The 288,358-nt window shown below is 36.4% G+C and overlaps 13 protein-coding genes, 1 long non-coding RNA gene and 1 other non-coding gene across 18 annotated transcripts in view; 5 read left to right on the top strand and 10 right to left on the bottom strand.

The window, feature by feature from the left end:
- The window catches only part of LOC119190470, a 20,709-nt gene extending 10,369 nt beyond the window's left edge, over window positions 1-10,340 (bottom strand). The window contains exon 1 of the mRNA XM_037442436.1: window positions 9,509-10,340. Coding sequence (XP_037298333.1) covers window positions 9,509-10,022 — 514 coding nt within the window. The 5' untranslated portion in view covers window positions 10,023-10,340. The remainder of the gene's footprint in view (window positions 1-9,508) is intronic.
- A 54,989-nt stretch (window positions 10,341-65,329) lies between these two features.
- On the top strand, window positions 65,330-71,903 carry LOC115444714 (STE20-related kinase adapter protein alpha). The gene is made up of 7 exons (XM_030170596.2): window positions 65,330-65,697; window positions 66,525-66,757; window positions 66,997-67,174; window positions 67,501-67,696; window positions 67,974-68,097; window positions 68,474-68,595; window positions 69,153-71,903. The coding sequence occupies exons 1-7, from the start codon at window positions 65,533-65,535 to the stop codon at window positions 69,227-69,229; spliced, it is 1,095 nt and encodes a 364-aa protein (XP_030026456.1). The 5' UTR covers window positions 65,330-65,532; the 3' UTR covers window positions 69,230-71,903.
- A 602-nt stretch (window positions 71,904-72,505) lies between these two features.
- LOC115444701 (triokinase/FMN cyclase) lies at window positions 72,506-86,394 on the bottom strand. Its single transcript, XM_030170581.2, has 15 exons — window positions 86,150-86,394; window positions 77,484-77,630; window positions 76,847-76,910; window positions 76,491-76,601; window positions 76,144-76,232; window positions 75,955-76,044; window positions 75,567-75,684; window positions 75,290-75,417; window positions 74,988-75,105; window positions 74,539-74,771; window positions 73,950-74,112; window positions 73,581-73,728; window positions 73,293-73,392; window positions 72,867-72,994; window positions 72,506-72,634 (listed from the first exon to the last, which is right to left on the bottom strand). Exons 2-15 carry the CDS (start codon window positions 77,622-77,624, stop codon window positions 72,514-72,516), a joined length of 1,752 nt encoding a protein of 583 aa, XP_030026441.1. The 5' UTR covers window positions 77,625-77,630; window positions 86,150-86,394; the 3' UTR covers window positions 72,506-72,513.
- On the bottom strand, window positions 80,682-85,391 carry LOC115444702 (cytochrome P450 6B5). Its single transcript, XM_030170582.2, has 2 exons — window positions 82,138-85,391; window positions 80,682-81,054 (listed from the first exon to the last, which is right to left on the bottom strand). The coding sequence occupies exons 1-2, from the start codon at window positions 83,498-83,500 to the stop codon at window positions 80,852-80,854; spliced, it is 1,566 nt and encodes a 521-aa protein (XP_030026442.1). The 5' UTR covers window positions 83,501-85,391; the 3' UTR covers window positions 80,682-80,851.
- A 3,210-nt stretch (window positions 86,395-89,604) lies between the features above and the next one.
- Window positions 89,605-109,130, bottom strand: LOC115444693 (neutral ceramidase). 3 transcript variants are annotated; one of them, XM_030170565.2, is made up of 15 exons: window positions 108,999-109,130; window positions 106,447-106,670; window positions 105,286-105,429; window positions 103,731-103,907; window positions 103,303-103,430; window positions 102,579-102,777; window positions 102,007-102,213; window positions 98,241-98,360; window positions 97,707-97,796; window positions 95,707-95,820; window positions 95,225-95,452; window positions 91,892-91,987; window positions 91,158-91,325; window positions 90,511-90,623; window positions 89,605-89,800 (listed from the first exon to the last, which is right to left on the bottom strand). In XM_030170565.2, exons 2-15 carry the CDS (start codon window positions 106,657-106,659, stop codon window positions 89,611-89,613), a joined length of 2,187 nt encoding a protein of 728 aa, XP_030026425.1. In that variant the 5' UTR covers window positions 106,660-106,670; window positions 108,999-109,130; the 3' UTR covers window positions 89,605-89,610. The 3 variants fall into 3 exon arrangements, with proteins under 3 accessions (XP_030026425.1, XP_030026426.1, XP_030026429.1); XM_030170566.2 differs by having other exon boundaries at window positions 108,905-109,043; XM_030170569.2 differs by having other exon boundaries at window positions 106,447-106,664; window positions 108,999-109,017.
- A 3,890-nt stretch (window positions 109,131-113,020) lies between these two features.
- On the bottom strand, window positions 113,021-167,932 carry LOC115444692 (neutral ceramidase). The gene is made up of 14 exons (XM_037442516.1): window positions 167,631-167,932; window positions 153,664-153,768; window positions 137,310-137,465; window positions 128,102-128,278; window positions 127,492-127,619; window positions 126,829-127,030; window positions 125,092-125,301; window positions 123,706-123,825; window positions 120,197-120,400; window positions 119,630-119,848; window positions 118,927-119,022; window positions 118,025-118,192; window positions 116,505-116,626; window positions 113,021-115,022 (listed from the first exon to the last, which is right to left on the bottom strand). Exons 2-14 carry the CDS (start codon window positions 153,766-153,768, stop codon window positions 114,845-114,847), a joined length of 2,085 nt encoding a protein of 694 aa, XP_037298413.1. The 5' UTR covers window positions 167,631-167,932; the 3' UTR covers window positions 113,021-114,844.
- On the top strand, window positions 129,275-129,348 carry Trnan-guu. The gene has a single exon. It is a non-coding gene; the product is annotated as a tRNA-Asn (tRNA).
- A 4,941-nt stretch (window positions 167,933-172,873) lies between the features above and the next one.
- On the bottom strand, window positions 172,874-174,833 carry LOC119190502. The gene is made up of 2 exons (XR_005112945.1): window positions 174,382-174,833; window positions 172,874-172,909 (listed from the first exon to the last, which is right to left on the bottom strand). It is a non-coding gene; the product is annotated as an uncharacterized LOC119190502 (long non-coding RNA).
- A 5,064-nt stretch (window positions 174,834-179,897) lies between these two features.
- LOC115450007 (DDB1- and CUL4-associated factor 8) lies at window positions 179,898-194,713 on the bottom strand. Of its 2 annotated transcripts, none has more exons than XR_005112899.1 (12): window positions 194,480-194,713; window positions 194,257-194,398; window positions 193,781-194,171; window positions 187,355-187,530; window positions 186,786-186,959; window positions 185,636-185,811; window positions 185,093-185,268; window positions 184,377-184,554; window positions 183,195-183,333; window positions 182,255-182,453; window positions 181,544-181,663; window positions 179,898-181,112 (listed from the first exon to the last, which is right to left on the bottom strand). XR_005112899.1 is itself a non-coding variant. In XM_037442203.1 (12 exons), exons 2-12 carry the CDS (start codon window positions 194,372-194,374, stop codon window positions 180,948-180,950), a joined length of 2,013 nt encoding a protein of 670 aa, XP_037298100.1. In that variant the 5' UTR covers window positions 194,375-194,398; window positions 194,480-194,710; the 3' UTR covers window positions 179,898-180,947. The 2 variants fall into 2 exon arrangements, 1 of the variants encoding a protein (XP_037298100.1); XM_037442203.1 differs by having other exon boundaries at window positions 182,255-182,451; window positions 187,355-187,533; window positions 194,480-194,710.
- Window positions 194,714-195,655: 942 nt separating this feature from the next.
- LOC115450014 (probable methyltransferase TARBP1) lies at window positions 195,656-203,493 on the top strand. Its single transcript, XM_030177919.2, has 7 exons — window positions 195,656-198,489; window positions 198,965-199,027; window positions 200,423-200,756; window positions 201,096-201,758; window positions 201,933-202,087; window positions 202,357-202,530; window positions 203,121-203,493. Exons 1-7 carry the CDS (start codon window positions 195,824-195,826, stop codon window positions 203,266-203,268), a joined length of 4,203 nt encoding a protein of 1,400 aa, XP_030033779.1. The 5' UTR covers window positions 195,656-195,823; the 3' UTR covers window positions 203,269-203,493.
- Window positions 203,494-204,074: 581 nt separating this feature from the next.
- Window positions 204,075-206,585, bottom strand: LOC115450018 (acylglycerol kinase, mitochondrial). The gene is made up of 3 exons (XM_030177924.2): window positions 206,336-206,585; window positions 205,321-205,619; window positions 204,075-204,942 (listed from the first exon to the last, which is right to left on the bottom strand). The coding sequence occupies exons 1-3, from the start codon at window positions 206,443-206,445 to the stop codon at window positions 204,104-204,106; spliced, it is 1,248 nt and encodes a 415-aa protein (XP_030033784.1). The 5' UTR covers window positions 206,446-206,585; the 3' UTR covers window positions 204,075-204,103.
- Window positions 206,586-207,316: 731 nt separating this feature from the next.
- Window positions 207,317-222,955, top strand: LOC115450016 (transcriptional protein SWT1). The gene is made up of 12 exons (XM_030177922.2): window positions 207,317-207,562; window positions 207,716-207,881; window positions 208,719-209,545; window positions 210,724-210,862; window positions 211,736-211,894; window positions 212,194-212,297; window positions 212,528-212,713; window positions 213,195-213,381; window positions 213,625-213,829; window positions 214,376-214,513; window positions 215,777-215,923; window positions 216,751-222,955. The coding sequence occupies exons 1-12, from the start codon at window positions 207,434-207,436 to the stop codon at window positions 216,833-216,835; spliced, it is 2,472 nt and encodes an 823-aa protein (XP_030033782.1). The 5' UTR covers window positions 207,317-207,433; the 3' UTR covers window positions 216,836-222,955.
- Window positions 221,053-234,712, bottom strand: LOC115450017 (oxygen-dependent choline dehydrogenase). The gene is made up of 4 exons (XM_030177923.2): window positions 234,536-234,712; window positions 231,111-231,247; window positions 226,235-226,368; window positions 221,053-224,667 (listed from the first exon to the last, which is right to left on the bottom strand). Exons 2-4 carry the CDS (start codon window positions 231,244-231,246, stop codon window positions 223,138-223,140), a joined length of 1,800 nt encoding a protein of 599 aa, XP_030033783.1. The 5' UTR covers window position 231,247; window positions 234,536-234,712; the 3' UTR covers window positions 221,053-223,137.
- A 4,414-nt stretch (window positions 234,713-239,126) lies between these two features.
- LOC115450015 (probable ATP-dependent RNA helicase DDX28) lies at window positions 239,127-242,306 on the top strand. The gene is given in 6 exon segments (XM_030177920.2): window positions 239,127-239,749; window positions 240,241-240,380; window positions 240,382-240,513; window positions 240,767-240,939; window positions 241,419-241,695; window positions 241,882-242,306. Coding segments are annotated over 6 exon segments (1,497 nt in total). The 5' UTR covers window positions 239,127-239,238; the 3' UTR covers window positions 242,146-242,306.
- Window positions 242,307-244,810: 2,504 nt separating this feature from the next.
- The window catches only part of LOC115450010 (gamma-aminobutyric acid type B receptor subunit 2), a 129,233-nt gene continuing 85,685 nt past the window's right edge, over window positions 244,811-288,358 (bottom strand). The window contains exons 3-17 of the mRNA XM_030177915.2: window positions 267,238-267,422; window positions 266,234-266,377; window positions 263,690-263,802; window positions 259,409-259,571; window positions 253,575-253,640; window positions 253,187-253,363; window positions 251,512-251,763; window positions 250,858-250,918; window positions 250,118-250,346; window positions 249,674-249,809; window positions 249,080-249,168; window positions 247,617-247,806; window positions 246,764-247,082; window positions 246,155-246,384; window positions 244,811-245,944 (exon numbers count right to left, since the gene is read on the bottom strand). Of these exons, the coding sequence (XP_030033775.1) occupies window positions 245,033-245,944; window positions 246,155-246,384; window positions 246,764-247,082; window positions 247,617-247,806; window positions 249,080-249,168; window positions 249,674-249,809; window positions 250,118-250,346; window positions 250,858-250,918; window positions 251,512-251,763; window positions 253,187-253,363; window positions 253,575-253,640; window positions 259,409-259,571; window positions 263,690-263,802; window positions 266,234-266,377; window positions 267,238-267,422 (3,266 nt within the window). The 3' untranslated portion in view covers window positions 244,811-245,032. The remainder of the gene's footprint in view (window positions 245,945-246,154; window positions 246,385-246,763; window positions 247,083-247,616; window positions 247,807-249,079; window positions 249,169-249,673; window positions 249,810-250,117; window positions 250,347-250,857; window positions 250,919-251,511; window positions 251,764-253,186; window positions 253,364-253,574; window positions 253,641-259,408; window positions 259,572-263,689; window positions 263,803-266,233; window positions 266,378-267,237; window positions 267,423-288,358) is intronic.

The following is a 288,358-nucleotide window of genomic DNA, read 5'->3' as shown; positions in this document are numbered from 1 at the left end:
TACTGGAAACGCTACGCCGACCCAATAGACTCAGTACTCCAATTTTCAGATCTTTTTTCTTTCGTTGATCCATCACAATATTACAAAGAGTCAATTGTTCTATACAATAAGACACTGATAATAAATTTCAGAGCTATTTGCAATAGTCACCGCAATAGTTTTGTTTAATGTTATGGTTTCATATAACGCACGGGAAGCTTACGCTTCGTAACACGCATTTTGATGTATTACCAGCTAATAAAACATTAGTCAAAACTTGAAACCTAAACAAAACTGCAATCGAAGTTACAACTATTGTTGATCTTGGAACAAAATAACCAAGTCTTAATATTTTTAATACTCCTAAACATTATTTAATCATTAACATTGTATGAAAACGTTTTCTTTTTTGGGTATATGGAACGTTGCGATTGAATGGTGTGGTATTGAACGAATGTTGTTTGTATTTATCTGTGGTTTATATATAGGCCATGGTTCAAATGGCGGTACTAAGAAGTCTACGGTTTTTATGAGTTTTGTAATACGGACAAATTTAAACCATGGTTTCCCAGATAAACCTGGTTTTGTTAGTACAGGTTTAAGCTAAGGTTTATTTCGCTTTTTGTAATAAGACGGAACATGTTTCTCCCTAGCCCTTAAATAAACCAATAAGTCTACATAACAAACTTTTTTCCCTAGCCTCACAGGTGTCGATAATATTTTACTTCTAATCTAATAAATATACCTATGCAAATATTTGGATATTAGAAATAAAATCAATAACCACCAAACTGAACGGATTTGGATGAAATTTGACACAGACTATGTTCTGGATTCAAATATTATAGGGTAATATTTATCCTGTAGTATATAGTGGGATGCTTTGTCCTGGCCTAGGAAAGCTTTTTCATACGAGCGAAGATAAGAAAAACTCTTAGTATGCTGTGTTTTTGCCTCTGTGGTATAACTCCCGCGGTAACACTAACGCGCGGTGTTGCGGTCGCCGGACACGCGATACGGCCCATAGATGCCAGATCCAGGCCATTAGACCGCTTTATACTCCAACAGCTCTAAATTGTGCGGTTTGAGTTTTCAAAATCATCCGTTTTATACGATGTTTGACGGGTTTGGAAGATGTGAAAATCAGGCTTTCGGTGTTTTTGGGAGTGGTCCGATTGTGTCATTCGTTGTAAAAATAACGTAATTTTTTAAGTGATTATTAACTAGGGTTTCACAAGGATAGCACTAATTATCTGTGGCCGACAATGACACTAAATTGCTAAAAAGCAAAAAAATATGTTTGATCCGAACACTACCAAGATCATTCCATCACCCGCTGCACTAATTTGAACATTACCTAAAAATATAATTAAAATCGTTTTCTTTTTTTCACTTCATAAGGAACATTCATTGCATTAATGTTACGAGGTTTCATGATTCCCTCCTTCAAGAACCGAAACCAACAATTCACTCTCAACACAGATTTGAGGCTTTTGAACCTACCTCAACCCAATGCTCATATTTTCGAACTGAGCCATGACTGAGACATCACCAAAGCAATTTAAAAATAATCACAACACAATACACTTATGTCAGATTATCTTTACTGCCTGCAAACGATGCTATCACTATGATAGCTTCGCTTTATATCTCTCGTTTTACTCGTATACTGCGGTTAGACAATATAGAGCTATTACTGTATGGTAAACTGAACGGGTAAAGTAACTGGTTTAGAAAGAGGTTTATTCCGTTCCAGGAAAAAAGAGACATGGACTCTTTTTTAACATTAAACGCATATACGCAGAGCAACAAACACTCTTGATGACAAAATAAGTACTATATTTCAATGTACTACGGTTATCATACAACGACAGTATGTACTTTTTTGCTAGTTGCAGAATATATTTTATATCCGTCCGAAAGCGACCACCGTATACAAGATATTAAAACCCGCCATAGTAGCCCACGTAAGTGTGTCGCGTTCCGGGATCAACCCTTGTATATCTAGTTCCAATTGTGTCGACTACCAGGGATTAATCATCTTTTGTCAGTCGACATACTATTGGACCCCACTCCATGTACCATCAGGTGCAACGGGTTCACTGTATTGTGCCCGTATACAAAAATGTACAAACTTATTCATATAGGGAAGCAACACATTGCATCATTCTAAATGTACCGAGAGTAATATCAGATACTGAATAAACGTAAGTAATTGTCGACAAACGTAATGGTTTATCACTCCTGCAATATAGGGTTGCCAACGCACCTGTGACAGAGCGTTAAACGCCAATGCCAATTGCGCCTTTAATTACGCATGACGTCTATCAAGTGTCAAGGCCGTGGTTAGGGCTGCTACTAGTTTTGAATAATTAAAAATAAACAGTTTCTATTTTAGCTATTATAATAACTATCAATAGTACAAATTAAAGTATTTTTTATCATATCCCACAGGAACTTTTGACAATATATGTATTATGCGCGGTATCATGTACCCAATATTCTGGTCCATCGCCATGAGTTAGTTACTCTACTCTCTACAAGACAATGCAAGCTGATTCTGCGTAGATCGGACCGTGATTAGCTAATTAATAAAATATATAATTGTAAAACGTAGGTAGATATTGTAACGTTTACTTTTCGACGGATATTAGTCCGCCCCGTGACCATGAACACTGCAAGGACTTCGAAACGTACGTAAAACGATAATATAAAACTGCGATAAAATCCAAAAACTAGTTTTTTCGATACTTTAACCGTTACTGTCTTCAACCCATCAAAAAGTTGGAGGTCACTATACATAATACTATATTGACATGGGTACAAAATTATTTAACAGAGTGCAATCTTGCCAAAAGATAAGGTTATCAGTAAAGAGCTCACGTGACAGTTGAACTGGGGTAATCTCACTCCTCAGTCTTAGAACTTAGATTAATGAAATTTATGATAGTAATCTTAATTAATTGAATGATTTGCTACTGCACCTAGCCCGCCAAATCTTATCACCTTTATATTATATTGTTTAAAATAATCTGAAGTCAGTAGTCTAAAATTCAAATTGAGCCACAGACTTGCAGCAAACGTTGAGCTCTGCCATCGCTACAAACGGAAAACAGTCGATTTCTGATAACATTCTATCTATTCCGTCATTAGCCTATAGAATATAAAAATTGTTTGTACTCAAATTTCTAGCCTACAGACATGCCAATAGAACGGAAATAGTTTCTAAACGGTAGCAGCCACAATATAAAAGAAGAAGAAATAGTTTCTGTAACTCATGCTCATTTATCTAATCTCTTGATTCCTGTTAAAGAAGATTAAATAACAACTCTGCTTCACGATCATCAAAACGAACGTGTTTATATTTGGCACATTTAATTCATCTGACCGAATTAAAAACGAACATGAGTATAATAATATATAATAATATCAGCCCTGTATTATATGCTTGCCTACTGCTGAGTACGGGCCTCCTCTACTACTGAGAAGGATTAGACCTTAGTCCACCACGCTGGCCTAGTGCGGATTGGTAGACTTCACACACCTTAGAAATTCGTATAGAGAACTTCTCAGATGTGCAGGTTTCCTCGCGATGTTTTCCTTCACCGTTAAAGCGAACGATAAATTCACAAAGAATACACACATGATTTTAGAAAAGTCAGAGGTGTGTGCCCTTGGGATTTGAACCTGCGGACATTCGTCCGTTCCACACCCAACTAGGCTATCGCCGCTTACGAATAACATGAGTACCTGTTTGTTATTCAAACGCGTCCTCACGCGATGACATCATGTCGAACGTGCTAACTGACGCCATTTTTGAATCCACAACCACTTAACATTATAGCCGTATTCTTTGAAATATTCGCATTTTGCGTTTGTATTGTGCATTCCACTTGTGGTTGCAATGTTGTTACTAATTTACTATTATTTGTTTTTTTACTTTAAGGATAATAACGTTAGTGTGTAAAAAAGTATTATCAATGTCAGATTAGCTTTTATAACAATGCTGGAGATATATCTAATCTCTCCAGTCATGTCGAATTGCTGTCTCACTGGACTATGAGAGTAAAGGAATAAAGATGTGTATTGTGCTTACACTTGTGCATTATATGTCTTGCGTAACTGGCTGATCTCCGTTGAGATTGGCAGTCGCAGCCGAAATTGATTAGGAGAGATTCATTCATATTTTGTATCCGCCCGATAGCGACTACCTTCCACAATCCGTTAAAATCAGCCATAGTGACCCACGCGAGTGCGTCGCATTCTGGGATCAGCCTGTGTAAATATGCCGGCATAACTATATTGATGGGCAATGGATAACTATTTCTCATCAGTCGTCTTTATTTAGACCCCATGCCACTAATCATCAGATGCGAAAGGGTCATTTTGGTGTACGCGTATAAAAAATATCAATTTACAAATCGGTGGGTCTTTCGTATACGGAAGCTAGTCTGGCTAAGTATCTTCCACTTTGTCGTTAACTTACTCTTAAAGCCATTCCTAACTTTACATTACTTCAATTATAATCCTCTTTAAATAAATAAATTTCTTATATTAATTTTGCATTCCGATTATAGATAAAGGCCGCATGCAATATTACTATTGTTTACTTTTTCACGGATAACAGAGAATATATATCAATGAACGCAAGCGCAACTGTCTGCCTGCCATGTGGTTCACAACAGTCAAGTCAAGGTCCCCAATTACAGACAGACGGACGTAACAATAACAAATGCTACGTATATTAGTTTCATTGGACAAATTAGATTATGAATGTAGTGCTCATTGCATTTTCCATAATATATAATGTTGACAATTGTCTTTAGCAAAATTTGCAATGTGTCAACGTGAAGTCAGTCAGTTATTAATAAACTTATGACTAACTTCAGATATGTATTACTTTTCATTTGTAAAGGGTAAATCTTATAGGAGGGACTACTGAAGTGCTCACTCTCGCATATAACCACCCACATCCATATTAATTATGGGTGCAGTTCCACCCGTGAATAATCAATGGTTAAAGAGTGAATTAATCAAAACTTCCGCATATTGCTAAAGAAATAAATCAACTTTGAGAACGTATAATTTGATCCCAATGTGAACGGAGATATCTGTCTTTAATTTTCCATAACAAATTTCAATTGTTTATAAACTACTGGGAATGTGGAGCATTTCACGAAGATACGCCTTCATTGAATTCGGTATATATCCGAATATTTACTATGGTAACTAAAACTAATGTAATATCATTTTAAACCGTCTTCGAAATGATAACCATTTGTTTTATATCGTTTAAAAGTGAAACTTTTAAGTAAAACCTGCACATAGGCATAGTAATGGCGGCATTTTGTGAAATGCATTTTTATAAGAGCCAGGTAAAATGAAAAAATTAAAAATATTTTTATTTAACACAAAAGATCTATATACGTAACGAATATAAGTACAAATTATGAATTTTACAGTATAGTACGAAATTAATCAATGTATTGACAACGGTCCGCACACTAGGCTAGCCTGTATCGTGGTGTCCCATGAGATCACCCAGAAGTGCTTTTTATCACAATACTTCGTTTCTGAAAAATGAACCCACCTGATGAAGTGGAGAAGGGTCCAGATAGTGTCGATTGAAGAGATCATCCCTCGCCAGTCGGCACAGTCAGCCGAATTTAGCAAACATTAGGTTTTTATATAAATATTTGCTTCGATTAGCAATTTATTTTATCAAACCTAATTTGGCATAAAACAAAGACATTAAACTACATAGTTAAAGACCGGACATCAGAACCATACGTTTGCTTCAAAAGTTATTACCAATTGGTAATAAGTTGCTGTCTCATTTGAAATGTCCGTATAACAAGATGTTACAGCATCCTTAGATATTAATAAAAAATAATCATTTAAAGAAAATATGCTAATATTTGCATTAAAACGGGCAATTCACAACATGAAAAAATTATGAAGAATTTTACATTGGTGTTTTGCTATTTCACGGTAAATGGAATAACCAACACATAAGCGAAAAACTTTTGTATGACAATCTTCATAATGTCCGCTCTGTATAATCTTAGAATTCTTTGGCATAAAATGATATCTCGTACCTTAGCCATGTAATAATTAACGTTCATAAACAGCATCATAATTATATGACTGACAAATGACAGACGCCGGCTTTCTTGCAACCAGTAACGATTGTTGCTTGGTTACAAAGTTACAAACAAACTGTTTAATTTAGGTTCTTTATACTTTCCAACCGACTAGAAATATAAAAGAAAGCCGTTTTTACATGTAAAAAGTTATAAAAAATACGTGTTATTGGTTTCAATACAGTTATTATCAATACTGGTTTTATTTTTTCAATGCATGCTGTGTCATCTTGCAATGCAATATTATTGGAGTTAGTAACAAGTAACAACTGCCGAATGTCCCAATCTATATATATAAAAATGAATCTCTATTTCCCTTGGTCATTGCATCATGCGTGAACGGGAAGAACAATTTCGCTAATTCTTTTTTGTTGTATTAATTATTGTCAGGAGAAGGTTCTTATGAAAGAAAAAATTAGGAAGGTTGAGTGGAACATTGGCAAATTTAAGAAAACTCAACGAAAATATTAATTTTATATAACTGTCAATTGTTTGAAATAACTGTCAGCGATCGACAGAATGCGCGCTGCAAATTCATAGTTAAGACGGGACAACTTCTGTCGGGTCAGCTAGTTAGAAATAAAAATATAAGAAATACATTGTCCACTAGGGCGATAGATGTAAGCTAATATAAATAATCTCCAAATTAACTGGGATTTTCGTACATCATCGACATCGACACGAGACAAAAACAATAGATCTTTTTTAAGGTTAGGTGGCTACACCGATTATTAGAAAAAAGCATTGTAGTCCGTGTGATACTCCTCCTACGTATAAGTTCCGAAGGGCCCAATATTATACTAAAAATGAACGCAAATTCTGGAAAACTTTGACCACGTCTAAAAGATCTGCCATATTTAAAAAAATAGCATTTCACAATAGGCATGTTGTGAAATGCTACAAACAAACCTGCTACATACCTAAATGAGTTGACGTGATAAGCAAATATCATGTACAAATCATTACCAAATAACAGATAGGTAGGTCATCGGGTCTTGCCAACAAGATGAATGCAATTCTTTATCTTGTAAGTTAAAATATTCTAGAATGATTGAGAAAAGTAATGTATTTTTATAGAAGATACAAACCAATGATGTGATCTTGGTTATATTTTTAACAGCCAAAATGTTACGGATATTCCTTTGAGACGTTGAAGTAAAGGAATGGGTATCGCGACGAAAGGACACATTTTTGGAAATTTAAAATTCTTTATGTCGCTACATATATTTTGTATTTTGAATAATAACCATTTTGGTCATCAAGAACCGGTAATAGCGGCTTATTCCGGACAGTGGAATTCCAGATTTTACCGGTGTAATCCAACCGTCAGATTTTTGTGCCATAGCAAGTTGACAAGTATATTTTTCAAATTCAAAATTAAAGACGCATAACACCATCTCCGAGTAATGGGCATTCAAGATTTTCCTTTAGAGTCACACCTGTCTCACCGAGATGATGTCATGAATAGACATTTCCTGAGGATGCGGTTACCTCATTTAATGTAGGTAGTTCTTGATTACCAAGGGTAGGTAACGTAGCTATAAAGGTAAAGCCCCTTTTATAATCGTTAATTTTGCAGTTTGTTTTAGTAAGTGAGTTTGATGCTGGTGGTATGATATTTGTATCCGCCCGTATAGCGACTGAATAATTTTAAAAGATAGAAAAAACCCAATCACAATTATTTTGACCCGACCCGGGATTCGAATCCAGGATCTCAGCGCCATAGTCGTACTCGTATCTCGTACGCATTACTACTACGCCGAGGCAGTCCGGCCAATAATTAGTCTATACATAACTATATGCATCCGAAACTGGCTTTGGAAATTCGCATGTTTATATTCGGCTGGAGTGCCAAGGTCACGACGACTCTGACATTTACCTCTCAAGAGCGGACATAATTGGTTCCATTTTGTTATCGGGTTTTATACGCTATGTTGAATAAACATACTGCAACGGATATTTTATTCGAAGGCATAGAGTAAAATGAAGAAATTTTCGATTTTATTTTTAGATATTTTATATTTTGGGTTCTTGTAGATCTTGAAAAACAGCGATAGCCTAATTGGGCGTGGAACGGACTGTCCAGACGAATGTCCGCAGGTTCAAAACGAAAGGGCACACACTTCTGACTTTTCTAAAAAATGTGTGTTTATTTGTGAATTATCGATTGCTTTAACGGCGAAGGAAAACATCGTGAGGAACCTGCATACCTGAGATGTTCTGTATAAGAATTTTGAGAGTATGTGAAGTCTACCAATCCGCATTAAGCCAGCGTGGTGGACTAAGGCCTAATCCCTCTCAGTAGTAGAAGAGGCCCGTGTCCAGCTGTGCCCCGCAGATTTTGCCCGCAGCTCCGTAACGTTTAAATCCGAACCAACAAAGAATTATAAGATTATAATACCGCTTAATGCTTTAAGAGCGATACATCAATGAAAAATGTCACAAAAATGGGAAAATTTGATATATAGATAGTTTGAGACCCTGGGAAGGACCTAAGCTATGTTCTATCCTGTGTTCTGCTATCTATAAAAGAGATAGCAGGACTTTTAACCCAGAAAATTCTTTAACGAGCAGGCGCGGCGTGATATGTGAGACTTGAAGCGACGAGTGTCGGACTTATCACTACATTACTCTTAGCTCTAACTTGAACAAATCCTTAACTTTTAATACCGAATTAAATACTAGTTTCACCTTGGACATCATGTCAAACGTAAATATTTCTTAAATTATTTTATTCATTTATAGCTAACGAAAAACTAGTTGGTGAAGAAGAGCCGGTTTTCGTGAGTTAAAACTGCAATAAAATACACCAGAGGTACAGCTTTCCGTACTATGTGAACACAAACACAATACCTACCTATAACTACATTATTATATGAAATCGCGTTAAATTCGAGGTCAAAAAACAATTCGATTTAAAGCAAGGTGTGTAGAGTTTTGTGTTCCCTATACGCTATGTTACAATGCTAGTTCAGATTTAAAATATCGTATATATTTAAAATTTAGCTTGAATAACACAGCGTGGATTCTTGAATTGTAATATTATTTATCTATTAATAGATAAATACATAGCTTGTTAAATTTCTCCTGAATCCTGATATTTGCTAGGCACAAATTTAATCAACCTGAACCGCAATCAGAAAGAGCAAAATGCACTGACCGTTCACTGGAATCAAAAGCGCTGCTCAATACAACAATGCTAAATTAAAATTTTATACGCTATTCAATTAATATAATTGAACAAACAAATCGGCGAATGATGTTACGTAGGTGCGTTTTAACTACCTACGAATGTAATAAACGCCTATGTAACTCTTCAATTACGTACACATAATTGTTTTCCTGCTAATTCCTAACAAAATCTGTACTACTATCGGTAAACTTACCGCGAATCTCGGCGATGTGAGAGTCATATTCCGATTTGCTCCTCAGATAGTCCTTCCTCGGTGCCGTGTGAAGAGTTTGCTGCTTGTATTCGGAGTACCACTCGTGCTGCGGCGAGTCGGGCCGCTCCTCGCTCCTGGTCTCCGTCACCGTCCGCTTCACAGTCACCCGTTCGAACTTGACGAAGCGCACCCCAGCAGCCAGATCGCCCTCTTCGATCTGCCGCTCGAGGCGCTCCACCTCCTCCACGGGCTCGACATGCCTCAGCTTCAGGTTCGGGAAAGTACTCTCATAACTCTTCGTCGGCGACTCGCCATCTCTCGTGTGCTTCAACTTTACTTCGATCTTTGGAGATTCCGGGCGCCGCTTGCGCTGCTCTATCCTACGCTCTATTTCATCTACATCGGTAGTTGCATCGACTGTATCATTGCTCGATTGTCCGGCCCATACTTTTTCAAAGAAATTGACGCGGTCCCGTAGACCGCTTTGCGACGGGGAGTCGCGGCCGTCCGACATTGCGACATGACCTCTCTGCGCGGAGGCTCGCTCGATACTGCCGGGCGGCTAAGTTGGAGGCTGGTTGTTGCGCATGCGCCCGCATCCACGTGAGCCGGCGGCGGGCAGACGGCGCCTAGACGGTACAAGGCTTCAGGGGTACTTTTTTAATTACGCATCTATTTTGGGGGTTTATTAATAGCCCACCTTCACTCGAATTACATCGCTACGATAAACACAATTAACGTTTATCAAGTTGTAGGAAAACGCGTAAATAAGTGCACCGTAATGTAAAAGGACAAAATGGTAGCGCGTGTATTTTTGTACTGCACTAAGTACGTGAGATATCCACTGTTATCAGTCGCGATATCAGTGTCAACGCACCGATTACTGATTACAATTAATTACGAGCTAAAGGTGCGTAATTTATCAAGCGTGGACGACTGTAGGACAGAATTAGTCATTACGTGTTTATCAAAATAGTAAATATAAAGTAATTTCAAATATTTATATGTAACTAAGCTGTTGTATCACCCTATTTACAAAACAAATGTTAAAGGTCAAATGCGTAAACATAATTTAAACTGATAAACGTCTAATTATAATTATGATATAACGAAGAGCCTCATTTGACTAATAGCAACGTAAAACGCTGTGAATCGCGTTCTGAACCACGGATTCGACGTAGGGAAACAAATTTTTTATTCGAAAAATTCACTTGAATTTACCGAGATTCAAGTCCCTAATATCATTAGACTTGATCCGGCATATAATCTCACTCCCACTATAATGTCAGAATAAAGGGCGTAACTAACAAGGTTCCGAATTAAAATGAGCAAGAAAACAATCATGACAAGCTGATTTCTAAAATAGAAGCTTTGGGACTTACGGAACTAATGAATTTTTTCCCTTAATGTTCCTTCGGAAGTTCTTTTACCACATATTGCAGCAAGAACTTGCTAGTCTAAACTTATAAGGCATGTTTTAAATAGTACCACAGTTGTACCTGTCTGTATTATAATGCGAAGGTATATCGGAGAAACTAGCGCTAACATACTGCGACTGTTTTGTTCAAGACACGATGCCGTGACGGGGCCGTGACGGAACCTGCTTTGTCATAAGTCCGGTCCGTATTAAGCTATTAATGAACAGAACAATAGAGCCGCTTGTGTTGAAATTCTCATGTTGGCAACCTCTTAACTGATTGAAACTGTCGATATGCTTGTGTTTAACTTAGCTGTATCTACTGAATGAAGAATAACATACTCCAAGGAAATCTTAAAATATAATAAAATTATTATAAGCCGATGTCGATGAATTAAACATATTGAAGAAAAACCAATATGGCGGGTTTTTATTACAACAGAAGCCAAAAAATAGTTTGTAGAATATTTGTCTGTCTGTATATTTGTACATGCATAACACAAAAACTACTGCATGGTATTCAATGCACTTTTCACCAACGTATTACTAGAGGTCTAACTTAAAATATATACTTCATTTTATCCATTATAAAGCAGAACTTTTAGCCCAGAAAACGTTTTCGCTCGTCTCGAGCAATAGCTAGTACATATGAATACTAGATTGACCATACAAGTTATGTATGAGCGCATAAAGGGACGAATATTGGATACCCAATCTTAGCCTGAGTTAAATATGTCTGTCCAGTTCAACAGTGGCCATTACTGGATTCAGCTAGGAAGACGTCATTTTCACTATTATATATCTATGTTCTCTGTTGTAGTGCTAAAGAATTAATAAACTGAAGTAACCAGTTTCACTATCTTTACCTCCCATAGTGGCCTGAGAAAGAATTTTCGAAGAACGTAATTCAGTGAAATGATTTGATTCAATATAATCCGATGAGTCGACATATTCTCAGTGTAATTACCTTTCATTTTTTAGAACTTTATTATTCCTGTAACTAGTGACTACTGCTTACTTTAAAATTCCTTCTTATATGGACCATTTAGCAGAAGTCTGGCTGCTTTTATCCTAGTATTTTAGTTGTAAGAACAGAGTGGCAACAGAAGCTGGTCATATAATGAACAATAAATATTTGTCTTTGGACAGATACAGAGTCCCACCTTTATCCCCGAAGAGGTAGGCAAAGGCGTAACTGATGCACAGACTTTCCGCATCCCATGGTGTGATAACCCTTTGGTCAGCCTATCACTACATGGGGTAGAAATTCCAGACTCCGGGCTGATACTGAGTAGAAAAACGCAATATCACTTTACGCAACTCGGGTAACAAACCCGAGGACTTCATTACAACCGTACCGTAATGTAACTAAACTGAGGCATCTTAGAATAAACAAGATAAATATCTTTGAATAAAGTCATAGCACTAAGTTCTACACCAATAATCGAACTGGTGATCTTTGGTGAGGCCCTGCCGTGACACCGATCCTGCATCAACCGGTTCCCGCACAATCGCTCCGTGAATGTGTTCAATGCGGTACCTTTGGTTACTGTGTGTAGGTACTTACATGTATGTACATTTTGTTATAAGCTAAGGATGGTGAACTAATGGCACAAGTGCCAGTGGAGGCACGTGACAAAATAATTCGAGAACGCGAGTTATATGTCAAAAATGATATATGTATCTTTCTTTGGACTTCACATTGTATAGTTCTGACCAGATGCCATCACTTTATTATGATATCCTGTAAACCTGAACACCAATCTTGGACACGGTTTGGTGACAGAAATACTGCGTTGGTACATAACCAAACTCTCTCGAATTCTATAGATTGATTTAATATCTAAAATCATTATAAATATTATTTCCTTTCGTTTTTAAAGCCTACATTTAAAGTACGTAAGCTACGTAAAATTAATTTCTTCAAATTACTTTATTCAAAAATTGCTTCGCAGAAGTAATGTAAAGTAGCCGAAACCGGAAATGAGATTGTATCTAAGTGGCCATTAAAAAGTGTTTATTATACGAATGTAAAGTGCAATTAGTGTGTTGTCTTGTTCGTTCGATCGCATGTTCCCAAAAATACACACATAGCTCCAGAACCCTACACAAGCTAAGATAATTACTATAATAGTGTGTTACGTACCATTAATACAGAGATTTTTCATAAACAGGAGCAAAAAGAGCACCTTTAATCATGTATTAAAAAAATGTTGATGCACACAAATGTTTATTCTATGGAAGTAAACAAAAAGTCAAATATTCTATCGCTGAGAATAATGGAAGTAAGTCGCATTACATTCACCAATGACACACTTATCGACATTAAGTGCATTAAACACGCATGATTTCACTCAACATACACATGTGAACGTTTTATACTTTAAAATCATCATAATTTTGTTTATAAAAGTGAGTTCCCAGCCCTCACACTCTACAATACGACTCATATAAGCCAGGATCAGCAGTGGCACATGTTTCAGAAGGAGCGATGAAGCTCGGCAAATCTCAGAAAACACTAATCTGCCTTTATCCCGAAACGAAATTAATTAAATAGAAAGATATGAAGGAGTTGGAATTGTTAATTGTACACTTCTCTCAGTAGTAATGACTAATGAGGGAGTCAAACAAAAAAAAATCAGAAGGTATTTTAGCCTCTAGTATATGGATGTTTACAACTAGGAAAGCCAGTTATGAGATACCACAAATAAACAAATAAATAAAAGGGTTCTATTATATAATTATACAAAGATACCAAAAACCCGAATAGAAATAACCGTAAACATGCTAAATAACCCGTCATAATGGCGTCTTCGGAAAGGCTACGTTTCCAAAGTCAACCGGTGTGCATCCAATATTATAGACTGATATAATTCTGGCGATCGTCAAGGGATATATATATATCTTTAGTTGACATTATTTTCGGACCAATTTAAACATACCACACTATTTTTAAATCTAAAACATTTACATAGGTCGATTTCTGTTTTAAATCGCATAAACTTTCCTCAATGCTTCAAATGGAAAAAAATAGAATAATTAAACGTTTAACTACGTTCCGTAACGAAGCACCATGAAGTACGCAATTTTTAACTTTCTCTCAAAACATTGGATCGTTCGGAACCACCTGTTCGTCAGCTGGGTCCTCCACCTGAGTGAGGGCTTTATCCTCACGCCCTTGAGAGGGGCGCCAGACTGTGACCCACTTACTGATTGTTTAATTCTAAAATTAAACAGGATGGGAAATTGTTGAATGAAGTCGATAACTTTTAAGTAAAGTTATTTTGTGGAATTATTTCATTGAAATAAAATTCTCCGGAATATTCTGTTTCGTGTGTTTGGTTTTTTTGTGAATAATGAAAAATATAATATTAAATGTTGTTACAGAATTGCCTAGATACTCCTAGGTTGCTTCAAATTTATTTTCTTTCACGATTGCATACCTTCTACACACTGTGTTATTTTGAATCGATACATTCACTAATCAGTTTAGGCCAATCAACTGAAACCAGATACTCTCGGCACTTACCCCAAGAATGGAGTATAAAATCAACAAAAGACCATGAGACTATTTTCTACCACCGAAGGTAGATAAGCTAACGACGAACCTGATGGTAAATAGTCACCATCACCCATAGACGTCAACAATGCCAGAGCCATACAGAGGCCGCTCCATACTGTAACAGCTTTTCTTCAATCCTCGTTTGACGAATAAGTTGTGCTTCCATAATATTTCGACTTATGCAACACAAACATTTGTAACTCTAAGTATAAACGTAGTAATTAGTGACCATAAAGAAAAGGCATCTAGTGCATGTACATAGATAGAGAGCCCTCCGCCTTGACCGATATCGGACTGCTACGGCCAATTGATATGATGCACTGTCAATAAAAACTGAAGCTAACTAACGAGCCACTCGTCTAAATCGGATTGTAATCAATTGCAAGTAATTAGGTTAAGTAATACATTTTTTTTTTCTGGAATGAATGTTTCATTTACAGGGTCATTTCGACATTGCATTATTTAGTTATTTATTAAAAAGGTATACCAACAGCTTACATATAAAACGTTACATATTTAGCATTGCTTGAACTAAAATTGATTGATAATTATTGTGATTTAAATTCCACCTTTTTTATTTTACATCTACGATTTAAGCAACTTATTGTGGCGTTTTTTCAAGACGATAAGTATATGGTTTCATTAGTAACACGATGTTAAAATTACCTTGCACTTTTTATGAAAAGTCTAATAAATATACTAGCGGAAGAAGGCCATATCTATATGTTAACTTACGCTATATAAAGTTAATTAAGAGAAAGTTACAGTTTGAAGAAAATTTAAATATTACATAACTCATTCGTAACGCAAAATAAGTTCATTGTTATAGTTTTTATTTACTTGACAACAGTTCCTTATTTTATTTGAAAGCTTCGAACGTGTTTAAAATAAAGGCAACACGTACAATAAACGTTTGTGCGAACGGGCGGAGCTTTTGAACTTTCTCCGAGCTTTCGTTCAGTTTCTCGTCGTGCCGCTTGTATTTATTACAAAGCTCTAAGTCGAAACAAAGGTTGCTGAAGACAGAAAAATCCGAATACATTTATTGTGAAAATCTAAGTGCCTAGATCAAGAGTCGTTTTGAAGAGTTTCAAGATTTTTTTAAATTCAAAATGTATCGAGCACCGAATCTACTTCTTAAACTTTTGGTTTATAAATGTTATTGAAATTCAGACAACTTCTTCTGAAAATGGAATTCCTCTACGATTGAAAAATTATGATTTTTCTACCACCCTATTATACTGAAGGTAATCTTCAAATTTTTGTAAAGAACCCTCAGGCACGCAGGTTTGCTCATCATATTTTTCTCCATCCTTTCTCTACCAAGTTTGAGTATTAGAGAGTTCCAATAAGGGCCATGTAAACGTAAGATGTCCAATGTTTTCTTGCAAAAACACTATGCAAATACATACACAAGTATTATTAAATTATACGCCGTTGTAAACTTAACCGACAACTGCGGGTCGTGTAGGCTGAATGCAAGCTTACTTTTATCATAAATCAAGGTGTACCTTTCATGCATCTACTATGATTATCTCTGCACCACCCTAACTGGCTGGTAGAGAATGCCTATGGCATTAACTCCGCCTGTATACTTTTCTATATGAAGTGGTAAATAAATAAATAAAAACCCGCCTTAGTTGGCCCATGTAAGTGCGTCGCGTTTCGGTATCAGCCTCTGTATATCCGCTTCGACATAACACAAATCGGAATATTCACGTTACAAACACAGTATTTAAACTTTAATGAAATTAAGGTTGTAGCTTAAGGCCTTTAAAATTTAATACGACGAAATTTTAAAGGCCGAAATATCCATGCATATTAATTATTTTTACGTTTTTCTTTCAACTGCGAGAACTAATCACTAACTAGACGTGAATTTAAATTCTTTACTTGCCAATACTTGTTTAGTTACCCAGATTAAAGGTGAAACAAAATGTATGAAAAATGGACCTTAAGCTATAACCTTAAATAATTTATTTGAACCTGTAAATTGTTATATATTATTTAGATTCTGTCAATATTAACTCTACAGTTCGAAAAATAGTTATCAGCAGCGAAGAACGGGAAAGAGAATCTAGTGTTGCTCTTTTCAAAATTAGTTTAAGGTATAAACTACAATACATGATACAGAAAAATAATATATTAAGAACTTTCAGCCTAATGTCCTAAAAATCGCGAAGTACAGCATTGCATTCGCCGTAGTAAGACCGCAATGCTGCATGGCGTTGAGTTCGTTGAACCCTCTTTATGCCAACTTTTCAATACGAAATCCAAAGCATTTCCGACTCTATTCTTAGAACGATAACTGTAGTTTTTGTGTAGCATTAGGTTTCTGTAGGTGGGCGGCATTAGCGCTTATGGTAATGCTACGTCTAACGTGGGTCAAATTGTCCGACATTCAAAATGCCTATTATGTGTTCAAGTATGTTAATATTGGTAAGCAAATTTAATAATTTGTGCGATAAATATTTGCAGTTTATGACGAATTAACAATTTTTGTAAGCAAATTTCGTAAAACGTGCTGATCATGGATTCGAATTTTGAACTCCAGGAGACAAAAACGAAACGAAATTGTCTCCTAAGGAAATTTCTGCACCATAAGGCTATGGATAGCTTCTCACTAGGCGCTAAGCTGGCAGATAATTACAAATTTCAAAAAATTTGGATGACAAAGTCATTTTATAATAAGACTGTATTCAAAAGCGGCGATAGCCTAATTGGTTGTGGAATTGACTGCCGCGACGAATTTTCACAGGTTCAAAACACAAAGGCACACACATCTAACTTTTCTAGAATCATGTGTGTATCCTTTGTGAATTATCTCTTGCTTTAACGGTGAAAGAAAACATTTTGAGGATACCTGCATACTTTAGAAGTTCTCTATAGGAGTTTTGAGGGTATGTGAAGTCTAACAATTTACTAGGCCAGCGTGATGTACTAAAGCCTAATCCCCCTCAGTATTAGAGCAGACCCGTGATACAGAGCTGATATTATTACATATACACTGCCTTTAAAAATACAACATGCACAATGCAATATGGTAATTTCAGTTTATCTTCAGACAAATTACCTTCAATATGACGTTTTGTGGCGTCTTCATTATCAATGATAATTAACCGGTTACTCAAAACTGCACCAATTGTATGTCAAACGTTTTTATTTACACATAATATGTGTTACATACGTATACAAGGTATTATTGAATACTTATGACCCGTAGATTAAATGTCGCCGCATGAAGGAGAGGTTAATAGAATCTATACTATCGAAAATATTATATTTATCTAGGAAATACTTTAAACGCGGGCGGAGCCGCAGGCAAAAGCTTCATTAATTAATAAATGAAACAATTTACAGAAAGAAAACACCTTATAATCCCCTAACTATCGTGTCGTGTCTCAATAATACAGAAAGAATAAATTTATCTTGTACCGCGCCCACGTACAGCGTATGATTTTAAATGTCAAATTCAAATTGTATTGAAAAGTTGCATTAGTCTCATTGTAATCTGTAAGATCTGTAATATCTCTTCATTTGAATAACGATCTCCGGAGTCAGATATTGCAGCTGATTAAAGCGAACCCGAAGTGACAAACTAAATGTTTCGTTCTAATCAATATTTCATCAGGCATTAACTACGTTATATAGGCCTTAGTAACCTAAGCCAAGATACGGGCCTCTCAGTTTGGGAACCCCTGGTAATTCCTGTATGTATTTAATAATGATTCTTGTGAAAATTTAATTTTGAAATGTATATAATAATAAAGGAAATATAAAATATAGAAGAATAGAAGCTACATATAATTGATGCATGAAAACGCATATAGAGCGCGTGTATGCGTAGGTCAAAATATCCAAAATTTTTTTGCATTCTCATATAATAGAGTTGTAGTATCGTGGCAGTCCGCAGTACCGAGTTTTGGGAGTCAGACCTCCCGGGCCCTCACATTGATTTAATTCTTCCTAAGCGAATTTCGATCACGGCAGCCAATTTCAACGGAGATCAGTCAAGTACGCAGGAGATATTATAGTGCACAAATGTGTGCGTAATACACAGGTGCACTACATGTTCCTTCATTCTTATAGTCCAGTGAGACGCAATCCGACATGACCGGAGAGAGATCGGACGCAGGACCAACGGTTTTCTGATCCACGGGAGTATCACACCGCCAACTTCCTGACTCCGAGGTGCGACTAACTAATTTTTAAGATGAAAAAATCCAGTCACAATTATTTGGACTTAACCCGAGATTCGAACCCAAGACCTCAGCGTGGTAGTCGTATTCGTACCGTGCACAGTTAAAACTAAGCCACCGAGGCAGTCAATGTGGCAGCTAAGGCCCCCACATTCTAAGGAGAGCCCCACTTTCCTAATGTGGCTCGAGTTGAATGCAGTAATTGTATCTCATAGATTGCAAATATAGTATTGTACCGTCATTAGAAAAAGAGGCGCCAAAAACTTAATTCGCCGGATCGGCAAGGTACTTTCGCCGGCCCTGGTTGTGAGCTGTGATCCTGCCTAGCAGGTTTCAACCCGACACGTCCCTACATTGTGTCCATTGTGTGGAGCGGCATTGTTCGCGACATGCACTATGCAACGCGTACTACGCATCGATACCGTTGGCTCAAAGCGAGTTAGCCAGATATGCTTGGAATATACGTCAATGCGGTTCGGTCTCGCGCTCAAATGGTTCCGTAATCTTTTGACAAGCTTCAAGTTGCAATGTTTGTATGTTTAGGTTATATCTTGCAAATGAATTTTATAGCAGTTATTCTGAACAGATAAGGATGAAATTTTGCACACGTTTAGTTTGAATGACAAGGCATCGTTAGCTTAGTGATGTTATTCTAAATCCAATATGGCGGACGGCCCAAGATGTTGGACTCGTTTTTTGTTCTATACAATTTACTATTTGTTATAGCCACTATAAAACAATTTTGTGAAAATTTTAGCCTTTCATAGTAAGGATATAAGTTAGAGCTCCATATTTTTTTCAGAAAGATACGAAGCTGATTGTACAACTAATGAAAATTTAGTTACAATAAAAAAAAATCTAGGTGTTCTATTTTTAAAAAAGAACACATTTAATCGTTCAAATCAAAAATTCAGAAAAATATTCATAACTCGATAACTATGAAAAATCGCGATGATGATCGTGATTCGTTTACTTCAAGGGGTGCTCTATCTGTGGACCTCCGCTTGACACTATTTTCTGGGACACCCTGTATAACACATTGTTGCGATTATCTAAACCATTTCTACAATCGATTTAATACATTCTTCCAAAAAAAAAACTCATAAATGATAGACCGTACTTATTATTGTAGGAACGTCGCATTTAATAAACATATTCTTCAATTAAAGTTCTTAGAACTTTCCCGAGACGGCGGAGGATCCTCTCAAGTACTACTGACAAATTACCAGTTGTCATCAACTATCTCATAGCACACCAATATCTGATCTCTCAAGTCTCACGGCGACGATTTATGAGTCTAAGGCGATGCAATTTGTTCTTGCTAATTCAGTCTTAAGTCCTATACACGTATAGACAGACTAAGCTGACTGCGAACGACATGCATTCAGTTGTACCTATCCTGTGTCTTTATAACAACGAAGGTTCTTCGAAGTTTTAAAGCATATACAATGTACATACATAAAAATATCTATGACTACTGCGTAGATTCCTGCGAGCAAGGAATGTCTTTTTTTATTGCTTTGAATGACGAGACGGTAAGGTACCTGATGGTAAGCGATCCGACCACCCGTAAACAGTAGAAAGACCATCCAACACCTTGCATTACAAAGTATTGCTTAGTATTCCACTGCGCTCGCAATCCTGAGACATGAGATGTTAAGTCTTATTATGACCAGTAGTTGCACTGGAAAAAATGTTAAATAGATAATGTTTAATAAAAAATTAAACTGTTTAATACGCATTCCGATAACTATGTCCAAAATCAATATGAATAAATAACTTCACGGTGCCAACCCCACGGGATTAAAGAGACAGGTTGTTGTCAGCTACATACAAGAAAATTATATTCTATTGTAATGTATAATTATAATCTGTCTTTGAATACTGGTGGTGAAATATATTTGATATCCCCCCGGATAGCGACCGTACACAAGGTGTCAAAACCCGTCATAGTGGTATAAGTGTGTCGCGTTCCGGGATCAGCCTGTGTATATCAGATTCTACCAAGCCGGCATAATTGTGTCGGCTGTTAAAGAGTAACCATTTCTCTTCCGTCGAAATCGTCGTCTATTAGACTCAACTTCACTGACCATCAGGTACAGTGGGTTTACTTTGGCGTGCCCTCCAACAGACCCCAGAATATATCGTAGTTATAATAGCACTTTCCTCGCTAAAACCACATATGTTTTGGAAACCATACATTCCACAGAAATGATATTACATGGAAATTGAACCGAACAAAGCTATCACAAGATATAATTCAATTTATAAGTTGCGAATTCCGGCGCATCCACCGCCCACGAGAATAAGATCATGAGACACCGGCCGGGACCGGTCGGACTGGTCCGGTTAGAAACTTGACACCATTGTACCGCGGGTAGGGCTATACGTATAGACCAAATGTAGGTATTGCGATGGATTTTTGTCATAACTCCCTTAGAAATGAATGATAATTTAAAATATAATTTAGACTGCCTTGGTGACGCAGTTATTTTGCGTGTAAGTATGGACTCCGTTCGAAACTCGTGTCGGGTAAAGTGATATCGTTTTTCTCCTATGTGTGTGTGATAAATTTAATTAATGTAAAAAAGTCACACACTCAACATGCCCTTTTCCCAAAAAAGTAGGTGGAGTTGCAACCAGGATACCCTTTTCACCATCTGTGTTCCGTCCCATGATGTGATAGAGGCCTATTGCTGTAACGGACACAAATTCCGGACTCAATGCAGATACTTAGCAGAAAATCCCAATATCAAATCTCTATATCACTTTGCCCGATCCGGAATTCGCACTGAGGTCGTACTGTGCATGTAATAGAACTACGTATCGAGTACAACCACCGCGCTGAGGTCCTGGATTCAAATCCCGGTCAAGTCAAAATAATTGTGACTGCGTTTTTCCATCTTACAAATTACTCAGTCACAGTTCGGAGTCAGGAAGATGACGGTGTGATACTCCCGTGCCTCGAGAAGCCGTTGGTCCTGCGCCAGATCTCTCTCCGGTCTTGTCGGATTGCCGTCTCATTGGACTATGAGAGTGAAGGAACAGAGAGTGCACCTGTGTATTGTGCACTATAACATCTCCTGCGTACTTGGCTGATCTCCGTTGAGATTAGCCGCCACGGTCGAAATTCGGTTAGTAAGCAATCAATCATGAAACTACGCAATCTAGGTAGTTCATAACTTAAACGGCTTTCATAAAAAAACACAGCTGAATAATACGTTTCAAAACTATATTCGTTTTAAAGCTGTGATGCCACATACACACAAGGTTGGGTTCGATTCTCGCACAAAACATATTCTATCGTTTTACTAATGTTCGTTTTAGTTGTTTGTTGGATTGAGTTCTTTAAACCCTCGAAACAATTTTATCACATAGTCTGAGAATTGTTTTTTTATGTTGGGTCAGAACTGTGTTATTAAAATGTTGAGTGCATTTAATTTAAAAGCTGTTATGTTGTATCGAGGTAGGATTAGAATAAATATTCCCCTTGTCGCCTGTGAAGGAAAAGCTATACTCATAGGAAGATTGCAGGGGATCAAGATTAAATGCGTATCAATGTTAACCCAGATTCTTCGCCGTCAGTGTTCTACTTTTCAGAATGTTCTAGATCTGTTACAGATACAAAAAATAGGGACTCGGTCCGTATCGAATGGATAGACAACGATTTATGGATATTAAATGTTGTGTAATTTTTTTTTATTTTATAACGTATAATAAGAATTTAACTAGCTTTAGCTTTATTTATTTTTTATTGCTTCGAATGAAAAGACAAGCATGCCGTTCGCCTGATGGTAAGCGATACGACTGCCCAAAAAGAGAAGAAACACTATCCAGCACCTTGCATTATAAAGTATTGATTGTTATTCCACTGCGCTCGCCATCCTGAGACATGAGATGATAAGTCTTATTATGTCCAGTAGTTACACTGGCTACAATGTCCTTCAAACCGGAACACAACAGTGATTACACACTGTTGCTTGGCGGCAGAAAAGGGCATTGCGGTGGTATTTTTAATGTATATTCGACACACCTACAGGACTGCCTCAGTAGCGTAGTTGTAACGGTAAGACACACAGTACTGATGTCTCGGGTTCGATCCCCGGGTGTGGCAAAGTGATATTAGGTTTTCTATTCAGCATCAGCTCGGAATCTGGAATTTGCGCCCGATATGACGAAAAGCTCGCACTCTAGCACATGATGAGACAGAATATGCACGGCATAAACTGGGTGCACTAGTTTTGCCTTTGCCTACCCCTTCGGTGATAAAGAGTGTTTGTGTGTGTACATGAAAACAGACCTGTGACAGAAGTTGTAAGCAATTCATTTTTTTTCTTTCTAGTTGCGTGCGAAACATTGAACCCCCTCTTACCTCTGGAAGATGCCTTGGGCATATCATATAAAAAAAGCCTACAAATAATTCTCTGAACTGGAATACGAACCAAGGTCCTCTCATCTCAATGCCCAATATGCAGCCCCTAAGCAAGGCGTTAACCAACGCTTTAAATAATAATTATGTTCTGATTGTAATTCTACAAATGAAACATTAAGATAATAAATAATTAGGAGGAAAATAATATCTGGTAAAACAATATTAATTATGTTTTGTAATACCGATCCAATTAACATGGTCTTGCACTGGGCCTGTAGGTGTCCTTTTTCCTTCTTATTACGTCATCAATCTACTGTTAACTAAACACAACATCCATACTCATAAATGCGAAATTAACTCTGTCTATTACATTTTCAAGACTGAATCACTAAATCAATTGTTCGATGAAATTTGGTATGACGATAGTTTGGGCCCCTGTGAAGGACATGGGCTACTTTTCTTCAAAATACTTTTTCATGTGAGCGGACTCGCAAGCTAAAGATAAAATAAATAAACCACAATATAATAATGTATCCTTTTTTTTATATTGCGCGCTAGACATCATCCTCTACTAAGAAGTTGTAATTTGGAATTCCTTTAAGTAAAATTCAAGCTAAAACTAGACTCATTTTTCACATTTTGAGTAAGAATGCCTCTAAATCACTTTTGAGTGGGATTTATTTATCCTAATTCAGGTCGACATACCAGCTCCAACAAATCGTAATATCATAAATAGATCTACGATTAAGTCTTACTCGACACTCGCTTTCTGACTACTTGGAAGTATGGCTATCCAGTTATGGTCTGGGCGGAATAATTATTCAGAATAGATAAGATAGTCAGGAACATCGTTAATATTGTTCTTAGAGAAAAAAGTCGAAAGAAGTAGAGATAAATAATTTCAGACCACGTAGGCAAAAAAGCCATGAAAAGTGGAAGTAGTCTTGGTTGATATCGATGGTGAAGCTACCAGATGGGCACGCCACTATAGCGGCGGTAAGTCCCCTCTTCGAGGTGTGGCTGACGAGACGTCACGGCGTCCTCTCATTCCGGACGACGCAGGTACTGACCGGTCACGGCTGCTTCGGCAGGTACCTGTATCGGATCCGGGTGGAGGATACGCCCGCGTGTTTTTACTGTGCGGATCGGCCGGAGGACACGGTGGAGCATACGGTGGAGGTGTGCCCAGCTTGGGCTGAGCCCCGCCGTGTTCTCACAACGGCCATCGGTGGCGGAGACCTCTCGCGTCGGGGCCTGGTAGAAGCCATGCTCCGGGGCGAGAGAGTGGGGACGCAGTCACCTCCTTCTGCGAGGACGTGATGCTCGCAAAGGAGGTGGCGGAGCGGATACGGCGCCAAAGCGCCCAACGTCCCATCCGCCACGGCAGACGCACAAGACGCGGGCGTCGAACGTCTGCTGAGGATCGTCGGCCTCCGTAGGCGCGGACCGTCGGGTGACGAGCATTGGGTAGCCCGTCGCCCGAAACACCCCAACGGCCCGTGTGTTCGGCGCGTAGTGTTCCACGCGCGCCTCGAAGAGCAGTGTCAGAGTAATTTGCGGGGCCCCTTAGGGCCGGTGCCTGCCTAGGTCTCAATGCCACCGGATCTTGGACCTAGGCACATAGGCAAAGGATGGGAACACCGTAGGTTCTTAGTCGGTAAAAGTCTGACACGCCCTCCCGCCCATCCCAAGGCGGGAGATAGTCAACTGACGATTTACCTACGTAAAAAAAAAAAAAAAAAAAAAAGCTACCAGATACCTCTGTTAAACCAAACAACGGCCACTGTCGAAATGAGCCGGTCCGCAGTGCGCTGTGTGTTAAAGTATTTCCTTTCGCGCGGCTTGTTCGTGATCACCGAGCGCTGAGCAGTCACGTTTCTATGAGAAACCAGCTCGCGCAGGAACGGCTAACTGTGTTCTAGGGCTGGGTTGGGGAAAGTTCCCTGAATTTACATTAAAGATAGTAAATATATGTATATTTTTTTTTCTTTAAATAATTAATTATATCCTTCGTACACCTTATGCTGTTTATTATTCCTTTTCTCTTATATCTATCCAATGGTTATCTGTAAGACAATGCCATGTGCGATAAGACCGCCATTTGTATTTTTTTTCTCTTTTCTTGTTCTATTATTTTTATCCCTGGTGTACAATATGCGTAATAAATAAATAAATAAAGATTAAACTTGAAAAACTACAATAGTCTCGGCGGAATAATCCTCGGCTGAGAAATGCAATAAAAATACGAGTTGTACTTTCAAAGTGTTATTTTGTAGACGTGGGGATATTAAAAAACACAAACTAAATATCAGTTCTGTATTTATGCTCTCCAATTACAGGGCATAAGCTTTATCAGCAATATTCTAGAGGGTTTAGGCATATATATAAATATAGTCATATTCACAGGAGAATATAAAAGAAATAAATAACCATTGTGATCCTATTTAAAATTAAGTCACAACATGTTTGGAACTGTTAAGCTTGAAAGGTTGCATGTTTAATAGAAAACCTAATAAGTACTGTAACATGCGAGGAAAAATATCTTTCCTGCCTAAAACACTATACTTTCCCCACAAAGGCAACACAAACACTGCCAACCCTAACGTATTTCGAACACTATTTTTAGCCCAACAGCGAAGCAAGGAGGGTAATATATTATAGTGTTTTGTTAAGGCTAGACGTTTAGTCTAGTCTATATAGAGATGTTGATCGACACGCATCCGCGCCGAAAATATTTACTAAAATACTTTAAAATTAACACTACGATGGAACCGTAAATTATGGTTATTAAACGGTATTTATTGTGGGCGGTTATCAATTATTCATTAAATATTTTAGAACTAAATTTAGTGTTAGTAGGTATAGTAAGGCTGTTCAAATGGTGGTCCTATGTTTGATTTCCGCGCCAGGCAAATATGTAAATAAGTATTTCAATTTGAAAAATATGTTACTCGAGACTGTAATTTCTGACAGACATCATGACCCCGTAGTGGTACAGAAATATGTTTTGTACAACTCGATCACGGGACGCGTTCGTCACTCGATTAACAATAAACCGACTGCCCATAAACCTATCATTAACATTGAATTACAAATCCCTCGTTCACTATTACAAGGTCCCATGTTAAATTTTTACTTTGTTACAAAATGCCATTAACAATTTTCATAATGATAAAAATTAAAAAAGACAATAATTCATGGTTCCCCCTTTATTTATCTTTCGGGATTATTGGAAATTTTCACTATAAAAGCCTTAGGCTGGCTTGCACAACGACTTCCTAAACATGTTTAGTACAAAACAAATTTAAAACTTCGTCCTTTCACTATCAATTATTAGGAGTTGAGGAAGACAGCACTATGACTAAAATATATTTAGAGTTAATTATATTTAATGAGAGGTCGTGCAAGCCACCCTTAAAATCATATATATATAATTCAATTTGCATATCAAATATAACTTAGAACCTTGTAACAGCGAGCCACCGAAATCACATTATGCTCGCACTGGTAATGTCTAAATAACATTGGCTTTAACTCAGTAACAATGTCCTGTAGGAAGTCAAAAGCATTAAATTGAATATCAAAACTTTCTCTATATCCCGCTGTGAGTTAGGCCAGCAAGCTCCTGGTGGTCTAACATTGCTAGACAGCAGTCATACAAAATTACGAACTAGTCACATAAACAAGCTCCAAGACAATGTAATGTTAACTACTGCTTCTACGTTCCTCGAGACGCACCAACTGGTCTTGTGGGTGGGCAAAGATTATTTACCAACAAGTGACCCACTATAACGTATAAGCGGTAATAGCATAGTTGGGTGTGAAACGGACTGCCGAGACGAATGTCCGCAGGTTCAAAACCCAAGGACACATCTCTGACTTTTCTAAAATTATGTGTGTATTGTTTGTAAATTATCGCTTGCTTTAACGCTTAAGGAAAACATCGTGAGTAATCCTGCACACCTGAGAAAATCTGTATAGGAGTTTTGAGGGTGTGTGAATTCTACCAACCCGGACTAGGCCAGAGTGGTGGACTAGGGCCCAATTCTAATAGAGGAGGCCGATGCCCAGCAGTGGGACAGTATATAATACAGGGTTGATATTATTATTATAATTAATCCACTTATTTACCAACTCTGACATAAGTATACGTGAAGTTTCTGATCGGCGGTAAGAACTGACAGGCGTCGGTCTATAGGACTTGGTTTTTCAAAGTTTTAACAGTGATGCTGTTATTTTCTGATACGCAAAGACGCATGCCTTCGTGTCTATATAATCAAGTTAGAACCACGCAAATCGATGCCCTACTTTGAAAACGAACTACAGAACTGCTTGTCAATATCTGGGATTGTTAAAAAATACTTATTCGTATAATAAAAATATTATGTTGTGTAACAAATATGTTTGTATCGCATAAGAAGTTATATGTCTCTCTGTTTTAATTAAATGCTGGCACGTTTTAGCCACGAGGCCCTTTGTTTACAAATTTTATGGTTGTAATAAAAAATTTATGTATTCTACTTAAGAAAAGTGTTTAATGTGAATTAAATGGTCTATAGAATGAACGGTGAAGGAAGACAATGTTAGTGAGCGGGCATTTTTGCTAGCTCTTTATAGAATTTCAAAGGTACATGGAAGTAGTAATCTTTTATTGACAGAAATCCAGAAGTAGGGCAGAATATAAAACAGTTAATGAATATTTTCTTCTTCGTGTGTTGATACAAAAACATATGAAATCTAATAACAAATCGATTTAAAATTTATAATATTATATTATTGCCTGTCATCGATGTAATTTTTGGATTACATCATATTTACATCAAATATTTACAATTACCCACATTATTTAACTAGAAGAAGAAGTGTTTCAATCTATTTACTATTTAATTTCGGAAAGCCCTAACAAACAAGGCGATGAAGAAACATATCTACGCCTGTACAGTTAAAATAGCAATGTATCAAAAATGCAAGTCATCGTGATCCGACTTTAGTAGGCGTTTCATGGTGAGTAACATATTAAAAAAATAACCGAACATTTCATGATATTCTCGACATGTGTGTATTTGTGTACCGTTTAAAATGACAACCTGTGACAGACGCCCAAGACATTTTGACACGACGGTCGACTTATTCTATAGAAATGTCAAGCGACAAATGTTGAGTTTCTGCTGTCAACACCTATTGAATCAACAAAGATAAACATAAGGCAAAAATAAAAGGGATTGATAATTCTATTTGGCAACATAATTACTTAACAGCGCTATCGAATAAAATAGTAACGAATATTCTTGTGAATTATCAGAAAAGATCTTATGTGTACTACAAGACAAGGGGACTGGTAGGTATATTTAATAAGCAGTAGAAACTTAATACATTGATGCAAATATTGACGTATATTCTACCTATATATCGATGGACGCAAATGATAAAAGTTATTGTTTATTGAGAAGTTTAAACTTTAATGTGTAGGTATTTAGCAAACTACCTACACCAACAGTTATAATTCAAATTCCAAATGTTAGCAAACTTTTAACTTGACTAACGGTTTGGAAATTGAATCAATCAGGCCTTTGTCTATTTCCAAAATTAATTTCATCTGTTCCCACCTTTCATAAATTGTCATTTTAGAAATAGAGACAGACGCGCGTATTTTCACTGGTGCGGTCAATGTCCGCGTGGTGCCAAAATAACACGGTTCCGAAACAGCTTGACCGTCGCGGTCGTGGTGACGAGTGAGATTGACCACTCATCACGCATCTTTGACCGTAAATGGACGCTTTGTCTATGGCCAAAAGTATTTAGTATAGACAAAGATTAATTACCCATTACTCATAGACTTTAAAACACTGGGGCCCAGATTCTCTATGCCACTTGTTATTTCGACAGTTCATATAAGGCTTGTAACGCACCTAATTGTATTTAAAAATGGAAATTTGGCTTGATTTGAAATGGACCTCCAACACCTAAAAAAATTAAAAAGTTGTATAATTGTAAAATGTAGGTAGATATTGTAAATTTGACTTTACGGATGAACAACACCTCAGTCCGCCCCGTGACCACGAAGGCTGTCTTCGAAACGTCAAGAGACAATTATAATATAAAAAACCGCGATAAAATCCGTAAAAATAGTTTTAAAAATGGAAATTAGCGTACAGAATACTTAGCAAGTTGAAGGGGCAGTGGGCGGGGCACGTAGCTCGCGGAACTGACAACAGATGAGTTAGAATAATCTGGTCTGGAGACCATGTACTGGTAAACGCAGCGTTGGACGTCCTCCTACAAATACAGACGACCTAAAAAGTCACAAGAACCCACTTGATGCAAACCGCTTCTAACAGGTTAGTCTGGAAATCTTTTGAGGCCTATGTTAACAGTGGACTACCAAAGACTGAAGACGAAGGTACAGCATACTATTCCACGATAATTTCACAAAGATAACGGACATAGACGTATTATATGTACGCTGTCGTAGAGAATAAGGACCTTTGAGATTAACGGGTTGCTGGTGGGGTTATTACCCGCCCTTATTCCGATTCAATGTGAACCTAATGATGCACGGTAAAAACCCGGTCATAATTATGAAGCTATATTCTGTAGTCATCCGACACATATATAGGTTCATTGGAAAAGGTAAGCATTCTCAATGGTGGTAGTTGTGCTTTTCGTCACGTAGACTGTAGTAACATTATGAAACGCAGGCGGCCTCGTCATTGTTTGTGCTCGATTCAGCGATAGACGCTCCCGTCATAAGAATCTCAGCGTGTCATGGGTTTATTTACTACTCTGCCTATCTCTCCGGCAATATAAAAATGAGTTTCTATGTTTTAAATAATTAACAAATTATTGACACGCCCATGAGAATCCCTTCACGAGAACCAGATTATAAAAATACATTTGGCACGTCAAAACTAAAGTATTAGCTATAGATTAGGCGGGAAACATGTGATGCTCTATTTCTGTGACTATCTCTAAGGCTGGGGATATAGCTAAAATAAACTAAACATTTCACACCGATTTTTAAACTCATAATATTTCTATGAAACCGCGTCTGACTTAAGTTTGATGACAGAATATATACTTTCTTTCTTATTTTATCTTATCAGTTATCTAACTTATATCATAAATGCAAAAGCTATGTAGTGAAAATGTTTGTCTATTTATTAAAAGTAAACGCAAAAACAACTGTATAATTTTGTATGAAATTTTGTGTACGGGTAGATTATGTCCTACATTATCACATAAGATTTCTATAGGAAATAATAAACTTTTAACAGATAGCGTTACCGCGTTTTAGGGACTTTTGTGACGGGAAAGAATTTCATGCAGGCGACACCCAGTAAATAATAATTAATAAGTACACAAATATCTGCCTCTCCTAATGGAACCCGCGGCCTTCTTATAGCCTCAGTGATGAGGCTGTCAACATAAATCCAAAAATATTGTATATTTTTAACTTTTCACTCGTTCTAATGACGTCACTGGAACTGCAAATGCCACTGTTACACGTTGTTTATAGCACGTGATGTAATAAAATGATGTCGCCCACGCGGTATCGGAGAATGTTCGCTATGTTACGCAGTTTGTTATACTAACCGAGTGATGTATATGTAGGAAGTAAGCAGAATACAATATATATAAGCGGCGATAGCCTAGTTGGGTGTGGAACGGACTGCCGAGACGAATGTCCGCAGGTTCAAATCCTAAGGGCACACACCTCTGACTTTTCTAAAAAATCATGTGTGTATTCTTTGTGAATTTATCGTTCGCTTTAACGGTGAAGGAAAACACCGTGAGGAAACCTGCACATCCGAGAAGTTCTCTATAGGAATGTCGAAGGTGTGTGAAGTCTACCAATCCGCACTAGGCCAGCATGGTGGACTAAGGCCTAATCCCTCTTAGTAGTAGAGGAAGCCCGTGCTCATGCATTAAGCAGAATATTCGTTATTTAATAATAATAATAATTTAATTATTAGCGTTATTTAACAGCATGTTGTATTTATAAGGCACGACGCAGACGCTGTCTACTTGGTACAAAAACACCACGCTACGTGATAGTCCGAATATTTACACCGAACCGTTATTAATGAGATTTTCCTTGGAGTAGACTGTAATTTCAGAGAGCGAATATTTTGTAAAGATCTTTTAGACATGAGAAGAACGAGCAAAAAATATAAAAAATCATAAATAAAACGCTACTCAAACTGTCATTAAAATAAAACCATTTTGCGGATTTAACGCGGTAGTTATATTATCATTTTTTCGACGTTTCGAAGACTTTGCAGCCTTCGTGGTCACGGGGTGGAGCGGGCATGACCTACACCGACTAACCCGGAATACACTCACGGGATATATAATAAATCTGATGATACTCTATCATGGACAATTTTACTGATACAATAATTTACTAGACAGGTTTTGTTCGCGGCTCAGCCTGTGTGCAAGACCGTTCTCAAATAAAGTCCTAATAACTATTTTACCGGGATTAAAATTAGCTTTAATGTTATTACAGGTTATCGTCTATATTTGTCCAAAATTGATGCAAATCCGTTCAGCGGTTTCTATGTTTTACTATTTTTAACATCCAAATTCACACACAATGCAAACATCTACAATAATATTAGTAAGAAGTAAAGTGAGGCAATCTTTTATAGTTTTGTTATAACCAAATTCGCGGAACAGTCGATGCCTTAATTTCCGATAGGCATATTTCTAGGCAATAACAAAAATACCGCAGCCCACGCCTGAGCCTACGCGCTACATATTTATAAATTAACATATTTATAGCATTTCTTCGTATATTTGAATGTTTTCGCAATGTCCGTGTGCAAGATTGTAATGATAGTTTACGTTTACAAAAATATTATTTGGGGACCATCCCACCGTCATATTAATTGCGTCTCTCTCTGCGTTGTAAGTAAAAATCGATAATAGCACCAAGCGACAGTTACCTATATAAGATTGGACTTGGAGGCTGCCCAACTTAATAAATATCAAGATATTTCAAGACATACAGTATCATTTTGACATTACGCTAATAAAGGAAACCATTCACTTATCTTCTTGTAAATAATACATTACAATAAGTTATTCGACCCGTAAATGTAAAATTGGTAAGTTTTGATTAAAATATGTATCAATTAAAAGAAATTTTAATTTTACGCCCCCTAATGCCACTACTACTTCTCTAAGAAAATTCGTAGCAGCCGCGATATCACACTTTCATTCACACGCCATATTTGCACTAAACAACAAAATTATTAAAAGACTAAAAAATTAAGACAACAATTTCTGGTGATATTATTCATTATTCATGATTTTAAGCACAATATTAACAAAGGTAAAGTCGAATATTTGGTTTCATTTATTACAGTAATGCCTAAATTACCGGTTAAAAAAATCTGTTAAACATATGTATCAAACTACTATAACCTTAAATTACTCTACGGAAATTAACGAATCATGAAGGAACTTTGTATGAGTATAATTTTTTTTTGAAGTGAATACATGACCTCATTAAAGTCGCAGAATGTCGCTGGAAGCGGGCCGCTTACAATAGGTCGATCTGGAAATCTTTGGGGGAGCCCCATGTTCAGCAGTGGCCATGTTGCGGCTGATGATGATTTCATACTAGATATAATTTTAAAATTAAATAAAGAATCAAACAAATCGATAAATAGATTAACACTAGTCATTTAATTTGATTACACTAATTACATGTTATGCCATCATCGAAGTTCTTGGAAATCGCCCGTCGCTCATTCAGAGACCGTTGGCAAATAGGTCACCTACGTTATAAATAGAACGAACTTAGACGATGTAACTAATATACAAAAATATACGGACAAGGTTCCCTCTAAATTTGACAGGAGCACGATTACATACTGTGGTAACGTCTATGTATAGTGTACACCACAACTGCCCTTTCTTTTTCCTTTTTAAATGTCCATGCCATATGGTTGTCTGTAAGATATTGCCTCGAGTGATAAGACCGCCAATTGTACTCTATTTATTATAAATGCATATACTAACCCCCTTATTCATAGACGTTATTTATCTAAAGACGAAGCATTGCTGTGACAACAAGTCTGTTTCTCAGCTTTGTTTATCTGACAGCCAACTAGATTCAAGTTGTATCTCGATATTGACCAATCACAACGGCCCTATGTCTACGTACTGCGAAGGCTGCCATGCCGTCAGCACTGAGAAACAGACATGTTATCACAGCAATGCTCCTCCTTAGATAAATAACGTCTATGAATAAGGGGGTATGTCTTTTACTGTTGTATATGTGTACAATAAAGAATTAAATAAATAATGCAAAATCTGCTCAATCTGTCTAAGAAAGTCAAATAATCTGGCAATTTTATTTATGCCAGACTGTTGACCTAATGCCGCATAGTGGCAGCGTACTGTGAACCTTAAGTGTTTGGGTTCGATTCTCAGATTGAGCAAAATACATTTGTTAGATTAGCAATTTGTCAAACTAATTTGTTGGCGAGCTGAGTGAAGTTTATCACTAATACTAAGAAGCAAGCTGGTTACAGGGAATATTATTACAGGGAATCATACTCCCTATTCTTAGCTAGAGATAATACGTCATATCTTTAAACTATTCCTGGCTAGAGAATACGTTTCATGTATTAGCATAATCAGAATCTACGTCTCTATATTTAAATGCTAAAATGATTCCCTGGTCCTGGAATCGCGCCCAAACTTTCCCTTTCACGTTACCAATAAAGTTATGGAACTAACCAGCCGCAACGCATAATGTCTTGAGATCATCAGCTATTTATACTTCGAATACGAAGGAAACATTACATAGTTTATGTTATTCCGGACTTGGAACATTCTGGTGGACCCAATATTTGTATAGTTATAGTTATAACTAAGTACTTTATTTTAATCTTTATTTACGGAGCTTTGGCATAATTACGCAAACATGTCGCTCCCTACGTCCGATTTTACTGATGTTCTCTCTTTTCCCAATTTCGAAATATTTTTTAATAAAATCCTAGCCCCTTCTGACGCTGGAATCGAAAAAAAACATTTATAATGCCGACATTAAAACCCAAAGTATGAGGTGCACTCCGCACACACTCCGACAAAACATAATGTACGTTTTCTAACTAAGTAATTAGATTAATAATAGCGTTTGTATATAAGCTTTTGGCAACAATATGTTGGGTTTCATCCCCACGTCGGGTATCACTTGTATGTGTTTTACTAATATGATCGTAGAAGTGAATTCCTCATAAGAATTGACGCCAGGCAAGCTGCCGGTAATCCCTCTCAGTAGTAGAGGAGGCCCGTGCCCAACTTTGGGACAGTATGTAATAAGTGGCTGAAATATTATTATTATAAGCTGCGGGTAAAAAATTTACCAAATTTATTTGAATAATGTTGCAAACTCCAAATAATAGTGGAACAATTGCAGGCGCCAGAAAGTATGACCACAATGGGTGATGTAAATCCCACAATAAGTCATTACACGAACTTATATCGTTGCTTGTCATATTTTTATAGCCTAAGTAGGCAAACGAGCAAGCGGCCCGTCTGAGGTAAAGCAGCCTCTGCCACCCAAGGGTTTAAATAATGCCAGAGGCACAACCAAGCGCCTACCACACAATTATACAATACAGGGCAGAATCACTACTATAGTAGGATAAAATTATCTTTACAACACCTTAGTTCGCCCCCCGAGGCAATTCTTGTTCGCTCGGTCTCCACATCGAATGCACGCCCATGCATGGGGGAACATTTGCCGCGACCCTAGACACACAGTCCTGTGTGTATTCTTCATGGTTGTAACTTCATATTGAAGCCTATGAGAGCTCGCCAACATTTCCTGGCTTTCTCCTCTCTGCCCATATTAAGAAGGTTTCTTGTCCTTTCCCCACACTTGCCTTCCCAAGATATCCCTTCCAACTATCCTCCAGAGCCCTGCAATCGCATAGCCGTGACATTCCAATATCTCATTCGAAGGTTTTCCCCGGTGTTGACTGCGGGTTCCGATACACAAAAAAACACCTTAGTTTGTACTATATAAACTATGAATTTTATCGTTACTATCGCAGCGCGAACGTCAGCATTATTTTCGCCGGTCGACGATATCTTATTTATATCTCTATGAAAGATTGAACTTGTCAGTCTGTTGCATGGACGACCGTTTATCACACGCGATCAGAAGGAATGAAGAAAATGATCGTGAGTTAAAAATGGTACGAAATACTAATTGAGCTCTAAGGCCGAGTTGGGATGGTAGCAGTCTCTAGTATGCAAGGTGGTAAGCGGTTTGTACAGAAAAAATAGAGTAATTTTGTTTGATCATAATACACATGATTTCGTTTTACAACGTCTGTGTACATTAACTGGCTTAAATGATTTTATCCCACATATTTTAATACCAACACTAAAAAAAGTTAGATACGGAGGTACAAACATCTTTATACGTACGATTGCTGCAAAGTTTAACAATTGGTCTCTACATACAAACACAACTATCAAAAACAAAAAAATCTAATTATCAATCATACAGCTATCAAAGCAAACAATTAAACGAATTCAAAATCTAAAAACAAAATTAGTATAATCGAAATAATCAAACGAACGCGTGCAATAACCTCGAATGTTCCAACATCGTGTTATAAACTGCGATATGGCGTCAGAGAAACCATCGTGGGCGGATGACGCTGAGACGTACAGAATCAGCTGTGAACCGTACCGCCGGTTTATTTGAGAACGCAAATTAATTGGGATAAACACCAATCGGAAGCTTTAATAGATGCAACGAACGATTTAGATGCGAAATTGCAAGAAATAGCAAAAAATGAACGAGGTGCGTGGTGATTTTGTGATTAGATCGTAATTTTTCACATTTTAATTGGAGTACTTAACAACTTTAAAAGTCTAATGGTATTTTTAAGTACAGACAATGTGGTATTTTAGTATGCATCTTGGTCGATATGTCCTGAATCGATCGCGAAAATGGACCAATGTGAAGTTAGCGACATTAACATTTTAGATAATTTGATTGGTTAAGCCCGAGATCGATCTTCAAAGACCAGATAGATCTATTGAGATTCAGGTTTACTTAATATTTCGATTGATGAAGTCAAAGATGAGAGTCCAGTGATGTCGAAATAAAATATGTTATTATATTTTGAAAAATATATAAGAAGCATACGCCGTTTGCCTAAACACCATAACCCAGAAGTACCAACACAACAAAATTGTATTAACATCAAAATTTGAAACCAACACCAGACGAATACTTCATAATCCACATCTTTTTTTTATCTCGTCTGAAGGAGGAAGACGAACGGGAACCTTGAACTGTGAAGTTAGATTCGCGCGATTGTTCAGCCGCTCAATGGACGTATCAAGGAAACGTCTGGCTGGCGCGTTGCCAACCCTGAGGAGGGTAGGGCAGGGGCGCCGGCGCTACGCATGTGCCAACAGAGGGACACAGGCATGAGGCAAGCTAGAGAACTTTCGACTTAGATGTATGGAACGGTGAAAACTGAGAAAGGCCGTAAATGAAGTACCTTCCTACAATCGTTAACGCTAATAAAAAATATACGGAAATAATATATATCGATAGAATTATCGATAGGCTGGCGCGTTCCTCTTTTGATGTAAACAAATTGCGGTGGAATTGCCCCCTTAATGTGCAAACTTGTCCACTGCAGAACGTAGGCCAAGTGAGGGCCAACCATGCTGGTCATGAGCAACCCGCATCCATCGGCTACCCGCCGCGCCGCCTTTTTAAAGTTGTCGGTACATCGTGCAGCAAGGCGTTCCACACTACGTCTACCTAATCGCGATCTCCATTCCAGCTGGCTACTCCATCGACTGTCCGTCAGCCTGCAGACATGACCAGCCCACTTCCACTTCAACGCGCTGTGCGGTCATTAGCACGCCATCAATATCAAATCAATCTGTCGTCTGCTAATCTCCGAGACAGTCTCAGTCAGCCAAGCTTTCTATTATCATACAATAATGTTATTTGCACACAATATCGAGTACCTGTCATACATTACGCTTACAATATGACATTACTAGAAATAGTGTTATCTATTTTGGTCACAATGAATTGTGGATCAAATAAGAACAATGATTGAATCTTAAATATCATAGTTCTAGACAATGTAAGATGTATTATTTGTACTAACATATACCTACAAATATAAAAATAAATGGAAAAGAAACAAAAGGCAACATATTACTTTTTTATTATTATTTGTTGTTTATGTACATTATATTCATGTTGCGCCTTGCGACAATGACTGATAAATCGTTTTTCCATCTTTTTATATAACATTGGAAAAATGACCTTAAAAATTACTGGTCCAGAATAGATGAAGATAGTGGGAAATAGAAAATCTTTAGAGGAATGTCGAAGAACAGTCGAAGAATAGCTGAACGATGACGATCACGTCAATGATGAAAAAACAATGTAATTGTAAACATTTAAAACAGCAATAAAGGCTAATAAGCTGAAGAGTTAGTTTGTTTTTAGTTTCAACGCACTAATATCAGGCAGTACTGATTCGAATTTAAAAATTATTTTATTGTGAAAGTTCATTATTCGTGGAAAAGCTGTACCATCACGCTGTAACCAATGGAGCGAAGCATCAATGCAAAATGTTGCAAAAACGGGGAAAATTATTCTTTTTGAGAGCTTCTATTGTGTGCGCTGCGCAAACGGTCAAAGTTACGCAACAATTGTGTATGACGGAATTGTTTCTCTTAAAAAGTTCTAAAAAATATTTTATAAAACAAAGTCCCCGCTCCATTTGTCCACCTATCTGAGCGCCCAAAACGCAAAAAAGTACCCAACTGATTACGGATTTCAATGAAATTTCGTGTGGAGATAGTTTGAGACCCTAGGAAGGTCATAGGCTACTTACTCTCCAGGGAAAACTCTTTCAAGCAGACAAAGCCACGAGCAAAAGCTAGTTTATGTATATAACTAAAATGACTAGTTCGTTTGCTCGAACCGGCTAATCTCTAATACTGTCCTGCATCAACTATTACATAGCATACATAAATTAAGAAAGCTAGGCCACTAAATTGAGGAAGTAACCGAGGGTTTTTATTTAGTGTACGTCCCACAACAAAAGCACGTGTATCAGTGGACAGCTGGGAGTTATAAATCTAAGTAATTAGTAACACTTGTGAAATAAAATCTACTTTTTGTAGACAGCGCGGTTACAAGACGGGTAGACGTGGAATTTGCGAGGTGTGTGGAGATAAATCTTTAGTTACAGATTGCGTACATTATTTCCCTTTGCTTAACTAATTCATAAAGGTGTTTTTACTGGTGGTAGAATATATTTTATATCCGCTCGAATAGCGACCACCGTAAACATGTTAAAATCCATCATAGCGGCACACGTAAGTGTGTCACGTTCCGGGATCAGTCTGTTTATATCCGGTTCCAACAGGCCGGCATAGTTGTATCGACTGCTGAGGGATTATCTTTCGTCAGTCAACATTTCCACTTACCATCAGGTTTAGTGGGATCATATTGCCGTGGAAGTATTAAAAAGAACTCTCAGTCCAGCTTTTTAGCTACTCGTCTCGTCATATTCATACCACTATAATGTTTCATACGTTGTAAACAATAAACTGTTAATTTATCTACCCTAGACGCACCCACGCGGAGACAGTTGGCAACAAAGATAATATAAAGTACTACAAACTTATTGTTCTCAACTATTTTGTTAATAAATTTGGGCTAAAAATTGAATCGAAATTAAATTATGTAGGCATTTATGTTTATATAAAAATATACTGCACAAAAATAGTTTTCATAAAACAAAAACTTTTGAGTAGGTATTGTTTTCTACGGTTAAATTGACATGAATATATACATTGTTTTATTTTAAATTATAACATGTTGCATAGTGATAGATGTATGTATGCTGTACCAACAATAAACCTTAGAGCACTTAACAGATTTTGTTTTAATATAACGAAATCAGCAATGGAAGTTCGACCAACAGCCGTGATTCGAAATTTAAAGATCCAAACTAAAATAGCAGATGACGGCAGCGATAATAGTCCCGACGTAGTCCGCGATTCAGTATGTTCTATATTTAGTGCATTTCAAACGTCAATACAAGTCTCTAGGCGAACTATATGCCTTTGGCATTTTACTGCTTGACGAAATCGTTAATTACACGGACTGACGCTTTCTTCTGGATGTTTAGTTATTTATTTTACAATCCTTAGGGAAGACGTCAATTCAATTATGAAACTAATCGTTTTCTTAGAGTTATTTATTACGTTGGATTCATTTCTTTTCGATATTGGTGATAAAATTTATTGATGAGGGTTGGGGACGTTTAACTAATTTATTGATATTAGTGAAGCCACGGTAAACTAAATGATAAATTATTAGATAAGCCCTAGGAAGTTATGAAAACAAAGCGGCCGACGGAATACTTTATATGACAATACCTGCATATATACTTATTCGTATGTCAATTACATAGTTGAACTCATTGGGTAGTTTATGGATAAAATACATAATTACCAAATGTAATATGGAGGCGGACGGTTAAATTACAAAAAAGAAGAATACCAGTAAGCATAGAGAACCACAGATAATGCAACACTCTAAGTTCTGAGCTCTAAGTACGTTCACAATATGACATTTTTACGAAGATTGCATTTATATTCCTTCATTTGTGACCATTTCTGAGTCTTCATGAGATCTTTTATGATTAAACTAGATTTTTCTCCTGGTTTTACCCGCGTGAAGGAGTTTTCCGGGATAGCAAGTAGTCTATAACCTTCCGAACGTCTTAAACTACCTCCATACCAAATTTCATAAAAAATCGTTCAGTAGATTTTGAGAAAATCGATAACATACACACAGACAGAAAAGGGAACTTTGTTTTATAATATGTGTAGATTTTGACATATTTAAAATATAAACTTGATAAAACTCACCGACCTCATAAATGAAGTAACCAACACACATGAGAATAGATTCAAACAATACCCATACACTTTCACTATTAGGACAGCTTTGAAACAAGATCTCATAAATCAAATTACATGCAATCAATTCGGAAGTTAAAATAAAATACATATTGATGTATGTTGAATCATCGCTGTTTCGCAATTGAGAACGAGAATAGATCCTAAACAAAACTTAGTTTCACGTAACAATTATAAATACTCACTCATAGTGCTTTTAGGGGATTTATATTACTACTAACTTTCGCTCGCGCCTTCGCCCGCGTGGAAGGGTTTTCCGGGATAAGAGTCCCGCTGTATAGATACAACATAGGCCATCTAGCCTATGTTGTTTCCAGGGTCTCAAACTGTCTCCATACCAAATTTCATCGAAATCCGTTTGGTAGTTTTTAAGTTTATCGCGTTCAGACAGGAAGACGCGCTGGGGTACTGTTTTAAAATATATTTTAGATTTTTTCAAGACGCACGTGATTCAATCATACATGATTGTTGCGTAACTTTAACCGTTTATGAAGCGCGCGCAACGGAAGCTCACAAAACGAATATATTTTGCCAAACGCCGATAAAAAAGAAAGAGCGGTAAGGCGCTGCAAGTACTATGTTTTATTTTATAAATACCATCACATTCTAACCTTCGAACACAATGAGTTGTTTGAATTTTTTTATCGTATTTCCTCTTACAAAAATAACTAATGAATGAATAAGCTATTGATGCACGCATGTTATCGTCATCCAATCGAGTGTGTTCTAAGGTTTAGAGTGTAGAGTCCAGCAACTACAGTTCTGCGCAGGTCTATCAACTTTTGCAATAGACGCCTCCAAATTCCGATAACAAGCTTTAAATATTTTGGTTTCAATAATAATTACTTTAAATCCACTGAACATTTAACTACGGGTGAAATCTCGTGTAAAATGATTTCAATTTTCTAGTTTTAAAATCCATAAGCAATCTTTGAAGATTGCTTAAAACAACCACTGAGCAACAATTTAAGTTAAATCTTTACATGGAATTATATCGAAACTACATAACTTAGTTCGTGAGGCAAAGTCATCCATTAGCTATATTTGGAATTTGATCTTCCTATAATAGAATCGAGCGCCGAAATCAAAAATAAAAGAGAAAGTAAACGAAATACGAGAAACCCTTTCGAATGCAACATGGTTTTAAATTTAGAATCGTGAGATAATTCAAATGATCGTTACACAATAATATAATGTCTTGATTTACACAAAATGTTGAATGATATATTTTGCGTCTGTACGATTTGTAAATTCAATACTTGGCGCAAATACAAAACATTCCATGAAAACATATTTCTGTCATTGATATTCAACGTTAAAAGCTTCGAAACTTAAGGCAGCGTGCGGCCAAAATACTGATTCACTAAGGATTACTTCTTCTAACACGTAGAGACTGCCTCAACGAAGCTTAGCATCGCCTCTGAACATAAAGACATTACCCCAATGCGACACATGTAACTTATAATAATATTGTCCATTAAACTGAAAACATAGACTGTAAACAGTGACTTCCCGAGCCAGATGTTCATAATGACCAAAAATATGTATTTATTGATTAAACAAAAGAAAGACTTGCATCCTATCATAGGTCTGAAATCAGCTAGGCTAACTGTCTGCTAAATGCTAGTTTTTCCGTCTATTAATTCAGGGGACTGCTCGGTGGCGTAGTTGTACTGCATGCGCGGTACGGCAGCACTCTGAGGTCCTGGATTCGAATGTCGGGTCGGGCAAAGTGATATTTGGGTTTTTCTGCTGAATATCATCAGCCTGGAGTCCGGAATTTGTGCCTGATATGGCGATAGGCTAGCCCCCTATCACATCCTGAGACGAAACACACTCGGCGAAAAGTGGGTGCCTTAGTTGCACCTCTGCATACCCCTTCGGGGATAACTGCGTGATGGTGTGTGTGTGTGTGTAATTCAGGGGTATTTTAGGGCAGGTGTCATACCTACCTTCAGTTAAAGAACCTAAGTCTCCCGAGGCAGGCACAGAATAGACATGTCGTAACGCAGGAAACTGTTACGCGGGAACAAATCTGGCACAAGGTGCGTGATCTCACGGCCGGTTCAGTGCTACAATACGTAATGCACTACACACTGTTTATTTTGGATAGCAAACATTGTGATGCTATCGGATTTTTCGATGATATCTTTATGCTGTTGCGAGACTTCAGTTTCGACTTCATTGTCTTTGAATTGAGATTTTAGATGTCACGTAATATTTCGTAGATGTCACAGTTTGTATTTTTTGCGTTTCTTTCATCTTTAAAGCCAATTTTAGCTCCAGCGTTTAATTTTTTGTTTTGAAATCCAGTTTGATAGTTTTATTTTGGGTTATTCTCTTCATTGTTCATTAATATATCTTGCTTTTTACTTCTGAAACGGCGATGAACCTAATGCTAAACTTAATATTTACTACAGCCAGTCAAGTGGTTGCTCTCGTCAGTTATCCCGGCCTGTGTCACTGGCTGTACTCCGACTAACCGGGATGCTGATTATTCATATTGTTTTTGGACCGTCTTATAGGGCATTTAGCAGGTTTAATATGTTAATATTGCCTTTGGCATCATCCTAACACATCGCGACTACGCCATCGTCGCAAGTTCATACGAATTTTAGTTCTACGAATCCGCGATCAAAAACACTGATGTCGTGTAGAAGTCCTAATTGCCATTTGCGCGACTTAAATGATTAATAATCTATTCGCGAGAACTTAGTTCATACCAACGCGCGATCAAACATTGATGTCGAATAGGTGTCCTAATTGAATTCGTGTGATAATTGTCGTCGAGAAGCGGGATTGGGGATACAGTAGGAACCGATCCGCGCGATCCCGCACGTCTTGCCGGCCGGCCGTCATTTTAGGAATGTAATTCAATGGCGACAGGTGAAATTTTCCGAAATGGAACCTGGCACAACATATCGGTACTAATATGTATGAATGCGATCTTTAAATCGTTCTAACGATAATTAGATTCTAGATAAAGTGAAGCCGATAGGAATTAGGTTAAATGGACTCTTTGCCACTGATGTGATTAATTGAAGACGGCCAATAACAGGCTATTTTTGTTGCTGGAAGCAAAATAAACTACTATTGTGTAAGATGATCGCGTAGTCGTGTTGTATTATGATAACCACTTAAAAGTTCATGTTTTGACACTAGTATTTTCCCTGAGTCTTTCTTCTTCAAAATCCATGAGTCATACAAAACGCGTAACCCCCGAATGAAAGACACTTTCAGCTCTTCACGACCGAAAAGGTCAACGAAAACGCAGTTACTAATAGTTACTAGAATGCGGATCTGCAAGAGACATCTGTTTTGTGATTGACGGTTGTCCGCTGCACCCGAGCCGCCCCAGAAATTATGTTCTTGGCGTAGCACCAACCGCGATAAAATCGAATTTCGACTAATGTCGCTGTCCGAAGACGAACAAATTTGGATGAATTTGCCAAGTATTGAGTAGTTTGTGACGCCAGTCCGCTTGTCCGTAGTGGCAATTAGATCAAGTCTTGTCTTGTAATTTGGTTTGCATCAGATATTTTGTTCTTTTAGTATCGTTACAGAGTTTTAACTCTGTAGGATTATTTTGCATTCCTACCCTAGATTATTAATTAAAAAATAACCGCACAAATTTTGTCTAATCAAAAAGCATGTATACATTTTAATTGCTAGATTTGAGAATTCCTTCTAAGCATAAGCACTGTCCTATTAAATATTGAACCTTATATTATATCTAGAAGTAACTTGACAACAGCCCTGATAACCTTAAAAGAATATTTTGAGACAACACTCGAAATACATTACCAATGTTTACGATAAAAACAGGTTACCACGCAGCCCACATACAAATGCAAAATTCCAAGAAAATAATTTCAGAACTATTTGTGATTTCGTGCGGCACATTGCACTCTCTATCATGAGAAATAGCGCATTGTGTGCCAATGTTTGTGTTACACGAACATTGACACCGACCACTTTAGAACACATTGTCCTTGAGACTTTCATCAGGTGGAGATAGAAACATTGCTACGGGAATTCGTAGTGACATTCTGAACGTCAACATTAGAATGCAAGTCAGAAGCGATGCTTTTGATATCTGTTTTAACATTTCATAAAACGATTTGAAGAAGTCTACATCCACGTGGTAGACGGCTTGTCTGTAGCATCGATAGATTGACTTTACGTCGTTTATCTTTATTTTCCAGCAAACCGGGAAAATTGGCATCTTCGGTTTTTACAAATAGACGTAAAACTGCCAATTAAATAAATCCACTCCCACTTCTGAATGGCTTTTCTCTAGTTGATCGCCAGCACTCCCTAATCCGCTGATGTATGGCTAGATGGATGTAATCACCGAGCATCGCAACCACTTGCTTTTGGGATCACAAACACACTAATGGAAAATAAAAACAGGATACTTACACTTGTAAAAAAAGACAGTGAGACAAATACCCCAATTATGGCAGTTTGGGAACTTTATAGTATTTGTAAAATTTCACATATAGTGTGAAAGTTGAACCAGGAACATACTTAAAGTTGAAAATCCTGTGTTTATTCGATATATCTATTTTGTTTCCTGTAAGGAACTGCCATTAGTTTTAATTTAATTTACAAATAAATACTTCATGAATTTATCTAATTTCTACAACGATACCACAGATCACTAAAGCCGCATTAAAAATATAACTGTATTTCCTTGGATTGTTTTTATAAACAAACTTCACCTGAATATGGAAAAAATAAATGGCCACGAACAATAGATTATATTGAAACGAAGTTAAGTAAACTGCGGAAGGTTGGCTTATGAAATTCGTTTCTCTATAGCCCAGAGTCACGCGACGCCATCCGATACGATAGAATTACCTACGTACAGTTTGATCAATGAAATTTGTTTCTGTCATTTCTTTATTGACATTGTTTTCTGGGTTTCATAACTGGTAGTAAACATGCAATATTTGGGGCAGAAGGTAAATGCGAAGGGTACCTACTAGCTCCTATTTCATATCGTATTATGAATTGTGATACTATGCCACCCTTTTTAACGAAACTATTTGAAACCCTACCGCCATTTTCAATAAACGATATCAATCGCTGTTTTCTATCTATCTCAAAAATGGACCAATCAGAACGAAGATTTTTTTGACATGCTTACAAATAAGTTATTTTGATTGGTTAATTCTCGGAATCGGATTTAAGATTGTGGTTGGGACCGGAATTATTGTAAATGGCTGTTAGACAATACAGTTTACAGCGTACTACATGTGTACCCCACAGATCTTTCATAATCATAAACCTTGGGACCAAAATATTGCATGCATTTACTTGCGGCTTCATCCACCTTTACTTATGTTCTGGTAATAAAACTACTTCACTCATTGATATAACGTAACCACCTTTTTTTCGCAGGGACAAAACGCGTTTGCGTATGTAGCCATCTGTTAGTAAATTACTTATAGAAATTAAAAAAAAACTACGCTTTACAACCTGCATCAAAACTCTCTTTACCTCAATACAACAGTTATTGATGAATGAACTCGCCTAATAAAGTGATCGACGTGTTATTAAAGCAAAATTTGAACCGAATATAAATGCACATTATCATAATTTAAAGCACGCACGTCCGTTTAATTTTCTGCCCCATCGCCACCAACTGACAATGTCAATTTTGTTCTAAATATGAAGCTAGGTCTCCACGCGATCTATGTCGCGTCCTATTTTTTAGCATAACATGTTGTCGCTCTTTGGATGAGTGTTTTAGTATTAATGTATTAGGTTTCGTTGCTAGATGTTTCGAAGACCGATGATATAGTTTTCCATTGCTTTATCCAGAGGAATGCACTTTCATTGTCGGAATGGGAATGTTACAAATGTACTACGTTTACAATGCAAACCTATTTTAGCCCCTAACCAAAAAAGTTTAAGGTTATTATGAATTTAAGGTGTGTGTCTGTATGTCTGCCTGTGGCATCATAGCTCCCAAAGAAATTAATCGATTTTGAAAGGTCAAATATATTTTATTTTGTACTTTTAGAAGTTTTTTTGTGTCGAGGATTATATTTTTTATCGTTGCCAGAACTAAGCGCCATCTAATTGCTCACAACACTATTTTCGAAGATGACAATAGCTCGTTCAAAGACGGTCATCTCAAAACAAACACGATAGATGTGTTCGTGATTCATTTGCTGAGTAACTTCACTCGTATAAATAGTATACGGCACTTGCATTGCACGCATCTGCTAGTTTGGCAAACGTCGAGAAAAATTCGAACCATGATGCAACTTCCGAATCGGACGCCTTTGAGCATCGCAAATACGATCACTAATCACTTTAAGCTACAGCGTGGAAAAAATAAACACTAACCATACTGTACACTGTATCTAGTACAAAACTTGTTTACGAAAGTTATCTTTCTTCTTACTGCATCGACGATGAGAAACTATGTTATCCCACCTTAAATGTGAGATGGGTAGAATACCAAAGACAAGCCTACACCCAGAACTTGGGAGATCCATCACCAAGCAAGATAATGTAAGTGCTATAAACTGGTTTTCAAACGATTATTATATGTAGCTAGTGATATCACAAGATATTATGAAATTAATCATTTAATGTCTTAAGACTACGATCGCAGCGTATACCCTATGCCCTGACGCTTACCAACAGGCGAACGACCTACTAATATCGTAATTTTGCTCGTGGTAGAATACATTTTATATCCGCCCGGATAGCGACCACCGTACACAAGGTGTTAAAACACGCCATAGTGGCCCACGTAAGTGAGTCGCGTTCCCGAATCAGCCTGTGTATATCCGGTTGCGTCGACTGTCGAAGGATAATCATCTCTCGTCACTCGATATTCTATTGGACCCTTCTTCACTTATTATCAGGTGCAGTGGAATAATTATGCCGTGCCCAGAAAAAAAACGTTCATTGCATAAATGAAGGTAGATATTATGTCATGTTGTACATCATTTATAAAGTAATTCCTAGGATCTACAAATTATCTGTAACCAGGTTAACGGTAATGTTGCTCGTAAACACGTCTAAAACACATTTCTCCAAAATAAAACATAGTCTTTATGATTTCTCGCTTCTCAGTACATCATACCAATTTATATTTCCAACTCTTTCACTTTCTATTTGATTTGTCGTTACGGTTTAAAATTCAGTGTTCATTAGCTTTCTAAGATATGGCGGTTAACTATCAATACCTCTGTAGCAGAAAATAATTTCTCCGATGTTTGACGTAGACAAATAGTATCATAACTCGCGACGCTAGCAACCTGCATGCAGTAACTGGGTAACCTTCATAAAACTGATGTTTACAGCATCTCGAAGGTCGACGAAATTTTGAGTGCGTTCAAGATTTACAATAATATTTTTACTTTGTGCAGTAAAGAAAAATAAAGGTGATATGCTAATTTCAAAAACAGAACTTGCTTTTAAAATTTAGTTTTTGCCTGTGGGGAGTGACATCCGAAACTATTTATAAACTGGAACTAATAATAAATAGGAAGGTATAGTAATGCAAAGTACTAACGACTACTTTCTCAATTTTAAAGCTGGCGAATTCATGAGTCAAATTTAGTACAATAATTGTAGTGACCCAAATAACGATCCCTCCAAATCTAATAATTCTAAACGCCCTCATACTGCAAAGCTCTCAAGGGATCTATCGTTTTACTAAAACGTTGTAACAAAACTATAAATATTTTTAAGAGGAATCGGCAGATGTTTAGCGTCAATAAATTGATTTTTCGACATAAAGCGCGATAAATATTACGATCGACAGTTTATGGGGGAATTTGGCTGAGATTGCTATAATCTTTAATAATAACTTTATAACTAATATTCTTAATGGTATTAGTGTTTGAAGAGTATTTAAGGATTAATTTTACGAATAGTTCAGCACACGTAAAAGTAACCGCGCGGATGATGCCAATTTAATTCTTTGTCAAACAATTACCACGTAACTAACAGTTGTTAAGCAAGAGTTTATCATAAGTAGTGCTAAACTACTGTATAATCATAAGAAAGCAATACTTTATACAATGAAAAGTAAAGTATAACAGTTTTATAATATAATATTTTAAAATGCCTAATAAAAAGTTTTTTCGCGATTTGTATGGAATAACTACAGGTCTGTCTAGTGTAATCTGAAAGCCGTTTCACTCCATACGAAATCTGAGAAAAACCTTTGCACTAGATTTCAGTTTACAGAAATGATTTCACCTTTTATTAAAATGTTACGTATTACGTGCCAACATAGTTGCATGGTACGCAACATACTTCGACTATGTGTTCACTAACTTACAAACTAACTCACCTTGCAATAACTGGATGGTTGCTTGATACTCTGCTAATTTCTCGTCAACGTAGCCTTCCTGCGACTGCTGGGCGATGATCTCCGCCGTGGAGGGTCCTCGATCCTCCTCATCTTCCTCGTATATCATCGGCCGTGGCGGCGGCGGCGGTTCAGGCACTCCCGGATAATCATACTCGCGGATCGGTTCGTACGGTGACGAATAGAAGTACTCCGGGCTCTGGCCCAGAATCGGGGACATGGGATACGGGGATATCGAAAAATGGGAGCTCGGAGAAGGCGAATGCTGTCTCACATTGTGAGGGGAGTGTAGAGGTCTGAACGGTTTCGGGGACGGATGGACCGGCGGCGGAGTAACTATGGCTGTGGGGTGCCTGGGCCCTGATATGAGCGGCGGCGGACTGGGGGCCCATGGCGAGGGGGGGCGGAAGTTGTGTGGCGAGGAGGGGCCTTGGGGACGCGCGCGCCCACGGCCCGGCGGCGGCTGCGACATCTCGCGGATTGAGTCGTGTCAACCCGGTGTCACGCCACCATGAGCATCGCTGCAACAATAGAGAACAGACTTCAGTATTTCTACACGATTTCTTTAAGATGGGAGGAAAGTTCTTTTTTGGTAAGACTACTAAGTTCCGAAATGGCCTCATTATCAGCACCAGGACCTACACTGGTAAACATATCCAAGAAAATCTGTCACTCTAAGATTTCCATACCTGCCTGTTGGAAGCGGATTGAATGCAACCATTATCAGGGCCATTAGCTGGAGATATAAAATATAATTCTCGATGATTTTTGAAATAAGCCAATGTTGTGGTAGTCATTTTGCCGTGTGGGATACAAAAAAAAATGTAATGTTTATGAGGGCGTTGGCAGACTTGTTAATTTTGAATATAACACAGCAAAGACGTGCGTTATAGACATGATTTATAGCGTCATTACAAAAAATAGATTTTAATATTAGTGACCTAAAAACTTTTTTAGATTGAAATGAAACTGCTTAATACTAATACTCCTTGTATCGTCAAGTAACCCAAATCCAAAGAGCAGTAACGCATTAATCTCACAAAATGAGAATTAAAAATGTATATCTCACTAATTTATATAAATAGAGTTGTATAACGTATATAATTAGGTATGACGTAGGTTGCAAAACGGTTGCACTATGATATTCCGAAAGACATAACTGTTGGATAAATTATATTGGACAGGCGCCAATGGTACGGTTGGACATGAAAAAACTCTTCGAACCATGATCATGCGATGCGCGAGGCGAACAGCTGTTAAGAAACAAGTAGAGAAACTGTTAACTTTAGTTATTGACTTTGGTGGAATTTAAGAAATCAAAGTAAGTTTTTTACATGATTCCACTGTAGAGGATGGTAAGTATAGGGTTGAAACAGTGTCGACTGACGAGAGATAATTATCACTCGACAAAATTATGCTGGCACATTTGAAACCAGATATACACAGGTTAATATCAATATTGTAAATTTGCTAGTAACTGTTAGTACGCTTTGGCAGTTAAATGAAACGCGAAGTAATTTGGATTTTTTTTACTCTACCAAAGGCAGATTTATTATATTGTAAGAAACACCATGTAAAACTATAAACATAAACAAGTCCAGAGATAAACAGGCATGATGCATTGTTCACTATGCGCAAGGTTCGCGTTTAAACTTGGCTTTCGCACACCAAAATTCCTATTCCGGAACGCCACATACTTATGTGGCCAACTATAGCGGGTTTTAAACATTGTGCACGGTAGTCGCTATGTGAGCGAATACAAACCTACCACCAGCAATATTTTAGTAATTAGCTACATTTTTCTGAATTTGATCCTCTAGATATTCTTCTTGCGAAAAACTATCATGATCGTAAAAATAGCTCTTTGTGGTAGGCGAATTTGGTTACAGCATAAATGGAACGGCTCAAATAGGTAGGAGCACTGTCATGTCATGCAGCAGGGATAGCCTACTTGGATGTGGAACGAGCTGCTGAAACGAATGGTTGCAGGTTCGAGTCCCTAGGGCACACACCTCTGACTTTTCTAAAACTTATGTGTATTCTTTGTCAATTATTGCTTGCTTTAACGGTAAAGGAAAACATTATGAAGAAACCTGCATACCTGAGAAATTCTCTATAGGAATTTTCAGAGAGTGTGAATTCTACCAATCTACACCACGCCAGCGAGGTGGACTAAGGCCTAATTCCTCTGAGTAGTAGAGGAGGCCCGTGCCCAGGAGTGGGACAGTATATAATACAGGGCTAATAATGTATATTTTTTATATATTGTCATGTAAAAAACCGTAGTAAAGTGACAGCTTACTGTTACGTTGCACATGGTAAATGAGAGTTCCGAAAATCCAAATTTCTCATAACTACCCTTATTCCTATTCCTATCAAAGCCGGCAGCGCCTCGACTATTCGTCTGGTATGTTGGATGTTTAGGTGCGATGTAGCCTTGTAGATGACTTAGAAGCATCCGTTTGTTTGGGAACTTATGCAATAAAAGCGGACGAATCTTCGAAATCAAAAATAATATGTCTCAATACACCAATACCCAGTCAACAAAATGATAAGAGAAAATATGGCCGCCCGCCAGTCGCGAAAGACTGGCAAAAAACTGTTTTGGCATATACAGAGAGACTGGCGATTCTCCAACCGTGCCAGCGTAAAGACCGGTTATGCAATGTCATAGATAACGTGCTAAGTTGGAAATACACTACACCAGAGATTATCATAGGTTATCTCTCTTTGAATGTACTATCGCTTCTAATTCAGTCTGTTGTCTTCCTATTCTGTCAGGCTTGTATCAAAGACGTGTTTTTATGCCTCGATCTGAGAAACGAGCACGTTGATCACTTGATGTCAAGAAAACTTCATTGTCTGTCTACAATTTCGGAGGGATCATGGTTGAGCTACTGGGCTCAAAATAAATAAAATAATATGCTTCATACATCACGTAGGCGAACATGGTTGCACTTATGATAAGTCAAGGTACTTGAGAATATTTAATTATTACTTAAATAAAGTCGCAAAGAGATGTAATAGAGTGTTGGAGAGGGAGAAGGTTCTTTAGTCCTCAAAAAATTTCACCCATCATACCAATAACAACAGCCCGATGTTTACGTCAGTTTGTGTGAGATAGTAATACTACTACGATCGGGCATGCTACGGCAGACAAAATACTACAAAGCGACTACGACTTTGACAATATAGACAATACGCAACAAAATACAATCAACTGGTTGAGCTTCTTCGAGAAGGAACCTAACAAACCAATCACATTATCGAACACGGATTGCAATCTCGAGCAAGTCACGCGAATTATCCCAATTGAATCAATTACAAACATACATCTATACCATATATTTATGGCATGGAATATAATGAGACACGAGATAATATATTTTTTGGGGGAAGTATATCTCCCCCCATTAAAAAGATTACATACTATGTAGCGATCACCACTATAGCGATGTGTAGGTTGGCGCTGCTGTAGAGGAAACAATGGTTGCGTTTCTCAATGAAAAAGGAAGATCTCAGGTCAAGCAGATATTGCACCTAACCGGCCGCGGCCCCATCACGTTGCAGTCACCAAACAGACATGGGATATCATGAGACACAAGATGATTTTGGTCCGATTTATACTATGTACTAATGATGCTTATATACGTATATTAATACGTGGCCTGATTTGTCTAAATAGTAGTGAAATTATGTGCAAGGTTGTCGCTACAGATCTATGTCCAAAACCAAAAATCACTTCCGAATACTCAGCCATTTATAAAAAAAACACTTGATAACAATGTTTAGCGAATGTTAAATATCAAAATATTTGGAGGCCGAGCGCGGACGATCAAAGCGAACAAAATAGAAGCGATACAAGTGGCTCTCCAAACGAACAAATGTAACACGGATGTGAACGAACACAGTCAATTACAGAAATAAGAGTTGTACCAATAAGAAAAAGATTTTTTTCGCGCAATAGTTTCTCTGTGAATGATTTGTTTAGGTTACTAAAGTGTTTAATTAATTAATATAATTTACTAGCTTTTGCGTGCGTCTCTGCTAGCATGAAAAAGTTCTTCCGGGATAAAAAAATAATCTATAGCACTCAGGAATAATGTAGCTTCCTAATAGTGATAAGTTTTCAAATCGGTTTTGTAGTTTCTCAAATAAGCACGAAGAAACAAGCAAACTTATATATTAGTGTAGATTTGTAAGAACGTTAACACCAATTAATAAACAGTCATAAACAGCTCTAACCCACGAATATACAAGTGTAGATTGCCATCAATACTTTTTACAAATGTCTTTACAATTCTGGCACCGCACTGCCCCTGCCCGGTACATGGGCACGTAATCAACCAATACATTCAACTGATATTAATGAATGTTATTGATCAATATTTTAACTAGTCACTTTGTTAGATTACTGATATCCAGTTTAGGAATTAAAGAAATAAAACACTATGTTAATCACCCATATGAAAGATTGGCTTTGGTTCCACCAAGTATCCGTTTCATTGTTGCTAAATAACCAGTTACCAAAAATATTACGCATAAAGAAATCACATCATGATTTTATTCAGTATAAAAATACTGCAACGATTGCAAATTCTATATAAAACTGAAGAGATCAAAATAATTTATCAAGCACGACATAAATCTGTGTAGATATATCCGTTGATTGTATCAGACGTCTAATATTAGACGTGTACTCCAGTTACTGACTGGACTAGAAAAATCCAGAGTACAGTTTTTTAAATGCGAGCACGGCAAAGTGACTTCACTGCACTTGATGGTAAGTGAAGTGGGGTCCAAATGGAGTATCGATAAAGAAAGGTGATTATCCCTCGTCAGTTACAACAATGATGCCGTCCTGTTTGATGATGATTAAATTTCTCTCTCAGAGTGGTCTCTCTTCATCAAAAGAGTAAACTTCAATATAATTAAAATTACATGAACAGTATGGACAGTAAATTTCTGCTTCCAGCTTCGTAACAAGATTTCCGCCCGCAGCTTCGCCCGCGTGGATTTCGGACTTCAAAACTGGAGCCGGTCGGGAACGTTGGAGAATGTTCGTTTTACGAAGCTACTCGCTAGGGGATTCGCTAGCCTCTAGGTGCCAAGCAAGCCGCCTGCCTGTGCGTTCGCGACCTTATATATATACAAAAATAATCCTTATAGCATGATTCAGTATTCACGCATGATGGCTTATTATTAGCGTATTTCATGTATAACTTTGGTGTTTCTATACCGATTTCTATGATTCTTTTTTATGGAATATATAATAATGTTAACTTTTTTAATTAGGGATGACTGAGAGTGTTATAAACGTAAGAGTAGACAAATATAATGAGAAAGCTTCGAACTACTAAGCTATCGGGAGTTACACGTGTTATTATGAGTCAACCATAAAAGATAGACATACGCTGTCGTGGGATATTTTTTACATAATTTTAAGGAAAACATTTCTGTCATACATGATTTCTGTGTAGCTTTAACCATTAAGGTTGCACACGCGACGGAAGCTTAAAAAATGAAGTAACTTCCCCCGTTTTCCCAACATTTTCCCTTCACTGCTCTGCTCCTATTAATTGTAGCGTGATGAAAAGTATACTATAACCAGCACAGGAGTATGACAAATAATTGTACCAAGTTTCGTTAAAATCCGTCGAGTAGTTTTTGTTTCTATAACGGTTATACAGACAGACAGACAGACAGACAGACAAAAATTTTACTAATTGCATTTTTGGCATCAGTATCGATCCCTAATCACCCCCTGATAGTTATTTTGGAAATATATTTCATGTACAGAATAGACCTCTCTACAGATTTATTATAAGTATAGATAGATTGCATTTTTGGCATCAGTATCGATCCCTAATCACCCCCTGATAGTTATTTTGGAAATATATTTCATGTACAGAATTGACCTCTCTACAGATTTATTATAAGTATAGATAGATAGATTAAAATCATAAGGCGATGCGGACAGTCGTCTCCATTCGTAATATTAAGAATACAATTAAAAAAATATCCCTCACCTGCCTTATAAAACCTCAGAATAATGAATAACAATCCCTCTTACTGTTCATAAATCAATTACTAAGACTACTTTTCTTATGTACTAGTTAAAATAATACACATTTCATCTTCCAACACAAATTACAAATAGTTGTCATTCCACCATTACCAAGCAAACGTCTCATAGTCCAGGCAGAATTATCAAACTTTCTAAATAATAATTCTAAATTGTCCTAAACATTATATTTTGGAATGGCGCCAAAATCATGTAAACCGACAACGCCAACTCAAAAGTCAACCTTTAACATTCAAAATAATTAAGGGCAATTAGATGAGATACATATACCGGTTGACAACGTGTAAGAAAAGGACATATAATGATGTGTTTTGTACGTTACAAATATGTTATATTCCAATGTCTTTGACTCAGAGTCTTTGACCTGTCTGACTTAGACTATTTAGGTAAAAAATTTAGGTTCACGAAACAGAGAACAAAATAGTTTATTTTTCATTCTTTCAAAACCTTTATAATAGCAATGTCGAATTAAAGTCGCTGTGAAATTCTAGGATAGTTTAATTCAGCTATTGTCAAAGTCGACAAAAATATTACTGACGTGACATTTAGTCAATGACAATGGAACGAAAGGCATTGTACCAAGTATTTCAGATACCCTATGTGCATCATACAATTGAAATTCCGTCTTGAGGTTGCTATTCTACTAATTAAAATTTTCTCAAAAGCATCGACTAGAAATGCAGGTGGAATACCCGATACTGTGTTATATTCTTCTTAACGACCATCATATACAATATTAAATGTGTCACTAAGTAACTAGTACTGATGAATCATATTTTGCAGGGTCCAAGTACATAGGTAATACGGGCATAATTCTGACCTTCGAGGAAACAATGTCTCTTCTTGACCAGCTTATAACTAGACCTACACTGGACCTACCAACAGGCCCACTGTCATCATTGCTCGCAGTAGTTTTCTCCATGTCAGTTAACAAACAAAAAGTCAGATCTATAATTCAACTGACAGTTAGATCAACAGTTAACTTCAGTATAGTCACATCGTAAGCAAATATCGACATCACCAACTTCCAAGTTGTATTGTTTGAATATTACAAACCCGATCTCTAATGCCAAGAAAATTAATTCAACATGCATTATTTCAATACTTCTTTTATTGGCACCACGGTCCGATGAGTCCGTACATCACATCAGACGCTAAAATAGATGGCGACAATGTGGGCGGGCTTAAACGGTCGATGTTTACAAACAACTACATAATCAACTAGAAATAGCGGTGCATAACTACAATGATACCCATGCTTGATAGATTTGTGATATCAAACTTCTTGTGAAACAAAGAGAAGTTGATTTGGCAATCGTTAAGCGATTCAATTCTAACATTTGACGGCCGATTTGGTAGTTGGAAATGACAAAATACTGGCGCCTTCTGGTGGAACGGTGCGGCTAGGGATCCTTGGGCGTCCCTCCAACCTAGTGCATAATGACGGTAATAATTACTCAGTAGCACCCGCCGAAGCATCCCAAAACGTTTTAGTAGCCACAAACTTATAACTTTGATAGAATATAATTAGTTAAATGTCTATTTAATACTTGTGTTCGATTAATTTCTATGTTGATCCTTATCTAACCAAATAATGTAACTTATATTTCATGTTTCCCATAAACAAGGTGATGGCACAGGCGACTTTTGCATCAAATAATTGAAACTGAACGAAACTGACAATATTTTCCAAGCAATCCTTACGATTTAGAACACATCAAATCTACCTGTCCAAGAACAAGTTCATAATAAATTTCACGAATCTCTTGTAACAAGCGATCAAGCGATCCGGAAATAACTTTAAGCCAAACACGTGTAATTCAAACAAGGGTTTAAAAAGAGTTCAAAAGATTAATTGATGTTCATTATAATGCTTTAATGTTTACAAACACATGAAGATGGGCAAAGCGTGAAATGATTCATTACTAAACTGATGTAAGACTTGACAGATTTTTTTGTATAAGCACCGATCAGCACAGCCAAGTATTCCCTCTGTTCCTGATGGTAAGTGCTGTGGGGTACAGTTGAAGTGTTAACTTAGAGGAATAGTTATGCTACGCCAGTCGACAAAATTATGCTGGCCTGTTGAATGCAGCTTGGTGAGCTGCAGACAAAACAATCTTACTTCGCAAGGGAATAAAGGAAATAGTAAAAATAAAAAATAGTTAAATGTTCTACGCTTTTGTAAAAATACTGACACATTTTCGTTAAAACTGTCTGGGAATGTATTTGTCTCTTGCGTTTTGAGATTTTTTGAGACTTTAGTTCACTTAACATCAGATGCAGTGAAGTGCAATTAATTAAAGCCACTTTGCCGTGCTTACAATTAAAAAAAATAAGTGAGAATGGCGGTAAACTGATATATAGGTCAGTAATGCTAAACGGTCATGGCATGATATGAGTACCTAATCAAATTATTAAGAGAATAGGTTGGCAAAGATTAAAGAAATTTACATTATGGTAACGAGATATTGAACATCAACAAATAAAAATATCACAAAATTCTATTTAACGCACATCCCAATAATATTTTCCTCTTCTATTCAATTCAAACAAAAATTCTTTTTTTACCTTTTCAATTGCCACAAAAATACACAGCCACGCGAATGACCACAGAAGTATCTCGAATAATCGAAACACTTCACAGTATAAACAGAATATAACTGAAGCTGGTTTGATAGAAAACACCTATCAATTCGCAGACTTGTTAAACAATCAGACTAATGAAGATTTGTTATCGCTGCCTCGCGAAGGATGCGTTAGATCATTGTATGATGAATCGAGATTTTTATAGAAAATTATCGAATTGATGCATGTTTCTACATTTGGGAAATGGGAAGACATGTTTTGCAAATTGTACCTTCGTAATTAGTGTAGTTGACAAGCGGGGGTTTCTTCATTATTTTTTGTCACACGACATACATTTTAATAGAATTTGGTTAATTTTGTAAGGTAATAAATAGATCTATAGAGAGTACAGACTACAATACAGAGTACTGACTTCCTTGGAAAATAATTTCCAATGCCTAAGTTCTACTTTAATCAAGTAAGATCCTCGTATAAGAGGGCCATCTAAAACCATACCATGAGATTTTGCTTTCTTCAATCAATGGGCAAACACCGTGGTTTTAGTTGGAGAGACATTGTAAACAACGAAATCACTAACTATAATGAGACTTGAAATACAATATGTGAGGTTTGGGTAAAGGCTAACGAATTCAGTGGAATATCTTTTATTTTCGTTTATTTGGTAATAATAAAAATAAATCTTGTAGTATTTAATTTCATTTTTATTAAGTCCGGTACCATTTTCAGTGTCATAACATTCAGACTTCAAACATTTGGGGAACTTACAGTTATCTAAAAAGGTAATCGAACTTCCAACCCTTTTAGCTTTTTTAAACCGGCACCGTTCACTGCGCTACAGAAGCTATGTACGCGTGCCTTAAATCAATAAACCTATATTGAATGAGCCATTATTATAGGCTCTGGCTTTTGAGTTCTGTCATTTCACTGATGGAAATTGTACTACAATAGTACATTTCAGTAATTAATTAAGTTTTTATTCAATACAATATGAATAAGGATAATAAGCTAGTAAGTAGAGGTGCCAGATATATCTATGGACATTTCATAGCGACCACAACTCAACGTTCAGGTCTTGTAAGCTAGTGTATCAGCGACGCAAACCTTTTCTACTATTACTACGTATTATTTTTATCAATTAATAGCGATAACTCTTGTTGGTAATAAGTAGTTTACTTCACAGGTCACAAGGTCTGGATTTCAATGCACGGACAGAACAATCGGCATTTGTATACCTGTATTTTTTTGAAATTACCCAATTATTTATGGTTTGTAGAAGATTTAAATTATGCATCTTCTTATTGAAAACTTAGCGACTAAATTTGTTATTATTGTGAAGTGATTTTTTTTTACCTCTATTATTTACAGATTCACACACTTCTTCGATAAGTTTAGGTATGCTTTAGCTAGAACCAATCCATAACCAAGCAATGCGTGATATTCATTTGTTATGCATACATTACTGTTTGTTGGCAAACGTAGGGAATATGAAGCTAATAAAAGGGCGGCATGTTTACACAAATCAATAGTTTCATAACAACTATTTATTCAGACAATTTGGAAAACTTATATAAGGTTGTTTTTTATTTCGACGTATTGTCAAAAAAGAAGGGACACTTAGCCTTTTTTATAGATGTGGATGTAGTTATCCTGACAAAAATACAGCAGTGAAATGTTACTATAAAGAATTTATGTAATGTTTCTGCATCGAAGCCCACGCCGATGAAAACGAGTGCACAGGCGAGTTTAAACATTGTTGTAAATCAAAACCTGTCGGCCAGTTGTCAAACAATTTATCAATACTGCCCTCGAAAAGTTTTTACAAAATGTATCCAGAGAACGTTTGTGGAGCAATAATTTATAGCTGGTTATGTCTTGGGCAATATTCATTTAACCCAATTTGCGTGGATTATACAGAAAAACTAAAACAAAATCCAAAATAAACTTTTCATAACATAACAATAAACAAATTGCGAAATCCGGTCGTAAGTACTGAGTTTTTTCTAAACTTTCCGATGTTGTTTCATCTGAATGTTATTGGCACAGATATTTTGTGCATCTGTACTGAAAAATGTAAGTTTAGTGATGTAATAAGAGGAAAACTGCAGTTGAAAGGATAGACAAAATCAATAGCCGGGAATAGCGTGGAGTCTAGACGCGAAACGTCACACCGATGATCCTGCAGGACGCAATGCGGACCAACGGCATCCAATGCACTCACTTTTAATAAACACATTTAAAATAGATTAGCAGAGTGCGAAGCAAGCGTGAGAGATTGAGGTTAGGAAAACTACCGGCACACAGTCCGTACAGTGCAGAGCAAAAAAACTACAGTACCGAGGAATGACGATGAAAATAATTTTGGAACGGCAGGCGGACATATTGAAACTCTATACTCCCGCCTCCAGAGCAATAGCGCTGCCCCCCATGCGAGCGTTACTCAAGCGCTGAATATTGCAGATAAGCATAAAAATGTGCGGATAAGGTACATTACCGGTAACAGAGTAAACGTTCGGTAGCACTACACTAAGTCACTTCCTGGGTTATCCACCGGCCACACCAATTCCACTGGTCGGTTCGCGGCGCGTGTGAACTCGTATACCGGACTGGTGGTACGTGCAAGACGTGGAATGCCGTTTACGGTGTGACCTTACCAAGAGAACGTTTGGTTAGCGGTTACGCGCGTTCGTTCCGCCGGGTTGGGAATGTGCGGCAGTTAGCGCTGGACTGAGGCGGGCGGGCGGATTCGGCGCCATTCGGCTCCGTTCGGCCACTATTATATTTAGAATTTGGCCCTCTCCCCGGTTTTATATAGCAGTGAGTACATCGTATAAAGAGAAGTCGAGATGTGGTCGCTCCTATATGTGTATATATAGAAATTACGACTTTTTATTGAGTGGATTGTAAATTTTTGCATACCGTCCGAGGGTACGGGATGGCCGATATTTCTGTGCGGTCGCGACGATTTGGCATCGTGTGCTAAAAGATCACCCACGCCGCATAGTTCTGCTCTGGCTGACGGAGTTTTGGAAAATATTTTAGCCGTTTGAGGATTGCTAGAGAGTTTATTTGCCTAAATGTCTTGTGTTTGCGTTTTATTAATTACCCCGGACGACGTCACGGGGCAGCGCGCAGCTGACCTTGCGTCTGGCATCCTTTACCAAATACTTGAAATCTGTGCACATCAAATCTAATATATTGCTTTCTTTGAACGTGTCTATTGTTTGATTTGGGGTGTGTGTGCGAACTAGAGACTGTAAACTCTTATTGCAATAAAAGTTCTTCCTGTGTTTCGGTAGAGGAAAATGGACGACTTAAATTATACTTATAGTCCATTGAAATGTGAATTTGTTCATTGCACAACTTTATACTTTAATTTTCTATAAAGCAATGTAGAACTCAATAAGATAATAGTTGATGCAACTATAGGTACAAATTACAATAATCAAATCCTCAACTAGAACTTATACTTACTTATATCGTTTAAAACATGCATAGATATAATCTATACTAATATACATATAATGCTGAAAAGTTAAAGTTCCTGAGATCAACACAAAAAAGCAGAAAAGTTGTATCCATGATAAGTTTTAATCATTGCCACTCACACTACTCTTCGATTAGACAAAACCTGTATTCAAAGGGCAAGTTTTTTTTGTATCGGACTGCGCAATACTAACAGGGGAAATCTGAATGAGATACTGGAATCCTGGCTTAGCTACTGCAAGGTCCTGGGAGAAAATTGGGAAAGGATTTCTGGGGGAAAAAGGGTGAGGGAAGGAGAAGGGAGCCCCTGAGGATGGGAGGAGGGAAGAAGGCCAGGAAATGTTCACAAGCCCCCAATGTGAATTGGCAACCATTTTAAATACTGAACTTTGTGCATAGAACATTCAGTATACATTAGGTATGGACTATGGAGACTGAGCGAACAAAAATTGCCTCGAATGGGAAAGGGTAAGATTATCAGTGTGTTGATATGCCACTCCTACATTTCCAGTCATCCATCAAATCAGTTAATAAATGGCGACTTGATGACTCATGTGGCTTGTCTAGGATTGCCGGCCACCATCCCTTTGAGTTTTCCCTAGGTTTTTTTGTCCTAGGTTCTAAATAAACCCGACACGTCATACCGCTAGAGGTTACGAAAATAAACATTTATAAGTAAATAACAGCTAATAATCACATATCTCTACTAATACATAAAGCTGTATAATTTATTTGTTTGTCTGAACACGCTTATCTCAGGAAATATTGAAACGATTTTGAATTTTTTTCACTAACAGGAAGCCACATTACGCCCGAGTGTGGTAAATGTTTTCATGAGTGCGCATCCGCAGGCAATTTAGGCAGGCGAATTACGTATGGACTTCTTAACCCATAAGAATATTATTTTGTGCAGACAAAAAGGACAAATTTTATTATTGTATGCTGGAATCAAAATACTTATTCACTGCTCACACCTGTCTCCAGTCACAGTAAGATAATCAAACCTACGACCGCACGAGTAGCAGTCTCTTCGCTTACTACGCTATTCCTTGTGAAAATGTTGAAATCTGAAGATATTTTTCCGTATTTTTTTGAAGATTTGTCCGTCATTAGAGAAAACAATGGTCGTTATAGTTATGCGACAATTCCAACTCACTCTCGTACTGATAAGGGAGGGCTATAAATTTAATATTGAGGCCATGTATCCCCGATATCCTCAATACAAAACCGATTTAAATAGGGGACAAACAAATGTTAAAAATAGTACAATAAATTAAAATATGACGCCTTAAATGCTGGAATTTTTCAAGTAATGCGTGTGTTATACGAGGTTATTTTGACTTTGCGTTAATGAATGAAACCTTGTACTTATATTCTTGAAAAAAATAATTTAGCATAAGTAGACTGTGAAATACAAAAGTCTTCCACTTTCCGAACAAAATAAATATTATACTACATCAAGAGAAATTGTCGGAGCGGCAACATCATACTCTCAGTTACAAATACACTTACAGACACCATATTCTCACTACATAACATTTTTTTTTTTTTTTAATACTAATCCCGAAATTTTTGGCGGAAATATTTGTTATTTTTTTATGATTTTTGTACAATGTTAGCAGATGTAAAGACGCATAATATTTTTATGTTTCATTCAGTAACCCAATGTAAAAATGACCCTGTATTTGGAGATGGAGCTTTTTAATCTTGCACACCACTGTCGACAGCAGTAGGACAGTATTATAAAATAAACTGATCTGTTGAACATATTGAACATTAATGCCCTTAGAAAGTGCAAAACAATTATATTAAAAAAGAACACTTATTTTTCCCCAAGACTCGACGGGGTAAGCAGAGGTGCAACCAGAACAACCACTTTTCGCCATGGGTATGCCGCTCACATGATATAGAAGGCGAGACTTTCGCAATATCGGGAAGTAATTTGAGACTCCAGGCTCATTGAGAAGTAAGACCCAATGTCACATAGGCCGACTCGGGATGCGAACGCGAGACTTCGAAGCGATGTCGAACACTTACGCAATATCGTAACATTACAGCAGCAACAGTAGGAATTATAACAACATCCGTATTTAATAAAGGAGTATTAAATATTAAGAAGACGAAAGTTATTATTAGAAGTACCTACCGTCAAAAAGAGTACACTTTTCTGACGGTAGCAACTTCATCACCTCAGGTTTTAAATCAAGCGCTTAAGTGTCGCCAATCAAATTCAACTTACATCTAAAATAGACAACAGGAGGTACCTGCTGCTTTCTTCATACACTTTCGAAACAATCGCACCTGCTTTATGAAATATGAAATATGACTGTGGACAATATGAACTCATACTAGCACAAAATTGGTTGTTGTATTTAATACAAAGACGTGTAAAAAGAATTGTAATTATTTATTAAACTAGACACGTGGAATTTGCTATTTAACCTTCCCAAAAAATCAACTTTTACACTTACTCAAGGTACACTACTTATTTGAAAGAAGTCGTTTGAATCTTGAGATATAGCTGATAGGCACATCATCGGACATAAAGATATTTTGATAAAATTAGTACTACATTTAAAAATCTTTGAAATTTTAAACTAGGTAGTTACATATTTAGTTAGATATATTTAATAGATCACGCGGAGGTGTCACACAGTGTCAGTTGTTGGCAGATGACTGCAGACGACATGAGATACCCCACCGTTTTGACTCTGCCACTAAAAGCCGCCAATTCAACCTGTCCACTAATAGGTTTTCGTTATGTTTATTCATATGCGGAAGTTAGAAATAGGAGTATATGATTTTCATATCGGAAATACATTTTTTTACTGTCAGAAGACGATAGAATTTTCTCAGTGACATAATATATTAAGAAACTTTTAAAGATTGTGAAAATGTCGCCGAAAAGAAAATTAACCATTATGTTTTACCAATAAGAGTTACCTATTAATCTACACGCACTCACGTCTTTTAACCACAAGGCGCATCCACTTTACGCAGTGTATTCCATCCAATAATACGATGTAGGCGAGCCTATCGCATATCGAGCACAAATTCCAGACTCCGGGCTGATAATGTGTAGGAAAACCCAATATCACTGCCCGACCCGGGGATCGAACCCGAGACCTCAGCACTTCAGTCGTATTGTAGTACAGCACGCCACTGAGGCAGTCCTAAAAATTGTAATACTTAATAACTATTCTGTCAGATCTTTCCTCAAATACTTACCTGACCAATTCAAATTTACTAAGTACTTGAAAATGTATCAATACTAATTCATCTTTCCCACTATTTTATCGAGTCGTCCAATTCCAAATTTTCTTCACACAGTTATTCTCAGCTGTTGACTGCAACTTCTCCCCTATTGTTTTTAGTTGAATGTTATGAAACAGTGAATCACTGCTAAAAAACGCCGTGACGCACAATTTCGTAACTCGGCGCATCGAGATTGCACTTATGATACTGTATCACGTGAATTCTAATTTCTAGTGCCCTCTTTCACAATCTAAGTAGGTATATTGCGGTCGGTATAAAAAAAAATTAATTCAGGGGGCCCAGTTTCATCTACAGGGGAAAATCTGTCTTTTTGAAATTTTATTTTTAAAGATAGCGCCTAAAGTTGGTGTAGGTTGTAGGATATTAAATTAAACAAAAAAAGATTCCAGTTTCTTTTAGTTTACGTTTAATACACTGCAGTTTCGTACATGTTACATTAGTTAATGTCAGGAGTCACCAGAAATGTGAAATTTTGCAACTCAGCACAATTTATTCCATTAACAATTATTAAATTCATGACATACTTAGCCTTTGGCTACGCTAGTCCCATTATGGGTCTTTTTTTTAGTTACAGGCTCCGCATTCATCACCGAGGAAAACTTGCGAACGATATACTGATATACCCCCGACTTAGCAAGTCTTGGGGCCCTGGAGGAAAGTTGGGAAGGAAGGGCGAAGGAAGGAGAAGGAACCATCTTAGGATGGGCGGAGTGGAGAGGGCCAGGGAATGTTCGCGAACCCTTTTAGGCTTCAATATGAATTCGGCCCCCATGAGGTATACACATTTCACTATGTGCCAAGGGCCGCAGCATAATATGCCCATCATGCATGGGCGTTCATTCGGTATGGAGACCGAGTGCGCAAGAATTGTCTTGGGGGAGTGCTATTATGGGTCGGAACGGTACCACGCAGCTATCTTAGTGCAACAACAAATCCCAGGACCGTCCCGTATACGCCGAGGAACTCCACTATTGCTGGTTTGGGTTGGTATGCCAGTGCAAGTTATACATAGGGTTAGGGACTCTGTCCAACGCTCTATACTCCCGAGTGTCAACATTGGGGCATAAGACCGGAAAAACCAATTTAACCTCTACACTCACCCTGCAAGTGACAGTTACGATAACGTGTTTATTTTCCGCGAAAAAAACCTTGTCTCTAATCTCTACCCTCTGTAGCAATTATAAATGTAAAACTTACAAGTATAATTATTTAAAAAGTACAAAAAAATAACATTGTGACATTCCAAACCTTGATATCGATGTATAGTCAATAATATTAAATAGTATTTTTTTTTATTTTATTGCCGCCAAATAGCAATCCAAAGATTATTGTGATAAGTTTATACATTTTACATTGAAATTTATAAATCTGTAATTAATAATATCGTTCGTTTAATATTTAACAAATAAAATGAAATTGTTGATAACATACAGCTGCTTTCTTGAATGAACCTAATTCCGAACGCGCCTTTAACTGTCAAAGTTATTATTGTCAAAATAACTAATTAAAAACAACCTAGGTTTAGCATTTAGCAAGATCCTTTATATTTATCAAATAACAAAATAATAGTACAATTATATTTATATAACAAATAATGTATTAGATATAGTGTTGTTTAACGTTACTGTTTTAGCATTTGTATTTTTTGTTATTCGGGCTTGTGCTTTAGAATTTTCGTACCCTTGAAATGTTTAGCCCAGACATACATGATTACCAGCTCACATCGATTATAACGGAGTGTTGTGGGGGCGAGGCGGTTGTGTACTCCGCCTTGTACAAGCCGACAAACATCAATGTGGCGATCAAGAGATATTTTGTTGACAAAGATAAGGAAAATGCTAGTTTGATTCAGGTGAGATTTCTTTAACATAACATGAGATATGGGACATTTAATCAATTCGTGTAAGGTTCTAGTATTTAGGCTTAGTTCTTCTGTAGTATTGTGGTAGTTGGGCAATAGACTTCTAATGTTGCCTAATTGATTTATCAATAATGCATTATGTGTAATGAGGGTCTCCAACTAGTTAATATTAAGTACAATAATCGTCAAAATACTTAATTGATTGTAAATAAATGATAATTAAATGACCCCCTCTGACAATTACACAAGAGGGCTGTCAGTGACTGGATGCATAATGCAGCAAATCAGGCTCCATGGTGTACCTTGCAAGAGGCCAATGTTCAGCAGAGGACTGCAACGGGCTGATGATGATGTATAAATTATGATTGACGAAAAAATGCTAAAGTAATATAAATTATGTGTTTGGGTTTATTTCCAATAATCAACATGTTCACAGTCACAGAATATTATGGAACATCTTACAATATTTCTAATATTTTCTATTGACATAGCCTACACATCGACACATTGCCTACAGCAGCACACACAAACTTCACATCTATATATATATATATAAAAATGAATCTCTATTCCCTTGGTCACACCATCAGGCGTGAACGGCTGGACCGAGTTACAATTTTTTTTGTTGTGTTTGTTATTGTCAGAAGAAGGATCTTATGAAAGAAAAAATTAAGGAAGTTGAGCGGAATGTTAGAAAACTTAAGAAAAGTTAATATCAGCAATTGACAGAATGCGCACTGCAAATTCATAGTTGACAGGATATCATCTGTTGGGTCGACTATTAAAACAATAGTAAATTATTGACATTATTGTTTCAGCAAGACATCTTGACCAGAAAAGAGTTGTTGCACCCCAACATCCTGCCGTACCTGGCGTCTTTTGTACACGGAAGAGAACTGTATGTTGTGTCACCCCTCATGACATTTGGTTCATGCCGTGATATCTTGGACCAATACTTTCCAGAAGGTCTTCCAGAGTTAGCGTGTGCATTAATTTTGAGAGATGTTTTACAAGCATTACAATATTTGCACAAACAGTTGTTTATACACAGGTTAGTATTATTTAATTATTGTTAAGAAAGATATCAGGAGACATGGTTGTGAAGCAATGCTAAAGGATCCATGTAACCCAATTCCTGCCGACTTTTCTTTTTGTAATTTATGTTACAGGCATTTTTAATAAATTACTTGTTCTTAGAAAATTATAATTAAAAGACTGACAATCAGTAGCTATAATTTTAATTTCTATTTTCAATCGTAATTTCAAAATAGACCCTCTTCTAAACCTCAGGAGCGTTAGAGCAAGCCATATCTTGGTGGGTCCAAACGGTGTCTGTCGCCTGTCAGGGCTTCGCAGTGCCGCGTGCCTGGTGGTGCGCGGGCAGAGAGCGCGTCGACTGCACCACCTTCCTCCCCCAGACTATGACAACTCCAACCTCATGTGGTTGAGCCCTGAGGTGCTGGAGCAGGTATGTTTAACATAAAGAGTTTTAAGCTGCATATTGTGGATAATTTTATCTATGGTTAAAACGAACATGAATGTGCTGGTTCTGTTGTTAAGATATGACAAAGCAGCTTTGTTGTGTATCAGTTGATGTCATTTTAAAAAGCCTAATAACTCCTTTGTCAATATTTGCAATAGCATATATTTTATTTAAAGTTCTAGAATGCTCACTATTTTTTCAATGGTACAAGCCTTTGTTTCCAAGTCTCATTTTATGAATAAGATCCTTGGTATATAAATTGTTATAATTTGTAATGCAGTGTATACTGTGTAACTTATTATTGTGTTTAGAACCTGAAGGGCTACGACTCCCGCTCGGACATCTACTCGGTGGGCGTGGTGTGTTGCGAGCTGGGTAACGGCTGTGCGCCGTTCGGCGGGGTGGAGCGCACGCTGATGTTCACGGAGAAGGTCCGCGGCCGCCGCCCGCAGCTGCTCGACTGCACCACCTTCCCCGAGCCCTGTCTGCAAGACGACGACACCAAGAGTCAGTGCACCTGTTACAACTAATATAAAACACAGTCAATAGGATTGATCCCTATCATATTAAGAACCACAGTGAAAAGTGTGTGTTTTTGATGATCCCTGACCACCCCTGTGGAGATAAAAGGCGTAGTGTGTGTGTGTGTGTGTGTGTGTGTGTGTATCCAGCATAGACACTGCAACTTAAAATGAATGATAAAATGTAGAAACTAATATGTACAAACATTTTTATCATCTTAACTAAATGCTAACATGAACTAATACAAACCTTGATGTTGCAGGTCTGTACAACACGGATAGTGGTGTGGGTGACAGCGCGGACGCGGTATCGCGCCTGCGCCAGGTGTACGCAAACCGGAAGCTCTCGGATAACTTCCATCATCTCAGCGAGATGGCGCTGCAGAGGTGACAACATTTAGAGTTCTATACCCATATACTGCTAGCCATTACCTAAGTCATGCTATCTAAACTTGAAGGGCATTTATCTTTCCCAGATTAGATTAACCTGTTTACCCAAAAATAATAGAAAAAGAATAAGAATCAATATGTAACGGGCTTTCACATTACGTTCAAAAATACGGGCGCGTGCGTTAACAGTATTTTCTTGTATCTACTACCTTCTTAATCACGTGTTGGACTAAACACTTACTACGCTTGTTTGCCGATCATGATCACACGAACAATGTGTTTGTCTCATTCTATTGCATAAAATAATAGCTCAGCAAGTTCCATCCCAATAGTGTGGACATATAACATAATATTTTTTTGATATTAATTTCAGAGACCCAGAGAAGCGGCCGTCAGCGACACAGCTTCTGAACCATGCATTCTTCAAGCAGATCAGGAAGACGGACTACCTGCCCGGACTGATTGGACGAGTGAAGCCCATCAAACCTGATCTAGGTAAATAGTCATTTTTTTTTTGTTTTTTCATCATGTGCGCGGACATAGTTGCATTTGCAATAAGTACGTAAGAATATTGAATTATTACTTAGATAAAGCCGCTTATATAAACTAAAGACAATTTAATTAAATTTAAATTACCTACAATGTTTCATTTATAACAATCAAAACTAAAAAACTTAACATAATAGTTCCCTGCCCTAATGGCTTCCTCCTTTATAATAGCCATTGAAAAAAAATTATAAAATATTGGTAGTTAGTCTTTCATATATGACAGTCCATCTGGGTAATATCACAATGTCTTTGCCTCAATCAAAATAAATCACTACTGTTATTTGGTTTAAAAGACATAATAATTAGCGTAAACACTGGGATATGAGATATATAATTTGTTCGGGTGACGACCGCAGTGCAACGCCACTAAGTGTTGTGTAATTATAAGTTTTGCTAGTGTTAATGGGCTGTATTGCTTACAATTAGGAGAGCAGTTTTCTCGTTTCGTCATATAAAAAAGATATTTACAAAGCTTGATTGTAATACAATTTATTTCATTCCAGATGACATGTCAGCTCTCTTACTGCAAGAACAAATGTCGGAGATGGACATAGAGAAGACCACCGAGTGGGACTTCTAGTATAAAGGATTTAGGTTCGATTCTAGATCACCAGGATACTATAGATTTCCTCATATAGATATTTTGAACACTGTATTGACAACAAGGAACTCATGGTTGTTGACTACTACAAGAAAAGCAAGGTATAAAGAAACTATAGGAGATGCACTGGTTGCGTCTCTGTGTACCTTAGTGGACACAGGCATGAGCTTATATAAGGTGTTTAGTATGTTCCTCCGTAAATATATAATAACTCTAAATAAACTTAACTGACATCAATTCATCTATTTGGAAGCTACGACACTACACACACGGATACACACGTTCAATTTATAACACCTCAAATTTTCTATTTTATTCCAAAAGTATTTTTTTTAAAATAAATTTAAAAAAAATACTTTTGGAATAAAATAGCAACAAAAACTCGATTAAAAAGTGAAAAAAACAACATTGCTATATCAATTTCAATAGGCGTATATTCTTTATAACTAATAAGTACTAGATAATAATACCAATACTATGCAAATTTGGATAAGAAATAGACACATATTTTTGTAAAAGAACACATTACTGCCCCACTGTTGGGCCTCTACTTTTGAAAGTAAAATGACTAGCTTGTTTGCTATTTATAGAGCACGTTAGAGAACATTATGTTTTTAATCGTTTGTTGTATCATAAATATGATGCTTAAGCCGCGTTTTTATTGTGCAAGTACTTTCATATGACGTCACAATTTTAAAAGTTAAAAACAACGTACATTAAATTGCAGCTTGCACACATATTTATGTTTCCATTTCTCAACGCCTGGAAGTTACATAATGGAAAAGATTTTACTTTCCCCCTCAATAAATAAATTAGTAAAAGTGATAAATACTGAACTAGAAATAGAGTCTATATCAAACTCTGATGATACTATTTACAACTAGCTAATTATTGGTAATGGAAAATAAACTTTAATGTGTTCTAAAATGACAGATTATTGTTTAAATTCGACCCAATGTTAAGACCCATAGACAATGTATTTTTTTTATTTCGTCTGTGCTTTTATTTTTTAAACATGACTATTGTCTTTCTACGTTCCGAGTTCCGTTGTCATATTTCAATTTTAGGCAAAACTATCCTATTTTCGATATCTTGTAAACATGGTTTTAATTTGCATTACATGTAAAGACGATTTTACCATCAACGTCTAAAGTTTTCAAATGTATGTACTTTGAAATATTGTTGAATTAATATTTGATTTTTCTTTGTAAAGGCACATTTTCGATGGTTATTAACTGTCGACCCCCTACAATAAAGTTAATGGTTTCCGTATACTGTCCCTGTGGGATAAGTAAACAGAAAACCTCCTGCACCCCGAATACGGGCTCTAATGCCAATCAAAATGAGCCTTGTGCGACCAAATTTAGAGTCAAAGTAAAAATCAGATAAATACGAATAAGCGGAAATGTCTAGGATGGCATTAACGATCAATAAATGAGTCAGGCGCAAAAACTGCAGCATTATCTTGAGAAAATTGTGTGTTTGGTCACACTTCGAAGCCGTAAGTACCATAGGGCATTGCTTCAAATGATGCACTATAGCTTGACCAGAAAAATAAAATACCTCCTGTAAGAGCCACTATTCCTTTTTGAGTTTTAATGTCAGTATAAGAATTTATTTCCATACTTTAACACAACGTGGCGCGGTTTTTTTTATTTTCTCGTCGAGCTCTAATCCTTTTGGTCTAAAAATGGACACAAATAAAGTTGCAAATATAATTCCCAGAGAATGAAGAGAGAAAGGACCAAAGAAGTGAAATAATTTAATGTACCTTTCTTAAGGTATTTTTCTAGCTACGTTTACAACCAACGATACACCTTTATTATAGGGGCAGGTCCCCATATCTGTAGGGGCCCTGAAATGGTAAAACCCTGGCCCTTTAAATTTCGCAAAATATAAAAATCCAAAGTGAGATTCTTTTGACTTGTATAAAAATCTATTAACTGTATGTCCCTTTTTTGATTAATAAAAGCTTGCTGCATATTTCGTGTCAAAAAGCCCCGCTACACTAATATCTAGACTATATGTTTAATATCAATGAATAAACTTCAAAATACCAAAAAAAATACTATATGGGTATACGATATACCGGAGACGAGTATTTCGCAAACAATTAGAATAACACATTACCTTAGGGACCCGACAACGGCATTTTACGGCGCAGTCATATTTTTATAACTTACATCATATTGTGGGCTTTGTATTTGTTATAAATAAAAATGTATGAACTTGGGTTTATATTTTTAACAAATTAGGACTAGTATAGTTTATTGTTTGTCATATAGTTGTCAATAGTAAATATAAAAAAAAAATATCGCAAGAAATTAAAAATCCCAGACAATCCACATGCCGAATCTGATTTTATAAGTCCCCTTTTGTTTTGTATTTGCTATTACTCGACATTGGCAAAATCACAGATAAGTAAGCGGTGGCAGCCATAATATAAAAGAAGAAAAAAGAACTCATCACAAGAATGTTTTGTCTTTTAGATGGAAATTGAAAATGCAAGCCCCTAAAATGCATTGTACGTTCCTGATCTTTGTGTAGAAGCGAAACAGTTGTAAAATGCAAAGTAATGAAAATGCCGTTATGACGCGATGTCAATAGTTTTAGAGCATCTCCACTGTGATCAATAGAGAACAATTTTATTGTTTGTTGTGTTTTATTTATAATATCTGATGTTTAAATCCCCAAACACTATTTTATTTTAGTTGGATATTATTTTAATAATAAGGAAGAAATTAAGTAAAGCCATAATAACATAAGAATCATGGCTAGTCTTATCATAAATAACCAATTAAGAATATAATATGCTGTCGTTTATTTTAAATAATCAACAATGGAAATTAAAATTCCATCGTCCCCGGACAATGAATTTCATCTTACTCCACTGGAAGACAGTGCAACAAATTGGTATCTTGAGAAAAACGAGTTGGTTTCCCTGCCAGTAAAGGATATAAATACCAAGACTGTTACTGTCGCCTAATGTATAATATCCAGGGTTACAAGGCAGGGTAATAAAGTTAAAGTTTTGTTCATAGAAAAAGATCTGACACCTGACAGATTCATTTATCAGCCACTTTTATTGGCAAATTCAGATAATGCAACGTGTATCATTGTCCACCAGTGGGGGTCAACAGGAATAGACGGTCTAGAAGATAGATGGCTATTCCATCTGCCTTCCACGGTTCATAGGGTTGTCACCAAATTATAACCGTTTCATTTCCAATAAGTGTTACGAAATAAAACAACAACTTTATATATTAAACGGCTATATTATCGATCAGAAAGTGGCACACAGCCCGGAGTGCCAGCGCGGCGGCTCTCGCTCCAGCGTCCTCTTCCACCATGTGCTCGCTGCTCACGTACGAGGCACGGCCAGCCCTGCAGATACAGTTCGAAGGATCAAAAAACCATGGTAGTTAGATTCACTTTTAAAACGTACAAATTCTTACAATTTTGTTGGTTGTTTTTCGGGGCTGAATCCTATTTGTTTAAGTCAAAAATAATTTCACCGCGCTAATAAAATTCTTTCAAGTACATTTTTTTTTAAATCCAGCTGAAGATTTAACCCAAGCCTTATATGTTAAGAGTGCATTGAACATTTCTCACTCACCTTGCAATCATGTCAACCGTGGCTTTAGCGCCTTCTTCCGCTGCCTCCGCCGTCTTCTTAAGAAGAAGTTTTAAGTCTTCTTTCAAATTATGTTCGAACGCTACAGCCGCGGCATGTAAAGTGTCTAACTGAAAAATAATATTTTAATTAACTTGAAAGTAAGACTGCCTTTTTAGAAACATGTTTAGAACATTAAAAAGACGTAAAGCCTTTGATTTATTAAAAAGTAGATACTAGTTAAAGCCGTTTATTCAAAAAATGTTTCTATTATAACAAAATTTCCACACTGAGTAGGCATATCAGTAATCAGTTAGTTATTAATAAAATGTATCTCGTATAACTAAATGTCCACCCTAATAGGCATTTCACTAATCAGACAGGACAATATCCCTAAGTCCGAAGAACAGATACTGCTAGTATGCTTACCATGGTCCTATCCCCAGGCTCGGCGCCTCCATATTTAGTGATAGCTTGCATACCATGCTTCCATGCGCTTAGCCATGCCTCAACATTATTGAGTTTAGCACTAAAATACATAAAACACGTGACATAAATATCTTACATATTAAAAATTTTAGACATATATAAAACTGACCTACTACTGACTAAATACGAAGAAACAATGTTTTGGGAATGATTTTACGAAAATAGAAGTCTAAATAGAGGACAAGCTATTGATTTTAACAGAAGACAGTTTATTTCCATATTTCATACCTTGCTATCGCCTGTGACGCAGCGGAGAGACCCAAGCTGTAAATCCCTCCAGAAGTCCCCCCCATGTCAGTCTCGGCAATCTCCGAGAGGTCCCAGAGAACATTTGATAGGTACTCCAGCGAACAGTCTTTTAAGTAAGAGAGAATTGCTGAAACCAAGTGTATAGAAAATCAAGAAAAGAAAGTAAATTTATAAGTTAATAACCTCTATGAATATTATGTTGGCTTTAAAAATGATTTTATTTATCAATTTTATATTCATTATTTTGACCGCTATCGAGTATGGTATAAATATTATTTGCTCTCCAACAAACTTTAAACTTGAATTGACCTTCATTCAAAATAATGTCGAGATCATTTTTCACAGTACCTTGTCCAAACCTTTTAAGAGTGATGCCGCAGTCGCCATCTCCGCAGCCCGAGTCGAGTCTGTTGAGCAGGGCTTCGTTCTTTATGAACGCCTCGGCAATTGCTATCAAGCTGCCCCGAAGGAGATGTTGCTCTTTGGTTGATAAAGACGGTCCTAACGCTGACTAAAATTGGACACATTTATTATATGCAATACTTTAAATAACTGAAGATGAATTCGCTAGTTTTAAAGTATTTGCGCGATCTCATCATTGATACAGTCAAGCCATTCTTCCGAACACCTTCGTTAGAATTTCAGATTTAAAAAAATATAAATACATAAGAAGTTATATTATCTATTGTATAAATAACGAATTAAATTGCTTTAACACTAGTACTTATCTAGTTCCTGCGTTATGTTCACTTATAGAAGAGAATAACTTGGTTATTTGCTAGGGCATTAAACCGAAACTGTCCATTCATTCCGACTTATATTAGCCTACCTGTCACACCAGAATCCATTCAGAATTTGAAAATGAAGATCAGAAAAATAGCTATATAAATAAAACACCCACAATTCACCCTTCAATGATAAATCCAGCATCACTTACCTTTTGAACATGACTTTGCAGCAAGCTGTCATCATCGACATGCTCTCCCTCTGACCTGACGGACGCCTCCCCACCAGTCCAGCCCGCTGCAGCTGTGGGAGCATCCAGGAGCTCTAGCCACAAGTCCCCGTTGGCCTTGTTCAGATGTAACAGGCAGATTTGGAAGCCGTGCATCTCCAGAGACGTTTTAAGGTGTCCAGAGTATAGTCGTTCTACAATGATTTGTTTGGCTTCTGCAATTGAAAAAAACGTTGTGGTTTACGTACCATTCTACTATTGGGTATTTTGAATTAAACTTGCATTATTATTTTGATTTTTCCCTTAAATCTAAATTTAGTTGTGTGTTGAGAAAATATATTATTATTAATTTTTTTCAATAACTATAGCAAGTTCTCTTTTACTATACTTAAAATACAAATGCATTTAAAAGTAAAATAATATACTCTTACCTAAATAGTCTTTTGTTTCGGCGCTGATGATGTTCATCTCAAGGAAAGAGGTTCCTCCTAAATTGTCAATGGTGACAACCACCCTGTCGCCGGAGACCAGCTTCAAATGGCCTACTACCTAAAGGATCACCAGAAAATGTACAATAATTAGGTATATAAGTCTTGCGGAATATAGACTTCAGTTCAATGCCTATTGGTGCAACAGACCCATTGTTACATTTAAATGACCTTTTAATTAATAATAATTAGTTTTTCAATTTCAGCTTAGGTATAGCATTCCTTTTGAAAATGAAAATGCTTACTTGATCAAGTATCATCTTGACGACTTCCTTAGCAGTTCCTATCTTGACCTTCGCAATGCCAGCTTCCCCATGGACCCCAGCGCCCAACTCTATCTCGTCAGCAGCTATCTCGAACAGTGGTGGCTGTCCTGAAACAACACTAACTTCAGTGACATTGAAATACTTGCAATTTGTAAAGAGAGCATAAAAGCACTTTACAGAGGTCACTTTTGTCATACTTCCTCTTTCGATTCATTGCCACGTAAGCGTATTGACTTAGAAATTATTTTGATGGTACCTGGCAATGAGCAAGCGCTTAAACAAACTCCTAAAGTAGCCATGTGCTTCTCCGCTTCGGCTGCCATCGAGCGGATAGCGGGCAAGTCGTAGCCTTTGGCAGACATTGCACCACATAGCTGCGAAGAAAAACATATATCAAGGAAAATAAAAAAAATAATAATGATAAGTAGCTACATTCAAAATTAACTTTCCGATTTACACGAATATTTGTCTCAGCGTGAGAATCGAACGAATCCAACGTCAGTTTTGTAATTCCGTGACACACAGACCGACTTTACAAATAAAAAACAGTATTAGTGCATCGACTGCTCAGTTTTTTTTATTATTATCTATTTTTTTAACACCAAATATACTAATTATTTACCATAATGAAGTCACAAACATACCTTATAAAACAGTACTTCTCCAACCATACTGCGTCCTCCAGTTTTATTCTTGCTTGAAGCTACGTCTTCTCCCACGATCAGGCCTTCCACCTGCATAAAACTTATTTTAGATGCGAATTTATCAATAAGTTATACAAAAAGTAGTCGAAGGAACAACTCATAAACCATAAAATGTTAAAACAACTTTACCTTCATCCCAGCTATCTTTGCCTTTTCTATAGCTTTGCCGAAATTAAGTCTGTCGCCGGTGTAGTTACCAATAATGACAAGGACTCCACCTTTAACATAAACAAGCTATAATAACATAATTGCCTTAAGTACGCTAGACTGACAACCCTAATTCTTCAATACGAGTATAATCTCTGTCATTTTTAATATGGTAGAAATACGCCAACGGCTAGTTGAAGGAAAATATTTTTATAAATTAATTTTAGATTACATTAACACTAACAAAAATCGTAAGATTTCTCTACTGGTGCAGTCTCGGTACCTTGTTTAGGTACCGATTCCGAATTCATAATTTGAAAATGTCTTACCTGAATTGTATTTAAATAACTGTGCTATAGCATAAAGGACGTGGCCTGTTGGAGGCGATGCAAACACCCCACCCGCCACAGCACCGTCCAGCATTCCAGAACCCACGAAACCTGCAACCACCAGAAACTAAATAAAACAACAGTTACAAACTAATTATACATTATGTCCCAAAGCCGGCACGCTAGCTCTGGTTTCCCAGTTTCTGGTTCAAGGAGAGAAGGAAATAAGGAATATGATATAGATAGTCTCAATAATTCGACATACATACAACTACGCGTACACATAAAAACATCTGGGTTTGCAGCTGGACCAACCCCTCCCCAGACCGAATACCAACTAAAACTAATTGGATTACCTGACGCAAAAGGCTCATGACCAGATCCACCTCCACCGAGCACTGCAACTCTTCCACTGTCCTCCTGCAATCATCACAAAGGTCATCAACGATCTCCTTCCACAAATTAATAAACTTATAACATCATACATGCAGTCATTTTTTACATCACTTCAAAGTTATTTCGGTATCCAATTATTCCCAACACGATATTTTTTATCATAAATGTAATTTGCAGACCATTATATGGCAATCACCAAAAGTAACAATGCATGAATAGATCTGTACCTGGGACTAGTATACTAAAATATCAGTATTTTTAACGTCTTTAAATTAAGGTTTTACCATAATTTCTCATGATGTAATTGATGGGACGAAATTATCCCTATATCGGACATAAATTCTATTACTTATGGTCAGATGTATTTTTTGGAATCGGAAAACTCGCGCAAAATATTTTCCTCCTTGTGACGATTCCAATTGAACTTGAAGTCCACAATTACCAGCTCAATTACTATATAGATAAATAGATAGATAGATACCACAAGGTCATTCAAGCGATTACTCTAACAATGAGGATAATTCTATAGGCAACAACAATTTGTTAGTCAAGTAACCTTGCTCGTTTATTATAAACTGTTGGGTATACACAACTTACCAGTCTCCGTACGGTGATAACCCTGTGCTTCGGATGCAGCTGCAATTGGGGGTATGTCGCAACGACCCCTCGGAGATTATCGTCAACACACGTCTCCGGGGAGTTGATTATCTTTTTCGTCACTGGCTTGATTGACGCCATTCTTAACTACAACATAAGGTCTTTTTTAACACGGGGAAATCCGTTTAAGGATTTCTGCCAGACTGGCCGGTACAAATCTACTTATCGTAGTGACTACCCCGACATTCGACTCTCTGTCCCGAATGTCAAAAGTCGCAGGGTGCGCAAGTGCATGCTACCGAACAAAATAAGGTCTATAACACGTGATTGATTCCTTCCTAGCCGAATTTAGGCCACGGCAGCCAATCTGGACGGCGATCAGCCAGGTACGCAGGAGATATTATAGTGCACAAGTGTGTGCGCAATACGCATGTGCACTCTGTTCCTTCACTTATAACACCGCACACAATATTGTAATAGTTTAGGTAATAAAACGAAATTTCGCTATTATGTCAAAAGTATTTATTGTTAAATCATAAACAGTACAATATACTTGGAATATTGTATAAAATAATCGTATATTACAGAACCATAGTAAAAGGACAATGCCCAAAACCAGGCTATCTTTGCGTCAGTCATGCGTCTTAACCAAATAACCATGTAAAATCATAATTTTAATTGTTACTTCATTTGTATTTATTTCAGTCATAAGCGAATGGGGGTTTAAAAGATATGAAAAAAAAAGTTGTTTAATTGTTTCAAATGAAACACCGGATAATTTACTGCCAATATAGCGAATGGATACCAATTTATAACAAATTCCCCTTTTAAATGGAATAAAAAAGTTAATATGCACAATAAATGTGATTGTACTTGAATCTATAATATAAGAATTAAATATATTATTCATTAAACAAAAATATTGTTATAAAAAAATATATTTTACTTAATAATTATGACCAAACTCCAAATAGCTGGTAAAAAAGATAAAATATTAATCCTTCTAAAAACAAACATACGGCGACTTGTACTTGCATTGACAGAAATACTAAAGTCAGCTAAAACATGTTTGGACTTTATTTTTAATTAAATTAATATATGGGTACTGATTTTTATTACACTGGCAACTGAAATTAATGACATTTTGACACTTTAGATTTGTCTGAATGAAAATATTTCATTATTAAAATATTTTACTCAAGATCGGAGTGTTATTGTTATGTATTTTAATATTGAGTCGAGAAATTCACAGTTAAGAAACAAGGTGTATAGTGCGTGTTCCGAACTTTGAGACGGAAGGCTTTTAGTTAGCAACACAATGTCGTCTAGAGCCTAGACCCAGGACTGTTAATTGAGACGGCATATCCCGGCGGTGTATTAACTGCACCATTGCGGTGCTACAGCAACGATAAGTATATTTCTTAGACAAGCTATCTAGTTTGTAAGTTATGTAGATTATTATTAACCTACCCACAATGTGGGAAAAATCTTGCAAAAACTAAAGACAACAGTTTAACAATAATAATAATCTGAACATGTTTACTCAACTTCTACATTATATTTTAGGTTTCAAGGCTGGAATGAGTTTGTGCTGCCTGCTGGAGATCAGTTAATAGAGAGGTTCACAGACAACAACGACATGACATGACCCGACCAGCACTGCAAGAAGTCATGCACTTACTTCAGCAGTATTATAAGCGTGTGGCGGCTACATCAAGTTCTTGTTCGTTTTCTGGGAAGCCATATCTATCAAAAATACACATCTATATAAAAATATACATCGGATTTCGTATTTCTTGTTTTGTTTTTCTTTTCCTATGATAAGTAACTATTAGCCTAATCAGGCTGTGAAGTTAGTTCCTGGGTTCCTGTTCGATTTCCAGGCCAAGCAAGATTTTATCTCGGTGTTTCTAACATGACTTGCCTGGGATCGGAATCCTCCAAAGAGGGTTGGCGTCAGGCATGCGCCCGGTCATAAAAACTAAGCTGAATCTATTCTACGTGTTGACGCCATATTGAAATGAGATACTGGTAGGTGAAAATAAAGATTAAGTTAATCCATGTAATAGAATAAGTCATAAGTCAGAAAAATATGTACTTACACAAAGGGTCGGGTAGTATATGCTCAGTGGAAAAACTAATAATCCGCCATACTATCTTAGAAGTTTTATTGGAGATTCGTCTCATCAGATATGTTAATACTTATCAGTTTCTTATAAGGCCGATTAAAGCGAAGTGAAAAGAATCTCCAATAATTGTTTATAGCAATATCAAGAAGGTACTGCAATATTGAACTTAATTAGGCACGTAGGTACTTTCTACCGTACATTATTGCAGTCCATACTTAACCTCAAAATAACCGAGTTATAAAAATTCTGATTACTCCGAACTCCCGTCGAATATCCAATTGTTTTCAATTTATATAAGATTTACGATACATTATTTATACTATTCCCTGTAGTTTAGTGAAGGTTTTATACAGACGCAAGCGTAGCCCAACTTTCATACAAAAATGGGCATTCTCCTTTTAATAATGATAATATAATTGTCTATTACGTAGATAATTCTGCATCTTGTAAGTCTTTAATAAATATTGTGTTTTAAAAATTATAAGTTTAATATATAATAATCTCCTTGAATCACATTCTAATTACGTAATATGATATATTTATGGACATAGAGTATAATTTCGAAAAATCACAGTGCCTATTAAAATCAAATTGACGTCAATTGACATGATAACATGTACTTAATATAAACTTTATTCTTTAATTTCTATCCTAAAAACTAGCTCATGGCGATATCGCCCGCGTGAAAGAGTATTCCGTGATAAAATTCCATACCAAATTTCATCGAAATTCGGTGGGTATTTTGTTGAGTTTATCGCGTTCAGACAAACAGCTGCGACGGGGGACTTTGTTTCAAAATATATTTTTATATCTTTCTAAGAGGAACAATTCCGTCATACATTATTGTTATGCAACTTAAACTGTTTACGCAGTGCACGCAAAAGAAACTCGAAAGGAATAAATTTTCCCCATCTGCAACATTTTTCGTCGATATCCCACTCCTATTGGTCATAGCGTGATGTTATATAACCTATAAGCCTTCCGCGATAAATAGGCGATCGAACACTAAAAGTATTTTTCAATTAACTACAAAGTAGTTCCTGAGATTAGCGCTTTCAAACAAACAGACTTCAGCTTTATATAATATAATAAAAAAAGTAACAAAATCACTTTAACCGACATTTAAATCTATAAGGAACGATGACACACTTTCATCTTGTAAAAGTTAAAAGTGAACTATACTTATATCCGAAGAATTTCAAAATTATGAGCTCCCATACTTTTTAACATTTTTTTTTTCTAAACAATTTGTTCAACATACATTCTCTCTTCCCAACCTTCACGTTTTATAAACTTAAGGTTGATGCCGTCCATTGATGTGGTCACGAACGCTTCTGGCCTGTAGGTTAGTTCTTTCGCCATGCCGTCAGCTAATTCCACTGTGTATGACTTCAAAACAGTCACCAATCCCGCCATTATTTGCATTTTGGCAAATCTCATTCCTGTAAAAGAGAGGATCATTACTCGTATGAGGTATTTCTCACATAAGTCAAGCAATATTTCGTGTAATAAACGGCAATTTACTCAAATTCATAAACTTATATTCATTCACTGTTTATCTGTACTCATAATTTGGGTCGTTTATTGCACTAACTGTCGACTTGTAGAAAACGATTTGTATCACATAGACTAGCCATGCTCAACCTGGGGCCCGCGGGAACTTTGTGATTGGCCCATCTTGAGTTACAGGCAAAGTTTTTAAATTTCGCACCCATCACAAAATCATGTATTGTATAGCTGGCTTTATTGTGCTTTTCTTTTTTCAATTATAATTAATAGTACATCTCCAATTTTGAATTATGTTTTTTATTAACAACTAAACATTTTTTGCGGCCCTCGCATCAAGACCGAAACGTTTTTGTGGCCCCTTTAAAAAAAGGTTGTGTATGGCTTACATAGACTGTCTGACAGTATTAACAAGATATATTTTAACCCAAATTGTACTAAGTAAGATGAAGAAATAATGACGAGTCGTCACAGACTAATGTAAATAATTGACAAACCCCCGTCCGCTCCCTTCGTACATTCGTCTAATTCAAGTTGGCGGGGTATACATCGTATATTTGTGAAAATTACATGCAGTTAGCGTTTTGTTTGAGTCAAAATATCGTAATTTTTATGACTAAAACATTGCAATTTTATTAGCTTATAAAGGATAATGACATAATAATTTAGGCATCGAAAACGGGAAGTGGACTTAGCGCAATGTTATTACACCTGTCGAAATGATAGGAAAAAAACATTTTTGCTTCGTAGTTTGAACAACTTCAATAGTTTGCCTTTAAAGCTAAACATTGATTTATTCTGCACTAGCACAACTATGAAAGGATTGTTAACACAGCAATTCTTTGCATAATGCATAGAGGCACATTTGTTGAATTTATAATTATAATATAATTCCATGTTTATACTTGATAAAAAGACTCATAAAAAAAAAACATCTGTATAATGTTGTATAATCGTAAAACTTGTCTATAAGCCTTCCTAAACTGAAATTAAATATATAGTTGAAGGTAAACACTTACCTATGCAAATCCTGGGGCCTTCTCCAAATGGCATGTAAGTGTAAGGTATGATGTTTCGCTTCTCTTCCCCATAAAACCTCTCAGGCCTGTACTCCTGTGGTTCAGGGAAAAAGTCCGGATTGTGTTGCAAGTACAAAATAGGAATGTGAACTCGAAGATCTTTCTCTACTTTTAGACCTGATTGGAAAGTGTAATTGTCCATCACTTCACGTGTAGTAGCTCCCAAAACTGGATACTTTCGTAACGTCTCCTCAATGCAAGCTTCTAAGTAGTGCAGCTCTGACAGACAATCGTAGTTTATTTTATTCTCATGCCGTTTTATATACGCGTCGACTTCCTCGCACACTTTCTTCGTAACTCTCTCATTTTTTGCTAATTCGTACAAAGTGAAACTTAACGTGGCCGCTGATGTTTCGAAGCCCGCGCTGAAGAATATCATGCACTGCGAGATCAATAAATCGTCAGTAACGTTGATAGATGTTTTACCGCCTTCAACACTCCTCGCGCTCCGTAACTTATCGCCTTCGATGTAACTGTTTTCCTTCCATGTAAGAATTAAGTCCACAAAGTCATGTCTCGATGACGGTCTATAATCTCGTTGTTTGAAGACAGCTATTACGATGCTTTTGAATACGTCTAACTCGTTTGTAAGAAGCGAAAATCCGAGTCTGTAAAATAATGATGGCCACATAATTCGCACTGAATTTTTAAACGCCAACCACTTGGATGTTTTCGACAGGTCATCGCCAGCTTGTTTGAAAGGGTTGTCCGAGTCGTGGCTAATTGTATCTGTTTCTACCCCGAACACGCACGCTCCAATGCACTGGATAGTGAATCGCTCCATCAAATTCTTGGTTTCCACCGACACTAGCTTGGACTCCTCCTCCAGAAGCTGTTCGAAGGAGCGCGAGCAACGCGCGATCATATTGAACATCAGCTTCATCTTAGCCGAAGAGAACAGAGGCGTCAAATTCTGTCGTAACACTTTCCAATTATCACCGGATGTCGAAAATAGATTGTACATAAGTTCTTCTTTATCAGCGTGGTCGGAAATTTCTCTTCCATTGAAATAGTAGAAATCCTTCGCAAGAATAGCTTTGATGATCTCTGGGTCCTTAGGGATGAGCACGGGTTCTGTCCCCATGAAAGCGCCGACCACCGGCGCGTCGGGAAACTGATCACATATCTCCTTAACGACTTCGCCAAATGTCTTCTTCACCAGAATCATGTCAGCATAGTTGCCGAAAAATGGAACTGGCTTCGGATAAGGTATATTTTTTCGTTTCCAATAGCCGAATTTTCGCGTGAATAAATAATAAATTAAGAGTAACAATCCCGACACGATTATCAGTATGTCGAACATGGCGGTATTGCGTCTTGAATGCCGGCCGCGTCAACGCATAGCGCGTTTTATTACCGAGCCAATGCGCTCGCGCAGTTAGATACAACTTAAGGACCTACGACACGTTCGTAATGCAATTTTAATGTTTTATAGCTAACGCGAGTTCTTTGTCGATCTTTAAGATAAATGGCCGCGATCTCGAAAATAATTTGATCACGGCAAGAAATAAATTACTTTTAGGATTGCATCGTAAGATGAATCGCACTTGAGAGACATTTCTTATGAGAGGGTATTGTTTTCTATATGCATTGACGTAGACACGGATTTTCTCTAGGGAGGGGAGAGGTAGCTGGTGGAAGTAAAAAAGCTTGCCGAATTCAAAGGCCAGCACCAAGCAAGGCCCTTGTAATCCCAAGCCTTTTTATGGTGGGTAAAGGCGCTGTTACTATATGATATGCAAAACTGTATAGTATAACAATAAGAAGTTTGTAATACCTTAAAATAATTCATTTTCGACAAATTGTTGCAGCACACATAACGAGCAGGAGTATGCAAAGAAAGAATTAATTTAAACATAATTAACTACCGAAATAAAATTAGTTTTGGGATTTTATCGTGATTTATAATTATTATTTTCTCCCAACATTTAGAAATCTTTGCAGCTTTCTTAGCCTCGTGGCAGACTTTTTAATTACAAACTTTAAACCACCAAAATGTTCCATACTAAATTGTCTATCTAAGAACGTACTTTAGGAACAGATGCACAGATTCAATAATATTAGTGGCATTATTAAAGCAAACCTAGCAAAACAAGTTAGCTTATTGCATCTTGCAGCTCAGTAAATAAACAGATCTAGTGCATCCTTAACAGAGGTCAATACTCGGCAAACCGCCCGCTCACCATGACTTAACAACTCTGCTGCACGAAGTCATCATGATTTGCATTCAAGTCAACAATCAGTTTTGCGACCTTGTTTATAATTAATATGACATGAGCTGTATCTACTATACCTGCATTACTGACCGCCCGCTAATATGTCATTATCTACAAAAACAATTTTAGATGTCGAGCAAAAACTGCGCAGAAATTAAGAATAGTGCTTCTTAACAATGTACATCCCGGTTCAAAGTCCAAAAACGTAAAAAACACTTGTTTTTAATTTAAATCATGTATACATAAATATCAACACATTCCAGCCAGGCGCGGATCCACATAAGGGCTTTTTGGGCAGCCCCCCAGTCTCCATTAAAGATATTAAAAAATATAAAAAAAAAGACTTTATACTTTATTTATTTTAAACTATAAAAGTGTAGTATTTAAAGCAGTTGACACATAACCAAGGCTGTTGATTTCTTTTGCAATAATTTCTTAAATTTGTTTGTGTCTGTCATAATAGATTTTACTATACACTTGTTTGTCTTATACCATATACCTACAACTTTAATGAAAATCGTTTTTTTATAGATGTCAATGATTTGATTAACTAGGCAGAACACTAAACTAGACTTTGCTCAGTGCCCCCCAACTCTCGGCCCGCCCCTGCTTCCAAACCTATGACCTAACAATACTTGGCAAGACTTAAGTGCCTTCACCTTGAAGTATCAGATGTTATTATCTTGTAAGCTGCATAATCTAGTTACAGTGTCCATCAAACCGGAACGAAATGCTTGCACATTGACTGGTAGCAAAATTACACAAAACTATATTCTTGAACGGGCTTTGGCAGGTGAAAGGTAGAGCTAAGTAAAAAGGTTTTGAAGACAGTAATGGCCAAAGGGATCCTATGGTAGTTTTTTGTGAATGTTTGCTCGCAGTATAACTGCCAACTTAACAAGGGCTCGTTTAAAGATCGACAGGAAAATAAACCAACGCAGAGAAATTATGTATGGACTTTTCCATTACTTTATGTACCAGATTGTTTGTTAATTTTGTGCAATAAATAAATTGTTCGAAATAAATGAACCCGACAAATGTAACTGTTCCGGCAACAGATTTAAATAATAATTCGCTAAAGGCATTAACCGCATATTTTAATAAACTATGTTATTTATTGATTAAGTTTATTTTGGAGAAACCAACTGAACCGTAAAAATACAACTTTCTTTTTTCAAAAGCCGTTTAATAATTGAAAGTAGCTGGCTTTTATGTGTGCTTATCAAAATATTTTGGCCGTTCTAACTACTGCACTAGTTGCGCAAATGCCATGATAATGTAACGCATATGCACGTAAATTATATACTCTTATATAATAAATAATAAACTTATAAACATACCTACCGTTTGCTTTAAACAACATGATAAGTAGTAAATCCATCAATAAAATATATTATATGTTTATTTGATTGTTATAACTTATATGTATTCGATTATAATCGATTAGCGAAACAATCGTTACAAATCCATCACTGCAGCAATGACAGTGACTACAGCTGACCTTGGAAATTATCATAACAAAACAAAGCTGTAGTCTCGCATGAATTATAAGGAATGTTGTATCTTGTAATGCAGGAATATGAAAAGAATTATATATAGAAATAGCTTGGCTCCAGCTTATAACTAATCTATATTATTTTAAAGAGATTTTCACTCCATCCATTTTGATGACGTTTCTATTAGTGAAATTAAATGCCAAATAACGTACAAAGTAATAAAAATACAATGAAACTTACCTAATATCCACAAATTTATTACTAATCTATTAACACAAGCGGCTATCACAACAGCACACCACTAAATAAACACCTAAATTATGTAAGTGATACACTATCTCCGAGTTTACGACCTGCTTATCTAGAAAACAAAAATATTTAAAACTTTAATATGACAAATGAACATCAGTCCCCGGTGCAAACGCCAGACGGAGATTCTAAACATGTGCCTTGTACTAAAGACGTCATAAGACGTGTAAGGACTACTCGTTAGAGAAAAGACTAGACTGACTACTTTTTAGGTTATATAGTATTTATGACAAATGAACATCAGTCAACTGTGCCAACGCCAGACGGTGATTTGGAAAATTTTCCTTATACTAAAGACGTCATTAGAGGTATAAAGACTACTCTTTAGAGAAAAGACTAGATGTTTCTTGGACCAGTTTTAAGCATTACTTGACTAATATATATTTTATAACAATATTTTATGTTTGCTTTATTGTATCGTAATGTATTTTACTTAAACCTGTTGTTGTACCAATTTAATAAAATAAAATAAAAAATTACACATCTGAATATAGGTGTTTAATATTAAATACATAAAATATTTTTTTTTTTTGTTTTCGTATATGACTTCGTACGTAGGCATAATTTATGGTAGTACATGCACTATGCATGACTGCCTCGGTGGCGTAGTTGTATTGCATGTCCGGTACAATAGCGCTCTGAAGTCCTGGGTTCGAATCCCGGGTCGGGCAAAGTGATATTTGGGTTTTTCTGCTCAGTATCAGCCCGGAGTCTGGAATTTGTGCCCGATATGGCGATAGGCTCGCCCCCTATCACATCATGGGACGGAACATACTTGGCGAAAAGTGGGTGCCCTAGTTGCGCCTCTGCATACCCCTTCGGGGATAAAATGCGTGATGTTATGTATGTTATGTATGTATGTACATGCACTACATCTCAACAAGTAAAAGTTATATTTCGGTCTCACCCTATTTTTTATTCAAAGGAGTGTCTTCTGTTCTTCTCTATTTAGTATCATTATTAAATAGTCGCAAAAAAGATAGAAAACAATAAATAATTACAACTGTCTAGAACAATGCAGTTGTCAGTTAAATAATGACATCAAATATCCTCAAATTCCACAGTTATAATAAGTAAACTGCACTAACAAAATAAAATTTAATGAAGGTGTCGAATTCCAAGAAACGTGGAAATAATATTCTGAGTTTGTTCTATCGAATACATTTATTTACAAACTGACATTTCTATAAAACAAAGCATTATCTCAAGAAAAACGTACCAGCCAGTACACTACAGAAGGTTATTAATTTAATTTTGTTTTGAAGGCAATCTGATGGTAAATGAGTACCTCCGCCGATAAAAACACACAAAGACTAATAAATTATCGATACGTTGCACTTTAAGGAATGTGGATGAGAAGGAGGGGTGAAATCCTGCGTCGAAGGTCGTACTGTCTCGAATAATTAAAGTCTCAGGCATTGCAAGAAAAACTTGTCCGCAGCGCAGCTTTGTCAATTACAAAACATGAACTTGTCTAGATTTAAGATGACTAAGAGTGATTAAAATCGAAGGTTTGTTTATAAAACCTAGTTTTATAGTTAACTTATGATAAATTCAAGGTTAGATACATTAAATAGTTAACACTAAATATCTGCTGATAAGGTATTTGTATCTGCCTGGATAGCGTTCTATCCAAATTGTTAAACCCGGGTACGTGTATCGCGTTCAGGATCAGCCTATGTACAATCCGATTTTATGCCGGCATAATTGTGGCGACTGGTGAGGAATAACCTTTCGTCAGTCGACACTTTATCTTAACCATACTCCACTTAAGATCTAGTGGAATGAGATCAACGTGCTATGTTCTTATTTGTAAAATATTTTTAGAAAATTTTAAAAACCTAAGTCAACTGTTAAAGAAAGTTTTAAAACCACATGTCCATTGGAAAGCAAAGAAAATGAACTAACAATGACACTAAATTTAACTCCTCAATACTACAAGGTCTTTAACTAAACCCCTGAATAAGTTAAAACAGACCCTGTGGAGTTAATCATAACGATTAAAATAGCTTGAACTATTTTTGAACTCTGAACATTATGTCCACAGATTGAAGTCGTCCGCTGTACCAGAGATAACGAAATGTTACGCGACAATTTGCACAAGTTGTTGAGAAAAATGTTACTGCACTATAATTGATAACTTCTTGATTTGGTCGGATAATGTAACTAATGCTGATAGAGTAACTGTTGAGTTAATTTGTTTATTATGAGGCCACAAGCTAACTGAAGGGTATATATTAGGTACAATCTGCGGCTTTATTGCACATGTTTGAAGCCCCCTCCAGCGAAACGGCGCGGTAACCGTAATTTTAGAAGCTTTCTCGAAATTTATAAAACACTAGCTTTTGCTCGCTGTTTCGCCCGTGTAAAGGAGTTTTGCGGAATAAAAATCCCGCTCTATATTTTCACGGGATAGAATGTAGCTTATAGCCTTCCCAGGGTCCAAAACTATCTGCATACCAAATAGCTTAAAAATACATTCAGTAGATTTTCAAAAATTCAATAACATACAGATTACAGACAGACAGAAAAGAGGACGTTGTATTAAAATTTGGATATATGCAGAAAAAAATGATCATCATATATATTTATACATTCTGTTATCTTAATTTTGGTTTCAAATTGTTTATAATGTGGATACTGTATCATTAATTTCACAATAAAATTACCACTAAAATTCTGCGTATCTCCTCCGAAAGTACACATAATTTTAATTTGAAACCATCACTATTAAATAGACAATTAATAAGAAATGTTTTGATAGTTTAAAATTTCTAAAACACCTAAACTTATTTAATTAAAGAAATATATTTGTAACTCTGCATATTCCCGCCATAATTCGTGTGCAAAAAATCTATGGAACCAATCAGGGATGTTTGCTCGGGGGACAATCTTTATGTCCGTAAGTATCACCCACAACTGTAAATGACCACTCCCTGCCTATTTCTTTCTGCATTCCCTATCCTGACACGTCAAATGGTACTTATCCAAGACAATAAAATAAAAAAAGTTATAATAATATAATAATAATATCAGCCCTGTATTATATACTGCCCCACTGCTGGGCACGGGCCTCTTCTACTACTGAGTGGAATTAGGCCTTAGTCCACCACGCTGGCCTAGTACGGGTTGGTAGACTTCACACACCCTCGAAAATTCCTAATAGAAAATTTCTCGGGTATGCAGGTTTCCTTACGATTTTTTCCTTCGCCGTTAAAGCAAGCATTAACTCACAAAGAATACACACATAATTTTAGAAAAATCAGGTATGCTCTTGGATTTTGAACCTGCGGGCATTCGTCTCGGCAGGCCGTTGCACACCAACTAGGCTATCGCCACTTATAAAAAAGTTATTTAGTAATAAAAACCCAAAATAAAACACAAAGTATTAGCTAAACATTTATATCGACAACAGTAAATGCATTGCTGATCCCGCTGAATTCCCGCAAGTTCCCGAACAAGGTGCGCGCGACGCCGTGGTACACGATCCTGTACGTCGCCATGGTGGTGTCCAGGGGAACGGTCCACTCGAACGTCACTGAGCTGGTGCCCAAGAGCGTCGAGTCTCGGGTCCAGGTGAACCTGGGGATGGAAGGGGAATCTAATAATAATAACTTAACTATATTGCAACAAAAAGAACACAGAAATAATAACATTAAGAAATACATAAACAATAATTGGCATATCTAAGTTTAAGCATTACAATTATTGTCAGGGATCCTCAAACTAGGCTATGACTGAATCTTGTGATACCTATAATGAGAGTCAAAAACTTATGAGTAGCCGATAATGCAAAGAGACAAATAAAACAGTTATTCTAAAAAAATAAAAAACAAACTAAAATCTACAATTTTTTTTTTTATATAACAAAGAAGATATGATCCATGTTGCGAATATCAACTGAATATGTTATAGTTTTTTGTTACTTCCATGTATATTATAAATCATTAAAACTATTGAGGTTATTAAATGTATTCAAGCGCCCCCCAACGCTGATTTAACAAATCCGAACGAGGGGCAATTACCAGCCCTTACAAAAAAGAACAGGAAGTTGATCTCCGTTTATTTCTTGCTTCATCATTATCACCAGCTGTAGGATGTCCACTGCTGAACATGAGCCTCCCCTAAAGATTTCCAGATCGACCTTTTGTAAGCGGCCCGCTTCCAGCGATCTCCTACGACTTTTGTGAGGTCATCTGCTACTATTTCATGCCTACCCACAAATAATGGTTCGTTCACCGTCTCCCTATTTATATCACCAAGAATCATTGGTATGAGCCTGTGAATCATACCTAGTATTCCAATCGGCATCGTTTGCGAACACGGCCCATCGTCCCGCTTCTAGCCTCTCTACGACAGCGTGGTTTGATTCCTGTTTCAGGTCGTTACGAGGATTTGCTGCCACCTACATCAAACATAGATAATAATACACCAAAATGGACTATAATATACAGGGTCATTTTGACATCGCGTTACTAAATGAAACCACACACTTATATACTTGGAAATAACACTTTAAAATAAGTTATTTGAGCCTTAGATGTAAAATAAAAAAGTGTAAGTTTCGAACAAAATAAATATTAATAAAAAGTAATTTTAATTTTACGCGCCCTAATGCCACTACTACTACTCTCAGAGAATTCATTGTAGCGACAACATCATAGTTTCAGTCAGAAATACTCTCAGGCACACGCCATATTTGCATTAAACTACAAAATGACCAAAAAATCAGAAAACTAAAACCAGGATTTTTGGTGAGATGTGGTTTCATTTAATAACGCAATGTCAAAATTACCCTGTACATTTTTTGTAATTTAACGATCATTTTTATTTACCAATAATTATAAAAAAAAAGTTCACAGTGATTAAAATTTACCACTTATAATGAAAAATGTTTGATGCATTAAAAACAGCAGAATAATAACAATCGAAAACTCACAAATCTAGCTCGAACGGTCTGCCCCCTGGCCACGGTGACAGAGGGCTGTTCCAAGACGTCTCCAAACGACCTGCCCAGGGGACTGTTGTCCACCACCACGGGCAGGATCAATGACAACGTCCTGTTTCTGTTGTCCGCCGGCTCCGGGCCTGGCGGGACCTCGCCGCCCTGTGTTTAGAAGCATTTCACTAAAAGTTGTATTTGATCCTATAAATAAAATGTATCCAGAATTATTAAATAGCTGTAAGTCAGTGTTAGGTACCTACGCATCAAATAAAACAAAATACACCCCATCTATTTAGTAATGTTTATCTCTTGTTTTTTCGATTAAAGTTAACTTAAGATGTCACTTGTTACCGAAAGTTGAGAAACACTATTATCATGAAATTTATAGATGCTGAATTTTTTTTTTTTTTTTGTTTCTGCAACAAAGTTAACAATATCTGAGCATCACCTACAGATTTCAACAGGCCCCCTAGGTGTGTCTATAATTATACAATTGAACATTGTTGCCAGTGTAACTACTGGTTATAACAAGACTTAATATCCCATGTCTCAGGATGGCGAGTACAGTGGAATACCAAACAATACTTTGTAATTCAAGGTGTTAGTGTTTCTACTGTTTATGGGCGGTTGTATCGCTTACCACCACGCGAACGCTCGTCTCGTCATACAAAGCAACAAAGAAAAGTGTTAAGGAGGATTTGCAATGTCCATGTTTGGTGTCAACTCACATCTATAGCGACGTTTATAAACTCGTCGAACTTGTTGAGCAAGATGTCCAGCGTGTGCGGACCGAAGATCGTTGACGCCGCCTCATACCTTTGTATCTGAGAAGTGCGCGTTGATTGAACAAATGACCACTTCATATACCTGACTAACTTTTGTGGCTCCTCCCGCGGGAAAAAGATTTTTCGGGATAAAAAGCCTTTAGCACTCAGGGGTAATGTAACTCCTTATTATTTATGCTGGTGGTGGGATATATTTTATATCCGCCCGGATAGCGAGCACCGAACACAAGGCATCAAACCCCGCTATATTGGCCCACGTAAGTGATCAGACTGTGTATATCCGGTTCCAACAGACCGGCATAAGTATGGCGACTGTCTAGGGGTAGTCAGTCGACATTCTATAGGACCCCACTCACCTTACTATCAGGTGTAACTACACCATAACAATACAACCCAACTGGGTTACTTAGCCGAAAACGTATTAAAAATATATATGGGAGATTTTTTTTTCACAATATATTTAGTAGTTCCTGAGATTGCAGCGTACAAACAAATAATTCAGCTTCATATATTAGTATAGATAGCGCCAATTTTCTTTATTCAAATAGTCTTTCACAAGCTCTTGTATCTTTATGAATACCACCAAATAATACCACCGCTTTGGAACGTGTTATCGCTGTGAAAAAGCGACTCAAGAAATTTCCTCAGCAACCACCTCTTTGGAAATTGTTATCGTTGTTAAGGGGCGCAAGAAACTTCTTCAGCAAAATATAGGGTCTCCAGCAGTGTCGAATGGTCCATATAACCCGACTCCTGCCGGCTTCCCTTTCATAATTTATGTAAAATCCAATTATCATTAGAACGGTTTGTAGACCGCATTCAAACATATTTGTAACTATATGTTGTATCGGGTTTCCTTTTGGAAAATTTCACCTTTTGCCACTAGTTGCCAGAAGTACTAGTTTACGATGAATTTCTAGCTGTGGTTGATCTCTTTTTATGGAGATTGTGTTTTAGCAATGTTTTGGATTTTATATTTTATTTCGAAAGCAAAAATAAGGACAATATTCATTAATTATTGTAATGTACCAAGTATTGGTTACAAGAAATGACGTTTCGTTTTATAACGGAACATATCATTGCAATATGGTGCCCTAAATTTATAACCTTACGTATAATCAATCCAATATGCTATACTGAACTAGCTATTTTGAAGGGATAACATCCATTGCAATGGATTATGTTAAACTGATTATGTTTGGAACTAAAATAATTTTAAAATACAAGTAATTTCATTTCCAATCAACTAAGTAAACAAGCACGGCACTAAATTGGCAAAATATATTTTATTATCTTACTTTTCGAATTGCAATTTCTACAAGTAAGTAATTAATCTAAAGCATTTAACAAAGCCGTGGTTTAATAATTAAAAAGTTTATTTAAGTCCGTTCTTTATCACAAAACATAATTAGAATAATTTAAAAGACGCATTTCAAACACATTGCAGTTGCGACTTCTATATTTTACACTGGCTTGGCTGGCACGCGTCAATAAGTTTTTTCCAGGATAATAAGTAGCCTAAAGCCCTCGGGAGTAATGTAGCTATTTGTGAAAAATAACGATTTAGTAATTCTTGAGATTAGCGCGTTCAAACTCTTCTGCTATATATTAGTATAGACAATATCAAAGAACGCGTTGAGAGTGCGTTGGGTATCTAACGCGATTTCAGCTTTATGAAAAAGTTGTGTGAATGATGCCTAATATGTATTTGATAGTACAAACGAATTTTATAATTTAATAATTTGTATTAGTTAAGTATTTATAACAAAATAATTTCATACATATTTAAAAAATATAGGTGATGCTGTATTTCAGAAAAATTATTTTTTGGTAAGAATTAATTAAAAAAAATACGTACCAAAAAGCAGACTCAACACGAACCGCGTTATAAAAGTAATTAACAGTAAAATTCACAATATGATACATTTTCTAATTAAAAACAAAGCGCGCCAACTGTAGTACTACACACGGCTTTGAATAGCCTTTGTGCAGTTTATTGAAACAGGATGACAATGAATCCCCATAAATACAGAGATAATTGGCACACCCATCTCAGTCAGGATTTCTTTTTTAATTTAAAGTTAAATGTCTCGCCGATGTCCATTTTATAAGTGAAAACCAGTGATCCCTTCTCTCAATGTTATTCGATGACGTAGCCTCAATTACAAAGAAGATTCTTTAAACTGCATGAAATGGTGGATAGATGTCGTTGGTAAAAAAATGTTTTCGCGGCTACGTACAAGAAATGCCTTTTCCGATATAGAAGACCCACTGTGTACTCGTAGAAAATAGTTTGCATTATGCATTACTACCGCGTTGAGGTCTCGGGTTCGTCTCCTGGTCGAGTAGTGATGTGTTTTTCTAACCAGTATCAGTGCCCCCTAATATAATATGTATGGGATGTAATAATAAATAAATAATAATATCAGCCCTGTATATACTGTCCCACTGCTGCACGTGCCTCCTCTACTACTGAGAGGGAATAGGCCTTAGTCCACCACACTGTACTATGGCGAATTGATAGACTTCACACACCCTTAAAACTATAAAAAAACTTCTCAGGTATACAGGTTTCCTCACGTTTTTTTTCTTCACCGTTAGAGCAAGCGATTATTCACACAGAGTATACATATAAAATCCCAAGGGTACAGACCCATGACTTTTCTAAAAAAGTCATGGGTCTGTACCCTTGGGATTTTAACCTGTGGATATTCGTCTCGGCAGTCCGTTTACACCCAACTAGGCTATCGCCACTAAGAATAACATACTTTATTTTATTCCTATATAATCTTATAAGTTTTCCGGTATAGGTTATCTAGAATTCCTTCAACGTTTAGTCCGCCTTGATATATTTTTGTATAAAATTGTAGATAAAATAGCTGTTAATATACGGGTGTATTTATTACACTTTTATCTATCGGGCAAACAGAAGGTATAATGCTATATGTACATTCATTATAACTAGTGGTCCACTGGACTAAATTCGACCGTTGAAATTAATATATGCACTCCTGTCTAGTTTTCTAGGAATTTTGAGGGTATGTGAGGTCTATCAATCTATACTAGGCCAACGTGATGGACTAAGGTCTAATCCCTTGCAGTAGTACAGGCGGCCTGTGCCCAGCAGTAGGACAGTATAATACAAGGCTAATATTATTATTAACCTACTGTTATATATGAAATTTAATCATGACAAATGTCAAACTCCTCCGAACGCGCCATAAGCTTAAAACTTGGTACAACGTTTCTGTTTACGTATTAATATAAATTAAATACCTGATACTCTTCAAAAGTGGCGACATAATGCATGTACTCGTTGGTGAGCCCTGACACCAGTACCCTGGGCGGCAGACCGCAGCGCTCCATGGCGCTCGCCACCACGCGCTGCATGCGACGTCCCGCCATCGTGGTGGGCTCCCCTGCCACACCCAATATCGCCACACCGCCCAACAACGCCACGGACACGGAGATGATGCGAGGGTGCCAGGGGATGGGGAAGTTTGCCTGGGGAATATCAATTTAATAGCAGAAACACTGGTTTAAAATGAATTAAGATACGTAACAATCTGTCTAGTTAAAATATATGAGTTAGCTTCACAAATTAATTACAAATCACGATTTACCAAACTTAGAAATTTCATTCTTTGTATAATAAGTTAGTAGTGGCTTTCTTGTTCTTAAATTCGTATGTCACCTTCTAGCTCGCAAATAAACATTATGGATATAATGCCTATACTTAAGTTTTTGTATGTAATTACCCTGCCAGTAGCGAGTAGTATGGGTTTGGGCGCGTGACACTCGATATCCTCGTCAGTAGGGGGCGCCACCACTCCGCCCACCAGGTCGAACAGCGGATTACCTTCTAATGTACCCTGGACAACAATACATAATCACTATTTTCTTTTTTATACTGTAATTTGTTTGAATTTGTTTTGTTTTTACTTGTAATTGTGTCTTTGTGAACTTTGTGCTTCACACCAAATGAGTGTCCGTACGTCACCTTGGTCCCTCATTGAAAATTAGCGCTACAGTATCAGTCACGCTGGTACTGCAGCAAGAAGATGAATGGGGGTTCCCATTGTTGGCACAATGTGTATAATTGTGTATTTTTCTTTAATTAAGTATATGTTTTGTTTGTCTCTGCTTATATTGTAGATGTTATACTGTTATTGTCCCAATAATAAATCTTGTTTTCTTTCTTTCTAAATAAGCCAAGTGTTCTGTAGGCTTGAGTGTCTCAGAAATCAAGAAAGTTCGTAAGAGGTGAATTTTTAAAATTCCCCTGTGCACTTCTACGTTGCATAAGGTGTTTACAGTATTTGCTTACGTGCAATGTTACAAATAAAAAACATCTTACGTGTTTATTGATATCGCCCTGGAAAATAAATCACAAAACACTACTTCAATAACATAAAAACTCGTGTCTAGATTGTATTATAATAAAAAGACGTCCAAATTGTACTATAATTTTTAGGTATAAAAACCACATAGTGCTAGAGTGTAATAATTTGATAGATTGTAATGAAAATGAAACCAAAATGCGCTAAACAATATTTGTTAATATTTAATTCGATTTTATTTATATTGGAACTGAATGTTCTTAGGAAAATTTTAGACTTAACTTTTTTATGGGTCACCTACTTTTACATTCAAATATGTCCCCATGAAAATCTTTTCGCTTAATAAAATTTTATCTCATTCCAAGGAGATTGCTTGGACTAATGCTAGATTGATCTTGCAATACTGAGCCTCTATGATGATGTCTTTTACATGAATGTTAGACCTTGAAACAAAACTATTTACGGATTTTATGGTCTCTTATTCACTACATCACTACATAGTATAAAACAAAGTCGCTTTCTCTGTCCCTATGTCCCTTTGTATGCTTAAATCTTTAAAACTACGCAACGGATTTTGATGCGGTTTTTTAATAGATAGAGTGATTCAAGTAAGGTTTATATGTATAATAACATCCATTAAATAGTGGAGAAATACTGTAATTTTGTTATGTTATACCCGTGCGAAGCCGGGGCGGGTCGCTAGTATATTATAATTTTCTCTCGACATTTCGAAGACTGCAGCCTTCGTGGTCACGGGGGGGACTGAGGCGTTGGTCATCCGCAAAGTCAAAGTTACAATATCTACCTACATCTCACAATCATACATTGTTTTTAAATATTTTTTGTTGACGATCCGATCTACGAAGGCTGCAAAGTCTTTGAAACGTTGGGATAAAATCTATCTATAATGATTTCTTATGTTTACGCGAATGTTAGACATTGAAATAAAAACTATTTAAACGGATTTTATCGCGGTTTTTTATATTATTATTTTCTCCCGACGTTTCGAAGACTTTGCAGCCTTCATGGTCACGGGGGGGACTGAGGTGTTGTTCATCCGCAAAGTCAAAGTTACAATATCTACCTACATTTTTCAAATATACAACTTTTTAAATTTTTTATCTGTTGACGGTCCGATCTACGCAGAATGAGCTCACAGTGTCTTGAGGTCTGGCAGCCGGTCTTTTGGGATCCGATTTACTTAAATGTAGAACAGGATCCCAGGCTTGTGCAAGCTTCCAACCATCTTCCCTATTGAAATTTGGGTGTTTTTTTAATTTCAATAGCCTCGCGAATCATCCTAGGCAGGAATCGGTGTTCTTTGTCTGTCAGGTCAACTAGTGATCATATAAAAAAACCATAAAATAGTTTTATTTCAATGATCCTCTATGAGTTATTTATGCTGATGTATTAGATACCTGTGTAATATTCAACGTGTTTGCACCATCGATAGTGCCGGACGCGAAGCTGTATCCCATCGCAGCGAAACAACCGTTCACTGGCTTTTCCTGGAACACGTTAACAAATATTATTGTCTGTTAATAACTGATCTTCTGTCTCACTCACACTCCCCTTTTATCCCCAAAGTGGTAGGCAGAGGCGTTATTGGCAGCCACTTCGCTGTGTGTTCCGTCCCATGATGTGATAGGGGACTAACCTATCACCATAACGGGAAGATATTCCAGACTCCGGGCTGATAGTGATAAAAAGCCAATATCACTTTGCTCTACCCGAAATCGAACCGAGACCTCAATATTGCAGTCTTACCTTAATACAACTACTTCACCGAAGCAGTGGCTTCTTCTAGATATAACAGACAAATTTACTTTAGACCACTCTAATTATTAGTTTCAAGGTATCACCCAAAACTACCCAGTACCATGACACCGATCATAAATGTAAATAATTTGTATAGCTCATCGAGACTAGATCCTCCAATATAATCTACTTACAGCATCAAATGTGTTTGCTACAGGATCGTATTTATAAGCGGTCGCTGCAGGCATGTCCACAAACTGATGGACCACTGCCAACTCCCCACGCAGCTCCTCGCCATGGTAGTGCAAAGCATCCTGGAATAAATATTAGCGTCAGTACTACGAAACTACTAATGCGGCTTTTAGATTGCATCCGCCTGCATCTAAGATGTTTTTATTACATAGATACGTTGTCCGAGCTCAATACTGGCAAGACGAAAGCAAGGTAATTGCCTGACATTCACTTAGTCAACCTCCAACCACTGTCGCGGCTAGTCGGCTTACTAACTTTTTGTATTTTTATAAATAAAATACCTTCCTGTGTTTTAGACGATGTACAAATTATACTCCAACTTTGAATGAAAAAAACCTTTCATTTCATACGTTAGTAATAAGTATACACTATTTAACTTATTTTTAGCTAATAAATGCATTTTATTCGACTGTCATGGCGACGGGGCGGTCGACGCCCGGGCCCAGTCGGGCCGTATCAATGCGAGCTGCTAGGGATGTGACTATAGTAAATAGTGCGCTGTTTTTATGTGCAATTTTGTTAGACTATGACGCGTCTATTTGTAAAGCGTCATTGGCCTGTATAGCGAATACCGTACACAAATATAAAAACTGCCATTATGACCCACAAGATGTAAAACCCGCCATAGTGCTCCATAGTGGCCCTCGGTGCGTATCGCGTTGCGGGATCAGACTGAATATACGTTTCTAACAGGCCGGCATAAATGTACTGTTAGGCGACGGGTACGTCAACACTCTATCTGAATCCCACTCCACTCATCTATTTTTTCTTTTGGTGGAGAAATTGAATTCTCCTAAAATTATCCCTCTATAGTTAGGAAAAAGAGTTATGAAATTCTTATAATAGAATGGTGAATTGTAATTAAAAAATACTAGCTGAGCCTGCGGGTTTGTCTGTAGGGTTATGGGTTAGCTTATGCCAACTCACTTATGAACATTATGTTACCTCTCTAAATATTCCATATTTCTCAGACATACGATTTATATTCCAACGATTGATTTTTACGTGATACAGTTACTAATGAACTAAGAAACAACGAAACCACAAACGCGAATTACACAGGCGCGAGAAATATAATGATAAAGTGCCCGAAGTATATAAGTCCTTGAGAGTATACTATAAGGTGCAAAAAGTTTATAAGACGCTTGAATAATCCTACTAATATTTTAAATGCGAAAGTTTGTGACGCTGGATGTATGTTTGTTCCTCTTTCACGAAAAAACTACTGAACGGATTTGGATGAAACTTTACAGTAATATTGATTATACATCAGAATAACGCATAGGCTACAATTTATAATGATTTTTTATAATTCGCTCATAATATAGCAATACATATCAAATAAGTTGAAAAAAATGCTGCCTGAAAACTCCTTCACGCGGGCAAAGCCGCGAGCAAAAGCTAGAAATATATAAGGAGATTGTAATGTATAAGACGCATGAAGTATATGGGACGTGATGCATTGACTTTACGTTATTTAAATCCACATAATGTTGTTGCAAATAACATTTTCTCGAACAGTAGCTGTAGAATAAAAAAATATATTTTAAACAAACTAAAAACGAGAAGAAGTAATTTAAATTTGACACCCTTTAATACAACTACTCTTATTAGAATAAGAATTTGTCAACAGCACAGTTTCAGTTAGAAATACACACGGACACGCCATATTCTCACTAAAGTATTATACAAAATTACTATAAAAATCAGAAAAGTGAAATCGTTATTTTTGGTAATGTCAGCAGAGATGTAGAGAGCGGTGACAGGCTGATTAATTCATTGATTGATGTGAAAAAGAACCTGTATAAAGTGCGTGAAGGATACTTATAAGGCGTGTAAAGTGCACGGCGTATGAGTAGGGCTGCCATCCGTCCGAAATCCACCGAATTTGTCCTAATTTGAAGGACGTCCGGGGGCCGTGAGGCAGGGGTTTTAAAAAGTGACAACTTTTGTTGTTAGGGGAAATCCATTTTTTTTAAATAAGCGATAAATTGAAATAAATCTACATAAAAGAGTAATAACAAGCTGTATAAATGAATTAAAATATTATAACGATGTTTTTATTTTTGTTGCAAAAAATATGTTTTCAGAGGTTTCCGGGGAAAAAACCGTATTTCGCCCAAATATCTGGGATTTTTTGGCGTGTTCCTGCGTCAGCAATTAAGGTGATGGCAGCCCTACGTATGAGGTATGTAAGGTGCTCGAAGTATAAGTACAGGGTCATTTTGACATCGCATTACTAAAAACCACATACTTATCCACTTGGAAATAACTGTTTAAAATAAGTTACTTGAGCCGTAGATGTAAAGTGTAAGTTTCGAACAAAATAAATATCAATAAAAAGTAATTTCAATTTGACGCACCCTAAAGCCACTACTACTATTCTAAGAGAATTCGTCGCAGCGGCAACATTATACTTTCAGTCAGAAATACACTCACACACACGCCATATTCGCATTAAACTACAAAATGATCAAAAAATAAGAAAACTAAAACCGGTATGTATTTTTGGTAATAGATATTCTTTATTAATGGATGATTTTTGGCACAATGTCAGCAAAGGTGAAGACGATTATGTGGTTCCATTTAGTAACGCAATGTCAAGATGACCCTGAATATGGCATTTAAATTATATAAGGCACCGCATGCCTTATAATCGCTTTAAGAAAAACAATAAACGAATATCTTAAAACATTATATCACTGATAACGATTAACGTTATCACATAATCGGCATAATTACGTTATATAATGCGTAGATAACCAAAGTACATATTGATTTCGAATATCTTGTCCCTTGTATCGAGCAAAGTTTAAGCGCTTGTAGAATTAGCGATAGTAAATACTTCACAGTAATCCTAGATTAGTCTCGTGCCCCCCAGGATTATAATATTTAGTTTGTTTCTTACATTTAAAAAAACATTTTTTATTGAAAATAATAGCTTATTTTGTAAAAAAAATTTATTCAAAATGATGCTTCGTAATCTACGAACAATACGCAAAATAAATTTTAAAAATTGTGTTTGAAATACAGTGATAGGTGTTTCAGTGTCGAACAACGAGTAAAGGATGCATGAACTAAGCCGAGATGTCACTGCCGTTAAATTGCATGTTCAATTGACACTTTGACGCTCATTCCTACTCTTATATATTGAAATATCAATTATTGCTACCTCTTTTCGTACCAATTTAGATTTTGTTTACTTACTTAAATAGTATATTGTATACACTACAGCTTTTCTATCGTATTATTTTATTTTGCGCACACCTAATCTACAAAATAAAGCGCAGAACCAAAAGTCGTAAGTTGTTCAGTCAATATCTGCAATCTGACACAATTTTTAATTGCTTTGTAATTTTTTTATTGAATCCCGCTCTCGAAAGTAAACAATTAACGGATGTATATATTTGGCTCTATTTTCAAGATCGCGTCTTTATATATACTATACATAAATATTTAGGTGCGCTTGGACACGATTTCGGTCCCAATTGGAATATGCATCTGCATGCAGGGCCAGTTTTAAATACAGTAGGAGTAGTCAAAGTAACAGTCGGAATATAACTCACATAGTGTCATTATTATAGAAATAAGACCCTAACAGGTTCGGCGAATGCGGTTCCAAATGTAGGTCAGCAGAAGTGGAATCACGTATGGACTTGACTCCTAATTCTCTCTCTTTTGAAGTACTACATCAGTAAAAGCACTCACCATAGCCCCTTCAAACACAGCATGGCCGATGATCCTGGTGCTGTCGAACATGTCGACTCCTGGTCCTTGAGAGAAGCATCGCTCCTGCGCGCGACAGAGGAGGAACTGGTTGTCGCACTCGGCGCCGCTGAACTCACAGCGGGCGCCGCGAGTGTTGGGGGACACGTCGCCCAGGTTCGAGGAGAAGAAACCAGTGACGATGGTGGGCTAAAAGAGAGGATTGGTAAATTAATATACGGTAATAACTTCTTAGATCCAATAGAGTTGTGAGATATATCAGGCAAAAGTTTTAGAGAAGACGAGGATCAAAATTAAAATTGGTTGATCGCAAACGTGTCCTAACAGCAATTACAACAATTTACATTTTGCAATTGACTAAAATCGAAATTTTATAATTCACATAGATGCCACCCATGTTTTAACACAATTGTTTAGTAATAATTTCGCAAGATTTGGAAGTGGTTGGCAGACGTATCTGTGCCCATTATTATTATATCGCCACTAAAATCAGTCATTTAACGGAAAACAAAACACAATCTTCAAAACTTACATTTTAACAGAGAAAAACTTACCCTTCCAGGCAATGCTCCAGGGTTAAGCTCAGCCTCCATCCGCAGCGCGGAATATCCGAGGTTGTCGGAGGAGATCAGCAAGTTAGTCATGTTCATGCTGGTGGTGTGCACTGCGAACCAGTTCATCACGCCGGCCAGCGACCCATCCGGTCGGTTTATACGGATCTGGCTCAGCAAGTCGTCCACGTTCCGCAAGTATCTGAGGTATATAATTAGTTTTATTGGTAGGTCTTTCGTGCGAGGGTCTGAGAAGCTACCACCGCAACGTCTATTTCTAACACAAAGCAGCATATCATGGATACTAGTGTTCCGGTTTGACGTATATTGGAACTAGCGTAATCACTGGGCATTATGAGTGTTAACATAATACATTTTCGAATGTAGTGGAGTCCCATGCAGTGCGTTGTCATTCGTACTGTATGGTGTTTCTACTGTTAAGGGCGTTTTTTTCACTTACCATCAAGCGAACGGTATGATCGCCTAATACACCAGCTGTCATCAAAAATAGGATTTTTGATTCCAGTAACCAGATGGAATCCATGGTTTACTTAAGACTGACTACAATCACCAAAAAAATCATCAAATAAATAATATACTAATAGCTTATTTTAATTTACACCAAAAAGCACCTTACACCAATACTACGAAAGTGCAAAACAACAAACACATTATCCCATAATAAGGATTGACCCAACAAACCAGCTCTTATGGAGCTGTGACTCACTTCTCTTTCTCTTCCTGGGGATTGCTTTCGTAGGAGAAGGGGGATCTGTTCATATGTGCGTTGTGGACCTTGCTCTGGCTGAAGTAAAGCCGCGCTGGTCCTATGTTCGCGTGGGCACGCCTTATACTCTAAAATTCACCATATTCGGATTACTCAATTAAATTATAGAAAAAAGTGTCTTGGAAACTATGTTTTGGGAAATTGTTAAAGCTCTTAACCGTTTGTGAAACTCGTTTGGAATAAAAACACGAGCCGATACCCTCCTAAAACCTCACACTCACCACCGCATATTCTGTAAGCAAGGATATGACACCAAGCAATGAAACTCGGCAAGTCTTTGTGAGAGAAGTTAAATACATAAGTTAGGAAGATAAAGATCGATTATTTATTGTAATTCAAAAAGATTAATAAATTCAGTATTTACTCACTCTAGTGATGCCATCGACGTACGCGTCAAAAGTCTCTCTAGAGAAGCCGAGGATGCTGATGTCCAGCAGAAAGTCGACCAGATGTCCTCCCGGGGCGCTGTGCGTGTGTGTGCCCGTGATGATCACGTTGCGAAGGGTATAAATGTCGCCGTACAAGACTTGTAGGTTGCGAACTACCTAAATAGAAAATTATTGAGAATTTGGGTATATAAGAGAAGGGGTAACCGGATATCGCTACGTTAAAATATGACGCTGGAACAGAAGATGCTAAACTCAAATTATGTTTACCTGACCTCGAATAAGTCTCCGGACAAAGGCCATTTATTTTAAGGTAAAAATATTATTATGGAAAATTTGGGTACGAAAGGAAAGTATTTGGATTTAAGGGTTGTTGTTTCTTTTGTTTTTATAATTCCGACATTGTCCTATACTCCTATCTCAATAACTCATTCTAGCGATATAACTATCACTACACTCGTGTCCTAACGATAAGCCTATCAATAAAAATGCCATTAGCATACATATTATTTTTATTTCCTAATTACGTTAACGACTAAAGAAAGACTTTTTGTCTTATGCCTCTGCATAGAAGACGATTCTTCATTCACTTGTAAATAATCACGTAGCCGAACAAAGTTGCACTTATGATACGTCAAAACAATTTATAAGATTTTTTTTTCCCGTGTTTATGAGTTGTGTGAGATTGTTTCAATGTACTTAACACTTATTATTCACAATGGGTGCGGTTGGGGCGAGCAGGGTCCGCTATTGGATACTTTGCCTGCTCGCCCCACTATAAGAATAATTATTATTTCTAAAACATTTAAGATTACTTATAAAACTACGGACATTTAAAATAGGAGTAAAATTAATAAAGAATACAAGGCATAAGGTAAAACAGAGTAGCCAGCTCGGATTGGCAGGTGGGGGAAATATAAGGCTAACGCATCGCGATCATCACCAGTGAGGACATGAAAAAAATACCTGCCTAGTGCCGGTTTTAGGATTTTTAGCACGCCATGCAATTTCAAAGTCTACGTTTTGTGCCAATGTCTGCTCTTGTTACCAGGTCATATTTACGGCCTGATACCTTAAAGATACAAGATCTCTTAAAACTTTAAACTGCAAAGCTTTTTATGACATAGAGCTGCACACATAGATCCTTACACAAAAGGTGTTAAATATCAAAATGGCCAATTTAAATTAAACTGATTGTACTAATTTTAAAATAGTCTATGGCACTTACACTCTGTAACTTACTGTTACATATGTGTTATAATTTTACACACACATCCTTTTATCCTCGAAGGTGTAGGCAGGGACGCAACTGTTGCCACCACTTTCCGCCTTATGTATTCCGTCCCATGGTGTGGTAGGGAGCGAGCTTATCGCCATATCGGGCACATATGCTGACTCCGGGCTGGTACTGAGTAAAAAACCCAATATCACTCGCTCGACCCTGGGATCGAACCCGAGACCTCAGCACTGCAGTCGTACCGTAATACAACAACGCCACGTGGACACATATTGATATAATTTTTGTTGAAGTACTGACCTCCCGCCTAACAGCAATACCAACAGCCTGGACTTCTGCAGTGACCAGTACGAGCCTGGTATTCCCCTTCACAAAGATGAAGGTCCTCGCGAACTGCCTCAAATGTAAACCTTGGCCCGACTGTCCCAGGTCGGCGTACCCCATCTGCAAGAAGAATATTCCATGAGTGGTAGGTTTCTCGTATGTGAGAGTCCACCTGGGTAGGCATCACCGCAAGGTATTTCTGCCGCCCAGCAGCAGTGTGTAGTCACTGTTATGTTCCGGTTTGAAAGAAATTGTAGCCAGTATAAGTAATTATAATAAGACTTAAGATCTCATGTCTCAGGATGGCGTGCGCAGTGGAATACCAAACAATATTTTGTAATTCAATAGATGGTGTTTCTACTGTTTATGTGGCGTCGTATCGCTTATCAGGCGAACGGCAAACTCGTCTCATCATTTACAGCAATAAAAAAATTGCTATGTAACAACAACATACTATATGCAATTTAATGTAACATAAATGTATAATTATCTTATCTACGGAACCGAAAATATAAATGCGTATTTAACTGTCACCATGGAGTTAAAAATTTAAAACAGCATTTTCATGACAATAAATATTATTTATCCTTCAGCTTAATATACAATCTATATAAGGCAACGTAAGGAAAAAATACAATATGATATATGCACTTTCAATGCTACATTGATAAGTTTGGATTTACATTCAGTGCGTTAACGTATTAAATACCTAACCAACAACTATGACTCACTTATTACCCCAAACCCTACTAAAACGCAATTAGATATAATCCTTATGTTACGACTCGTATGTATTATTTTAGATTCTAGACCTACATTGCTACAGTATTGCACCCTTAGAACTTGGTGACCTAACTCAAAAAAGTCGATTCGTGGGACACGAATAAAAAAGATTTAAATGCAGTGAATTGGGCTGTCGTCGAAAGTGAAAATCTGTGTCTATTTTACAATTTTGTCTTTTTCTCTACATAAGATTATAGAGCTTTAGAAGGTAGTTTTTAACAAAATCAGAAAATATATTAATTCTGAGTTAGGTCACTTTAGTTCAAGGTGCAATAAAGACATTTAAAAATATATCACCGTGCGAGATCGAACCCGCGACCACTACCCACACGAAGCCAACAAAAATATACTCACAAAATTAATTTCCACACAAGGTCCCGTCATATCGGCAATCCCAACTCCAACTTGGTACAAGATATCATTCTCTGGCGCTGCAGTCGTTGTCGGTGGGGGCTCCTGGGTCTTATTATTATCCATCACTATCAGCGCTATGGTAACGCTCATACCACCCACCACTCCAAGGATCACCACCGCGATGATCGCCTTCCCAGTTAAAGAGACTACCATAGTGCCTGCAACTGGGTATTTTGTTAAGGCTTTCTTCTTGTACAAGGAAGATGGCATTTTAGTTGCATGGTAATAGGGTTTTGAAATATCGGACTCAGGTGGGATTTCAAGCCAGATTTTCTTAATGTCTATTTGCGGCTAAATGTTAGAAACATATAAATTTAAACCACCGCCGCAGATTTAAAATGTTCTATAGCACACTCACAAAGTCAAGCTAAACTATACTTTTTCACAATTTACGAAGCGCATTTTAATCTTCCTACGTAAATATAAACCCGTATTTGCATAAATACACGCACTGTCTAAAACTTAGATATTTTTTTTTTTTATTTCGCCTATTACTCTATTTATTAGTAGATAATACATGCAATAGTTCTTTTTTCCTTTATTGTAAGAACTAAGTTCCTAGCAGGAAACTACAATTTAGTCTATTAGACTAATAAGCAATGGAATTGTAGTGTTTAAAAACATAAAATAAACTTAACGTTAACTTTCTAATCCAACTCCATTTTTTTGTGATTAGCTGTAAAAGTTGAGTGTAGATACCTACTTATTATTTCGTTAAGACATATTATTATATATTTAACGTTCGAATTTCAAAAGTCTTTGCGCGAGAAAATTAAACACTACTGGCTGATGACGGAAATAAAAAAGTATAATATAAACAATAATAAGGATTTAATTAAAATAGTTACCAAAAATGGACATCTACGACTCTTTGATATTTTTAATCAGTCGATTAAAGTATTCATGTAGTGAAAGAACGATAGCGGCAATAAATATTGGTACTCAATATCTTAACGTAGGTATTTTTCCGACATTAAGCATAATAATTAAATATTACACCTTATCAACATAAATAGGTTATCAATACATCGAATTAGTACAAAAAAACAATAAAAGGAATTCCATTTTTCGTGAACTAAACAAATAACAGCCCGTTATTACATTGAATAACCGAAAATTATACGCTAGAGTGACGTCACTGTCATGAGAATGCGTGTATGAGAGAGAGATATCTGCCTAATTTGGCTGTACTGATTTCGATGCATATTTCAATATTATATCAACGAAAACTCTATTGAAATTGTAAGTTATATAATTACGGAATTTAGCAATGTTACTGACGACTCTAGAAAGAACCGCTGGCACAGTTAGTAAGTAATACAAGTATATTGAAATATAACTATTTTTCGGATTTTATCACGGTTTTTAGGGCTCCGTACTTCGAAAGGAAAAAACGGAACCCTTATTGGATCACTTTCTAGTGCGTTCGTCCGTCTGTCAAGACTCTTTTTCTCAGGAACGCGTGGAGATATTAGGCTGAAATTTATACCAAATACTCAGGTCTACTGTCCCTTGGAGCTGTGAAAATATCAAACTTCTAAACCAACACAATCAAAAGATACAGCCGTTTATTTATATTATACTATTCTCCCGACATTTCTAAGACAGATGCAGCCTACGACGAGGGCTTGCCCCACCACAAGACCATGAAGTATAGAAATAAAATTCGAAATAGTTTTATTTCAATATCTAACTCTCTCGTAAGTAAACATAAGAATTCTTAACACAAATATATTTACTAAAGTTAGCTCACATGTAGTTGGCCTGCGTCGTTGCCTAACCTCCCACGCTGGACACTCACTCGCAACTAAGATACGCGTGTGAGGACTCAATAATTGGTATTCTCAAATTGAGGGCATCTATGACCTTTTTTGTGGAAACCGAATTTGTAGTAAGAAATTTTAATACCTACTCATAAAACTTATAGGACTTAATCCCATAAATATAAAAGAATTTTGGTTTGCTAAAGTTTTAAACCGTTTAGGGATCGATTAGGTTAGAGGTCTGAATTGTACTTCTGAGTCCCTGGTCTCTGTTCAAGCCTACCAAATATCGTAATGTTTAATTCAATCATAAATTAATGCTAATTTAAAAACCTTGTAGACAACATATACAAACATAGTTTATTAATTATTTCATATACCATCAACGGTTTATTTCAAATTAAAATTTATTTGTTTGTATTAATCCAAGGAGATTACAATTCATCTTTTATCTCTTGATTGATAAATTTAGGTAGATATACAACTTTTAAGTTATAATTTTCATACAACTTTGTAATAAACTTTTCTTAAAATTCAATGAGCGCCCAACGCGCCTTCAAAAAATATTTCCTTCTCATCCTAATATTTTCTTGGCACCACGGCATAGCTGTCATACTCTTATCACGGCCACTTACCACCAGACGTCCTAATCGTTCTGCCTTCCAAAAAAGCGCTTTACTCACATATGCAAAAATCAAAGATGTGAAGAATATAAAGAGTTTGACGGACCTTATTATTTTGCAGGAATAGGACCGTATCGCGCACCGCGCACAGACAAATAAAAATATATTTTGATTAACATTAATCCATCACATTCTGATAAACAATAATCACTTTATCAACTCTAATTATCGACGTATGTGGTTATGCGTATAAGAAATATTTTTTTTAATAATATAATCAGAACACCTAAAACGAATAGAAAATTGGGATCTATCGTTATATCTCTAACTCTATGGTTTCAATATTTTAGCGGCGTTTTTATTACACATCTGGGGCGGAAGCTATGAAACTCCTCGTCCTAATTTTGATTCCCAGGTTGAACAACAAATTTTTGTTTTGTCTGTTTATATCTGAAAAAACTTAGTTACAAATATGATATTAATATATTTTACTGTGCTTTATTTTAACAATTATTCTATACGTATTGACAAATAATAATAAAAAAAGACTTTTTGTTAAAACAGCAATAAATTGGTTAAATAATGGGGCAACAATTCATATTTCAAATATTACAATGTGCAAGAATACGCGCGTAGTGAGCTAATCGTTTTGTCTCTTTTTCTCTTTTTCGCGCGCATTTTAGATCGCCACTACGTCACGAATATATAATTGCGTCTCTTTTTCGTTCTAGCCCTTGCATCGACTTTCAAAGGCTTATAGCTTGTTAATTTTTAACAGGATTTTGATCGTTCTGTCAAGATAACATTTTAAATAATGAATATTATTGATAAACTTAATAAAAATATGAGTAAAATTATTGTGAATATTTATGAATATGTTTCGATGGTTGTACGAAGAAAAACACTAAATCTGGTGAACAGTTTAATATGAAAGAGACATCATTTGGTAGGCCATGTCCTAATATTACCTCATCTAATTTATATCAAGGTCTTTCATTCGAAATGGACTGACTGGACTTCGTTCTTTCATTCGACCTTTCATTCTTGAGAATTTTAATTCATATAAACCACCCTGTAAATAAGATATGCAAATAATGTAAATAATTACTGCAGGTACTTAATTTCTCAGATAAGCTTGTAATGTCAGAAAGGTGTTTGCTCTGAAATTATTTCTTGTAGAACATGTTGTAATAAACCGATAACATGAGTTCGATTTCTTTATCAGACAATGTTTTTATTGAGTTTAAAGAATTATAAAGTTATGCTCACCTAGTAGTGGTGAAGCTATACAAAGTCCTACAGGCTTCCCTTTTAGGTTTAGTTACGTTTGCCTTAATTTTTGTTTTCTGTTAAATTGGCCGCCATAATGTTAATTAAAGCAATGATTCTTTTGGCTTGGGATACCTTTTTAAAATTTCAGTCTTCGCTGCTGTCACCTAGTATTGTATAATATATGTCGCCGCAGCACTGGTGAATTTCTGGAGATTTCTTTCCAACATTAAAAAAATTACGAGTAATTTGAAATAAGAATTGGAACCGTCACACATCGCAACCAAACTCTGGAAAGGAGGTTCCTGACATAAATATATACCTTTTAAATGTTTCCTGTAAACTCGTTGGCATGAACATAAAAAATCCAAGAGCTCTTACAAAGTAACACTAACTCTGGATTTTTTCATCCGTGGTTAAGTAGTGTTACAATACTGAACGATCGCGTAGTGTTTTCGCCTCGCTGTGAATTCACTTGGTATTCGCCAGCGATGCAAATAAAATATCCATCTTTTGTGTGTAAACTGCGGGCAGTTTATATATAGGCCAGTATGCAGGCAGAGGTGATTTACCATTTAAGACCCAACATAGCCAACCAAAAACTTAATAGTGCGAGCGAGACGACATATACTAGGAAGAAAGAATGACTGTAATTATTGGCAAAAAATGCAGGCTATAAAAAATAAACTAATGTTTTTACATACAATTAAATGAATGTGCCAACAAGGTTGCTCATTCAGTTTGCTGCTGCAATACAGCTGCAGCGCTGGTTTTCAATGAGAAGCCCAAGTGGCGCACGAATGTCCATTTAGTATATACACTTGAAGTATAAATAACTGACACAAACTAATTAAGTAATCAACCAAAAAAAAGGAAAATATATGTATCTTTCGCATGTTTTGGCTATACTGTATGGTAGTTAATACTACATAAATGATAACAGCAATAAAAAAAATAACTACGTTTTTACGGTATGCGGAAATTGTGACATAGTTTGAAATTTTATTGATATACATCACAATTAATTAGTTCTGTATGGTGTTGCTTCTGTTTAAGGGCAGTCGTATCGCTTATCATCAGGCGAGCGGCTTCCTTCTCTATCCATTGGGATAAAAAAAAACCACGCCCATAGCTTCTAAGTAATGGTTCTCATTGAGACATTTCAAACTTTTAGTTTTAGTTCTATATCCGCCGGGATAGCGACCACCATACACAAGATTTTAAAGCCTGCCATAATGGCTCACGTAAATGTGTCGCGTTCTGGGATCAGCCTGTGTATATCCGGTTCTAACAGCCAGCATAATTGTTTCGACTTTAGAGGGGTAATCATCGTCAGTCGATATTATCTTGGCCCCACTTTACTTACCATCAGGTAAAGTGGGATCATTTCACCTACATACCTACTATTATTTGAATGTAATAATTATCCATACTATAATGTCAATTCACAAAATATCAGACGATTTTAATATACCTCACCAAACGCAGAACCAACACCTAAAGTGAGAAAAAAAATCAAAACAAATTTTAAATTATAAAAATTTATTAATACAATCACTGGCACTTACTCTTAGGTCTTTTATACATATTTTTAACATCTAAAATACCTTAATTTGTTATAATGGCAATACTCGTGTGAAATATAAACCCCGCTTTACATTCGGCCGGTACACATCAAAGCGGTGATATATCGCGACAATGGATTACTTAAAATAATGTTTAGAAAGAATTTTTCTTCTGCGCAGCAAATTTGCGCAATATCGCTCGGCGTTCGCTGCCCTAAATTCATACAAATAAAACAGGTTTTATGAACTCACAATAGAATGGGCGATACTGGTATCGTAGGGAAAATGACTATCAGTGGTGAAACGTCCATACAACTTGATCCCTACCAGCTTCCCTTTTAGGTTTATTAATGTTTGCATAATGGTTTCTTATGTTTACGCGAATATTAGACATTAAAATTAAACTACTTTTCGGATTTTATCGCGGTTTTTTATATTATTATTTTCTCCCGCCGTTTCGAAGACTTTGCAGCCTTCATGGTCGCGGGGGGGACTGAGATGTTGTTCATCCACAAACTCAAACTTACAATATCTACATACAACTTTTTTAATTATTAATGTTTGTTTTGTTTACCGTTACATTGATTGGAATATGTTAACTAAGACAAATTACTTGCCTCGGTTACCTTTTGAATAATTTCACCCTTAGCCATTGATAAATACGTTTTTAGAGTACGGTTAAGTTATACACAACAGACGTCAAGCTTGTTGAATGCTGATACTGGCGATAAATATACATTTTGCAAAGATTTTACAGCGTCGCCTTTTTTATTTTAAATGACGAGACGAGCTTGTTGTTCGTCTAATAGTAAGCGATACGACCGCCCATAAACAGCAACACCTTAAATTACAAAGTATTGTTTGGTATTCCTCTACACTCGCCTGAGACATGAGATGTTGTCTTATGTCCAATAGTTACTGGCTATAATGTCCTTCAAATCGGAACACATAAGAGACTACATATTGCTTGGCGGCAGAAATAGACATTGCGGCGGTACCTACCCAGGCGGACTCTCACATATCAGAGACCTACCACCTGTAAACCCTCGCGTTGTCGCAAACACGCTGCTTGTTTCGTAGCGACGTCGCATCGCTTTGATGTGTACCGGACATATAATTAATTTTCCATTAAATATATTAAGGCCACGTATTAATGTAGTTTAAATAAATTAAAAATATTATATAAGTCAAATACCGAAACAATTGGTGTAATAAAAAAGAAATTCACGTCGAATTGATAACCTCCTCCTTTTTTTTGAAGTCGGTTAAAAAGGACTTGTCCATGCCTGTTTTCTTTTGAAGACTTCACCATCCTCTGGCATACATTATTAGTTACTATATAGCAGGTTACAGACCAAAAATCAAGCTAAATTCTTTTAGCTTTGCTCACAGAGCTAATAAAATTATATATACTTTACAGTTTATTAAACGTAGTTTGCCCCCCCCCCCTTCCTCCGTAATTAAAGCTTGTTCAATATTATTGGTTTTAGACTTTACAAGACTACAATCTTCTGTAATATTCTTTAAAGAACTATGAATGTCATTCAATGCACATTTTTGATTTTTTTTTGATTTATTAACTTGGTCTAATTTTGGATCTGCAACCCACATAAGGATTCGGCGAGGCTAATAAATATAACTACAAAATATTATGTTAAACTAAGCGACTAGTTAAAAGAATAGCACAAAATTTACATTTATCTTACTTAGGGTTGCCATTTGTATTAAATTCCAAAAATTGCCAGGAATTTGATGATCAAAAACAGTTTTCTCAGAATTTAACAAAGACCACAAGGATACTGTATATTTTTAACATTTTAAATAACTTGTCTACCCCATAGTGCTTTAACGAACTTTGTCTATGTAATAAATTACATTGACCTAATAGCAAGCAACCCTAGAAATCATTTTTTTTTTAATTAACCACTAATTTTGGCATAATAATATATAAAAGTGCAACCTTACCAATATTATAAGTCATGATATCGACTGAAATGTTTAACATTGTCATCACAAGATCTGGGGCTGTTATCGATCGTCAAATAGATATCGATCGATGCTTAATAAAACACACACATATCACGCATTTATCTCCGAGGGGTATACAGAGACGCAACCAACCCACTTTTCGCCAAGTGTGTTCCGTCCCATGATGTGATAGGGGGCGAGCCTATCGCCATATCGGGCACAAAATCCAAACTCCGGGCTGATACTAAGAAAAAAACAATATAACTTTGCCCGGCCCGGGTTTCGAACCCAGAACCTCGAAGCACTGTCGTACCGCGAATGTAGTATAACTACGCGACCGAGGCAGTTAATAAAATACATCATGAACAAATCAAATAACACCTCTAACAATTTTACATATAGTTAAAATATTTCATGTTTAATTTTTACTGAATGAAAAATCATTCTATAGATATAAATATGTTACTAAAGAGTAATTATCTACAGTTTCTATTCTAAATCACATTTTAAGAAATACAGATGTAGAAAAAAAATGTAGTGACCATTTTCCCCCACTGTCCTCAAAACACAGAATTACCAATGATTTTATATGGATGACCATTTTCCCCCACTGTCCTCATGACATATCATAGTGTATAATATCGGCATACGTATAAACCAACATATCGCATACATATGTTAGTTTCGTGATCGCTTCACCTTACCGTATGTTCCTTATAATGAAAACCGGTTATAACGCGACCACCTAGTCTGGACGCTATACCGAAAATCGTTTTAAACGATATTATTTTTATACATATACTAGCTTTTGCTGGCGGCTTTGTTGCGTATAGGAGTTTTCCGGAATAAACGAACTAAGTATTATTTGTCCTTTAAAATAAAGTTAACCCTGTCAAGTTAATTAACAATAAAGTTTAAACATTTTGATTCATTGAATTTGTTCAGCTATTTTTGTGGAGTGTACGAATTATAACATACATTTGTATTACAGGTCAACAGTAATATTAAAACAATGATATATTAGTGAGTTGGGATAAGACCGGATTACCCCATGATCCGGTCTTACCCCCAACCGGTCTTACCCGCAAAAAAGAGGGGTGTTTCAACCCTAAACAAGTCCTCCATCAATAGCCTTGAACAGTCCACCATCCTACGTAACTTCAAAGGAATCAGTGAATCCATGGTAAGGATATATTCCACCGAGGACGTACTTGTAGTTCCCGTAGTGGTGGATCCTGTAGGTTCCCGCGGGAGTGCCTACAGGGATCTCCCACTCGATCTCAGCGTGACTCGTGCCGAGGAACTTGGAGTCCCGATGCCAAATGTACCTGCAATCATTGTTCATATAGCAAGAAAGTCAAGGAAATAAATCTAAGTGAAAATAATTAGCATAACATATTTCATGATTCCTGAGAGGGTTGTGCACTCGTATGGAAATTTAAAATTAATATATTGCTTATTTTACGAGCATACGAATGAACTGCTCTAAACAACAAATAAAAAAAACATTTTTTTTCTTCTCTTTATCATGTACTGTAGTTTATACATTAAACTGATTTTAAAAAGAGCAACACTAGAGTTTCTTGCCCGTACTTCTCTGGAGAGAACTGCTTTCCGAACTGGTGGTAGAGTTAATATTGACGGAATCTAAATAATATATGACATTTTACGGATTTAAATTAATCATTCCATTTCATTTCAATGATTAAGTGTTCAATGATTGTCCAAATCCAACACATGAAATGGCAGGTATTTTTTTTTTTTTAGGAATTCTAATAAAGCTCCTCGAATATCTTTAGTCTACTTCCTGTCGAGTCTGTCCATGGCAAAATTGTCTACAGCTCTGTCACTAACAAGTCCAACAAGAACCAGAGTCGATATCGTGGCCGATATGGCGATAGGCTCGCCCCCCTCACATTATGGGATCACATGGCGTAGAGTCGCTGCCCAGGTTACACCTCTGCTTACGCCAAGAATGGCAAGAGCAATGGCAAGCGGCACAGTAGCGCCTGACAAATAATTCGGGCACACGAATGATATGCTAAATGTTATATCTTTCTTTGGATTTCACTTCGTTGAAAATCAGGTGCAGTGAAGCCACTTCACCGAGCCCCGAGAAAAAAAAGAACAAAAAAACATAGTTGGGTCTTAAAAAGTCTCTAATAAGGGGCATGAGATCGATAAAACCGGTCCTGGCTGCCACGTTACAAGCCATATATTTTAATAATGGCACGTTAACCATTTAAGTTTCGCCATCCCTGGCTTACGCCTTTGGGGGTACGAGCGTGATGTGGTTTCTTTTGGGTTTATACCATCTAAAAATCAATTAAGATATCAACTGCACAAAAAATCGTCCTCATCATAAATATAATAGGGTACTGGACTCATTTTTGTTTTTTACTATTATCAAATATTTACATAATATAAATTATAACACAGAAGGAATTATTAAAATCCGGTAAAAAATCAACAAGTTATAAGTCTTTGAATTTCGGCGGAAGGGGTAATTAACAAGAAACAGAAAAGAGACGAAATACCCACATGTGACGTCATCGGGAATTACGACGCGTGCGAAAAAAAGAGATGAAGCGATATCCCCACATCGCGCCCACTTCTGTACATTACAATATTTTAAATATGAATTACTCGCTCATTTTTTAACCAATTTTTATGCAGTTTTCGCAGGACTGCTTCATTTTCGTATTATTAACCATTACATATACAATAATGTACAAAATCAAGCTCAGGCCGGTCCCCTATTACAGATTTTAGTCAAATTATACTTGACGTTAAACCTTCAAGTTACTTACTTGGTCTCCCAGTCAGCGTCCGTGGCGATGACGGTCCACGCATCATCCTCTTCAGACTCGAGCCTCTCCACTGTCGCGTACCAGCGGCCGTGCCTGATGCTGTTGCGAGGGTGACCGGACACCTTCAAAAATTATAGAGGTATTTTAATTATTTTAAATAAATATCTAGATCCTGGAATCTGAATAGCGTCTAGACCAGCCATACTCAACCTATTTTTTAAAGGGTCCACAAAAATGTTTCGGTCTTGATGCGAGGGCCACGATTTTTTAGTTGTTAATAAAAAACATAATTCAAAATTGGAAATATAATAATTAATGAAAAAACAAAAGCTGGTCGCAATAAAGTCAGCTATACAATACATGATTTTCTGCAAATGCATAATTTAAAAACTGCCTGTAACTCAAGATGGTCCAATCACAAAGGTACGGCGGGCCGCAGGTTGAATATGGCTGGTCTAGACCACTGATTCCCAAAGTGGTCAGGGAGACTCGACGGGGGTCTACGTCGGCGTGGCCACGAAATCAAGATCCAGATTTCGTAAGGGCTCCACAAAAATGTATCTGGTTTGATACAGTACTTAAATGTTGGCTTGACTTCACCTATCAATGTATGCAGATAATATTGATATGAGTTGTAAGAGCCACGACCCCTGCGGGGCCCTTTAGGGCCTGTGCCTGCCTAGGTCTCAATGCCACCGGATCTTGGACCTAGGCACATAGGCAAAGGATGGGAACACCGTAGGTTCTTAGTCGGTAAAAGTCTGACACGCCCTCCCGCCCATCCCAAGGCGGGAGATAGTCAACTGACGATTTACCTACGTAAAAAAAAAAAAAAAAAAAAAAAAGAGCCACGACCCCAACATAACCCTCCGCGATGGCTATGCGGTAGTTGTAATGCTTTCTCTGCAAAACCTCAAAAAAGGTCCACCGGAACCAGCAAAATCGTGAAAGGGGTCTATGAGAACACAGTTTGGGAACCTCTGGTCTAGACGCTACCAATGGCGAAAGGTACACATTACCCAATTCCTGTCGGCTTTCCCTTTCGTAATTTATGTAAATTTAATTATTACAACGATTTGCAGACCACATTTATTGCTTTAATACATTCTTTCTATTTATCTATATATATAACAATGAATCCCTATTTCCCTTAGTCACGCCATCACGCGTGAACGGCTGGACCGATTTCACTATTTTTTTGTTGTGTTTGTTATTGTCAGGAGAAGATTCTTATGAAAGAAAAAATCAAAAAACTGCGCGGAAAATAAAAAAAATTAAGAAAACTTAACGAAAATATTAATTTTATATAACTGTCAATGGTTTGAAAAAACTGTCAGCGATTGACAGAATGCGCGCTGCAAATTCATAGCTAAGACGGGACAACGTCTGTCGGGTCATCTGGTCAAATAATATTTAGGATGTATATATTAAGATAAAACAGAAAAAAACTAATATTCGAAGAAATGTTCTTTATCAACTCTTCCAGAAGTCATCCCGTAACACCTGGATCCATTACTCACAAAGCTGGCAGTAACGACGTCCCCGTAGCTATACTGCCTCTGCGGCTGGAGGAGGCAGTCCCCAAACTCCTTCCCCCAGGGTGCTGAGTCCCACAGAACAGGCGGCACCAGGGTGATGAGCTGCGTGCTCAGGTCTGGTGGCGATGGCCCAGGGTCCAGTGACGTGCCCTAAATACCACGAGATAAGTTTACGCTCATCGAAATAAAACTAATTTTTAAGATTTTATAGCGGTTTTTGATTGACTTCTAGAGTAGTACTGTGACCATCAAGGCTGCAAAGCCTTCGAAACGTTGTAATATTTTTATACGGGGGGGGGGGGGGCAAAGTGACCCCACAGCACCTGATGGTAAGTGGAGTGAGGTCGAATAGAAAAGCGACTGACGAGAGATGATTACCCCTCGACAGTCGACACTATTATGCCGGCCTGTTGTAACCTAAACAAAAAATCAACAATAACCGCGAAATATCCGAAACATAATTACAATTTGAGGCAACGTATCAAATAGCGAACCCTGCTCGCCCACACCCACCCTATCCTAATCAGTACCCAATTTTTTATAGAACAAATTTCCTCCCCATACTTGAACCATAATAAAAAAATAAAATATATATAATTTGCACAATATGTGTATATTATAAACTCATGCTGGTTATGAAGAGAAGAATAAGACAGGTGCAAATGAAAAGGTTTGTTTAAAAAAAATACAATTAGATATAAAATAGCAATGAAGGAAATCAAAGATTAATAACAAAGTGTTCAAACATAAAATAATTTCTTCAATATTACCACAGTTCTATCAACTCTGAGTAAGAAAGATTATTCTGATTCAAGTTTCAACCCCATAATCTTAAACTCAATGAAATACAACCCAAAAGAGAAGAAATAGCTGTAACAACTTACCGAAACCAAAGCCTCAGTCAGTTCCACATATTTGTTGAGATAGATATCAAGGGTGTGAGGTCCGTATATTGTAGACGCAGCTTCATACCGCTGAGCCTATGGCAAATGAATTAGCAGAATAATTTGCTGTGGAGGGAAGTGGACAATTAATACAATGAGACTTTACATGTCATGGTCTCAGGATGGCGAGCGCAGTGGAATACCAAACAATACTTTGTAATTCAAGGTGTTGGTGTTTCTACTGTTTATGGGCTGTCGTATCGCTTACTATTACGCGAACGGCAAGCTCGTCTCGTCATTCACAGCAAAACCAAAATATTTCCAAAACCTCCCTCTCTTTCTATTAGACAGATTAATTTTCCTTGAGACTCGGTGTGCTTCACCGCTCAGTGTCATACAATGCCACCGCTGAACCTAGCTTATAGGAGTTGTAGTAGTTGGCGTGAGGGCCGGAAAGTAGCAGAATAATACCTTGAGAGTCAACTAATTAATCCAACTGATTTCGAAATCACCCACCAAGCACTACAAAGCTGACACAAACCTACAACAAATTAATCTTTGACCGTCGAAAGTGGTTTGACGTCGTTTTGTTCGACCCAGAGCTTAAAGTCTCCCAACAAATTTTTAACTCCAGCAAGGAAACATGTGATGCTGGACTACGTTCGATCCTAAACTATTTCAATCAAAATATTGTAACCTTTACCTGATACTCTTCAGGTGAAGCTATATAATCCGAGTAGATGTTGGAGAGTCCAGCCAGTACCACCTTCCTGGCTTCTGGAGCAGTCTTCCTGATGATATTCCTCAGTCTCCTGCCCGACATGGTGGTGAACTCCCCTGGGACGGCGGCTATGAACAACCCTCCTATGCGTGCCACTGAGCATGATACCACCTTCGGCTGCCATTCGTAAGGGAACTTCGCCTGGAATATTTTGACAGGAATAAATATAACTTCACACTTTTTTCGCAAATTCACACTTGAGTAGTTGATTGGTGTTAGACTTTAAAGACACAATCTTTCTTTTTTGGTACTGATAAATCATGTATACTATTTAAATTAAACTATTTTACAGAGGTCACCTCAGTCCCCCCGTGACCATGAAGGCTGCAAAGTCTTCGAAATGTCGGGAGAAAAGTAAATATTAAAACCGCAATAAAATTCGTAAAATAGTTTAATTTAAATGTCTAACATTCGCGTAAACATAAGAAATCATGTATACTAGTCAAAACTTTCCAGAACGAGTCACTATGATTATCTCAATCAACTCACCCTGCCCGTAGCTAGTAGTATAGGCTTAGGCGCCTGACACTTAATGTCTTCATCAGTGGGCTCAGCTATAAAGTCCCTGACGGCGTTCCACAGCGGGTTGGAGGTCTTGGTGCCTTGCTTGAAGTCGAAAGCCCCTGGACCATCAGTTGTCCCCGCTGCGAAGCTGTATCCCATGGCTGGGAGACACCCGGAGACTTTTACACTCTGCATAAATAGAAGTCACTTAGTAGTAACCCTAAGGCCTATACCGTTTCTATAGAGTCGCGACTCGTAGATACAACTGCTTAAGAGAAAGATGAAACTGAGCTAACCGCCATTTATAAGTGTGATAATTTCAATAAAACACTTTTGTTACATCATAACAATTTATTTAAGTAATCTTTTTCATAACAAATAATAACTTATAATTATCACAAGACCATTGTTCACTGCACCTACGTCAACAAACGGATTATTTATATATTTTTAAATATAACAATGGGAAATCTATAAATAAATCCGTATTTGACACATACTACTTAAATTACAATTCCATAAATAGAGTAGGTAATAAATATTTAATCCATTCAAGGCAACATCTATTCATTTTTTAAGATATTAAAGCAAATTTTATCCAGTTAAGAGCTAACCAATGCTCAGTTATTACCATTTCAAAACATAATTGACAACGGCAATTTTATATTTGAACGTCTAATATTACAGGAGTAGCATTTGCTTAAAGTCGTGATACGTGCTCTTTAAATTTTTATAACGCAAATGAAATCATTCTATTAGCTGGCAAGTGTTGTCGAAAGCCCTGCTGTATCCCGTGGCGCAGTCATCTCCCACAAAGAGCGACGTTCCGTCAGTCTCAGGCTGTAATGAGCTTAATTCTTCTGCAGTCAGCTTTCTCCTAATAGGAGTTAATGTCAGATTCCTCAAGGAAGTTGCGATGACTTCACTCGTGTAAACAGATGAATTATCCCTTGTCCAAGTTACAGTTTCGTATTTAGGTATTTCCGTTCCATTTGTTGAAATGGCGTCTTCTGTTTCGGATTTATTTCCTTTATTTGTCTCTGACATTGCTTGTGTTACATTCTGATCTTTAATAACACCACTCGATACTTGATTAGCGAACACGATACAACACAACACCGTTATAGAATTCATCTTTGCACATTAATTATCTTTGTCACTGTTATTCTTTTATACTACGTAGGTGCGGGTGACGTTGGCCCAAGGTGACCTATCTGTTTTTTGTTTACGTAAATTGGAATTTCCATATTTCCTGTATCTTTTATTACACCTCCTCCCTGCACAAGCCGTCGAATGCCCTTAGAAACCCAGTAGGACACTTGTCTCCGCCAAACACAGAAGTAGTATAATCCTGGTAATCATAATCCTCGTAATTATAGTCCGTTTTCACAGAGGGTAATGTTTTATTTTTTATATTATTCCTCCCTTTCACTTTGTTTTTTGGCTCTTTTGCAGGTCTTCTTGGAGTAACAGCTTTATTCTCAACCTTTATGGTTGTAATTTCTACATCTTCTTTAACAATTCCATTAGTATCTTCTACGCTTCTTCGTGTTACAGCACACAGCACGTTACTTATTAGAATTAGACACAACAGAATGAACGCCTTCATTATTTAAATAATATTGCTACTCTGTCGACTTCTGTTATTCTAATTCTATTATCAATTGGTGACCTTAGGTTGAGGGTACCGAATATTTTAGATAACTAATCGTATTAAATTAATTAAGAAATATTAACAAAATATAAATGATTCGAACACAGGCGTAAAATTTTCATAAACAAAAAAACACTTCTATGTCCATAATATAGGAGAAATGTGGTTTTAAATGTGAATTTAATATAAAAGAGGACTGATCACATCTCGTCAGTCGACTGAATGTGGATCTTACTCTCCTTACCATCAGGCCCTTAGCCGTGTCTATATAAAAACAAAAACAATAATAACCTTTCAATAATAGTAATAAAGTCTTAGAGAAAAAATGTAGTAGTGCAACCAAGTCGCTTCTCCCCAACATGACACTTTGAACTTTGATAATACTTCAGAACTTATCACGTTTCAAGTCTTAGCTACGAAAAATATTTTGTTAAGATTTCCTCAAACGGGTATTTTTCTTATTAAAACTAGTAAATAATTAGCTTGAACACCGAGCTATCTAAAACAATTTAAGTGCGTAAACATGACTGGACGTATATCGGTAAATACCGCGTTGTCTATTTCTGCAAACAAGAAGTAAGCAAGATATTTGAAACTTTATCACTCAAATCTTACATTACAAATGCGCACACGTAGTTATGACCACTGCTTGCATGCATTAAATTGAGATTCTGAACAGTTTTTTAAAGGTGTAGTACTGCTTAGTTACTGGCAAAATCTCTTGTGGTAGGTTTATCTGTATCCTCTCGGATAGCGACCAGCGTACACAAGGTGTAAAGTCCGTCAAAGTGACCTAAGTGTACGTCTAAGAAAGGTATCAAACAAGCCGGCATAATTTTATTTTTTAATTATTTATATTTATTTATTTGTTAAATATAATCTTACAGGAGTTACACCCAATGTGGTTATATTTACATTGTCATATAGCTAATTCAGATACAGATAGTTATGTATAGGTATTTCATATTATTATAGTCGATACAGTATTATTTGTGTTGACTAATGAGGAACACTTCATTTGACGTCTAGACCATTGATTCCCAAAGTGGTCCAGGACCCCCAGGGGTCCACAGGAGATTTGATTCATTGGCGTGACCAAAAAATTGGGGTCCACAATTCGTAAGCATGAAAATTTATCATGTTTGATAGTAAAGTACAATATTGGCTTGACTTCACCTATCGATGTAGGCAGATAATAATGATAGGGGTCGTAAGAGGCACGATGACCTGAAAATAACCTCCGCCAAAGCTATACGGTAGTCATAATGCGCTTTCTCTGCAAAACCTAAAAAATGTTCCAGCGAAACCAGAAAAATTTTGAAAGGGGTCTATGAAAAATATAAGTTTGGAAACCTCTGATCTAGATCTAGACCCTGAGCGTACCATCAGATGCAGTGAGGTCGCTTTCTATGCCCAACATCGTGTCATTATACTGCTATGATCATGAACGTCTTTGAACAATTTTGTGAGCCGGGGCGATTACGAAAGGTGGCCCCGTCGTGGTATACTTGGGATTACAACTCTAATGGCTTCTGGAGAGAATAAAAAAGAGAGTGTTGTCTTTGTTTATACTCTGACGTTAATTGTAATTGCTACTAAAGAATTTACGTAATAGGTACCTACGCTATACACCATGATTAATTGCTGATTTCCCTCATCGCTGATATGAACGTATAAGCGATACAACACATAAACCAGAGTATAAATACACAACAAATAAAGAAATCCATAAAAATATAACTTGGTATGCATATTTATGTATAATTTGTAATACAAAATATAATTGATTTAATGTTTTTTTTATCTTTCTGGAAAATGAAATGGTGAAAATAATACTCACAGTATTAAACGCTTCTGTGACTGGATCGAACGGATATACTTCTTGTTCAGGCATTTTCACGTACTGTTGGACTATACTTAGAGGTCCTGTTAGGTCTTCGCCCGGCTGATTCAGCACTTGCTGGAAATATAACGTGTTTTAAATTTTAGTAAAAAACGCGGGAACCAATTTAGTATAATTTCATTAAAAGAAGTTAGATGGCATTGTTTAATAATTATAATATAGTCACTAGTTACATATGTAATACTTAATAATGTTAAGAGATGGCGTTAAAGGCAAAATAGAAAGCACCTAATAAAACTTTTTAAAAAAAATAATAGATGGCGCTTTTTTCATATTACATAGTCTTATTAGAAAGAAAATGAAGTCAAGGCAAACGTTAGATGTCGCTACGAGAAACAAAAACAAGAGAAAGGTCATTCGCCCCAAACCGTCTAAACTTTATTAGCCTATGTTTGATAACTCTGATTATGGGAAATCCCAAGCTTTATACTTTACGGATACAACGTATCATTATCTACATACATAGATAAAACTATAACCTTCAGTAAGTAAAAACGAAAGCGGAAAACCGGCATAACTTAACGGCCATCGCGTCCACCAAAGGCAGACAGTAAACGGACCGTAGCAAACAATGAGGAAAATAAATTCCATCTCAGTAAATATTATGCTCCATTACGCGTTGGTTGAATTAAAATAGTTATACAGAAACAATCATTTAAAATCTAGTCGATCCTAGAAACAATCTCATTTACCCTGTCATTTATACAAAGATCGACAATCAAATATTTGGGTCACCTAATGTTTGACAATAGACAATATCATATTAATTTGTAAACATCACTAGTAGGTAGAAAATTTAATAAGGAATATTTTGGTAGTTTCTAATATTAAATAAGACCTATAATAGATTTTAAATCAATTATTCGTACATCTTTGCATATTCTTGCGCTTAAAACTTGCGCCGTAAATGTATGGAATGCTCAAGACCGTTTACTCCAGGGAGGGCCTTCATTAAATAAGGAATAATCTGACCAAGGATATAAAACAAAACATGTTTGGTGGCGCCATTTGTGGTTTTTAGTTTTAAATTACACTGTCCGTACAATAAATAAGGTCCATATTTTATTACATGGTGAGATTTTTATATTCCTGGTCAGGGTATAATTTGCAATTTGGGGTCATTCATAAATTACGTCCCACGAATTGCATAATTTTTCGTAAAGTAATAGTTTAAAGTTCGTGTTTTAACACTTAGATTATAATAGATATTGAAATGTGACGTCACGAAATTTAGGACCCCTCCCACCCCCTTGTCACACGACGTCATATTTCGTCGGCCTCCTCCCTCCAGTAATTTATGGACGGCCCCTTCTCACCACTCACCATGCCAGCCTCAAACAGTTTGTTGGCAATAATCTTGGTGCTCTCGAACATGTCTCGGCCTGGTCCGGACGCGAAGCAGCGCTCCTTGGGCAACTTGCACAGCAACCTCTCCTGGTCGCAGCGCTTGCCGGAGAACTCGCAGCGAGGCCCGCGAGTGTTGGGGGACACGTCGCCCAAGTTGGTGGACGCGAAGGCGCAGACTATTGTCCCCTGGGGATTTATTTATTTATTTAAAGAAACGCTAACAGAATATATCGCACTCTTAATAAAACAATGACCTATTTCAAAATTAATAATTAGTGGCAGTCGTCGGAAAACTAATTTTTGTTTACCACCTTTTTTTTTTTAAATTACTATAAAATTGAGCTTATTAAAGATAGGTAATAAATGAAACCTATAGCATGAAAAAAAGAGAAAGAACTAAGAGGTCGCAAACAGAAATTGGTTGTTTGACGATTCCCACAAATTGTCAATTTAGAAATGGGTCATTATTTTATTAAGAGTGCGAATTATTAATAACTCACTAATTACAGTTTCTTATATCTTACGACAGAGTTGTCATAGCGCAATATATTATCTGATATAAACACCCATAATAAGAATATTTGTTTTGTATTAAGGCGATACCTCAAGGTCCATTTTCATACATTTTGTTTCGGCTTTAATCTGGGTAACTAAACAAGTATTGGGAGTAAAGAGAGTGATTAGTTCTCGCAGTTGAAGAAAAACGTAAAAATAATTAATAATCATGGATATTTCGGCCTTTAAAATTTAATATGACGAAATTTTAAAGGCAGAAATATCCATGATTATTAATTATTTTTACATTTTTCTTCAACTGCGAGAACTAATCACTAACTAGACGTGAATTTAAATTCTTTACTTGCCAATACTTGTTTAGTTACCCAGATTAAAGCCGAAACAAAATGTATGAAAATGGACCTTGAGGTATCGCCTTAAGGAAACCGTGTAATCGTTAACAAAAGGGAAGGTGGTGCTAAGTAGCGTTACAAATCCCTGTGTAGATGTAAATTAAACATTAATAAGCCATAACATATACAACAAGAAGTAAATTTTATACAATGAATTTTTTACATTTAAGTACATAAGATGAGTTAACCCAATATGTTAACGCTATCCATATATTATGTAAATCAGGCGCCGAAACTGCCAAATACATTAATTATTTATATTGATACATATTATTAACAAAATTACTTTATAATGATTTTTTATGTTTACGCGAATGTTAGACATTAAAATTAAACTACTTTTCGGATTCTATCTAGCACAACCCCCCCCCCCCTCCGACGATGAAGACTGCAAAGTCTTCGAAACGTCGGGAGAAAACTAAAATATAAAATCCGCGATAGAATCCGAAAAGTAGTTTAATTTTAAAATTACTTTATTAAATCATAATGTCAACATTAAACACGACTTCTCGGAGCTCGCGCACGGACTATACGTCTATAGGCCGAATTTACCATTGTACTAATCTTCACCACAAACTGTCCTCCAGGTTATCCGGGAGGATCCGATTGTCAGCTTAGGGGCCATCCATAAACTACGTCACACGTTAAGGGGGAGGGAGGGGTCCTAAATTTCGTGACGTCACATTTCAAAATCTATTATAATCTAAGTGTTAAAACATGAACCTTAAAATATTACTTTACGAAAAATCACGAAATTCGTGTGACGTAATTTATGGATTACCCCTTACCTAGTGTTAGCACATACCTTCCCCGGCAGCGTGCTCGCTCCATTCAGAGCCTTCTCCATGAGCAGAGACGCATACCCCACGTTGTCCGAAGAGACGAGCCGGTTGGTGTTGTTCATGCTGGTGGGATGTACCGCGAACCAGTTCACCACGCCGATCACCTTGTCTGATGGTGTAACGAAACGAATCTGGGAGAGAGTTTTGTCTACGTCGTATTTGTATCTGGAAGTTTGGAGAAATTAATTTATTAGTTATTTGAGTTAGTTTAGCCTGCGTTTAGTGACAATTAGGGAATATTCCGAAATAATTTTGATTAATTTGAGCAGAAGAAGTGATGGTCACGGGACCTTGGAAGACGCTAAATACAAGCTAGTTCTAACAGCTGTTCAATTCACCGAATAATGCAAAAAAAAATTAGAAGATATTTTCCCAAGAATGGTCAATAGACTAGAAACAAAAACAATGTTTAATTTAACCATGTGCGCATTACTTTAATGAACGCTATGTACTCCTTAAAGTTGGTTGTGCATCGGAATATGACCTTTGTTATACTACTCCTGTGTAAATTTAATGTATAAATTCTGCTGGAGAACCTAAAATAAATAAATCTATTTTCAACATGTAAACAATACGCTATTCTGCCGTGGATTATCTTTTTCTGACATTTATTGATGTGAACTCACTTAGCCCTTTCCTCGGGGGGATTCCGTAGATACGAGGTGGGTGATCTGTTTATGTTGGCGTCGAGGATCTCCGTTTCCCCGTACAGCATCCGCGCCGGAGCGAGCCTGCTGTGCGCTATCACTATACTCTGGAATCATCCCAATGTCAGTTTTGTCAAAATTCATATCAGAATTTTCTTGGGTGTTTCAGCTGGATTAAGACTTTGGACTTCATTGTAAATGATTTAAAGCAAATTTTATAATTTTTAAATCTAGGTGACATTTATACATGTTTACACACACCGCAAAAGATTTTATATTATAGAAAGATGCCCACATGTTTATTATTATTATTAATAATGCGTCATAGTTTAATAATTGTACAAGTGTTCTTCGTTCTCTTTGGTTCGAGCCGAAGCCCAGGGGTAAAGAATAAATATAAAGATGTGGTGGCAGCGTCATTGAGAATGTAACAGACAAAATATGTTTAGTTAAGTTTAGATACACTATTCAAAATATGAAATCAAATAGATTCAGCAATCCTTCGAATCCCCCGAGGGTATTTTACAAACAGATAAAACTGTTTAAAAAATCTGATTCAAATGAACTTAGAGCATAAACTAATCATCACCTTATATATTCCAAAAATGTAAGCGCTATACGTTTCCCTAACGAACCCCAGGATAGGGAGGTCGAAGAGGAAGTCCATGAGGAACCCTCCCGGAGTCGAGTGGGTGTGGGTGCCGCTGATGATGACGTTGTTGTCCTCATAGATGTCGCCGTAGCGCTTCTGCAGCCTTTTTACCACCTATCAACCAAAAATATAAAACTAAATATAGACTAACAATATATTGCGCAAGTTCGTACAGATTATTGATGGTAAATCGCTCGTACATAAGCCTAGTTAGCATCATTAAGTAATTGCTAGAAGCAATGTTAACCGACAACATTCTGGTTCATTGTAGCTAGTGCAATTAATGGGAATTATGACATCTCATGTCTCCCAGTGAGAAAGAGAAATACGAAGTCCTTTATCACATTATACAATCGCGCCTCGTTTATCAGTTAACAGCGGATCCAGAGAGAAGGGGGTACAGGCGAGTGACTACTGATATTTTTAAATGCCTCTCATTAATATATTTAATAAATTATAATAGCAAATACACGCATAATACCAGGACACGCTGTTATTTAATTTATGTTCAGAGGGAAAATAATTAGCTATTTGATTAAAAATATTTTGACGCTTAACAAGAATATATTTCTTTTCTAATTAAATATTTTATTGTAATCGAATCGGAGTCTCTCCTTATTAGACTATTCAATTCAAATATTTCTAACTCGTCCCTCTCTTTCTATTTGATTAATTTCATTGCTGAATAAAGACAAATTTGTGTTCCCTGAGCCTCGCCGAGCTTTACTGCTCGGTGTCATAAAATGCGTACCACTGCTGATCCTGGCTTACAAGTTTTGTGGTGGGTGTAAGGGCGGGAAAGTCTCTGTCCTTATTAGACCTCGACTACATAGTCCCCCTAACTTTAAAGCTGGATCCACTCTTGCCATTGGTTGTATATTTTTTACAAGTAATACACTCCTGACGTTGATATACGATAGTATTTGAGCGTAAGCGACATCAACGTATATATCTAAAGCTCTAGATTACAAATAACTGTATGACTGCACTGCGCTCGTCACCCTGAGTTTTAAAATAGCATAAATAAATAATATTGTGTATATTAAAAAATATGATGATAATTAAACTGCATCTATAAATCTATATATCTATTTTGTAAGTATATGTAATGCCTTCGTGGCGCAATCGGTTAGCGCGTTCGGCTGTTAACCGAAAGGTTGGTGGTTCGAGTCCACCCGGGGGCGGCCAAACTTTTTCCTTCTCTATTCCACATCGCTCGCATTGTGCACTTCTGGGGATTTGAGGTTATCTAACATTATTTTTTATGATATTTTAATTTTTTTTTAATACTTTTACCACTTTCATTTTTTACTTGATATCAACTCGTACATATTACCGACAGATTATGTTGTGGTACATGTAATAAGTAATGTTTGCCATTTAAATATGAAATGAAAAATTTATAAATGCCTAACATATAATATATAGGTATCAATATTATAGATTACACTCGTGGAATACACATTGACTTAGCGAAAATCTTGTTTGATTAATTAATCGATTTACAATTGAAAATATTTACGACCAGTTTCTCTATTGGCAATTAAAGTTCCAGTTACGTTTGCCAAAAGTTATAAGGTTTGTGTTGTGGCGTCCCTTATAGCTTTTACTTTGGCGACGTCTGTGTTGTGGCATCTCTTATAGCTTTTATTTTAGCGACCTCTACGTCGTGGCACCTCTTATAGCTTTTACTTTAGCGACCTCTACGTTGTGGCACCTCTTATAGCTTTTACTTTAGCGACGCTTGTGTTGTGGCATCTCTTATAGCTTTTACTTTAGCGACGCTTGTGTTGTGGCATCTCTTATAGCTTTTACTTTAGCGACGCTTGTGTTGTGGCATCTCTTATAGCTTTTACTTTAGCGACGTCTGTGTTGTGGCATCTCTTATAGCTTTTACTTTAGCGACCTCTACGTTGTGGCACCTCTTATAGCTTTTACTTTAGCGACGCTTGTGTTGTGGCATCTCTTATAGCTTTTACTTTAGCGACGCTTGTGTTGTGGCATCTCTTATAGCTGTTACTTTAGCGACGCTTGTGTTGTGGCATCTCTTATAGCTTTTACTTTAGTGACGCTTGTGTTGTGGCATCTCTTATAGCTTTTACTTTAGCGACGCTTGTGTTGTGGCATCTCTTATAGCTTTTACTTTAGCGACGTCAGTGTTGTGGCATCTCTTATAGCTTTTACTTTAGCGACCTCTACGTTTGTGGCACCTCTTATAGCTTTTACTTTAGCGACGCTTGTGTTGTGGCATCTCTTATAGCTTTTACTTTAGCGACGCTTGTGTTGTGGCATCTCTTATAGCTTTTACTTTAGCGACGTCTGTGTTGTGGCATCTCTTATAGCTTTTACTTTAGCGACCTCTACGTTGTGGCACCTCTTATAGCTTTTACTTTAGCGACGCTTGTGTTGTGGCATCTCTTATAGCTTTTACTTTAGCGACGTCTGTGTTGTGGCATCTCTTATAGCTTTTAGTTTAGCGACGCTTGTATTGTGGCATCTCTTATAGCTTTTACTTTAGCGACGCTTGTGTTGTGGCATCTCTTATAGCTTTTACTTTAGCGACGTCTGTGTTGTGGCATCTCTTATAGCTTTTAGTTTAGCGACGCTTGTATTGTGGCATCTCTTATAGCTTTTACTTTAGCGACGTCTGTGTTGTGGCATCTCTTATAGCTTTTACTTTAGCGACGTCTGTGTTGTGGCATCTCTTATAGCTTTTACTTTAGCGACGTCTGTGTTGTGGCATCTCTTATAGCTTTTACTTTAGCGACGTCTGTGTTGTGGCATCTCTTATAGCTTTTACTTTAGCGACCTCTACGTTGTGGCACCTCTTATAGCTTTTACTTTAGCGATGCTTGTGTTGTGGCATCTCTTATAGCTTTTACTTTAGCGACGCTTGTGTTGTGGCATCTCTTATAGCTTTTACTTTAGCGACGTCTGTGTTGTGGCATCTCTTATAGCTTTTACTTTAGCGACCTCTACGTTGTGGCACCTCTTATAGCTTTTACTTTAGCGACGTCTGTGTTGTGGCATCTCTTATAGCTTTTACTTTAGCGACGTCTGTGTTGTGGCATCTCTTATAGCTTTTACTTTAGCGACCTCTACGTTGTGGCACCTCTTATAGCTTTTACTTTAGCGACGCTTGTGTTGTGGCATCTCTTATAGCTTTTACTTTAGCGACGCTTGTGTTGTGGCATCTCTTATAGCTTTTACTTTAGCGACGTCTGTGTTGTGGCATCTCTTATAGCTTTTACTTTAGCGACCTCTACGTTGTGGCACCTCTTATAGCTTTTACTTTAGCGACGCTTGTGTTGTGGCATCTCTTATAGCTTTTACTTTAGCGACGCTTGTGTTGTGGCATCTCTTATAGCTGTTACTTTAGCGACGCTTGTGTTGTGGCATCTCTTATAGCTTTTACTTTAGTGACGCTTGTGTTGTGGCATCTCTTATAGCTTTTACTTTAGCGACGCTTGTGTTGTGGCATCTCTTATAGCTTTTACTTTAGCGACGTCAGTGTTGTGGCATCTCTTATAGCTTTTATTTTAGCGACCTCTACGTTGTGGCACCTCTTATAGCTTTTACTTTAGCGACGCTTGTGTTGTGGCATCTCTTATAGCTTTTACTTTAGCGACGCTTGTGTTGTGGCATCTCTTATAGCTTTTACTTTAGCGACGTCTGTGTTGTGGCATCTCTTATAGCTTTTACTTTAGCGACCTCTACGTTGTGGCACCTCTTATAGCTTTTACTTTAGCGACGCTTGTGTTGTGGCATCTCTTATAGCTTTTACTTTAGCGACGTCTGTGTTGTGGCATCTCTTATAGCTTTTAGTTTAGCGACGCTTGTATTGTGGCATCTCTTATAGCTTTTACTTTAGCGACGCTTGTGTTGTGGCATCTCTTATAGCTTTTACTTTAGCGACGTCTGTGTTGTGGCATCTCTTATAGCTTTTAGTTTAGCGACGCTTGTATTGTGGCATCTCTTATAGCTTTTACTTTAGCGACGTCTGTGTTGTGGCATCTCTTATAGCTTTTACTTTAGCGACGTCTGTGTTGTAGCATCTCTTATAGCTTTTACTTTAGCGACGTCTGTGTTGTGGCATCTCTTATAGCTTTTACTTTAGCGACGTCTGTGTTGTGGCATCTCTTATAGCTTTTACTTTAGCGACCTCTACGTTGTGGCACCTCTTATAGCTTTTACTTTAGCGACGCTTGTGTTGTGGCATCTCTTATAGCTTTTACTTTAGCGACGCTTGTGTTGTGGCATCTCTTATAGCTTTTACTTTAGCGACGTCTGTGTTGTGGCATCTCTTATAGCTTTTACTTTAGCGACCTCTACGTTGTGGCACCTCTTATAGCTTTTACTTTAGCGACGCTTGTGTTGTGGCATCTCTTATAGCTTTTACTTTAGCGACGTCTGTGTTGTGGCATCTCTTATAGCTTTTACTTTAGCGACGCTTGTGTTGTGACATCTCTTATAGCTTTTACTTTAGCGACGCTTGTGTTGTGGCATCTCTTATAGCTTTTACTTTAGCGACGCTTGTGTTGTGGCATCTCTTATAGCTTTTACTTTAGCGACGTCTGTGTTGTGGCATCTCTTATAGCTTTTACTTTAGCGACCTCTACGTTGTGGCACCTTTTATAGCTTTTACTTTAGCGACGCTTGTGTTGTGGCATCTCTTATAGCTTTTACTTTAGCGACGCTTGTGTTGTGGCATCTCTTATAGCTTTTACTTTAGCGACGTCTGTGTTGTGGCATCTCTTATAGCTTTTACTTTAGCGACCTCTACGTTGTGGCACCTCTTATAGCTTTTACTTTAGCGACGCTTGTGTTGTGGCATCTCTTATAGCTTTTACTTTAGCGACGTCTGTGTTGTGGCATCTCTTATAGCTTTTACTTTAGCGACGTCTGTGTTGTGGCATCTCTTATAGCTTTTACTTTAGCGACGTCTGTGTTGTGGCATCTCTTATAGCTTTTACTTTAGCGACCTCTACGTTGTGGCACCTCTTATAGCTTTTACTTTAGCGACGCTTGTGTTGTGGCATCTCTTATAGCTTTTACTTTAGCGACGCTTGTGTTGTGGCATCTCTTATAGCTTTTACTTTAGCGACGTCTGTGTTGTGGCATCTCTTATAGCTTTTACTTTAGCGACGTCTGTGTTGTGGCATCTCTTATAGCTTTTACTTTAGCGACGTCTGTGTTGTGGCATCTCTTATAGCTTTTACTTTAGCGACCTCTACGTTGTGGCACCTCTTATAGCTTTTACTTTAGCGACGCTTGTGTTGTGGCATCTCTTATAGCTTTTACTTTAGCGACGCTTGTGTTGTGGCATCTCTTATAGGTTTTACTTTAGCGACGTCTGTGTTGTGGCATCTCTTATAGCTTTTACTTTAGCGACCTCTACGTTGTGGCACCTCTTATAGCTTTTACTTTAGCGACGCTTGTGTTGTGGCATCTCTTATAGCTTTTACTTTAGCGACGCTTGTGTTGTGGCATCTCTTATAGCTGTTACTTTAGCGACGCTTGTGTTGTGGCATCTCTTATAGCTTTTACTTTAGTGACGCTTGTGTTGTGGCATCTCTTATAGCTTTTACTTTAGCGACGCTTGTGTTGTGGCATCTCTTATAGCTTTTACTTTAGCGACGTCAGTGTTGTGGCATCTCTTATAGCTTTTATTTTAGCGACCTCTACGTTGTGGCACCTCTTATAGCTTTTACTTTAGCGACGCTTGTGTTGTGGCATCTCTTATAGCTTTTACTTTAGCGACGCTTGTGTTGTGGCATCTCTTATAGCTTTTACTTTAGCGACGTCTGTGTTGTGGCATCTCTTATAGCTTTTACTTTAGCGACGTCTGTGTTGTGGCATCTCTTATAGCTTTTACTTTAGCGACATCTGTGTTGTGGCATCTCTTATAGCTTTTACTTTAGCGACGCTTGTATTGTGGCATCTCTTATAGCTTTTACTTTAGCGACGTCTGTGTTGTGACATCTCTTATAGCTTTTACTTTAGCGACGTCTGTGTTATGGCATCTCTTATAGCTTTTACTTTAGCGACATCTGTGTTGTGGCATCTCTTATAGCTTTTACTTTAGCGACGCTTGTGTTGTGGCATCTCTTATAGCTTTTACTTTAGCGACGCTTGTGTTGTGGCATCTCTTATAGCTTTTACTTTAGCGACGTCTGTGTTGTGGCATCTCTTATAGCTTTTACTTTAGCGACCTCTACGTTGTGGCACCTCTTATAGCTTTTACTTTAGCGACGCTTGTGTTGTGGCATCTCTTATAGCTTTTACTTTAGCGACGTCTGTGTTGTGGCATCTCTTATAGCTTTTAGTTTAGCGACGCTTGTATTGTGGCATCTCTTATAGCTTTTACTTTAGCGACGCTTGTGTTGTGGCATCTCTTATAGCTTTTACTTTAGCGACGTCTGTGTTGTGGCATCTCTTATAGCTTTTAGTTTAGCGACGCTTGTATTGTGGCATCTCTTATAGCTTTTACTTTAGCGACGTCTGTGTTGTGGCATCTCTTATAGCTTTTACTTTAGCGACGTCTGTGTTGTAGCATCTCTTATAGCTTTTACTTTAGCGACGTCTGTGTTGTGGCATCTCTTATAGCTTTTACTTTAGCGACGTCTGTGTTGTGGCATCTCTTATAGCTTTTACTTTAGCGACCTCTACGTTGTGGCACCTCTTATAGCTTTTACTTTAGCGACGCTTGTGTTGTGGCATCTCTTATAGCTTTTACTTTAGCGACGCTTGTGTTGTGGCATCTCTTATAGCTTTTACTTTAGCGACGTCTGTGTTGTGGCATCTCTTATAGCTTTTACTTTAGCGACCTCTACGTTGTGGCACCTCTTATAGCTTTTACTTTAGCGACGCTTGTGTTGTGGCATCTCTTATAGCTTTTACTTTAGCGACGTCTGTGTTGTGGCATCTCTTATAGCTTTTACTTTAGCGACGCTTGTGTTGTGACATCTCTTATAGCTTTTACTTTAGCGACGCTTGTGTTGTGGCATCTCTTATAGCTTTTACTTTAGCGACGCTTGTGTTGTGGCATCTCTTATAGCTTTTACTTTAGCGACGTCTGTGTTGTGGCATCTCTTATAGCTTTTACTTTAGCGACCTCTACGTTGTGGCACCTTTTATAGCTTTTACTTTAGCGACGCTTGTGTTGTGGCATCTCTTATAGCTTTTACTTTAGCGACGCTTGTGTTGTGGCATCTCTTATAGCTTTTACTTTAGCGACGTCTGTGTTGTGGCATCTCTTATAGCTTTTACTTTAGCGACCTCTACGTTGTGGCACCTCTTATAGCTTTTACTTTAGCGACGCTTGTGTTGTGGCATCTCTTATAGCTTTTACTTTAGCGACGTCTGTGTTGTGGCATCTCTTATAGCTTTTACTTTAGCGACGTCTGTGTTGTGGCATCTCTTATAGCTTTTACTTTAGCGACGTCTGTGTTGTGGCATCTCTTATAGCTTTTACTTTAGCGACCTCTACGTTGTGGCACCTCTTATAGCTTTTACTTTAGCGACGCTTGTGTTGTGGCATCTCTTATAGCTTTTACTTTAGCGACGCTTGTGTTGTGGCATCTCTTATAGCTTTTACTTTAGCGACGTCTGTGTTGTGGCATCTCTTATAGCTTTTACTTTAGCGACGTCTGTGTTGTGGCATCTCTTATAGCTTTTACTTTAGCGACGTCTGTGTTGTGGCATCTCTTATAGCTTTTACTTTAGCGACCTCTACGTTGTGGCACCTCTTATAGCTTTTACTTTAGCGACGCTTGTGTTGTGGCATCTCTTATAGCTTTTACTTTAGCGACGCTTGTGTTGTGGCATCTCTTATAGGTTTTACTTTAGCGACGTCTGTGTTGTGGCATCTCTTATAGCTTTTACTTTAGCGACCTCTACGTTGTGGCACCTCTTATAGCTTTTACTTTAGCGACGCTTGTGTTGTGGCATCTCTTATAGCTTTTACTTTAGCGACGCTTGTGTTGTGGCATCTCTTATAGCTGTTACTTTAGCGACGCTTGTGTTGTGGCATCTCTTATAGCTTTTACTTTAGTGACGCTTGTGTTGTGGCATCTCTTATAGCTTTTACTTTAGCGACGCTTGTGTTGTGGCATCTCTTATAGCTTTTACTTTAGCGACGTCAGTGTTGTGGCATCTCTTATAGCTTTTATTTTAGCGACCTCTACGTTGTGGCACCTCTTATAGCTTTTACTTTAGCGACGCTTGTGTTGTGGCATCTCTTATAGCTTTTACTTTAGCGACGCTTGTGTTGTGGCATCTCTTATAGCTTTTACTTTAGCGACGTCTGTGTTGTGGCATCTCTTATAGCTTTTACTTTAGCGACGTCTGTGTTGTGGCATCTCTTATAGCTTTTACTTTAGCGACATCTGTGTTGTGGCATCTCTTATAGCTTTTACTTTAGCGACGCTTGTATTGTGGCATCTCTTATAGCTTTTACTTTAGCGACGTCTGTGTTGTGACATCTCTTATAGCTTTTACTTTAGCGACGTCTGTGTTATGGCATCTCTTATAGCTTTTACTTTAGCGACATCTGTGTTGTGGCATCTCTTATAGCTTTTACTTTAGCGACGCTTGTGTTGTGGCATCTCTTATAGCTTTTACTTTAGCGACGCTTGTGTTGTGGCATCTCTTATAGCTTTTACTTTAGCGACATCTGTGTTGTGGCAACTCTTATAGCTGTTACTTTAGCGACGTCTGTGTTGTGGCATCTCTTATAGCTTTTAGTTTAGTGACGTCTGTGTTGAGGCATCTCTTATAGCTTTTACTTTAGTGACGTTTGTGTTGTGGCATCTCTTATAGCTTTTAGTTTAGTGACGTCTGTGTTGAGGCATCTCTTATAGCTTTTACTTTAGCGACGCTTGTGTTGTGGCATCTCTTATAGCTTTTACTTTAGCGACGCTTGTGTTGTGGCATCTCTTATAGCTTTTACTTTAGCGACATCTGTGTTGTGGCATCTGTTAATACTTTAGCGACGATTGTGTTGTGGCAATTATGATGACTATGATTTTAGCGTCGATTGTGTTGTGGCAACTCTAATGGCTTTTACTTTTACAATTACTGAAGAAACTGGTTGTTGATCTTTGTTTTTGAATTAGTATATTCGTTGTTACTGCTATAAACGTACCTCCTTTTTAATCCCGTGTCCCATCATAGCAGCGTCGACGGAGACGAACACGAGCCTCTGTGTGCTGTTACCGCCGTCATCTTCCAGCACGAACGCCCTGGAGAACTGACGAAGGTGGATCCCATGGCCCACTTGCTCCAGCTGCGCATAACCCATCTGGAACGATATTGTAGTTTTAGGCTAATGTTTTACAACGGTTTATTTCGCAGCAGCCTGGCAAATAAGTAAATCAATTAAAAAGTGACCCAGAATATATATACGAGTAAACTATCAAACAAGTGATTTAATGTAAATTTATAAAAATACTAGCTTTTGCCCGCGGCTCCGCCCGCGTTATAAAGTTTTTCAGGCTAAAGTTTTCCGTTATAAAAGTAGTAGTTTCCCGGGAGCCTATGTTCTTCCCAGGGTCTCAAACTGTTCCATACCAAATTTCATCTTAATACGTTGGGTAGTTTTTGAGTTTAACACGTTCAGGCAGACAGATGCAGCGGGGGACTTTGTTTTATCTAAAAATAGGGGTTGGTGATAGAAGGGTATAAATTTAGGGTAGAATGTATTTTTTAATGCGACATAATAAAAAAAATAAAAAAATAAAAATTTGTATAGAATTATAAAAAAAATGTTAAGGGTGGACAACCCTTAACACTTAGGGGTATGAAAAATAGATGTTAGCCGATTCTCAGACCTACTGAATATGCATGCAAAATTTGGTTAAAATCGGTAAAGCCGTTTCGGAGGAGTACGGAGACAAACATTGTGACACGAGAATTTTATACAGGGTCATTTCGACATTGCGTTACTAAATGAAACCACAGGTTCGTGGTGACCTCTGCTAACACCGTGCAAAATATTATTCATAAGTAACGAATATTTACGTCAATAATCCCGATTTTAGATTTATGTTTTTGATCACGCTGTCTCTTAGCGCGCTTAACTGAAGTGAATGAACTACGTCACAGCTGATGATATTATTACCGAACCTATAGGGTTCAGAAGGTCAGCTCACAAATGAACCCCAATACGTTCACTGACTTGGTTGCAGCAGTTCATTGAGTCAATAATTAATTACTACAAAAAATATTTCGTCAATTATAAACGTTATTTTCGTTAATAAAATAGTTTTCTTACCAAAAAAATTACCTACATAATTATTAAAGTTACAAGATTTAAATCTATTGGTATCGTATCTTTTGTAGATTCTACATGATATTCCGCCATTTATTTTAATTCCAACATTAATATTTCGGTTTGTCATAATATCTAAAAGAAGACTACGTAGACATTACCGAACGTCATATTATGCTTTCTGTACCATTTCTTTGCTAGATAGACACTATGGCAACGCGTCCGAGTCTTTGACCGAGTCCGAAGAGCGCGCGATTATTCAATACAATAGTCGTACTCTTTCTCGCCTAAACTCGCAGTGTTGTCAATATAAACATTTTTACCAAAAAGCTTGCTAAAACGACACAGCATTTCAAAAATTTTATTAGATTTTTTTTTATTACATGATGTTCTAACAGATTTAACACACAATTGTATTACAAAATAAAATAAGTAATGATTTATGATGAAATGATTAATGAAAAGTCTACCTAATTAAAATAATACACAGCAATATTTTAGTATTTTTGAAACATTATTTTAAGTAATAAAGTATAATAGAGATTTTGGATTTAATCATTCATTTTCAATAGGCATACAGGGTATAAAATAAACAAGATATTGCACAATAAGGTAATAATAAAAAGTTTGGTAACACTGCGAGGGCACGTGTTAGTTGTAAAACTCTGGCTCGTCAAATATCGTGTACCTCCAGACTAGTGTTGCCAGGGTCAATTTGTTTAAAATCAAGAAGGTAAAACAAATCGAGATTTAGTGTTGTAGATCGGGACATAAAAAAAGCAAGTATTTTTTTTATTTAAGTTTTATGTATTGCGTTTTACAAAAAATATCACTGCCAAGTCATGCTAAAGTTGTGTTTTAATTTGGATGTCTGTTTTAACATCAAAGCACAGATCGCCGGGTAGTCGCATCTCTAAGCAAGAGAATAAAACAAAACTGTACCTTCAGCGCTAGTGAGATGATACGTGCTATTTTGATTGCATTGTCGTACTCAACACAGTGATGAATGCGTAGTTTATTTTTTCATAATACTTAATGGTTTTAATAATTTTATTGGTGCAAAACGGGTCACGTCCCCAGAATTCTGAAAATCGGGACATCCCGCGCAAATCGGGACATCAGGCAACTCCAGATCCTTGCTGCTACTTTGTGGAATTCGCTAAACTCGTGTGTCGCGTGTTGGTCGGTCAGGCACAAAGAAATTTAAAGCAGTCCCCTAAATGCGACCTTAACGTGTATAAAATAGAGTCTATTTTTAAAAATATTTTTTGTCATTTTGAATATTTTACGATCGCGAAGTTGCATCGTTGATGCGTACGCGAAACTGAACTAATCACAATCTATTGATTATGTTTCTATCGGAGGCTGTCATTACGATTTTAATGTGGATTTATGAATTTGCGATAGATACTGAATGGAAAAATCCAATATCATTTTGTCTGATCCGGGATTCGATCCCGTGACCTTAGCAAAGCATCCGTATTATAATACAACTGCGGCACCGAGGTAGTCACAAATTAACTGTATTAAAAATACTTTGAAGTATGAAACAACTTTTAAAGGAACAAGCAATCTACTAAACATCATTAGGTATTGGTAAACGCATTTACTTTTTTGAAAACATGTTAAGATACCTATTGGAACGCCGCGCCGCGCCGTGACGCATCCCGTCGCTCGACATTTTTACCTCAAACTATCACATTACCTAATTATTATCAAGATTGTAACTTCATTATTAATTGTTCGTGTGAATTGCCAGACTTGCAGAATGATATTTTATTGTTATGAGTGTTATAAATCTAACCGTTGAACGTATTTATTATACCTATTTATCCAATGACATTTTACAAATAGACGCGTCATATCCTAACAAAATTGCACATAAAAACAGCGGAGTATTTACTATAGTCACAGCTCTAGCGGCTCGCATCGATACGGCCCGAGCGAGCCCGAGTGGTTCCGAATGGGCCCGAGCGTCGGCCGCCCCGTCGCCATGACAGTCGAATGAAATGCATTTATTAGTTTAAAAAATTATTTAAATAGTGTATACTTATTACTAACGTATGAAATGAAACTTTTTTTCATTCACAGTTGGAGTATAATTTGTACATCGTCTAAAAACACAGGAAGGCATTTTATTTATAAAAATACAAGAAGTTAGTAAGCAGACTAGCCGCGACAGTGGTTGGAGGTTGACTAAGTGAATGTCGGGCAGTTACCTTACTTTCGTCTTGCCAGTACTGAGCTCGGATAACGTATCTATGTAATAAAAACATCTTAGTATTTATCTACTAAAATGGATGAACTACCTACATTAGAATGTGTGTGTTTTGATTTAAAAGAATGAAACCACTTTAAAATTACGGAAATCATGTGTTATGTGTACCTAACTTATGCAGTTGTGGTTGTTTGATTAGTGTCGTTTGCTTATGATGATAGTTTGAGCATAGAAAATATTGTTCTAATGAAATGTGATGTTTAGTGAACACATTGGATGCAGGCAGCTTTCGACAGGTCCGTCTGGAAATCTTTAGGGCAGGCCTATGTTCAACAGTGGATTTTATGTGGCTGATGATGTTTAGGTATGTGTCTTTTTGTAACGTGGGCGTAGCGTCGTCGCTGCTGGTCTAATTGTTGATAGAGTGATGTGGCACGACACAAAACCCTAGGTAGTTAAAGCGCCGACATCAGCTGTTCGGTTGCGGCGCGGCGCGCGCGGTACGACGAACTACCCTTGCGCTCCGAGTGTATATCACTTGTTCGTGTGCGTGAGCATAATATTATCAATGACTGTGTGCGATGTTGCCGCTCCGACGAATTCTAGTATAGTAGTAGTGGCAAAAGGGTGTGTAAAAATAAAATGACTATTTGAATATTTATTTTGTTTGAAAATTTTACTTTTTTGTTTTTGACCTTAGGTTAGAGTAACTTATAGTAAACTGTTTCTTTCAAGATGACTTTCTCGCAGTTAAATTTAAGTCTAGGGTTACAAAATGACCCTGTATATTAGAAATGTATATTATGGAAAACACTCCATCCAGTACAACTGACTTACTGACTTATTACCACCAATTGTAAATTGCTGAATTTGGTGGTTTACCAAAGTCAGCAATTAACTTTTATTCTATCAAGCATGATAGGGTCGAAGCCGTTCCATCTATCGTATCTGACTACAATAGTTTCTAAGCTCCTTTTATATTTCTCATATCCTGATTAGCATCAAATGTTAATCAAACTCCCAGCCAGTAATTATTTATTTGAGTTTGTCGGGGGATAGATCGCGATAAATAAATATTCCTCAATACAATATCTTAGGAATTCAATAAAACAAATGACGTTGCTAAGCGGACCCTACCTCAAAACGTTGCAATTTCCTAGCGAAAAAACTGATCTCAGATTTAAAAGGTCCAAACGTGATGCGTCTTCAACACGCAGGCAAGCCTTTTAAGATAAAAATCAACAACAGGAAGCGTATAAACTCATATACTAAAAGATTTCATCACACTATTTGCCAACCGATAACAAACAATGGTTGTCTGATTTGCAAACACGATGACACATTGTTGATCCATCCGCGTGCTATTATGAGAATATTTATCAAAGGTACAACCTCTGTGGCGTAAATGATGAACGGAATGGGAAAACATGTTTGTTCTGTTTTATCCGGGCGCGAGCAAGAACTTTCCAGTGAGGCTGTAGGTACCTCATATCTTGCTTTAAATGACTATACCAATTATCAATTAGGTATTCCCAGAACGAATTTGTATTTTTGTTTTTACGATCGACTACTGCCTACCGTCAGTAGTCTCTGATTAAATTCTAGAAAATCGTGTGAACAAAAACCCACATGTTTGCTGACTCGGCAAATGAGCCGAGCCTTTCAGTCGAAAACCTAATCGGCTGGCCCAATGATATGAAGATGAACCAAGTCAAAGAGGCAATATTCCTCTTTTGAGTCCGGGTATATTCTCACGAACATTTATGTCAACAAACGGAATACAATGATTTCCTATGTATTAAAATAAAACTATTTTACGGATTTTGTCGTGGTTTCGAAGACTTTGCAGCCTTAATTATGCCCCCCCCCCCCTGACTATGGCCGCGAAGTCTTCGCAACGTCGGAAAAACAAGTTAGTATAAACATCCGCGTAAAAATTAAGTTAACAATATCACCATACCATAATTAAAAATTTAACATCATAAGCAATGCCCCCATTGCAATAAACCTAATAAAAATAATTGAAAAGGTCAAATGCGAAGAAACTCATATAACGTCATCCCACCTGCAAAAGTCCAGCTGTTTGCAGAATACGGTTAACTAAACTATTTTGAAGGCTTTTCCTATTAATAAACAACACAAATGTAATAAATTTATGAGGAGACTTAGTTGAATTGCCCTGGTCATCAACACTACTTTTATTATGATTTGCCCGGGATTGGATCACCAAAGAGGATTTATGTTAAGGGTCTTTCTCGCGTTCCATCCAGGTTACCTTTTAAATTCTGAAATTTATATTAAAATTTCCTGATGGATGGAAATATTCCAACCTACTCAAGCTATGTCAAAGCATTCAGTAGTTTCTATCGCTTAATTTTTATTTTTTTTTTGGTTTACATAGAAGCCTTCCGTCGATTAATTATCTAGCTAAGTATTCATAATAATAATATCAAGCCTGCATTACTTCTATTACTATTTTTTAACATATTATCACGCGCCTCCTGCACTAGGTACGCCTGAGTCCACAGCGCCAGCCTTGTACGGGTTGGTAGACTTCACATACCTCCAAAATTATTGTGGAAATCAAATATTCATAAATACATAAAAATGTGTTTCGCATGAAATCTACTTAAAGGAAATTCGATGACGACCTTTAACGATACCGTCAGTATTTTGTTATTAAATTTATTTTCGCTTCAAAAACCCACACGATAATACTATCATACAAAGTTCAAAATGTCACGTTGGGTGGAATAGGCCTGGTTGGACTAATTAATTTTATGTGTTTTTTATACTTATTAGCGAAACATATTTTACTTAATTTCCAACCCTTTAAATTTGCTGTTTATTGTAGTCAGATGTTTTTCAGATATGAATGAAAGAATACGATCGTACATTACAGCGTTATTTTTCTCGTTATCTAAACTAATAACCCACCGTCACTCAAATTTAATAGTCAAGTTGTCAAGCAGCTGATAAGTGACCAAAGATAGTATTTCTTGACAGTCTCAGCAGAATTATAACAGGTCTAGGTGCTTAACAATATCACCCTCTGATAGATAAAAAACAAACGATAATGATGTAGCCACTATAACAAAACATAAATGATGAAGGCGCTCGTGCTGTTCTGGCTTTTTCTAATAAATTACGCGCAGTGTGATGTAACACGAAGAGCTGTAGAAGATACTGATGGAACTGTGAGAGATGTGGTAACTACAACCGACGAAGTTGAAAATAGAACGATTTCTCTAAAATACAAATTTGCAATGCAAGTGAAAAATATTCTTATGAATGAAGGAATTAATTCCGAAAATGAAAACTCTATAGCAGAACGCGGTGATACACTCAAGGATATATACAATGATATTGATAGTTTATTAGAGCTGGGCCGTATGCAACAAATGTATGTATGTATTCGGTAGCCCATTTGGAAATGTCCTGCCAAATGGGCTACCGAAGAACCCTCGACGGAATATGTAGGAGAGAAGCGCTGTATTGGTAAATCTTCCAAACTATAAAGACTTAAAGCAGATAGAGTTTCCCAGCCCGTTAGCACCAAATGCAAAATAATAAAGAATTTGCAACATGTTTGTAGATGTTCGTTGTTTGTTAATTTTTTGTTAAATACATATACCACAAAGGAGCCTTCATAACCACTAGTTTGTGATATCGTTATTCCCATTATAATTCCATATTTCATTTACAAAAATGCATTATCTAAAAATTATCAAATTACTAGCTTTTGCTCGCGGCTTCGCCCGCGTGATGGTGTTTTCCGGGATAAAAGTCCCACTATATATTTTCCCGGGATAGTAGCCTATAACTTTCCTAGGGTCTCCATACCAAATTTTGATTTCTTATACCATGTGTTATTTCACGTCCCGTTCCCGTGAGAATGAGATAAAAAGTATCCTATGTGCGTCTCCTGATTCTAAGGTACCTCTCCAACAATTTTCAGCCAAATCGGTTCATCCGTTCTTGAGTTATAAATAGTGTAACTAAGTCCACTTTCTTTTATATATATAGACTAGCTTCCGCCCGCAGCTTCGCCCGCGTGGATTTCGGGTTTCAAAAATGGAGAAGGTGCTCAATTTGTCGGGATGTTTTTTTAATTTATGGTGGTATGCAGGTGGTCCGATTGTCCGGTCAGGGTCTGATGATGGGATCCTGGTGAAATTGAAGGAACTTTTAACCATTAAGGTTGCACACGAAATGACGGAAGCTTAAAAAATGGAGTAACTTCTCCCGTTTTCCCAACATTTTCCATCACTGCTATGCTCCTATTAATTGTAGCGTGATGAAAAGTATACTATAACCAGCTCAGGAGTATGAAAAATAATTGTACCAAGTTAAGTTAAAATCCGTCGAGTAGTTTTTGTTTTTATAACGGTTATACAGACAGACAGACAAAAATTTTACTAATTGCATTTTTGGCATCAGTATCGATCCCTAATCACCCCCAGTTATTTTGGAAATATATTTCATGTACAGAATTGACCTCTCTACAGATTTATTATAAGTATAGATATGCAAAAGTAGCTCAAAAATTGCCCATAACGAAAACATGCATTTTAAAAGTAAAAACAAAAGAAATAATATCGTGAAGCCAACCAAATAACTAATGATATATTAAATTTTGTGACTGTTCAATTTAGTCGGGTCCGCGATATCACTTTTGTTGAGTTTCAGAACGCGACATTACATTATTATATTCTGTGCTCCAACGCACACTGCTTTGATGTTAGGAACACACCTACATTGCTTAGACAACAGTGAACTTTATACAATAGCAATAAAGCTCAAATTGACTCTACGTATTAGTTAGAAAACGTTTGTATGGGAAATAGAAAAATGCTGTTTTCAGGATTTTCCCGGCAATTATTCGAATTTTTCTCACCTTTTAAACCTTCCCTAGACCTCCACGAATAATTCAAGACCAAGATAAGATAAATCCGTTCAGCCGTTCTCGAGTTTTAGCGAGACTAACGAACAGCAATTCATTTTTATATATATAGATTACATCGGGGTGCTTATAACCTAATGTCACTCTCTGATAATAAAATTGTATATAAACAGTAGTAAAGTCAACACAGTCACATAAAACGTAAAATATAACAATGAAGAAGTTGTTAGTGCTGTTGTGTCTAATTCTAATGAGCAGAAGAATCGATTCAAGAGTTGGAAATTCTTTCACTTTGTTAGACTATAATGCGTACGATTACCCACCATGGAATTATATGGCTGGACCTGGGCCTATTACTATGATAAGCTCATCTATGCCCTGTCCCCGAGGTTACCACAAATCAACCGACGGGAAGTGTTGGCCGTAGTCGCGTCGTGACAAATGGAAACTATTGGTTGCTATTTGGAGATGTGAACCTTTCAGTGTACAACAGCTGCATAAGCAGAAATATATCCCCAGCCGACCATCAGCAACTGCTTCACATAATTACGAATGGTAAAATAAATAAACTTCCAAGAAATAAACTATAATTAATAGCTAGATGTTGTATTATTCTTTTTAATCTGACGATATATTATTAAGGAATTTCTGTTTTTTTTCTTTTTTTTTATTGGAATACGGCAATGTGACCCTACTACTCCTGGTGAGTGGATTGGAGTCCATATAGAATGTCGACTGACAAGAGTTGATTACCTCTCGCTAATCGGCAGAATTATGCCAGTCTGTTTGAACAATATATACAACTAAAAGCTGTCCGAAACGTGACACCATGGGCCTCTGGCGGATATTGACAACTTGCGTACGGTAGTCGCTATGCGGGCGGATACAAAATATAAGTACCATACCACCAGCAATTTATCCTCCGTATTAAGGAATCCGTAACTTAAATTTAACCCTGTTTAAGCGGTTCTTTTAAAGTACCTGAACAAATAAAAACTTCAAAACTTTTATACACTTTAACTTCAATCGAAAAAAAAATTATTCATCGTCTAAAATAAAGTAAACCTTGAAAAATATATTTCAGTGAAGAAAGAACGATTGATGATACGGATAACGAACACAAAAGTTTAAAGGTGACTTAAAATTTTGAATTTATTCGGGTACTTTTATTGTTGACTGTACCACACTAGACCACTAACAACTATCAGTTCGAAATTCAAATCACATTATTTCCTTTAAGAATTATGGAGAGCAATAATTATTATACATATTATGTAAAATAATAATTATGTAATGTTTAACATGTCTGGGTTCTTATAGCCTAATGTCACCCTTTGATAATAAAATCAGTATTAAACTATAGTAAAATAAACACATCGCATACTACGTAAAATATAATAATGAAGAAGTCGTTAGTGCTGTTGTGTCTAATAAAATGTGTGTTGTGTGGTGTACAAAGAAATTTAGAAGATACTAATGGAATTACCAAAGAAGAGGCAGTAATACACAGTGATAAGATCAAAAACATAACTCTTTCAAGCAACGAAGCTATAATACTACAAAATAATATAACGAGCGGAAGAAGAATCAATAATGAAAACCTAAACAGTTCACAAAAATACAACAATGCACTCTACGATAACCACAATAATTTTCATGGCTATGCTCGTGGTATAGTAAATTCATTTAACGGAGATAATTGTCCAACTGGCTACCATAGATCATACAATCGTAAATTTTGTAGACCAGACGAGTGAGGGAAACAAGAAATATTTATACCTAACAAATTACAATAGTTATGAGCAGGAATTCCCCACCAGCCCTCAAGTTCGGCACCAATAATGAAAAAAGTTGCAAACATAATTTAATAGCAGTATTGTTTTGGTTCTCATTATGTTCTTGGTTTACATATAAGGAATGCTACGCAAATAAAAACTTAAAAAGAAGAATAATTTAAACAAGAACTGAAGGGAAGTTCTTATATTTACAAAACACAATGGACGAGGGAAACTCATCCGTTAATACGAGAAAAAAAAATGAGGAACCAGCAAATTGTACTTTGAAATTATACGGTTACAATAAATGATTTTATAATAATTAGGTACTTCTTTAATTTTACTGTAATAAAAATGTAAATTTTTTTTTCCACCCTTGTATAAGTAGCTATGACGAATCTTCAACTTTAATCGATGAAAAAAAAATGGTTTACGTAGAAAGAAAGAAATTACCAAATCGCAAAGCTTTCTCCGGGATCTAAAAAGGTTTGACTTTTTCTTCTCCTCTAATAGAATACCAAATATCACGCACATTGGAAAAGGGTTTGTTGATATTTTCCTCCTCCCCTGATTCTAGGAACTTTCCTTCCTTCTCTTTGGCTTCCTTAGGGATCGTTGTAAAAGTATCAGGGATTCGACGAGACCGTTCACCAAAAAACCGTCATAATGAATGCAAATTCATACTTGCTGGATTAAAATACATGAAGCAATTAATTATGTGCCACAATTTCTACTTGTCCTATAACCTATTATGGACAAATGGCGTCAGCCGAGGTTAGAACTGGAATGACGACCGGTTACCAGTCTGCTGATATAGGGCTGCCTCTTCGATGAAAATAATAATTAAGGATTTAAGGAATAATAACAAAAAAATTGTAATAGTAAATAAAAATAATATATAGGTATATGTAAATACATACTCATTTAATAGTTCTGCATGTTAAGTAGTCTTGTATAAAATAAATAATATTGATAAATCGAGTACTTGATAACCCTAGTATGCCCTTGTATTTTACATCACGTACTTATGGACTTGTAGATATTCTATTTCCTCAATATGCAGGACAATTATTTTATATCCGGTCGTCTTTTAAAGAGTATCATTCACAAATATTTTACCCTTAGACTGTTTTGTCAAAGTAAAACCTAACCGAATCATACTTTATTTCCTGAAAACAAAACTTAATAAAAACATAAACCAAATTGTATTTACTTTCCACTCTGTATACTAGAAATTAATAAATTAAACAGAACGTCACACTCCATTACATTTTATTCACACAACAGATTTTATAATAGGTACAAAAATGAACCACTTCAAATCAAGCGCCATCATCATTTTATACGATAAGAGCGCGTAATTTATTTACTATTTGTTGTCCTGTTTCGTCAAGCAGCATTTGACATAGGTTGAAAAGAATAAAAAATACTTTAACGTTTATTTTAAAGCGGACAACAGCACACAGTCGCCACTGCCAATAGCCGACACAAACACAGTTGAGACAACTCTGATCGTCCGTATTTACTTCAATTCACTTCATATTTACACTCAATATAATAATAGGTATCATGTGTATCTTATAAGGTATATTTAGTGATCCTATACTGGATGCTGGGCGAAGCAGAACAAAGTCGTACTATCGTTAAAAAGTTCGAATATTGTACGCCAATAAGTAAGTTTGCTAATTATCACTGTAAGGCGCATTGAATAACATTTAAATGTAACGAAGGTCATTGCCTAACGGCACAATTGCCCAGAACCTCGCGCTTTAAGGGACACAAAGAAACAGTGCAGTGTTAGCCTTATTCCATAGTCATTCATATGCCTGAGTTTCTTGCCCGTTCTTCTCTGGTGAGCACTGCTTTCCGAATTGGTGGTAGCGTTAATATTGACGGAATCTAAATAATATATAACATTTTACAGATTCAAATAATTTTTTAATATAAATTCAAGTTTGTATATCATATTATCTGAGTCTGATATAAATACAGAGCAGAGTAATAGACGTAGTATTTCTGGAGGCCAAACATTTAAAAGTTATTGTTAAATGGTCCGCTACAAAAACAAAACAATCTACACAATGAAACTTTAATGACGTGAAAACAAAATAATCAATAGCAAATGCGCCGTAGTCTTCTACGCTTGGGAAACAAGCACACTGAATACTCTACACCGTATGAAGCATTACATCATTTAAGTTATATTACACGATAGGGATCTTGAAATAACATTGTCTTATGTTTAATATCAACTAACAATAATACTTTGTTTACGCGAATGTTTGACATTGAAATAAAACTATTTTCAACAGCCTTCATGGCCAGTCCGACCCGTGACCACGAAGGCTGCAAAACATCGGGAGAAAATCTATCTATATATATAACAATGAATCCCTATTTCCCTTGGTCACGCCATCACGCATGAACGGCTGGACCGATTTCACAATATGTTTTTTGTTGTATTGGTTATTGTCAGGAGAAGGATCTTATGAAAGAAAAAATTCAAAAAATTGCCCGGAAAATTAGAAAATTTAAGAAAACTTAATTTTAAATAACTGTCAATTGTTTAAAATAACTGTCAGCGATTGACAGAATGCGCGCTGCAAATTCATAGTTAAGACGGGACAACGTCTGTCGGGTCAGCTAGTTATAATATAAAATCGCGATAGTATCCGCAATATAGCTTTATTTTAATATTATAGTCGGGTTGAGATTTTTATGCGAATGTTTATTGACAAGTGATAAATTTCTCTGTCAAATAAGTTTATGTTAGTTGTAAACACTCAGGTTATCATATAAACAAAATTATAATCTTTCTTATACTATTTTACGTGTGAAAATCAATTTTAAGGAATTCTGGTGATTTTTAGGGTAAAACGTTAGTTACTACTTCCGGAAAATATTTTTAAACAAACCTATTGGAAGCGGTCTGCATACAACTTTCACACATAACAAGCAACTTTACAATGACACGCACTTGCCAATTAACAAAAGAAATCATGATGTACCTAAATAAAATATTTTACGCAGTGAAAATGGCATTGATAATAAGGCAGAGAAACTCACAGACCCACTGCAAATGGTTTACGATTAGAAAACGTCCTCATTTCGCGATGTAGACCCTTTGTGGTGAATCAATGTACTACAGTTGCTACTCGCTTATTTACCAAATGTGTTTACCGCTCGGACGCAATTGCTTTACTCTGAGACTTTAGATTTTTAGTGTCATAATGTCCACACTGTATTTAATATGCTTAAAGATAAATTCTCATTTCCTGCTTTCGAATAAATCATTGATTCCCAAAGTGCTCCGCTCCGGGTGGACCCCTGAAATCTACGGGGATCACGGTGGTGTGACGAAAAAATGAAGGTTCACAATTTCTAAGCGGGTCCATGAAATCTGGTCTTGATAATAAAAAACTAAAATGTTGGCCTGATTTCACTAATCAATGTAGACAAATAAAAAAAAAGTTTAGTTTACCTCTGGAATAAATGTTCATACAATCGCCATACATTGCTGCATAATTCAGCTCAAATTATATTCAAGCGAAAACACATTAGTATTATTAACATTACATGAATCGCTATAAATAGGTCGATATCGGACGCAGTAACAAATAACAATGTCCCGTGTGGAGTCCATCGACCGAGGTCAAGGTGAATGGGTACTGGGACGAAATTGGAAAGAGGTCACAGGAACTGACCCACAAAATAGAACATGTGCGCAGTAATCAGGTTAAGTAAACATCCCGTCGTCGACTGACCACGGTCAAGGACTGGGTCGAAATTTAAAGGACGTGACCCACAAAGGCACTGGAACAACATGCCCGAAATTATTTAAACAATGTACCGTTGTGTGTGCACTGTCCGAGGTCAAGGTTACTACAAACATACTAGGATGGATTAAGAGGAAGGTCACGGGCACTGACCCGCGAGAGATCGAGCCACATGCCAAATGATAACAATTCGTAACAATATCCCTGTATCCATTGACCTTAGTCAAAGTCAAGGTTGCGGATAGATCGAAGCAGAGCCGTGGAAGATAACTCCGGGGGCTACACCGGAAAGTCGTCTTGTGTTTACACGTTCATATCATAATGTGGAAATAGGGACTGAATACCACATAGCGATAATAAAACTTCTAAATCGTTATCAGGCCAAATATTGATACATAAAATTACCTCACAAATACGAGTTTATTTAGCTATATTTATTTGATACTATATTACAGTTTTAACAAGTTGGTAACTAACGCACACAAAAAGTGCATTCCGCCTGACACCAATGTAAATGACTGAACATCGCGGCGTGTCAGTAGACCCATTACTCATGCGTGGAATGCTGAAAGTAGAACATTGTTTTCGGCCGTAAACTGCGTTTTAAAAGTATGGGTTTGCGAGTCACGCAATTCCTCGTTTATTTAGATAATAAACTACCTTTGATGTTGTCCAGAAATAACTGGTTACTAAACCGAATAAAATTTGATGATGAATACTACAACGCAGTTAAAATATTATGGTAATTAAACACAAACGTTGCATTCCTTGATGTAAATTAATTAATCAATACCGAACTGTCCCCCAGCCGCACGTCTAAATTCAATCCTGTTAGTAAGCAATAAAAAATGCGTTCATTGTATTGATCCTAACGTCACAGTGATCTAACTACGGCGTCGGTATACAAGAACAGCTGCGCGTACGCATCGCTCATGTGATTCTTTGTTCTGTCCTAAACACACTACGAATAAATTCAAAGATAAAGAGTTCTGAATGGGTTTCTTGTATGCGGAACTGTTTGATAAATTTGTCTAAGCCTCTAAGCAGTATTTTTTATGACATCGGTAAACAATATCCAACGCTTTGTAATTCAATCATCGACGAGGTTTTACTGTAAAGCTATGTCGTTATAAGACGGCGATGGAAAAATCGTTGGCTGCAGTTAAGATGTAGTCGAAATTTGGGCTGAACCTTATTTGCTAGGAATTTTATCAAAAACTTTATGATTTTTTGTGATTCCGTCTCTCAATACTTTGTCACGATATATCCGGCCAATGCATCTCTGACCTCATATAAAAATAACAACCAGGGTCTTAAAAGCAAAGCTGAAAGATTTATGCTGGTCGACACCTTGAAAACTGTCGATAACTACTTCGAAAGACAGGTCCATTAATTTGCCATTTATTTGTGCAATATTGTAGATAGCTTTTGCCCGCGACTCCACCCGTGTGGAAAAGTTTTCGGGGATATGAATTAGCATATAACACTCAGGAGTAATGTAGCTTTCTAATAGCGGAAGAATTTTCAAAATCGGTTCAGTAGTTTCATTGCTTAGCCAGTACAAACCTGCAAACATTGCTCTTCATAATATTAGTATAAATATAGCCATAATTCCATGTTTATCGGATTTCAATCTGTTCCAGTGACGAAGGTGAACTTTACTGAAAGGGACCCCGACGCAACATATAGGTTAAATATGCATAAATGAAGACTGCAAATCGTTTCCTTTATGTAGAATTAATGTAGAAAGGGAAGCAAGTAAGAATGTAAGAAGAAGAAAATAACGGGAAGCCGGCAGGAATCGGGTTATATTGACACTTCACCACTGATCTGTTCCGAATACAGCAAATTCTTAACCATAGACCGTTGCATATTCTTGCTTATCGATAACAAAAGTATGTTAATTTATTTTTAATATAACTTTAGTCAAATTCACAATGAATCATTCTAGAATAAAACAATCAACTCATTCATGCACATCGGCTGTAGTCATTGACTGAAGAAGCCTTGACTCGTTTCGGAGCTCCGCTACAGTTTGTTAGAGCATTCTCACTAAATTATAAAACATTGAGTAATTCGCAGATTGTTATCAAAGAATTGTGAGAGGCTACGAGTTGTGAATGTGTTCAAAATATATTCCAGTGGTTTATAAATATCCTCGACCCAGTGAAGTCTAAATAAAAATAAAATTTAATTTTTACCTACCTGCCTGCATCATATTCTTTTTTAAGAAAATTTGCTATTTTTATACATTTGGGGCAAATATTTTTATAAAATTATCTCTTCGAATGTTGTGTTGAAAGGCAATTAAGATTCTTAAATATGTCGCTCTCACAATATAGCCAAGGACTCTGAAATAGCGGCAAAATGTATAAAATACAAACTTGGAAAATTGTGAACTTTACTGTTTCATATTTGTATCAGTAGCGCGGCGCTTTTTTTGTTTTGTGGTATCTTTACTTTCCGCCCAGGCCGGTGAAAACACACGTTTCCCCACCACTACCACCACCTTACCTATATTTAACTATATAGTATTATATAAAAATGATATACTCACAAAAGCGATCTCCGCAGGAGGTCCAGTGACGTCCGCAATGCCAACTCCGACGCGCAGCGCGCTCGCTCCGGCCGCGCACGTCAGCAGCAGCAACGCGAACCACATCTGTGGGAGACAGGGTTCATGTATTCCAATAAAATTACATTCATATAAAAATTGACAATGCCGTCGATGCCATCATTTTAGGCACGGTCAAGACCCGCACAGCATGACAGCTATTATTTTCGGATTATAGTATAACAAATTCAAATTAAGACTTCATATTCTACCAGGGTATAACCTTGGCGTGTTAGGTTAAAAAGATATTGTATAGCTATCACTGTTGTATATACAGTGGCCTTTGTTACTATACGGTATAAAATGGTGACTTCAATGACTCACAATAGTCACCTGTATTAGGTCATAGTGTTGGTAAAATAGGCACCTAAAATAAAATTTTTACTCTACTACCTAGGACTAAATGAACAAAACTATGCGAATGTTCTCCACTTCTCTGTTAGACACGGCTTTTCAAACTAATGGTATAAGTACATTAATAGGATTTAGAGGATGTTAATATGTAGGTTCTGTAAAGTTCAATAAAACAATTATTTTATTTTAATCACATTGTAGCTCCATTCTGAACCATGGAATCATTATTTCGTTCACTACTTTTTGTCACAAATCATCTTAGACCAGAATGATTCCATGCACGTGCAGATACAAAACGGTTCAGTTAACTCACGGAATGACTAATTTGTGGAAGGAAAATCGTGAGCAAATCACAAGAGACAACCAAGGGCACCGCGCCGCACAGCGACTACCCGGAAGATTGCACCCTTGAGCAAAATATACTTCATACAGTGAAGTAGAGGAGTTTAGGACTAATTTAACACTATCTGGTGCCAGTACGTACGTTTGGGAACACGGTTGGTTGTTGGCAAAGATGCGCTTACAGATTAAAACCGAGATGTTTGAAATTTTCAATAAGTAAGAGTAAGTATGTACTTAACCAATAGAACCAATCCCTAAAAGATTAAAAAAAAACGTTCCTCACGGGGTATAGGCATTTATCTGTGAAATCTTAATCCGAAAAACACGTTGTAATATGTAGTCCTTTTTATAACTTGAACAGTAATGAAACAATCCATTTGGCCGCGGCCACCGCACCCTTTCGCGAATAACCGTGGACTTATAGGTACCTTAAATTATGAATAAAAACAAATGCTACCAAACATATTTGTGCTATTAAATTAATTGTTTGTGCTCAAATACAAAGGTAATGAGGTACCAACAGCCATTTATGCTTTATCGTTTATTTAATATTATTGACCGCTGGGTATCCAAGGGCAGTGAACAAGGTAAAAATACAATCCACAGAAACCTTCACAATAATTTAGCAGTGATTTATTCGAAGCAAATATTTAAATATAACTTTATTCGCCTTTGGAACAAAAACATAGAAAATATAACCTATCACTCTGAAATCATTCAAGCTAAAGATAAGTATAGTACGTATGACGATACCAAGTCGATTCAATTGTTTCATTCTTGTTATTATGTTTAACAGTAACCATTCCTAACAGATTTCATTCAATCTCTATTCTTATGACGATGTACCTAGGTTACATAAACATGAATCTTCAGTTGGTCGGGTGGCAGGATCATCTTAGAGCAAATCGGGAAAGTCAAATTTCCTAACGTTACCCTTTATAGTTTTTCCTCACAGCACCGCTGTTGGCTCACGCCAATTGGCACGAATGGCACTCGGGAGATACCACTGACTTTGAAAACAATTTAATCCCGTTTATGGTTCCATATCGAGGAGTGAAAACAGCGAAGACAAATACCCCACGAGGTATCCCAATCCTTTCCTTAAAGATTAACTAAGCTACCACAATCTCTCAAGAACTATGAATGATTACCAGCAATCCTTTCACTATCAAGTATCAAAACCAATAATCTTACAAATAGAGCACTAAAACACACAATATCCTATAGCGATCACGTTGTACGGAACAGGGGCATTGGCAATGACACCAACAGACCGCATGCGCGTGCGCAGCATACCATATCGTTATATTGTTATGTATTTGGTCATAGCTTTTGACGTACTACGAAACTAATGCACACCTAAAATAATCCTGTTTCCATTCTACTCATTTTCCCATGTATACCTTCTATACCATATTAACTTCCCCTTTGGATATTTTCTAATACAGATCACATGAATATTATCCAATAACACAAGCATTTGTCTGCTCGGGAATTGAACCCTCGGTCCTTCTATCCACAGCTGTCTCCACGCCCCTGCGCCTCGAGGGTTGCATTGTACATAGTTACGTCGCACCTGCCGTTTGCCACCCGTGAGACAATCGTTAATAATGTATGAGTATTATGTTTCTTTATTATGCAAGAGCTGAGATGGCTTACTCATATTCACGGAAATAACCCGTAAACTAAAGCAGGTAACCTTTATTAAATAAAAAATTCCATTACGTTTAATATATGGTAGATAATAGGAACTGTACCCTAATTCCTGACATTAGTTATTTTTTTAAATAAATATTAATGTTCATTACACATTTTTGTTGTTTTATTTTTGAACCAATACTAAAATTGTTTTGAGACCGCGATGTGTTCGGATTAAAAGACACTCCAATCAGTGTTATAACTGGATATTATGACACTGGACTGAAGAGTCCATTCCTTCAGTGGGGGTAGTGTAGCATGTATATGTACTATAAGTATCGTACCATACAATTTGTAATTCAATATTCTGAGATGTTTATACTGTCTATAGACACGTATCACTGTCAGTCAATTAATTTGCTAATCTAGTTCTTAATTGTAAAAAAAAATCCAGACTATACGTATTTCTCCCGCCAAGCAGCAGCGTGTAGTCACTGTTGTGTTATGATTAAAAGGACATTATAGCCAGTGTAACTACAGGCATCATGAGACTTAAAATCTTACGTCTGAGGATGGCGAGCGCAGTGGAATACCAAACAATACTTTGTAATTCAAGATGTTGGATGATGTTTTTATATGTTTGTTTATGGGCGGTCGTATCGCTAACCATCAGGCGAACGGCAAGCTCGTCTCGTCATTCAAAGCAATAAAAAAACTAAAGTTAAAAAGTGAAAGAGTCTGATCCTTAATCAAACGTGACTCTTTTTTACAGTTCTATATTAGCTGAAGTGATTTGCATTTAGACATGGAAAGTGTCAGACAATCAAATAAAAGGATTTCAATCTATTCGATCAATCAAGTATCTTTCTGTTATCGATAAAATCGCTTACCGATTCCATTGCATTCGATTTTAAATCGATATAGTCAGAGCCTTTCGATCGGACGAGGAAAACTTAAGCCTAGACAAATGAGCAGGAACTACGTGTAATGCAAAACATGTGCCGGCACGTAATGTGTGCAAAATTCTTTATGGGCTGTCTAGAATCACAAGCAGATCACACCTCCCAGAAGTAAAGAATAAGGCCGCAATCACACTAGGGAAACAGGTTGCCAATGAGAGTCGGTTGCTATTCATTTACGATACTAATTTAATTATTACAAGGTGTGTAATATGTTTGGATTTGAAACGAATAAGATAATTTCGGTGTTCCTGTCAAATAACCTGTGGCAACCTTTAATAAAAATATAATGTACCAATGTTATGACACTTTTCGTTTCACCATTTGGCTCCTTGTCAAAATGTGCTCTTGCGGACGTATTTTGTAATAATACCAAAAATTGTTAATATAAAGAATGATTCCATAGTTCTGAAACGGGGCAATTCCATTATCTTTCCATAACTAAATATTATGACAAAATACTTCTTTGCCTGACAGCGAGCCTTCTACCTATCATTGTTACTTATAATTTTTAACATCATTAGATTTTCGATCTCTAGATCTTATAATAATATCTATTACTATGTTTACTGCACTACATTAGATATCCAGACATTTTAAATGTCTCATAATGCCCAGTAATTACATTGGCATCAATATTCTACATAATAAACAAATATTAGTAATATATTTATAAAACACCTTAGTTCTACATATTTCCACATGAAAATGACACATCTATGTAAGTTGTTACCTAATTAAACCAGTTCTATAACCTATTACCAAATCCTAGGAATGGATCACAAAGAGTTTTCCTTCAAGGTCAACTTCGCAACATAGCTATAGTAACTTAGAGATGAACATGAGTACGTTTCACAACATAGTCTCAGCGACCGCTTTCATAATATTGTAAGTTGCCTCAGCGGTATGCTGGCTAACAAAATATCTTTATGTTTCATATCATGGTTGTGAGAAACTTGACTTCAAAAATCTCTTTCGCATTAAGGTATATCGGTTGTGTCTCTATCAACTGCACCTGATGGTAAGTGGAGTGGGATCCAATAGAATGTCGACTGACGAAAGATGATTACCGCTCAGCCTTGGAACCAGACATACAAAGGCTGATACTGGAACGCGACACACTTGATGGTCATTATGACGGGTTTTAACAATTTGTGTACCACGGTCGCTATTCCGGCCGATATACTATATATCCTACCACCAGTAAATGTCTCTCTGAATACATCGCTTTGTCTATTTCTAATGCCTGGCCGCAGTCTGCAATTACCCACTAAATGTACGGATTTACCGCATCTTGAAGCCAGTGTAATTACCAAGCATTATTTAACATCAAATATCTCACATGACAACTGAATTTTGACTTCGCTCGCCTCCGAATCCCAAGCGTAAGAAAATCAACCAACTTACAAAAGTATCACGACCGAGCGAGTAGGGATAAATAAAATAACGCTGTCATTGGAATAGTTTCCGAATTCGTGACTACTTCGTGACAACCAAGCAAATGGGTGGTGACAGTGGTCATAATCTCAATGAGAGGAATCGTGATACGTTTTCGAATGCCCAATTCACTAAGAATTGGACAAGGTTGGCCTTTAAACTCAAAACTCACTTCACAAGAGAACTTTTGAACTCATTCATTGAATTACCAGTTTTTAAGTCGATTTGCGCAACATCTGTATCGATCATTATCGCTTATCAATTACAAGATATTTGATATGACAGAGGCTAAATGTTTTAATTACTTCATGAAAGAAGTAAGGGCATATGCAACAGAAGTAGTATGTTTGTTTATACATAATACCTACGCTAAGTAGTCCCTTGCATTTATGGATTCTTGACATTGGCGGAGAGTGGACACTCACAAATCCCCTTGACGCCTACAGTCTAACAAGAAACCTACTTGTTGCGTAAAGTAATTAAGGTTATAGCTTAAGGTCCATTTTTCATACATTTTGTTTCACCTTTAATCTGGGTAACTAAACAAGTATTGACAAGTAAAGAATTTAAATTCACGTCTAGTTAGTGATTAGTTCTCGCAGTTGAAAGAAAAACGTAAAAATAATTAATATGCATGGATATTTCGGCCTTTAAAATTTAATATGACGAAATATTGCATGGATATTTCGGCCTTTAAAATTTAATATGACGAAATTTTGCATGGATATTTCGGCCTTTAAAATTTAATATGACGAGGTGTACCAAAGGTGTACCATGTACCGACTAACAATGCAATAACGTTCATCAATTATCAGAGGTATCTCCTGCATTAAGGCGATACCTCAAGGTCCATTTTCATACATTTTGTTTCACCTTTAATCTGGGTAACTAAACAAGTATTGGCAAGTAAAGAATTTAAATTCACGTCTAGTTAGTGATTAGTTCTCGCAGTTGAAGAAAAACGTAAAATAATTAATAATCATGGATATTTCGGCCTTTAAAATTTAATATGACGAAATTTTAAAGGCAGAAATATCCATGATTATTAATTATTTTTACGTTTTTCTTTCAACTGCGAGAACTAATCACTAACTAGACGTGAATTTAAATTCTTTACTTGCCAATACTTGTTTAGTTACCCAGATTAAAGGTGAAACAAAATGTATGAAAATGGACCTTGAGGTATCGCCTTAATACCCTTGCCTCATTAGAAGGTAGCAAAAATATGCATCCGAGTCGTCTCATTGTGATTGGTCGATAGTCTAACACGTGACCAAAGCTTTGGTTTCTCGACCAATCATAATTAAACGACACGAAACGGCATGTTGTGTTTGTTGTGCCCCATTCTAAGACGTCTGATCACTACCGAAATGGTCTTTGACACAATTCTTCCACTGTAGAGGATTATTGTTCATGATTGTCATTTACAGGTAACCCACTTTCGTTTAGGTCTGCAACCATACATTGTCCACTGTTAGGAAAACGTTGAGTATTTTGTAAAAGTATCCGACGTCTTTCACAGAAATGGAGACCTTGAGCTAGTTACAGCATAAACTGGCTCCAGCGCCATAATATCCGCCGAAACAAAAGGTCATCTGAGGTCGATTGTAACTTTTGATTTTGTTTAACCGGTCTTTTTGATCCAAAACGCCGCGGTCATAATATTTCAATTTTGCCTAATTATAATCTGTAGAGTAACTTCAAATTAAATTAGCACCGTGATGTTATTAATATTGTAAATATGAATATGCTTGTTTGTTTGTCCTCTTACGCAACCACGGTTCGACGGGCCAAAGATTATATTGACAAGGTACTAGTCATTTCGAAAAATATTATTGTCATTTCAAAACTTTGCTTGATTATATCTTAGACGTCTCATCAAATCCTTATATTTATTATATTCCTGCAAAATACCTTCACAATACAGGCACACAAGACTATTTTCTTTCTTGGAAGCAAATCTAAGACCACGGCACATCAATCCGCTGCTCTCTACTAGACTACAGTGTCAATTTATAGATAGGCAAACTTATAAAAACAGTGTATATGCCAATTGCCAGTGTGCCAAGGTTGCCATCTCTATCATTCACATAACTATGTTCATACTTACTGGCTTCTTTATTTACTGTGTCAATAGGACATTGACCGTTAACTTCAAATGATTTTTTTGGTTATTTGCGTTGTGGCCTGTGTAGGCTGAGAAAATGATATTAATATTGATATATTTATTTATTAGTATAAATTATGTACATACATGTAGGTATAACAATGTAACAAATAATGGCTTAGTCCAACTTATTGTGCTAGTAGTGGCTATATAATCGATTGGTGCTCAAAAAGAAAAACCTGGGCTATAAGCATCAGGAACCTTCAATTGTCGCTGAAATCCCACTAATATTATAAATGTGAAAGTTTGTGAGGATGGATGTATGGATGTATATATGTTTGTTCCTCTTTCACGAAAAAACTACTGAACAAATTTGGATGAAACTTTACAAAAATATTGGTTATAGGTACATCAGAATAACACATAAGTTATAATTTCTAATGATTTCGTGTAATAAATAATAATACATATCAAATAAGTTGAAAAAAAAAACGGAAAACTTTATGCGTGCGAAGCGAACAAAAGCTAGTTAATTTATATTTTTAACCAGAATTGAAGAAAAAATTGAGGTTCTGAAATCATAATTTTTCATTGAAAATGGATCTGTGTAACTGTTGAATATTATGCAGAGACGTATGACGCAGACGCGAAATAAGCTTGTGATATATCAATAAAGAAACGAGTTTCTTTGTGAGGCCTCGTCCAGATCCGTAGGTCTTTACATTTGCATTAAAAAATGCCAGATGGTCGCAATTTGCAGCCTGTGAGTTAACTGCGTTTGGATAATCCACTATCTCTGCCTGATGTTAGAAGGAACTTGTAAAAAACCGATGACTAAAATAGTCCTCCATTTGCCCTTGAAGTGAACCGTAGAAACTCGTAATTGAATTATTTAAAACGCACACAACAAAATATTTGCTGTTTCATAGACTGCTCTTCAACTGCTTTTAATTTGGTGGTGGTAGGACATATTTTATATCCACCCTGATAGCGACCACCGGTCACAAGGTGTTAAAACCTACGTGGCCCACGTAAGTGTGTTCGTTCCAGGAGCAGCCTTTGTTGCGGTTCCAACAGGCCGGCATAATTGTGTCGACTGCCGAGGGGTAATCATCTCTCGCCAGTCGACATTCTATTGGACCCCACTCCACTTATCATTAAGTGCATGGGATCAATTTTCCGTGCCCTTAAAAAAAAATACTATATTTACCTATTAATCACTTAATATACTGATTAAACTGTGTTAATGCTACCACTAAGTAAATCTTTATGAGTTAGACCTCCGTTTTTAAATAAATTTGCATACGTAAACAAAATTGGGCAATACTTTTGACACAGTTACGTGACCATACTGATTGTGGACACTAATTTGAAGTATGGATGACCTTACGTTAAGGCGTGATAAGCATAATGCAGAATGCTGCGTTTGCCAGTTTTGAAATATATAAAGAATTTATGTAAAAACAAAATTTTGCAATAAAGGATTAGTTAGCTATACGATACCAAACGAGCAAAACTATATTTTAAGAGCCCAGTTTTAATGACTCAAATGTATCTGATTCGTCTTAAAAGCAATTTTAAATACAACATGACCCGACATTTGACTGACTTCAGTCGGGTTAGATGTTACTGTAAAGGAGTTTGAAATTTTCACCTGTGTGTGCCTTACAACTTCGGAGTTAAAAAACGTAAGTTTGTGAGATTTTTACATTATATCAAATTGATACATTGGTCATAAATAATATGTATAGTATAGTACAATATATACTGTGAACAGTATGACCTCACAATGGATCAACGGTAAAACTGTCGCTGAAACCTAACGTGAACCAGCTCGAACATGTTTCACTAATAAAGTGGAGACGTGACCTCATGTTGGCACATCGAAATAATTTGTGATTTACAATGATTAATCTAGAGATTGGCACTGGAGATGATCCGAAGATTTTTCTAGGGTTTCACCAATCTTTTTATATTATGCAAATAAAAGATCTCCAGAAAAATCAATAGTCTCTGTAAATTCTCTGGTGTTATTGTCTTCGGAGCAAAGAACTAACCCCACCTTTGCTGTTTAACATAGCAAACAGCTCCCATTCGACGAAGTGTAGAAGTTTACACAGCAGCTATAAATTATTCAAAACACTATTGTCACCAAACATACAAACGCTAAATAAAGCAATTTTGTGTTTACATAATTCAAAAGAACAATGGAGCCATCATAAATCATACTTTGCTTTGAGTATAATACGTACACATGATTTCATATTTGAGTCTGAGGCATACTTTGTACGCGACATTCAGGTGCCAAATGCAATGTGGAGTATTGCCACAAAGTTACTCAGAGCCATCCCAAATTCCCGAACTCGTCCCTCGAAGCCCAAAGTAACTTAACCCCTAGAGTAAGTATACGTGAACACTCAAATGCAATTTCCCTGCAAAAAGACGATTTATAATTTCTTTCATAATATCTTTCTCGTCTAAGACTCTTGCAAATTAAATTTCTGAATCTGCCAGTTCCTCCTGCCTCCCTTAATTGTCCCTCTAAAGATGTAACAGTAAATAAAAACAATTCCAATGTTTTAAGCAAAGACCACTTGGAGCAATGACTAACGTTCATAATTCGTAAACATAGAGAAGAGCAGGAGAATGTTTATATAAAATTGAAGTGGGCGTCGATGCACTGGTTTAATTTTACAAAAGAACAACAAATTATAACAAATACTTTTTTAGATGATGAGTCATATACTTGAAACGGATACAAAGAGATTAAAGGCAATGACGCTAAAAATGAATTTAAAGTAACAACACATAAAAGATAAAGTACTCAGGTCAAAGGAAATCGTCAACTAAAGGTATTCTGTATAAGAATTGTTGTGGGAGTGAAACATAAAACAAAGTACAGTATAATCTCACTAATCCGGCACTTCGATAGATCGGCACGTCCAATAATCCGTCACCTTCTGCCCACGCCTCCCTCGCCCCTACACCTGTGTGTTTCAGTTACTCGCATTGTCGCGAATTGCAGTCTAACCTCAAAACTTATCACGTGCTTACGTATTGTTTTCTTTCAAATGAGAATAGTTTATCGTTAAAAATGTCAAATAAACGCAAACACAAGACACTAGATTTGAATAATAAAATGGAGATTTTAAGGAAGTTAGATAGTGGAGAAAACATGAGCAAATTGGCAAAAGAATATGGTGTTGGGCGTGCTACTATATATGATCTTAAGGAAAAGGTTGTTAAGCAAGGACTACAAGTTGCACAAAAGCAGACCTCAATTAAGGATTATTTTAAAACTAAGTAATTACACATGTACGTGTTAATTTAATACATTACATACAAACATTTATTCACTCTATGAAATGCTTTCTTTTATTCCTTACCTATGATTTTTTCCATATAATCCAATAATCCGAACATTCCAATAATCCGGCACCCTCCGGTTTTTAATAGTGCCGGATTAGTGAGATTATACTGTATCTACACCGCGCCGCCTCTGTTTGAGCATGATATACTCGAAAACTATCGAAATTTTCATACGGTTTTCACCAATGGACGGAATGATTTAAGAGGAATGTTTGTGTATAATTCATTAATGTTTTGTGTAAATTGGTTGAAATATTAGAATGATTGTTGAAGATGTCGAAAAGCCGACAGGCTGCTATCATACAGAATAGGTCACAAACTGTGAATAAGTAATCTACCTAATTTATCAAACGTGATTTTTTTTTATAAATTTTGGACTGGACTTTTGTAATACGATTTAGGAAGGTTAATTCAATTTGCATTTGCAATTTTACCATATCTAAGAATAAATTATCGCGAACCACCCAATTCCATTGTTGAGAAAAACATCATAAATACCTGTCTTTAAAAACAAGATTGTTAGGCATGTTTAAATGATATACCAGTAATTTAATCTAGTCCGCTTTTGTATCTTATAGAATTACATTCGAAATCCTAAGTGAAACTGAAAACCTAGAGTAGGTACTTTCCTTTAGTTTTCTCGTCCATTGACCGTGTCGATTTTTTGCGCGTAATGTTGTTAGGCGACATAAAAAAATCATGCTAATTAACTCATAATGAATAATCCCGTTAAAAATAAAAATATCAATGTTTGTGAAGTTGTTGCAATGCTTGCTTCAAGTTTAAATCTTTTTTTTATCTTTGACGAGACGAGCTTGCCATTCGCCTGATGGTAAGCGATACGGCCGCCCATAAACAGTAGAACACCATTGAAAGTAGAAACACCTTGAATTACAAAGTCTTCTTCGGTATTCCACTGCGCTTGCCATCCTGAGACATGAGATGTTAAGTCTTATCTTGTTCAGTAGTTAAACTGGCTATGACATAGCGAAATAACAGACGACAGATATCACATGTTACAAAGTAGGATTTTTAGCACAAATTATATCTAACACAAGCCAGAACGTAAAATTGGACGACGTTTATTCTTCAGTTAAACAAGATAAATGCATACATTTGTTAATGCAAGCTATAAAGGGTAGGGCGTTGCTCCCAATTTGTATTAATACCTTCGATACCACAGACATTACCATAACTAAAGCAAAAACCAACCAGATTGAACTGCCTAAATTCGCGGAATGCAATATCGACGATTTTAATACTTACGTGGTAAGTATATCCATTATACCCATACGTGACATTTTGTTGCGAATTACATTTCTGAATGTAGAAAGGCTGGCCTTGCATACTTTAGCTGCATGCCAATTTAACCTCTGGGAAACTTAATCTTAAAAATTATTTAATTGCTACGTTTGTAATATCAGTGTGATAATTACGTGGATTATGGATTTAAAATCTCGCGTCGCAGTGACGAGCGCGGTGCATTGACTTGTGAAAAGTTTTGAGTTATGTTTACCCATAGCCGCAAAGTGATATTAGGTTGTTCTGCTCAATATCAGCCCGGAGTTTAAAATAGTGCCTAATAGGCTCGCCCCCATCATATGATGGGGCGGAACACATATGGTGGACGCCCTGGTTGCACTTCTTACAACTCCTTCAGGAATAAAGGCGGGAAATTTGTTTAATTTCGTTTTTTTTTTGTTTACAGCCAAAGTCTTGCGAACCAGCTCCAGCAGCCTGCTTTATCCTTCAGTTGTTTTAAAAATAGTCTCAGTTAATCAAGTTTGTGGTATTTAATTATTTATTTGTATAAGTAACAAACATTAATTTTTATGACAAATATTTTATACGCACAGAATCCTTCTTAGGTCAGAACTTTAAGATTTGCCAAAATTCCTTTGTAAAATAATGGCGCAATTATTTTAATTCATAAAATTATGATATTTTAAGGTTATCTCAGCGAACAAAGGATTGTAGCTAACTAAACAAATTGTGTCTCATTTCATTTGTATCGAACGGACAATTAGGTAAATCCTTTGTCAATGAGATAAAGGCTTGATAAGCCAAACAAAGCAATGTCAATAACATTTGATAGCGTAAACAAGGAGCTTTTTATCTATCACGTATATTGAGATGTGTAATAAAATACTGAGCATGAAGAAATGTCCGTACCTCAGCGTACTTTCGGAATAACATAGACTATAGAAAAAAACGTATAAAAAATATAATAAAAAAGTCTACACTTAATAAGAAGAAATATTTTTGTTAATCTTGCAATAAGAATTTTGCAGCTTATTGGATAAGTACTTCTTTCCTGTTTTAATAAAAATAAGTGCGACTATTCTTCATCATAAATAGTCGCACTCGCTCCACTTGGAACGATTTTCTATAGGAGATAAATAAATTTATAAATACCTTAGTATTTATAGGCCAATATATTAATAAACCAATCGGCCATAATTATATTCTTTAGAAAATGTATTTGAATAATATTATAATTCGAACAATTTCAATGCAATTTTGGCTGTATAAATTCTGTCATTGCCCAGAGGAATATTGAAAGAAATGCAGAATTTGTTAGTCTATACCGGGATTTTGTTTAGGTTTAGACGGGAACCATAGAGTAAATAATAATATAATACTACGTCTGATACTACGTAAGCGGACCAATTTTAGAGTCGCTAAATGGTATAACCATGGATAAAATATTAATTTCTGTTAATTAAAATAAATATTATGGCAATTAGCCTTTTTTCATGGTTCTATTTAAGTACTAAAATCAAGGGAATTTGTGTGGCCAACAGTGCCAATTATTTGCTTTTATGTCGCCGCCAAAGGACAGCTAAAATGTTTTTAAAACAGCCGCTGATCAAAAAATTCATATCCTGGATTGACAGAAATTAAATTGAATAATTTTACTTTAGAAATTAAAGTTTTAAACCTTTTTTGCGTAACGATTAAAAAACTATTTATTAAAATTATCACAGTAAAATTAAAATAATGAATTTACGTGTTTTTGATGTTTCAGCTAGTGTTCTGACAGTTTTTTTTATATGTCGAGGCAAGTATTTACTTAGACACTTACCTATGTCTGCAAAAAATATTGCATTTTGTAGCTACTAGCCACCTTACATGGCATGCAATATGGTAGCTATCCCAAAATGTAGGTAGATATTATGTACCGACTATATTGGTTTAAATCATAGTACTAGGTAAAATAAAGTGTAAATATCATATCGAGATAGCCAATTTTTATTAAAGTCTATTAAGTATGTATAATTCCCGAGTAATTTTGAAACTAAAATAATTTCCTTTTAGAATATTAGGTAAGTATACCTACCCAGATGTTTCAGTTAGAAACTTTTTAAAACTGTGATTTTCACCAAACTTTTATGTTAGTATCTAACAATGAAGGTTAAAAATACCGTTCTGGAACATTAATTAAGTCAGTACATAATTTAAGACATGTAGACAAGACTGTTCAACTCGATCGAACAGTAATTCTTTGTTGTATGTAGTAATCCCTCGTATTGAACAGTTGCTACAAATCAATTGTTAAATCATACCTTGTTCATAAACAATCGGAAACGTTCGTCGTAATTTTATTTTTTATGACTTTTTTAAATCCTTATAAGACAAAATTAATTAAATGCTAAAGTGTAGCTATCTAATAAAAGTACATAACATAACAAATAGGTACGCACCTTATATTTTATGTTTTGAATAAAAAGAGAAAATTTATATTATAAATTCCACTGATGTGTAAACAACACTGTCACATTTTGCCGCCAAATATTTCACTTTGGACTCTGATCGAACAGCATTCATAAACCCAAATTAAATCCACAAATTCGAAGAGAGGTCAATTCAATTTAAAAGGACACGACGTGTTTATGTATCTGGGAACGCGCAGTACTTGCGTTCGCTCGACCACGCGACACGAATCGTACTAAATTGTTTATTGCTGGCTGAATGAATCAAAGCCTATGTCCATTCTATCAAACGTTTGTTCAAGCTTAACATCCAGTGAAATTAAATCGTCACCACGCAGGTCGTTTTTTTATACTATTCATTATGACATATTATATGTTTACGGCCCGAAAGAGTAGGCAGAGTTGCAACTAATGCATTCGTGACTCGCTAAATCTACTCTTAAAGTGAAATTTCTCAAACTAGAAATTAAATCCAAAACTTGCAGATTTTATACAGTACATTTCTACTTACCTACTGACTAGATACTAAAACAATAAGGTTCTTTATCATTGTGATTTTTTTAAAATAAATATACGTATTTTTTTATGATGGAGCAGTTAATTTATATTTTAATCAAAGAAAATGAAGGTATACAACAATTTTTTTACAGGAAAATAAATACTCTTATACCCACATACAATTTTCTTTGATAGAGACAGTGACTTAGAACGTGTCTCAGCTGGATTCCAGGACCATAGTTAGTATTGTGTTTTAAATAGCTAGTTTTAATTCCAGTCCGTCAAAATGCTATCACGAACCCAAAAATAAGCCAAATTAGGCTACTTTTATCTTTTTTTAAATTGTACGCATCACATATTTAACTCATTATCTGAACTTAAATATCGCGCCATAATTTCCCTGACGCGCTATCAGCATGACTGATAAATGATTTTACAAAGTTATATTCACGCCATCTGTGCGTTTAGCTTGAAAACTATTTGTAAATGTTTAACCATAGATGTCGCTCTATTCTTTGCTTATAAATGCATATAATTCGTTTTTACCGTTACGTCGATGCGTTTCGGACCCGTCTCCATAGACTCGTAGGTACATTGAGTCACCAATAAAATTATTCTACATGTCTACATAACTTCCCATAAATAGAATTTATTTAATGTAATACCTAGTAGCTGTATCAGTGAACGTATGTTTTGGCATAATCTTTGTGCAATAATTTGCCAACGATCCTCATTTTACGTCTTGATACGTAGAAACATGACGGGCTAATTTTCAAATAGCGGCGGCATTGAATCACCAACCTAACACCAAGTTTCGTCACGTTATCCAATTTGTACTTCATATGACTGATTACGATTTATTTATAAATATCATATTATATTCCGCTAGCAAATTACATAATATGATTATTCACGATGTTTTCTATTACCGATTAACCTCAACTCTCGAGCCCGTGCCCACTGGCGGCAGTTCCAGGGAGGATTTTCAGATGACAAATATTAATATATACCTTATGACAAGACGATATAGCTGAAATTTCGACAATTGTTGCTATATAAAACAACGCTTGTGTGTACCTAGTAAAGCCGTGTCGGGTAACCTAGAAATGCCTCGGCAAGCCTTGCAATGTTATAATAGACTTCAAGACGCCAAATACTAAATTAAATTGTTGATTTCACAGAAGATTCTGGAGGTATATTTTCAATGATTACATACTATGTTTCATCGTTCCGCGTGCTTATAGACATCGCTTAGTGTCCATGTGTGTTAACATGTAGCAGATAAACCCCAGGTGCTCTCCCGTCAGTGTGCCCCAGGCCTTAGTCTACACGCGATCCGTGTCATCTGAACCTAACGACATGCCGGGTCAGCAAACCATAGTAGTTATAAGTTAGCTGCCAATTCGTGCGCCTGTTCACGATCTATTATCCCGGTAGGCATATTATTATCGCAACACGATAAACACCTATAATGCGGTCACCCTAAAAAATATCAGACATTCTTTGTGAATTCTATCGAAAATGCATTCGTTGCTAATAATTAAGTTGGCGTTAAGCGGAAATAGGGTGAAGACCCCTCCCCTCGTGACATCTCCCCAAAATGTATTGTTCGTGAAGGGATGGTTTTTTGTGACCCAGCGGCTTGTGTGCACGGTGCAGTGTGCACAAAACCGTTAGCGGCCGCACGCTCTAGTGTGCACGCGGGCCTATCAATTGCGCCTTCCAAGTGTTGCGGCATATTTATTTATACTGCGCCGCCTTTATTATCGCCACTCGTATCATATCCGATATGATTTCGCATCGGGTAAATAAATAAACTCGAAAACAAAATAACTTTTTACTTAAAAATCGGTTGTATTTACATTTCGTCCATTGTAGAAAATCAATAGTGTTCAACATCACAAATAAATAAAATCGTACTAAAGTATTCACATAAGTCGTGCATGGTACACAAATATGCGACAGCTCTTTCTCACCACAAACGAAAGGCGGGACGATAAGATTTTACTCATATGATAATATAGATTTCAACGTCAATTTCCTCGACGAAACGTCGTCGTTCCCTTTGGTATCGGACCGCCAACGGGACTGGTGGTGTCTAAATGCTTGCCGAGTGCCGCAGCCGCGGGACCGGCGCGGGAACCTCCGCCGCGAGCCGCGCACCGCCGGCTGGCGCACTCGCGCACACGAAACGGAAAACGGACTCAACAACAAGTATCAAAACACTCGCGCCACGGCGCTGCATACATCGCCGGGCGCGGGCGAACCGCACCGCTCGCCGGCGATGGACGACGCGCAACGGGTAATTTTCCACACGACGGAGCGCGTTGGCTCGTCGTGGTGGCAGGCGGACGCCTCGGCGGCGGAGGGGCGGCGGCCGGCGGCGCGGGGCGGGGGCGTGGACACAAATCGAACGAGGCCATGCGGCCCGAGGGGGGTGGGCGCGCCGCTCCCCGCACCCCGCCCCGCCCCAGCGCCGGCTCCCGTGGCGTCCTTTCGTAAAAAATGGCGTACATCCTACATACTAAATCACTTTAACCTAAGAATCTCGTTCCACATCGTGGAACACTGGAATACCGAGCTGCGGGTTCTACGCTAGTCGCCGTAACAGTATGGACAAAAATTACAGGCCGGTTTTGTATATTTCACGTCCGCTATCGCGGCGCGTCGCCGTCGCGCTCTCTTTATCGGTCGCGGAGCGCGGGGCGCGTGATGGCAAAATTGTGATGTTTTTCTAGCAAAAATGTCGTGGCGGGCGCGTCTCGTCCCGGCCTGACAGCGGAGCGTGTGCGCTCGTCCCGGCTCGAAAACGCGTCGATCTAGTCCGCTACGGAACCGCTATACAATAATTAAAACCTAGATTACCATATTGAATCGTACGAGCTGAGGCATTTTCGAGTCGGTCGAGACAACGAAAGTACGACTTGAACACGACCTTACCGGTGGACACTCAATACAAAACTGAACGTGTCGAATCTGTTACATATAAAAATCACAGGCTTCACTTACGCTAAATATGTACACACAAACTCTCATCAACTAGAAAATGAAGAATTGAGCTTTGTGACTTACATCGCTTATTTTCTATTAGTGCGCCTTCATTGGCCTATTTCTATTCACTACCCGTGCACGCCAACTTAAGACTGCGCCCGTGACGTCAGCGCTGACAAGTTGGGATCATGTTTACAATATTATTAAATCAGACAATTATGTTTCTACGTGGGAGTAATAACGAAAACAAGTGCTCAGTGTTTATTTTAAGTTAAATTTATTTCTGACCAAATTAGTATTTTTCTGCTGGGGAAATATTTTAAAATAAGACTACATATTGTAGATGATCTGCGCGCATTTACCTTTTTAATAATTTCCCCTAAGCTTAGAGTAGGTGGACCATGTTTATTATGGAATCGCAAATTTGTGAAAAAGATTTTTAGAACATTGGCCAGTGTTTTCAATTAGTATATCTTTATTTTTCAGTTTATTTTAATAACGGTCGCATTCACGAAAATATCTGCATTTGTCGCAGCGTTACGTTTTCTCAGACCTGCTTTCATTTAAGAATTCACAATATAGATATATGGGTTACGTGCAGGTCAATGATAATATTAACAGAACGGTTTTAGTTCTGTTCACTATTTTTAGCCGGATTTGTTACGTATAGCAACAAAGATTAGTCGAAATTCCAAATGATACTCCAATGTTTGTTTGCATGTTCAAAGTTTTTCCGCGCCAAAATTTGGACACTGATTTTACTTTTTTTTTTACATCTGGTATTAAACCAAATAGAAGTCTTCCAATAGCCGTTGAAATGTGTAATTAGGCATGACAAACGGTTATCGGGAGTGTTCAACATAGGGGTTTATGAAGGGTCGCTTTTTCGCGGCGTCTCAAAATGGCGCGCACGTGTACCAATAATAAAGCATTGTTAAAATGTTAGGTGTCTACTGTAGAAAAATATCACAATTTCGCCATACGACGGGCTTACAGGTATCAACCTAGAATACAGAGCGGTTTTCACTTAAAATAAGTTTACTTTCGAAAAACACATTTGTACATTTCATGACAAAATTCAACAGCATTCTACTAAGTCTTAATTACACACCCGTTGCATCGAGCCGAGAATAAATGATACAGCTTCGGTACCGAACTTAAATATTGTAAAAAATTGAAAATCTGCATTGAATTTCACTTAATTAATTACATTTGTCATTTAAATTATAACTGCACCCGTTTTAGGTGGGAGCGTTGCCGGCCCCGCGTGTTCCCAACTGTTTGTTCCTATCTCGTGTGTGCTCTTGTGGGTCTGTTCTGCTGTCGCAGTTGAGGCGAGGCGGGGCCGCGTCAGTCCGGGCCGTCACTAGCACTAACACATCACTGTGACATTGTCCATGCTGAGGCACGAGGCGTATTACGCATCGTCTTCTTCCTCCTCGTCCAGTATGTCCTCCTCAACGTCGTCATCTGAAACAAAAACAATTATGTTGTTAGAATAATCTCCAATATTAACACCATTGTGATTCTTCAATTAAATAATCAACTTAATATAGTAAACAATGGTGCAGTGTACACACCGTCCCCCCCTCGGAGATCCTTCTTTCCTTCTTCCTCTCCTAGCTCCTCGTCCTCCTCCTCGCCCTCGACGTCTTCGTCGTCATCGTCGTCCACATCGTCCTCTCCTACAAACAGATCCAGTTTCCCGGACTATGCGGCTCGTCCTCCCCGCCGCCGCCATTTTCTTCCTTTCGCGCCTTTTTCGCTTCTGTTGTTTTTTCCTACCAAAAGTCAAACATTGCCATTTTAACATTATTATTGTTTACACATTACAAGATAACATAATGCGGCGTGTCTCAATCTGTTTCAAGATCAAGAAAGTTATAACTGGCCATCGGCCAATTTGTTTCAATTTCAAATGCACTAGATTAGAAGCTATAATTTCGCGTAAAACAACCACGAAGTAATAAAAAGGCAGGTGACAAAGATTGGTGACAATAAAGGAGCGTGGGGTCATTAGTAGTGTGAGGGAAACGGCGCCGAGCCACGAAGCCGGGGTCATACGGCCCTTTTTGCCATGGCCGAGTGACCGGAACGCGTCCGCCGCGCATAGCCCACCCAACCGTTTTCGCAGCCTATGTGGCCGATTAGCCAAACAAATTAATAAAAATATAATAAAACATATTAATAAAGCAATCTCCAAACACAAACTATGGACATACACGTCTCGTGTTGGGAAAATGCGCACCTAACCTTTTCAAATATAACCCCTCGATTAGGCAGCGGCGCTAGTACGCCATGCGTTTTTAAGCACGCCAATCACTTACGAGGGAAAGAGATGCACACTAAAAAAATCCCAAAAACATTCCCCATATTTAGTGAATTAGCAATGTTTTAAGATTCCCGCCTCGATTAGTTTAGTCAACAAAATGGCAATACGTGTGCACTGCGAACAAGTGCCAGTTGAACAAAGGAAACGAACGTATAACAAAATACGGTACACCTACATTCAAATAATGCCGGGTCAATGACTAGTTTTGAGTGTAAGCTGCGACATAAAAATAACAATTGTGCAAATGATACAGGCACGTCTGACTCACGGCACATTTTGAATTTCATCCTAGGCGACAGCCAAGGATGTTTTCAAAAGAGCCAGATAACGTGGAGCGAACATAAACGTATGACAATCGGCGCGAGTTAATACATTGACATTCGCGCCGGCCATGTTACCTATCTCTCTAGCGTCACGCTACAATGCACGTAAGCCCTGAGAAAGTCTAAAATAGCTACAATACGCAATAAAATCAATAATACAAAACCTCCACGCTACTACAAATACACGATGATTTCTAGTAATAACCACATCAATGAGGACAGTGTACGTTCCCGCGCCATGTTTTTTCTACCAAGGTCATGCCTCTGTATCGAAAACGGGTAAACAAAGCTAAGCCCGCTATAATAGCATGCCAGACAAGATATTCACATGCTTGCAACATCATAGGGCATGGTGTTATTGGCTCATCGATTACCTCACACACGCTAAAATGCGTAACTCGCGCGGATATGAGGTCCAAAAATACGCCGGTTGAAGTCGGTTCGATTCCTGTGCCCACGACACTTGCCTAACTCTTGCTCCATGCGGTCTAACGTTATGATACAACAAAGATAAATTAACGTAATATGGCCTTTATTATAGCGTTCAATAAAATGGCGAGCGATTAAATGAATACATTTGTTTGACATGTGCACTCACCTCGGCTGCCCTTTTCGCTCCTTTTAGGTCACTTTTGGCGTCACCCTTGCTCTCATCACCGACCTTGTCGACGGCCACTTCACTGTTTTTTTCATTGGTGCTCATGATTATTCTGATTTTGGCGTTTAACTACTTAAGTTGCAAGTTGTACGGCTGCCCGGATCCGACGCGCGACTGACTGACAGAATGAGCGAGCGTGCCGCGAGATCAGTTTGAAAACGAAGATGGCGCGGGCTTCTGCATACGCCACTTCTGATTGGTCTAGAGCGGCGGCCACTGACGAGTAATGACAAGCATGTGGACAAAAATGATCAATTTTATTTTTGTAATTACATCGTTTGATTGCTAAATAACTTTCTAAGATGATGTTGAATCCTATTTCAACGTATATGATGTACATATTGTAAGTTATTATGAATAAAATACATTAAAATCGTGGAAAATGTGAGCGCGTCAACTATTAGTTCAAAATATGAATACAGCGTGGCGCTAGTAGACGCAAAATCAAAAGCCGGGAGATTTAAAACTTTACCGTTGTAAAAACAAGAGTATAATGAAAATATTAAGGGTGGTACGCTGGCAATATTTTAACAATGTAATAGTTTTACCAAATAATACGACTTGTATTTTTAATTTTGAAATATTGGAGCCAAAAAATATGTTTTATATTTTTTTATTCATATCATGTAAAACACGTCCTAGACAATTTTAAAATAAAAACTCCAAATATTCAATTAGATAATCCTTTATTTACAGTATGAGACTAATCTTACATTGTTACTCCATACATTTTGGAGTCCATTACAATGATAGATGAAACTAAATAAAAGCAAATCACAAATTAAGTTTAAAGGAACTAGTTCCATGTGAACTTTAAAAAAAAAAATATTTTTAAATGAGCAGAAATCCTGTCACTTTAACAATACGTTGACCCTATGCGTCGGGTTTCAGCTAAACATATATATCATATAAACAAAATCAGTGACAATAAATAAGTTTTAAGGTATTTGACAACCAAAAACTCAATGTGCTAAAATACACTATGAAAATTGGCGTCACTTCTGTGATGCAAATTTACGAAACACACACGTTTCAAAGTTTTAATTAGGCAACGAAAATAAACAAGAATTTATCTAATCAAGGCGATATATGATATAAATACATATTAATAATCATTTCGAATAGTCAAATACCTTTATACATTAATCTTTACAGAAGAAATGGGAATTGGAAAACGTTACAATAATAATTTTATATTTATTATAAAAAACTTAAAAATTCGGACTATTGAGCTAAATTCGAATAATTAAGAGCCTGTTTGCCAAAAATTCAAATAAATTGTGAACACCAAAAAATATAAGGTAGCTAAATAATATTTGATTTTTTGAACAGAATTTAACTAAGATCAGAGTTGACATGAGTTTTGTTTGGCTTAGTCACGTTTCATTAGACGAATACAATTTATTTGCACGTTGCGTAAATCAGGCGCTCAACCTGGCTCATAATTAACAAACAGAAATATCTAAACTGATTAAAAATAAATAAACCGGGCAAAATGATCTTAAACAACTATTATTACAACATTAAGATATATTTGATGACCATATAAACATCAATATAATGCCTACCGTATTACAACACTATGACCCAAGTTATCTAATTCTGAAACAGTAACATTACAATGAATCAAGCTGAATTATCAATACGAACATTAAACAGCGACTGGATATTAGTATCTGATCGACTATTATGTGGATATACGTGACTATCTTAAAGTTAAGAGAAATAGAGTCAAGCATATATATGAACAAAAATTCGCCGGAGTATATCAGGCTTAATAATAATTCTCCGTAAATATATCTAATTATAACTAAATGCGCATTATTAACACATTTTTAATTTAAAGCCACTAACATAAATGAAAAGAAACACAAATACAAACATCGAAACCGGCATATCACAGGCGTAACATATAAATATTTTTTTACACTTTTCAAAATTTCTTATACCAAAAATGACTTAAACAAAACTATGTGATTGTTAAGAATGGTTACATATAAAATTATACAATTTTATATGTTCCGAATTTCATTGTATACCGACATACCACCAATAAAATGTAACCGATTTCTGTCGTAATAAATTTACGGTCCATGCTGACCGATTTATCGTACCGATTATTATATCGGCACACAATAAAATTCGTAACGCACTATTAATATCAAGGTATGCATATTTAAACAATTAAATTTACATAAATACAACACACTAGTTTATAATTGGGTAATTACTGTAAATCTCACGTATGGCCTACATTATAATTACAATCAAATCCAGAAGGTACTTTATTATACAAAAACAAACATTACACACTTCAGTTTGATAATAAATATGTATAGATTAATATATTTAAGAATTGCTCATAATTGTTTTTCATTTTCGACTTATAACGTATTAGTACCACAGATAATAGTTGTTACTGTGGACACTTCCAATTAGTTCGACATATAGAAGTAAATACACCAATACGATGATTGTGAAGAAATACACAGACTCTGCGATCCTGTTGTAGTAGGAAAAAGACATATCGGTGTATAAAGAATACGACTTGAAGCTAAGTTATATGTCCATTTTTTATTTAACATGGGTACTTGTAAACACTGCACGAGTTTTTCAAGAAATATTTGAATTAGTTTATAAACCTTTAAACTAAAGTATTCATCTAAACATGGTAGCCCCATAAGTCTAGTTTAGTGAAAATTGTTATTTGGCTTGTTTTTCTACTATACTTTATTTCCGACCCACATGATTTAATACAACAAATGCTGCTCATATCATGCTAACCACATTCCGTGCAAATATAAAAGGAACCCCACCAACGATAGCACGACATCGAACTTTGAACTTGTTTCACACCCCGCTAGCACTAAACCTATGTGGTTTTAATACAATCTTTGTACCTGACGATACGAAGTTCTTGATAGCACACTCAAGTGTTGAGATAACGTGACCCATATTACGATAAGCAAAAACTGCTTGATATTACCGATGTTACGTGTCGGATAAATATTACACACACGACTTATCTCTCGAGGGGTAGGTAGAGCGAAAATCCACTATCCGCCTTGTGTCCGGCCCATGTGGGGGGTGATCCTATCGCCATAAGGGGTACATATTCGACTTCTGACTGATACTAAGAAAAACCTAATATCACTGCTCCGCCCTCGGGGGACCTAACCAGACACTTCAGGACTGCAGTCGTACAGTAATACAACTACGCCATCGAGGCTGTCCATAGGTAAAATAATTATAAACATAAATATTAAGCCAACTTTGAACATTATTTAATACTAATGCGCTTTGTTTCCGACTTGTTCATTATAGTATTAAGGTATTGAGACCTATGTGTGCACTAAAGGGTTTATAATTTCAATATCTGGGTATTAAACATCTGGTTTTTAATAAATATCTTGTATAAATTATGAATAAAGCGGCACGCCTACTCAAAAATAATAGCAATGATACACCGTATGGTATGTTACATTTTAATGTAAAGGCGTTTAAAATTGTCCCTAAAACTGTAGGTAAAATAAATATTCTTTTTGCTAGCAGTATTTTCTTGAGACATTATTTTGTTTCAACTTTTAAGTACGACTAACAGCGTTTTTAAATAAATGATCCCAGCCTCAGTTCAATCCCATTCCAAATAAACCAATCATGACTCATTTCTAAGTATGTTAAAAAAGAAACCTGATTGGCTCATTTTTCTGATAGATCGAAAACAGCGATTAAGATAGTTTATTGAAAATGATTTTTGTATATTTGAAATGGATTTTATTGTCAAACCACGGAATGAAGTGAATTAATATTTTCTTTTCCTATCTTTCTATGATCTATTTATGTCTTTGGCAACCCAAAGACTCAATTTCCTCATAAGCGTGTCCTATCAACCCTGGGCCACAAACACAATGGCGATTGTAAAAACGAGATAGTTTCTTACCAGAACTATTAATAACAATCATGTTAACCAAGCGACCGATCCTAAAGATAAACAAATCATAAAAGTCCAATCCCACGATCTCGCTATAGATATCCATCACTATTAATTTTTGCCATAAATAAAATTTACAAATTGTGCAATATAAAAATAATAATTTATCATTTTCCTGTTTGGGATTTGATTATAGCATCCGGTGCATGTATAGTGCTGTTATCCAAAATTTGTATTATTTCATGTAATAATTGTATTACAATAATCATTGTTTTAAAAATAAGAACTGGAAGTGGTTAAGTTTAAATTTAGCTTCGTGTATTTTTCCTTAAATGGGCTCCGTAAGAGGAAAACTGGTGATGAGGTAATTCTCTTTGGCCAACAAACTTTGTTTGTCTAATTAACACATTTGTATATTTTTTGTGCCTTTGTCTACCCCCGGGATAGAAAATCAATACCGTAAGTTTATTGAAGAAATACCAGTGTGAGAAAATTATAGAACAGGTATATAAAAATAATAAAGTACCTTCAGAATACGTATTCTTATTTCACTAAACTACATCATTGAGTGCAAAGAAAACTGTTAACATATTGTGACTGATAAACATTTACCTACAAAACTGAATTATACAGGATGTTTTGAAAGTACAATTTGCTATATATCCCTCAAAATTTCTATGACATATTGGCTTTTTATACATTGACGGCCGCGTCAAGACATTGAACTATCTACCAATGCGGCCACTATGCCGGTGTTGTCCTGCTCTGGCGTTTGGCACCGCGACGCGAGTCAGTGAGACAATTTTCAAAAAACACTCCAGTTGTGTTCCTAGAATGCGCGTTGGGTAAAAAACGAACTGACCTTCAAGTCTAAAAGCTTATAATAGAGTATACCACCTATTACGAGTGTAATAGGTGTTAAATCATAAACGCCTTTTATCTTATAGATCATACCTCCTATCAAACCATCCTGTATAAGCCTATTTTAACTACAAACATGTACAATACACCGATTTATAATAGAGATACTACTTCCAATATGTTTGGGATAAAGACATCGTTATTACCTCTTTGATCATCCTCGATACTCCCCGCCCTATGGGAACCAGTGGTCCAAAAATACGACAAGTTTTTTTGCTTATACAAGCTATTATTTATACCTAGAATACACATACTATTTGAATATTACTTTATTATGTGGATAAAATTGCCCAACAGCCATACTCAATCTTTTTCTATGGAGCACAAAGACATCTTATTCATGGTGCCATAGGCAACATGAATTCAATGATCTACTATGTTAAATATGTAATCAATTAATTAATTAATTATTTATTTTCATAAAAGTATTCATGATTAAATGAATGATTTTATTATTTAATAACTTCAAGGGATCTTAGGAAAAAAATATGAATTCATTGAATCCAGGTTAGCCACTTGTAAATTCAGCAGGCCACTGGTTGAGTATAGCTGATCAAGAAGCAATTGACAAAGACAGTATTTGGTTAAAACAAAGAAAGTAAACTATCGTGTTTTAGGATATGTATTCCAGCTAATAGTACACTTGAGAGATAAAAACATCTAGAAATGTATATTAATAACTGTATCATTGTATGATATAAAAACTTAAAATCATAGAGTATTTTAATATTTCAAAAATGGCCTAAGATGGTAAACTTGCTTTTTGCCACCATAAATATATATAATCATAATCAATCCTCATGGCATGATGACCACTACTTCTTCCAAGTGTAGGCACGCTTTTATTTCACCGAAGGCCTTACTAATGATCATGTCTATAAATACAATGTTTCATTTTACTTCTCAAGTCTCACTCAAGAAGCAAGACAAAGCCGTTACACGTATATACAACGTTAGAAAGGCGTCTGTGTATGTACCAGTTGTGTATTTAACCTGGGTTTCCATTTACATCTAATCAGCTAGTCGGTACATTTCATCTAGCGTCCAAGTTGAATGAATTCCCAAAACGTAATGAATACTAAATCAGCCTGAAGAGAATAGATCTGGGCTTAGTTTTTGATATTGTTGCCAAACCTATCATTATACTTACAGTTGGGTAAAATAGGTCAATTTAATTTGTACCCTATGAGCTCCAATTATCATTTAATTTGATGAATTGACAAGCTGAAATCCTCACACCACGAGAACACTACACCATACATACTGCAGTTTTATACGCGATTCTAACTAGACATGCCAACATTTTCCATACTCCATAGAATTAGGCTCAAGAACTTTGACACTAGCCAACAGTCAGTATCTTAGACATTGGATAACATTGACCATGCAGTTATACATACTGTTAGATGTTATACGTATATGTGTGTAATGTCATATGTGGCACTAATGTTTCCGTCGAAATCAATACCCTGTAATACTAGTTAGATGCTAGTATACCTGATTTTCATATTACATCTGGATTTAGAATCATGAAAACCCTACTCGACTTATGCGCTGTGTGTTTTTTGTACATTTTCCGGCGTGTTTGAAAGGTGTAAATTCCGTCGAATTCTGTACTAACTACTGGCATTATTTCTTAGAAGTCCGATATAATTTAGAAAGTGGTGCAAATGTTGCCGTCAAATTCGATATTGCCGGTGTGTGGCAGATCTTCGTCGTCGTAGAGGCGGTTCTCGCCGCGCCACGCCGAGTACAGCGTCGGCAGGAAGTCGTTGAACAACGGGCTGTGGAGCTGCGACGCGCTGTTCTCGCGGATCACCTGCAAAACAATGTCACGTACTGTATACAGTTCAGTGAATTAAAAATAAACTATTTTTCGCATTTTATTGCGACAATCCATACTCGTAGACATATTTAAAAACGACTATGAAAGCCGAAAAATAGTTTTATTATAATAACGCGAGGAAGTTCTAATATAAATGTATTATGATTTTGATAATATATTTGCCACCAACTTCGAAGCTTTCTCGCGGAACATAATAAAAATTAGATCCAGTGCAAACTATGTTACCAATCCACATCGCATTATGGAGTCTATGTAAAACCGTGGTTGTAGTTATCGCGGTGTGGACATGGTATCGGTGTGTGTTTTTAATTATATACCTATTTATATTTTTTCTTCTCTTTATTAATACTTGTGATACTGTGACTACTGTGACGATAAATATGTATTTCTATGTTTTTCCTCACCTTACTCAGCTTGTTGTAGGTGGGGTCCTTGTGGTTGTACGGCGCCCAGATCTTCACGTCCTTGTCGAGGCCGCTCGTGGCCAGGATCGGGAACCGCGGGTGCGGTTCGATGCAGTTCACCTGCAACCACACCGTAGTGGGAGTCACTTCTAGAGAGTCATTCTACGATGCTGGTGGTAAGATAATTGTATCTGCCCGGGTAGCGACCATCTTACACAAGGTGCAAAACCCGACACAGCGACCCGCGTGAATGTTACGGGATTGCCGTGTGTATATCCGGCTGCAAACAGGCCGGCATAATTGTGTTGACTTGTGAGGGATAATCGTCTCGCCAGTCGACACTATCTGGACCCTGCTCCACTTGACATCAAGTAGAGTGCGATCATTGCTGTGCCCGTATCAAAAAGCGTGTCATATTTTAGACTGCCAGTTATTTACCATCAGGATTTGGTACGCGAATGTGACCCTAATAGGTCCAAAATAAAATTGAAATATTATTTGGAAAGATTGCTTCGATGGCGTAATTATATACACGCGCGGTACGACATCACTCTGAGAACCGGGAGTTTCTAATTTCGAGTCAGGTAAGGTGACAATGGGTTTTTCTACTCAATGTTTGGAATTTGAGCGCAATATTGCGATACACCCCCTTCCCTGTATTGATATTCTTGCGTAAAATCATAAGAATAAAAATCCTCGATGCAATCTCACCACTCCGTTAACATCTCCCTGCAGCCACTGCACGATGGCCTCCGAATTCTTCTCCCAGATGTAGATGTGGCTGCAGTCGGAGCCGGAGACGACGTACTCGCTCCTGGGGCCGAAGAACGCCACGCCCTTGAACGTGGCGCTGTTCCGGTGTCCGGTGTAGCGGTGCGTGTAGCCATCCTTCTCCTGGTTGGTGTCGCCTCTGGAAAGTCAGTCAAGTGTATATGAGATGGTAGGAAAGAAAGATTTATTTACTGGCACAATTTAAACTATTTTTTTTTATGAAAGCTCAGCAAAGTCGCTTCACTGCACCTGATGTTAAGCGATATGAAGCCCATAGCAAGTGTCGACCGACCAAAGATATCTAGCAATAAGAATGTTCAGGTAGAACAGGGAAAAAAAAGGTAACACTATATATTACATTAAAAAAGAAAACATTAAGACCAGCAAAGGTCCATCTCATTCAGCCTGATACTATACTACGTTCTAAGTAGTAGTGCAACGCAAATTGTCGGTGAGAGGTCCAGGTTCCGTGCGGACGCTGAATCAGTTAACCGAAGACAATCAGCTAGACCGAAACAATGGTTCCTAATTTCATCTGTTAACAGAGTGGTGACCTTTAAATATAAGGTTAAGACCTTGTGTAAGCATGAGGTCACGTATTGACTAATTCTCCCTCCCTCCCTAAGGCTGCCACTGCCAGTTAGTATTAAACTTCTTTACTATTAACTAGATTCTCTAATAGTAAACATTATATTAGCAAAATAATTACAGAATACAATTTTATACATTTTTTTGACAACGTCCAACCAGAGAGAATAATAGAATAGTCGCCACGTGACATATCTTCTCTTCTGCCAGCCTGCCCGCGCAGCCGAATACTTCCGGAAACGCCCGATGTCATCAGCAAGGATAGCGGCGCATAGCAAATATTTATACTCACTTGACGTGAACATCATTTTGGTATTGAACAGGTAGATGTCTTCATCGTTGTAAGAGCCGAGGATTTCGGTGCCGTCGTGATTGTAGATGGCGCACGTGAGGTGCATCATGGACAGACGCATCTTCTTCTTTGTGTTGGTCTGGAATTAATAGTACTATAATAGAAAACGGGGACCAGTGGAGACGTAGTGTGGCATCACACATACTAATTGACCAATCTTTACAAGTTGAACTCAGTGTTATACAAGTCTGAAGATAGACAAAATTTGATATAAAAAGTTTAAATAACAGCTGAGAGAAAAGAGTAGCACAATCCCATTTAGTCCTTGGATATTATAAAACAAACTATCCCCCCTATCGTCTGTTTATTTGTCTGAATGTGATAAACTCAAAAATCATCGAACAGATTTGGATGAAATATGATACGGAGATAGTTCCGAGACCGTGGCAAGAACATAGGCTATTTGTTATTCCAGAATTTATATACCGAGTCTTTTATCCCGGAAAATCCTTGAGTGGCATTTGTTAATATTTTAGAGTAGGGATGGGATTTGGGACATATCGACACTGCTCGTCTAAACCAATCTCAACTAATTTCTTTTGTGAATTCAACGATCTCAGAAACATAGCAGTTGATTACATGAAATATTACATAGTCTGTTGAAAGCAGGCGCCACGACTAGGGTTGCCAACCGTATTCTAATGTATAGTATTGTACTACGTTTTGGGTCTGTGCACTAGATACTGTTGAAGAAATATATAGTACGGAAAAATGCTGTATTTCCCCTAAGAAGTGTTAGCAACCCTAGCTACGACCCTATTATCGACTAAAGACATTTAAATCACAAGGACTAAGGCTCTAAAGTTTCTGAGAGTCTACTTCGAAAAACGAAATCCGTAGTTTCGGATGACGGATCGCACGTTTCGTTACTACGAAGTGTTACGGATTCGATCCGTTCATTACAATATTTCAGACATGGAATTTGTAAGCACGTATAGTTATATTTTTTAAAACCATCTGCGATGATAAAGTTCCACTGCTTTCTCCTAAAAATACGGGGTATCGACCCTACCAGTATCTTAAGCTACAGAACAGTGACGGATCCGAAGTAATTTGGTAATAGAGTTAAATCCGAAGCTCGTTTCGTTTTTCGACGTAGACCGTCTGAGCCGTACAACTCACATTGTCCTCGGTGAAGCCGGAGGGGCAGTAGAGGGCGAGCGGCTTGCTGGCCTTGCGCCGGTCGTACACGCGCACGAACTTGTCGCGCCCCGCCACCACCAGCTGGCGCAGGTCCAGCGGGTGCCCGTGCACGCTGTACAGCGGGATGGCCGCGCCGCGCTCCTTCAGCTGGAACAGTCTGCAACCAACCACAGTGCCCCACTCACTGTCGGGGTCTAGATCGGCCTGTATAGGCTAATATAATGGGAGAGTTGACACTATCTGGAAGGGTCCAGAGTAGAGTCTGCATGCCATCAGGTGCACAATGTATAGAGTCGTATAGTAATAAATGCTGTAATATAATTGTTGATTTAATTTATTATAATTAGCATATTATGAATATCTTACAACACCGACAATGAATACAATTACGCTCGTAACCCAAAAGTATCATCATTAATAAAATTATCAATCTACATAATCATTGTAATGATAATTGTCTCACCTTCAAAATCATAATTAATAGACCTCATATTTTTATGGGCAATATAAATTGTTCTTTTTCGGTTCCTGTGTCGAAGAAAGGGGCAAGAACTTCATTAAAAAAATATTTTGATATTATAAAAAGTAAGTGAACGCAGGTAAAAGCGGACGTCCGGAGCGAAATAACGATCACGCTGCTTAAATAAAGATAAAAAAATATATATAATTGTGAATGTGTGGCAGGATGGTCATACCTGTTAGTGGCGTCGGCGCGCAGGTCGCAGTGCAGCACGAGCCCGTCCTCGCCGGCCGACAGCAGCGCGTGCGGCTCGTGCGGCGACACGTGCAGCTTGTGCGCCGCGCGCGCGTGCGCCGCCACGCGCCGCCGCGACCACGACCCGCCCGCGCTGCCGCACTGCAGCAGCCGCACCTGCGCACCGCACACTCTACACTCTACACTCTAACACTCCTGCACCCTACTCCGGGACAGGCAGCAACCGGCGAGGCTCCGGGCGAGACAAAAGAGGTAAGTATGATGCTTTATCAGTTATAGTTTGGTTCTCAGGTACCACACGAAACCTCGCGTGTAAGAGCGAGGCCCCCATGTAGTGGAGGTCCCTGGCGGTTCACTTGGCTAACCTTAAGAGCGCTTTGAATTAATCAATAACGCAACTCGTTCATTTGACACACAAAAACCGCAAACGTAACAATATACCTAATATCAATAATTGTACAACAACAATCATCAAAAATCCAAGATAATAAAACCTTACTCAAATAAATGATTTTTTACAAACCTGTCCATCCCTGGCACAGGTGACTATGTTCAATTGGCTGGTCGAGTTCAAATACAGGAACTTGCTTTGGAACACGTTCGACTTGTGTCCGGTCTTCACCGTCTGCAGTGGGATCTTACGCGCCCAGTCCCACACCACCACATTGGTGTCGTCCGAACCGGATGCTAAGAGGTGACCTGCAAGATAATTTACTTGCTTATGATCTTGAGACATATAAATCATACATTTGACAGCAAGCGCGAAGATTTCCTTGAAAATAAAAAAAATACAGGGCCATTGCGATATTAAGTTAATAAATTAAATAACATACAAACATAAAAAAGAGACCGCGTTTTCTTGGAAAAGTAGAGATATTTTTTCTCGTGTTATAATATAATTAATTAATTATTTAATTTTAGCTAAACATTTAAAAACACGTCATATTAATAAGATTGTTTAGTAACTATGTAATTTTATATAAAGTAATGCAAGATTTAATTACATACAATAAATAATTTTATTAATGATATTACATGCTTTTATTTACTTCAATACTAAATAATTCCTCCTATAGCCCGAGCGCATGGAGAAATCCTCCTAGGCATGCTGTCAAGTTATCCAACAGTTCTTGTGGTAAGCTATCCTATTCATAAATAGCGGCTTCCCTGATGACTAACAGAGTTTTTGGAGTTGGCTGAGGACTCCCAAACAGCTCGCTTGAGAGCGTCTCATGCGTTCTCGAATCTCGATAGGGTTTAAGTCTAAGAGGCCAGTCTAACCTTGTGATGTACTCCCAGAGAGCAGCGTTTACTCGCTCAGGCCGATATGGCGGAGCATTATCATCTACATGTATGAAACAAAGTCCCCTTTTCTGTCTGTATGTTATCGATTTTCTCAAAATCTACTGAACGTATTTTTATGAAATTTGGTATGGAGATAGTTTAGGACCCTGAGAAGGTTATATGCTACTTTCTATCTCGGGAAAATATATAACGGGACTTTTATCTTGGAAAACTTCTCGCGAGCGAAGCCGTGAGCAAAAGCTAGTGTCAACACATTTTTTTTTTTTGTAATAAGTTTATTGCCTAATATATCGGACTCAATATAGTTGACGATGTGGGTGTGACTCTGGCTACCCCTGAAAAAAGAAAAGGGTGCTTTAAAGACATACCTTCCGGATGAAAGTTGATCGAGTTGACACAGCCCCGGTGCTTGTTGAGCGTGTGCAGTTTCTTCAGCCGGTACACAGCGTGCAGTGAAGAGTAGAATTTCTGTTCGAATATCACGTCGTTCTTGGCTGTCTTGCCGCACGGAAATGTCAGGCCGAGTTCGCGGTTCATTATCTCTGCAAAATTTTATTAGTTAGCGACTAGCAGTAGTCTAGTATGCAACACAGCCACCTCATCTTCTTGCCTACTTATCGAAAAATATGATCAGATATGTATGACATTGTTATTTCACCTCAACATCGAAATTAGGACCCCTGTATATGCCATTGACCGAAAGATTTTCAAGCGAATTTCGCTTTACCTAGGTAGGTAGTAGCAATATAGGTATATTTAAATATGATCTATGAAAATAAAAATACAATGCAATTTGTTAACCTTTTTTGCCATGGAAACAAAAATCGATAAAAAATTAGGTTTTGGCGCGTTTAGCATTGTATTCAAATACCCAACGAGATAGAAGATATTCACGATACCCTCTGTAAAGTAGGGTTTGGGCTAATTAGTTACCCACCTCTCAAGATGACGTAGTTGTGTTTAGGCCGCTCCTTGAGCAGCACGTCGGGCGGGTTGTCCGGCCTGCCGTCCGGCACGCCGGTGCTCCTGTTCCACGGCACGTCCTCATCGCTCGACGACTCCTCGGTGTGCAGCTGCAGCATGTCGTCCGAGTCGCACGTGTCAGACGAGCTCCTACTTGATATCAAGGTTAAAACTATTAATCTAACAGCGGTCGGAATTCAACCATAAAATAATGACGCTAAAGCCCATAAAAAGAACAAAAACACATTTATCGCTGTCTTTTCGCCATGTGTGTTCCGTCCCATAAAGTTATAGATCGATTCTGTCGCCATATCGGGTACGAATTCCAGACTCTGGCAATACCGAATATCACCTTGCAGAAAAACCTAATATAACTTTGTCTGTTTCGAGATTCGAACACGGAACCTTTGCGGCGGTCATCCCGCGCACACAATAGATTGTTCTATAATACACACTATAACATAATAGATAGGACAGTAAAGCCTAACAATAACTACTAATAAAAAAAGGGTGACTGACAAAGAGGGTTTATAAGGCGAATGTGGATGGAAGAGCCGATAGGGGTCGACCGCACCGAACCTTCGAATGTCAGATATCTGACATTCTCAGTAAAGGCCAGGTCAAAAGTACCCGGAACCGGAGGGGATGCATGAAAGGATTAATGAAGGTTGAGGAAGCGCGAGAAGTATGTCAGGACCGTGCAAAGTGGCAATCTATAGTCTCTGCCTACCCCTATGGGATAAAGGCGTGATACTATGTATGTAAAAAAAGGGTGACATTGGAAAAATATTTACTTCACTGTTCTGTCTTTGTCTATTAATAAATATATACTGATTAAGATACAAATGAACGAGACGACGAGGTCCTTTACCTGGGCCCTTATTCTGTATAATAGTGTAAACGCGTAACGCGACCGTGTCATGTTATCTTCGAGTAATGTGCGTGGAATGGTATTCTGTAAGCCAAATTTCTATAGTCCTAAACATGATGCGTTGTGTTACGTGCTTGTTACGCACTGTCAAAATAACGTGCGGGATAGAGAATAAGGCCCCTGATGGTAAGCGAAACAACAAAGAAGCAAAATCAGAGAAACTGTGATAGCACTGTCGCATTGCACTACGCCAGTCACCCTGAGAGTTAAGCTAAGCTCCATAATGCCCCGTAATATCAATGAGGGACACAAATCCCGGTCAATCCTGTTAGAAAACGCTCGCAGTATTGTTCCAACTGGAAATGGAGCCAAGAACTTCCAGTAGACAACCAGGTCCAATATTATGAAAAGTTCTGTATGCCTGGCCATTAGACTACGGCGAGGTTTACGCCAGTGTAAAAAATTGACAATATCAAGCTACATCCATGCCCCTCCTTTCCCAAGGTACTTCTTGTACGCTCGTTCTCAACAGCGATTGCGCGCCCATGCATGGGTGACATTAGTTGTGGCACTAGGCATACAGTGCAATGTCACGGTTGCCAATTCACATTAAGGTCTATGAGGGCTCGCAATTATTTCCTGGCCCCTCCTCCCATCCTAAGAGGATCCCTTCTCCTTCCCCCTGATATCCCCTCCCAAGTTTTCTCCAGGGCCCTATAATCGGTAAACCGGGGGATTCCAGCATACCATTCGCAGATTTCCCCCGGTGTTAAAGGTGGGGCCGATACACAAAAAAAAATCTAACAAGTTACAACAAATTTCCCATTTAGGATTCGAACTTATGCACTATCTAGCAGTGATGATAAATATCGCCTGTTACTAATTGAGCTATCAAAACCAGCAATAAATAGCTATTTCACAATGAGTATTAATGTATCTAATACTACTAAATATTCATTTAATTTTATATGACTACGCCAAAGACAAATGAATCATAATTATTGATAATATTTATCAATTTATGTTAGTCTTGAAATAATTGCAAATCATGTATTATGTTTATCGACGTCGTGTGGGTGCCAGCCGGCCTAGCATGCGCACGACGACAAAATTTTGTCGACACTTTTTCTCGTGATTTTGTCGTTTATCTCTATATGTCTACCGACACTAACATGCGCGCTCATTTTCTCGACTTGTCACGAGAAAAGTAGAGAAAAAATAATGTTTTATTAATCTGTGGTATTTTTGTCTACAAACCCTAACATGAGCAAATAATTTTATCGTTTTTTGACACACGTAAACGAGATATTTGTCTTCTTTGAAATTGTACGAAGAGATAAACCGAGAAAATTATCAATTTAATTTATTCGTTAAAACGCGATGGTGGTATCTTACTATAGTAAAATAATATCGATATACGACAAACGAGAGGCGTGTAAAGTGGAAAGAAGACATATTATACTTAATTGATTTATGATATCCCTTTGCTACAAAACGAATGGCATTGTATATTAAAGAAAAGTTTGCTCCCGATTTGGAGTCTCAGGCCAAAGGCATAGCCGTCCGTTTAAAGGTAATTGAATATATTTATTACATACTTAATTACATAAGTAGTTGAGTTTAATATCAATTGAAGTATTTTGATTTATAGATAATGGAATCATTTTTAATTTTTTTAGGTGAGACTCGTGAATTTTACGTGCAAGGTATGTTAGGGCTCTTAGATTGTACCCATATAAAAATATTACCTCCTAATGAGCCACAAAGTGCACAATATCAAAAAATGAGGAAGGATGCCTGTGCCACCAAGGTTCAACTGGTAATGTACTATTAATTAATTATTAGAGTTAATAGAAATAAAAAATGAATGTACTTTGAGAAATATCTTCACAATTAATACATAGCGAGTTACCTTTCATAAAAATGAAATTAGTGTGCCAACTAATGAGGTAATAAGAGCTATTTAGTCAGATTAATTGCAGTTTTAATTTTGTTTATTTTAATACTACAAATACAAATGAGTAACTTGTTTTACCATTATGTTTTGCAAAACTAGTACCTATATGTTACCAAAAAAATGTCACATTAGGGATTCAAACAGCAAAACTCTTAATGTGAATGCCAGGTATCGGAGAAGATACTATTACTATGCAACTTAGCAATATAAACAAACAATATCTTGCTTTATTTCTTTATTAAAAACTTCATTTACACTGATTGTATACTGATGGACTTAACAATAATGGATATATTGGTTATACACTGTTTCAAATTGTTGTTTGACTATATTATTTTACCCCTGGTACAACTTCACATTATATTACTATTGTTAAGTAACTGTAGGTAATGCAGTATTTTATGTTACAGTGTTCCAATGGAGGAAACTATTATAAATGATCATCATATGTGAGAAGAACCTGTACAATTATCAGTACCTGCAAGTGTCTCACAAGCAGGATGACCTCAATTATAATAAATAGATATTTTCCTATGTAAATAATGTATATTTTATTATATTCACATTTTAAATATCAAGATAGTTTTCATTATTACAACAGAATCTTCTACACAAATTTAGGCAACAATAGAATATTTCATAATAACTTGTTATAACACATATTTCCTACAATTACTGTAATGAAATACTATGAACACTTACAAGAAACAGAAATTGCATTCTCAAGTAATTGCTGCAGTTTACTTATATTATTAATTTCCTAAACCAACAGAACAAGAACACAACAGAACAGAACCAAATTTCCTAACATACAGATGTTTTATCTAGTGTATAAATAAAGATACCTAACGAAATATATATACATGATATTAAGTATTTAAAAAATGTAGTTTTTCTTAAAAAAAACTGGTTATAAAAATACATATTTTCATTAAAGTATTAAGTTCAAACCGAGCAACTAAAAACTTTTTGGGAGTAGTATTTGGTAAGCTCTTCAACATGGTGTTGACTGCTGGGCTGGGGACACTCCAATGAATGTAGAGGGACTTGATTCACGGAACTAAAACAAAAAGAAAATATATACTTACTTCATATTTTAATAAACACTAATACTAAAAAACATCAATTACCATCGAATAAGAACAAACTTGAGCTTTGTGGCTGCAAAGTTCAACTTACAACATTGGTGTTTTGCTAATAAGGTTATTGTTTCACTATACTTACATCAATTGGGTATTTTTGTGAGGGCCCAAAGCCACAGCCATCTCCTTCCCGATTGTACTACTGATTCCATTAGGCATTATGGTACATCGTTCTCACGGCGGGGCGTAGTCACCCGAGGTAAAGTCCGGCTTGGGCACCATATATTCGTACAAATAATTGTCTTATTAGATTTTATTTGATTTATGTCTTGTTACTTCGTACTCCAAAATAGGGCGGAGCTGTTATTTTGTGTTAGAATCCTTATTATATTGTACAACATTATTATTAATTTTGAATTTGTTTACTTATTTACGTTTTTTATTTATATTATGCTCTTTGTTATGACATAAACTGTCACATTTAATGTGACAGTTTATGTGTCAAAAAAACCTAATTGGATCATAGATCTATAAAAATTGAATGAACTAAAACCATTGTAGCTATATTAGAAAATAAAATGTTTAGAATATATATTTCAATGGGCAACATCGGTTTGTCTTCACGAGTAAACTTATGTCTTCAACGAGGAATTTGTCGATCGTGGTGCGCATGTTAGAGAAAACGAGATATTAATCGACATCGACAATTTGTCTACTCTCGTTCTCGAGATATCTCGTGATGCGCATGCTAGGCCGGCAGATCTTAGAGAACGCGCCGAAGGCTTAAGGATAAAATGTCTTCATTAACATAATGCTTTATTTTTTTCTTTCATGGTAGACTTTATCATCCACCCTGTCGATTGGGGGCGTTTGGATAATTCCACCACAATATCCCCTGCCTGTCGTAAGAGGCGACTAATAGGGGCCACCGCGAAGTTTTAGTTTGTATGCCGTGCGTTGTATATAGGGTTAGGATTTCAGCTCGGCGGTCGCCCGAAAGTCAACATCTAATCCGTGCGGCTTAATACCGGGTCGAAAATCACGGTGACCCCAACATACATTATTACTGGGCGGCAGTAATAAGGTACAGACTCCGCGAAACAAAAACAATACGGTAACATAGTACGGTAGGCAAGTGACAGAGCTCTGATACTATTGTTTTTTAGCACACAACACAAATGTTTAAGTGACATGAGCCTCTTAATTTGTCTTGATTATAGGTATAGTTAATTATAAACATTGTAGTTAGTGTAACTACTGGACATAATGAGACTTAACATCTCATGTCTCAGGATAGCGAGCGCAGTGGAATACCAAACAATACTTTGTAATTCGAAGTGTTGGATAGTGTTTCTACTATTTGTGGGCGGTCGTATCGCTTACCATCATATGAAGTGCAAGATCTATTCATTTATGCATTTGGCTTATATTTATATTTCATTCTGTATACTTAATTTGAAATGTACTATATTTTATTTTCCCAAATAAATAAATATAACATAAATATTTATCATTATGAATGTTTGTGATGGTGTTCCGAGAAATATTATACCCCAAAATAGTACAAAGATTACTATCTATACCAGGAAAATGTAGGTTAGCGCTTTTACTGAGAATAGACTTTAAATTGGTTACAGCCGAAAGAATTTGTCTTTACAAATACAAATAAAATTATCTTTGCATAAACATAAACAGAATGTTTTAATGGCTCACAAAATGTTGGCAAATGTTAGTAGAACACAATGAAGTATATTACTATAGATAGATATTGTCATATGTCCATGATTTATGCTTGAAAAAGATTCATCTGTATGTTTGACTTTAACTATTCCCTGTCATATAAAGCCCTAATTCTGCTCATGCTTTGTAGTTCTATATCTGTAGTAATGTAAATGTAAAATTTTGTACAAACAGACATGTAAATTGAAAATCATCAGAAAATGTAGTGATGCCTATTAATAAAAATAAGCCTTATAAATATATTTATTAACAATTGTTTACATGTTTCCTTCTAGACTCTAAAGAATAATTAATTTAAATCAATTTGAGAGTACTTAGAGCACCCAGACCAATGCCATAACCTGTTAAAGGAACATAATACATATGTTGTTTATGTTAAATTGCTGAATGGACTTGCATGAGATTTGCCACACAAATAGATAAAATATGCTATAAAAGTACTTGTATGTGTGTTACCTACTGAACCTTTTATTTATGTATCTCTTGTAGGTGTATATATAACAATTTTTGATCTAGATTGAATAGAACAAGAAGAGGGTTATTGGGATCTACTGTTGATTTTTAATGATTCTCATTGATATATGGAATAAAATAAATATTTTGTAAGATTAATGCATCACAGTCCTATATTGCTTTGTCATCAAAAGTTTTGTTTATGTCGCTTAGATTGTAATTATATTTCTCATCATATTATCTATATTCCACCAAATCATTAAACAGATGTAAAGAAACCATGTTATTTATACTTACCCACTCTCAGAATCATCAGAGCCGGTGCTGCACAAATCAATCAGCCTGTGGTACTCCTCCACCTCTGTGTCTGTGCTACTGTTACTGTTGCTGTTGTTACTAGTGCTGGCATTGTTCATCGTATTCCTTGGAGTGTCATCATCAGAGTCTTTGGACGACGCGTTGCTGTCCGAGTCCCGGTCCGGAGTCTTCCTCTTCCTGTAGTTACGCGACAGCATGGGACGTGTGAGATTCAGCAGCAGGGTACGGACGTTGCTGGTAGATGGCGCCGCTATCACTACCTCGTTCGAGGGCCCGGTCGAAGAACTCGCACCGGGATCATCACTGCTTGTACTCTCAGATTTGTCCGCAGACACACCACTATCCATATTTTCATCTTTGCTAGCAACAGCTGAGAAAAACACATCTCATTAGGTACCTATTTTTTACGTCACAAACAATTATGTCCTCCATCAGAAATGCGGGCGAGTGCCTACCTGTTTCTTTCAAACTATCTTGAGAGCTTCCATCGTTTAATTTGACCTTTTTACCACCAGATTTAGGGCTGGAAGGAGATTCTTTAATTTCGTCATCGCTCGTAGAGTTATCATCCATGCTTGCTTACGTTGAAATTTCACTCTACAACGAAAGAAATAGTAAAATGAAATTAGGATTTGAAAAGCAACAGAATTTCTGCTTATTTAGAATAGCAAAACTAACTTCCAACAGATCCAAAGAATTCAATGGAGGACATTTTTCATGAACTTTGACGATTTTGGCAACAAGAACAAAGACAGAAGAATAATGTTACTAAGTAAAAAAAAGAAAACCTTCCACAATTATTGTTTTTTAAATCTTTTTTTATTTTCTACTATAACTGTTAGGCACTGTTAGGAGCAAATAATATTATGAGTAAACTGTGTATATGTAATTATTATTCTATTCTATCAGTAAATCATTTAGTTTTGGTCATAAATTAACACTTGACACTTTGATTTAACAATATTCTGTTTGAAGCATTATAATGACTTTCGCATTTTATATTAATTTTGTTTTCACTGATTATTATTCGAATATCATACAGCAGGGACGAATGAGTCCACAAAGTACAATAGAAACGATATGTATGTACATTCAAATGTTGTAGCAGTCAATAATTATATCTGCTAAGTAAATGAGACACTATGTAACGGTTAGCAAATTATTTAACGGTGAGTGGCGAATTATGACCTCTTTATTCAAAATCAATAATAAGTACACACTTCAAAAATGACTATCATTTATTTTGTAGTGTGAACTGAAAAAAGAAAACAAAATAATACACAGTTTATTTTACATGTTACATAGAAACTATGCGATAAAACGTTATATTACGATAGTAATTATAAATAAGTAAATGAATGTTGTATTTCGACATATTTTATATGATTTTTTTTTTAAATATTTCATTGTTGATGGATCAAAGGTTGCCATGGTCTGCTAAATCTCACGATAAAATTGGATGTAAACATTTTATTGGAGTTGAAAATCAAATTGTGCGGTGTTGTAATAAATAGGACTTGCAATTATTCAATAGCCCTTCAAATTTTTTACATGTTGTGCTAAACCTTATTTATTGCTTTTTATCGTAGTTTGAGGTTGGAACTAAGTGATATTTATAATAATATGCCTTATCTATGTACTTATGTGTATATACTTTAGACATGATATAGAAAATGTCGAGTTTACTTTTATTCTTTAAATAGTAATTATTTTATTTATGTTCTGGTAATCCTTTTTTTCCTATTAATTGTAGATCAAAACAGCTGGTTATTGGTTGACCAGTGTGTATTCCATAGTATAACTTTATTATATAGTATAAGAAAGAGAAAGATACAGATAATTCACCATGCATGAAAGAGTAAAAGTATATGTTATTGACAAATTTTTACTTACAATAACTGTCAAAAAGGTGTGCCGAGTGCCGACCGATCCTGCAAAACATAACCTTTATAATAATAGGTATCTTACTAGAGTGAAAATTATTTAAAGTTTTATGGAACAATAACAGGGCCCTCATTTATAATGGGTTCTAACGAAGAGCAATTAACTTTCCTAGACCTCCTTGATGTGGACGAAGAACTAATCGACACAAGATTGAAATCTATAATGGAAAGGAATAGTTACACAGAAAAACACCTGAAAAATGCACTGTTATTACTCCAATATAAACATTTGATTAATAAACGTGAAGATTCTGAGTGTGATAATCAGGCAGAGTGTAATTTTATAGCAAAGCTAATGTCGAATATTCAGGAAGAAAATGTGAATATTGTTTCTGATATTATTAAAGTCGTGCTAAGTTTAAATGTAAGTACTATTATAAGTAAGTCAGAGCATTTGATACAGCAAATCTTGTCTTCCATAGATTTGCCTCACATAAATGACATAGAAAAAGATTCCATTACGAAAATATTGCTAGAGCTCAAAATATGCGACAGTATTTTAGATGCAGTGGTTGGCCATGGCGGTAAGATCACATTGTATTTCATGGAAACTCCGTTAGTTAATATTTTAAGCTATCCAGATGAGAAACTAAAAGTGCATTTCTTGACCCATACAGTTCCTAAATTTTATGTTAGTGTTGTGGGTTACAATATTTTAGATAGAATATGGGATTACATGAGAGATCTAGAGAATGATCACAGAGAGAAAGCATTGAGGATATTATGCTGTCTTTCGCAATATTACTTACCTATTAATGATGATGAGTGCAATGTTAAAACATATTCTGAAATAATTTATAAGACTGAATTTTGGAAAATCATTTTATATGGACTTAACTCTCAAGATGCATCTGTAAGAAAAACAGCTATTTATTTAGCAAAAAGAGCAATAGACCATGTTGGGGAGATAAAAAAAGATGTCACTGTAAAAGAAAAAGATAATATATTTATGTGGCAACAAAAGAATTCCCAAAATTTGAAATTGGAGTGGGATAACTTTTTCATACTTATTGAAAGTCTAGAAGAGAAACAGAGCAACATAGTCCTACCGTCTTTGCAGCTATTTGATTATTTAAATAATTTTGAAAAATGTTGGTTGATGTGTGCTTTTAATATTGGACTTAAACATGATAATGCACTTGTAAGACTAAAATGTATTGAATACAGACTTAATTTTTATTTTGACAGCACATCTGAAGTTGTTTCTGTTTTGGAAGCATTTAATGATATAAATCTATTGGATAATAAAAAAGAAACTGAGTTGCTAGAAGCCAAAATAAACAGAGCTATTATAGAAAAAGATTGTATCTTAAATATAATAAAAGCAATTCCTGAAGTGAAGTGGTCACCTGTGCCTCTATACAGCTTGAGTAATGTATTGTCAAATTTAAAAGTAAACAATTTGACTATGAACATAGAAGATCATGAATTTGAAAGTTTAATGAAAAGTATATTAAAAGTGCCATGCAATAATATAATAATTCGGAAAGCAATACACCTAAACATATCATTATTTGTTGGCAATTGCTGTAAGGGTTTCAATTGGAAGACATTTTTACACATTTATCCATTTTTCCAAAATAAATTTGATGATGAAAATCCATTTATAGAACTTATTACAAATATCAATTTTACAGATGAAGAAGAAAGACATTTTTTCAAATTCATGGCAGAGTCACAATCATATGTAGATTTTTGTCTATTATACCTCAATAGTCATGAAAACATCAGCCTGTTTATTGATGTAGTTAATGAAGTATTAAAAAAGATTAGACATGTTGTAGACAGACAATACTGCAACAAATTGGAGTGCATTAAAGATGTTTCGTTCATCATGCATTTGCTTGGAGAAACAAATAAAAATAAGACCATAACAAATAAAGTTTTGAATGAAGTAATTCAACGAGATTTTAAAATATTGTGCCAATATATTTTATGTTTATTTTCAAATGATGCAGCTGCTACTATTGCTGATATGGAATTAATTTTTGCAGCAGATAATTTTTTAATTAACCCTAATGATGAATTATGTGAAATCTTTCTAGTATTGTATAAAACTTCAACCATATTTTTAATGGATAAAGAGGCTGATATAGATAAAAGGGTACTGAGTATGTTCATCATAAACAATATAATTTGGAATAACAGACATGACTCTTTTATGCACAAACATGATAAATTAAACATAGAGAAGGTCATGAGTTGGTCAAATGAGTTACCTACTCAAAATATAGAAAGTGTGGGTAGAGTAAAAAGTAAATTTCATGAAGAAAGTTGTAAATTAATTCACACTTTGCTAAAAGAGGAGGAAACTTTTAAAGATGAGGATTTATTGAATTTTGTTGAAAAGGTTTTAGATTGTGGCGGATATGGTTGTTTAAAATGGATCCTGAAAATCATACATATAATCCTAAGCAGGATTCTCAGTAATAAAAAATTCAATATGCCACAATTTTTAAATAGAACATGGCAAGAGATTGAAGAGTTGAAATCGAATAATCAATATACTATTTGTATTCAAGGATTTGTGGATATTTTAACACATGATGTGGTTTTGGAAAGAGCTGAATATAATAATGTAGTTGTGTCATATTGTAGTAAGATTATTGAATATGCTGCAGTGAAGAACATGCCTCTATACTACTTAATTACAAAGTTAAATGAAAAGAAATGTCTCAAGCCTCATCTGATATGCATTCTTTGTGAAATTTTGCTGTATTCTCCAGTACAAAGAAAAGATCAAAGGTATGGGCATGATGTTAATAATAGAGATGTTTCTAACTAAAATTCCTTTTTTAACTAAAATATGATATTTTAATGAAGAGACAACCATCTATTTGTTGTTTAAACACACTTCCACAATCCCAGAAAATGTTTAATAACTCAAAAGTAATAAGTATTTTTTTCAATAAATATTATATGTGATTGATCTTACAAACAAGTGATCACTCTTCATTATATCAACATCATCTATTTAAAATAAAATAAATACTGTTTTTTGCCTTATTATCCACTAATATATATTTTTATTGAACACAGTAAAATTGTAGACCTGTAAAGTCAAAAGGAAGAGGCTCCGCTCATGCTGACTGGGACAGTAGTTCTGAGCCGAGAGCTTTCAGCCTCTCCTAACTTCCTGAGGTGTTATGCGGATTATTTCTTGGTACTGTATTATACTTGTTATTATTTATTACTTATGTGAAATATTTTTTTTTCGCAGAATAATGGACAGCACAGAAATACATATTTTGAACAATGCTAAATATGGATGGGAAACGCAAATGTAAGTTTTACAAAATAAATTCTTTTATTTGTACTGTAGGAAGGATGCGCGATGTGCCCATTTAAAAGTTATGGCACTTTCAGTGTCACTACTACATTAAAAGTATGATATACATACTAGTGATGTAACGAATATTCGCATTCGCATTCGCATTCGCGAATATTCGCATATTTTTGGATATTCGCATTCGCATTCGCATTCGCAAAATTTCTGCGAATGTTTTGCGAATGTCAATATCAGAAAAAATATTTGAAGATAATAGTAGACTGCCTCGGTGGCATAGTTCTACTGCATGTGCGGTACGGCAGCGCTCTAAGGTCCTGGGTTCGAATCCCGGATCGGGCAAAGTGATATTTGGATTTTTCTGCTCAGTATCAGCCCGGAGTGTGAAATTTGTGCCCGACATGGCGATAGGCTCGCCCCTGTCACACTATTAGACGGAACACACTTGGCGAAAAGTGTGTGCCCTGGTTGCGCCTCTGCATACCCCTTCCGAGATAATATTCGTAATACTGTGTGTGTAATAGTAGGTTAATAAAATCAAAATCTAAACTAAAACAATATACTTCTACAATAAACTATAAATATAGTCTAAACAAACAAACAAAAAATTATAGACTCTCAAAGAAAAATACCTCTCTTTATTAAAACATACCAATTAATTAACTATTTTTACCATGTTTTTAAGTTAGTAATTAAACTTGAGTAGAGGAATATTAAACTTTAAAAATAAACAAAATTATTTCGTTTACTTTAATCAAGCTTAAAAATGTAATGCCCCATAGAACTTGTAACACAATAGCAACTAAGAAATAAAAAGCAATTGAAAGAAACAAAAACAATATCTTCTATAATTTTTTTATCAGTTTTTACATAACTTTTTAATGTTTAGATAATTATCATCTTAGATAATAATAAAATTTAGATAATCATCATAGAAAATTGGCGCCAAATTTGAACAAAAACTAAACATTCGCATTCGCGAATGTCGGTAGCAGATATTCGTATTCGCATTCGCATTCGCGAATGTTCAAAAAATGACATTCGTTACATCACTAATACATACTATACATAGTCAAACAGTATTGATGTAAATGCACATAAATAAATTTCTACGCTTCACGGTTTTACACCAATTTGATTTTATAAACGTGTGTATAACGAGTCGCGTCTTTTTATGCTCTTTGATGAAATTCACCAACATAAACAGAGGCTTATGTAATTAAGTAGTAATAAAATATAGCGACTATTGTACTGAATTATTGTATTGGGTATTACCTGCAAAATAGTTGTATGTGGAAATGTATAAAGAAATAAATAAAAAAATATATATAGTCTCAGGATTTATAGAAGCAATGAAAGCATTTTCTGACTTAATAAAACATTTTGTTACAGCATAAACTCTCACTATGATTTCCAAATACAATACGTTTCCTTAGCGACTCTAAGCAAGATTAAAGACACAGAGACACTAAAAATTATACTGCAATTAATAAAAACAAGAATGGACATTTTGTTCCGAAATAAAGTGCGGTACCACGGGAACTCGCAAACACATCGGACATTTTTGGCTGCATTACAACATTTCCTGTTTGGTCTTTTATTAAATGTGGAAAGTCGAAGTCAGGACCTGTTTATTTGGTGCGTGGAAATGTTAGGAAAGCTCCCGCACCAGCCTAGCGTGAGGATTTGCTTAGAGTGGTATATAACTCTGTACTTGTATTTAGAGGTAAGTTCGTGTTGTACAAATCTACCTACATATTTTCACGTAGGCATTTGATATATAATTAACTCGTTGCCCATTTAATCACAAACTGGAGCCACATGAAAGCAGAAATCATTTGAAAATTTAAATAATTGGTCTTTTTACAAACTGCTTTTGAATTATAATGATATAGGACTTTATTGTACGCACGTTTACAAGAGATTGAAAAAAAATACACAGATATGACATAAAACAAAAAAAGAAGTAGTATAAGAGGCTGTCTTCTCGCTAGACAACGATTTCCTTAGAAATATGGTACTTATACAACGACGTCGTATTTACAACACACCTTTTCATTTCCAGAAGCAAACCATTAATGAGAAGTTACTACAAACATTAAAAGCGAAGAATGTACCTCTGTCCTCACAATTCATCGTCATTTACTGGTCACTGAAACATAAATTACTAAGAAAAGTATACACTCCAAACGAATTTGATTTCGTTATGGACACCCTACTGTCACATACAATGGGCCAAATATTCAACATAAGATTATTAGCGCAATATTTATCAAATAATCTATATGCATTGAATAAAAATGGATCAGCCAAATATGTTACCACCATAGAAATAATAGGCAGAACATTTGCCCAAAGCTGCAAAGACAAAAACTTCTGCAAACTCCAAAATGACTACTTCGTTAATAATTTTAATATAGTCGGCAATTTTACACCGTATTTCATTTACGAAATGATTTCGAAATATTCAGAAGTTGGTAATAATGATGAAAGAGATTTGCATTACATTAAAAATGTTCTGAAAGATATTGACGAAGCATTACGCGAAGTTAGTGATTTTAAAGAAGAATGGCTTGAGCTTAGATTGAGTGATGATTGTTATGATGTTAAAGTCAGTGAGGTTGCAGAAAAAAATCTGGAAGACGTGGAAACAGTTTGTACGATTCAAAAGAAATATATACCATGGAGGAATATGAGTGAAGTCAACTGTTATGATGTTGGGAAGAAGGTAATTGAATTATGAGTATTTAAAACTTCTAGTTGATGAGAGGTTGTCCTTGGTAATTTTGAGCAATTCGATGTCGTTTACGTTGTAATACCAACGGTATACAAAATCCAATAGAGTTTCAATTGCCATCGAACTGAGTTTCTAAGAATCTGATCGATTTTTGTTGTATTCTAGAGAGAAAGTGGAAGTCAGTTAATAGTAGTGGCATCGCTGATAGATAAATTGCCGAACTTGGGCGGTATGGCGAGAACTTGCGAGGTTTTTGGTGTGAAGAAATACATCGTGGATAGCTTGCGACATTTGGCGGATAAGCAGTTTCAAGGATTAAGGTATTTAATTTTTTTGGTATTTAACATTACCCTATACACTACTGATTTATTTTCTGGCAAAATTTATTGTAGCCTGGCTACGAGAGTTTAGACTCTTAGTTTGGGATGAGCAAGCGCTGAAGTCAGAATAGACAATAGATGTGCTGAATTATCTATATGAAACGTACAAACGGTGACCCCAATGTTATGGGGGTGGCTGTTGGATGGTAAATTAAATACTATTCAAAGGAGGTTATGTCAAAACACATTTCTACATTTCTGGTCATCAGTGTGTCGGCCGAGAGATGGGTGGACGTGGAAGAGGTGCGTCCAGGACGAGCCCTGAAGGAGTACCTGACGCGGATGAAGGCCGAAGGATACTCTGTGGTGGCCGCTGAGCAGACTTCAACCAGCTGTAAACTGCAGAGCTTTAGGTTTCCAAAGAAAACATTGTTGTTGTTAGGGTAAGTACGTACCTTGTTATTTTTTGCGTCAATCAGTGATATCGACACTGACGCGGACTCTTCTTTCTTTCTTTAATCTTGGCTCCCTCAGTAGGATTACTCTTAGGTGTATCCCGGCGTTCGTGTGCCCGGTCGGAAGAACGCGTTTCAACGATTCTTTTAGGTCACGTTTTAAAAAGTGTTCAAATGACATGCGGCTATATGTACTTCCGAAAAGGAACTAAATCGCCGATACCGTGGGTGATTAAGATAATGATGTCCAACATTATTGTGGGCTTTCCCCTATCAGAAAAGTATAAACATCATTCTGTATTTATAGGTATTTCCAATTATTTCAATTATTTTGTTTATTGTCAACAGAAATAATTTTAATGTAAAATAAACTGAGAAATACAGAACTCACCGTTTTTACTCAACTTTATCTTTCTACCTGTATTTTAAACTTAATCATCAGCAGTCATTATCAAGACTTTATAACGGTTTTTTTTTTAAAGAAATCCCAGGTCATATATATATATATATATATATATATATATATATATATATATATATATATATATATATAGTCTAAGCCGTTTTTTTTGTTTTAGACACGAGAAAGAAGGCGTGCCGTGCGACCTGTTGCCCATGATGGATCATTGCGTGGAGATACCGCAGCAGGGCTTCGTGAGGTCTCTGAACGTACACGTCACAGCCGCCATATTTGTTTGGGAGTACGCGCGGCAGAATATACTGTGATTTGTATTTAAATATTGATTACCTCTTACAAGTTAGATCTTGAGTCACAGCTAATAATGGTACAGGAATCTCAACCATACATGAAATTACATTTAGTTGAATATGTATCATTTAGGCCATGAGAAACTGAGGGCCTGTCGTATCAAGATGTGCTCAATAAGACTATTATAATATTAAGTTGGTGTCTATGTAGTGTTTGTAAATAAATCGTTTTGTAACATTTTCTTTTGGATTTTAATTTTTGGATAGATTAGTAGTTGACACATGGAATTTGGTGTTTACGGTTCCATACAAGGATTATCTTATTTGGCCATAGACTACAAAGTAACAATAGTTGGGCCCCACATTCTATGGTAATTTTTGGCCATAAGTTATCAACTAGCTTTTGCTTGCGTCTTCTCCCGGTTGAAAGTTATACAAGGATAAAAGTCCCGCTTTATATTTTTCCGGGATAAAAGTAGTCTTATGGCCTTCCTAGGGTCTTAAAGTATTGGTACCCAATTTCATCGAACTCCTTTTTATAATAGGCTAGGATGTATAGATGTCGCTTACCAGCATGCGAAACAGTTGCTCGTTGTCTCATTCCTTACTAAACAATACTTTTAGTTCCAATAACGGTTAGAATTTTTTATAATTTAAAACTTTTCAGCAATTTACAATTTCGCTAGGAAGGTGCTACGTTGTGATGGTGAGTACACTGCGAGGCTAGGATTCGAACCTGGGTTACTAAGTCCACAACTTTTGGTACAAGAAAACGCCGTGGAGTATGCTTAGGTACATTCTATCTACTAAATAAACCACACAACTAACATCAAAAATAATTTACTACAACAAATCAATCAGAGGCATTGCAAAACAATTTCACTATTTTAGGTAACAATGTAATTTTCACAGGTTTCATATCAAATTCTTCTTTATCTATTTCTATTGTCACTTCTCTTTCAGCATCCTTTGGCAATAGCTCAATAGTTCTGGCATAAATTGGCTCAGTATTAGGACTTTTTGACAACCTGTTCCAACCTTCTGATACGAATTCTGTGTACGAATAAGTATTGCGTCCCAAAATAATACTTAAAGCTGGAATAGGATGGGAATTGCCAACATTCTGTGTCTTTATATTGAAGTCACTGGTCTTGAAACAAATCTCTTGTGTCATCAAGCATTCTGGATTTACCATTTTTGTCTTATCTATGTCCTGAGCTGCATGAGTGTTTGACACAAAGAATGTCCATTTTCTCTTGACCTCTGGCCGCTTAGCGACACAATTACTGCATCCAACACAAGGAGGTGTGTATTTAATGGTTCCACTGCAATTCCATGTTAAAGAGTTTTTATATCCATTGAAGATGAATGCTGCATACTCTCTTAAAGAGCCACAAAACCAATATTTGTCCCGTTTCGCCAAAGTATCTCTAAATGCTCCCCATTCTATGCTAGCCATAGCATAGATAGGTCGAGTTGGTGTTTCATCTTCGGTAACTACTGGGTCAATTCTCATAACATCTTTCCATACTGTGTTTCCCTTTATGATGGCCATTGATGCGTCTATTAGCTGCTTGACCTTTTCCACGCCGTCACCGCCCGGGAAGAGTGTGTTGCCTATAGAATTTGTGCGTCCAAGGGGTAAGATGCCCAGAGGAAATCTGTTTGCCTCATCATTCCTTCTCAGGAGACCTGGAATAAAGGGGTAGAATTTTATAAAAAGTAATCATTTTGTAATTATAGTACATTAGCTTAATAACTTTATGTCAATTAGATAGAAGACCAAGAAACTATTCTCAAACAAAACATGTTAAATGAACAATAATTACAACCAATGCGAAATACCTGTCAAAACTATTAAGATAAACAGTTTTATATAATACATAGTTGTGCTTAGTTAAAACACAAATTTACTCACTCGGCAATAAGTCAAAACCTGCCATCTTGCCGCTTATTATTAAGTGTTTCAACTAGGAAATGGTGATGTTTTTGACAGCTATTTAAACAATTCTTAACCACCTCTTAATGCTAAATCAAGTTTATAAGTAAGACTGCATATCTGCAAATCACCTGTTACTGTCTCGGAGAGAGTTCCATCACCACCAGCAACAATAATCGCCTCAGTCCCTTTCAAACTCTCAACAATTTCTTTTGCATTCCCCTCTGATGTTGTCTGAACCACATCCATCTGCAATCCAGCCAGATGCAGGAGAGGTTCACAGTACTTCTCAAAGTCCCGTTTTGCCTTTCTTTTGTTTGCAACCGGGTTGAGTATGACAGTGATAACAGTTGGATTTCGTTCCATGGGAATTAAAGAATCTCCATACTTGGCTGCTTCTTTGCATGCTGCTCGCATGAGCACATTGATTCTGAAATTATAAATGTGTTAAAATGCATGACAACATATTTTATGGAGAAGAATTTATGTAAAAGGAGCATAATAGGTTATTGTGTTAAATGTTACCTTGTCTGCAAAATTACATTACTTTTCTATGCATACTGGATTTTATTACATAAAATATTATGTACAGGCAGTTGTGCGGTTGATGAAAAGTAATGCTTTCAGCTATCTCCTACTTCTGACTGATACATGGGTATCAATAGTTTGTTTTTAAAGTATGAGGAATATGACCTAATCAAAACTTATCAGTTACAATGTATGTTTTTTAAAACAACTTCTAAGTATTTTTATAATATCCGCAAACAAATAACGAAACAGCCAGCAGCCCAAGTTATTGGTAAGTGGTCAACAAAGTTCATGGATATTTCAGTTATAGCAAAGCCACTATCGAAAGAGAAGTAAGTATACCTTTATATTCTGTTTAAATAAGATAATCCGCTGATATATAAGAACATATTTCTCAAAATAAAAGTAGGATATCAGATGAATGTAAATAATTAAAATAATTTAAAATGATATGAAATTCGCATGCACTGCGGAAATCATCCACATAAAAATATGAGGTAAGTATATCAATACGGTCTAGGGAGTTGCGATAGAAGAAACGATGCGATTATCACATACGATGAAGCTTGAAGGCACGATATTGAATATTGAAATATTTAGTGGTTAAATTTGTCTTACTCGTATTTTTCTTTGAGTGTTGCACCACCATAGTATAATGCGATGACACCAACTACAGATTTTTTCCAGTTATTCCGAATAACTTTAGCGAATTTTACTATTCTTTCCATTATAACTGGCTACTCCGCTTCTGTTTTATTTCTAAATTTATTCTAATTACATGGAGGTTTCTAGCTAGTTTGTTGGTCTCTGATTTCTAGGTTATAATCAGCTGTTTAGTCATTTTTGACAACAATTTTACAGTTCTAAAACGGTGCACTGTGCTGCAAAGCGCAAAAAGAATAAAATAATATTCCATAAGGAATAACAACATTTTACATAAAGGAAAGGAATTTCATATATTGTTATTTTAAATAAAAAATAAAAATTTAAAATAAACCGGTAAAAATAATACTGAATATTTTATTCGGATTAGGAATTGAATTGATGAACTGGGGCCTTATTCTCTATGACAGTGTAAACTCGTAACGCGGCCGCGTTACGTTATCTTCGTGAAATCAGCGTGAAAAGTATATTCTGTACGTCAATTTCTATTGTTTTAAACGCGACGCGATGCGTTACGTGCTAGTTACGCACTGTCAAAATAGCGTGTGAGATAGAGAATCAGGGCCCTGGGGCCTTATTCTCTATCCCGCACGTTATTTTAACAGTGTGTAACAAGCTCGTAACACAACGCGTCATGTTTAGGACTATAGAAACTTGACTTACAGAATACCATTCCACGCACATTTCTCGAAGATAGCATGACACGGCCGCGTTACGCGTTTACACTATCATACAGAATAAGGGTCCTGAGAAGACAAAATGCGAATGATAGTGCGACTTGCCAATCGACAGAGATTTTTATATACCTATTCCATATACGATTCCGAACTTCATATGCAAGATTATGAATTAAAATTGAACTCAAATACGAAGAATTAAGGAATTTTATTAATAAGTAGGTAGTTTAAAAGCAGGTATTTGATCACACCATAGACAATACAGATTATAGGATACACAAATTGATTTGTCAAATAACGTATCCAGTATCTACCTACAATATTTGTATCGGAATGCATTAATGGAAATAACTAGTTATTTCGATCGTAATTCGTTATGAGTTCCGATAATAATGAAACACTAAAATTGCCTGACGGCTGGGTGCTGTGTGATTCCAAATCGACTCCCGGTAGAAAGTATTATTTCAACAGGAAAACTGGGAAATCATCCTGGGCCGAACCACAGGTAAATTTCGGAATAAAATTACTCGTTTATGACTATTATTGCAATAAAACTTGTTCACAACCATATTCGTAGTGCCAAGAAAGTTTTTTTATGTGTACATCGCAAGAACACATAGCAGAAATATGTTTTGTAACGTGTGCTATTCTTTTCAAGGCTGATGGTAAATCAAGCGATAAATACAAGTTAAAAAGGCCTAAGCCCAGCAACAGAGACAGAGATAGAGACAGGAAGAGGAAGGAGGAAGCGAAGAAGAAGAACTTAAAGAGGAAAAGCGATGGCAATGGCGATCATACATCCACTAAGAAGAAATGCAGTGAAGGTATAATATAGCTAAGTACTATGTAATCCAAATGTCAGTAAAGACGCACAAATCCTCAAATAATACATTATATGAACTATTGCTAACCACAAAATGATAAAGTGCTTACATCTATTATTATTAACATGGAGTATTGTAATTTTATATAAACTAATGAAAGATGTTTTTTATTGTATTTGTAAAATGTATTTTATTTGATGGAACCAGAGCACTATAGCCCATAAACACCTACTAGGATAGAGAAATCTGTGGTGCACTTATAACAGTTGAAGAAATAAATGGGAATTGAGATGAAATTAGTATTGGGCTATGTGCTGTAAAAAATACAATAGCTTTGGTGGTGGCTGGTCATGGTTGTTATAATAATTAAGTTTAAATAACCGCTGACACAAAAAACATTAAGAAGTGGAAAAATAAATTGTTTAAATTTATTAAAAGTACTTAGTAATATTGCTGCATCATGGGACTGCTAAAGAAGTATTTTCATCTCTCCAGTCTTGTTGCTCTGATGTAAGGATATTTGGGTCGAAATCGTACTGAGAACTAATAATAAAGTTAAAAGACAAAATACATTTTAGTATGATTATGCGAAAATACAGTTGTCTTAATATATTTATGATTAAAGTATTATTTATATAGATGTAGCTAAAAGGGTCATTCCTTACCTACCCCAGCATGTTAAGGCAGTCTATTGCTATATCAAAACCTCAAAAAATCTATTTTAAGATATGGAAGATATTTTGTTTTGTCTGCAACAGACCCCATTTAATAAAGAACTAGCTCCCCCTATGAATGTCTTAGTTTGTTTCCATTATTATCTCCATTGTTTATTTACAGACAAAGATAGATCAAGACAATCCCTTAATAATTCCACTAAAAATGAAAGTCCAGGCAAATCAGATGCTAATAGACGACATAACACAAGTAAACAGCCCTTACAAAAAGAAACAGATAAGAAAGAAAATGAAAAAGCAGAAGTAAAAGAAGATACTAATAGCCATGAAAGTACCGGTGCGCGAGACAGCCTGAGCAGTGTTGATAGCCCAGCTAAAGGCACTCCGTCCAAGAACTTAGCAAATTCCAGGCTTGCACAGTTAAGGGCGCAACTGAACTCTGATATCCAAATGGAAGAGAATAAAGACAAGTCCCCTGTTAAGACTAAGAGGAGAAGTCCCATAGAAACTGATACTAAAGTAGCTAAGACAGAGAAAAGCCCCACTATGAATGACAGTAAATGCACAACACAGTCACCAAGCAGCGAAAGCTTACACTCTATCCCATCACCGTCACAATTCTTCGCAGCGAACAAAATCATATCATCAATGATGGCACAATTACCTGATGAATACTGTGATAAAATCAAACAAAAAGACACATTTGCCGAAATAGAACAAGGGATATGCAGTCAGGTTAATGAGTATCCTAATGTAAAGCATCCCGTAACTCCTCCACAGTTTTCAGAGGCTAGCAAGCTAGTTTCAGCTATTAAATCAAAATTGTCTAGCAAAGAGGGTACATTGAGGACCTTCACAACTGCAAAGGAGAGGTTGGATGTGCTACGGACTAGGTTAAGTAATGAGGCTGCTGATTCATCTATGGAAGATAGTATTATGAGCGACAGAGGGACATTTCAAAGTGAAGCCATGGACATAGATTGTAAAGAGGTAAGAATATATTCTTTTGAACCAGCTGCGCATATTATCTAAATTTTATATTATGCTATTAAATTGGGCCGAATAGGACTAGAGGGCAAGACTCAATGCTGTGATTTAGATTAGAGATCTGACTACTGTATTTTGCTCAAAAGTATTCAACACTTAAAGGTATTTTTTGATGATAACATTAACTTTATGTTACCCTTGGATCATAATTTATTTGAGTGGATACAATTTAGGACTATTATATTTTTATTATGCAATTTTGAATTTTCACTATGTTTTATGGTACTTATTTTTATGAGTTTAAGTATCCAAATATTATCTATTATGTCTCTTACGAATCTCCTTAATTTATATTACAATAGTGTAATGGCATATGCTTTTGCGAATTAAATTATTCTGAAGTTATATGTGCACTAGTCTTATTAACAAATTATTAAGAATTTAAGCATAATATGTCATGTAACTAGAATTTCACATTAATTTGTTACCCCCAGCAAAATAGGACATTATCCGTACTTTTAGAAATTTCTATTCGAAATTTATAATATAGCAACTAATAAACACATTTTTACACTATGTTATCAATACTTTCATTGTAATTTTTTTTTATATTGTAGATATTGTTTCATTTATTTCAGAATTAAAATGCCACTACAAGTGTTGATTACATGCATTTTCACTTAAAATACACATCATATTCATTTGCAATCAACACTATTAGATAGACAATTTTCATCATCATCATTTTCAAAAGAGAACAGTCATTTTAATTTTTCAAAAAGATGTAAAATTTATTTTTTGTTCCAATTATTAGAATGTTTTTTCATATCGGCATCTGTAACTGTATGGAAGAAATGCTCAAGGACATTTGGATATTTGTTTGTCATCTTTTCCATAGCTATTTGCAACTTCAAAGGAATTATGTGTTTTATGGTCCCTTAAAAAACCAATTGAAATTGTTCCAAATCTCATGATCTATATAACATACATTCAATGCTTTAATGTCCCTTGGTTTTTCTACATTACATCCTCAGTTTAACCATTTGCGCTATACATATAATCTGTTAATTCTTGACCTACGAAAATCTTTGTGACATTTTACACGCCATATCTACATCCCCAAACATTTAATTTATATAAATTTTTTAATTTTTAATTTAATTATTATAAATTCTTTACAGATAAAACCATCAGTACCTGCAGTTATTTGTACAAAAGAGAGTGTGAATAATAATGAAAATGTAGTCCTTGTTGTGGATACTAATATATTTATACACGAGTTGGATTTCATCAAAAATGTTCTCAACTCGCACATAAAAGGTAAGCTGTTAAAATACTAAGTGTAGTTCACGGCCATGGTCGCGTGACGAGCCTTTCACATTACAGAAATAATACGAGGATCAATTGTAGCCTATGTGTTAATCCAGGAAATGGTTTATCCATGTGCCATATTACATGCAAATCAGCTGTTTATGCAAATACTTCTAACAAGATTCTAACAACCTAGCATCAAAAAAGAATTACATACTTTTGTATTGTAATATTAGTAAGAAGCACCATAGATTTTAGTTGCGGCACCTGCAGCTTAAAAGACCTGTTTTGTCTTCCAGAATATAAAGCCCTACTGTGCATATTGTCAGAATATCGAGTAGCAATGTTATTCCAATACTTGATCTATCTGTGGGCTAAATTCCACCTAAATATATTCAGCAGTTTATTTGTTTGTCTTGAATTCATGAATAAACATAACAATTTCCAGTTATCAAGTGAAGAGGTACTCAAAGATTATTAGTGGTAATTGTATTCTCTAGTTTATGATGCAAAAAATAATATTGATAGATTAGAAACTATGTCAAAATGTTATCGACTTCTTGGTTTAATAACAGTGTATACCAGAATGGCATGAACAAAATTGTGGGTTTTTATTACATGATTTGCCAGGAATCGGAAACGATAACGAAAAAGTTATTAGAAGGTTATATTAGTAATAAAGGGATAAAGCTTTACATCCACTTTGTCTCTAAACAGTTTCATAGGTCATTAAAACATATGGATTTTTCCCCTCTATTGAAACAAGCTGTTAGTTGATTGCTCGTTACTTTTGATAACAAGCTCTAGCCTGGGGTGTTGGATAATACCTTAGTCCTTGTGCATGTTTCATTGCCTATTTACTTTTTTTATTTTACTTTTCAGGCTACAGCGAACAACCAACTCTATTGGTGCCATGGCGGGTTATAAATGAGCTGGACAGGTTAAAAGACAATAACAATGGCAACGGAGCTATATGTAAACGGGCCAAATCCGCCATGGACTACTTGTATAAGTCTTTACCTGAGAATGAGAGGATTAAAGGTATGTAATTGTATATAACCATGTGTTTATGTAATTAATTGATTTATTGTTCTACTGGGAATAGCTAGTAGAGCATGATTCAAAAGTATATTGCAATTTAATACGAGTTTTATTATTTAAAGAACCCATTATCATGGGTCAGATTTGACCCATTCGACTATGAAAATTAATCTCTATAATAACATAAACATATTAAGTTAAACAAATATAAAAATGAAAAACTAAATATCATTTGACATTTCCTATCAGCGAGAATCATTTCATGATTCATAAACATTTGTATTTTATTTATGTTTCAGGCCAATCGTTGAGGGATGCGAATTCTCACATTTATCCGTGCGAATTGCCAGACGACGAGATTCTCAACTGCTGCTTGCAACAGGTTGAGAGGGGAAAATCTGTGGTAAAATATTAAATAATTTTATATGGGGTCAAAAATGACCCATTTTTGTTAAACTCTATTTTTGGGGCACTAGTAATATGTTAGTTCAAATGTACGTTAGTTTAATATGGGCAGAATATGCAGAATATTTAATGTATACTAGCATTGTGATTGTAATTAATAACAGTAGCTTGCAGTACTACCCTTTTTTCAAATACTATCAGACTTAAAATAACCTCATTAAATTTCAGATTCTGCTTACAAACGACAAGAATCTTTGCAATAAGGCGTGTATTAATAATGTAAAGAGCATAGGCCTTGGAGAGCTCAAGACTTTATTGGAGAGTAAACCGCAGTCAACCACAGACCCTGATCTAATAACGGGTTTGAAACATTGCGAAAGCGCCGTTTACCAACTACTAGCAAACATACTAGAAGTGAGTAGTGCTACTTAGAACGAGCAAAACCTATTGGATATGGCAAATATCAAGAGATATGATAATCATTATTTGACCTTAGGGGCCGTTCAAGTATTACGTAACGCAATTTTTGAAAATTTTTGACCTCCCAACCCTCCCATGTAACGCGCCGTAACGTTTTCCTGTTCGCCCCCGCACCTTTCAAAAAGTTTTGTAACTCTAAAATTACAACTATTTTCGCAAAGTACCGAAACATCGCAAAAACCTTTGTTATTGTTTAAAAATAAAAAATCCAATGTTATATAACGCGTTGTTCGAACCCCGCGCCTGTAATGCATCGTAACGTTTTACATCCCCTCCGAAGTGCGTTACGTAATACTTGAATGGCCCCTTACTTGAATCCTATTGTACTTATAGCTAAGTCCAGCATGAAAAAAAAAAAGAAAAGTTTAACAGTGGTGTGTATACCATATAAAAATAAACACGTGTATAATTTTAGAATGAAATGCGCGCAAAATACAACAATCTGTGGCAGCACGTGCTGTTCAAAGCGCCGCCTTGGACGTTGGCCGACGTGCTCCAATGTTTGCTCAAACACTGGGTGGCCGTGTTCAGCGACGTGTTCCCCAGGATAGAGCATCTCATCACAGACTTGAGAGCTTCGTTACTGGCCATTGATAAAAAAGGTAATGGTTAAGCTTACTACTGTTTTTATAATTTTATTTAACAAATTTCTTGCAGAATATCTCGAAACAATCAAAGTTCTGAAGAATATTATTTTAATTCTCCAGGTATAGTTACTAGAGCCTAAATTCTATCTTAATTCTCCACTGATATTTGGACTTTACAGTCACGTATTTCAGCGTAATTTTTGTTTCAAAATCTAGATAAAATCCCAAAAATATTGCTCAAACTTATTTTCTCCACAGATCAGAACACGATATCACAATCGGAGGTGTCAAACTTCAAGGAGTTATGCGTGGATATAGCCAGGAAGTGTCAAATCATACCTGAGTACTTGGAACTGGCTAAAACAACAGTGGAACAACTCACCAGGAAATGTGACGTGAGGGATCCAGAGATGATTGTTATCGAAGCCTTCGAAGGCGTTTGGAGGATACTATCCAGTTACTGGTAAGTGGACACTGGTAATCGAGATAAAAGATCTGCTGGAACAATCCAACATTATAGCCAAAGCTCGCTATCTACACTGGCTTGGCTATCTTGAGTGCTTGGGAGATTAGAGTGCAAAAAAACGCCCACCTGGGTCGACCAACTATTCGTTGACCTGTGGGATGACTCGCCTATTGGTGAAGGTGACCTGCGTCAACATCAAGCCAGTAATTAGTGAGAGCTGGTACTTGCTTGGGACTTCCGGAGGTTTCTCAATTTAGAGACCAAGACCATCTTTAGGTGGCGGCCGTGAATTTATTTTATAAACGCCTCAGTAGTGGAGTGACGTGTGCCTAACAGTGCGTCAGTAATCAGATCTTATATTACAGTATTATATCGGTAAGGTTATTTTTAGTGTAAGACTAGCAAATAAGTAACAATTATTTATAGCAATTAATCATAGTCTAATGTAAAAAATATATCAAGTTGTCCAACATAGTTTTATATTATGTATAGTAGCCCAGGTGCATTACGGGAAAATATTTTAATTCCATTTTTGCGTTTCAGCGCCAAACTATCAACACTTTTGGGAATACCGCACAGTATAGAGGATAAGATGCCCGGCGAGGAGAGTATGGATGTACTCACTAGCAAGTTTCAGTTGTTTGAAGCGCAGATTGCTGGACTGGCAAATGCCATTAAATCGTAAGTTACTTATAATGTACCTATTGTATACTTCATTTAGATTAAGTAAACCATTTTATTATCGATAAATGAAAAATAATAAACATTTTTGCCAATATCGATATTTTGTGATGAATCTCGATATGTAAACAATGTCGTCTATTTATCAAAATCCCTTTGCTACCTTTTAACAAGAATGTCACTGTCAACAATAATATTCAAAATGGCGAAAATGGGATCAAAGATCAATTAATTCGTTTAAAAATAAAAACGAAAAGTAATTTAATCAAACGAACATAACTTATTTCTAAAAATTTATATCATAAGTTATAATAAATAACATTTTTGACGGGTGTAATATATTGTTGCAAGGAGCACAATGAAACGGGTGTATTAAATTCGATCATTTATTGCGGACTGCCAGATTATCCTCATTAATACAATATTTATTCTTATACATATATAAAGCAAACTATACTACAACGAGACTGCCTGCGTGAATCAGGAGCCGTTTATAACGTAATGTAATTTTTGAAGATTTTTTGAGCCTCCCATCCCCCGATGTAACGCGCCGTAACGTGTTCCTGTACGCCCCCGGCCCCCGACAAAAGTTATGTAACTCTAAAGTGTCATTTTTTTTAAATATTCACAATTATTTTACGCAAAATACCGGAAAGTCGTTAAAATACCTTTGTTATTGTATTAAAATTAAAAAAAAATGTTATATAACGCTTTTTACGAGATCCCCTGCCACCCCTGTAATGCATTTTGCTGGTTCTGGTATTGGTTTTGGTAGATTTATTTTTTCGTTACGCAAGAGATTGTATTACAACCACCGCCCAGCCATCTCGGGGAGCATCTGGACAGTTATGTTGGGGTCCCTGTGCTTCTTACGACCTCTATCGATATTAACTGCCTACATTGATAATAGAAGTCAAGCCTTTATTTTACTATCAAACTAGATAAATTTTCGGGGACCCGTACTTACTAATTGTTGACACCCACTTTTTGGTCACGCCAACGTAGATTCCCTTCAAGTCTACCGTGGACCGCTGGGGGTCCACATGAATCACTTTGGGAATCAATGTTTTAAATGGTCTAAATAAAATCAAAATTCGTCATGAAAAAAAAAAAAGTATTTCTGTCATTTAAATAATTTCTTTAAATATTTTGTCAATTATGAATAAGTTTAGAAGTCCAATCACTCTTTAAGTAGCGGAATATTGTCCTTTTTACCATATAACAGTTTTAAAAACAGTAACTATCTATGGTCAATATTTTCAGCATTCTCAACGTAGACCCATTAGACCCTTGCTCGGAGGAGGCCATGTCGCTGCTGGAGGTGGCACTCAAGGAGAGCCTCACGTCGGTGCAGATGGACAACTCCGTCGTCAACAGGACCAACCTCACTGTATTCTGTACTAAATGCAGGTATGTACACTTTATTTAAACATATACATTTACTGATGGTAGGTCTCTTATGTGAGAGTCCGCCTGGATAGATACCACTGCAATGTCTATTTCAAGCAGAAGTGTGTAGTCACTGTTGTGTTCCGGTTTGAAGAACACTGTAGCCATTGTAAATACTAATAGCGTCTTCGGATGGCGAGCGCAGTGGAATACCAAACAATACTTTGTAATTCAAGGTGTTGATGTTTCTACTGTTTGTGGGTGGTCGTATTGCTTACCATCAGGCGAACGGCAAGCTCGTCTCGGAATTCAAAGCAATAAAAAAAAAACAAAACTAGCGATCTAAAACGCTATCTATACTACGCCAGCACCAACTATTATATAATATAAAACAAGACGAAAAAATACAAATATTTCCCACACGAGCAATTACCGAAATAAAAAGTAGCCAATGTTTTAATCTAGGACGTTGCCTCGCCGTGTGCCAAATTACATCAAAAACCGTTTAGCGTTTTCTGTGTTTACTTCGAACAAACATCTAAACATTATTGTCGACTTTTGCATTCATAATATTAGCAAGATTTCTATTTCAAGATTTTAAGGTTACTACTATTTAACATCGAAACTTTGCCGTCGAAATTTTTTTAATTTACCCACTCATTTCTATACATAATCTTCATTTATTGTATTACTCTTTTAAATTCTGTACTCTCGTAATTAACCATGATTTTATTTTATAAATATTTTTCTCAGTAAGTGAATTTATGTAATACTTTATGAGGAAATAAAAGAAGAAAAAGTAAAATGAAAGATCTTAAACTAAAAGATAAGATATGAATCGTCCACAGGAACATGCTGCAGGAGGCGTACACGAAATTCGCGCAACTCACCGACCTGCTCGACGTGTGCAAGAACACCTTCGCCGATGCGTAAGTGATCACTCGGCCGTACTGTCATGGAGATACTTCATATCGGTTGTTTAGCATTTATTTATTATTCGGTGGAGCCATGGGAGGAGGGGAGATACTGGGAACATTGAAGGCATGGGGACTTGTAGTTAGGGTCACTTACTGCTATTTTTATTTAATTTCTTTCTGAACAATCGTGCTAATTAATATATGAATGAATGAATGAGTGAATGAGCGAATGAATGAATGAACTGGTCTAAACAACAATTTTTTTTCTGTGTCATGAATTGTAGATTATTTTAGATTTCTTGCCCGTACTTCTCTGGTGAGAACTGCTTTCCGATCTAGTGGTAGAGTTAATATTGACGGAATCTAAGTAATAATAACATTGTTCAAGTTTAAATAAATTTATTTCAATTTAAAATTGCTAATATAACACAATAAATTAATGATGTGAATCTTAGCATGCGGAACACACAAAACTCTTAATTATTGTTATTTTTCAACCTTTCTATATCGCTCATATACTATATTAACTCCTTTCTATTTCGCTCACACACAATATATTGATTAAAAATTCGCAGCGACAGTATTAGCGGTTAGCAGTTAGTTCGGAATTATTTCGCTTTCGTGTATTTAATGAGATGAAAGCATGCTACGTCGTTATTTATTGATATTAATTCGCAACTATATTTAAATTGTGAAATAATAAGAGAGACTTTGTTTGCTAACAATAATGCTAATTAATCCAATATTACGGGATATTAAACGATATTTAGCAAAGCTTTTATTTTGTGATTGAAAGCACGCTTTGCGAAAGTTAAATATGAATGAAACAAAGAACAAAGTTAAATAAATTTCTTTTTAATAATTTGTTTAAAATTTAAAAAAGGTAATGGAGAGATTTTTGTCTAAATACAATTTTCCACTGGGTCATTTTGACATTGCATAACTAAATGAAACCCGACTCGTCTTCTTGAAAATAACACTTATTATTTACTTTAATCATAGATGTAAAAATAAAAAATAGTATTAATATCGAACGGAATAAATATTAATAAAAGCTAATTTTAATTTTACGCGCGCTAATGCCACTATTACTACTCTATAAAAAAATTGACACAGCGACAACATCACACTTAAAATGACAGACACTAATGCACACGCTTTATTCGCACTAAACTACATAGTGATAAATGAATCGGAAACTAAAACTGGCCGCTTTTTGACAAAAATATTCGTTATTCATTGATGATTTTTAGCGTCATGTTAGCAGCGGTGATAACGACGTGGTTTCATTAATTATCGCTATGGAATAATGACCCTGTAGAAAAATGCAATTTATAATAACGATTTCAAATATAAGTGAATTAAAGCTGATTTAAATTTAATATACATCCTGTTTGCGAAATATTGTAACAATGATTTATTTACATTTAGGTATATTCTGTAAAAATATAAATGGTTTGATGATTCTTTACAGATCTTATGGCTAACTTACCACAAAATTCAACAATAAGTCATTAAAGGCGTCTTTTGAATATCAAATGAATGGTTGTGAAACACAAATAGTATCAACCAGTGCGGAAGTTTATTGCGTGCAATACTATTATCTTAAATTATAGAACAAATTAAACGGTATTATTAGCTTTAACTTCAAGTATGGATGTTTGAAACAGTGCAATTGTGGACAATTATAAAAATATGCCAAGGGCAGACGACACGACCACATAACTATTACCTGTTAAACTGTTGTAGAATCTGGTGGGTCTACAAGAGTTTATCTACTACATCTAGTTAGTACCAATACTATTAGGTTTGTTTATGAAAATGAGTAGTGTTTCATTTTACATTCATTCTGGTTATGTGATTTAATATGTTCGTAATGATTGGTCAGTGCAATAAACCAGCCTCCTTAAAATGTCGTGAAACACGACACGAATGTCTGTCAGATCGTGGTTGGTCGAGAATATGACTCTCACATGGGTTTCTGACCAATAACAGTCGTCACAACCAAACGAGACGCATATTCGTTTCGTGTTTCTTATGCCGCATTCTAGGGGCGCTGGGCTAGCAATGCAATGTGGTTCGCCGCTTTCGTATTATATTTATTGGTTATAGTGAACTTTAAATGATTATGTAGGCAAAGCGTAGCGTAGGTACAAATGTATGATACGTCGTGGTATGTTGTGTGCATATGAATTCTGATTAGTTAGAAATATTTTCTATAGAGATGTCTTCGTTTGAGAGTTACTAGAGGCTGCTAGTGAACTTGTATTTCTCCTCCCTAAACAAGTGGCTTCCCCAATGTTTATTTTCATCCTCAATTCTGTAAATTTCTAAATACCCTATTTTATATTTTCTCCATAACCGTACACGAGTCTCTAGTCCACAATTTGTACAAAATTGTACCAATTTAGGTGAAAAAAAAAACATCTTTCTGTTTAACTATGAAGTTCCTTTCATTCGGCTTTGTACATAGTATTAATGTTCCATAGGTGCAATATCTGTGCTGTATATATTGTGAATATGTGTAAAAAATAAGGCACTTAATATTGAAAATTATAAAAAACTAAGTGGAACTAACCTGAGTGTAACAAAATCTACCGGTACCTATGTAAATTTGAATCTTTTTATATGGTTATTGTTGTACACTTTTATCTAAGATATATATACTTCTTGTATGTAATGTATATGTAATTGTTTTTAAACGCCTTATAATCTAGTAAGTGTAAATGAATATTAGGCGATTATAAAATAGAACGTCGCATCGTTCCATTTTAATTTCGCTTCTTTACTGACACGGTAGAATATTGATGATAAGAGATTCTAGCTTGCGAGTTCCTCAGTGGCGAAAGGGAACCGGGTACAACATGTAGATATGCATAAATGCGGTCTGTAAATCGTTCTGATAATTAGATTCTACCTAAAAGGAAGCCGGTAGGAATCTGGTTATATGTACCCTTCACCACTGGAGTTTACTTCATAAAGGCGTAAGGCGTAGTGGACGGATCGTTCATTGTCCGTATTGTAAACTGTTGACTAATGTAACACGAGCTATTTTACTATTTGTATATATGTAATATGTACTGTGCTAAGGTTCAAATTCAAACCCTCAAATTGACGGGCTCTCATACATTGGTGCAGGTGCCAAAACGCTTTCTTTTGCTATTTGTAGTATTTACTGACAAATATGTAATAGATAATTGACACTTGAACCATTTTAAATATAACCCATCGATGTATGAAATAGCAGAAAAAATAAGCTAGCAAAGTTAAATGTTATAGATGTATGTCCTTAACGTTGCTCATTATTACTGGAATAGTTTTTTGAATGTTAACATTAATTTGTACTCGGCTTACCCAAAACCTTGCGAAGTGGGTAATATTTGCCCCACAAAATACTTGTAAAAGGAAAATAATTTATTACATTAGTATAGGCATTTAAATTGCAGACTAAATTAGTCTTAGATATATTTCCATATTAATGAATGGTGTCGCGAGATGGTGGCTCAAATATGACCCGCAAATTTAAGGGTCAAATATGACCCGCAAATTGATGGCTCAAATATGACACGCAAATTTATGGGTCAAATATGACCCGCAAATTTATGGGTCAAATATGACCCGCAAATTTATGGGTCAAATATGACCCGCAAATTTATGGGTCAAATATGACCCGCAAATTTATGGGTCAAATATGACCCATGGCAAAAAATCTCACCAAGCATGGCCTGTTAGTAGTGATTGTATGTTTGTAAAATTTTAAATCATCTGATGTGAAAGGAACTTCAGACGTCTTTGAAGACTGACTAATTGTTATATTTTGTCTACTGTTCACGTTTATGATAAGTTAACATTTCCATGTAGTCTATAGGTTGTATGGATATGCAGAAAATGGGATTAATTTATAAGTAGATGGTAATTTTGTTGTATTATAGACATAAAACAGTTTACGGGTATGTATAGCTTCTTTTCGGCACATTTTTCAATGTAACTGTAATGCAGTTTTCAGGCAAACGTTGAAGATGCGTTTATTTTCACACAGCGTGATTTGAGCATGTTACCCTGTCTTAAAAAGACTTAATGTTCAAAATTATTGAATTACAAAGTGTTGCGTGGCATTGCACCGCGCTCGTTACCTTAGAACATTGTTAGTCTGAAGTATAGTGGATACAATGTTCAAACTGGAACATTCCCTTAGAATGTCTCAAAAAACGCGACTTGTAAAGCGATGTTTAATTTTGATGTTTGTGATTGATCTAAAGATCTTCAGGTACATGTTTAGTCTCAACCAATCCCAAAAAACGACACATAGTCGTATCGTGTGTTTTTGTGATATTCTAAGCATACATCACCTTTGCGAATTTCAGACAACAATCAGTTATATTTGTGGGTATTGGAGAAATAAGCGCAGGAGCGTTTCACGCGATTTGTAATTTAATGTTTTGCTACTGTTTATTAAGTATTCGCTTGACATCATGAGACCCATTTGCTCGTTACGTCATTCAGTTGAAAAAAAAATACAAGCACGCACTGTAACGTGCTAACAGCTCGTAGCCTGTCTAAGAAGCTTCGTACACGAGTCGTGATAGAAACGTATTGTAAGGGTCAACTTATATCAGCCATAATAATTTCTCGTCTCACGAATTCGCGTGTATTTTCTAGAATGTGTCCGAATTCGCGAGACTCTTTTTTATCAGAATAAAAATAATATGCACGTTATATTGTGGTGATAAGGTTGAGTTCACTATATGAAATTATATATTGATGATTCGTTGTCTCTACTCTCCGCTGATATGAATTGACTCCAAAAGTAGTATATTTCGATGGCTGTACGTTACAAACCCATACATACATTTCTCTAAATATCCTTATACGACATCGTTTTAGAAGTATCGCTTGTCGTAGTTTTTATTCGACAATCCCGTAGTTCAAAAAAATATATGCGAACGATACGATTACATCACGACACGTGTTTGAAGGGGGGCAATCATTGTGTTATGCATTTCTCTAAATATACCTTTGTAAATTTACAGAATTTCTACTTTATGTATCATTTTAGACTTTCGATATAAATATTGTAATTACAATATATTATTTACCTGAAGACTGCATTCCACAGCTCTGTATTTTTTTTGTATTACTCATTGAAAGGCCGACGTGGTACGAAATGGGCTTTTATAAGAAAAAATATACTTCATTTCAATGGTTTACATACCAGAATGAGTATTGCATTATTTTGACAATAACCGAAATATAAGATCAAAAATATCATTTTACTGTGTATTTTATTTAAACACGGGAAAATCTGGCAGTTAATCGGCATATTATGGATTTCGAGAGGTGATCAACTAAGTTTTATACGGGTGTTGCAAAATGCAGGTATCAACAATTACACTAGTATTTTAAGTGACTTATTCAGACGTGTTTAAAAATTACAAAGATGCGGGCGCACACGTCACGTGTGTAAAAATGGGCGCTACAGTAGCGCAGTGTCACATACGGTGTGATTTGTGTAGCTGACGCGAAATTTCCATGACATAGCAGTTGTGTTTTCCGCCACACACATGTAGCGCTTATTTTTACACCCTAGGCGTGTAAAGTTAGACTAGCTTTCGGTTTTGCTATGAGTTTAAGAGCGCAAAAAATTCGGTAAGCCACAACAGTGGTTTATCATGTTTGATGCATTGTTTTGCACCGCAATCCGCGTGTTAACGAATTTCTAATTTGTATAAAAATATTTATAAATTCTATTGGTATATAATAAACATCAATTTGCTCATGTATGAACACTGTTAGTTTAATCATTGATGTTTATTTTTAATCTCCCCTCAAATATTGAATATTGATTTTAATGCTTCACTGCTGTGCACCAGTTTTTATTAAGATATCGTTAAAAATATATTTGTTTGTAACTCTGGTAACGAATTGGTTGAAAATACACGTCGGCCTGTCAATGAAGATCTATATTGATATCCACTTATATACGTGTCACGTTATGTCAGCTAGTAGTAAAGATGCGCGCGCGCGCTGTACGTGACGTCACGCCGGCGTTTCGGGCAATATCAGCATTTAAATATTTCTTAGAAGAATAAATTGTACGAATTCTATGTCCAAAAATAAAGTTATTCTTTGTACACTATTGTAGTTGTTTTTGTACTATATTAGTTATATATCTATACCAAAATATATAAACATAAAGCAACATACTCCTGACACCATATTAAGATAGAAGTCATTTACCGTCAAAAAAGGTAATGGTTAATAAATAATAAATTATTATAAGAAAATGACTACAACATAAAATTATTGTTACAGTTGCAATCAACTTTTAAGTACTCCGTTATCAACTTTGATCATGTCTGATGCCTTTTCCGCTATCATTATAACAGGGGCGTTTATATTGCCACTTGTAATACTAGGCATTACACTCGCATCCACCACCCTTAAGTTACTCACCCCCCTAACTTTTAATCTTGCATCCACTACCCCTTCTAGGCCCATAGCGCAAGTGCCTACTGGGTGATACTGGGTACCAGCTACGTTCAATACATAGCACATCCAGTAACCATGGCTTCCAAACACAAAATTATCGCATTGCCTAACTCCCAAATCGACTACTTCAGAATTGACGCTTCTAAAGTACGAAGTATTGGTCACAGTAATGAAGTCTTCAACGCATTTTGCAAATTTATCCAAATCACTCTCTTTGGAATAATAGCCGGTGTGTATCAGAGGGTTATCGTCAGGATTTGAACTCTTCAGTTTAATCTTGCCTCTTGACTCAGGGTGTAAGTATGTTAGAAGAGTGAATAAGGTCTCTCTGGTTGTACCAGCTGTTGCCATCTCGGTACAAATTCCATCGTCCAACATGAAGATCTGAGAACACATTATTGTAGGCAGGATAGAAGCTGTCGGTAAAGGTACTGTCGTAACCTGGTAGTCGGGGTATGTTTGGGATTTATTTATAGCGGCAAATCCCACCATAGCCGGCACAGGAAATTTATCGAAATGGTATATGGTGTTCAGATTATTTGCAATAGACGAAATACTCTCGTCTCCTGTCATCAAAATAGGAATTAGGATGTGATCTTGGAGATTTTCTCCTACATTTGGCGAGTCGGCCACAACGTCGATATTCATTTCTTGCAAATGCTCTTTTGGACCCACACCAGATAGCATTAAAATCTGTGGACTGTTTATTGCTCCTGCAGACAGAATTACTTCCTTTCTAGCAATGACATTTGTTATTCCATCAGGAGTTTTAAGTTCAACACCCACTGCCCTTTTATTATCGAAGATAACCTTTCTCGCTACAGTATTTTTTAGGATATGTAGATTTTTTCTATCCTTAATTGGAGCTAAGAAGGCCAATGCTGTACTCTGACGGAATCCTTGGTCAATCGTGTAGGTTGGAGCAGAATATCCAAGTTGTTGATGTCCATTAGTATCTACTAGAATGTTATAACCTTGTTCTTTAAAAGCATCGTAAAAGACTGCTGTCTCAGCTTCCCACAGAGGTCTGGTAACCCCGAGGTATCCTTTAGTATTGTGGAGTGAAGCCGACTTACTGTTTAAGATTCCAAAATCGTTTAATCTTTCACTCTTTATGAAATATTTAGTGGCCGTATCCCAATCCCATTCTTCATTACCTGCAGCCGCCCAGCTCTCGTAATCAAACCTGTTCCCTCTCACATAAAACATGTAGTTTAGTGAGCTACTGCCTCCAAGCATTTTGCCTCTGTTCATCCGAATGTTTTTTGTCTTTCGTGCTTGGCTAGAAAAGCCATCGTCGACGGTGTAATAGTCCCAGTCTGGCAAGTACGTTGATGTCAGCACTGAGGCACCAGGGCTCTGGAGAGAGATGGAAAAGTTAAAAATACACAACATTATTTACTTCTAATAGAGGAATTAATAGTAATACGTAGAGTTTTACAGGTATTTAAATGAATGAGTAATGGAGATGATAAGTGGTCAATATCACGGAGTGGTGTGTGACACCGTCCTCGCCGCCGAGGATCTCACCGCGTTCCTCATCCCCCCGAATCTTCTAATAGTTCCGGCCCGCGTGCCAAGGAAAGCGGTAACGGGTAGATTTTTTGGGGTGCTCATCCCTAATTGCTGTGTCTCATAATCTCCCGGTGACCGTCCTGAGAGATTTGTAACCCGCTAATGGGTGGACCTCAGCAGTAACGCTAATTTTCAAGGGTTGCGAGTGACTGAAGCGCTCACAAAAAGTCCAGTGTGTTAGTATTAGCTGACCCTTGTCACGCTAACAAACGTAGGACATGTCAAAAAACTAATAATAATTAAGGCATTATGTTTTTGTTATTATTATATTTTATTGCTTATTGTTGGGTTTTTCTGGTATGCGTCTCTTTTTATTTTGTTTTCGTATTCGTTAAATTATTTGTATTTGCCTTCTTTTACAATGCCGAGGATAAGTAAGTAATATTGTCTTAAATGCACAATTCATGAAGTAGTTATTATTTTGATGTTTTAAAGAATCTGGTAGCAAAGGGCGACATGGAAGCAGTAAAATGGACTGTATTGAAGAATTAATAAAGATGATAGTTATAACGATATATTTTTCTATACATATTTAATTGAATGGTAATTATATTCAATTACTTATCTATTCTGTTATCCACTTTAAGCTTTGTATTTTAATTGGGAAAAGATTACTTATCGATAAGTTTGAAAACAGAACATGACTTTTGGAATACATTGCGTTAAAAAACCAGATCCTGCGGTGCCGTTCTCAGATTAGTCAAAACATAAATGATGATTAATTAATAAGTAAATGCATTCCAAAACGTACAGAAATAGAATGTAAAAGACTACTAAGGCAATAATATTGTCATCGACTAACAGTTTTATTAATAACAAATCATTAAATTTAATTTTCATTTTTTTCCTCGGGATTAAGGGCTCCTGGCCGCTGCCGGGCCCTAGGTTGTTGTCTAATTTGACTTAGGGTTAATCCGGCCCTAGGTACACGTAAATATTTATTTAAACCTCTTGAATATTTGCCCCAGACATGAACGGAGAATATGCTTATCCTGGAATTCCCTGTGTGCAATATTAGCTGTGGGTTATGCATTATTACACCATGACAAATAAATTGGTTACACACATTGATATAATACGCAGTATTTACACAATATCTATTATTGTGACGGAATTAATTTAAGACTTAACACGAGTTTTCCCCATAAATCTTTAGTAACTCCTGCCTCGTTTGTCTATCAGTTTTTAGATAAGTAATTTTAAATTAACTAATATTTTTTAGCTATACCAAAAAGCTGGCATTTTATCGGGCAAAGAGATATAATCATTTCTTGATAGATTTGGACACCCTTCACCATCAGGTGAAGTAGAGTCCCTTGCTGTGGCCGTAAAAGAAAAAAAATATACTGACGTAAGCTATGCTGGGTGGATCATCGCCCGCTTCAACTAGCAGAACGGTCCAGTTGGAGATTTCTGTGAGTCTGTTAGCAACCACGCAGCCAGCGGAGCCCGCGCCGACGATCACGAAGTCGAAACTCTGCCCATCTACGAAACAACAAATTATCATAAAGAACGATAATAAATAAAAGAGTCATAGGTGATGCTTTGCAGTGGCGAACGGTGACATTTTCCGAAACACAATATACAAGTACTAATAATATGCATAATTGCGATCTTCGAATCGTTCTAATGATGATTAGATTTTATATGAATTATGAAAGAGAAGCCGATTGGACTCGGGTTATGCGGACCCTTCGACACCGATGTCTTGACCGTTTGCTTGTGGATAGAAGCAGTTAGAATTAGTGTATCGCCAAATTTTTTCAAGCGCGTTGAATGTCGAAGATTCGATCCGGTTGCCTTGGCTAGTTGTTTCTCGCAGTAAGCAAACAAACCCATCCTTCGTAAAACTCGTCATTTTAATTTGTAGGTGGTGTATTGTAAGCTGCGTAGCGTTAGTCTTAAGTAACAAGGGCTCGGTGTTGATGTACAATGTCAGAGGTCGTTAAACTCAGGTAACGAAAAACAGTTTTGTTTACTAACATCTTAAAAAATATGAAGCCATTTTGACATTGTAATAAATGAAACCACATAGGTAGTCATTATTACTTATGCTAACATTATCCAAAAATCATCCGTTAATTAAGAATATGTTCGTCCACAGATGAAGGATTTTGTTTTAATGCACGTTCGGAAAATAAATTATGTTTAAACTCTAATATTATTGTAGAATGTTTAGAAATACTTTGCAGGTATAGGAATGTTCAGGAATTGTCAATTAATAAGTAAAATAAGATAAATTTATAGCAGTCATAATAAAATATAATATATTATTAAATAATTTAAAAATATATTTTATATTTTAAAAATATATTCCCTCCCTCTCAGTAGTAGAGGAGGCCCGTGCTCAGCAGTGGGCAAGTATATAATACAGGGCTGATATTATATATTTTATATACTTAAGTAATGCTAAAAAATAATAATCTATGTAAATATCTTCCTTCATAATGCGAAGGTGCGGTTTTTATTATTGCTAAAACATATTTTACCTAATCGACATTGAAGTATACATAGTAGGTAGCTAAATTTAATGATTTCCTCTCTTTGTTATTAAATAATTAAATTTTACTCGTGACTTCGCACCTGTGGAAAAGTTTTCCGAAATAAAAATGTTGTTTGTATTTTCCTGGGATAACAGTACCCTTTGTCCTTCTCAGGTTTAAAACTATCTCCATATTAAAAGATATTGAAATCCGTTCAGTAGTTTTTGAGTTTATCACGGTCAGACAGATAGATGCTGCGGGGACTTTGCTTTATAATATGTAAGGATATGAATTTTCATAAGATTTAACTGAACTCAGGTAGCGTCTAATAAATGCCCACTACATGTTTCCAAAACGGACAAAAAGTAATGCAAAAACAAATTATATTTTTTTGTAAGTTCTGTTATTATTAACCTAGCTTGTGCTAGTGGCTTCGCTCCCGTGAAATAGTTTTTCTGGGATAAAGTTATACGAGATAAAAATCTCGCTATATATTTTTCCGGGATAGAGAGTAGCTTATGTACCTACTTCCCGGGATCTGAAACTATCGTCATATCTAATTTCATTGAAATCCGTCGCACAGTTTTTGAGTTTATTGAGAGGGACTTTGTTATAAAATATATTTTTAAATTTAAGAGGAAGAATTCCATTATACACATTTATTGCGTAACGTTATCCGTTTACTCAGCGCATGCAACGGAAGCAATCAAAAAGTATAAATTGCCCCGTTTTTAAAACATTTTTCATCGATGCTCCGCGCCTTTTGGTCATAGCGTGATGTTATATAGCCTATAGCCTTCCTCGATAGATGGACTATTCAACGCTAAAATAATGCTTCAATTCGAACCGGTAAGTCCTGAGATTAGCGCGTTTAAACAAACAAATTTTTCAGCTTTATACATATCTCGTGATAGTAGGTATAGATGTGTTGCAATTTAATCAAAGATTTTTCTTTACAATCTTTTATAAAACATTTTGTATGTCTTATTCTAAAATGGCGCTAATCAACTCGAGGAAATCAGTTTATTCATTTCATATAGTAAAGTCACACAGAGTTGAGACTATTTTTCATAACAATGGAGATCTGAGATTTTTATTTTTAGAATATTGCTGCTACTATTTTTTCTTATCGTGAATATATTAAGAACTATTGAAATTATAATAAGTTATGTTAAACCTAAAAAAATGATGTATATCTACTTTACTTAGCACGGGCTGATATACCTGTAAGAGGCGTGCATATCAGCCAATTGTTTATTTAAATTGTTTTCTAGACTTTATGATATGTATGAAGCAGTAGCTAAGATTCGCACAAGATAGATAAGAGTGGCGTGACAAAGAAGAGCCCTATACTCAGCAGTAGGTGGAAACGGGCTGATTACATAGATAGATAGATACTATTGGGGTACCTTATTTAGTAAATAAAAAATAAATTATGCCAGGAACTAACATGATGTAGTGTTTTGAATAGAGATATCTACTAACATGAAATGAAATTATTTATTTGAATCTGTAAAATGTTATACATTATTTAGATTCCATCAATATTAACTCTACCACCAGTTCGGAAAGCAATTATCACCAGAGAAGAACGGGCAAGAAATCTCTGGATGTCTCAAGTTATAATAAATTATATGTAAAGTATAATTATAGAATTAAAATAAAAAAAATTTATTCAACACTAGCTTCCGCCCGCAGCTTCGCCCGCGTGGATTTCGGACTTCAAAAATGGAGGAGGTGCTCAATTTGTCGGGATGTTTTTTAATGTATGGTGGTATGCAGGTGGTCCGATTGTCCGGTCAGGGTCTAATGATGGGATCCTGGTGAAATCGAAGGAAGCATATAGCATGATTCAGTATTCACGCGTGATGGCTTATTATTAGCGTATTTCATGTATAACTTTGGTGTTTCTATACCGATTTCTATGATTCTTTTTTATGGAATATTTAATAATGTTAACTTTTTTAATTAGGAATGACTGAGAGCAGCCCCGGATCTTGAATTTTTTGAAGGCGGGGCAAAATCTGGATAATGCCGCCCCTAACCACCCATATTTTTACTTTTGTCATCATCATCATCATTTCGCGCTCCGCGGGAAATAATTTATGTGTGTTATATACTGGTCTAGCTTTTGCCCGCGGCTCCGCCCGCGTTATAAAGTTTTCCGTTATAAAAGTCACGCTATATATTTTCCCGGAAGCCTGTGTTCTTCCCAGGGTCTCAAACTGTCTCCATACCAAATTTTATCCTAATACGTTGGGTAGTTTTTCAGTTTAACACGTTCAGGCAGACAAATTCAGCGGGGGACTTTGTTTTATAATAAATTTTTGTATAACTTTTTAAGAGGAACAATCCCGTCATACATCATTGATGCATAACTTTAACCGTTTACGCAGCGCACGCAACAGAAGCTCTCAAAAATAATATATTTTCCCCGTTTTTGCAACATGTTGAAACTGTTACTGCTCTGCTCCTATTGGTCATAGCGTAATGATATATAGCCTATAGCACTCCAGGAACAAAGGGCTATCCAACATAAAAATATTTTTTCAGTTCGAACCGATAGTTCCTGAGATTAGCCATTACTGAACCGCTCCTATTGGGTATAGCGTGATGATATATAGCACTCCACAAACAAAGGACTATCCAACACAAAAAGATTTTTTCAGTTCGAACCGGCAGTTCCTGAGATTAGCCATTACTGCTCCGCTCCTATTGGGTATAGCGTGATGACATATAACCTATAGCACGCTACGAACAAAGGGCTATCCAACACAAAAATAATTTTTCAGTTCGAACCGGTAGTTCCTGAGATTAGCCATTTCTGCTCCGCTCCTATTGGGTGTAGCGTGATGATATATAGCCTATAGCACTCCACAAACAAAGGGCTATCCAACACAAAAAGAATTTTTCAGTTTGAACCAGTAGTTCCTGAGATTAGAGCGTTCAAACAAACAAACAAACTCTTCAGCTTTATATAATAGTATAGAGTATAGATGTCGCAGTAGTCAAAGTTGCGTTAAATATGAGATGTGTATTCGTCTGCCAAGTTTGAATTTCCCGCCCTCTAAATTCGCCGCCCGGGGCACGGGCCCCTAGATCCGGGGCTGACTGAGAGTGTTATAAACGTAAGAGTAGATAAATATAATGAGAAAGCTTCGAACTGCTATGCTATCGGGAGCTACACGTGTTATTGTGAGTCAATCATAAAAGATAGACATATGCTGTCGTGGGATATTTTTTATATAATTTTAAGGCGAACATTTCCGTGATACATGATTTCTGTGTAGCTTTAACCATTAAGGTTGCACACGCGACGGAAGCTTAAAAAATGGAGTAACTCCTCCCGTTTTCCCAACATTCCCTTCACTGCTCTGCTCCTAGTAATTGAAGCGTGATGAAAAGTATACTTTAACCAGCACAGGAGTATGACAAATAATTGTACCAAGTTTCGTTAAAATCCGTCGAGTAGTTTTTGTTTCTATAACGGTTATACAGACAGACAGACAGACAGACAAAAACTTTACTAATTGCATTTTTGGCATCAGTATCGATCCCTAATCACCCCCTGATAGTTATTTTGGAAATATATTTCATGTACAGAATTGACCTCTCTACAGATTTATTATAAGTAAAGTATAGAAGATTTTTTATTATAAGTAATTTATGATGAATTCAAAAGAAGTTATGTAACCGCTCATTTACTGGTTTAATGCAAAACATATCAGACAATGAAGGTTATACCATTGACTGTGGCGTGTTGTGGGTATAAGGGAGCGCCGTATTTCCACGAGGATAGAGATACGATAGCTACAGAGAATAACTCCAAAAGCGGCAGTAGCACCTTGACCTCAAGGAGCGATAATGTTTCCAGTATCATTCTGTAACAAAAAGAAACACGTTTTTTTCAGAACATACTTAGAATATAGACCAATTGCCAAACGGTTTTTTTTCGTAGACCCCTTTTAAAATTTTGCCGGTTTCGGTGGACCTTTTTTGTGGTTTCACGGATAAAGTGTATTACCACTACCGCTAAGCCAACGGGAGGACAGTTGTGTTGGGGTCACCGTGCTTTATGAGCTTTATCAACATTATCTACCTACGTTAATAGGCAAAGTAAAACCAACATTTTACTAATTTACTGTCAAAACAGATAATTTTTCGTGGACCCCCGCTTACGAATTGTTGACCCTAATGTTTTGTCACGCGAACGTAGATCCCGGTCAAGTCTCTCTTTGGGAATTAATGTTATAGACGCACTCTAGAATCGGGAGTGTCCGACGCAATCGACGAGCGTAACAAGACGAGGAGCTGCGTTTTGCGTCATGTAGGAGCAATGAGTAAATAAAGTCATTTATCTATGTGTAGGACATACAAGGTAATTTGATGATCAATTTTAGCGCGCAGCTATTTCAGTGCAACAAGATACCTCGGGGTCGTCCCATATGCGACGAAGAAGGCTACGGCGCGACGTGTTTTGGATGGAAAAGGTCATACACGGGTTAGGGACTCAGTACAATGCTCGCCCGGACGATGCTTTTCTCCCGAGTGTTGACATTGGGCCGTAAGACCGGTGGAACCCACAAAAAAATAGGTAGGTATTTTCAAGACATTGCATTCATACCGTCGCGTCGCTGCTCACGTAGGATTCATTCTTTTACAAATAATCGATGCGTCATGCGACTCGGAAATGCTAAAAACATATTTAACTACTATCTAGTATGCAGTCTCTAGCCTCTGAGAATTTGGAAAAAGTGGTCTGAGTTTGCCACCCGTTTTAATGTAGGGTCCTAATATTTTTAATTAAGCACCGACTCTAAAATTGGTATCCGGTATATACCTGTTATGTGAAATTATTTTATGGTTTGGTGTGGTTTTTGAAGGCGGTCTAATTTTTTGTTACAATTATTTTTATACGTTACTCAGTTCTCGTACTTTTACTCAGCGCGCACAACGGAAGCTCTCAAGAACAATACATTTTCCCCGTTTTTGCAAAATTTTTCATTACTGCTCGGCTCCCATTGGTCATAGCGTGATAATATATATCCTATAACCATCCTCGATAAATGGGCTATCCGACACTAAAATAATTTTTCGATTGGAACTGATATTTCCTGAGATTAGCGCGTATAAACAAAAAAACCCTTTAGCTTTATATAATAGTATACATACATATAAATTTAATCAGCATCTATTTACCAGTAGTAGTCAATTTATCCTTGCCGACTAAAACCGCTAACTTCCTTTTATTATTATAATTACAGCAATACATTGTAAATTATTATGTTATTATAAGTAGGTGCTACCTAATTAAGTTTAAATAGCTTACCATCAGTGTTGTTAATAATTGTCTCGACCGCAAATAAACACGTTTAAAATAATAACTATTAATGTGATAGAACATTAAGTGTTATTAAGTAGAAAATGTTCCAAAAATAATCTTTTATTTATTGCTCAAAAAGGACGTGATTCCTCTCGTCGTTTCTGGGGTGGTGTCAAATGATAGCAGTTTTTGGTTTGTCAACTATGGAGTGTTTTACAGAAGAGGGACACGCGCCCTGCGTATGCGAATATTTAAAAATAATAATTCTGCAACATTATTTCGACGGAAGTTTCGAAGCGACTCTTTTACACGATTTAATTGAAATCCCAAGATTAATTACGAGTAACCGTTGCATTCTCCTAATGTATCGGTTTGGGCTGCTCTAGCAGAGCGGTATCATTGGCTCGGTACTTTTTGTGGAGGTCGGAAAAAACACAGTAATCTAAATTCCTATGATACATGGATATGTTGCAGTACTTCTTCATTCCTGCCCTACAAAATTTCGTTGGATATTTAGAAAACCTGGCTTCAGCAAGCTGGAGCGACATCACATTTCAAACACATTTTTGTCAGATTTTCCTGATTTGTTTCCTTGTACCCTTACGTATGTTGTTCTCTTTCGTTGTTTTGGCCAATTATACTTGATACTTAAATAATATAAATTTCGAGTTATGTAAACCGCAGTAGTGAAACGATACGTCCCTATTCCTCCCAGCTTCCCCTTTAGGTTTATTAACGTTTGCTTTAGTTTTCTGTTAAATTGGTATATGTTAATAATAAAATAGGTTTTTGCCTCGAGTTCCTTTTTAATTACCCTTCGCTACTGGTAAACCGTTCAACCGATTCCTCAGGTTAACATCAGACTGTTTCTGTTTTATTTAGTTGTTATCGTTACAATTTGTTTACCAAAGATTAAAGTGAAATGATATTGGCTTTCTTATTTTAAGTTGCCGTCAATTTTACGTATTGCAGTAACATTAAGTTTTTTTTCATTAATGTTATAATAATGTTTACATCTGTAATAAATGTAAACATGTGGTCATTCTATTTGTTATGTTTTTATTCATGTTACCTGATGTAGGTACCTGGGAACCTGATTAAATAAATACACACATACCTTCGAAAAGTCAGCGATAGGGCGCTATGTATAAAAAACGTAATCTTTTTTTTTTTTTATTGATCACCAACCAATGTGCACCAATACATGAATGAAATTTAAAAATATTGATAGATTAACTTAATGCCATTGTAATTAAAGGTGAAGACTACATGCGATTGTATATAACTAATAAGTATTAAAATATTTATTTTCAAACAATAGAGAATCAACATAAAATAAAATTAAAATTAAATTAAATTATTTTTTTTTTATTTTTTTAATTTAATTCTTGCCCGCTTTAATTTTTTTAATCCGTCCAGAGGATAGGCTGTATGTAGTCTATCGACCATACTGCCTCGTCTTACGTATGTTTGCCCCACTTTGAGACCATTTTTGTATTACCCACTAGTATTATGATTATAATAAAACACACTTAGCTTACGAAATCATAAAAAAAAAACATATCCCTAGGTCTCGGTGCTAGGCTCTTTGATTCTAAACTGCACCGCGAACTCTTTTAATTATAAACATTAACATAAAACGTAATATTTATATACAATAAAATTAATTAAAAACTGCATGAAAAATTGTATAATCAAATTACCATTTTACTCCAATTCATTATACACACTTGATAAAAATATAATAATCACGGACGACTAAAATCAAATGAAGAAAAGCCTGGGCTTCTATGCCAATTAAAAAAATCATGAGTATATTTTATTTATTTAAATAAAGAATAATTACCTGTTTGCAAATTTAAGCACATGAATTAATCATTAAATATATTTTTCACGGTAAGCAATAACAATTTCGGGGACCGCACCATGAACGTCTAACATCACACTGACGACAAACGGAGTTTAACTACAATAAACATTAGGTCTTACACTAATTTTAAATCGTTCTTACACATCGGATACGGTAAGTTGTTTAACATTTTTGTATCCTCTGCTTCGGTGCCGTAGGTGTATTGCATGCGCGGTACTACCTACACCGCTCTGAAGCCCTGGGTTCGAATATTCTGCTCAGTATCAACCCGGAATTTAGAATCTGTTACAAATATGGCGATAGCCTCATCCGCTATTATAATATAATGGGACGGAACGCAAATTGCGGATAGTGGGTGCCCTGATTGCACCCATCCCTACCTCTTTTTAGGCAAAGGCGTGGTGTGTGCTACTTCCTCTGTCACGAAACGTCTATGAACATAATATTATTATTGTCAAGATTACGATATGTATGACTATATTTTTATGTTGGTAGATTGGCAGATTCGCGATGAGTAGCAGACCGTAATGGTTTACACATATTTAAAGTTATTAGCCGGGTGGACAAAGCAAGAGTACCTGAGACATAACTTCGATGGAAAGACATGGACACCCGCGGTAGCCTTCTTCGGCGCATACGGCACGGCCCCGGGGTATCTTCAGAGGCGGCTTTACCTATTGTGTAGAATGTGCGCAGCATACGAGCGTCATGTGTTAGGGGGCGCCAGACACGACACCTTCAAAGAGACATGCGTCGCTCGCAACACTGGCTTTCTCAAACAACCTGCGCCCGTGCTAAGGACTGCAAGCTGTTTCTTAACTTTACACAATAACTTTTGATTTAATATTAAGTATCAAAATTATTAAAGATTACATTGTCTCCTAAGGGGCGCGAAGGATTTGATTGCACACGGGCGGCACATGAGCTAGAGCCGCCTCTGGGTATCTTGTTGCACTAAGGTAGCTACTCAGACCCGTCCCTGAAGGTATCCTACCATACTATTTTACGTAATGAATCGGTATTTCTACTTTATAATGTAATACAAAAAGTGATTTATATTATGAATCGGTGTTTCTACTTTATATAAGTAAGTGTGTCTTTTAAGTACAAAAACAATTACATTATACTTATACAAGTACAATGGTAACAAGTGTTCAACTACTGTTTGGTATCTTTTGTCTTCGGTGATAGTTATGCCAGAGAATTTTCTATATTCTAAATATATTCCAAATTTTAAGGTCATTTTCCGAGCAACGGTGAGTATTCGTTCCATATATTTACGGCCCATGAATTACGGGCAAGAATATGCAGATTTACGAATATATTTATTTAATAATCAATTTGAAGTAGTTTTTGAAAGAAAGTACCAAAATATTCCCTATTAAATTGTCTATCTAATAGTGTTGGGACGATATGCATGGAATAAACAACTTCAAAACGAAATTAATGAAACAACATTCACAAAATAAAAACAATTAAATACTTAACTAAAATAAATATAATATATTAGAGAAAGAAAATGTTGATTTTTTTTTCTATTTGCTTTATAAATTTCCAATAGATAGCTTCTAAAAATACGTTTAGCGGCCTATGCCTATGCTACGTTGCCATGCTTGGGGCGTGGGATCAGGCCTTGTATATCCTTTGGTACCATAGATTTATAGCTTCTCATGCGCGAAAAATATCAAGGTTTGGTTAATTATGGTTCAAAAATTTGTTTCTTAGAGGCCGTTCAAGTATTACGTAACGCAATTTTTGACGATTTTTGATACCCCCTTAGTGGAATTGTGTAATTTTTATACTCTTGGATTGGGATTAGACTCTTGACCTTGTGACGTTCCTAGAACTGCGTCTTATCTGTGTTAACGATAGGCTATTTTTCCATGTGCGGGAAGGCTAAACTAATCACTACAACTATTGTAGCAGGATGGGTGAAATCTACTTAGAAGGAAGCAGGCAATTTCAGGTACGTAGGTAGATTGTTGGTTAGATATTTGCTTCACGAAAGGAGAATAACTTATTAGAAATCAGGGGATAAGTACCTTTTTTTTGTTTTCGCGGAGAAAGTCCTTATTACTACCGCCCAGTCTTCGCGGGGGGCGACTGAGCGGTTGTGTTGGGGTAACCGTTGCCTTACGACCCGACAATTGAAGCGGCCCGGGACCCTCGGGCGGCGGTCGGGCTGAGTCCCTAACCAATGAACCTAGCCTAATTCCCTAAGCAACGGCCTACCAACTAAAACTCCGTGTTGACCCTCTTCGGCGCATAAGGGACGACTGCGGGCTTCCCCGAGACAGCAGGTCCGAGTCTTCGTCCGCGGCCGCCCCTGCGCGGTGCCGCCTTGAGGCCCGTCTCCTAAATGTGGGGGGGCTCCTAAGCCCCCTCGCACCGAAGAACGCTCTCAGCGTCAACGGTAGCATGAGGTCAACGCCACACTGCCTTCCATCCCGGGGGTCAACCGAAAATTTGTGCAAGAAATGCACAAAAATGCACAAGGGCGGACAGCCCCCTGCTGCCCGCCGACGATCCCCTTCGTGGCCCCTATTAGTCGCCTCTTACGACAGGCAGGGGTTTACCGTGGTGGTATTCTCCAACGTCCCCATTCCACAGGGCGGGAGACGCCGGTCAGTCGTCCACCCGGCGTCTCCTACGTCTCCTTTGACGGCGGGAGGGATCGGCCCTCTCCCGATCCCTCTCGGCGCTCTGCTTCTGCGAAATGACCGCCTCGCAGAAGTGGGCTACCGCACGTCAGGCCTCCTGGCTGCCGACCATGGAAGCGACCACAGCCGGCAGCGAGAGATCTCCTCCGACGACTGACACAAGAGCGCTGCGCTCATCGTCCCAGGCTGGGCAAGACTCCAACGTATGTTGGGCTGTATCCCGCAGGCGGTTGTCACCATGGTGACATACGGCGCTAACCTCCGTCCCTGTTATCTGACACAGGAACTCACCGAAGCACCCATGCCCGGTAAGCACTCGTGTCAATCTAAATGTTGCCGCGCCGTGGCGCCTGTCCAGCCACTCTGCAAAGACAGGACGCACGCCGCGACGGCCCGAAGCCCCGCTGACGGGGCCTCCAGCCTGAGACGCCACTCCTCTACAGCGGCTCGCCGTAAGGAGGCCCTCTTGGCCTCCACCTCCTTCAGGGCAGGGTTAGTAGTAGTAGTAGTAGTTAGTAAGTACCTGGTTGAAAGTAAAGTAAGTGATAAGCATTTCTCTCTACGAAGGTCAGTGTAAAACAATGTACGACGCTAGCGCCATCTATTTAGAAAACATACATACATACATACATAGTATCACGCCTCTATCCCATAGGGGTAGGCAGACCATGGATTGTCATTTTGCACGATTCTGCCATACTTCTCGCGCTTCATCCACCATCATTAATCTTTTCATGTATTATGTAGTACCTATTCCAAGCAGTGATTTGTTATTCAGACTTCGGGTGGTTTCGATGTCGGCTGCTGGTTCTTTAGTAGGTTTGGATATGGGCTATGGAGCGCTTCTTGGTTTGTCAGCTCGGTTGGTAATTATTCGTGTGAGTTTTATAACACGATTGGCATAGAATTTCAAATTAAGGGTATATACTTAGATAATTGTAGTTTGCTCCAACCCCAACAGAGTGCGATAAAGACAAGTCGAAAAGATGACGTTTTGTCTGAGACTAATTATGTATTCCGGTTTGAAGGACATTGTAGCCAGTAGTGATGTAACGAATGTCATTTTTTGAACATTCGCGAATGCGAATGCGAATGCGAATATCTGCTACCGACATTCGCGAATGCGAATGCGAATGCGAATGTTTAGTTTTTGTTCAAATTTGGCGCCAATTTTCTATGGCTAAATAGTTTATTAATTGGTATGTTTTAAGAAAGAGTTATACTTTATTGTAGAAGAATATTGTTTTAGTTTATTTAATATATTCTTTAGATATTTATTCAAGATGATAATTATCTAAACATTAAAAAGTTATGTAAAGACTGATAAAAAATTATAGAAGAATTTGTTTTGTTTCTTTTAAATGCTTTTAATTTCTTACTTGCTATTGTGTTACAAGTTCTAATGAGAATTGAATTTTTAAGCTTTATTAAAGTAAACGAAATAATTTTGTGTTGACCTCAGAGCGCTGCCGTACCGCACATGCAGTAGAACTATGCCACCGAGGCAGTCTCCTATTATCTTCAAATATTTTTTTTCTGATATTGACTTTCGCAAAACATTCGCAGAAATTTTGCGAATGCGAATGCGAATGCGAATATCCAAAAATATGCGAATATTCGCGAATACGAATGCGAATGCGAATATTCGTTACATCACTAGTAGCCAGTATAAGTACTGGACATAATGAGACTTAACATCTTATGTCTCAGGATGGCGAACGCGGTGGAATACCAAATAATACTTTGTAATTCAAGGTGTTGGGTGGTATTTCTACTGTTTATGGCCGGTCGTATCGCTTACCATCAGGCATACGGCAAGCTAATCTCGTCATTCAAAGCATTAAAAAGATTTTTTTTTTGCCATTGTAATGTTTTGGAGAAACTAAACGTTACACTAATTATGTCAAATTTGACAGTTGTCACATTTACATGATGCAAAACATGTCATAAGTGAGAATCTATTTCCTCCAGTTTGTGTTCCAGGCGTGTAAATTAAATACAATTCTTTTTAAATATAAAATGTCCAAAGTACGTCAAATTATAAACACATCCTACTGCAGATATTACAGTATTCAGAGAGCCAAGAAGAAATTGCCAATCATAACCTGCAAAAGGCCGGAATTTAACCACTACGAGGGTCAAACTTACAGCAAATTTGAGGGAATAAAGCTAGCTTCGCAGGGCTGGAACCATCCAAAATCAAAGCAAGATTACTTTATAATCCACGGCAATGCAAATAAAAGTATAGAACCGTCTATTTATAGGAAGAGTTACGATGAAATTGGATTAAATCCGAAACTAATACAGATTATGTTGGAATCTGGCTTTACTTTACCGACAGCTATACAGGCAAAGGCAATACCGTCAATATTGAATGGCAATAATACCGTAATCACAGCAGAAACTGGATGTGGTAAAACGCTTGCGTATCTTCTGCCGATTTTTCAACATATTTTGGAGTGGAAACCGAGTGTGAAAGAGGATTTCAACAGCCCGCTTGCGGTTATTATAACGCCTAGTAGAGAGTTAGGTGAGTTTTATTCATGTTATACAGTATTAGTAGAATTCTTAGGTAATGTAAAAGGCTCTGAGCTGTACATATTTGCGAAGCGTCATCAACCAACTGCTGAAGGAATATAATGTAGTTTTTTTGCCTCTTGTAGAGCTAGGCCTTGGGTGGTTACTCCAATCGCATTCCTCCAAAGCCCACTACTGGTATACTACTAGTTCTGTATCTTACCTTTGGAAAAAATTTCAACAACTATTTCAAAAATATATGAAGTTAACTAAACCGCATCAGGCTAGTGTGCTGGACTAAGGCCTAAAACCTCTTAGTAGTAGCAGAGGCCTGTACCTAGCAATAGGTCTGTGAAATACTGGGCTAAGAGGCTGGTTAAGAGGCTTAAGCATATACAATAGCCTAAGAAATAATTAGCAGTGCTCTAACAAAAATATATCTATGGTATATTTAATAAAAAAAAATCAAAAGCTTTTAAATAATATTGTATTAAACTTTTCCAGCAACCCAAATTGGTGAAGTAGCCGAAAACCTAGCACAGACTCTGAATTTAAATGTGACAACCCTAATTGGTGGTAAAACCAAACAGAAGATGATCAACCCTCCGATAGAGTACTGCGATGTGCTTGTGACAACCCTGGGAGGCGTACAGCAAGCTTGTCACAACTGGCATATACAAGATACAAAATGTTCATCACATGGTACTTGATGAGGCTGATACACTGTTGGACGATAGTTTTATCAATAAAGTGTCAAATCTGTTGAAGAAGTTTTCTGTGAGTGTGAACATCCTTTTATAAATTTTACGCCTTCATAATGTTTAAGAAATATTTGTCAATGAACATATTTAGACGGCTTCTATATATATTGACTTTTTATGTTTAATGGGTGTTAAGTTTAGGACTGGCAAATTAACACCATATAGCTTAAGCTATGTATTCATATTTTAACTTGTTTACAAAAATATAAAATAATGAGTTTTTTAGAGTTTGATTCTACAATTTATTTTTGTATTTTGCACCTTTTCAGATACAATACAAAGTAGATATTCAAGTGCCTCCAGTAGGATGTCAGCTTACACTGGTCAGTGCCACGATGCCTCATGAATTACCAGAAACAGTTAACTCTTTTGTAGCCCCTGAGTCTTTGAAGACTGTCACCACATCCAATATACACAGATTATTGCCTCATATACCACATAAGTAAGTATTATGAATAGATTCAGATGTAAAGGTTGATTTAAAGCTTTTATTATAGCAATCACCAAAGATAGATAGGATATAGGTATATGCCTATATAGCGACCACCATACACAAGGTATATAATCATCCATGGTGACCAATGTTATTGTTGTTTTCCGAGATTAGACTAAGCATGTTTGCTGTCATAATTGTGTTGACTGGTAAAGGGTAATCATCTCTTGTCCGATAAAACTGTCTGGAAACTGCTCTAATTACCATCAGGTGTGATGGGGTAAATTGTTTATGCCCATATAAAAGCAATAAGCTTGCAATGAAGTAAGTAGGCTATGTTTTGTCAAGAGATCATTGTACCAGTGTACATGGACTTATTACGTGTTGCTAATAGTAATTTGGGGATACAGATGATCTGCTCTGCATTCTAATACATATTATATTGTAAATAACTTTACACTCTATCATATTATTATTTTTATTCTCAGGTTCATCCGTCTAGGTAAAGCTCAGAAACCGTCAGAACTGCTCAAGATAGTTCAAGCAGATGTCAATTTGAAACGTCCAGTGATGATATTCAGTAACAAGACAGCCACATGTGACTTTGTGTCGATGTTTTTGAATGAGAATAATGTTGAATGTATCAATATTAATGGACAGATGGCTGTGGCATTGAAGATTGGAAAATTTGAACAGTTCAAGAGTGGGAAAGTCAATGTTCTGTCTTGCACTGATATAGCTGCTAGAGGATTAGATACTATAAGGGTGAGATAAAAGCCTTTACTGTGGTCCTATTTTGACTAGAAATATGACAAATCTATTTAGATCATTTATGGAAGAGTTAGAATATTTTGGGGCCACTGCGCCACCATTCTTAATTTTTTGTTTATTGATTAATATTTGTATTAGCTAAGAACAATGTTTAATAATTTTAAATATTTTTTTTTCCAGACACAACATGTAATAAACTACGACTTTCCACTATACACGGCAGACTACATACATAGATGTGGTAGAACTGGGCGCATCGGATCTCCTGAAGACTGTTCTGTTACTAACTTCGTTGCTTGGCCGCGTGAAATCCAAATGGTGCAGAAAATAGAGACGTCTGTGAGGAAGAATGGGGAGTTGCCAAGTGTTAATGCTAATATTCGTAAGATTATTGAAGATAGGATTGTGAAGATGGGTGGCACACTCGCCAGGAGCAGTGCTTAAGTAGACCTGGCTTTGTAGGAATTATTCTATTTTATAGAATTTTGTCTTGGTCATTAAATGTGTAAAAATAACTTGTCAGGAATGAGTGTCCTAAAACATTTACTGTGAACATCTTTTAGTAAGTTTTATAGCCATATAATAAATAGTGTATGATATAGAAATTGTATTATTTTTAATTATTTCAATTATATGATGGGGGTCACTATAGGCAGTTCCATGGTTAGCTAGAGTATTCAGGAAATGAGTAACATAATTGTGGAACTTCTAGGAACGGATCACGCAACTTCCCATTACAGGAATTTGCACTTTATAGTTGTGATAATAAAACAATTGTTCAACTGCATTGTATTCATAGCCCTAGTCTCCATGCTGTAGTTATAAAAAAGTAAAAAAGAACTTGTTCACACATTTTATTACGCCTCTCACATATAGTACATTCTAAGTCTATTTTGGAAATTGACTAAATTTTACACACTCGGGACTTTACAATCATGAACACTTTGAAGTTCAAAATACAAGAGTACAATAACTATAAAAATAACATCACACTGTATAGCATTGGAATATATAATTCACTACGTTTTGTAGTTATATTAAAAATCACACATAATATAGGATGTTGCAGAAAGAGAATATCAATATGTAATAGTTTAAGGAAATTTTAATTACATGATTTACATTTTAAATAATGCTTTATATTATAATACCGATCTGAATATCTTAATAATTTATAATAGAATACATTGAACCCCGGGGAATAAAAAAGCTACAAACACGCAAATTGAGAACCAACTTCCGTTTTTTTGGAAATCGGTCAAAAATACTTTAGCGGTACCCGACGCGTCGACTTTCGGGTTATAATATTTTCTCGTCATATTATGTAATTGTATTATGCAATATAGAGGAGAAAAATATTTTTTTTCTTTACATTTTAAAGTTTTTTTGTGTCGAGTATAAATATTTTTTTTGGTATCCTTATTCTGCATCAACCTGTACAATTCGCTACATATTGTAGTCATTATGTTAGAATATTCAGACATATAATATTCACGTATATTTTACAGTTAATATCTTTTCTAACAAATACTATTATCTTCATAATTATTAATACTGAATTGAAGACAAATTAATATAATGTCATTAAAATTAAACTACTTTTCGAATTCTATCGCGGTTTTTATATTTTAGTTTTCTCCCGACGTCCCGCCCCCGTGACCATGGAGGCTGCAAAGTCATCGAAACGTCGGGAGAAAAGTAAAATATAAAAACCGCGATAGAATCCGAAAAGTAGTTTAATTTTAATGTCTAACATTCGTGTAAACATAAGAAATCATTTATAATGTCATTTAAGACAATTATAAACTTCAACTTTGAATTCTAACATTAATCCATCAAATTTAAAATTAACATCAACTAATCAAATTAAAAGTGATTAAAAGCCAAATATAATTAGATGTTTAGAACCAAGTTTTGGAAGTAAATTAACAAATCAAAGGTTCTTGATAATTGAACAAAGTTTATAATGAAATAATATGAAGTTTTGATCCATTATATTCTATATTCTACAAATTGGTGTATATTCCTCACTATCATGTATACAAGATTTTATTTTACACACAATTTACAAATACCTAAAATAAATTACAAAATCTGTACAGAGAACATTATTATAGATCATATTAGTAATCTGAGTTTATAGAAAATAATTATTAAAAGTGATAATGAATATTTACTTACTGGAATTAGGAAGTACTAAATAGGAAGTAGAGTATGAAATGATCTTTTTTAAGGTCAGGGGGCCCTATTCCGTCTACGGTGGCATATCCGTCTTTGCAATTACGGGTGTCCTATTCGAAGGACAGCTTTGATAGCTGTAACAGTACTTACATAGGAAATTTTTTTACTCTTACTTATTTTTTTTATTGCTTTGAACGACGAGGTGAGCTTGCAGTTCGCCTGAGGGTAAGCGATACGACCGACCATAAATAGTAGAAACATCATTCAACACCTTGAATTACAAAGTATTGTTTAGTATTCCACTGCGCTCCCCATCCTAAGACATGAGATGATCTGTCTTATTATGTCCAGTAGTTAAACTGGCTACAATGTCCTTCAAACCGGAACACAACAGTGACTACACAATGCTGCTAGGCGGCAGAAATAGACATTGCGGTGGTAGATACCCAAGCGGACTCTAACGTGTGAGAGGCCTACCACCAGTAAAGATAACCTGCATGGCTATCAAAGCTGTCCTTCGAATAGAAAGCCCGTAATTACAAAAAGACGGATCAGCCCGTATAGACGGAGTAGGGCGCCCTGACCCTCCATAATATTTGTATCAATATATTTGTATAGGGTTGTCTATTGTGTTTGTAAATATACATTACCTTTTTCTAATTATTATTTACATTATATTTTAGTTTGAAGTATAGTTATAAATACTCATATTTTTACATTATGTATTACACTAGTAGGAGGGATACTAAATTTCCATTGCTTACAGATTTAATATTCTTTGGCACTCGTTAATCTTAAAATTACTGTACAACCGTATCAAACCAATACGAGATGAGAATATTTTTCTTATATTTAGCTAACATGGATAGTATGGAAGTGTTTGTTATATATTATGATTTATTGTAAATATATATATATTCATGTCTTATTTGGGAGATTGCTGACAAATATGTTCTGGGTGGTTATATGGTCAGGGATGGTCTGGTTCTACTTTAAGTGAGAAAATTACTTTAATTTTAGTCTTTCTGTTGTGCAGAAAAAGGCTATCGTTATTGTAAATCAACAAATTTTCGTTACATAAGGTTACATTAATAGGATAAGTTATTCTTATTGCTACTGACAGTGTTTCTTTTTGAGTGCATTTCGATGATTAATGTCTCGAAGAAGGTCCAGGGCTGGCATCTTCTGTCGATTTCCACCTGGTCTCCAACACAGTTTTGCCTTTAGACTCCTGGTTGCTTACATTTTGATGACTGTACCTTCGTTGCTCATCAAAGATTTTGCTTGTGATGCCAAAAACGCTGTCAGCGCTGGTCTTTCGTCGCGTTTCGAGTGTAGTCAAGCTGGTTGCTGTTGGAGAGATCCTGTGCGGAAACCTCGGTGACCCCCTAATCTTCTCGTAAGAATTTTGATGAGACATAGGTATTTTATGAGTTTCGGGTAGAACAAAGTTGACTTTCGTTTCAGGTTCTGCCACATACTTCTGCGTGCCAGAAGACAAACTCTTTTCTGAAGTGTAGTTCGAACAGGACGGCTCGTCGTCTGTAACGCGAATGATAGGACCACTCCTCGCGTAAGACTCTCTTCTTAACTTCAATTCTGGGTGTGGCACATGGAGAGTATTGCAAGATAAGACCATGGAGTGTTTCCTATTCCCAGGAACTAGCCCAGCTATCATTCCAACATGCATTTTTAGAGCAGCTGCTATACTCTGTCCTGTAGGATCTGCTATGGACATAGTAGACGCTTTTCTACTTGAAGGTCTACTGCCGAAGAAGCTCTTTAACCTACTAAGGATGCCTGGTTGTTCTTCTTTTTTATTCAAGCATAGATTGTAGAGATCTATAGCTGGTTGTGATTTCCTGTAGTTGAGCCTGGGTTGAGAACTGAAACTAACGGAGTTTCTTCCTCGATAAGCCTCTGCAGATGGCCAGCTCGCACGTGGTATTACTGGTGGAAGGACTGATAGTAATAGCATGGGCAGTCCTCCACTAACACTTGGGGTTCTTCGATCTGCGTCGGGTCTGGACCATCCTTCCTCTTCTACAGTATTTAGTTCCGTCTGGAAAGAAAATAGAGATTCAAGTTTGTTTCGTTTATAATAGAAGTCAGCCTACATGACTGTCTAAAAGACGAGTTTCTAAAAACGACTTGATAAATATTTTGCACAACAATTTTCATCTTTGTCTTTTACCAAATTCGTAGATGTGTAAAACAAATGATAATCCCTTAATTTTACTAATAGATGGTAAATTATTCTTGAAATGCTCACCCGTCTATGCAAAGCTATGGAAGCGTTAGACCCACTGATGGACTCGAGAGGTTCAGCTAGAAGTTTCTCCAGCCTACCTATCTCCCGATCCAGGGCCGCCACCTCCCGCTTATACACTTTATTCTGGATCTCTATCCTGAAATGCAACTCCTGGGTTTCGTCCGTGATGAATCTCCTCGTCTTACATTCTAATCTTAGCCCCATACTTTGTATGACGGGATCATCTTCGGCTGCAAGAAAGGGATATTTACAGTAATTTAAGAAAATGTGTTTGTAGAGTCGCGGTGTAGGAAGATTTTATGGGTAGTTTTTAGAAAAAGGTGTTAGCTGATGGTCTCTTTACCACATTAAAAATTAAATGAGCTGAAGATAATTTGTCACTGGTTAGAAAATATACAGTAACTATAGGTCTACGTAATTACAGATAACCAAAATATTTTTTATCACTATAGTCAATTTCAATGTTCATAATTGTTGCTCTACACTATTTTGAGTACCAGTACAATTTTACCTTGATTATTCAGGGTATTCTATGGCGCTCAATAGGGGAGGCCTATGCCAAGCAGTGGACGGTTCCCGGCTGAAATGATGATGATTCAGGGTACTTACTATTACTCCTAATAGCAATGATCTTCGGCAAGAACAGCAGACATAGCGTCGACGTGGTGGTAATCAGTATCAGGCTTGTTATAGTGATGTACGCTAAGGTTGCCCTCTCTGATATTATGGTGCCTATCACCACGACACTAGCACTAGTGATCACGACAGAGTAGACGCTGATGCCGATGTACTTGGAGTCGTTCAGAGCTGAGATCTTAACGTTCCTGGTCTCCCAGGCCATGTAGACGCCCACGATGAGGAGCAGACCCTTGTACGCGTAGAGGGCGCAGAGCCAGCCCGCCATGTGCTGGGATTTGCACACTTCTATCTGTGAAGATGAGTTGGATATTTTAAGTTTTAACGGCCGTTTTTAGTTAACAACCCTTATCGCTTTTCAAGCTATTGCCTAAATCAGAACAAAGTTTTTTTTGACATGCTTACAAATGACTTATTTTCATTGGTTTATTCTCGGGATCGGATTGAAAATTAAGATTGAGATCGTTTATCGAAAACGGTCGATAATAGTATTACGGTTAGATATGTTTTCAGACAATTAAAAAATAATATTTAAGGGCTATTTTATAGTAAATTACTTATATCGGACGAATGAGTTTGGAATTATGAGATATATGTTTGAGGTAGACATTATGTCAAAGTAATGATAGGTATATTTCTCATATCTCCAGATTGTGAAAATGAATTAACTAAAATAAAGTTTGATCGTAACGCACACTTTAATGGTTATTTGATAGATCGATTTACAGTTTTTAGATATCGATGAAGATTTTAATTTCTAGTCTTCAGTAAAATGCATAAAAGTAAAATCAGTCTTTAACAAAGTCACAACCAATTAAGAAACAACCTGCGGCTGATAGATGACGCTGCGGTCGGTGGCGCTGATCTCAATGGTCAAGTTCTTGAGATGCCGCTCCATTGGGTCAAGGATCGCCCACAGAGTCACGATCATGCCATCAATGAGTAGTAACGCACACACCAGGAAGATCAGCGGAGTGTCTTGAAGCAGTTTGGTTTTGCAGACGCCGCTTCTATTACTGTAATGGTTAAGAGAAAGGTTGCTATTGCTTATAGCTTATTGCAAATAAGCACAAGTTAGACTAAGCCATTATTTATTACATTGTTTTATGCTGGGTTTTTTGTTGGGACACGTGAAAGGATACAGTCTCCCTAAAGGAAATATCGAAAAAAAGGCTATTATAATAAAAATAATACGAAGGGAGAGGGTACCAAAAAAAATGGACTTACAACTTTCGTGAATTAGCGTGCCCCCAAAAAATAACTGACAGAAAAAGTCTGGTTATATGTACTCTGATACTAGTAATAAATAAAAAAAATATTTGTAAAGAACTGTAAGCAGATAAAACAGGACAATTCTGCGTATCTAGCGCCTAATTACGCGGTATTACAAAAGTGAAAAAAGTTTTTCAGGAAACAGTTAAAACTGACCATGCCGTTTCCATTTTATATATCAATCTCAATTTGGCTATTTTCATCACTTAGGCGGCATTTATCAGTGCTAGTTATGCGGTATAACATTATACCTAGTGATTTAGGATATTATACAGATGTTATAAAATTATAACAACAATTATTGTTAGCAGGTAAGTAATAAGTAACTAAAAAAAATATATGACAAACGTGTCCAATTTCATGTAAGTACCTTTAAAAGTATCGTAGGTTTTGATAAAAGTTTTAACAATTTTTTTTATACTTTGTGTAATACGGTTTGGAAGCGTTTGGAAGCGGGTAAGTTATATAAAACTTAAAGCGGTGCCACCAGCAAAACGGCGCGCAAGCCGTATTTTAAGAAGCTATGTATTTGACCTTTATAATATGAAAATTTCATGTTATCCGTAAATATGTTAAACGAATGCCCAAGGCCGTTTTCCGGGGGAGGGACTGTATAAAAAAATGTTGCAAAACGGTCTAATTACTGCAACTTTAATACTCTATACCATTAATTCAACTATTTCCAATAATAATATACAGGTTTTTTTATATAGAAGCGTGGGAACTTAATATAAAATACGCACGTCATGTAATTGTAAGGTAATAAAAGTCCTTTAAAATAATAAACACAGTTGTCAGTCGAGACTCGATGGTTTTATTTCTCCTCCAAGCACACGTACAACACAACACCACAGTAATATAATATAATTTTAAAACGACATCTAAAAGTAGGTGTCCTAACCGATTATTAACTTCTAACTTTATTTTATAAGTACATCTACAAACACCTAATGTCCGAGCTAGCCCACTTACCAAAATACCCAAGATATCTGGGGGCCAAGGAATATCATTTATTACCTTATAAATATTCTATGAACTCGATAAGTCTTCGCAAACATGGATCCGAACGCCAAAGAGAAGCCAGCAGAGAGAATGTAGACTCTACCCTGAAAATGCAAGTTTAGATAACTTTTATACAAAAATATTTTTAGAAGTATTAAAAGCAAAACGAAAATTAAGACCTAAACTCTAAGATAAACCGTGAATTCGAAGCTAAAAATAGATAAAAGTCTATAGGGCTTAGCATGGAGGCTTGTAATTATAGATTTATTACCAATTTTTTATGCACGACATCTAAAGTATAAATAACTTGCTTTTGCTCGCGGCGTCGCTATATCTATCTATATATCTTCTCACGATAAAAAGTAGCCTACCTTCACTATATCCATATCAAATTTAATAAAAATCGATCATATACAGACAGACAGAAATTTGTTTTATAATATGTACAGATTAACACCTCTTCCAAAAGGAGCAAACACATTTAATTTATATTTTGATGTGTGAATAAAAAGAGTGGAAAATAAATCAGTCACAAAAAGAAAGTAATCAGAAGTATCCAGCTTTATAAGCACGATAATAAACAATGAATTTCCATAGAATATTACTCACAATGCACATAGCAGAGAAGGGCACGTGGGAAGGCAGCGTGGCGTTGTCCACGCCGAGCAGCGCCACTGCCGTGTACACCAGCACGCAACCGATCAGCGTCATGTTGTTGAGACGCGGAGACGACAGCTTAATAGACCTACCAATAAATCACAGAATTATATCGATTGCTTCGGTGGCGTAGGTGTTTTGCGTGCGCGGTATGTCACTGCTATGGGGTTCCGGGTACGAATCCCGGGTTGGGCGCTGATGTTGAATTTTCAGTATCAGCCCTAAGTTTTATTTTATAAGGTTATAAGTTCGCTCCCTATGCAGGAACATACGTTGTAAAGTGGGTGTCTTGGTTGCACAGTTGCTTACTCGTCCAGGGAAAAAGGCGTATGGGTGTGTTTTATATTGTAGTTTTACGATTTAATTAACGACATATAATACATTGAAGACAAATACCTTCGTTTACTATAATGCAAGTTGAAGATCAAGAAGCCGAGTGCCAAAGCCACGCCTGCGGCGGCCAGGATCGCGACCGCCAGCCGCGCCGGGGCCCACACCGAGTCAACCCGCAGCACCAGCACACGCTTCGCTGCGGGGATACCACCGGCCCACTGCGGACGGGAGCAGTCTCTGCACACCATCTCTCGCCCATGACTGTATAGTGCCACTGTTTTTGGACGGCCCCCTTAAATAGAAGCATAAAGGTAAGTATTTTATCTATTTTTTTTATACGGGCAAGCCAAAGTGACCTCTCTGCACCTGATGGTAAGTGAAGAGGAGTATAGAATATCGTCTAAGGAGAGCTGATTACCCCTCGACAGTCGACACAATTATGCCGGCCTGTTGGAACCGGATATACCCTGGAGCGCGACACACTTATGTGGGCCATTACGGCGGATTTTAACACCTTGTGTACGGTGGTTTCTATTCGGACGGATATTAAATATATCCTACTACCAGCAAAATTTACGTTTTCCAGCAGACTTAAAACACCAAAGAATATGCATTCTTATAGTCCTTAAGATTTAACATTAGATATTAAATCATTTTATGTAAGTCCAATTTAAGAAAACTTTACATTAGTAGATAATCAATTTATTAAACTTCGCATGGGTTATAACTCCTACCAATATTGTTAGAACTCAAGCTGACTTTATCAACACGTGTATATATTTCTTTAGTAGAGAATTGTTTACCTTGGATCTGATAGAACGCAGATGTGCCGATTCTATCTGCCCCGTTAAACGACACTGGTCCCTGAAAATAATAAATGTTATTAAATCTTTTGAAGATTATAAGCATTCTTGTTAAATGTCTTGGTTGAGGAGCAATAGTTCTTGGTGATTTCTTATGTTTACGTGAATGTTAGAGATTGAAATAAAGATATTTTACGGATTCATTAATTTAGACTTTGCAGGTGTCAGTCCTCACTCCCCCCTGTGACCATAGACGCGGCAAAGTTGGCGAAACGCCGGGAGAAAATTATTGTATAAAAAACCACGATAAAATTCCTAACATAGTTTTATTTCAATAGTTCTTAGCTTGCAGCCACATGGGGGTAAATATGTGTTATTCAAATGTAAAATCTGATTGTCAGTTTTATCAGTTGGTGATGTCAATGACGAAGTCGACTACGAATTTAGTTAAATATCCTCAACTAAATTAATTTAGTAAAGATATTCGCATGCAAATGTGATCTTTTAATACATATTATTATTGTTCATGTCATAATCACTTAAACCTAAGCAATCACAATTTAAACAAGTTCATAACTCCATAAAATTAATATTCCATTATAATACCAAATCCCATTAAGCATATGAATACACAATTAATATTCAAATATTCACCGAAACTCCAAGGAAACTTAGATTCGCTAGCTGATTGAGGAATTCTTCGGCCATGTCCTTGCGATCGTAGTCGAAGTGTCCGAGGCCTAGTTTTGAACCTTCTGGGGTATTCTGAAAGTCTAATTTCCTCCACTGCTGCTCAGCCTTGCTCAGTGCCAGGGCTATGACCCACACCGCGTCGTAGGTTTGGGGTGCGAATGGGGAGACCGGAACCCCAGCGGCTTCCATCTCTCGGTGGAACATTTCGTTTGTCTGTGGAAGGATGGAATAGATTTTGATGCTCCTGTTAAAAATGTTTGGCCGATTTTTTTTAAGTAAAGAAAGACATACCGAAGTCTGTTGTGTTACTATTGTTAACCAAGTTCTTTAGTTAATTAATTATAATTAGTCGACCATGTTATTGTAATAAATTTGGCACGAAGGCATTGAACAAAGAGAATTTTCTATTTACTCAATTTAAACCAAATCTTTTTAAATACATGCCCATTTAGCCAAACATTGCACTTTAAACTTTATACTTAGAGTTTAGTCAAGTACACTTGGCGAGGTTTTAGACAGTTAACTACTACTAAACTTAAGCTTTGTTAAGTTCTGTTAAATGCAATTTACACAAATCACTGTTAACAGCAGATTACGCCACGTCTTACCGTTTTCCGAATGGCTGAACATGGACCATTGTTGCAAATTGTGCTCATGCTTTGCGAATAATTCTCCAAACTATCTAGTTTGACTTCTGATCTTTACTGACTGGCTAGTATACTAGTACTAGGGATAGTATACTAGTACTAGGGATAGTGGTTTATGGCGCGAAACTTTGTGAGACTTGCAATTTTTTTTCGTGTTTGGGTATTGTGAAAAAAATATTTTGGTAGTTGACAGTGATACCCACGGTATAAGACGTTTTTGTTAGGACTTAGAATCAAGTATATATGTGTGTGATATATCATTCGCAGGTGTACCTATTTATGGGTGTTATTATTGTTTTTATTTTCTGATTACTTTTAATTTATTGGGAGTTTGCGATGCATTTTTGTCCTTTTTTCCAACCAGTATGTATCTCAACATCAATTTCCATCCATTAATTTCTTCTATCTCTTTAATGTTTCTCGAAGATGAGTCCTTTCATTGAAAAATAGTCTATATTGAAGTAATATACTCAAAAATAGAGGCCCGAAAATGCTCCACAGTAATTCACAAATGAATTTAATTTACAGATCATTTTACAACACTACAGAGGGATAGCAGAAGTCCTTGGAACAGTCACAGTTCGGTTATTTATTTGGCACGCGCGTGATAACATAAATAAAAGATGAACGTGTAAAGAATTCTTTGTATTTTATTTGTTGGTTCGTTTTTAGGTGTATTGTAGACTAGACTCTGCTAAATAACATCGAAAAGTTTTTTCGCGTTAATACACAAAATTTAGATTTATTTCTCCATTGACTGCCAGTGGCACGTGTAATGTTTTCTTTTTAAATCTGACATTTAGATTACGAGTTGTATATTTCTGAGTTTTGTATAAAACAGCTCAAGACTTATTATTATTTGAATATTATTTACCATAAAGTGACACAGCTCGATTGCCTAGTTGTTAAAGAGACACAATTTTGTTCATCACCAACTCCTTTCAATCAACTTTAGGTCACAATCTTCGCAGAGCCATGAAAATACTTACCAACCCCGAGAAAGAGGTGAGGTCGCCCACGATGCCTCGGTGTGCGGTGACGGTGACCAACCCCTCAAGAGCCCTGGCCAGCTGGGCCCTGGCACACGGCGCGGCTCCTCGTATACGGGGCGGCATCCCCGCCACCAGCCACGCGTACTCCGCTCCGAACATCCCCAGTCGGAACGCCTGCGGTCTCGCCACATAAGCTTCATTAAGTATTTGATGGAATAAATGCATAATTGAAGAGTCAGTGGCGGCCTGAACTGAAGCGAGGCTCTAGGCAGCAGATCTTGTGGAGGCCTTTTTACAATACAATTTCGCTTTAACTGCTGTATAGTGACTACATAACTTTAGCATTAGCAAATGTTTCGATAAATAAGTCTCAAAACCAACTCACCTCACAAAATATTTTCGGGATCATCTCTTGGGAGAAGCTTCCTATAATGATGCGGGTGTCGAGTTTCTACAAAAATAAATTTGACCTTTAATTCCGTCGAGAATAAGAGTAAACTATGACGTAATTGCGTAAAAAGTCCATTATGGCTTTCAAACGTTTATCATATAATTATTGATTTAAATAAGTACTCAGCAAGTATTTTGACAAAAGTCATGAATACGAGTGTGTGAACAGCTTATTCGGGTATATTCGTTACTCATAATTCATACACGAATTATTCGATGATATAATATTATAAGGCACGAAAATGACTTGAGGTAAAAACTTTCCTCAAATCAACAAAAAAAAAAAAAATTTGTTTTTTGTTTTGTTCCTTCGATTTTGAAAAACAGATAAATAGTTTACCTGTTTTAATAATTCGCAGTTAGACTGTAGACTTTAGCATTTCATTCCATTATAGTCCGAGAAATCCACGAATTGAAAATTTGCCATAGTATATACAACAGTCACTGTCATAAGTGTCGACAAATATGGAGGACCCTGTTCTCAAATAATAAATCTGTCTTTCTGATAAGCTTTTGAATAAGTATGCCTACTTGTTGCTTGACGATCTATAGCGACTTGTGTCTTGTTATTTTATTTAATGAATATGGTATAAACGCTCTCATTTGGTTAAGCATTCCTTTACACAGACTCCAACACCTTCGTTCTTATTTTTCAGAATATAATAAAGTGTCACAAAGTCAAGCCGAGTAAGTGCGCGTTTTTTAAAACCGTGAGTTAAAGCTCGTACGTCTATCACATACTTCACTAACAAAGGCCGGCATAATTACGTCTTACTGGCAGGGTTAATATCAGGTACGTTTCTATCTGAACGCCACTCCACATGCAGGTGTAGTGGGGAGGGACTCTACTAAGTGAAAACACTGGTGAAATTTATCGAATTGTGTTATTGATATATATTTTTTTAAATATCAAATTATCGAAGTCGCGAGAAACGACAGTACATACTTAATACAAACTAGTTCCATCTACCGCGCAAAATCTTAAGTATTTAATATTTTTTTTACATAAGCGTTTTGCTATTTCACGATAATAGAGTAACCGTCATATGAGCTCAAAATGTTAAGTATGACAATCTTCCCAATACCCACTCTATATAATCTAGAACTTTGACATTATCGAATTGCGGTAGACGCAAGACATATAAAATATCTACAGAAGTCTTCGCATCACTCGTGAGGATGCGGTCTCGACTAAATCTCAGGTGAATAATATCTCTGTAGTTTGTGCAAATATGTCCTGTGACTGCTTGACCCAGATTAGACGTACTGAAATGATTTGATTTATTTATTTGAATCCGTAAAATGTTATACATTATTTAGATTCCGTCAATATTAACTCTACCACCAGTTCGGAAAGCAGTTCTCACCAGAGAAGAACGGGCAAGAAACTCTGGTGTTGCTCTTTTCAAAGTCAGTTTAAGATAAAGACTACAATACATGATAAGGAGAGGATAAAAAAAATACTATTGTTTTTTATTTTTGTTTAGAGCAGTTCATTTATATGCTCATCTGCTATTACTGTCTTCAAATTACAAGACAACTACAAGACAGTAGTATCTATCAATATTCATCACATGGTTCATATTTTTTACAAAAGCGGCAACTCAATATATAACATCCACTGGTTTGCATATATCAATAATCAGATGAACAACTAATATTTCCGAATAATAAACTTGTACAAAATCGGTGATACAACCTACACACCCTCGAAATTCCTAGAGAGAACTCAAACTTAAACTCAAACTTCAAATCCCAAGGGCACACACCTCTGACTTTTCTAAAAAAACATGTGTGTATTCTTTGTGAATTTATCGTTCGCTTTAACGGTGAAGGAAAACATCGTGAGGAAACCTGAACATCTGAGAAGTTCTCATCGTTTTGCTATTTCACGATAATAGAGTAACCGTCGTATGAGCTCAAAATGTTAAGTATGACAATCTTCCCAATACCCACTCTATATAATCTAGAACTTTGACATTATCGAATTGCGGTAGACGCAAGACATATAAAATATCTACAGAAGTCTTCGCATCACTCGTGAGGATGCGGTCTCGACTAAATCTCAGGTGAATAATATCTCTGTAGTTTGTGCAAATATGTCCTGTGACTGCTTGACCCAGATTAGACGTACTGAAATGATTTGATTTATTTATTTGAATCCGTAAAATGTTATACATTATTTAGATTCCGTCAATATTAACTCTACCACCAGTTCGGAAAGCAGTTCTCACCAGAGAAGAACGGGCAAGAAACTCTGGTGTTGCTCTTTTCAAAGTCAGTTTAAGATAAAGACTACAATACATGATAAGGAGAGGATAAAAAAAATACTATTGTTTTTTATTTTTGTTTAGAGCAGTTCATTTATATGCTCATCTGCTATTACTGTCTTCAAATTACAAGACAACTACAAGACAGTAATATCTATCAATATTCATCACATGGTTCATATTTTTTACAAAAGCGGCAACTCAATATATAACATCCACTGGTTTGCATATATCAATAATCAGATGAACAACTAATATTTCCGAATAATAAACTTGTACAAAATCGGTGATACAACCTAGAAATTAAATTTTCGTTTTCCAAACGCTGCTAAAACAGAAGAAGCGATATCTTGTCTTATGAACATCTTATTTTGCACAGGAGTTTCTTAATATCTAATATGAAAAGAGTATTTCTTAAAAATTCATTCCCCGAGAGGATCAAATTTAAAAGGTAAAAATACCAATTCCAAGAAAACTATAATACAAGTATAAACAAACCTCAATTGAAGTGCTAATTGTATGTTATTCTCAAGAAGCTTGAGTATTAGCTTCTTGGTTATTCTTAATATTTTTTATTTAAACTGCCACAGAGTATTATGCCTTTGCCTATAAAGGTTAAATTATAATGAAAGGTATAAACCTTTCATTATAATTAAACCACACATATATTACATCATAACATAAATAAAATAAAATGGCAACACGCCTCTTTCTCATACCATTGTCGGATATAAATAGGTATAAACCGCTTAGTTAAATTTAAAGCCGTATTACATAAAGACATTAAACAGTATATTTTGTTATAGATCGGACATTAGAACTTAATTTGTATTCCAATAGTTGTTACCAATTGGTAATAAGTCGTTGTCTTATTTGAAATGTACGTATTACAAGATGTCATAGCGTCCTTAGATATTAAGATGAAAAAAAACATAATCGAAAACATATCACGATATGGAAAAAATTTAAGTATTTTATATTGGAGTAATCTTAGAAATCTTTGCTTATTACTGATGACCTAAGCTAACGAGTACGCAGAAATACTCTGAGAGAAATACACGTCAAACAAAGGAAAGCGTGCTATAACGTTAGTGGACGAAAAGAGTGTAACAAAGAAAATTTCAACTCGTTTAAAAATTCCCTTTGTAAAATCATGCCAATGCATCCACGACAAATTACATTAAACAGAATTGAATAGAAACTCTGATTTTGAATCTCAATACGATTTAAGCTTTACTAAATATATAAGTATATTTATTTTATTGATAATATTAGTTGATTTTTTTTTATATAATCTGTGGTGAATATGAAGGGGAAGGTAGTGGTCAGTTCCCATTGCTGTTTGAGATAATGCTAGACTTCAAGCCAAGCAGGAAAATAGGTATATCACTTTATCTGACCCGGGTACCAAATCCGAGACTTGAGCATTGCGTATTGCGCTGTAGAACTACGTCGACGCAATCAATTTTCTTCACTATACTATAATATTACAATGCGTACATATATAATGTGTCATGATAATATGATTCAAACACTCTTATTTATTTCGTTTTTAGGTTAATAGTGCATCCATGTTTTGTTATTATAGCGAGTATAAAAAATCACTAAGAATTTTAAACACATAAATAACTTCAATTCTCTTGCAAAATAAAACGAAGTCAATTTTCTGAAAACGAAATAGAGGCAATATTCCAAATTAGTTGTTCAATTTAAGACTTTGCGACAAATATTTAATGAAATCACTGGCATCTTTAATTCTCTGCTTTTTGTTTTCATTAAGTTTAGTCTAGATCTCGGATCTTGCCGACCTTAGGGCCTAGCTTTGTTCATTCACTACATCGATTACATTAAGAGAAAGGCTAAAGATTATTTGAGAGTGAAATAGTTTTTATCTCAAAGCCGTAAATTTGGAGATAAGAATAAAATTTAAATAAATTTTGACTGTAAAGATGAGATTGCCTATTCAATTGCTTAGTGTTCGTAAATGGTTTTAACAATCATTTGAATATTAACAATTAGTTTGAAATTATTGAATGCAAGTCGAATATACTGTCCCACTGTTGGACACGGGCCTCCTCTACTACTGAGAGGGATTAGGCCTTAGTCCACCACGCTGGCCTAGTGCGGATTGGTAGACTTCACACACTCTCGAAATTCCTATAGAGAACTCCTCAGGTATGCAGGTTTCCTCACGATGTTTTCCTTCATCGTTCAAGCAAGCGATAATTCACAAAGAAAAACACACATAATTTAGAAAAGTCAGAGGTGTGTGCCCTTGGGGTTTGAACCTGCGGACATTCGTTTCGGTAGTCCGTTCCACAACCAACTAGGCTATCAAAGTCAAATAAAATTTTGCAAATATTACCTCGGTGGCGTATTATTTTACGACTGCAGTACTGGAGTCTCTGGTTCGATCTTCGTGTCGAGCAGTGATATACGATTTTTCTATTTAGTATCGGCCCGGAATCTGGGATTTTTACTAGATATGGCAATAGACTCGTCTCTTACGACTTGAGATCGAATACGCTAGACGGGAAGTGGTAGAGGTAAAAGGCGTGAGTCTGTGTATTAATATTACATACGAAAGTTTTTGAAGATGAAACACAAAATGGAACTGATACGTATAGCTGATAAAAGCCCTTCAATTATCTCCATTGTATTGATGTAATTGACAAGTATTACGAACAAAGCCATTGTTTCATACGAAGGTGGTGTTTATATATCGCACGTTGAAAACAAAAGTGGCATTATACGAAATTTGACAGTATTTTTAAGTTTTGTGTTTGTTCGTTAAACATAAACTGACACTGATCCAGTTCGTGTCCAGTCGTCAATGACTATTAATGTTTCTCTAACTCAATACCGTCAAATTTCGTATAATACCACTTTTGTTTTTACATACATACATACATAACATCACGCATTTACCCCTGAAGGGGTATGCAGAGGCGCAACTAGGGCCACTTTTCGCCAAGTATGTCCCGTCCCATGATGTGATAGGGGGCGAGCCTATCGCCATATCTGGCACAAATTCCAGACTCCGGGCTGATACTGAGCAGAAAAACCCAAATATCACTTTGCCCGACCCGGGATTCGAACCCAGGACCTCAGAGCGCTATTGTACCGGACATGCAATACAACTACGCCACCGTGGCAGGAAAAATAAAATATATCGCACGTTAAAAACAATTTAACGTGCGATATATTTTATTTTTCCTCAATATTACGATTTAGATGTGACTACTTACCCCGCAAAAAAGATAAAGGGCGATTTTATGCTACAATACATACTAATATTATAAAAGCGAAAGTAACTCTGTCAGATACGCTTACACGGATAAAGCACTGAACCGATTTTGATGAAATTTACTTCGCATCATGCTTGGACCGTAAGAGAACATTAGCTAATTTTATCTAGGAAATGCAAATAGCGGGACTTTTATTCCGGAAAAACCTTTTTTAAGTGGGTAAAGCCGTGCGCAACAGTTAGTTGGCTTACCTTTAGCTGCTGTAGTTGTTCCTTGAAGTCGGATTCAGCGAAGGTGATAGAAGCTGCGCAGGTAATGTTGGCTGCCTCTAGTTGCGTGACCAGTTCGTTCACAGCCAGGGAGTACACCTCTTCGTTTTGCGAGAATGCTGTCACTGTATCCCAGCCAAATTGCCTGTGAAATAATTATGAATTTAATCTGGGTATTTATGTTACAAAAATCACGATTCAATTTTTTGTTCAAACTACGAATCGATTTGTTCTTGTCTGTTTTAGAATTCTGGTCCATTTCACGAGCAATGGATGAGTTCTGTTCTACGTGTACATGTGACCATGAGCGTCGGTAAGATTAGTTTTAAGTACCTAGGTGTATCTGCACCAACGCACTATACTACATTGTTGAATGGGTACATTTATATTTATTTACTAGCTTCCGCTCGCAGCTTCGCCCGCGTGGATTTCGGACTTCAAAAATGGGAGGGGGTGCTCAATTTGTCGGGATGTTTTTTTAATTTATGGTGGTATGCAGGTGGTCCGATTGTCCGGTCAGGGTCTGATGATGGGATCCTGGTGAAATCGAAGGAATCTTATAGCATAATTCAGTATTCACGCGTGATGGCTTATTATTAGCGTATTTCATGTATAACTTTGGTGTTTCTATACCGATTTCTATGATTCTTTTTATGAAATATTTAATAATGTTAACTTTTTAATTAGGGATGACTGAGAGTGTTATAAACGTAAGAGTAGACAAATATAATGAGAAAGCTTCGAACTGCTAAGCTATCGGGAGTTACACGTGTTATTGTGAGTCAACCATAAAAGATAGACATATGCTGTCGTGGGATATTTTTACATAATTTTAAGGAGAACATTTCCGTCATACATGATTTCTGTGTAGCTTTAACCATTAACTCGTGCGTCTCTCGTGGCTCGCCGGCGAGCCAAGACAGCTACATGACATTTGCGTGTGTCACGGGATTATAACCTTATATACTACATAATAAGGTTATTTTTCCGTCACACGCGTAGCTGTCAATGTTTGGCGGCAAACATTCAGCTACCTGTACATATTTGAAAATAAAATTTTGACAAGTCATGACGGGTTAAGGTTGCACACGCGACGGAAGCTTAAAAAATGGAGTAACTTCTCCCGTTTTCCAAACATTTCCCTTCACTGCTCTGCTCCTATTAATTGTAGCGTGATGAAAAGTATACTATAACCAGCACAGGAGTATGACAAATAATTGTACCAAGTTTCGTTAAAATCCGTCGAGTAGTTTTTGTTTCTATAACGGTTATACAGACAGACAGACAGACAGACAGACAGACAGACAGACAGACAGACGACAGACAGACAGACAAAAATTGTACTAATTGCATTTTTGGCATCAGTATCGATCCCTAATCACCCCCTGATAGTTATTTTGGAAATATATTTCATGTACAGAATTGACCTCTCTACAGATTTATTATAAGTATAGATAGATAGAAGATAGATAGATGGTAACATTTGTTAATATGTCATTTAATTGTTTTTTGTGGTAACACGCCTCTTCTTCCTCTTCCTGACACGGGCGCCCGGCGAGCAGCCACAATAATGTAGTTCATTAGAATATTAAATAATAGTGATCCGTCACAGTGGTTTTATTAACATTCATAATATCATTAGCTTCTTTTTTGAAATTCAAATCGCGCGTGTTTTTATTATTTTTTTGTTTTTATAGGATCATCAACATAATGTAAATAAACACGAACAAAAACACAAAACATAATAATTAATAGAGCTATATGTCATTACAATTAAAGATGACCACAGCATGCGAAGTTATGAACAACTTAAGAACAATATAAAAGGTATAATTTTAAACCGTCAAAGAAAACTAGAATAAAAAACGATAAAAAATATGAGCAATAAAACAGTAAAAAATTGAATTAAATAAAATAAAACAAAAATACAACAACTACAATTATACAATTTAGCTTAAATAATAATCAATAAGTAATCAAACCATAAAATTAACCAATATTCAATAAAGAATCAAATCAATAAAACATAAATAATCAATTAAATTAAAATTATAATTATAATTATAATTATCATTTATTAGATATTGTGAAATACTTTGTGATCAGAGATCTGAACTGGGTTTGCTTATTGTGAAAGATGTCTATGTCAGCCGCAGCAAGTGACATCATTGTACAAATTAACCACGCGCACAATAGGTGAGTGTTTACCAAGGTTTGTTCTATGTCGAGGAGCTTTGAATAACGCGATAGGGTGTCGTGGGATATTATAAGGTACATTAACACCGATCTTTTCGAGAAGTTCTGGACAATCAATAACATTGTCGAGAATAGTGCGACGAGACTTAAGAGATATAAGTTTGAAATGTCTCAGTCTATCTTCATAAGATCTTAGAGAACTAATTGATTTCCTCTTATATGACAGATTGTTTACTAATTTACTCATTTAAAAATGCATTATCATGAAAATATCTCTGTGGTCCATAGTTCCCATTGTTGCAGATTTATTCAGTGACTTATATTTTTTGCGATTTATGGGCAAGCGGATTCACCTGCACTTACGTGTACCCACTCCCGGCTCTCATGCATGTGACAAACATAAAGGTACTGGCTGAATGCTCGCTTTGTCTCTTTCTACAGAATGCTTAATAAAATGAGAGTATTTCTCAGTCCATTCTCAACGTAAACCTACTAAAATTACAATATATGCGTAAAATATTTTTAAGTTTAACAAAGTTGGCTGATATCTCATTTAAAAACAGGAGTTTATAACTTAGCGCCGGTTGTGGAATGTTAAATTAAGTAGGTAATGAGTTTTTAGTTTATATTTTCAAGTATTTTCTAACTTTGATGAACAACAAAATCTTTAGTTGGCCGGTCTGTCGGCTTGGAATAAAAAATATCGAAAATATCGGATGTATGAACCTGTTATCCGTCATTGTCCTGTGCTGTCAACTTGTCAGTTTGATGTCAGTCAAATGTCAATATTTCGACGTGAAATATTACCCTTGATTCAGATATTTGCCAAGTACAGACAAATAGTCACGAACACGTGTAAACAACTTTGGGGTGTTTTCGTTACTTATAATATGGTTGACTACTTTTTGTTAAATACATTTATCAAAAATGTGTGTCATCCAAAATCGAATAGAAAAATATTTTTCTATATCCATGCAATAAAATATATGTTATAATTCTTTGAAATTTGGTAGAAGGGGTAGTTGTCAAATATCAGTCAGCACATTATGACGTCACCGAGTGTCACCGGCCATAACGCTGCGTGCGTGAGTAAAATCAAAATGTATAGCTGCTTTATTTTTCAACCAAATTTGACGCTGATATTACTGAAATAGCGGCGATAGCCTAGTTGGGTGTGGAACGGACTGCCGAGACGAATGTCCGCAGGTTCAAATCCCAAGGGCACACACCTCTGACTTTTCTAAAAAAATCATGTGTGTATTCTTTGTGAATTTATCGTTCGCTTTAACGGTGAAGGAAAACATCGTGAGGAAACCTGCACATCTGAGAAGTTCTCTATAGGAATTTCGAAGGTGTGTGAAGTCTACCAATCCGCACTAGGCCAGCGTGGTGGACTAAGGCCTAATCCCTCTCAGTAGTAGAGGAGGCCCGTGCTCAGCAGTGGGCGAAGTATATAATACAGGGCTGATATTATTATGATATTATTATTACTGAAGAATTTCATTTTCATATTATTTTTTGTTACATAACAAATAATATACAAAATCTAACACAGAAAACTACCTTATTCACAGTCATATATGTTCGCCGTCTAATGCCTTATTTACGATTTACTGTTTCAAAGAAAATTTGCTAGCACGTTTATAAATAACGATTTTGTTATTATACCTTTAAATTGAACTCAGGCGTTGCGCAGACACTGCCCAGATACTAGACTAACCTAACATGAAGCTGATAGTTGTTACATTTTACTTACAGCATCTGCGTGACTATTACTAATCTTCAGTGAGTTTTTTTTATACTTGCACTGTTAAGTGTCTCCATTGCACCTGATGGTAAATGGAATGGGGTCCAGTAGAATGTCAACTGACGAGAGATGACTATCCCTCGGGAGTCGACATAATTATGCTGGGATGTTTGAACCAGATATGCACAGGCAGATCCCGGAACGCGACATACTTACGTGGGCAACTATGGCGGGTTTAACACCTGTGTACGGTGGTCGGTATTCGGGTGGATATAAAATATATCCTACCATCAGCAAAGCAGTAATAATTAGATGTATACCTGATGAACGCTATCCGGGCAGGGTTGTGCGAGGAGTCTGGCGCCACGGTCCTGCAGAACAGAGGGAACTCGGATCTGTCGCTGAGAGCTGGCGACGTCGACCCGAAGGACACCTGGTACAATAAATTGAATGACAATTTTATTATTTAACATTAACATTTCATGGCCCTTGGGCTATTTGTCAGAACTAAGACGAAGGCATTTTTATTCCCGGCTCAAACAAAGACAGCTACAGATAAAAAAATGTATGAAGTGAAAATATACAAACGATCCCAATCGCTTACTCCAATCTATCACAAAAATGGAACAATCAGAACAACGTATTAGTTATTTTGATTGGTCCATTCTAGGAGTCTAATTAATTATTGAAATTGAAAACAGCTGTATGCCGTAGTGCCAAACTAGTGGCAAAAAGTTAGAGGCCTTATTGTCTGTAACCGGGGTATCTATATGACTGCCAAGTGTTTAAAGTAAAGACTAGTCTAAAACATAAAAGGTAACTAAAAAAAGTTATAAGTCGCACACAGCTTAGACACAACATTACAAAACAGTAGCGAGACCTCACGGCGGATTCATTACCGCAACCCCACATTTCAATGGCAAAGCTAACAAATGAAGCCAAAGCGGACGTCTTTGCAACTTAGCCCGGATTTGGTTCGGTGATGAACATCTCTGTAAGAGATCTTCCGACCGAAACAAATCATTAACTGGCTCGGTTAAAGTCCATTTTCCACTGACGGTACAGGTAAAGCCTCGATAGTGGATGGACGGATGCAAATCCAATATTTGAATTTGACGTAGCCTTGTTTCGCTGGTAATCACGTTAGAATACCTAGGTTCAGGGCATGCGTGAATTTTGCGAACACCCGTCGGGACGTCAACTACATTGTTGTATAAATCTTGTTAATTCGAGTGAGGATTGATTACGTTATTTGGGTTGGCTTTCTAGTACATGAGTTCAATTTGGTTTCACGTTGTTTGGAGAATCTTTGGTTTAGTTTTGTTGTGAGTCGGAAGGTATTGTGTTTGATAAGCATTGTATGAACGAGTATTATAAAATTTTGTCTCTATTCAGGAATCGAAATAGTAGGCTTTGTTTTACATCCGGCTCGTTTCCGTAAGGCTTAAGTATCCATGTTCTCGGAATTCCCACAAAAATGAAATTATTGCGATTTGTCGAGCCTACGAAATTCGATATTGAGTAGAAATCTAAATATAGCTCCTGGGTACGACATATTATAAACTATATTCTTTTATACAAGTTTCTGGAGTTATATGCAGAGAAATATGTGTTGTATCCATGGCTCCCTCATCAACCCTCCCTGCTCTTCAGTTGCCATTTTGAATTCTAAGATCTGAATATTATTATATTCGGAATACAAAGTTCGTAAATAATTGTAAATATTTTTAGATGTTTTTGACGGTTATTTGTGAATCGCTTAATAGATTTGTATGAAAATTTGCAAACAGACCAAAAGCTCGGGCCAAGATAATTTTAATTTTGTGTATAAACCGGATATCGCGTCTTTATTCGATCGAACAGCGAAAGCGAAGTTAATAAATCCAATATTCCGTTATTTTTCGAACATATTTCTTCCGGCAATGACAGGCCAAATTTCTATAACACATTATTAAAGCCGTTAACATAATGTTATGGCGAGAATTTTCATGACTCGCTATTTTTCTTGACATGATAAATGATGTCAGCACAACAACAAACTTTGGAACTGTTACTCAGGTAAATTTAGTTTTTGTTATACAAGACAACTTTTTTAATGCATCTGAATGAGGAAACGGGCAAGTTTGCGTGATGGTCTACGCCATTTTAAACTTTAATTAGACTGGATGGTACTGCGCTCGGCTATTTTCTACTTTGGCGACAAGTCTCACATTGCCTTCTAATCCCACTGATATCTTTCTTTAAATAGTTGCGTTTGATATAATTATTGCAGATCGAACTTTGAAAATTGAATGACCCCGCTGACATAGGTATCTACAATCTCAATAGTTCAGCTAACCGAGATAGCTGTCTCACAGAAAGCAAATGAAGTGATAATTATATGTAGGGTTGTGAATGCGATATTTGCACGTTCTAATACTCACCATTCTTTATTAATACCAATTTCGTTTAAGCTGCAGAGCTCTTTTCTTTTAAAATTGTGATAGTATCCAGTACGGATTCTTGCTACCCAAGGTCCCGTGCAAGAGAAAAAAGGTAATTTCAATAAATAAGGGTCACACGCGTCCCTCCTGGCCATTGGTACATGCGATAAAAGTAAAAAAATAATGGTCTACAATCTACTTAGACACCTACTCACATCAACACTACTAAATTATTATTGTGCCTGTTTATTAACGGTAGAAGAAATCTAGTGTCTGATGGTCCCGTGTGCTTTTGCTATAAAATACATATGTAGCGTTAAATGCTCCAAAGAACACTAGTACAATATTCCAATGTTATTCTGGTTGTTTATGGATATTTAAATAAGGTATCTGGAGGCCTAACTACTCTCTTAAAAAAAATAGTGTTAAATGTCTTATTACCTGCACGATGTTCCAATAGGGTACGATCTTGGCGATGCTCTCGGTGACGTCGGAGCATGCGGTGCCCAGCAGCATCACCATCCTGGACTCCTGCTCCGTGTACAGAGCGTGGAAGAACCGATCCACGCCCACTCCTGGGTCGCACTGTGGGTTGTGAATGTTATTGTGGAGTTTCAGAAGGATTATGGGCGAATAGACTTTTTTTGCCTTAGTCAACAAGCAAGCGCTCGGCCTGATGGTAAGCAGTATCCGCCACCCAAGGTCTAAAGCAATGCTAGAGGTACAGCTAAGGCGTTGGCTACAGAGACTTACATATAAAGCTATGCTGTTAAATACATGAAAACTTAACACTTACTGTTATGGGTTCATATTTTTTAATAAGATTTTATCTGGTAGGAATTACGAAGGACTTCAGATCACAAAAGAATTTTCAGATACATATAGTTCCGTCTCGGTTTGGGTATCTAAATGCACCCATCGCCCAAACAGATGTAGTAAATAAGCAAATATTTATCTTGTGTTTTAAGCCTTAAATTTTAATTAAATCCTGGTATCTATATTTTCAGGCTTGTTATTTCGTAGTTCTTTGTCTTAATCTAATAAAAAGTTAGTTCGTGGTCCCACGCAGAGTACGTGGTTATCAACTTGAACCATTCCCCACACAAAATGGTAACAATGAAGTATCAATAATTCGCTACTATACAATTAGAATACTATTTTTATTATTCAGTTTTACTGTATACCGACTAGATGTCTGTACGTCATATGGGCTACTAATTGAAAACCAGCACTGCAGTATTACATAGGTAGTATTGCAGTATATACCTGAATGGGAACCCTATTGTTAGTGCAGTAATTATTAAGTCCTTTTATATTTATTTTTTTGTATTAGCAATAACCTTCTTTCTTTACAATAAAGCTAAGAGATGCTTTAACTAAATTGTTAAGGCAGTCGTGACGTCTGCTTCTCAACCCCTCAATTTAGACTTTATATTAAAATATACCTTAGTGTCATTAGTAATAAGGTGCAGTTTGTATCCAGGTAGCACTTCTTGCTGATTGACGTGGTGTACTGCAAGCCTAGCAGCGGCTAGCTCGGAGACTCCATCAGCCCTGGGCGTGTTGCCTATCGACAGTTCGAAGAGGCCCAGGATGGAGACGATCCGGTTCGACCTGGTCTTCGGGAGTTCTGTTGGAGAGAGTTGGGGGAATTTTAGGGAATTTCGCTAATTTGTTTAATTTAAGGAAGAATACAAATACAATTCTATACTATTACATGAAGCTGAACGGTTTGTTTGTTTGAACGCGCTAATCTCATGAACTACTTTTTCAAATTTAATTTGATGATAATTGGTGTGGTTATAGTTTGAAACGGGACTGTTATCACGAAAAAAAATTCACTCGGGCAGAGACGCGATCAAAATCTAGTACATTTATAATTTCGTCAGAAATTGAGTTACATAATCTAGTTTTCTTGAGCGCAAAAGTCTTTTGCCCACACAATTTGAAAACACACGTTTACGTATCCTTAAGCAGGGCAAATCATGGAAACAAGTAATATCGGAGCCCTGGACTTGTGAATTAGCATTAAAACAGGCTTAGTTAAGACGCGTCTGCAAACTTGCGGGGCAGAACTTCTAACATAATACGGTTGCCAACTCCAGAAATAAATTGTTTTCATGTCATAATTGACCTTTATGGTTAACTAGTTTTTGATTGCGGTTTCGCCTGCGTGCTGACCTTTGCCGGAATAAATATCTCATTATGCTATTATATTTGCAAGTAGCTTCTATCCATCTGTTGGAGTTCTAACAGTTTCAAATTTCTTAATATGATTAGCAAGATTTAGGTTTTATAAAATCATTGTAAAAACTGCGTAGTGCGTAGGGGTATGACGCCTTTAGTTTTTTTGAGTATCAAAATATCCTACCACTATCATATTCTTTGCTGACGTATTTGAAGCCGTGCGTACTAACGCTCAAAAACGTATTACGGTAATACATCGGTTTTAATTAAAGTTTAAAGTAAACAGCCTACTGAACTGAATAACAGCTGCGAGGTGACGCGCCGACGACTTCCAATATCGGCCGACGCACAATATGCTAACACAGGATCAGACATGCTACACCAAATATTTTAATTGATATTCCAGATAATTTTAGAAATTAAAACAGTCTAGGTAATATCGCTGTACATTACCTATTACCGCTTGCTTTGGGAGTGAAGGAAATCATCCGGGGAAAGACAATAGCCGAGGTGAAACATTTACGAATTCTACAGAAGAATTTCGAAGTTTTGTGAAGTTAGCTTGCAGTAGATCAACTAAAGCTTAAACACTCTCATTCGGAGAGGAGAGACCAACAGTGAATCATGTATATCTAATAAAAGAAATCAGTATAAGACTACCATCGAGCGTAACGTGGACATATGCATTGATGGCAACGCCAAATACAAAGGCCTAAACGTTGCGTCAAAACGAAACTTTTTCACCATGTATTTTACGAGACAAAATACACTCAAAGCATATCAACGGCGCATTGGGGGCAGCGTACTAGCAGTAATGACGCAGAAGGTACAAACAATGCTATACGCGTAGCAAATCGAGCACACGCTACAATAGCTACATTTCTGCCATCTGTTACCATCTCCACGTCCTTTACCCCTGAATCTCTGAAGTGATCGTGCGAAACTGATGCTCAGCGAACTGTGACGCGAAGTGATGTGTGAAACTAAACAGTTTGCGCCAAATGTGGATTTACAATTCGCTCTTTGGCAAGTAAATATTGTTTGTTCGAGTTTGTAAATAGAATGTATGGAAGTATTTTACTCGTTCAGGTTTAAAGTATTTTTATTGCAAGTTATAGGGCTAGAACTGCTGTTGCATATTGTCCATATGCGACTTAAAATGGCGACTTTTTTTATTATATAAAACGGTCAGTTAAAAAGAATTATACCAGATCTGTATTATATACTACCCACCATTGAACACGGGTCTGCTCTACTACTGAGAGGGTTTATTTATTTATTATATTTAGTTATTTTAATATTCAGTAGATATATACAGGTGGATTTAATGCCTGAGGAACTTAGTAACGGGTTACCTTTGGATGACGCAGAGATAAGACATTGATTTAGGCCTCAGTCCACCACGCTGGCTTAATGCGGGTTGGCAGACTTCCATAAGTACTAGGTATATACCTTCGAAATTCTTACGGAGAATTTTCAGGTAGATTTCTTCAAATGTTTTCTTACACCGTCTAAAGCGAGCCATAATTGATAAGCAAAACACACGTAGCTTCGGAAAGGTGTGTGCCTTCTATTTTGAACATGCAGACATTTTTCTTAATGGTCTGTGGTTTCAACTTTATTGTTATACTCATTGTTTCTATAGAATACTGTCAACTAACAACTGTGGATTTAACATTCCTTTAAGTGTGATTTTTTATTATTTATTTATCACTGGTACAATATCTTTACATGCACTAAACACATAAACCTAATGCAATATTGTCATTTTTAACAAAGCAAGTATTTAACAACACACTTACCAATACTATACCATATTTAAACATAAAAAATTATCATTTTTTATAATAAATCGACCCTTATGTTTATTCATGTGAATTCACTTGTGGCCAATTCAAATCGAGCGATGTTGTACATAAATCGTCAAAGAACAAATACCAGTGGCCTGTGTACGGCTTAACAGGCACGTTCAAGAAACCGAAAAGTAAAGATATTTCCAATGTATCAAAAAGGTATAATTTTTAAATGTTTTTTTTTTTATATAATAAAATGTAATAGTATTTGGTACATGGGATTATGTACGGAGTTATATAATATAATAATATCAGCCCTGTATTTATATACTTGCTCACTGCTGAGCACGGGCCTCCTCTACTACTGAGAGGGATTAGGCCTTAGTCCACCACGCTGGCCTAGTACGGATTGGTAGACTTCACACACCTTCGAAATTCCTATAGAGAACTTCTCAGATGTGCAGGTTTACTCATCATGTTTTCCTTCACCGTTAAAGCGAATGATAAATTCACAAAGAATACACACATGATTTTAGAAAAGTCAGAGGTGTGTGCCCTTGGGATTTGAACCTGCGGACATTCGTCTCGGCAGTCCGTTCCACACCCAACTAGGCTATCGCCGCTTTTTTTTTGTACGGAGTTGGTATGTAGTAAGTATTGAGTATAAACATGTGAAACACATTCAAACATCACGTACCGTCTGAAGATTATCCGAAGGGTCACCTTAAAGCCGATGTATTTTGTTAAAGTATTTTTTGTCGAACACCCAGTACATACATCACCGGTCCAAATGTTCGGAAACTTGCTAATGTCCTGTGTGCGTGTATTGTATGAGGCATATTTGAAACACAACATGTTAACTCACATATTATAATTCGTCTAAAAACATACTTTACAATGATTTTAAAATGTTTTCTGATCTTTTCATTGCATTAATATGAAATAGAATCAATAAAAAAATAATATGAAATTGGCATACAAAATACCATTCCTAGTTTATTTTACGAAGATACCGTAACACGGCCTTGTTATGGGTTTACACTCTCATAAAGAATAAGGTTCAGTGGCCTTCATAGGTCCTTCCTCTAAACATTAACTTATCTAAATAATTTATGAAAGCGCTGGCGACCTTAACGGAAAAGAATAGGGATTAGAGAAAAAAATGGGTTTCTGGATAGCAACATCCGAATAGCATTCAAAGTAGATGTATTTAACCTAAACTCTGCACTATAAATTTTATTCATGTAAAACAATTTGAGACAAAATGCATAACATTAAAATTAAACTGTTTTTAGGATTTTATTGCTGTTTCAATATTTTACTTTCGCGGTTTTATTTGAAAAAGTTGTATAATTGTGAAATGTAGGTAGATATTGTTATTTTGACTTTGCGGATGACCTATACCTCAGACCCCCCGGGACCATGAAGGTTGCAAAGTCTTCAAAGGGAGTAAATGTAAGATATTAAAACCGCGATAAAATCCGAAAAATAGTTTATTTTTAATGTCTAACATTTGCGTAAACATAAGAAATCAAAAGGCAAAACACTAAAGATACAACTAACGTGGTTCGGCAGCATCAAACTAAATGAGAGGTGCCGTTGCTGTTATTTATTATTAAATTTTAATCTTAAGAAGCATAAATACTTATATATACATAATCAGTTTTACTTATAAAAAATTCGCAAAGCTTTGCGTAGTTAATACACAAATTCACTCATTCAGCTGTAAGTCGGCACCCGCCACCTTGCGTCTTAATAAGGTTTAAACTAAGGAACCTGCGATGATTTTGACAGCTATTTAAGCAATTATTAATCACCTCTTAACGCTAAAAAATGTTTATAAGTAAGACTGATTATAATATAGACGTTCTTATTGTATTTTTTTAATGCCAGTACTAAATATGTCTCTCTTTTTTTTCTATAACATTGATTAAAATACTTATTGCTAAATATTAAACTGTTACTTTTTCAATATTAAAAGCCAACGTAGGCTCACGCACCGCTCATGTTGCGAGTTGTGGCGCGCCGTGGCGAGTGCTCAGTCTACCGTGGTGTCCCGATACACAATATACGAGCCATTTAAACGTTCGCGTGATGGATGTACGCGTTGCCCTCTGGGTATATTTTAATATTTATCATATAACATTCTCGCAATGTATGTAGATTGATTTTGAAACGTTTGTGTTTTGTTAGCACTCAGTTTTAAGACTGAATAAATCTAACTTAGATAAAGTTAGATTTATCATACAAAAGCATTATAATACATAATAATATTTTAATTCGTACTTATATCTTACCTATTAAGAACTACATCACTTTTTAAACGGGCTGAGTATTCATGTTTTTGTTGCGCGTCCTCAAGCGCATAATAACTAAAAGTACTAACATTGCATCGTTTATGGCTATGTTTAAATTGCTTTAGAATCATATCACCAACAATTTTTTCTGCTCATTATCAGCTCGCAATTTGGAATTTACTACTACTGGTGGTAGGTCTCTCATATGTGAGAGTCTGCAATGTCTACTTCTACCCCTCAGTAGCAGTGTGTAGTCACTGCTGTGTTCCCGATTGAAGAACATTGTAGCCAGTGTAACTACTGGACATAATAAGACTTAACATCTCATGTCTCAGGATGGCGAGCGCAGTGGTATACCAAACAATACTTTGTTATTCAAGGTGTTGGATGGTGTTTCTACTGTTCATGAGCGGTCGTATCGCTTACCATGGGGCGAACGGCAAGCTCGTCGCGTCATTCAAAGCATTAAAAAAACATATTGTGTCCGATATGGCGTTAGGCTCGCTTCCTATCACATCATGGGACTGAACACACTTAGCGAAAAGTATGCGCCGTGGTTACACCTTCGCCTACTTCTTCAGGGACAAAGGCGTGATATGTTTGTTTTGTACATCAATTTTAGCGTATATACGCAAAATATGGTACGTTTTGGAACGTAAGGTTCAATTTGGTAACTAAATATCAACGTCAATGCGTTTACAGAGTGCCCGGTACATGTTGTGTGCAATCAATGAATGGCTCAAGCGTGCTTGACAGTTCACGCTCAACCGACTCCCCCCCCCAATTGTGCCGAGTGCTTGCAGCGATCACTGGAACTGGCGTCCCGTCAAACGTTCAACTGATTCGAGCTCAATTCATTATTTTATGTTGAAATTGGTCATGGTTTTGATATTTTATTTATGATTTTTTGTTATTTGATGTTATTGATTATAATTGTTAGTGGTATTTGTTATGATTTTTATAATGTTAGGAGTTCCATATCTCTAAAAGAATCACTATCTCAGTCCGTCTCGTGACTTATGCAATGTCTTACAGCATATATAAAAAAAGTCTGAAAACCGAAAATACACTATACACACAAATGCAGTTTATTTAAAAAAATATATGTATGTACAGAACCATCGGTGCGCAAGTCCACTTCGCCTTTGACTGGTTTATATAGGTACTCGTTAGCGCCGTTTATCCCCGAAGGGATAGGCAGGAACGTAATTAGTGCACCCACTTTTCATCACGCATAATTCGTCCCATGGATATAACATTTTATATACGTAATTTTCAAATATCTACAAGCAATATAAAAATTTTGGTAAGACTTAATTTACTGTGTGTTATAAGTATTTGCAAGTTATATGATCGCCCCCTTATTCATAGACTTTTTTTATCTAAGGACGGAGTGAAGCCACAGCTTCAACCTGTTATTGTGATAACAGACCTGTTATCACAATAACAGGTCTGTTTCTCAGTGCTGACGGCAAGGTAGCCTTCGCAATGCGTAGCCGTAGGGCCGTTATGATTGGGTAATATTGTTGTATCTCAATATAAGGGGGTCAGTCTATAATAAATTTAAAACGAATCATCATCTAACACGCCTCTACGCGTGATCATGAAGGCTCAATAGTCTTGATGCCTTAGTTACAAGGCGTCGTGTCAATATGTAGGGTCTAAAATGAATATCCAATGCTACATTTTATTTGTCAGAAACAGAATATAAATGTTTAAGAAATTCCGTACTCGCAAGAATGTCGTCGAATTGCGTCGCGAGGCCAACTGACAGGAGACAAATTGTATACTTGATCCAATGTTGGTTCCAACATTTACAAATACTGTTACGATCAACACCTTAAAATAAGGAACGTTCCATATTGTTAAACAGTCAAACAGTTAAACAGTAAATACAGGGTCATTTTGTCATTGCGTTACTAAATGAAATTACATACTCGTCTTCACTTTTGCTGACACTGCCAAAAATCACTCATTAATAACGAATATTTTCACCAAAAATCCTGGTATTAGTTTTCTAATTTTTTTATCATTTAGTAGTTTAATGCGAATATGGTGTGTGGGTAACTGTATTTCTGACTGAAAGTATGCTGTTGCAGCTGCGACGAATTCTCTTAGAATAGTAGTAGTGGCATTAGGGCGCGTAAAATTAAATTTACTTTTCATCCATATTTATTTTGTTCGAAACTTACACTTTTTTATTTTACATCTACGGCTCAAGTAACTTATTGTAAAGTGTTATTTCCAAGTACATAAGAATGTGGTTTCATTTAGTAACGCAATGTCAAAATGATCCTGTATAATATCATTGTATTTTTTTCTCAAGTTATAAAAATCGCATTTAATTGGTCCATTCGTTTAGAAGCTACAGCACACATATAGATACACAACTTATACATATAACATCCCGCTTTTTCCGTCGGCGGCTAATAATTTAAGGGTTCAAGGAACAAGAATATCGCCATATTTCTGAAAGGTTGATTAAAATTCCCAACAGCCACTGTGGCGGGTTTTTCATCGTAATATAATTATCCAGTGGCAAAATATTCTTAGAAATACGTTACGGTTCATAGACAAACAATTCGAATTTAATTTACGCTCGGCATCGTGCTACCGAACACGAGAAATTGCTTGTTTGATATAAAATAGTGCAACGAGAAACTTCATATCCGTTTGGTAATTGTCTTCGTTTTGGACTAAGCCAAAGCAGAACGCTTAGCGGATTGTATTAGCGACTTGTCGATTTCAATCATCAGGAAAGTAATATTTTATGTTTTTGACCTGAAAAATGCGTCCGATATGGCGATATTTTTTTATTAACATAACCGACGTTTGTTAGCCTGGCAAAGGCCAGCATATACCAACACACCAGACTTTTGGGTGAGAGCTTTGGGCGCTCGCAACCCTTGAAAATTAAGCGACCTGAGGAAAACCCACTAACGGGTTACAAGCTTCGGCTCAGGACGGTCACTGGTATATATAGCGATAGGCTCCCCCTATCATATCATTGGCGAAAAGTGGATGCTTTGGTTGCACCGCTGCCTACCCTTTCAGGGATAACTGCGTGATGTGGTCATTTTTTTGTAAATGTGCTTCGTCCTGTGTAATATACGCGTGGCTAGCTGACGGCTATGGCGTGAGGGCTCAAATTTAAGAGCACACGTTTTAAACCTTTTATCGAATTGATTCAAGCATTTAAGCGCGATGCAGTCAGGAGCAACATTTAAGTATATTAAAAAATGCGCGTTGACACGCGCGTGGGTGTAAAAACGCGCGTTTTCTACTCGTTTACAAATGTCGTGTATTGGTCCTTATAAAAAAATGTCTCGGTAAATGTGCAACGCCGTATAGGTTATACAATGCTTTGTAATTTGAAGTTTGCTTTTTATACGTGCACGGGCATTGTGACCCCACTGCACCTGATGGTAAGTGGAGTGGGGTCCAATAGCATGTCGACTGACGAGAGATGATTACTGCTCGACAGTCGACACAATTAATAAAAAATAAGATAAAACTGGGATTTTTGGCGAAAATATTAATAATTCATAGATAATTTTTGGCATGATGTTGCCAGAAGTAGGGAGTATGGTTTAGATGTAAAGCAATGTCTAGATGACTTCGTATAAAGTCACGCTGTGAACTGACATATGTGTACAGAACGTTAATGCCCTGTATTATATACTGTCCCACTGCTGGGCACGGGTCTCCTCTACCACTGAGAGGAATTAGACCTTACTCCATCACGCTGGCCTAGTGCAGGTTGGTAGACTTCACACAGCCTTAAAACTCCTATAGACAACTTCTCAGGTATGTAGATTTCATCACGACGTTTTCCTTTACCGTTAAAGCAAGTGATTAACAAACAATACATATATAATTTTAGAAAAGTCTGAGACGTGTGCCACTGGGTATTGAACCTGCGTACAAACGTACAATCGACAATACGTCTGGGCAGTTCGTTCCCAACCCAACTAAGCTATCGTCGCCTTCATAATATCAATCAATCAGCCTGTCATCATGCACTGTTGAACGAAGGGTTCCCTAAGTGAGGGTCAACCATCCCGCTCTTGGGTAGCCCGCATTCATCCACTACCCGCCGCCTTTTCAAGTCATCGGTCCATCAAGCAGTAGGGCATCCCACACTACGTCTATTTACGTCTTCATAACATAGTCATTAGAAATTATTAAATACATGGTTTGCATAACATCGCAATCTGTAATCCGCAAAAATCTCAATTAATGCCGAAATATTCCACCGAATCGACTCTAGAATTTTAATTAAATTGCGATAACGAAGGCAAAAAGTTACAATTTTGCCTGATTGTTTTTTTTTTCATGTAAAAGTCCTTTACTTTTTTTAATCAGGTGTATGTCAGAAGGGTAGGCAGGGAGTTTAATGATAGTTTGCGAAAGATCTCTAGCTCGCAATGTTCTTTCAAGCGAATAATTCATGATACTATGCCATTAACTAAATAATTAGATGTTTTGCATAATAATATGAATCTACGCATCTAGTTATACCGACTTCAAAATGTCAGCACAACTGGGATACCACCGTGAAAACCGGCGTAAAACCACAGCTCTACCGTTCCGTTTGGGGCGTTTTACCAGATTTTCTGAATAAATTTTTTGCTAATTTCAACTTTATGTACGGTGGTTCTAACTACCAGATGAGCTATTAAATGGATGAATGACCGCTTCGAGCAAAAATAATCTACATTGGCGCAAATTTAAAAAATTATAACATAATATCATTCCATCAATCATATCAGACAAATTACAATACTACAAACTACAATATTAAATCTCAGTAAATCTTTTAATACAAATTAACAACCGAAAATTTGATAACAGAGCAGAAACTAATAACTTGAATACCGAAAGGTCAAAAGGCCTGAAAAAGGCTTGAACAAACCATCACAATTTCAATTTTGTCGCGATCGATAGTGTAAATTTTATTATGAACCGATTTGTATTCATAACTATCTGTAGTATATACATTGACGTATACTTAGAACGTCAAGAGTGTTCTGGAGTGGATACCGCGTCTTGGAAAACGTAGCGTGGGTCGCCCTCTGGTCAGATGGCGGTACAACTTACACAAGAGGGCAGCGACTGAATGCATAAAGCAGCAGACCGGGCTCTGTGGCGTACCTTGAGAGAGGCCTATGTCCAGCAGTGGGCTGCAACGAACTGATATTTAGTACATATTTATCGGTGATTATATATGTATTTTTGTTCAACTGAAGAGGAGCTATTTGCCGGGTAAGAACTATGATCGTTCATGAAGAAGAGCGCCTACCATAATATCCTTGCTATTGGTAGGATATATTTCATATCCGCCCGGATAGCGACCACCATACACAAGGTGTTAATCCGCCATAGTGGTCCACGTAAGTATCGCGTTCTGGGATCAATCTATGTATATCCGCTTCTAACACACCAGCATAATTGTGTTGTTTCGTGCGAATGAGGTGTGTTCGTGAATGTATGTAATTCTGACTAAAATGTTATTTTGCGACGACATCCCGAGTAGTAGTAATTAGATCGTATGTTTTTTTTATCTGTTTGGTAAAACACTATCTATTATATACCTATGGTTAGAGTAAATTGTAATTTCAATTTAAAGAACGAGTCATATGGTTTCAGTAACGCAATACCAAGATGTCTTTGTATAATACACTACAATGTGACCGACCCGATTATCGGTCCGACAAATCGTTCCGAAGTCGTCACTTAATTCCCATGCGAAATTCGTCTCAATTATGTAAACGCCACGCTTCGACAATCGAGATTCACTCGCATAATTTTACTTCAGTTTGTCTCTGTTAAAACGTAAAGGTTATTAATATTTGATGTCGGAGCTTAACATATAAATTTATTAATCATTTATTATTTATTTTATGACGACGTTGTTTAGCTTCGTTTATTTGAATGTGTTATGGAACTTATATGATTTCATTGTTATCATTTTATTTTGTTCTCGTGGTTTGAAAGGAAAATGGAGGGGTCTATAATATAGGGGTTTGCTTATTTTCCTTGTTTTCAGTGACGTGGGTATCTGAACAGTGACTACTTCAGCTATATTTCATTATTGTTTTTAATGATAAAAAACAAAGAAATTCTCCTATGCTTATATAACCATAGGAGAAGGGGTTAATAACTGTTCTTACTTTTGCTAATAAGGAGAGAGTTAAAATACTAAAGTTCCGCTTACGTAATTCTTGAACGGTTACTTTGTTTGCGACTTCTTTCTTATATGTTCCTTCTTATTTATTATTTTACCAATAGAAAGCTTCATTATAATTTGTTATACAGAATCAGTAGTAGTATGTCATTGCGAGCTATAAGTACCAACTTTATTTGAAATTTTTTTGTGTAATAAATTATTTTCAGGTTTTAAAATAATCTGTAAAAAGAATAACTTAGAGTTCAGTATCGTTCAAACAGGACGTCGTCGTTCTATTTATAATGTTGTTTTGAGATTCTGTGTTCGAATCCCGGGTCGAGCAATACGATTTTTTCTGTTCAGTATCCACCCGAAGTCCGGAATCAAAATTCGTTATGGCGATAGCATCGCCCATAATACATGGCGAATAGTGTATGTGTACAAATTGATCTACAGTACTTATTTTAACAGAAAGCGGTTTAAAATTTTGGCGCATGCGTCTCGTCAATCGGAATAAATAGCATTGTGTTTAAAACAAATTTCAGTATTTCGCTGTCGACATATAAACAGCGAAGCATCGTCAATTATTGACAGCACAGCGATTGGTTGCTTTTTGCTCGTTGTTGCCGTACTTACGGCTTTTAACTCACATTTAAATATTTAACTGAATGGAAAACATTCAGATCAATAATGACATTATACTATAAGGTCTACATTAAACATGAATCATATAATATCTTTTTTCGAGTAATTAAAGTCCATTTTAATCTCGAAGTAACATGATTTTTTTCAATATAGTTTTTGTTTTGATTCTTAAAAGATGAATCATGTATCTTATTACTAGTAATTAAGGTTCATTTTAATTTCGAAGTAACACATGATTTTTTTCAGGGAGTGAGTTTTTTGGTCTTTTGTTTTGCACTCGATAGACTTAACATTCGTTATGCGTTGAAAAGTATAATCAAATTAGTCTTTACTCTAAAACACCATCATTAATATACCAATTATACGTATGTTATGCGACTTCAAATTCATAGAATCGAAGAATAATATATACCTACCAAGACACTAAACTATATAGTTAGTTATAGACCGAACATCAGGGTAAAATTTTTGCTCCAAAATTTATTATCAGTTGGGAATAAGTCGTTGTCTTATTTGAAATGTCCGTGTGACAAGATGTTATATCGTCATTAGATATTAATACAAAAATAATATATTTACACAAAATATGCTAATATTCGCATTAAAAACGTACAAATCATGATATGGAGAAAATATTTAGTATTTAAATGGAAGTTTTGCTATTCCACGGTAGATTGAGTAACCAACATAATCGCAAAATTTTTGTATGTGAATCTACACAATGTCCGCTCTATATAATCTTACTGATTGTAAATTTAATCAAGCATCCTCATTGAAATTAAACTAATTTTCGGATTTTATCGCGGTTTTAATTATTTTGGTTTTCTCCCGACGTTTCAAAGACTGGAATCTTCATGGTCACGGGGGGGACTGAGGTGTTGTTAATTCGCAAAGTCAAAGTTAGTCAAAGGAAACCAAAATACCGGCTGCCAGACTTCAAGACACTGTGAGCTCATTCTGCGTAGATCGGACCACCAACAGCTAATAAAAAGTTGTATAATTGAAAAATGTAGGTAGATATTGTAACTTTGACTTTGCGGATGAACAATACCTCAGGCCCCCGTGACCATGAAGGCTGCAAAGTCTTCGAAATGTCGGGAGAAAGCGGAAATAATTAAAACCGCGATAAAATCCGAAAAATAGTGTAATTTCAATTTTTAACATTCGCGTAAACATAAGAAATTATTATGCAAAGATCCTCAGTTAACACTATATTTAAAGACAATTTCAAGATCTCAAATTGATGAAATGATAAGCCGGGTAAGGGCGGACAGTCGCGGACTGTAAAAAAATCGTTAAATATACGTAAAACGAGATTTTATTGACAGCAGTAAACCCGCGCCGCTTTCATCGTCAACTTAATAAAATCCACTTCGAACCTTAAAGCTGTGCAGAGGGCGTTTTAAAACTTCATTTCCTTAATAGATGTGTAAATTCTTTATATATTTGTTAATAGCTTAGACTTTTTTGCCATTTATTAGTAGGCAAATGAGCAAGCGGTACGTCTAATTGAATTAAACAATGCCAAAGGCGCAGGCAAGCCATTACCTTCTGGTACCTTATGCATTCTTTCCTTTAAGGCATGATTATTTTGCTATAGAGGGTGTGTATATTTCGTGGACACTTCATCAGATGACCCAATACACTTTTGTAGGCTTTGCTATAAAAACAGCCAAGTGTGGACTTGGTGACGGTTTCGTCTAAATTTGTGAATAAGATATTTAAATATATAAGATCAACTTGACAAACTTAACTTTGCCGTTCGATCTTTAGACATGGTTATTGCACCAACCGCAAATAATAAGTTTGTAATAGTAATTGCGGTTTATTTGACAAAATACTCATACATATTGATGGTTTTCCGATTTTCTCTTAACATGTGTTGTAAGACATTGCTTTGTACCAAATATCATAATTCTAGATCTACGGAAAGTGCCGTATAGGTGATGATTCCTTTGTGAAATCGCAAAATATGTGATATACATATACAGTCAACTCTTTTGATCTCGTTGACTTATGTTTGATTTTTTTACAGTTTAAGGGGACCGAAGACCCGAGTATTTGATATATTATAACGTCATACCTCTACGTGTTTCTGAGAAAAAGATCTTGATCTTATCTAACTTGTGAGCTCCTAGTGAAGTACAAAACCATAAAGATCATAAGATTTTTATTACAAATCTTCAAAGTTAGTGTCAAAGTAATAAATAAGTAAATTCAATCTTCTTAATTTATTTATTTATGCGGGTTGCAGACCGAAAAGTAATTAAGATTTTATAGGTTAGCTGGCCGAGAAAATTACGCAGCGAATATCTTCATTAGACTTTCGCGGGTGTGTGAAGTCTACCAATCCGTACTAGGTCAGCGTGGTGGACAAAGGCCTAACCTCTGTAGGAAAGGAGACCCGTGGCCAGTTGTACAGTAATACAGAGCTGATATTATTATAACCCGCAATATAACTAAACGTCATAAATATGGCTATAACATAATTAATTCTGTATTTTGTTAACAATATTGACTTAGGCCGACGTGTTCCCTTGTTTGTAAATCTATTACAACGTATACAGGATCCGAGTGTAATAAGCGTGCGAGAGGTTTACTCATAATTAATACGAAGGCATCGTTTGGAGCGAAATTTATGTAGAAAATTTATAGGTGTGGTGAAGCTATTTTCTGGCTAATACATAGTTTTATTTAATAATGATAAATGTTATGTGCATGAAAGGCAGAAGTAGAAAGACATCTTGACTGCGGCCTCTGGTAATCCACTCTCTTGGATCGCAGCTTATGTTGCCAATGCCTGCCATGCCTGAGAGGGTTGTGCACTTATATGAAAATTTAAATGAATGTATTCCTTGTTTCACGAGCATATAAATGAACTGCTCTAAACAACAATAAAAAACCAATACATTTTTTTTTCTTTCTTTATCATGTAGTCTTTACTTTAACTGATTTTAAAAAGCGCAACACCAGAGTTTCTTGCCTGTTCATCTCTGGTGAGAACTGCTTTTCGAACTGGTGGTAGAGGTAATATTGACGGAATCTAAATAATGTATAACATTTTGCGGATTCAAATAAATCATTTCATTTCAATAATTGTAAAACTGTAAACCTAGTATAGTCATATCTAATTCAGTAACTGCAAAATGTTAATTAATACATAAACTGATGGTCGGATGTATTTTATATCCGCTCGGATAGCGACCACCGTACACAAGGCTTAAAACTCGCCATAGTGGCCCACGTAAGTGTGTCGCGTTCCGGGATCAGTCTGTGCATATCTGGTTCCAATAGGCCAGCAAAATTTTGTCGACTGCTGGGGGGTAATCATCTCTCATCTGTCGACATTCTATTGGCCTCCACTCCACTTACCCTCAGGTGTAGTAGAATCACTTTGCCGTCTATATAAATACAAATCCGTGATATTTTATAAGCCATCCTATCATCTTTTAATAGGTCACATTTTTCTCCAACTGCACCGCAGTTAAAACATAAAATTAAGTGTTTTTTTTAAGTACAATCACTTTTCCGTATCAGAATTAATTACAAGGATTAATAATTCTCTAATTATAAAGATAAAAGCAATTAGAAGAAGACCAAGCAAGTGTTAGGGAGTGCATACAGTTAAACTTTGCTCTAACTGTATTTTTTTAAGCTACTTATTTAAAATTTATAATACACATAGACAAGAAATAAATACAATTTTACAATATGTCATCTTTATTTGGGTTGTGTTTAAATAATAAAGTTTCATTAATTTCACAATGAAAATGCTACTAAAATTATTGATTCCGCGCATCTCTTCATAAGTATTACATGTTATTTTATGTTGAAGACATTTAAATAATAATTATTTTTGTAGATAAGTTATCAAAAACACAAGAAATTGTATTTTTGAAGCAATTATTTGTAAATCTGTATATTCACATAACTAATGCGCTGTAAATGTTTGAAACGAATGCTCAAGGCTGTTTTCTCGGCGGAGGACCTTAATGGAAATGCTCGAGTCTTCCCGGGAACTTGTAAATGCATTACGGAAAGGTCAGGTAAAAGGTCGATCGAAGTCTGTTGGCTTGGTGACCTCGGGAGAGAGTGCACTCTTACTGCCAGGGTTGGGGAAAGGACCTTAATTGATAAATTCTTGGTTTCTGTTTAATTTTGTTAGGAAGCTAATGTAAAATTTGTAATGAAAGTCTATTGGTGACTTATAGGGTTCATGTATAGTTATATGAGTATACATTCGAAGTCTAGACCACTTAATTAACCATAAAAACATATCTTCTAATACGTCTGCATGTGAGTATTTAGCAATGAAAATATTGTTTTGATTTAAGTATCAAACCACGTATTACCAGAATAACTAAGTATTAAGTAAAATAATCTTTAAGATACTGACTCAATTTTAGCCAAGTATCAAAAAATTTACTGGTAAAAAAAACGTACCTTTAATTACACATAAACAAACCAACTTACCGGTTACCTACCATTGAATATTGGTCAATATAATATATGTTGTTAGTAGATGCTATCGGTTTATTTATAATGGCCTGCGGCTCTACGCGCGTGTAAACATTTTTCCGGAATAAATATATACCCGGGATAAAAGTAGCCTATAGCACTCACAAGTAATGTACCTTCCTATTATTAAATAGTTCCTGAGATTAGCGCGTTCAAACGAACAAACTCTTCAGTTTTATATAGATTACTATTTTTTTTCTTTTCATCCCAAGTTCTATCACTCCGTTTGGCCAGGTAAACGCATTTTAGAGCATTAAAATTTTTGAGTATTAAAAATATACGCCACTCTCCAACCTATCGCATTCAATAAATAAATGTGGTTGAACTATGAAATTTGCACGATATAAAACGAGTTTTTTGTGTCTACCCGCGTGGATTGAGCTCAAAGTAAGTGCAGTGAGTGGATGTGGCTCGGTTGAGTGGAGACCGCTTTGTATCCTATATCCTGGTGAGAATTATATGTAACTGAGTTTATACCCCGGGGATTAGGTACAAGGGATCGAAGTCAAATCGTACTTAATTTCCACGTAGATTTCTATATCGCACAATTGTATTTGTGTTGGTTATAATACCATGTATTGTAAGCTGTTTTGTTTTGATTTCAATAACATTATTTTTTGATAAAGTGTTTTATGTAATGAAAAACTTTTTAATATAAACAAAATTGATTTTAAGCGAGAGATTCGTAAACATTTCCTTGTGAAATCTAAATGATAAGGAATAAAGGCAATGTACGAAATGATGCCGGCGCCAGTCGTTAAGCGAGAGGTTTGTACATAAACATTCCTTGTGAAATCTAATTGATAGGGAATACAAGCGTTATAAGATATAACGCCGACACCAGTGGGATTTCAGGGGCCTTATTCTCTATCATATAAGTTATTTTGACAGTGCGTAACAAAAACGTAACACACCGTGTCACGTTTAACACAATAGAAATTGCTATACAGAATACCATTCCACACAAATTTCACGAAGATAACATGACACGACCGCGTTATGCGTTTACTGTGTCATACAGAATAAGGTTCCAGAGCTGACCGCTGCATAACTGATTGTGTATGACGTCATCTGGCAATTACTGGTTACTGTTTTAGGGAGAAGTTAAATGGGTTAAGATCTGGGAAAGTACTGTTAATTAATAAACAAATAGGCCAAATAGCTAAGTGTCCAACACAATGACGGTCGACAGCGACCAACGGACGGTCGTTTATTGAAAAACATGGAGATGTCACGAGAAATCGACGGAAAGATCTTTGTATCTAGATATTAAGAATAAAGTTTGTGATTCAGAATAAGTATTTCATATTTATTTCAAGAGTGGGCAAGACCCGTTAATATGAGGTACCGAAATCATTGATGACCCAGTTTATATTAAAATCTTTATAAAATCATTCACAAAGAAATATAAAAAGATCTTTGATTAACAACATATTTAAAAATAAAAGAATATAAATGAGTATTGTATTCAAGAAATTACTTGAAATTAATTAAAAGCCATAATGACATTACTAAATGTTAAGTTTAATATAGAAACTCGAAGCGATGTATATTTTCCGACCCGATCCCATTAGTACTGTAATAACCACTTGTAATAATCCCAAATTCGTTCCTTTCTACGCAGTTGATTTGCCTCTAAAGCCCTAAAATAAAAAAAATAATGTTTCGTATTATTCTAGCACCCATACATCACAGTCAACAGCGGCAAACGTAATTTAATGTCGCAGAAGATTAAATAGGAGATTAGCCTGTTATCGCGGTTTGTAACAAGAAATACACGCGACAAATTGTCTGTCTCACGGCCGCTTGAAATTGAGCGGGAACGGTGAGACGCCATGTTTGTTTCGCGCCTTTTTTATTTTATTAGTTTTGTTTTTATGAAATAGAAAGAGGCATTAAGGCGATAGGAATTTTCATACATTTTGTTTCGGCTTTATCTGGGTAACTAAACAGTATTGGCAGTAAAATTTAAATTCACGTCTAGTTAGTAATTAGTTCTCGCAGTTGAAGAAAAACGTAAATAATCATGGATATTTCGGCCTTTAAAATTTAATATGACGAAATTTTAAAGGCAGAAATATCCATGATTATTAATTATTTTTACATTTTTCTTTCAACTGCGAGAACTAATCACTAACTAGACGTGAATTTAAATTCTTTACTTGCCAATACTTGTTTAGTTACCCAGATTAAAGCCGTAACAAAATGTATGAAAATGGACCTTGAGGTATCGCCTTAATATTATTATATTGTTTAGTATACCTATAGTTTTATAAAGATTCCTGAATTTTAATCGGAAGATAAGGTTTTATTTAAATTATAACACCAGTCCAGCATTATAAATATTTGATCCACTCTTGGACACATACATGTCCAACAGTGGATCATATATGGTACGATTAAGACTTTAGTCCATCACCCTGGCTCATGCGGGTTAACATGGTTTACACACCTTCAACATTCCTATATACCTAGTCTTGCCATAAATATTGTAATAAAGAAAAAAGAAAAATTGTTAACTGCAAATAACATTTATTACTTTTACAGTGTGTCAGTTTAATACATAAATATAAAACAATTAAAAATATAAAAAGCTTATTCGAAGTGGTCTCCATTGGCTGCAATACAGTCCTTTAAACGATGAGGCCAGTTATCAATAGAAGCACGCACTCTTTCCATGGGAAAATTCTTCACCGCCAATCGTATAGATTGTTTTAGGGACTCCAAATTATCATGGCGTTTAGAGCAAGCTGTACTCTCTAAAACTGACCACAAATCATAATCCAGCGGATTAAGATCGGGACTAGACGACGGCCAGTCTTCAGCTCTGATGAAGTCCGAAACGTTCGATTCCAACCAAGACTGCGTGGACCGAGCTTTATGACCCGGCGCCGAGTCTTGCTGGAAGGACCATACTTGGTTATTGAACATGGTGATGTTAAGGGGCTTAACTACCTTCTCAAGAATGGTATCTTGATACACTTGTGCCGATGTTTTGATACCTTTTTCACAAAAAATATGGCTCAGTCACTCCTTCATAGCTAACACCCCACCAAACCATCACTGAAGTCGGATAATGTCCACGTTGCACTCTGTCGACTAATTGGGAAGCTTCCTTAGAGCTTTGAGCATAAATACGGTCATTTTGTTTGTTAAAATGTTGCTCAATTGTAAAAATTTTCTCATCCGTAAACAAAATTTTTCTGTGACCTCCCTTTGCGTACCGCTTCAGTAGTTGTTTCGATTTTACCACCCTATTCTTCTTTAAATTATCAGTTAAGAAATGGCCAGTGCGTCTCTTATAGGCTGCAAGTCCTAAGTCATCTTTTAAAATACGCGACATGGTTCTAGGTGCTATCTTCATTTCCCGAGATAAAATCTTTTGCTTTCGGACAGGATTTCTTCGAATTCTTTCCCTTACTGCTTTGACCACCTTTTTCGTACGAACACTACGTGGACGGCCAGATCTTTTCTGTCACAAACAGAGGAGGTCTCATTGTACCTATTAATAGCCCGGTACACAAACATTTTACTAATACCAAGTGTATGGAGAGTTTTAAAAATTGCATTTGGCTCCATACCTACTTTGTGTAATGCTATCACAGCGATTCGGTTCTCTTTATCACCCCACACCATTTTAATATCGCAAAATATTTTACAATGTATTGGCGCCAAAATGAGAAAACACAATGAACAATCGTATAAAAATGACAGATTCGAAATTCAAATGTAATATTTTTTTATAATTAAGTGTAACAGTATTTATGGCCAGACTAAGTAGATATTTTAGGTTTCTTGACGTTTTTTATTCATCGTTAAAACAAGCGATAATTGGAAAGACATGCACGTAATTCCGAAAAGTCAAAAGCCTAACTCTGACCAATTAGTTGAACAGAGTCGCTAAGAACTCTTATTTATTATGCTTTGCGACATAAGAAGGAACCAAACAACAAAGGTGCTCCAAGTTTCCTTATTCAAAGACTAGCAACTTGTTATGTAACGTATTACTCCCGTGCGAAGTAAATCTATTGAAAAGTGATTGAGTTGTGGCCTTTATACCGGCGATGATGGGGTTTTTACCCGTATAAGACTATTATTTGAAAGGTGAAAGGTTTTTAATCTCGGAACAGTGACTAGAGCCGTAGGAAACGTGCTAAAATAGTTACTAAATATTGATACTATTTAAACTTATGGTTTTCATAATGGGGCAGAAAGAGATGTATATTAATTGATTCATACGAAATTTACAAGGTTGTCACCAGTTTCCACGCAACGTTTTTTAGGCTGTGATGTGATGTTTTTATTTGATTTTTAACAAAATCAATATAATGAAGGATGTACTACAATACGACACTTTTAATGGCAAAATATATTTGATAATTTAAGATTAAATCTTAAAAACAACATTGTTGAAGTCTCGTGGGTCAGTGTCAGTTAAAATGACATGGGTTTTAGGTTTGAAATGTTTAATCCAACTAAGTTTAGTTGATGTGACATTTACACAAATATCGTATGAAGATCGTATATTTTCAATTTAGATTCATAATGTTAACCAATGTCTCTAAATTGAAATGTCTGATGATTCTTAAGAAATAATTAAAAACGAAGTATTTATTATTTCACTTTTAATTGATTTTTCATAAGATTTATTTGAGTCTGGTCTCTCTTAGTTTTTAATGTATCGTGGTACGAAAGAGACCGATTTGTCGTTCGACAGAGACGTTTTTCACAATTTCTAATTATATTCTATTTGTCATCTAAAAGATAAGCCGACCAAATACAAAAGTCACACTTTATTCTGTTCCTAAATAAATGGTAATAAAGAGTACTATCTACATTAACTTATAACTGTCAAATCAAATTAACTTGAAACTTGTGAAACAGACTCTAAGTAGCAGTGGTGAAGGGTGAAGTTTTCCAAAAGGGAATCCGACACGTCATATTACTAATAAGGTTA

Source organism: Manduca sexta, chromosome 24, assembly GCF_014839805.1.
Source record: "Manduca sexta isolate Smith_Timp_Sample1 chromosome 24, JHU_Msex_v1.0, whole genome shotgun sequence".
Taxonomy (NCBI): domain Eukaryota; kingdom Metazoa; phylum Arthropoda; class Insecta; order Lepidoptera; family Sphingidae; genus Manduca; species Manduca sexta.
This window is presented reverse-complemented; position numbering and strand designations above follow the sequence as displayed.

Excerpts from the sequence above, each read along its gene's own strand:
- LOC115444714 (XM_030170596.2), top strand. The coding sequence starts at position 65,533 with ATGTTTAGCCCAGACATACATGATTACCAGCTCACATCGATTATAACG. Across the intron at positions 65,698-66,524 it reads AAAATGCTAGTTTGATTCAG|CAAGACATCTTGACCAGAAA; the intron begins GTGAGATTTCTT and ends TTATTGTTTCAG. Across the intron at positions 68,596-69,152 it reads GCCCATCAAACCTGATCTAG|ATGACATGTCAGCTCTCTTA; the intron begins GTAAATAGTCAT and ends ATTTCATTCCAG.
- LOC115444701 (XM_030170581.2), bottom strand. The coding sequence starts at position 77,624 with ATGGCGTCAATCAAGCCAGTGACGAAAAAGATAATCAACTCCCCGGAG. Across the intron at positions 76,911-77,483 it reads TTATCACCGTACGGAGACTG|GAGGACAGTGGAAGAGTTGC; the intron begins GTAAGTTGTGTA and ends TGATGATTGCAG. Across the intron at positions 73,393-73,580 it reads GCGTCACAGGCGATAGCAAG|TGCTAAACTCAATAATGTTG; the intron begins GTATGAAATATG and ends TATGTATTTTAG.
- LOC115444702 (XM_030170582.2), bottom strand. The coding sequence starts at position 83,500 with ATGTTCGACATACTGATAATCGTGTCGGGATTGTTACTCTTAATTTAT. Across the intron at positions 81,055-82,137 it reads AGGCCCCAGGATTTGCATAG|GAATGAGATTTGCCAAAATG; the intron begins GTAAGTGTTTAC and ends TCTCTTTTACAG.
- LOC115444693 (XM_030170565.2), bottom strand. The coding sequence starts at position 106,659 with ATGGTAGTCTCTTTAACTGGGAAGGCGATCATCGCGGTGGTGATCCTT. Across the intron at positions 105,430-106,446 it reads CTTGTGTGGAAATTAATTTT|ATGGGGTACGCCGACCTGGG; the intron begins GTGAGTATATTT and ends TTCTTCTTGCAG. Across the intron at positions 91,326-91,891 it reads TTATAAACGTCGCTATAGAT|GGCGGCGAGGTCCCGCCAGG; the intron begins GTGAGTTGACAC and ends TTCTAAACACAG.
- LOC115444692 (XM_037442516.1), bottom strand. The coding sequence starts at position 153,768 with ATGTGGTTCGCGTTGCTGCTGCTGACGTGCGCGGCCGGAGCGAGCGCG. Across the intron at positions 137,466-153,663 it reads CTCCTGCGGAGATCGCTTTT|ATGGGTTATGCGCAGCTGGA; the intron begins GTGAGTATATCA and ends ATATCGTTCCAG. Across the intron at positions 127,620-128,101 it reads ACATTTTTGGAATATATAAG|AGTATAGTGATAGCGCACAG; the intron begins GTGATGATTAGT and ends GGATGATTCCAG.
- LOC115450007 (XM_037442203.1), bottom strand. The coding sequence starts at position 194,374 with ATGGATGATAACTCTACGAGCGATGACGAAATTAAAGAATCTCCTTCC. Across the intron at positions 185,812-186,785 it reads GATCAACTTTCATCCGGAAG|GTCACCTCTTAGCATCCGGT; the intron begins GTATGTCTTTAA and ends ATTATCTTGCAG. Across the intron at positions 182,452-183,194 it reads CAAAATGATGTTCACGTCAA|GCGACACCAACCAGGAGAAG; the intron begins GTGAGTATAAAT and ends GACTTTCCAGAG.
- LOC115450014 (XM_030177919.2), top strand. The coding sequence starts at position 195,824 with ATGGGTTCTAACGAAGAGCAATTAACTTTCCTAGACCTCCTTGATGTG. Across the intron at positions 198,490-198,964 it reads GTACAAAGAAAAGATCAAAG|AATAATGGACAGCACAGAAA; the intron begins GTATGGGCATGA and ends TTTTTTTCGCAG. Across the intron at positions 202,531-203,120 it reads AAAACATTGTTGTTGTTAGG|ACACGAGAAAGAAGGCGTGC; the intron begins GTAAGTACGTAC and ends TTTTTGTTTTAG.
- LOC115450018 (XM_030177924.2), bottom strand. The coding sequence starts at position 206,445 with ATGGAAAGAATAGTAAAATTCGCTAAAGTTATTCGGAATAACTGGAAA. Across the intron at positions 205,620-206,335 it reads ACACTCAAAGAAAAATACGA|AATCAATGTGCTCATGCGAG; the intron begins GTAAGACAAATT and ends TTATAATTTCAG. Across the intron at positions 204,943-205,320 it reads TCTCTCCGAGACAGTAACAG|GTCTCCTGAGAAGGAATGAT; the intron begins GTGATTTGCAGA and ends CCTTTATTCCAG.
- LOC115450016 (XM_030177922.2), top strand. The coding sequence starts at position 207,434 with ATGAGTTCCGATAATAATGAAACACTAAAATTGCCTGACGGCTGGGTG. Across the intron at positions 210,863-211,735 it reads TCTCAACTCGCACATAAAAG|GCTACAGCGAACAACCAACT; the intron begins GTAAGCTGTTAA and ends TTTACTTTTCAG. Across the intron at positions 213,830-214,375 it reads AGGATACTATCCAGTTACTG|CGCCAAACTATCAACACTTT; the intron begins GTAAGTGGACAC and ends TTTGCGTTTCAG.
- LOC115450017 (XM_030177923.2), bottom strand. The coding sequence starts at position 231,246 with ATGATACTGGAAACATTATCGCTCCTTGAGGTCAAGGTGCTACTGCCG. Across the intron at positions 226,369-231,110 it reads ACAACACGCCACAGTCAATG|ATGGGCAGAGTTTCGACTTC; the intron begins GTATAACCTTCA and ends GTTGTTTCGTAG. Across the intron at positions 224,668-226,234 it reads ATCCACCCAGCATAGCTTAC|AGCCCTGGTGCCTCAGTGCT; the intron begins GTCAGTATATTT and ends ATCTCTCTCCAG.